The 288358-nt window shown below is 41.1% G+C and overlaps 3 protein-coding genes across 4 annotated transcripts in view; 2 read left to right on the top strand and 1 right to left on the bottom strand.

The window, feature by feature from the left end:
• aqr (aquarius intron-binding spliceosomal factor) overlaps positions 1 to 99925 on the bottom strand; it is a 113695-nt gene extending 13770 nt beyond the window's left edge. The window contains exons 1-31 of one of the 2 annotated variants that reach the window (XM_079833216.1): positions 99581 to 99925; positions 99440 to 99496; positions 99205 to 99245; positions 98135 to 98170; positions 97941 to 98061; positions 93934 to 94074; positions 92087 to 92155; positions 87842 to 87942; positions 87687 to 87763; positions 83933 to 83997; positions 81849 to 81965; positions 81635 to 81748; positions 78801 to 78904; positions 74382 to 74484; positions 71089 to 71209; positions 68234 to 68375; positions 65929 to 66107; positions 62381 to 62548; positions 60059 to 60228; positions 56145 to 56386; positions 54947 to 55090; positions 54718 to 54787; positions 41821 to 41931; positions 41571 to 41680; positions 37641 to 37776; positions 29761 to 29970; positions 11991 to 12128; positions 9866 to 9937; positions 7569 to 7756; positions 6336 to 6507; positions 1205 to 1375 (exon numbers count right to left, since the gene is read on the bottom strand). In XM_079833216.1, coding sequence (XP_079689342.1) covers positions 1205 to 1375; positions 6336 to 6507; positions 7569 to 7756; positions 9866 to 9937; positions 11991 to 12128; positions 29761 to 29970; positions 37641 to 37776; positions 41571 to 41680; positions 41821 to 41931; positions 54718 to 54787; positions 54947 to 55090; positions 56145 to 56386; positions 60059 to 60228; positions 62381 to 62548; positions 65929 to 66107; positions 68234 to 68375; positions 71089 to 71209; positions 74382 to 74484; positions 78801 to 78904; positions 81635 to 81748; positions 81849 to 81965; positions 83933 to 83997; positions 87687 to 87763; positions 87842 to 87942; positions 92087 to 92155; positions 93934 to 94074; positions 97941 to 98061; positions 98135 to 98170; positions 99205 to 99245; positions 99440 to 99496; positions 99581 to 99655 — 3765 coding nt within the window. In that variant the 5' untranslated portion in view covers positions 99656 to 99925. The remainder of the gene's footprint in view (positions 1 to 1204; positions 1376 to 6335; positions 6508 to 7568; positions 7757 to 9865; positions 9938 to 11990; positions 12129 to 29760; positions 29971 to 37640; positions 37777 to 41570; positions 41681 to 41820; positions 41932 to 54717; positions 54788 to 54946; positions 55091 to 56144; positions 56387 to 60058; positions 60229 to 62380; positions 62549 to 65928; positions 66108 to 68233; positions 68376 to 71088; positions 71210 to 74381; positions 74485 to 78800; positions 78905 to 81634; positions 81749 to 81848; positions 81966 to 83932; positions 83998 to 87686; positions 87764 to 87841; positions 87943 to 92086; positions 92156 to 93933; positions 94075 to 97940; positions 98062 to 98134; positions 98171 to 99204; positions 99246 to 99439; positions 99497 to 99580) is intronic. The other variant, XM_079833217.1, reaches the window with a different exon arrangement.
• A 6341-nt stretch (positions 99926 to 106266) lies between these two features.
• On the top strand, positions 106267 to 111596 carry LOC307136040 (zona pellucida sperm-binding protein 4-like; the record flags this gene model as incomplete). The annotated part of the gene is made up of 8 exons (XM_079832786.1): positions 106267 to 106273; positions 110151 to 110255; positions 110332 to 110519; positions 110591 to 110688; positions 110773 to 110930; positions 111017 to 111209; positions 111279 to 111426; positions 111507 to 111596. The coding sequence occupies 8 exons, from the start codon at positions 106267 to 106269 to the stop codon at positions 111594 to 111596; spliced, it is 987 nt and encodes a 328-aa protein (XP_079688912.1).
• Positions 111597 to 119652: 8056 nt separating this feature from the next.
• Positions 119653 to 261404, top strand: LOC307136039 (uncharacterized protein; the record flags this gene model as incomplete). Its single annotated transcript, XM_079832785.1, has 99 exons — positions 119653 to 119673; positions 123971 to 124061; positions 124138 to 124325; positions 124397 to 124494; positions 124578 to 124735; positions 124822 to 125014; positions 125084 to 125231; positions 125312 to 125384; positions 134378 to 134482; positions 134559 to 134746; positions 134818 to 134915; positions 134996 to 135153; positions 135240 to 135432; positions 135502 to 135649; positions 135730 to 135802; positions 144792 to 144896; positions 144973 to 145160; positions 145232 to 145329; positions 145413 to 145570; positions 145657 to 145849; positions 145919 to 146066; positions 146147 to 146219; positions 155100 to 155204; positions 155281 to 155468; positions 155540 to 155637; positions 155718 to 155875; positions 155962 to 156154; positions 156224 to 156371; positions 156452 to 156524; positions 165512 to 165616; positions 165693 to 165880; positions 165952 to 166049; positions 166133 to 166290; positions 166377 to 166569; positions 166639 to 166786; positions 166867 to 166939; positions 175930 to 176034; positions 176111 to 176298; positions 176370 to 176467; positions 176551 to 176708; positions 176795 to 176987; positions 177057 to 177204; positions 177285 to 177357; positions 186312 to 186416; positions 186493 to 186680; positions 186752 to 186849; positions 186933 to 187090; positions 187177 to 187369; positions 187439 to 187586; positions 187667 to 187739; positions 196730 to 196834; positions 196911 to 197098; positions 197170 to 197267; positions 197351 to 197508; positions 197595 to 197787; positions 197857 to 198004; positions 198085 to 198157; positions 207110 to 207214; positions 207291 to 207478; positions 207550 to 207647; positions 207731 to 207888; positions 207975 to 208167; positions 208237 to 208384; positions 208465 to 208537; positions 217634 to 217738; positions 217815 to 218002; positions 218074 to 218171; positions 218255 to 218412; positions 218499 to 218691; positions 218761 to 218908; positions 218989 to 219061; positions 228018 to 228122; positions 228199 to 228386; positions 228458 to 228555; positions 228639 to 228796; positions 228883 to 229075; positions 229145 to 229292; positions 229373 to 229445; positions 238436 to 238540; positions 238617 to 238804; positions 238876 to 238973; positions 239057 to 239214; positions 239301 to 239493; positions 239563 to 239710; positions 239791 to 239863; positions 248854 to 248958; positions 249035 to 249222; positions 249294 to 249391; positions 249475 to 249632; positions 249719 to 249911; positions 249981 to 250128; positions 250209 to 250281; positions 259960 to 260064; positions 260141 to 260328; positions 260400 to 260497; positions 260581 to 260738; positions 260825 to 261017; positions 261087 to 261234; positions 261315 to 261404. The coding sequence occupies 99 exons, from the start codon at positions 119653 to 119655 to the stop codon at positions 261402 to 261404; spliced, it is 13506 nt and encodes a 4501-aa protein (XP_079688911.1).
• Positions 261405 to 288358: the final 26954 nt, after the last annotated feature.

The following is a 288358-nucleotide window of genomic DNA, read 5'->3' as shown; positions in this document are numbered from 1 at the left end:
GGTGGCTGGTATGAGAGACTTTTTTTATTAGAATATAATTAATAGAAGCTAGATGACTTGCTAAATGGCATGCAGCTAATTGTAATATACACTGCCCGGCCAAATAAAGTCACTGTTTGGACTTAAATCGTCATGGGAATACATCGAAAGTCTTTGGGATCTGCTGGAGGAGACTTTACAGTGCTGGACTCTTGCATTGTCAATAAAAGATCTTGACCAAAAATGTATGCACATGCAAAAAACTGTCAATGAATTTAAGTGATCAAACTCAGAGGTGAAAATTATTCCCTTCCAACCATTCTCTCACAATCGGAGCCTGATTAATCTTGACATAGTCACCCTGGAATATGGCCATGATGTCTTCCCACATGGTTGTTTAAGAAATGAAAAGCTTTAGACTCCATCAATGAGGGTTAGAAGAACTGTTGCCAAACACATAACATGCTAGAAACATAATAATCACTACAATAATGATCGAACATGGTACTAGCGGCAAATCAAGCGATTCAAACAATAAGACTAACTGCATTTTGGATAGCTTTTGGATATTTGAATGCAAAAATCTTACATATTGTGCCTTTAAATTTCTCCCTTTGTGCTCCGCATAAAGTCATACGAGTGAGTAAATGATGGCTTTCCTCTAAATTGAGTTTTCCAGTGAACCATGGAGATCTATTTTTATGACGCCTCCCAAAAGGCAATGAGATTCTTGTTTTGCAGTCTTGAGAGCTCATGAACTAAATGTCTGTGCAAACTGCGGTCGTCTATTTATTTGGTTTGTACTCACTCGTGTCTTTAATGAAATGGCTGAGAAGCCACCGCGGGATCAATTTGCACTGTTGTACATTTCTGACAGACTGTTAGCAACACTTCGACCAAACACCAGCCAGCAGGACACGCTTTACACGCTTTACTGAGTCTGTCTGCCAATCACGCTGAAGAACAAGCTAAAGCAAACCTGTCCACTACTGCAAAAGAGGGAAAATAGTGAATACAGGGCAGAAAAAAGTCATTTAGAGCACAGGACAGCTTGATACAGGACAAGCTGTTCACACACATTAATCAAATGCAGCAATTCCCACTGCAGTTCACTCGGCCAAACAGAAGCCTCTAACAGCATGATGGTCTGGAGGGTTAAACACACACTTCTGAAGGTAAAAACATGAATGTCATGTCAAGAAATCATCATATCAGTTGCTCTTACTTTATTGGGCTGTCCGAAGAATGAGTTGTTGGCACATCTCTGGTTGATGACGTCTCGTATCAGATGTTTCTGGCCGTTGTAGGTGGTCAGTATACTGATGCGTTCAGCAGGATATCCCAGCAAACGCATGTACATGAACATCGCCACTGAGTACTCGGCCTCTGCCAGATTCTGCAAACACACACATACACACACACACAGGTTACATGGATTCAACATCTCTCAACTACTCAGTTAATAATGTCCCTCCTGACCATCTCAACCCTGTAAAGCCTACTGGATCATCTTTGAAAATTGCCAACATGATCGAAAACTTTGCAGAAAACCTGGCACACACAATCTACTACAGTCTCTCTGTCGTCTGATTGATAGTTTAGACTTTTTTATCAAATCAAAGGTCTTTTAGTATAATTGTACAAACTTCCCCCTTCAGCAGAAAGATTTTTATCAAGTAAACATAAGATTAACTTCGATATTGTCATTAATATTTCAAGACGAACACTTGCTGGAATGAAGCAGCTTCGGTTTACTTGATTATCCAGACCACATTATATAGAAAAATCGAGTCTCAAATATGATTTTGAGGTATTAGTGTATTAGTTCACCTCTCAATCATCATTGTATTGCATTGCATTGCATGTTTGAAAACTACAGATCTTTGATCATAAAACGAAATTACAACATCTTACTAAGAATATTATTGACAGATATATGGCCCTATCATACACCTGGTGCCATGCGACTCAAGGCACGACGTGTTTTTTGCTAGTTTCACCCCAAAGCAGTTATCATTTTCATGTCCAGCTCCACGTTGTTTAAATATCAAATGCACTGGCGCATCTGTTCACCCCTGGGCGTCTGGTCTGAAAACCAGGTGTGTTCAGGCGCATTGTTGGAGCACTGCTATTTTGAGGAACTGAAAACAACTGTGCCATTGACCAATAAAAACCTATAGTGCAGTATTTGTGTGCTTTTTAAAGGGAGTGTTAGAAATATGAGCCTATAGGCGGGTGTACAACACATGTACACTCCGATTATTACACACACAGGGACGCACAGCAGCACACAAACATTTTGAAATATAAAAAATAAAAGGATTCCTCCATGTGAATAGTGAACCAGCCATGGTGCGAGCACAACTGGCTTTTAAAGGTAATGGGAGATGAGCCTCTGATTGGTTTATTGCACGTTGTGCCCAAAACACACCCATGACTCATTAAGAGACTAGGTACAACCCTTTTGGACCATGCGCCTAACGTTTTTGCGCGTCGTTAAACTAGCAAAAGTGGATTTGGACAGGCCCTAAATACACCTGCGCCATGTGCTTAAATCATTAAAATAGGGCCCATAGAGTGTGCATTTTATTTATATGCATTATGTAATAATGCTATACTGTTATAAAGATCTCATTGATTTACATCTAAATTTTTGGCCATATTAATATCAGCATCTGCACCAAATTGCATATTTTTGCTCAGATTGGGCCTCTGAATAAAATGTAGGTGCTTTTTCCCCCTCGAGTTTGAGCTCTGTATTCTCACTACAGACTACATTCACCGGCCACTTTATTAGGTACACAAGTTCAACTGCTCATTAACGCAAATATCTAATCAGCCGATCACATGGCAGCAACTAATGCATTTAGACAAGTTGACATGGTCAAGACGATCTGCTGAAGCTCAAACTGAGCATCAGAATGAGGAAGAAACGTGATTTTAGTGAAACGTGACATGGTTGTTGGTGCAGGACAGTATTCCAGAAACTGCTGATCTACTGGCATTTTCACACACAACCATCTCTGGGGTTTACAGAGAATGGAGAGAGAACATTAAAATATCCGGTGAGCGACAGTTCTGTGAGAGAAAATGCCTGGTTGATGCCAGAGGTCAGAGGAGAATGACCAGACTGGTTCAGCTGATAGAAAGGCAACAGTAACTCAAATAATCAGGCCTGTGGAAGAGCATCTCTGAACGTACAACACGTCCAACCTTGAAGAAGCAGAAGACACACCGGATGAGAACAGCAAACAGACGCTAAAATTCACACCGGCTCACAAACTAGAAGATTGGAAAAAAGATTGAAGAAGATTGCCTTGTCTGATGAGTTGATTTCTGCTGCGACATTCAGATGGGAGGGTCAGAATTTGGTGTAAACAACATGAAAGCATGGATCCATCATTGTATCAATGGCTCAGACTGGTGTGGCGGATGTTTTTGTGGCACACTTTGGATGTGCAACCGACAAATCTAGAGCTCCTGCGTGATTCTATCATGATGTCAATATGGAAAAAAATCTCTGAGGAATGTTTCCTGCGTCTTGTTGAATCTGTCACGAAGAATTAAGGCAGTTCTGAAGGCAAAAGGGGCATAGCAAAGTGAGCCTAATAAAGTGTATACAAGCCATAAAAGCCTGATGTATCAAATATGACTCTCAACAAAAAACATACGCAAACTAAGATTGTCTGAAGGTTCAATAAACTTTCAGTAAAATTTCAGGCTTTACAGGGTTTTAACATTTACAGTATTTTCAATATATTTTTGATTTGATTCGTTTATGTTGACATGAAGGTGAGAGTAAATAATGACAGAATAGGTTTAGAGTCTATCTGAGCATTATTCCACATACACACACAAAAAGAGAAATCAAAACAGAAAGCAAGCGCATTAAACACTAGACTGACTGAACATGGTTAACATTATTGATTATCGTGTGAGCTGCTTCAGGAATCCCATGCTCTTTTACAGGACAGCGGGTCAATGGTGCACCATAAACCAATTAAAGATGCCTGGAGCACGAGGAAACTGCAGTATAAAGACATATAATAAACCACAAGTGATCCGATTGTATTCAAAGCTGCTGATATGGACCTCTGGTTGGCAAACACAGCTGTATTTGAATTAACACCTGATGTTCAGCATGTGCGCTCTTACTATGGCTCTAATAAATGTCTAGATACAAAGTCTGTGTTTACAATCTTATATGCGATAACATCCTTTTTGTTTGAAAAGATTTAAATGACTAAACACAACCCTCTACAATGCGAGTAAATCACTCGCATATGTGGCTAAATGTCTATCATTAGCCATTGGCTAATCAATTCTTAGATTTTACTTGTGGTTGTGTGTTAGAGGCTAAGTGTAAGTTTAGCATTGATATACATTTTCACTCGGTGAACACTTGAGTTTCGCTCTGTCATGCGATCGGATTCTGTACCATTTCAATTTGGCTCAATGGATGCACAGCGTACCTGTATTTGATGTACCGTAAACTCTAGTGTGAAGGCGCAAGCTCGCCGTCGCTTTGCTGAGAGTGGTGTGTTTCTCACACACAAGCAAACAGAGAGAGAGAGAGTCTTACATACCAATCAGAATCAACATGCTACATATTTTTGCTCATTCGAGCGCAATAATCCGTGAAAGAGAACTGAATTCACGGCCGCATGCATGCTGTCTGAAAGGAGGCTTTCTGCACGCACGCTTCAGGTCTGACTAAAGCCCGACAGCGAAAAGTAGCGCTTTTGAGCTAGCCTGGATGCCAGCCGAACTTAGCCCTGCGCACAACATTTGAGGTCGGGCAGTTCGGTCTGGTTATCCGGAAAAAATGACATTTGGGGGGTAAAATATGTGTTTTTTTGGCAGGATTGCCTGCTAAAATTTGCATTCCTGCGTCTAAATATCACATAATTGGGGTCGCTTCAACTCGCGGACATGTAAAAACAGCCCGCGGGAAAACCGCGGACTTGGCAACACAGTGCAGTTGAGTTCTGTTGACATTTGACAACTAGTTATGCGTGGCTCCGTTGCTCTGATTGGTTGTAGGTCTATCCAATTGAGGTCTTTCCTGGTTCGGTTGAAACACGCCCCATAATCACAGCCCAACGGAGCAGAATCAGACTCATATTCTGAAAATTATCTTTCACTTGCCCCTTCAAAAAATCCCCTTGTCCCGGACAAGCGTGAATGTCGAGCCCTGGGTTACATTCAAAAGCGCACAGTATTGATCCGCGAATCGTCAGGAGATCATGACGATGTATCGCTGTATCGATATTCTGAGCACAGCCCTAATATAGATTACAGCATTATTTTTAAGAAACTTTTCGTTATAATTGAGTTCATTTAAGGACAGACAGTTTTTTCAGTAAACCACTGTTTAATAAAAATAAATAAAAAGCAATTGGTAAGGATGACATAAAAACTTGGTAAGGATGACCTTTGCAAGGAATTGCCCTAATTTGACTATCAAAAAAAGTTAGATCAAACAGTACGGTTCAAATTTGTCCTGAATGCTATAATTAAAATCATGAGTACGTGCACATCAGACAGTCTAAAGACAAACGAGTGTCTAGTAGGTGGAACAGCTCTGAAATTGAACTTAACCAGGCCACTGCTGAGATGGCAACAGCTCCGGTTGGACACTAATAAGGGAACAAACTTACTAATAAGAGATGCTTCTTCAGCGGCTGCAAGCACTGACTGCGCAAACAATGTCTTTCCTATTGCTCTGTGAGAGGCTAATTCATACGGCCCATTAGAGCCGTGTGTGTGTGTGTGTGCGGCTGGTGTGTGTGTTGGCATGGATACCGTAATGAGGACGATTCCCTCCAGGATCCTAGTAAACAGTAGCAGGGGCACATAGCCGGACTCATGTGACTCACACACCGCATGCCGTACGCTCGTCACTTAGGAACAATGAGTTTTAACGCAAATCTGCCAGGATTCGCTAAAAAATCCATGTCGTGCCAAGTCCTTTTTTCATCTTGCACATTAACATAAGTGGGTGTTTCTTTAACTACATGCACTTTTATGTCCCAGGGGTTGATTTTTGGTACATGATGGTCATATTGAAACTTTACTTCATGCCTTAATCTATATATTTAGTTATTTCTTATTGTTACAAACTCAATCTGTCAATTGTAAATTTAGAAAATCTACCACAAAAATGTTACACTATTAAATAATCTAATAATCTTAACATAGAGTGAAAACAAGTCACTTCACTATTTATGGTATGAATATCAATTTTATGTTTTACTTTTTAAAATTTGTTTGATGATGGTGGTGGAACAGGGACGAAAGAAAGACACTTTGGATCCACATGTATGTCGTTTAACTGAGCACACGTTCACGCTCACCTGATAAAAGTATGGGTTGGGTTCTGATTCACCCACGCCGTTGAAGTCCTCCACGTTCACGAGCTGGAAGTCGTAGGTGAATCCGGGGTTCGGCCCCTGGAACTCTGGCTGGAGCTGAACGTGAGGGAGGTTCCCCAGCTGCTTATAGCGCCAGTTATACAGGTTACACAGACTGCAGGATAGAGAGAGAGAGAGAGAGAGAGAGAGAGAGAGAGAGAGAGAGAGAGAGAGAGAGAGAGAGAGAGAGAGAGAGAGAGAGAGAGAGAGAGAGAGAGAGAGAGAGAGAGAGAGAGAGAGAGAGAGAGAGAGAGAGAGATTGAGATTGAGATTGAGATTGAGATTGAGATTGAGATTGAGATTGAGATTGAGATTGAGATTGAGAGAGTCAGAGAGTCAATCTAGGACACATCAGATGCAAAAGTGTATCTGAGGACACAGTAGCCCTGCTCTGAAACTCATTGAGCGTCTAACTAAACGGCATGTTAGGGCATCGTAGTGGCACACCAGAAGGATAGACAGCATCATGTTGTCTTCTAAGATAATGTGCTTTGGATTCCAAGATAAAATGGGCAACAAAAAAAAAAAAAATCACATTTATAGTTGTCGCAGTGCATTCTGGGATCACCTGCAGTGTAAAAACAAAACAAATCAAGATGGCGGACGTGTTGAGAGAAATTAATGTAAACAGAATATTTTATCAAAATCCTACTAGTAACAATAAGAAATAGTTTCATATAATAAAATACTTTTTCCCCCCCACAATTGCCAAATATGTGTATTTTCTGTGTTTCTTCTTATTAGAATGTGGTCTACAAGAACAAACATGATTATTATTTAGTATTATTTATATATTTTATGTATATACTATTATATTTATTTTTATTTAATAGTATTTATCATTATTTTGAATGAGCTTTTATTTTTATATTTTCAGTTTTTTTTTCAGTTTTTTTAGTTTTAAGTAAGTGTTTTTTATATTTAGCTGTAATTTAATTTAATTTTAGTTTTAATTTTGTAGCAAACAAAATAAGCTGATGTTTTTCATTTAATGTTAATATTTTATTTCAGCTTTATTTCAATAAGCGACAAGGGTTTTTAACACTTTTAGTAAACAATAACAACACAGCAAGCGATTATGTGTGATTCTTTGGGGGCGAGTTTAAGCCTTCACGCTAAAAAAACCCCAACTGGTACATAATAAAAGCACTTTTCTAGTCTGATTAGCGGACTGACCTGGCCCGTGCTCTGCCCTGGGCATCCAGGTCTACGGTCGGGACACCCAGACGCACAAAGCGGGTGAACAGCGACTGCTCCATGTTGGAATATTTCTGAAAGGCCATGTTCTTGATGACAGGAGGCAACTGATGATGATCACCAATCATAATCCAGCGCTTGAGTCGACTGTAGCCGTCTTCCGGGTTCTGTAACACAAAGACAGAACATTTGTGAAAATTACTGTGGAAAACATCTCGATTATTTTTAACTAGATTTTCCCTATATTTTATTTTTGCATTAAAGTGCCCCTTTCATGCAGTGTGAAATACAGCCGTTTGTGAATGTAAAAGGTAACAATGTAACAGATTTGCATAATGCCAGCCTATTGTCTTCATTGGCTGCCGGTGAACAACGTCTCCTTTGCCCCGCCCTCAAACACTATAGATGTAACTGAGACTGGAAGAGTTTGGTTCATGTTGTTCATGTCGATTAAACGGAGCAAAACCACATGGCTGAACTTCAAAAGGACGAGGACTGCAGTGGAAAAACCATCACCATTGTTACTGTTCATATCACCAGTGTTGGGGAGTAGTTAACTACAAGTAGCTAAGCTACTAACTTAACTACATTTTTCAGTAGCTTGTCAGTAGCTCAGTTGCTTTTAAAACAATGTAGCTTTTCCCGTAGCTAACTACTTTTTCCCGCAAGTAGCTGTGTAGCGCGACCAAAAGCTACATTCTGTTTTGTGTTTTGACGAGCCTGCAATGTTTTCTTCTTATTTGATCACATACCAAAATCGCACGTTACCGCCATCTATTATATCGTGCGGCTTTACGTTTCGCAGAGAAGAGATCGTCTGATGATTATGTAAAGGACGTACAGGAGTGGGTTGATAACTTCACACGAATCGACTAGAAAAGGCTACACTTGATTTATCCAAACAAAAGATTAAAACGCTGTCTGCGTCGAAGACTTCAAGCATATACAGGTTAATAATAGCCTTATATATATGTATATATATATGGCCATGAATTTTTGTCTACTCCTGTGTATCAAAGTTGCTTATATTTTGTTCTTGCATTGATGGGACATGACATTTGTAGCGATTTTGCACTTTGACAGTCAGTTTGAGATATAGACTAAATTTGAGTATTGTATATTTGGATAGTTTACAAAATAAAACTTTACTCTTATCATAATTGTGTTGCTTTAAACCCCAAACATTTAACTTAAAACATTCTTCATTAACGATTATTCAGTTATTTGTAAATATGCAATTTAAAAAAAAAAATCCAAGTAGTTTCGATGTAACTAGCTACATTTTGGTAGTAACTTGTAGTGTATCTAACAACTTTTTCAGAAGGGTAGGTTGTCTGTAGTTTAACTACTTTCATGTATAAGTAGCTTGTAGCTTGTCAAACTACTGTTTCAGAGTAGCTTCCCCAACACTGCATATCGCTATGTATCAAGTTCTGAGGAAGATCCAGAGCTGAAATTCAGATACGATAATTGGCGTTTCATTTACGACACAACAACAGACTGGGCCATCTGACCAATCAGAGCAGAGAAGACCAATCACAACAGACTGAGCCGTCTGACCAATCAGAGCAGAGTAGACCAATCACAACAGACTGAGCCGTCTGACCAATCAGAGCTGAGTAGACCAATCACAACAGACTGAGCCATCTGACCAATCAGAGCAGAGTAGACCAATCACAACAGACTGAGCCATCTGACCAATCAGAGCAGAGTAGACCAATCACAACAGACTGAGCCATCTGACCAATCAGAGGAGAGTAGACCAATCACAACAGACTGAGCCATCTGACCAATCAGAGCAGAGAAGACCAATCACAACAGACTGAGCCGTCTGACCAATCAGAGCAGAGTAGACCAATCACAACAGACTGAGCCATCTGACCAATCAGAGCAGAGTAGACCAATCACAACAGACTGAGCCATCTGACCAATCAGAGCAGAGTAGGCCAATCACAACAGACTGAGCCATCTGACCAATCAGAGCAGAGTAGACCAATCACAACAGACTGAGCCATCTGACCAATCAGAGCAGAGTAGACCAATCACAACAGACTGAGCCGTCTGACCAATCAGAGCAGACTCTCAGAAAGGCGGGGTTTAGAGACACAAAATCTTCAAACAAACCGTTTTCAGTGGCATAAATTTTGCATTAGACATTTAGAAATTAATTTGCTACGATGGCTGTTTGGTTGAAATAAAGGTTCCTCTAATCTCACCATTATATAACAATAATAATCATCAACAAAAACAATATTTTAAGCGAGAGAAGGTTGTACCTGCAGCAGTAGAGGGATGAAGGTCTCAATCTCCAGGATTTGAGCCGCCTCCTCCATCAGGATATTATCATACTAGAGAAAGATCAAGTCAGTCAGTATGAAGGCAGCAGACATTAATGCAAATTCACTTTAGTAAATCAGTTTATTCAGATCATAGAGAACCGGTTCAAAACACTAGTTTTTAGTGACGTGTATGTATGTATGTATGTGTCAAATGTTTGAACACATTTTTTCCAACATATTTTAGAATAATAGTGATTCAAAAACTAGAGATAAATTGGAATTTCAAATCCAAACTCCTGGTGTACATTTGTGGTGGTTTGCTGATGTTTACAGTAGGGATGCACCGGTTGACCGGCCAAAAACCGGAACCAACCGGTTTCTTTGTATTTTTCTGCCGATTTATCCGGAAGTGCGCCCGCGTGCACATACGCCAATATTGCAATCATTCGCGAACATGTCACTTGTGTGTTACAAACGGAACCTGGATAACTGAGGGAAGAGACGAGATCCGCTGAAGGGAATGAAGAGCCGCTTTCCTGCTCGAGCTTAAGTTGCGCGAGCTCAGCACAAGTGCAGATAGTGAGCGTTTGTTCAGCTCAGCTTCTCACATGTTGGATCGGATGAGAAAACGAAACAGACTAACTTGTGAAAAAGCCGAAATGCTTCTTTTTTTAGCCTAAAGAAGAACATGCATGCACTTTAGAAATGAAATACTATCAGTTCTGTAGCCTATAGGATGATCATTTATTTTTGGTAACACTTATAATGGTCATTAGTTAACATTAGTTAACTACATTAGTTAACATTAACTAATAATGAACTGCACTTATAAAGTGTTTATTAATCTTTGTTAATGTTAATTTCAACATTTACTAATGTGAGAACTCCATTATTAAAATCTTGTTAACATTAGTTAATGCACTGTGAACTAACATGAACAAACCATGAACAGCTGTATTTATATTAACTAACGTTAACAAAGATGAACAAATACAGTAACAAATGTACTGCTCATAGTTAGTTCATGTTAGTTAATACATTAACTAAATGACCATTATTCTAAAGTGTTACCTTTTATTTTACCTTAAAATTACATTGACTTAATTTGATTTAAAAAGCACCTGCTGTAGCATCTTAGTTTTTTCCGTTGCACTAAACATTATTTGATTTAACATTTTGGAACAATTATATACTTTGGTTTTATTGAATTTCACTGGTAAAGACTTTTTTTCTTTACACTGAATTTAAAAACAAATGCTGATTTAAGTAACATCTTTGTTTGGATTGCAGAATATGCAGTTGTTGCCTTTAATTTCACCTTTCAGCCTTTTCATTTCCAATTCAATGTCCTGTTAATTTCAGATTGCGGACTTGTTTTCATTAGCCAAAAGCCAATTTAGCCTGTTAAATACCAAATAAACATCTTGTTCATGTATACTTTCATTACTTTATTGTGTAAAAAAAAAAATCGGAAATCGGTATCGGAATCGGCCAGTTTTCTTGAAAAAAATCGGTATCGGAATCGGCCATGTAAAATCATGATCGGTGCATCACTAGATTACAGTTCATGCTTATCTTTGTCAAATGCAGCATTGTTCATGATTCCAACATGTCACCCAATCTTTGAAACTTTTTAAAACGGGTTTAACCAGTGGCGTAGGCAGAATTGTATTTTTGGTCGGGCCTGGGCAAAAGTGGGCACTTTCACACTTGTTACTGTCATCATAAAGCAAAACTGTAGCTACTACCTGTCCACATACAAAACATGAGCAGCGGTAAAAATAAACGTTCCACTTTTCAAATATTTTCTTCATTTTTACTTGAAAATAAACGCCTTTCCGATCTGATATGTGATGGGAAAAGGAAGTACAGCGAGTTCGGCAAAACGACATTCGAATTGCATCAAAACTTTGTGCCACGCACATTTCCCCTACACTATCACGACTGACAGAGACTGATTCAAACAACTGTTATTTAATAAATATTATTATATTTGTATAATAAACTGGGGGGGCCTAGTCATCATAGTGAGCGAGTCTGTGCTACGCCCCTGGGTTTAACTCAACTTTAAAAGCAATGGTTGAAAAGGACGATGTGTTTGTGAATCACATGACACTGATACCTTGAAGCCCAGCTCCACCAGGTCGTGGCGTTTGAGGGCGGCGTGTGTGCAGGTCATGGCGATGATCTTGGCCTCTTTCACCAGGAGGTATTTGGATCGGTCCAGCCCGCTGCGCAACAGCTCAAACGCCCTGAACTCCTGCAGGAGAGAAGATGCCTTTATGAACCGCTCTGTGCTAAACACACACACACACACGGTTATAACCAGTCACTTATTTCACCCAAATCACAAAAAAATCCCTATATATATACTCTAGAGTAAAAACAGCAGGCAATGACTGAAAGGTGATCATATGAAGGTCATACTTGGAGGAAAATGCATCAATTTTATTTAGCGGTTCAAATAAGCAAAAATATGCAATTCGGTGCAGATGCTGATATTGATATGGACAAAACGTAAGATGAATGTAAATCAATGAGATCTTTATAACAGTATAGCAGATACTTGCAGAAAATGCATATAAATATCAGTCTTTAGCCCTATTCGGACGGGATTAGTTTAATATGGGGAGGTGGGGGTAAAGTAATTTTACCTCAGGACGTCTTTAATGTTAATGGCCAATTCGCACGGGATAAGACATCTCAGTAAAACTAGCAGAAGTGGGAGGGGTAACTCGCTTTATGCACCACAGTAACCTCCTTGTCGTATGACGTTGCTTCCTGTTATCACGCGAGCAAACGCGCCAACAAGAAAAACGCGAAACTGGAGCAGGGAGGAAACGCTGTGTTTAATCTCGGAATATTAAAAAAATCTTAAATAATATTTTTTATATTATATGAATATTAAAAAATATTCTAATGTAATGCGTAAAGAAGTGTTGTGCCTCTAATAAGTGCTTTCAATCTTCTTTTTGGTTTAAATTAGGGATGCACAGAATATTCGGCCACCGAAAATTTTCGGCAGAAAATGGCCCAAAAGGGCATTTTCGGTTTTCGGAAGCGGCATGTCTGTGGTGTGGACGTATTTCAGTATATCTGAGAAACACCCACGTCTGCTCCATGCACAAGCACTGACAGCCAGAGCTCATGTTCTCAATGAGAAGAGGACCAGACTTCACTGTGAAACCCAACGGTTTCCCAATGCAATCTTTAACAGTGGGCATGTTTTAAGCGCGGAACACACTTCAATCCGAGTCCCCACACCAACATCGATCAACATGTATCACGAATTGACGCTTTTAATGTGGCATCAGTGATCACATCACAGTTCAAGCAGCGGCGGGCGTGAACGCAATCATCTGTGAGCGCGATCGATCATCTCTTCCTTAAGAATAAACATGAATGAACATTGAGGACACAACTTACGGTCACGTATCATTTGTGGTGTAAACGCTCAATCAGTGTTTCAACGGCGAAAAGACTTCAAAATAACTGCTGTAAATTAACTTAAGCATCACATTTACCTCAGGCAGTCATTCAGTGTCCACAGAATTGTATTCACTAGAGTAAATCAACTCTTTCACTAAATAAATGACCTATATTAGCCGTTATATTCATTATATTCTACTTAACCTGTTACTGATGTCTTGATTATTTCATGTAGGCCTATGTTTAAATAAACCAGTCATGAATAATTGTGGGATAATTATGTTTTATGGGACAATTATGTGTTATCTAAAAAGGTTAACTATGTTTGGTATATTACAATATGTTTGGAATCTTTTAATATGCTTGTGTAACCACTTACAGCAGAGGCCTATGGTGACTAAAGCCAGTCACCATATGAATTAACTAGAGGCACGCTCTGATAGCGAAAGTATTTGAAACCTTGAACTGGCAGTGGGGGAGCGGCTATGCTTGGGATGTTTTTGTGTGCAGATGCCAAATAGGAGAGGTTGAGAGGAGCAAAGGTCATTGGAAGGTGTCCATCAAACCAGGAGAAAGGCGTCACCAACACAAGAATAAAAACTGCATACTTAGCCTTGTGAGACATTACGGATGGCCCGTATGTCATTATTGATATTGCTGTTCTGTAATCCTGAGTTCAGAAGCTGATCTGATTTTGCTTTATTCAACTTTCAAGTTACTTTTATACTTTTACTGAATCTCTTGCGTCTACTTATTGACAAACCAAAGAACTGGGGAGGAAACGGCGATTTCCAACAATTTGGAGGGGGCACCCGGATTTGTCACGACGCTGAAGTCATCATTGGGGGGCGATCCGCTTTCAACCTCTCTGCAGAGCATCTAAAATAAGGTAAGCAGACACCTTTTTCATAAACGATCTGCATGATTGGATATACCAAATTATCAGGTTGAGAGGGGATTGTGTACCAATGTTTATGGTCCTACAAAATCAGATCAGTTGTTAAGGTTAAATAACAAAATAGGTCGTAAAAACCTGGCAAGGTTGGGAAAGAGTTGACCAGGCTTGGTTAAAGTATTATAAAAACTCTGTTTATCCTGTAAAACCCGGCGTGGTGAAAGATAAAAGTTAAATAACAAAATAGGTCATAAAAAAAAACCTGGCAAGGTTGGGAAAGAGTTGACCAGGCTTGGTTGCATTATTATAAAACCTCAGTTTATCCTGTAAAACCCGGCGTGGTGAAAGATAAAAGTTAAATAACAAAATAGGTCATAAAAAAAAAAAAACCTGGCAAGGTTGGGAAAGAGTTGACCAGGCTTGGTTACATTATTATAAAAACTCTGTTTATCCTGTAAAACCCGGCGTGGTAAAAGATAAAAGTGTTTGGAGTCCAAGATCTCAGTGTGTGTCAAAGTGTGTGTATAATTCCGCATTTGAGAGGTTTGAGTTCTGCGCACCTTCTCTGGACTGTCACTTAAGTGTGACCTGGTAGGAACGGACGCAGTATTCGGACAGCTCAGAGAGGAAGAGAGATTGATGAGCCCTCTTGAAATGAGAGGGACAGAGTGAATGTAATAAAACCGAGTGATTGAGTGTGTGTGAAGAGATCATAAATAAATGGTATTAGAAGCATTGCTACCAAGACAGAAAACGTGTATCAAGAATGTACCAAAGTGTTGGGTGTGTAGATTGTTAGGACATAGACCGGACTGTGAAAAGTGTGATCCGTTAAAGGAGACACGACCATTACTAACGACATGACGACATACAAGGCGACATGGGAAGCCATATGCAGCCAGATGCTGTATCAAGCTGAGCCAAAAGACAGGAAGAGGACTAAAAGGGAGTTAGAGGAAGTATGGACACACCTAGCTAATCACAATGGGTGGGATGATAGGACCAAAAATGAAGGGAAGTTGCTGCAGACCATTCTAACCGAGGAGAAAAGGGCGCAGGCAGAGTTAAAAGCCCTCATTAAGGAAAAAGAAACAGCTTGTGTATGGAGGAAGACGAAACTAGGGAAAGAACAAGCCAAAGCTGAAAAGAGCTTACGAAAATGGAGTAGAGTAGCAGCTGCTATGGTCTCCAAAGTGAAATGTACTGTATGGGCAGAGCAGAAAGATGGGAACCTTAAAAAAGAAATACCACCCCCCTATGCTGAGGCCAAAGCCACTGCCCCTCCAATGCAAATGCCAATGTTTAGTGTTAAAGGAGGGGAGATGGAATTAGAAGAGAGCGAGGACGGTAAGGAAGAGAGAATACGAGGACAGGACAAACTAAAAGAAGAAATAATGGAGATGGTTAAAGAACACTTTCAGAAACAGGCAGGAGATAGACTAGACCCCAACATGACAACAATAGAAAGCACAAAGGAAAGTACAGAATGGAATGAGATTGACCTGAGAGAAACTTTAGGAGCAGGGGGGGGGGGGGGGGGGGGGGGGTTGGGGGTGTCAATTGGGAGCCCTACTGGTAGCCAGTATGGAGACGATAGAGATCAAGTTACGGTAAGAGGGTATGAACTAGACGTAGAATACGGAAACAAAAAGAATAAAAATGAGGAGGAAGAAGATAAACAGGAAAACAGTGGCCCCAGATACAACACCAGGTCTAAAACAGATAGAAAGAACGGGAATATCTTACAGACATTCAGAGGGGGTGAAGGTCAAAAATGTCAAATGATGTGCCCTTTAATTCAAGCTAGGGACGGGGCAGGGAAGGAGTACAAACCATGGGGACATTCAGACATGAATGCAGTTTTGAGTAAACTCCCTGATATAACAAAGGGAGGAAAAATGTGGTTGGCAAAAGTCATAACATTAACCTATGGAACAACCTTGGCATTAGGAGATGTTAGGGCATTGTGGGGAAACCTAATGACCCTGACTCAGGTAGAGCAAATCGAAAAACAAGCCGATACAGTCAATGAGTCCAACCATACACCCCTACAGCAGCACATTACTGACATAGGGAAGGCGTTGGATACATTATATCGAATGCCCAGATGGACTTATCAAAGCATTAAGTTCAAGCTGCAAAACGGAGAGTCAGCCTCAGCATACCTACATAGGTGTGAGGCGGAGTAGGAGGGAAGAACAGGGGAAACTCCGGATGCTAAAGAAATATGCCAGGAGTTTTTTAGACAGGCAGTAATGAAGGGGGTTCCAGATGTTGCAGTCGCGGCAATGGAAAACAGTCCCGATATGGTAGGAGGGGATAATGCTACCTGGACGAGACATTTTGTGTACCATGTAGATAGAGCCATAGATAAACGAGGAAAGGAGGACACTGAGTTAGAGAAGCTTAAAACTCAGCTGTTAAAAATGCAGATAGAGGTGGAAAAAGACAAAAATAAGAAAAAACCGAAAGAGAATTCCCAGTTGCCAGTTTTTCCAGTGGCAGGGGTCCAGGAGAAGGCTCGATCACCTGCACACAATGTGCATCCTGTTACTGGGCCATACAGCCCACAAGGGTTCCCTGGGTATCCTGTCCCTGACCCAACTCCAGACTGGCCACCACCATATCAAAATTTGAGGAGGGAATTGCCCTCTAGTGAGCAGGGGTGTTTCACATGTGGAGCTTTGGATCATTTGAATGCCCACAAAATGCCAGAAGGCCAAGGGGACCACCCCTTGCACAGGGACGGGCTCCTGTTAGAGGGGGACCTCAGAGGGGAAGAGGTAGGGGTACCTCAATGGAAAGAGGTTCATGGTATGACAACCAACAGGTGCCCAGACAAAGCCCAGTCTGGGGCCCGTCAGACCATGCGACCTATTGACGAGACCCACAGAGAACCAGTGAGGTGGCGTTGGCTGAGCCCCTCCTAACAATACTGGTAGATGACCAGCCAGTTGAGGCCCTAGTGGACACTGGGGCCACCTTCTCCACTATACAGCTACAAAGGGTGGAGAAGGGCTCACGGTCCTCACAAAGTGAGGAAGTGAGGGGGTTCTCTGGGGAAACTGAAAAATGGCCACTGACCAAACCACTACGAGTGAAGGTGGCAGGACAGAAGTTACTCCATTCATTCTTATGCTCGGCTAACACGCCCTCTGCATTACTGGGGAGGGATCTTTTGATTAAATTAGGGGCTAAAATTCTCTGCAGTCCAAAGGGGATTACACTGATATTTCCAAATGGACTGACCACAAATTGTTCCTACGAAGCTCAGGACAGTCTGGGGAGGGGTCAGTACGTGATACAGGTCGAAAAAAAGGTTGTTGACAAAGTTTATTGGATGAGGTTAACTGAGTGTTCCAAATTGACAAAACTAATTTCTGAATGGGACGAATGGATAAAGTCTGTGCACAATTTTGAAGTCCCTCCAGACCCCTGGCACTGTACCTTGTATTATGACACCGCAGACGATGAGCATTATGACAGAGAGTACAACAATGAACTGAAAGGTAGACTGACACAAGTCAATTGTACAACTTTATTCATAGGAGAAGAAGGAGTAGCCGTAGCAGTTCAGTTAACAGAAGAACAGCAGGGGTGTTTTGAAGAGACATCCTCCCCACACGTGTCCCTGCTGCTCAATCCAACCCACGAGGCGCGAGCATTAGGCCCCATGGTAAAACGACTACAACAAACCACTGATTGGGAACCAATAGGAGACGGTTGGGAGATGTCTAGAGCCGCGGATAGTTATAAATTCCAGTTTCAGGAACACGTCGAAGCAGTATACCAAACGGAAATAGTAACTCGAACTGTTATCATAACTCAACCAGACGGTGAAGGGACTGAGCGAATGTTAAGAGACCTACCAAACACACTATGGTCTTCAGGATCTGGAGATGTAGGGAACTGGAACATAGCACCTGTATCATTTGAGATAGAAAAAGGAAGAGTAGTAAATGTTAGGCAATATCCAATCAGCAGGGAAGGCTCAGGGGGCATTAGAGAAACAATACGAGAGCTAGAAAATGCAGGAGTTCTATGTCGTACAGTTTCTGATTGGAACACCCCCATACTGCCTGTACTAAAAAAAGTCGACAGGGAAGTACCGGATGGTACATGATTTGAGATGCATTAATGAGATTGTGACCACCCCCACTCTACCCACCCCGAACCCATACACCATTCTGGCTAAGTTGACACCTGAGCACACCCATTTAACCTGTATAGATCTGGCGAATGCATTTTTCTGTGTTCCTTTGGCAGACCACTGTAAGAACCTGTTTGCTTTCCGCCATGAAGGTTGTCAATATACCTACAACCGCCTCCCTCAAGGGTTTATCCTGAGTCCTGGGATATTTAATCAAGAGCTAAGGGTGCTGTAAGAAACATGTGAATTGTGTGAGGGATCCATACTGGTGCAGTATGTAGACGATCTGCTAATAGCTTCAGAATCAAACGAGCGGTGTCTACTTGATACCGAAAAAGTGCTTCAGGTATTGTCAACAGCAGGCCTAAAAGTCAGCAAGGACAAATTACAGGTCAGTAGGCCTGAGGTAATGTTCCTGGGAAAAGTGATAGGAAGAGCTGGGACTGGTATGTCAAATGAAACAAAACAAGCCATTCTGTCTTATCAAAAACCAACTAAAGTCAAGGACATGTTGTCATTCTTAGGTTTGGTTGGATACAGTAGACAATATGTCCCAGATTACTCAGAACGGACAGGGATTTTGAGAGCATTAGCAAAAGAGGTGGGGCTAAAAAACAGCAAAGGGAAGTTGAAATGGACAGAAGAAGCAGAAAACGTGTTCATCTCATTAAAAACAGATTTGGCAGAGGCAGCAACGCTGCAGACCCCAAACCATCAACTACCATTCTACCTAGATGTGAGCACAACCGGTTCCACAGTTAGTGGGGTACTGTATCAAAAACAACACCAACAGAGAAGAGTGTTAAGCTATGTCAGTGCACAACTGGACAAAATAGAACAAAAACAACCTACGTGCGCCAGATATGCAGCTGGGCTGTCTAAGATGATAGAAAAAACGGAACACATAGTCATGAAACACCCATTGCACATCCTCTCTACACATTCTGTAGTGTCGTTCATTCAGTCATCTGCATTCACTTTTTCAGCACAAAGACAGAGTAAGTTGATAAAAACACTCACCGCCCCACACATAGTACACAGCCACCAAGGAGTCAACATGGCCGATTTGGTGGGGGAGGGAGAACCACACGAATGTGCACCAAGATCCCTGAAGGACGAGCAACTCAGGGAGGGGTTGAGTTCAGTACCACTGACAGATCCAGACATAATCCTCTACTGTGATGGTTGCTGCTTTAGGACAGATTTGGGAACTCTGTCAGCCAGCTACGCTATAGTCCAGCAAATAGGGTCAGACTATCAAACCATAGAAGCATGCTCCCTTAAAGACCGCCCTTCTGCTCAGCGAGCTGAATTATTAGCACTAATCAGCGCCTTGCACTTGGGCAAAAACAAGAGAGTAAACATATACTCAGATTCGGCATATGCAGTAGGAGCAGCTACCATAGAATTGCCCGGATGGGCGAGGGTGGGATTTGTCTCCTCCACAGGAAAACCTATCAAACATGCCACAGAAGCAGCTGCCTTGCTTGAAGCCATCATGCAACCTCAAGAGGTGGCTATCATTAAGTGCACTGCACACACGAAAGGAACAGATGACGTATCTAGGGGCAATGATGCAGCAGATCAGGCAGCCAAGCAACAGGCGGGGTACAAACCATTACAGATGATAGTCACAGCAACAAGTGAGCTATTATGTATAGGGAAACATTTGTCTAAAGACTACATTGTTAGTGAACAGAAAAAGGCTGCACCAGAAGAACGAACGGTGTGGGTTGAAAAGGGTGCTATTTTTAGGGAAGATACAGGCTTATGGGAAGGCCCAGATGGTAGGCCAGTGTTACCTGCAGGGATAGCCAGCACGGTAGTACAAGAGGCTCATTCATTGGCACATAGCAGTGAGAAAGACATGACCAGACGACTCAAACATTGGTGGCATCCGTTTTTGCCCCATATGATTAGTGATGTCATTGCATCATGTCAGGTCTGCACAGCGTTTAATGTCAGACCTGCGTCCAAACCAGGACCAGGCCACTTTCCGACTGACAAAGGCCCAGGACATACAGTAGTTATCGATTTCACTGACATGATTACCCCAATACACAAAAAACGATACCTCCTGGTCATGGTAGATCAGTACAGTGGCTGGCCTGAAGCCTACCCCTGTGCCAAAGAAGATGCTATGTCCGTAATAAAATGTTTAGTGAACCAATATGTTCCACGACATGGCTTTCCCCGAACAATTCGGTCCGACAATGGCACCCATTTTAAGAACGAACATTTGGAGCAGGTGGAAAAGGCCCTAGGCCTTAAACACAAATATGGAGCAGTTTACCATCCAGAAAGTCAGGGAAAGGTTGAACGATTGAATCTGACGTTAAAAAACAAACTCGGGAAAATTTGTTCCACCACAAACCTCAACTGGGTTGATGCACTTCCACTCGCGCTCATGTCAGTCAGATGTTCCATAAACAGAACCACTGGGTTCACCCCCTTCGAAATAATGTCAGGGAGACAATTTCCAGGCCCATGGGCAAAGTTTGATACTACGTGGGCCCTGGATACTCCTGCTCGATATTATGACAAAGTAAGTGCAGTGGTTAACATGTTTTGTCCACAGAAAAGTTGGCCACAGGACAATACCCCGGAGATTGAACCTACTACAACCGAACTGTGGGTGAGGCTGAAACAAATTAAGAGAAAATGGTCGACTCCACGATGGAGTGATCCAATGAGAGTCACTGCTAGAACCTCACACTGTGTCCAACTGGCAGGTAAAGGAAAAACATGGTATCATTTGTCTGCTTGTATGTTCTGTTCCCCTCCTGGCAGGTCGCTCGCTGCAACCAGAATTGACCTTGTGGAAGGTCAAAGAGAGGGAGAGGAGGTGACGGAGGAAATCCAGGAGGAACAGAGAGACACACAGGACAGCCAAGCAGACACCCGAACAGAAACTGAAACATCGCACACTCAGCTCTACCAGAAAACGCTTGGAGGACACTTTGCCCTCCTATTTAGGAAAGGTGATCTGTTGAATACACCAGCAGATGTACCCATAGCTCATTGCATCAGCGCTGATTACGCCTTAGGAGCAGGAGTTGCAAAACAGATTCGTGAAAAATTTGGTACTGAAGAATTAGACACGACCATAAGCCAGCCAGGACAGTGTGTCAGAACTCAACACGGTACTAAAGTAATATATCATCTAGGAACCAAGAGGTGGTGCAGGGACCTGCCCACTTACCAAGACTTAGAGAACAGCCTAGAACAACTAAAACACCAATGCACGAAGAATAACGAAAGAGTGATTGCAATTCCAAAAATTGGGTGTGGGCTGGACAAACTACAGTTTGAAAAGGTAGCAGAAATACTAGAGAGGGTGTTTCATGATAAAGAAGTACAGGTGGTGGTAATCTCAAAATGAGGAAAATACATGGGGTGGTGACATGTTGGACGGTGGGTGTGTTGATCTGTGTAGGAGTAATACTGTGGGGAATAGGGGAACAGCAAAATAGACATAAGAGAGGTAACAGTCTGGTAAAACAAGGAGGAAAAAATGGAGCAAAACTAACTCTAGAGAGGGTGAAGGGAAAGGACGGACTGTGGGAGTTTGACCTCTGCCAAGTGATAGATTGTGGCAAAGATCCGATGAGATGGAGGGGTTATGACATATACGGATGTTTATGGCCATCCACCTCTGCCACACCAGTACCATGGTGCCACACATGGCATGATGTAAATTGGATGACAAAACCAGGGTATACCAAGACAGTTCTCACTAACAGCCCTTTGACCAAACCAGATCACATACATCATAGGCTGAAATTATTTCGATGGTACCAGCGTAGTTGGGGAAATTGGAAAAACACGTTAAGGATCTCATTGAAACATGGAAATGATCAAAAAGAAACATACATAACTCTAGGTGTAGATGTCTCGGGAAGAGATCCCTTGGGAATGATAATGATAGAACTCCAGGAACCAGAACCCACCTCAGAACCAACAAGTAAAAACCTAACCAAAGGCCCTAGCAAAACAATTAAAAGCATTGATTATAGCAGATTAACACCATTAGATGTGCTGACCATGGAAACAGGATATTATGACAGCAATTTGTGGTTAGAATGGGTAAGTGAGGCAGCCAGAGCACCAGGATTCGAAGGATGTGTAGCGTGTGCAGCAGGAAGGCCTCAGTTGAACACTGAACCAGCCCCCTTGCATGCAACTGACTCGTGGGGGTATAATTGTATCTTAAATATGACAAAACAACGTTATCCCCCTAATTGTACTATCTTAAGCAATTTGTACCCCGCTGCTGATAACAGAATATCACTGGGGGTATCCCTAATAAGAAGAGAGGGAAATTACACTTGTTTTAATTTTTCCTCAACCACAAAGTCAAAAACATATGTAGGATCGTTTGAGACAAAGTGGTGCGAACAAATAGTTCAAAATGGACACTCAAAGATAGGGACCTGGGCTAGGGAGGGATTGTACTACGCATGTGGAGAAAAAATTGTGCTGACTAGGATTGACAAAACCATGGAAGGTCTGTGTGCTATGGTAAGGGTGTCCGCACCTTTGATAATGATAGGGAATAGACCCATTGAAAATAGTTTTGATCTGACCAAAGATAGCCCCACATACATAGACGCGATAGGAGTTCCCAGGGGAGTACCAAATGAATATAAACTCGCAGATCAGATAAAGGCAGGTTTAGAAAACATCCCCATAGTGTCCAGCATCTTCCCCGTCACCCCCAACAAAAATGTTGACAGAATTAACTACATTCACTATAATGTGCAGAAACTAACCAACTTAACTCGTGATGCAGTCGAAGGGCTCAAAGAACAACTGGCTGCTACTTCACTGATGGCAATCCAGAACAGGTTGGCCCTGGACATGTTGCTCACCGAGAAGGGGGGTGTGTGTTCAATGTTTAGAGATACATGTTGTACAATTATCCCAAACAACACTGCACCTGATGGATCTGTGTCTAGGGCATTGGAGGGGTTAAGGGAGCTCTCTGAAGAAATGAAGGCAAGCTCAGGGACAGATAGTGCGATGACCAAATGGATGGAGGACATGTTTGGGACCTGGAAAGGTGTGATAATATCCATCTTTACGTCACTAGGTATTTTCCTGGGGATATTAGTTACCTGTGGATGTTGCTGTATACCATGCATGAGAAGTCTGGTCAATCGGCTGATAGTGACCGCCATAGAGAAAAAGGGAGCCCCACCTCCATACCAAATGCCCCTGCTAGCAGCTAGGGAGGATGAGGACGAAGATATACCAGAGATGTTAGATATGGAGTGATCTCGTTGAGATCAAGAGAGGGAATTGTGGGATAATTATGTTTTATGGGACAATTATGTGTTATCTAAAAAGGTGAACTATGTTTGGTATATTACAATATGTTTGGAATCTTTTAATATGCTTGTGTAACCACTTACAGCAGAGGCCTATGGTGACTAAAGCCAGTCACCATATGAATTAACTAGAGGCACGCTCTGATAGCGAAAGTATTTGAAACCTTGAACTGGCAGTGGGGGAGCGGCTATGCTTGGTATGATTTTGTGTGCAGATGCCAAATAGGAGAGGTTGAGAGGAGCAAAGGCCATTGGAAGGTGTCCATCGAACCAGGAGAAAGCGTCACCAACACAAGAATAAAAACTGCATACTTAGCCTTGTGAGACATTACGGATGGCCCGTATGTCATTATTGATATTGCTGTTCTGTAATCCTGAGCTCAGAAGCTGATCTGATTTTGCTTTATTAAACTTTCAAGTTACTTTTATACTTTTACTGAATCTCTTGCGTCTACTTATTGACAAACCAAAGAACTGGGGAGGAAACGGCGATTTCCAACAATTATACACAGAGTAGACACTGTGTATAAATGATTCTATTTCAATAACGAATTGGATTAAAAAAAACTATTTTATAATCAGATTTAGAAGTTATTGCAAAAACTGCCTTATGTGAAGTTTACATGTTTGCGTACTGTGTTATTTGAGTGTTGATTATTAGACCTAAAATTTATTAGACCTTTAATGTGAAAACCTTTCTGTAGGCCTGTACATTATTATTTAATGTACAAATGAGTGGGGTCAAGTTAAACATTTTAGTTTGAATTTTATTTTATACTGTGCATTGTTGCAATGTGCTAAATAAATATTGGCATAATTTGTAATTGATTTATTCTTTGAAACTTTAATATTAATTTATGCAATTGCAATGTCTTGATTTTTGTAAAGTTAGTACACAGTCATAGCCATAAATGCAATGATACTAATAATTGGCATAATTTCTTTCGGTGTTTCGGTTTTCGGCCTTGGTTTCCTCTTTTTCGGTTTTGGCCAAGAATTTTAATTTCAGTGCATCCCTAGTTTAAATGGTATGCGGAAAATACTGGAGGTTTGCCATAGAGTTGTCCCACCACCTACAACGCAACCGAGTGCTGTTTGAAGCGGCTCCATGCTTGCAAAACGCGCCAAAAACTACTTCTAAACAGTAAATGACGGAATTTTACCGTACATTTTTACAGCGGGTCTATTCGGACGGGATTAGTATTACCCAAGGTCATTTTTCCGGACCTTTTTACAGAAGGTAAAAGTCTCCGTAATCTTTACTGACATTGTCCGTAATGATTACCGAGATGGCACATTCGGACAGGACTAAAATCACAGAGAACCTCTGGTAATAATTACTTTACCCCCACCTCCCCATGTTAAACTAATCCCGTCCAAATAGGGCTTTAGTAAGATTATATTTAAATGCTTAGTTTTATGATCAAAGCTCTAGTTAATGATGATTGAGAGATGAACTAATAACCCTTCCTCAAAGCCTAATGATCATATTTGATTCTCGTGATTTTTCTATATAACGATGTCTGGATAATCAAGTACAAGTTGCTTGTACAATCTTGAGTGTTATTCATACATCGTACATTCATAATCCCACAGCAGGCTTTATCAGGTTCAAATGTAAGAGTCACCACCACAATATTTTAACTGACTGAATTTCACAAGGTGAGGTTGGCGTTTGAACATCCAGCAGGGGAGATTGTGTTTCTTCCTACTTCCTGTCATTTGTTAGAAACAGCATCTTTGGTTTCGTCTCACCGTGGGCGGCACACTCCGATATTGCGTATCCGTTTCTGTTCAATAGTGTCTCAGATCTGTACAGTGAAGAGAGGACAACACAGCTGGATATTTTCAGGATGGTGTCCATTGGGAAATGAATATTTGATGCGCTTCTGCATTAATATTAAACCCATCAAAGCATTCAATATTGATGAGGGCATTTTTTTAACCCTGAGCCTTCATCGGTGACGGTTGAGGGACAGTGATGCCCAGACGGACTCAAACACACACATGCATTGCAGCATTGTGGCTATGATGACGCACAACTTTATTACAGCAACGCGTCTTTGTTGTCAGCAGATGAACACAAAGGATGAAAGGAAGAGAAATCAACATCAAAGAAGGGGCATCCCAGAATAATGGGCCTTAAAGGAGGAGAGGGAGATAATTATTGATGGATTTATCTTCATGGATGAACAAACCTCGAGCTTACACCACACTCTGTTCACAGACATGGGCAAACTATGTATTTAAAGACGGCCTATTCTGCTTTTTTCCTCATGTTCATCTTTCTTTAGTGTGTGATGTTGCTGTTTGAGTCCCTCCGGCGGGAGTTCCTCGCTATATCAGTGTCAGTGTTTCTGAACTCCTGAAACGCCTCCAGTGTAGTCTTGAGTTTTCTTCTGGGAACCAACTCGTCAGAATATTCCTCATTTCAATAATCCATACGCAGAATAAAGGGGCGAAGCCTGGTTGATGTGTTGAAACCAAGCGGCAACCTCCCGCGGTCTCTCTTAAATCCAACACGGAAGTGACTTAAACTGCAATTCATCGACTGGCCACTTGAGACAGGCTCAACATTTTCCAAGTTAAAATGTCCAACTTTATAGCAGAAAAAATATATATTTACAGCCTGGTACAAAAAGTGGTTTTGGTCTATATGGCTAATTTTGCCCTTCATGACGACTGTGAGGGGGTTGAATTTTTTTATAACTCATTCGTTTACATTATATAAAGCCTTAAAGTTCTGCATAATTAAGGGCGTGGCCCCTTTGAGTGACAGGTGGATTGCCGCTATGGTTGAGCTAGGTGGGCGTGGTTTCAGCAACCTGACATCTCAGCTCCACCCACGTCCCGCCTAGGGTTGGGTATCGCTTGGGGTTTTTTCGATACCGGTGCCAAACCGATATAAAAAAAAAAAAAGAGCCATAAAAAGAGTGGATAACATTAAAGAATGGCTCTTTATAGATTTTTTTTTATTATTTAAATATAACCATTTATTTAAAGATTAAAGTACAAAACACAATTTACTTAACAAATTCACAGTAAAACCTAAGCCACCTCACCCAACTACAACAGGCCTAATTTAACACTAAATTACAGTAATAACAGCAGAGTCTGTATTCTTGGTCTGCTATAAACCAGCTTCATTTTTGAAACATGACCATATTCTCTGGCTAAATATTTTAGAATGCATCGCCTTATTGTTTCCATGGCGACGCGGCATGCTTCTCACGTGACACAGCATCCCAAATAGCGCTGTATGACAGCTCGGCTGTATCGGGTTTATTTCGTGTTTTATTTTTTATTCAAAATATTCACAAACGTGTTAACCATATCATGAACTATCTGATATTCTGATTGACATGGGCGGCGCCATGTGAGTTTGCGCCTCACAGAATCGGATCTGTCGGATTTACATCACGTAACTTATCCACGAAATACATGAAAGTAAGTGAGCGCTGAACTGGGAGAAGAATAGAGTAAACTATATAGTTACTATATAATGTGTATCAGATGTGAATAAAACACGTAGTCAAATTATAACTGTCTGAAAGGAGTGTTATTGCCGCTTCCATAGACATCAGTGTGTTTTTTTGCTAGTACTTATGAGCATTTAAATGTCTGAAAGCTACAATAAACATGATGTGGTTGAAAACACTGAATAGTTGTGATATGTGGCGAGCGATGAGCGCGTCTGTCTCTGGCTCCCAAAGCGCAAAAGCACGTTTGAACTTAAGTGGCACTGAAATGAGGCACCGAAATCTGCGTTCCGCCTCTTTGCCAAAAAAACACTACATCCATATTTTTTTACAGTCTATGGTTGAAACTCATGGTTATAGTAAGGGGCGGGACTACATTAAATATGATTTATTTATTAAATGATTTATACCACACTTTTTTCAAACTGATCTGCCAGAATCACCTGCAAAATGGATCAGACTTAATGCAGGCAGTCAAAATTATGACTGTGTTCATACAAGACACATTCTTGCATTCATAAGATGCAGGATGGTGTAACTGTCTTTAAAATATATGTATTATAATTCATATTGTTAATCAATATTTATTATGATTTTTTTTTAATCAAATTTTTTTCATAATTAAATCGCACCTAACATTAAAGTGAATACATTTTCATATTGTTATACTTTCACATTGAGTTTCTCCAAAATAATGTATACAAAATATATATAAAACAACAAAGGCTTAATATTTTAGATATTTGTTTAATGTCATCTTTTTACTAAGCACTATGAATGAAGACCAGCATCACAGATACCAGTAAAGTCTATATTATATGGATTTTTCTCCTCAATTTTAGCCATTAATTATAACCATTCAACATTACAGTATAATTAGACCAGTTTCATTAAAAAAATTGGCAAAATGAATCAAAAGCTATCTTTTTTTTTTAAAATTTCATTATAAATTTTGGTGGCGCTGTTCTAAAACTATTTGAGTACATTCACAGTCCTGACGGCACATTCCGAGTTTCGTAATGATACGGTACTGCGTTCATAAAATACAGCAATTTATGACAAAATTCAAAATGGCCGACTCCCGGAATGGCCAATATGGGTATCATTTGAACGAGTGTGCTCCGCTACACCAAAAGAGACCAATTTTATAATTTTCCACACCGTTCCGAAGGTTTTAAGTGAAAAATATATAATTTCATATCGTTTTATGATCGAATTGAATCGTGAGGCAAGTGATTATTCATACATCTATGTACAGTGTAGGATAAAAAGCTAAAAAGTAGGGCTGGGTAAAAAATATAGATTTCTCAATTTTAACCGATTCTCACTTTTACACAACAATATTGATTCTTAAATCCCAAGAATCGATTAGTCTATTATTATTTTTTTTTTACGAAATTCAAAAACATAAATACCGTTTTGGCGTTGAGGCATGAGATCGCTCTGGCTCAGCTCAGCTCAAGAGAACCAGCAGCGCGGAGCAAACATGAACGGATCTTCTCTTCCGCCTTAATACCAGTAACAGCGCGAAATAAACACGAATGAGCTTCTGAAAGTGTGTTAAAAGATACAGGACAACTTACTGAAATCCGTATCATGTCACAGAATCGCTCAATCAGTGTTTCAACCGCAGAAAGACGTCAGTAAAACGGCTTACAAGTAAACAATGTCACATAACGTCACATTTACCTCAGAAAAACCATATCCAGTGTCCATAAACTCGTTAGTCAGATAGAAAAATTAACTCTAAAGAGGAGCATTTTGCTAATTATATGCACCATTACATAGGATATTCATTGTCAATGTTCTTCAATATTTAATAAATCCGGCAAGTTTTTATGACAGCCACCCTTTAAATGTTTTTAGGGCTGTCAAAAGATTAATCGCGATTTATTGCATCCAAAATAAAAGTTTGTGTTTACTAATATATGTGTGTGTACTCTGTTAATTATTATTTATAATTATAATTACACACACAAGCATGTATATATTTAAGATAAAAATTTTATTTTTATATATAAAACATTTATATTTATATATATTATAGATTATATAAATGTATATACAGTATATACATGCAAATATTTCTTAAATATATACATGAATGTGTGTGTATTTATATATAAATAATAATTAACAGAGTACACACACATATATTAGTAAACACAAACTTTTATTTTGGATGCGATTAATCTTTTGACAGCCCTAGTTTATATTTAAAAAAAACTAATTGGAGTAGAATTATGATTATGTAATTGTAAAGTTAATAGTATAACTTATATATAATTATTATATATAAAAAAAACATAATTTAGTGTCATTTAAGTGTTTGTATCAGATCCGTCAATTTTTACCTTCAATATTAGTAGGCTAATGTAGTATCAACTGACTCCCATAGTTTACAACATATTTCAGAAATGAGTTTTCTTTGAGAAATTTTTCCATGTATTATATACCTGATACATATCCAAAATAATCAATATTGAATTGAATCGAAAGCTTGTGAATCGAAATCGAATCGAATTGTGAAATTTGTGTCAATACCCAGCCCTCCTAAAAAGCATCTAAACACAATTAATAATATAATGTTAGCTCTATTGCAGCCCTACCTCTAGCTGGGTGAAGATCTTGCGGATGTGGCGGTAGCAGCCCTCAGCGATGTCCATGTCCTCCTGGTAGGACTGGCCTTTGAACACCGGCTGAGGAGCATTGGAGAAGTACTTATGGAAGGGGAAGTGCGACGCCACGTCCTCCACCTGCACCTCTCGGCTGGGCTTTGGCTTCACTTTACTCATGTACTCCTCCCAACGAGACATTATCTACGACAAGAGATACAGACAGACAGACAGATAAGATCAGCGCCTGAGGATTTCATGGGCAGAACTCATTAACAGCGCATCAATGGACAAACAGCCTTGTCGCAATCCACACTTAATTAGTGCAACACGTGTAATCTCTGTGATCTGAGCTAATGGCCCGTACGGATCCCCCGAGGTGCTGATATGAATCTACCAACCACAGCGGGATGGGTCGAACCACAGAGAGCGATAAGACAAACACAAATGAAAGCAGGCCTGTGAGAAACCGCTGCATGTGTGCCAGTGCTACCCATCCGCAACAATATTCGAAGGCCTGCTAGCCCTAGTTTTGCTTTCAAAACTTAAGGATAAGTTTAGAGAGCTTGACATAACTAGAACAATGTAAATGTTTATTCATGTTAAAAAAGATTTGATTAAATTTACATGAATTTCCAAGGTCTAGAAATAACTCTTACGTCAGGGGTCTACAACACGTCGCTCGCGAGCTACCAATAGCCCGTGGCCTGATTGGAGGTAGACGCACTTTTCATCCAATCAGAGTGAGCTAATATAGACAGCTGTCCCACCTCTCCAACACAAGTTTGACATATCGGCCGTGAGGTTATAATTTTTCATGCATATGTAATTACAATACAGAAAAAACAGAACAGAAACAGCAAAACAACCAAAAATATGGAAAAAAAAAACAGGACATCAAGGTTTCAACCAAGCGAGATTAAGCTAACTTTGCTTAATCTCGCTTGGTTGAAACCTTGATGTCCTGTTTTTTTTTTCCATATTCTCTCATTATAGGAATAATAGGTTATTTTGGTTATAAATAGGTTTATTTTGTCACTTATTGAGCAGTAGGCTAGCTCATCTCTGTGCCATAACTCTGTCTGACACACCCACCGCTAGCCTAGCTTAGCACAAAGACTGGAGGTTAATGGCTCCAGCTAGCCTACTGCTCAATAAGTGACAAAATAAACCTATTTATAACCAAAATAACCTATTATTCCTATAATGAGAGAATATGGAAAAAAAAACAGGACATCAAGGTTTCAACCAAGCGAGATTAAGCAAAGTTAGCAGGAGTTTTATAGAGACACAGCATTTGGGTTTGTTCCGTGTGAAAACATGGCGGAAGGCAGATTGCTGATAGAAATTGGTGAATTCATTATTTGAATGCATCTCTAAGGACGAACCCTTCGATGGCATCTGCTTTTCATCTTCCGTCTGTGTAACGCCTTATAAAGTAACGTTTATAAGCGTGTTTACAGAGACTGCTCTATGTTTGCTGTTCCATAAGCGCCACCTACTGACAGAGAGTGGATTTATAATTTAATTCAGCCTGTCTGCCTTTTTTGTTTAGACCAGTTTGGAAATCAGGCCGGAATGTAAATGTAAGGTGGAAAATAATCAAAGATATTTGAAATAGAACAAAATCATCTGCTTTCCTGTTAGCAGCCATCGTCGTGATCAAGATATTGAAATTGACTCAACCCCCTCCCCCTTAACGCCATCGGAAGGGCCAGTTGGAGTTAGAAGAACAAAAGAATGGCTGGATGGCAAAAAGGTTTTTACACCTTTGATTCAATGGGGGAAGTTTTGTCTAATTGGTTACTTTCAAACATCTTACGGTTTGGTCTGATTGGTCAGTTTTGAAAGAGTCATTTTTGAGTTTGGTGACATCAGGGAAGAGGATAAAAGAGGATTTCAACTGTAGCTCGCTCTCTTTTGGATGCTCTGGCTTTCTCTAGAGAGAGCTGCTCTTTAGCTCTCTCTCTCTCTCTTTCTCTCCCTCTATCTCACAGGTAACATTCTAGGCAGAGACCTACCGAGTATAATTAAGGGTTTATGTTAACATCTATTTGAAACTATTTTAAGTGTAACCATAATTAGAATTTGTGTTTCCTTTTAAAAGAGATTTCTGTCTATTATGTAATTGACATTTTACATTTACTTGATTGTTAATAAATTGTTAAATTTTTGATCCTTTCTGAATTAATCTGTAATTATTAACTATCTCCAATGTGGAACGGTATAATTGCAACAAAGGGTTAAAACGGAACGATTAAATGTATGATTAACTATCAAATATAAATGATCAAACAACCAGTTGGCATTCTCTTCTAAATGCGACAATTATGATAAATGGAGTCAGATAAAGAATATTATAATCAAATCCATTCTTCCAGCTGAAACACTGAACGCGTGCGGCCTTCACCACGTTTCGCTACCGATCCTTGGAGCGAATTCATGCGGCCTCACATAAATGTTGACTTTAAAACACGGATGGAGAATGAACTTCGGACAATAAGGTAGCTTTGTTTATGGAGCCGATAAAATGACATTAGTTTGATGATTTTATCAAACTTTTTTTGGTCAAAACTTTATTTAACTCTTGTAGTACATGTTAGTTGATAACATGTTATGTAGTAAGACACAAAAACATAATGTTTAATGTTATTATTTTAATGTTTATGCAAACAAAAAGAGCATAATGCTGCTAATTATATTTGTTGGTTTTCAACATAAAACTTTTTTAACATTTCCAGCAAATTTTAATGTTACGGTGATAACGTGATCATTTTGGTCACTATAATCGTGAAATAAAATTCTCATACTGTTTTATCTCTAGTTATGATGCACTATAAAATCAACTATAGTAATGCGTTTTTACAGTATAATATACAAAGTACTATTTTCCATGAAGAACTGTATTCTCTGATTCTGTTATTTTCTGTGACATTAAAGAGTGACGCATATAGGCCTACAAAAACTCTTTTAGATGTAAAACAGTTTGGATAGTTGTTAATATGAGAATTAAGATACATTATTTAAGAGATTTAAGTGTTGTATACAGTCAAATTTAAGACTTTTCAAGACCATTATGAATTATATTTAAAGGAACACGCAGACTTTTTGGGACTTTAGCTTATTCACCGTATCCCCCAGAGTTAGATAAGTCCATACATACCATTCTCATCTCTGTGCCATAACTCTGTCTGACACACCCACCGCTAGCCTAGCTTAGCACAAAGACTGGAGGTTAATGGCTCCAGCTAGCCTACTGCTCAATAAGTGACAAAATAAACCTATTTATAACCAAAATAACCTATTATTCCTATAATGAGAGAATAGTTCCTAGCCATATCGGTCTAGAAAATCACAACTTTTCATTTTCCATCGGTCTTAGTACACGATGTAACTATACACATCACAACATGTAAATAGGAAAATGTTGGCATTATTTTGTCACTTATTGAGCAGTAGGCTAGCTGGAGCTGTTTACCTCCAGTCTTTGTGCTAAGCTAGGCTAGCGATTGGTGCGTCAGACAGAGTTATGGCACGGAGATGAGAATGGTATCTATGAACTTATCTAACTCTGGGGGATACGGTGAATAAGCTAAAGTCCCAAAAAGTTGTCGTGTCCTTTAAGACCTATATCACGCAATAAATAAAAGGAAATGCGGAATGTACTACAACGTCCTGTTGTTGTAGTCCTGTTCAATTTCAGCCTCCGGATCATATTCTGGATCATATACGTGTGGTTGAATCTTATTGATAGCCATGGTTTAATTAGGATAACGTTTTCTTTTCCACGTTTAAGGATGTCACAGCTTTCAGACGCTCGAGGCTCTTTAGCTCCGCCCACACGACACGCCTCCAGCCATTCTGTTTATTTCGGAAAGACTTGGTACAGCGTATCTTTCTTTTATAAATATAATAAAACTAAAGACTTTTCTGAGATATGAAGGATGCAATACTACTCTATAGGTACTCAAGATTTACATGAGATTGACAGAAACTGAGTGTTTTACCCCCCCTTTAAGACCCTGCGGGAACCCTGTGTATAACATGAGTAGCTCTCTGCCACTTTCATTTTTAAAAAGTAGCTCTCAAAAGGGTGTGTTCACACTTTGGTTCATTTGGTTGGACAAAAAAAAAAAAAAAAAAATCCTGGTCAACTTAGCGTTCACATTGGCATTTTAACACCGAACATTAAGCTACCTAACCTAAAGGCATAGGGATACGTTCACAACCTGATAAGTCGTCTTTTATAATGTATATTTCGCGCCATGCCTAGCCTTGGTTCATCTTGTTTGGTACGCACCAAGGGATGGCTGCGTTCACACTTATTCAAATGATAGAGCAATCGCACCAGGGTTCGTTTTAATCCATCCGAACATGCCAAGTGTGAACACACCCTTAGGCTACGACATACATCCAGGTTCTACAAGACTCTGGGAATCCTGGTTCTTCAATGAAAACAGTTGCTGAATAATCTATTAAATCTCATCTTATCTATCTTATCCACCTTTTTCCTAAAAAACCTACTGCGTTTTACATAATGGGAGGCACTTCCGATTTGGTGAAGTTCAGACAAAAACAAATCATTTCAAATCTTAAGGTTGTGCTACCAATAATCCTCACCTGTCAGTTTGACTGAATGAGTTGTATCATGTTCCTCATGTCCGTAACATGTCCACCATGTTCTATTTTCAGGCATCAGAAGAATAACGTAAAGGCTTGGTATTTTAATGTGACGTGTTTCAACAGGAATATCTATGGCAAGATCTCTTTCAGTTACTGCCCTTTTCTTGTGTTCTGCCGTTAACAGTATGAAAAAGGACAACATGTACTGTGCATTTGTGGTCTGCTCTCCCGATTTAATTTACAATATATCCCATTAATAATTCACTGGAATGCACCAAGAATCTCTTGTTTTTCTCCACAGATCCTCACGTTTTCACACAGATGCTTTACAATGAAATTAGCTGCATTTACTGGAATGCTAGAAAGCGCTTTGAAATATTATCATTCAATGCTAAAGGTAATGATTTTTTTTTTTGAGTAAGTTCACTTTAAAATAAAAAAATTAGCCCATGATTTACTCACCCTCAAGCCATCCTTGGTGTATATGACTTTCTTCTTTCTGGTGAACACAATCAGAGTTATATTAATAAATATCCTGATGTTTCCGAGCTTTATAATGGCAGTGATGGGGTTCATTGAGCTTGAAGCTCAAAAAAAGCACATTCGATTCGCTTCAGAAGGCCTTTATTAACCCCCTGAGCGTTGTGGAGGACATTTATGAGGGATGGATGTGCTTTTTTGCGCTTCAAACTCAATGGACCCCATCACTGCCATTATAAAGCTTGGAAGACCCAGTATATTTATTAATATAACCGTGATTGTGTTCATCAGAAAGAGGAAAGTCATATACACCTAGGATGGCTTGAGGGTGCGTAAATCATGGGCTAATAACTTAGGACACTAAAGAGCCCTTTCTACTGACTCAGGGTCCATGATCAGCTGTGTGAACATGCCATAGTTCTGCTGCGGGAGGCATGAGGACTGCAGGTGTGAACAGAGCAATAAACTGCAATGTCCGTAAGGTAAGACACCTAAAGCAAGGAACACCAAAACGACGCCAACCATCTAGTAGTGACAAAAGCAGAGTTGGCTCACACCGGCGGCGTCTGGGTCCAAAGTTGCCCTGACACACCCAGCAGACGCGCGGCATCGGACGGCCAAGTAGCACGTCCGTTCTGCACCTGCGTAAGAGGAAATAGCTTTTCGCACCAACTGGTGGCAGTTTTCGTTATTTAAAGCGGAAAAACCGGAAGAGCTACCCTGTACACCCTATATGAACAAAGCACCTCAATCTCGCTCACCACAGACGCTCACTTCTGTGTTTTTTTCTCGTGCACTGGTTCGCTAGCAGAACAGCCAATCAGAACGATCAGATGGCCCGACTGACCGACAAGCGCCGACGCCGATTCAACATGTCGAATCGGCTGAAAAATAGCTGAAAAATAGTTTTCTTTGTCAGTAGACCGTGTACTTTGATGTGCAAGTTAAAAGCTGCACGCTGACTGGCTGTTGTCGCGTTTATTTCTGCTGTATGATTGGGTGTTAGAGTAATCCATATCGAGCAGGGCCTTTTCTAGCCATTTTGACTCCCTAGGCGAAATCCTTGGTGCCCCCAGTCAAATTTTAAAAAGCAACATTGGTATTACTGGTATTAATTAATAAATACATACATACCAAACTATATTTGTATATATTTGTTAATAAGGATTACAATTAATAGCAGTAATACCATTGTGAAGCCAGATGCCTGTATAGCCCATAGGCCTAATATATATATATATATATATATATATATATATATATATATATATATATATATATATATATATATATATATATATATATATATATATATATATATATATATATATATATATATATATATATATATATATATATATATATATATATATATATATATATATATATATATATATATATATATATATATATATATATATATATATATATGCAATCCCTAGTTGCTAAGAAATTCTCAGACATAACTACATAATTATTACATTTCACATCAAGAAAAAATACTGATTCAGTGGAGTTTTTGTTACTCATTGACGCTTAACTTCCCCTTTAAATAACGTGACTTGCATTTAGCACTATTAGAACTAAATGAATCGATTCAGCATACAACACCATCCGTAAAGAGGCGTTAAATTCAACAAAGTTATTTAATAAAGGATGTATTAATGTTGTGAATTAGCACATTTTATTATACCATTTTTAAATGTGCCGTTTAAGTTTTTTATGGGATAATTACAAAACACACTGATTCTTTTAACAATGCAGTGGCGCAAAAAACTTTTGGAGGTGCAAGAGTAGAAAGCTTCATGAAATGCTGAAGCGAGTGTGTAGTTATATTTTGCCTCTAACATACACACCGAGCAATGCGATCTGCCCACTTCACAGCGTGATTTCTCGACTGCCACAAATACTGCCCTCACCAAACACAGATGTGTGCACTTTTAACTGTAACTGTTTTTATAATTGCCCTTTGTTTTGAATTTAGCTTTATTGTATGGTTTAAAAAGTCTTACCTTGCCAAAGCATTGACCGAGCTCTTTGATCTAATGGTGTTGTTGAGCGCTCCAAACGCAAACGGTATATGCAAACTTTTTGACAGTACTCTGATCCAATGGCATATAGGAATCGTCAGATTGACAGTTCTCTGATCCAATAGTGCGGGAGAACTAGTGGAGGCGGCAATTACACCCTTCACACACACAAATTTTGTGCCAGATATGCACTCATTGGATGTCAAAGATGTCAATTGTTCTAGGCTGGACATCACTTTTGACCACTACTGTATATATCAGCCGCCCTGCTCTCTAAGATAGCACCATCAGATAACAAAAAAAAAATCACTTTCAGTCGACCACTTACCTGACATCAGCTTATAGTAATGCTTGATTTCTCTGATTTTAAATGATTTTAAGTATTGAGAGTTGAGCTGATATTTTGCCTGTTCCTCTCTATCAAGATCCCAATTCAAATCTCTCATTTCATTCATCTTGGATTTATATGATTTATTTGCTTTTTTCACTTCCTGTTTGCCACCATTTCATGTAAGGTTGCTTTTTATTTACTTGCAGGGAGCAAATAATGTGGTAACAGTGTTAACGTTGAAATGTAGAATTAAAATAAATGAAGAATTAAAATGACCTCTCTTATACAAAAGACGAATGAAATTATGCTTGCACAATTAACACTACTACTATTACTTTCAATGCTCCGCTAGTTTTAAGTTAGTTAAGTCCAAAGGAAGCAGATCATGTTGGGAGGGGAGTGATGGGTACCTGGTAGAGGTAGAAGTGTCCAGCGGTCTCACATGTGTAGGAAACGTCACCGGGCACATCTAGACTCTCCTGCAGACGCGCCACCTCTCGCAGGAGCTCGAGACGTCGGGACAGCACATAGTTCACTCTTCCATACCTGACACACAGAGGAGAGGGCCGTTAATACTCCAGACAACTGCATCATGCGGTCCAGAACAGGGCTTGACGCTTACTTTTTCCCCAATTAATTCGTTGAAAAATGTAGGCGTGCCAAAAAACTTTAAGGGCACATGTATCAAATAATGTTTTTTCTTAAACAAAAGGATTTAAGGAGACATTTGAAAGCCAAAATATTTATTGGAATGCAAAAAGTACACTAGGTTTTTAAATAATTTAGCTTCAAAACGTAATCCGAAATCACCCCTTAAAGGGATAGTTCACCCAAAAACGAAAATGTGATGTTTTTCTGCTTACCCCTAAAGCATCCAAGATGCAGGTGTCTTCGTTTCTTCAGTAGAACACAAATGAAGATTTTTAACTCCAACCGTTGCGGTGTGTCACTCATATAATGCTTGTCAATGGGGTCTAATTCTATTAGAGTAAAAAAAAACATGGACAGACAACTTCAAATTAAACCCAGAGGCTCGTGACGACACATTGATGTCTCAAGACACGAAACGATTGGTTTCTGAGAGAAACCCAACGGTTTTTATGCAAATATATCACCTCATTTCAGACGAATGCTCCAGCTCTCCAGACTGCCTTCACTTCCTGTGTTTGAGGTCAAAATTCCAGCCGGGTCATAGATATATATACATAGATTCCTCATTCGAGCGATCCACGCCATGATCCACGCAGGCACTAATGAGGAATCTACGTATATATATCTATGACCCGGCCGCTATTTTGACCTCACACACGGGAAGTGATGGCAGTCTGGAGAGCTGGAGCGTTCGTCTGATATGAGGTGATATATTTGCAGAAATACGTTGGGTTTCTCTCAGAAACCAATCGTTTCGTGTCTTAAGACATCAATGTGTCGTCACGAGCCTCTGGGTTTAATTTGAAGTTGTCTGTCCATGTTTTTTTTTACTCTAATAGAATTAGACCCCATTGACAAGCATTATATGAGTGACACACAGCAACGGTTGGAGTTAAAAATCTTCATTTGTGTTCTACTGAAGAACTACGCCTACATCTTGGATGCCTTAGGGGTAAGCAGAAAAACATAACATTTTCGTTTTTGGGTGAACTATCCCTTTAAAGCCTCGTTCACTATTCCCTACGTTAGTCCACATGTATAGTTCACTTGAAAGAGTGAATGAAAACAAGTGTGTGAAGTCGGACAGCAGTTGTGTGTACATCGGTTGTACACTCGTTATTGCTGTGCAATGTGGGATTGAATGAGTGCACTCAATAACGTCCACTATGGTTTCAGACACCACTACAAATGGCTGCCCCCTCAAATAATGCCCTATTTGAATGTATATGGGGCGATTTCTGATTCAGACAATTATGTAAGTTAATAAACTGACAATTCAAGAAGACTGGGCAAAAAAGTAACTGCTTTATTCTTTCGGTGTTAAACTGACGTGTCATTTGTTCAGAGACTGTAATGCTCTTAAATGTTTCTCCCTCGTTTTGGCAGTTTGTTGTTATATAGGGTTAGATTTTTTAAATGCTTAAGGTGCCCTCAATAAAGGTTTTTTTCTCTCAGTGGTCATATTTTAATATTCATGTGTCTGTAATGAGTGCGTTTTATTGGTTGTTGTCTCCCCACAGCATCATTTTGTGGGGCTTTGTAAACCTGTATTAACTCAAGTGTGAAATTTTTCTACAATATTCACTCGTCATGACAGTAAAACAGGGCATTCTAGTCAATCTCCTGCAGTATTTCCTCTCTCAATCAGTAGAAAATGTGGTTAACACCCGGTCATGCATAGGGGAAAATACTGTCATATACCGCGAAACCGGTATAGTTTAGAAAAATACTGTGATATACATTTTTGGTCATACCACCCAGCATTAATTGTACAATTTAAGACATTTAGGATTTATGCCATTAAATTCCGGTTAAAATTAATGCAGTGTAAGGTGGAAACAAGCACAAGCAAACATTACCACTAGAAAGCAGCACCTCGACTACCTCCTTCGGTTGAACGGCTCACGTTAGGTTTCCTCTTGTTTTGATATCTCATGTTAGTGTTTTTGACTGCTTCACTGGAGATGTTCATTCGTGAATCCGACTACAGGACTCTGTGTTTGTTGTTGAGTACAATAGTTTTAAAGGCATGATCGTGATGTGCTGAGGCAGGGCTCCAGACTAACGCCCGTTTCACACATACTCCGTTTGCAGTGCGTTTTTTTTTTCCGTACCCATGTTAACGGATTACATCTTTCACACGGCACTGTAAAGGTCCGGTCCTGTTCTTCGTGATCCCATTTTTCAAACTTTAGTTAGTGTGTAATGTTGCTGTTAGAGCATAAATAATACCTGTAAAATTATAAAGCTCAAAGTTCAATGGCAAGCGAGATATTTTATTTAACAGAAGTTCCCTTTCAAAGCCTACAGCGAACGGCCGGTTTGTACTTCATCCCTGTACTTCCTGCTTTAATGACGTCAGTAGAGCAGTTTGTTGACTAACCTCCGCCCACAAGAATACGCAAAAATGGGGGCGTGGTCTTGTTAATCTCCCACGTGGAGAAGAGGAAGTGTTGCGTTTGTAGAGTGTGTTTGTCGCCATGTGGTCGAGACGCTGTTATTTTCATCCCGGGTCTGATTCCGGCTCAAATTGATACGGTAATATAGACATATTTACAATAACATTGAGCACATGCATCTCCCCATTATGGTAAGAGGCGTGACCTTTCCGGGAAACGTGCGCTAAGCTGCAGTCGAATCACAACACGGGAACCGCTGGCACAATCAGAACTCGTTACGTATTTCTGAAGGAGGGACTTCATAGAACAGGGAAATCTTTCAAGCCGTTTTGAGGACAGTGAAAACAGCGGTATACACATAAGTAAATTGTGTGAAAATGACTGTTTTTTTACACGCGAAACATGAACACGTTATATTGCAAACTGTAAACACAATCAAAGCTTAAAAAAAAACTGGAAAAACGGGACCTTTAAAAGGAGCTTGCGGGCTGCCGGTTCCTCGCGTGTAGATCTGTTATTCTCTCGCTGGAGTGATTTACTGCGCGAGCAAGCATCAGTTGTGCGCTCGGTTATTAATGGCATTATAATGGCGGCATACTCAGAGCTGATAAACAGTCTGACGAGCAGTGCCATTCAGTTACACTTTCGTTTCGTTTGCCGATTAATGTTTCTCATGTGTAACAGAAATGGCAGCTCTTATCAGTTAGGTGGTGGAGGCACCAGTGCGACCTCTAACAACATTTAGTCGCACCAGCAGGAAAAAAGGTCACAAAATAAGACCAAATTTTGGTCACAGTCTGGAGCCCTGTGAGGTGGATGTAGTGACACTGATGTGACTTATGTACCAGCATTTTACTTTTTTTTCTCATTCTGCAAAGCTTATTAACCAAGCTAACAGGTTCACCAAAGAATGCTGAAAATGAACTTCAGCCACAGTTTCTAACATCGGGATTCTTCAGTATCTTCAAAACAAATTTTTCATACACTTTTTTGCTTTTATCGATCGTCGTTTTGCTGTTTAGGAATAATTATCCTGCTTTATTCCTCAGACACTAGCAGGTCATAGGTCAAATGCGAGTGTTATTTGATGTCAATAGAGGATTTTTGCTATTAAAAGCTCTTTTAGGATTGGAAAGGACCTTTTGACTTCTGAAGGAAAGAACATGTTTCCATAGTATATGGTTCAAAACATCAGGGAAAACTGATTCCTTGTGATAAGTCTACAGTACATCAGAAGTGATTTGGCCAACACAACTGTTAAGTGTGTGTGTGAGTGTGTAAGATCTGCACCTGCTGAAATCCTTCTCAGTCTCTAGCTCTTCTTCTCCATGGCCCATACGCAGAAGGTGACGTTCATCGATGTCTAACGCCATAATTTTCTCAAACAGCTGGTTCAGAGCCTGAACAAGACAAACACACACACATATCCACAAAATAAATACATAATGCAATACTCAATTATATATTTTTCAGTAATATGTAACTACAATAGATGTTGAGAGTTAGGGAAACTCCCTCATTAACGGTGTTGGTCATGCACCTGATTGGAGTGTGTGACGATAAGCGTTCTCTGCTCGGGGAAGTTGTGGTACAGGTTGGAGATGATCTGAACAGCCACGTCTGTTTTTCCTGTGCCGGGAGGACCAACAACCTACAGCCAAGGGAAAGAACATTTAGATGATTTGATAAAAGATTCGAAAAGTAGAATTAGATTGAAAGCCCTACATTTACATAATCACACAGGAAGAGATTCTAAAGCAGCTGACAGATATATGAGTAACCGCAGTAAGAGACTGATATCTTTCTGGGAGGATAACACTGTACATATACAGTTTTATGCAAAGATTTGGGCACCCCTGATAATTATCATAATTTCAGATTATACTCTGCTGGGCTTTCGAAGCCACAACATCATTTGGATATAATTTATACCTTATGAAAACGGTAACACTTGAGTTCTGAAATAACGTTTACTGAATCAACAGAAACAATACAATTTGAGTCATAACAAAAACAGACAGGTGCAAAAATGTGGGCACCCCAATGGAATCATCATATTAATATTTAGTATAGCCTCCTTTTGCTGAAATAACAGCCTGTAGTCGCTTCTTATAGCCACTGATAAGTCCCTGAATTCTGGTTGCTGGGGTTTGGACCATTCTTCCTTGCAAAATATCTCCAGTTCAGTCAGGTTTGATGGTTTCCGAGTGTGGACGGCCCGCTTCAAATCATTCCATAGATTTTCGATGATATTCAAGTCTGGGGACTGGGATGGTCATTCTAGAACATTGTATCTGTGCAATGCTTTGGATCATTGTCCTGAAACAACCAACCCCGGCGTAACTTCAACCTCTTGACTGATTCTTGAACATTGTTCTTAAAGGAGCACTTCAGCGCTGGGAAGATGAATGTGTATTTAAACTGGGTCATTTATGTAGTAGAAATGTGAAATTATTTTAGAATTTGGTGTCTTCTAGACTGAGAAAAGACAGAAAATGTATTTTTGTCTCATGTGGATGAAAGACAACAACTCCCAGAATGCACTTGCTTCGCTGCCCTACGAGGCCTCTCCCAAGCCACACCTACCGGTTACATCTCTTGCCCACTGCGGCTCCACCCCACCGTCGTTTTGATTTTCATTGTAATAAAATAATTTCATTCAGTTAGAGAGCAGACACTACAATTAAAAAGTGAAAAACGTGTCTTTTCAATAAAGTGTGAGTGAGCCAAAGAAAGTCACGTCACAGATTCAGCAGGAGTCAGATTTCATTCCTCACGAGAGAATATCTGAGCTGAGGTAAGCGCGGCATCATTCTCAGTGCGTGTCCAGTCTGGCTCGTTTTCTGATCACATATGGAAGCTAAACTTTTATAGGAATTCATTGAAAAGTTGAAACACTCACTTTTCTCTGCACCGCTCCCGAGCGGTAGTGGCCGTGCGCATTTACATTCTGTGAGTGAGATCCCTCCCCGGTGGGCGGGTTGAAAACATGCAGAACTAGCTTTTTCTACTGGCTGTAGTCTTTAGGCTCTGGCCCAAAAAAAATCTGTCGTTGACGCAAAATGACGATATGTGCGTCATCTGAGGATTTTTTCCAGAAATAAAATGCATAATTCTCTCGTCTCAGGGGGACATGAGGGGGGAAGGTACGATAGTTCGAATATACTACCGGGTTTCTACTGATACAAAGCCTAATGCTAAATAACTGAAGTGACCCTTTAAAAGGTTAGTTCACCCAAAAATGAAAATTCTGTCATTAATGACTTACCCTCATGTCGTTCGACACCCGTCAGACCTCCGTTCATCTTCGGAACACAAATGAAGATATTTTAGTGTAAATCTGATGGCTCTGAAAGGCCTCCATTGGCACAATGCACGGTTCACTCTCAAGACCCTTAAAAGACACTAAAGACGTCGTTACAAAGTCCATCTCACTACAATGGTTCTAAAATAACTTTATGAAGCGACGAGAATAGTTTTTGTGCGCAAAAAAACCCTAAATAACGACTTATATAGTGATGACGATTTCAAAACACGGCCTCATGAAGCTTCGAAGCGTTATGAATCAGTGAGTCGATTCAGCGGTTTGAATCACCAAATTTCAGCAGTTTGACACGCGATCCGAATCATGAATCGACTCACTGATTCATAACGCTTCGAAGCTTCATGAGGCCGTGTTTTGAAATCGTCATCACTATATAAGTCGTTATTTAGGGGTTTTTTGCGCACAAAAACTATTCTCGTCAATCCATAAAGTTATTGTAGAACCACTGTAGTGAGATGGACTTTGTAACGACGTCTTTAGTGCCTTTTAAGGGTCTTGAGAGTGAACCGTGCCATTGTGCCAATGGAGGCCTTTCAGAGCCATCAGATTTACACTAAAATATCTTCATTTGTGTCTGAAGATGAACGGAGGTCTGACGGGTGTCGAACGACATGAGGGTGAGTAATTAATGACAGAATTTTCATTTTTGGGTGAACTAACCCTTTAAGAATCTGCTAGTACTGTATGGAATCCATGCAACCCTCAACTCTGACAAGGTTTCCAGTACCTGTGCATGCCACACAGCCCCATAGCATGATGGACCCACCACCAAATTTTACAGTAGGGAGCAGATTCTTCTCCTGGAACGAGGTGTTCTTTTTCCGCAATACAAAGCGCTTCTGGTTGTGACCAAATAGCTCTCTTATGCCGAGTTCAGACTGCACGAGTTTCAAACTGGTCGGATCACTGCTCTTTTCACACTGCTGACTATCTGAGGTAGCATTCAGTTGCTGCTGTGTTCACACTGACCGATGAATCGGTGACAGGTTTCACACTGCATGACTTCACAAGAGGAAGAATCATTATTATATAGGAATTATTATAAAAAAATGATAAAACTGCAGAAAGTTTGCGATCCTTATTGCCTATGCGTTGATTTGAAGCGAAAAGGAGGAAAATAAAGATTATGGCGGAGGAAATGGTTGGGGAGACACAGGGAGTAATGATTGTGTTCTGCCAAGAGAGCTGGAGGTAAATAAATCGTTTTGCACCGTGCTGCTGTTGCTGCGGCTGGTCAAGCAAATGTTGGTGCTTTGTTTCTGTTTGATGTACAGTGGCAAGAAAAAGTATGTGAACCCCTTGCAGAATCTGTGAAAATGTGAATAATTTTAACTAAATAAATGAGATCATACAAAATGCATGTTATTTGTTATTTAGTACTGTCCTGATTAAGATATTTTAATTTTTTTTTTACATATAGTCCACAAGACAAAAAAAAACTGAATTTATTCAAATAACCCGTTCAAAAGTTTATGGACCATTGATTCTCAGTGCTGTGTGTCGTTCCCTGGATGATCCACGGCTGTGTGTGTGTGTGTGTGAGTGGGTGTTGTTCCCTGATGATCCACGGCTGTGTGTGTGTGTGTGTGTGTGTGTGTGTGTGTCGTTCCCTGATGATCCACGGCTGTGTGTGTGAGTATGTGAGTGAGTGTTGTTCCATGATGATCCACGGCTGTGTGTGTGTGTGTGTGTGTGTGTGTCGTTCCCTGATGATCCACGGCTGTGTGTGTGAGTATGTGAGTGAGTGTTGTTCCATGATGATCCACGGCTGTGTGTGTGTGTCGTTCCCTGATGATCCACGGCTGTGTGTGTGAGTATGTGAGTGAGTGTTGTTCCATGATGATCCACGGCTGTGTGTGTGTGTGTGTCGTTCCCTGATGATCCACGGCTGTGTGTGTGAGTATGTGAGTGGGTGTTGTTCCATGATGATCCACGGCTGTGTGTGTGTGTGTGTGTGTGTGTGTGTCGTTCCCTGATGATCCACGGCTGTGTGTGTGAGTATGTGAGTGGGTGTTGTTCCCTGTTGATCCACGGCTGTGTGTGTGTGTCGTTCCCTGGATGATCCACGGCTGTGTGTGTGAGTATGTGAGTGGGTGTTGTTCCCTGATGATCCACGGCTGTGTGTGTGTGTGTGTGTGTGTCGTTCCCTGATGATCCACGGCTGTGTGTGTGTGTGTGTGTGTGTGTGTGTGTGTGTGTGTGTGTCGTTCCCTGATGATCCACGGCTGTGTGTGTGAGTATGTGAGTGGGTGTTGTTCCCTGATGATCCACGGCTGTGTGTGTGTGTGTGTGTGTGTGTGTGTTGTTCCCTGATGATCCACGGATGTGTGTGTGAGTATGTGAGTGGGTGTTGTTCCATGATGATCCACGGCTGTGTGTGTGTGTGTGTGTGTGTGTGTGTGTGTGTGTGTGTGTGTGTGTGTGTGTTGTTCCCTGATGATCCACGGCTGTGTGTGTGTGTGTGTGTGTGTGTGTGTGTGTGTGTGTGTGTGTGTGTGTGTGTGTGTGTGTGTGTGTGTGTGTGTCGTTCCCTGATGATCCACGGCTGTGTGTGTGTGTGTGTGTGTGTAGTTCCCTGATCAGAGGTGGACAAAGTACACAACTCCATTACTTGAGTAAAAGTAAAATTACTACTGGTCAAATATTACTCCGTTACAAGTGAAAGTTCTAAAAACAGATTTTTACTCAAGTAAAAGTACAGAAGTATTTGTTTTTAAAAGTACTTAAGAATCAAAAGTAAATTTCATTTTTTATGTCAATGAATTATTTTATTATTGTTGCATTGTTGTATAAATGCACATTATGCCACCATGGTGGTTTAAGCCAGTCAGTGATGCTCCATCCGACATGCTAGCATACGACTACCTTAAACTCATTTCAATACTTGTATAAAAGTTACACATTTCTTTACAAAGCTGTTGTCACTTAAAGGCCAAATGCATGAACCCTATACTCTAATACACATCCGATATTCTCCCAACTGTTTACTCTTCTCTTTCTCCCAGACGTTTACATTTTTGAATATTTTATGAAACATGCATCAAGTGTAATCTTTAATCTTTTCAGAAAACTGGAACATACTTTCTAAGTATGGCCATGGGTGCAACACAGTGTACAGAAACGTCTTCTTCCATTTTGCTATAAACTGATCAATGTTCAACAAAAGTTGGGAAACTTCACATGACCCTACAAGAGTGATTACTGACAGGCTGTCTGCAAAAAAAAAAAAAACTTTTAAAAGAAGAACAAAAAATCCTCCACTGACTTTCAAAGCTGCTACAGAAACGACTTTCGACTTTGAGGACCTTGACAGAAATGTAGTGGAGTAAAAAGTACGATATTTGTCTTTCAAATGTAGGGAAGTTAAAGTCAAAGTTTCTCGAAAAAATAATACTCAAGTAAAGTACAGATACAAGTAAAGTGTACTTAAGTACAGTACTCAAGTAAATGTACTTAGTTACTGTCCACCTCTGACCCTGATGACCCACGGCTGTGTGTGTGTTTTGTGATGGTTGTTCATGAGTCTCTTGTTTGTCCCGAGCAGTTAAACTGCTCAATGTTCTTCAGAAAAATCCTCCAGGTTCTGCACATTCTTCAGTTTTCCAGCATCTTTTGCATATTTGAACCCTCTCCAGCAGGGACTGTGTGATTCTGAGATCCATCTTTTCACACTGAGGACAATTGACCTATCGGTAAGCCCCTCCCCTCAAACGCAGATGAGCCAATAGCAGTTGAGTATCAGTTGCGCTGGGACCAGAACTCTGACATCTTTAGGTCTCAGCGCCATAGAGAAACATTGGAAAATCCGAAGCTCTCATCGGTTTGATGGTGTTTATGCAACAAAAATGGTAAAATGTCTTGCCTGAGGTACTGTAACACTGATTCTGGGGATCCTGAGAGGATTTTCTGTTCGTCAAACTCTCGTTAAGTTATGATTAAAGTCCCTAACATACAAACCGAAATAACTAACTGTTCTCACGTCATGTAACACTGTAGGTCAAAAACACATTTCAGTGCCTCTCCATATTAAACTGGTTATATGTAAATTAATTTAATTTTAGATATGTTTAAGGTCTACATTATCTGTCCTACTAAGGAGGACTCATATTTTGATGGGTATTATAGTCTCCGGGTAACGAAAGGAAGAGCTCGCACGCAGTTTATCAGAGTTGTTTTGCAGATACAAAGTTCACCAGTTATTAACTGCACCCCCGAAAAGTCATAAGCTCTGTGTGTATGTTTGTTTACTGTGAGTTGTATGAGTGTTTCTGTGTAATTTGCTGTGTATGTTAATGGCAATGCAACGGACAGAGAGAGAGAGAGCGAGCTTGGGAATGAGACGTTAATGCACACTTTTTTGGAGTGAAAAAGGACATCATAAACTTGATAAACCATTAGTAAATTTTGGCCATCATTCGGACTGGGTATACGTTACATTCTGTGTCCAAAAACATCTTGGGATAAGGTTTTCACACTGACAGCTGTCATTGTAAGATATAGCAACTCCGTTTGTTTGTCCGAGTTAGCAACAGTAACTATGGAGGGTGGGGCTTACCGATAGGTCAATTGAGGGACTCAAACACAACTACTAAAAAAGGTTGAAACATTCACTGATGCTCCAGAAGGAAACACGATGCCTTAAGAGCCGGGGGGTGAAAACTTATTGAATTTGAAGATCAAGGTAAATTGTACTTAATTTGTCTTCTGGGAAACATGCAAGTATCTTCTGTTGCTTCTGAAGGGCAGTACTAAATGAAGAAAAAAAAAGATATTTAAACAAAATAAGAAACATTTTGACATCATCCTGGTCAAAAGTTTTAACCCCGGCTCTTAATGCGTCGTGTTTCCTTCTGGAGCATCAGTGAATGTTTCAACCTTTTTTAATAGTTGTGTTTGAGTCCCTCAATTGTCCTCAGTGTGAAAAGATGGATCTCAGAATCACACAGTCCCTGCTGGAGAGGGTTCAAATATGCAAAAGATGCTGGAAAACTGAAGAATGTGCAGAACCTGGAGGATTTTTCTGAAGAACATTGAGCAGTTTAACTTGTCAAGACAAACAAGAGACTCATGCACAACCATCACAAAACACACACACAGCCGTGGATCATCAGGGAAGACACACACACACACACACACACACACACACACGGATCATCAGGGAACGGCACACAGCACTGAGAATCAATTGTCCATAAACTGTTGAACGGGGTGGACTATATGTGAAACATTTTTATGTAAAATATCTTATTCAAGACAGCACGAAATAAAAAAATAACATGCATTTTGTATGATCTCTTTTATTTAGTTAAAATTATTCACATTTTCAGATTCTGCAAGCGGTTCACATACTTTTTCCTTGCCACTGTAAATGTAAATATATTTATGAAAATTTTGATATTCTGGTCTATAACTCCTCCCCGAACCTCCCGCTGCCCTGTATCTTGCTCTCTCATTGGCTGTGGGTAAGTCAGGACAAATTTCAAACAGCAGGAGTTTGAATCACCGACAGGTCCAGATAATTAGCATGCCAAATATCTCACGGGCATCAACGATAGGGCTGAAACGATTCATCGAGTTACTCGATTAACTTGATTACAAAAATTCCTCGAGGCAAAAATTCTGCCTCAAAGCCTCGTTAAATTCCTATGACGCGCACTATACGCGCAGGGATCTGATTCACACGGACCGCTGTTCAGTGTTCAGGAAGCACACCATAGCGCGTGATACATTTTGAATTTAGTTTAGATTCTAGATGCCCAGAATCACTATAGTAACTGCATGTTTTACACAGTTTATGTAAGTTGATTACCGTTCTTATAGCTGCCACACACATACACACACACACACGGCGCGCGCAAGCCCCGAAGCCAGATCGCTTTCACTTTCGTCCTCATAAAGTTTGTCAAGTAAATGCTTTTAAAGCCTTGCCAGATTGAACATTGAAGCGATTGTGCACTATTCGAAAACAACAATACGGAAAACTTCTCCGTTCAGTGCTCAGCTTTTTTCTGTGACACAGAGCCGAGTCGTGTCGCGTCTTTGACAACGAGCGCGCGCCCTGAAGGCAGAGCTCTTTTCGCGTGAAGATCGCGCGCGGAGAGCAGCGCAGAAACGCAGTGTCAACGTCGTCCTGTGACTAATGTAAAGTCACTAAAGTAGCTTAGAAACTCAACTCAACCGTTACAGGCATACATTTGAATACCTTTGAAGTAATTACAAACCACAGCTTCATAATGAATAGAGACGATATGAGTAATTCACACACACACTCACTCATTAAAGCATCCAAATAAATGTAATGTAGGTCAACTGTGTTAATGTATCTGTATGATGTACAACAAACATAAATCTGCCCCATAGACAATAACTGCTGAAAGTGAACCGTTTCCTTCAAGTATTTTAAAATCACAAAGAAATGCACTTTTTGCATTTGTTGGAAAAATTCCAACTTTAATAGTAGAAAATCAGTAACACACACACACACACATGCACCCTCCTCTCTCTCGCGCCAGTCAGACCAATCGTGGCAATGCATCACATATGCTTAAACTTTTATGTAGCCACGCAACAATAATTTCAGCATTCACTGTATACACCGGGACGTGATGTTGTGACGCGATTTTTCGAACGGATGCTTCACCTAAAATGCACCGCAATGCAAGTGATGCAAGCCAAATGCAGCGTTCTATTGAAAATTAATGTATGTATGCAGTACCAAATTGCAATGAAGCCACACACACACACACACACACACACACACACACACACACACACACACACACACACACACACACACACACACACACACACACACACACACACACACACACACACACACACACACACACACACACACACACACACACACACACACACACACACACACACACACACACACACACACACACACACGTTGCTAGGTTACCATAGCAAATAGGCTCACCCCAGAAATGATATATTATTTGTTAGTAGCCTAATGGTACATGCTGCAGGTGTAGAAATCTACATAAAAGATATTTACTTTGATGTCAGGGCTAGATTACAGCATGAAACCTGTTGTGCATATTAATACATTAAATTGCTTTTCCTCTCTTCGTTGTGCATTATTTGTTTTGGTTGTTTAAAAACACCTTTTTATCCGATCAATCGATTAATCGATCGATTAAGTGCTAGATTCATCGATTACAAAAAGAATCGATAGCTGCAGCCCAAGTCAACGATTCTCTCTGATCGCGTCTTTGATAATTCATACTGCGTGATTGTCACTCACGTGCACGAGCACCGATTTAGCTGATTTCGGGCATTTGTTGGCGGTTTCGCAAAACCTGTCGGCAAATCAAAATCGGTTAGTTTCATCTGTCCACAGCACATTATTCCAAAATGATTCTGGCTTGTCCAGATGAGCCTTTGCATACCTCAAACGACTCAGAAAAGGCTTTCTCCGCATCACCCTTCCATTGAGCTGATCCTTGTGCAAAGTACGCTGGACCGTGGAGCGATGTACAATGACACCATCTGCAGCCAGATGTTCTTGGTAGAGCCCTGCATTTCTGCCCGAGCCCGACGGGCCCCGACTTTTTTACGGCCGGGCTTCAGGCCAATTTTCCCATCATACCTCAAACGCGGGCCGGGCTTCGGGCCTTTTTAGGCTTCTCCTTCATTTTATATTTTAGACATTCAATAATTAAAAGAAACAATGAGATGTGCTGCGCTGGTGGAAACAACATGAGACCATGATATCGCGAGTCCGCAACTGTCAAGACCGCCTCACAGTGTTTAGTAACTGTGTTTAGTTAACATTTTTTAAATGAGTAAAGCAAGCCAACACGCAAACTGCCACAAGTGAAACTGAAAATAAGCTAAGTCTGAGATGCTCAAAAACACAACCATCTTCATTAAAACTAATGAGACTAAAGGCTCTTACCAGTGTTTAGGTCGCTCGTTCTCATAATGCGGTCTTTGATGTTGAAATGAGCTGATGAATAAAATGCTCATATCGGTTGCTTTCGTTGACATGAACTCCGTTAAACGGGAATTGAAGATCTGATTCAGATTAATTTCGCGGAGAGGTAGGTAAGACAACCAGCATGTTTAAAAAAAAAATGTATTAGCCTATTATTTGTTTAGATTGTGTAGCCCGTTTCGTTTGCGCGCGCCGTTGCGATCTGCCTGCCTCATCTTGTCAAAAATGCCTTTTTACTGTGATGGTGGTGATAGTAGTATTTAGTAGTATTTAAACGAAACGTTTTATATGGATTTTATAAGCAAGACAAGTCAAGTGTTGATTTGAGAGGCTAAAGCGTTTGCCGCTGGCCGCTTGGTCATCACTTTAAATAACGAAACCTTTAATTTAACAAGCAACAAAATGCTTCAAACATTTGTCTAAATAAACTTGATAAAGAAACAAAACGAAATATAACTACTTTGACATTAAAAACAAAACGGAACTATTTTAATGACTGCAACTAATGTGTAATAGGGAGGATAAAAAAAAACACAGGCTCCAGTCGGATTCGTGCTGATAATTTTGATGAGCTGTCAGACACGGGCCGGGCTAGGGCCTCAGCGTCTCGGGCCAGGGCCGGGCTAGGGCCTCAGCGTCTCGGGCCAGGGCCGGGCTAGGGCCTCAGCGTCTCGGGCCAGGGCCGGGCTAGGGCCTCAGCGTCTCGGGCCAGGGCCGGGCTAGGGCCTCAGCGTCTCGGGCCAGGGCCGGGCTAGGGCCTCAGCGTCTCGGGCCAGGGCCGGGCTAGGGCCTCAGCGTCTCGGGCCAGGACCGGGCTACGGCTTCAGCGTCTCGGGCCAGGGCCGAGCTAGGGCCTCAGCGTCTCGGGCCAGGGCCGGGCTAGGGCCTCAGCGTCTCGGGCCAGGGCCGAGCTAGGGCCTCAGCGTCTCGGGCCAGGGCCGAGCTAGGGCCTCAGCGTCTCGGGCCAGGGCCGGGCTAGGGCCTCAGCGTCTCGGGCCAGGGCCGGGCTAGGGCCTCAGCGTCTCGGGCCAGGGCCGGGCTAGGGCCTCAGCGTCTCGGGCCAGGGCCGGGCTAGGGCCTCAGCGTCTCGGGCCAGGGCCGGGCTAGGGCCTCAGCGTCTCGGGCCAGGGCCGGGCTAGGGCCTCAGCGTCTCGGGCCAGGGCCGGGCTAGGGCCTCAGCGTCTCGGGCCAGGGCCGGGCTAGGGCCTCAGCGTCTCGGGCCAGGACCGGGCTACGGCCTCAGCGTCTCGGGCCAGGGCCGGGCTAGGGCCTCAGCATCTCGGGCCAGGACCGGGCTAGGGCCTCAGCGTCTCGGGCCAGGGCCGGGCTAGGGCCTCAGCGTCTCGGGCCAGGACCGGGCTAGGGCCTCAGCGTCTCGGGCCAGGACCGGGCTACGGCCTCAGCGTCTCGGGCCAGGACCGGGCTAGGGCCTCAGCATCTCGGGCCAGGGCCGGGCTAGGGCCTAGTTTTGAGGCCCGTGCAGGGCTCTAGTTCTTGGAGCTGGTCTGTGACCAGTCTAACCATTCTTCGCCTTCGCCTCTCAGATATCTTTCTTGGCCTACCACATCTTTCCTTCACAAGGACTGTTCCTGTGGCCCTCCCTTTCTAACTATATTTCTGACTGTGGAGACAGAGACCTTAAACCTTTGTGATAACTTTTTGTATCCTTCACCTAATTCATATTAATGAATGATCCTAGTATTAAGTCATTAGGAAGTTCTTTTGAGGTTCCATGTTGCTACTTTCCAGTAGAGAATCAAAGAGGAAGCACAATTAGTTATCCTTTTTCATGATTGGTTGCACCTGTGTTTTCTGTCTAATGTTCATTGAGCCAATAACATCAGTTTTGTGGTGCAATCAATCAGCATTAAAGGGTAACTAAACCCTAAACCAACTTTTTTTAGTTAATGATCTGTAATACTGGGGCTTTATTAATGCTGTTCATTGATTCGAGTAAATGTTTTGACATTTGAGTATAAAGTGTTATAATTCTATAAAATATGGTGTAAAACCGCCAAAGTGCTGCCCTCTTAAGGTTGAACGGTGGCTACTGCAGTTGATTTTCCTATTGGACGTTGTGGTACATCGTGACGTAGGATGGTACCTCCAACGGCTCACTATCCGCGCCCCTAGCACGAGCTCACCACGCCCTCAGAAATGTTTCCGCCAATCACACGATGAGAACGGCTTCACTCCAGTATGAACTGTCATATTAATAATGCAGTTGTCAGTACACGTCAGGCTTTTCTTGCGATATTATTGCCGCCCGTCATGTGTACAGATAATTTTCATACATGAGACGCGCTTTCAAACCCTGACACGCAAGTGGTTGCCACGAACGCAGATACCGGTAGATTAGGTCAGTTCTCTTGCGCGGCTGCTTCGCTAGCATCGTCTGCATCGGGAGTTAACGCAGTTTGAGCAGCGGCTCGCATTGATAAGGCTCTGACCCTGTGTCTACAGATAGTTCACCCTCCTTCACTTCAGGTGAAGGTAGGAGAAATTACCGCTCTGTTGCAAAGCTGGCGTCACTCCAGTCACTCTACATCTCTGCGACTCGCGAGTCAGACAGCTGTCAATCAATCCGTCCCTGCGGGTCTCAGGTGCACGCCCTCCGCTCAGCCCCGCCCTCGGTTCGTCCCCTCTGTCTCCGCTGGGCTCTGCCCACTTTTCCAGCATTTTTTGAATATTGCCAGTGGGTGGAGTTAAGCTCTGAGCAGGGGTTTAGTTACCCTTTAAGTGACTATCGGTATTCAAATCACCACAATTGAAAGGGTGGCCAAACTTTTGCACCGCCTTTTTTTCACATTTGATTTTATTTCATTCAACTCAATACTGCTACATGTCAAAACGTCGCTTCATCAAGCTTTCTCTAGGAACTGAATGGCACATCACAACTATCTTTTCTTAAAAAGATTGAGCAAATGATCATGCAACCTCAGAGAGGTGCCCAAACTTGTGCATAAAACTCTATATATTAAAAATGGCAGTTTTGAAAACGGTATTGAATATCGATATTTTTCAAGGTATCGCATCAAAGTTAGAAATTCCAGTATCGTGATAACAAAAATTGTGATTATTGCAAACTTTTGACCGGTAGTGTAATTCATAAGGAATATGAATAAAAAGTGTAGTAAGTGATTTCTTACCATAGTAAGGCCTGGCTGCATCCCTGCACGAATGGCTTCAATCTGCGTTGGAGTAAACTGGATGGTGTTTCTGCCAAAATGGACAAAAAGGTCAATCTTTCCATAACAGGCATTATGTTTATACAGACATACACTCTGACTCAAAGCAGTTATTACACTGTTCAGATGTTGAAGAAAGAGCGGGAGAGATTCGGTCATGATAAAGTGTCTGAGCATGACCTCCACGTACCGCTTGGGCTGGTTGTAGGGATACGGCCCCCTGTTGGGAATCACATGAGGCTCCACCACCAGCGTCTGATCTTCCTCATCCCGTGTCTCTTCCTCTTTTGCCTTACGCTTCTTCCCCTTCACATTCTGCACAGGGAATCGAATTCTGGTAGAGAGGAGTCACAATTTCAGTAAACCTTTCACACACTATTGTCCACATACACTATCGTTGAAAAGTAATATAGTGAAATATCATTACAATTTAAATCAGCTGTTTTCTATGTGAATGTACTTTAAAATGTAATTTATTCCTCTGATCAAAGCTGAATTTTCAGCATCATTACTCCAGTCTTCAGTGTCAGAACCATTTATGGTTATTTACATTTATGTTAAAGGGTTAGGTTCACCCAAAAATGAAAATTAGCCCATAATTTACTCACCCTCAAGTCATCCTACGTGTATATGACATTCTTTCAGACGAATACAATCAGAGTCATATTAAAAATGTCCTGGCTAATCCAAGCTTTATAATGGCAGTGACTTGATTTTTTCAGTGACTTCGTTTTTGAAGTCCATAAAAGTGCATCTATCCATCATATAACTGCTCCACACGGCTCCGCAGGGTTAATAAAGAAGTGGCCTCACTTCTTTCACCGCAAGTCGACTTGCATACCGCTGAACATCAGAAGTAAGTTATTTTAGTCTATAAAGTTTTAAATATGTATATTTTTCTTACACAAACACATCGCTTCAGAAAGCCTTTATTAACCCCAGGAGCCATGCGGAGCAGTTATATGATGGATAGATGAACTTTTATGGACTTCAAAAATGACAACCATTCACTGCCATTATAAAGCTTGGAAGAGCCAGGACATGTTTAATATATGAAGACCTATAGTCACTTAATAGGATGACTTGAGAGTAAATCATGGGCTAATTTCCATTTTTGGGTGAACTAACCCTTTAATATTTTTGTGGAAACTGACATTTTTTTCTGGATCCTTTGATGAATAGAAAGAACAGCATTTATTTGAAATAGAAATCTTTTGAAACATAAATTACTTTTATTCAGCAAGGATGCATTAAAGTGACAGTAAAGTAATCTCAATAATCTTAGGCAACTTTTAAAGTTAAAGTTTGCAGTCACTATGAAAAATACATTAAATCGCTAAAGTTTGAGCAAAGTGCACAGTGTTTATCCGATAATGCCAATTTCTGACCTAAAAGGCGGGACCTGCCGAGCAGGATCTTCCTCCATCACCTTCACCGTGTGATTGGGGAAACAGGACTTCAGGTGCTCGATGGACAGGAAGGTGTCGTTGAAGTCCAGAGAGGAAATCTGATTAGGCATCTTTGAGTAATGGGCACTACCAGGGTCTCCATAACCCAGAATGATGTCGTGAAGCCAGTCGGGAACCACACACTCTGTGTTCATGAGGTTACGAATGGTCTCGAGCACAGCCTGCAAGCAAAATAGGAAAATAGTCAAAAATTTCAAAAAATTAGTTTAAGTTTCAGTCAATTTAGTAGTTAAAGGGATAGTGAATATTCTGTCATTATTCACTCACTACTTTCGTTCGTCTTCTGAACACAAATGAAGATATTTTTTAAATGGAATCTGAGAGATTTAATTCAGGATTCTATTTAAACACTGATTAGCGTCAAACTAAGTTTAGTGAAATTAAATTTGATCACAGAAGCTTAAGCATGCTTGCTTGACACGTTAGAACCAATGAGCTTCATTCTCAAGTGTCATGTGGCACATTGAACTTGAGTTTTGTGAGTTTTGTGTTCTCTCGCATCAAGCCAAGTATGATTGAGCTTATGTTTATGTTCACAGTATAATGTTTATATGCAAACATTAAATCTGTTCATCATGTTAAGAGCTCATGTCTCTTCAGAAGACTTGGATTAAACCGCTTTATTCATATGGTGGTGTTTTGAGCAGCAAATCATCATATTAGAAGGATTTCTGAAGGATCATGTGACACTGAAGACTGGAGTAATGATCATGATAATGCGATGACTGTGTGTGCGCCTTGTCCTTTTTGGGACATGTTTATACTCGACGCACTCGCCGTTGTGCTATTCTTTGAAACGACAGAGGGCGACTCTGAATAATTGTTCTATAAACCATCAGGAAACAGCAGCGAGAAGAACATGCGTGACAATGTTTACTTTAGTAAACCACACTACGAAAAGCATTAAAGGGTTAGTTCACCCAAAAATGAAAATTCTGTCATTAATTACTCACCCTCATGTTGTTCGAGACCCGTAAGACCTCCGTTCATTTTCGGAACACAAATGAAGATATTTTAGTGTAAAGCTGATGGCTGAGAAAGGCTTCAGATAGGCCTCCATTGGCATTCAGTACATTTACACTCCCAAGACCCATAAAAGGCACTTAAAATGTCGTTACACAGTCCATCTCACCACAGTGACTCTACAATAATCTTACGATGCGACGACAATAGTTTTTGTGCGCAAAAAAAATCAAAATAACACCTTTTTCCAACTTGTTACTGCCTGCCGTGTGTGTCTCCACGACGCATGCGTGAGAATATGACGCAGATCCGGCGTTCGGACACATGACCCAGAAGCAATTTGTTTACAATCAGAGGAAGACGCGCGTATCTAAGCTGTTGAATTCTACATTGATCGTGGTTTAGGTCTCGGCGTAGTTCTCAAAATGGGGCTAAAGTGTGCATTTCATGGATTCCCGAACACCGGCGCTACGTCATATTCTCGTGCATGCGTCGTGGAGGCACACGCGGAAGGCAATAACAAGCTGGATAAAGGTGTTATTTTGATTTTTTTTTGCGCACAAAAACTATTGTCGTTGCATCGTAAGATTATTGTAGAGTCACTGTGGTGAGATGGACTTTGTAACAACATTTTAAGTGCCTTTTATCGGTCTTGGGAGTATAAGTGTACTGAATGCCAATGGAGGCCTATCTGAAGCCTTTCTCAGCCATCAGCTTTCAACAAAAATATCTTCATTTGTGTCTGAAGATGAACGGAGGTCTTACGGGTCTCGAACGACATGAGGGTAAGTAATTAATGACAGAATTTTCATTTTTGGGTGAACTAACCCTTTAAACAAGGCTTCAGATGGCACTGATGCCCCGGGAATACAGAGATAACGCCTCGCTAGAGTGGCCAGCCTCAAGAAGCGCCTTTCATTTGCTTTCCACCAGTCAGGAGCTTTTACTACTGCTGTATTTTAATACCACGTAGCAAACTTTTTAAGTAACTTCGTCGCCCTTTCTGTTGAAATGGTATTCCATTGCTTAATTTTGCGAAATATGTCTATGTAGACACGTGTGGTTACCAAGGTTATAATCGTTAACGAAAACGAACGAAAAAACGAAAACTAGGTGGGAAAAAACATTGTCGTTAACTGAAATAAAAATAAAAACGAGGCATTACAAAAAAACGATAACTAACCAAAACCGTAATGTGTGTTTGGCAAAACTAACTAAAATAAATAGATTAAATGTCCTTAGTTTTCGTCTGTCAACGTCTTTCATAGAGCAAATAACGTTCAGCTGCATTTCCTTTCCCTGCGTCTCTCACTCACTAGTCTCTCTCACATACACGTGCACGCATTTTTAATTCTGAATATAATTTTGTCAGTGTGTTAATGTCGACCCGAGAAGCGATTGCTACTTTAGAAAGTTAACTAGTCGCAAGCTTGAGGTAAAATGCACTTGGGTTGTCGATGTCAAAACACTATATAAGCTGTGATTCAAATATGAAATAATGTTATGTCATTTGTTTCCTCTTACACTGAATGTTTGCTGCTTCAGTCCAGATGAGTGTGTGTGTGTGTGTGTGTGTGTGTGTGTGTGTGTGTGTGTGTGTGTGTGTGTGTGTGTGTGTGTGTGTGTGTGTGTGTGTGTGTGTGTGTGTGTGTGTGTGTGTGTGTGTGTGTGTGTGTGTGTGTGTGTGTGTGTGTGTGTGTGTGTGTCAGATGAGTAGGCTATTGTATAGGGTACATTTAGTATAGGGTGTGAAAAGTGTACAGCTGTGGTATTTGTATAGGTTTAGCACAATTTAGGTTTAGTTATATATTTGTATTTTAGCTCAAAAATGGGTTGAATACATGCGGTTCATGTATGTCTTCTTTAGTCTGTTGGCTCTTTAGGTTTTTTACTGGCACACATCACTTACACATTTTGCACTGCGGAGTCTTGAGACTGTTTACATATTTTAGTGAGTTAACAAATACAACATACAAACATAACAAAAAATAAAGAATAAAAACCTTTTAAACCGTTTAACTTAAATTCTTTCTTTCGGTTAACGGTTAAACTGTAAATATGAGCATCGCTAATATGAATCTTCATCAACGTTTTGAAGCATCATCGTTTTGGGTGAATAGACTTTCAATGGACAGTCAGAAATCAGATTTCATGTAAAATATCTTCATTGTGTTTCAAAAGATGAACGAAAGTCTTACAGGTTTGGAAAAATTATTATAGAAACATTGCTTTGGCAACTAACTAAACCAAAAAAATATTAAAAATACATTTTTGTTACATAAAATAACAAAATAAAATAAATGAACACTAAAGATTATTTTATTTAACTTATTTTACTTAAATTAACAAAAAATTTTTTAATATTTTTTATTTAATTAGTTGCCAAAGCAATATTTCTAATTTTAGTATAATTTTACCGTTCCAAACCCAAAATCATTTTAGTTAAACGGTTCCTTCAGCGATTAGCACTAAGCTTTGTATCAGTAGAAACCTGGTGGTATATTTGAATGATCGTGCTGTTCTCTAACTGAAATAAATTATTTTATTGCTATAAAAATCAAAACGACGGTGGGGCGGGTGGCAAGTGATGTAACCGGTAGGCGTGGCTTGGGAGCGGCCTCGTAGGGCAGCGACGCAAGTGCATTCTGGGAGTTGTTGTCTTTCATCCACATGAGACAAAAATACATTTTCTGTCTTTTCTCAGTCTAGAAGACACAAACTTAAAAAATAATTTCACATTTCTACTACATAAATGACCCAGTTTAAATACACATTCATCTTCCCAGCGCTGAAGTGCTCCTTTTATGATCTGGTCAACAGTCTGGTTGTGTGAGACTAGTGGCAGGAATATATCGGAGGAATCGTCTCACCTTGAAGTTGTTCTCTTTGGGTTTGCGTCTCATGATAATATTGAAGGACTCATAGGGGTCTTCTGCTCCGTTCTGGATGCTGTTGGTCATGTCCTGTTGGTACTGGTTTGGGTCGAGCCATACCCGGAACGTCCTGGTGTCACCTCTTAATTTGGGCTTCGGATCAGGACCTTAGTGCAAGCAGCAGAGCACAATGATTCAATCGATTACATCTTTGTAAATAAAAACATACGGACTGAAAGTCAAGTGAACAGCACATTCAATCTTGTAACAGCCTTTTATTAATTTTTTTGTTTTTTAACAGTAATCTGTTTGAATATAAAACCATAAATCAGAGTCACAAGGTAAATCGAATGTCGCTTTTGATAAAAGCCTCTGCTAAATGAACAAATGTAATTGTAACGAAGGAAATAAATATTCAGTCCCTCCAGAAAAACGTGATTATGCGATCGCATGATTTAATGCATAATCAGCCAAAATCCGCATATTTATGCGAGGGCCGCATTTTTTCAAATACACCGCACTTTCATTGCGTAAATTGCCTATTGCCGGGTGCAAAATATGCGGGGCAACAATCACTAAAAAAAGCTGTGTTTTTCTGGAAGGACTGAATATTCAGGGCAAGGCACTAATCCGTCTAAATTGGGGTTCATTTGTCAAGTAAATGGACACTGAAATCACTGGAACAGAAATGACCAGTGATTCTAGACCACATTCCCAAGGTCCAGCAATGAGGACAGCCTGGGGTCAATGTGAGAGAGAGATTCGGGCCAGTTGATGGATTTATCACTCGCCTTATCAGGTCAGAGCGGTGTTCATGGGCCGTGGGGATCCAACACTCTCCTACAATGTCTTGAAAGAATATCATCCACACATCCCTCTTCTAGGCATATTAACAGTGTATTACAGTTAATAAAATATTGCATAGTACCATTCTAATTTTGGGGTCAGATTATTTTTGCTTTTATTCAGCAAGGATACTTTAAAGGGGTCATGAGAAATCAAATTTGCCTTGATGGTTTGACATAAGAAGTCTCCATTAAAACATCCTGCAAGTTTTAGAGCTTAAAATGTCCTCTTCATCATTATAAAAAAGAATTTATTTAATCAACATCCAAAACAGCTCGTTTTGATTTTGCATGACGTACGATGTCACACGGGCAAAAACATTTGCATATGCCTGCCTCCAGAGCAAGATATGAATGAGTAGTTATCCCTTAACGGCTGCCATTTGCTTACACTGGATGTCAACGTTGCGTCAACAGCAAATAGAAGCCATTATAATGACCGACGATGTCTACATTGTATACAGATGTGCGTTCAGTCCTGACAACAGGACAAATGGAAGCGAACGTGTCCAGTTTAAACAGCTGGTTTACATCTCTGTAGAGACATCGGAAGGATCCCAGTGTCGGAAAGTGGATGGTTTATTTCAATTATTTCAATACTGGATGGAATTGGTAGTCTGACGTCGTCATACTAAAGTCAGAATATGAGTCTGATTCTGCTCCGTTGGGCTGTGATTATGTAGTGTGTTTCAACCGAACCAGGAAAGACCTCAATTGGATAGACCTACAACCAATCAGAGCAACGGAGCGACGCATAACGTTAGTTGTCAAATGTCAACAGAACTCAACTGCACTGTGTTGCCATGTCTGCGGGTTGAAGCGACCCCAATTATGTGATATACAGACCCAGGAATGCGAATTTTAGCTGCCAGCCCTGCAAAATAACACATATTTTACCCCCCAAATGCCTTTTTTTCCCCCGGAGAACCCCCGGAAAGCTATTGGGCTTGTTTTTGACTAGTTTTCGAGTAACGTTATTATTAATTGGGCGGTTTTAGTTGTAAAAACTTGGCAACCCTGTACCTGCACGCACGCTGGAATAAGTAGTAAGAATTTAAGGATACACGGAGTACTTACCAACACGATCATCATTTCTGAGAGAAATAGTAAAGGTGAATGCACATACGAACAAGTTCTCCGTTTAGGATTAGAACAAAATTCAACCCAAGCGCCTTTGATGACGTAGATGATTACGTTACTGTTGATCATCTGTCCATCATCATCTAAAGCCCGCCCTGACAATTTCATTGGTCCGAACAGTTTCTGTTCGGGCATAATTACTTCTCTACTAATCAAGTCCAGACCGAACTGCCCGAGTAAAAATGTTGTGGGCAGGGCGAAGTTCGGCTGGCACCCAGGCTATGGCATTGGAGGATTACAGCCAATTATAATTCAAGCATTTTATTCAAAATCCAAGCACTTTTCAAAGGTTTCCAGCACCCGTACGAACCCTGTTATGGTTCAGTGATCTTACCTTCCTCAATGACGCGGCCCTTATCATCCAGCATGCCCTGCACCTCACAGCCTCTCACATACACCAGACCAGCCTGATCCACAAACGGCTGCCGGCGGTCAAAGCGGGTGCCGTACGGCAGGTTGGGTCGCACCGTGATCAGAAAGCAAACGTCGTGTTTCCGCAGCCCTGGAAGAACAAACCATGATGTGAAGAATGAAGTGAGCATAATGATTTTAACGTGCTGGAGAAATGGTTTGTGTAAGTGTTTTTTTTTATATGTTTAAATAGATTTTCTTTTCTGTTGTCCTTTCATTTATACCATGGTCGGTCTGAATACTCGATTCTGATTGAATTTGATTCAATAAAACCGTTTAATGCACAGGTAGTTCCAAGTCGGTTGAATAACCGTATATCAATGCGGAGATCACGCTGTGCACACACACACACAAACATTCAGGAGCACAGAAACGTATCAACGCTGCCCCATGAAAAAATAGCTTCACTACTGGATCACTACATTATATTTCTCAGCAACGATGGGGTTACATCGCTATGTTAAGCAATAAACGCACATCTTCATTGTAAGACGCTGAACAGACGCAGGTACAAATCTCTCTCACTCATCAATAATTCATTCATTCAGATAAATGTAATCTTACGCACTACTTTATCTCTACTTTATACTTATCTGTCTGATTCAAAGCAGGCAGAATGCTCGATCTAACTGATGAAAAAAAATTCACTTTTACCCGGTAAAATATTGCGCTGCAAACATCAATAACAGCTTTAAGTTGTCAGTGCTGGCAAACTTCCCGACAAGAAGCATATAAATGAATAAGCTTTATATTGTATATAATTTAAGTATTTAGTAATTTTGGTCATTTGCTTTTGTCATTTTTATTACTTTTTTTAAAGGTATATAGTTGTTTACTAAGTATTTAGTCTTATTTTTTTAGTTTTGTTTTAGTACCTCAATTTAAACTAAATGAAAATGAGAAATGTTGATACGTTTTATTTCAGTTAGTGTTTATTTATAACAAAACAAAAATATATAAAATTTTATTAGGGGTGTAACGGTACACGTATTCGTACTGAACCGTTTCGGTACAGGGCTTTCGGTTCGATGCACACGTGTTACGAACGGTTTCCGAATGCAATCTTTAACAGTTAACAGTCGACTTGTTTTAAGCGCGGAACACACTTCAGTCCGAGTTCCCACACAAACAAGTATTCAGTCCATTTTATCACGAAATTCAAACGATAAATGCGGTTTTGACACTCTTTCATGATCACTGTATAGGCGCGTCAGTTCAAGCGGCCGTGCAATCGATCTCCTCTTCCGAAAGAATAAACATGAATGAACATCTGAAGGTATGTTGAGGATACATTACTAGAGAATGTATCCTCAATGACACTAGAGAAATCAACTCTTTCACTAAATATATGCACTATTTATATTCATTATATTCTACTGAACCTGTTAGTGATGTCTGGATTATTAATGTGTGTTTAAATAAACCTGTCATGAAAGCCACTGTGTATAAATGATTATATTTCAACAACGAATTGGAGAAAAAAATATTTTATAATTAGATTTAGAAGTTAATGCAAAAACTGCCTTATGTGAAGTTTACATGTTGCCATACAATGTGTTATTTGAGTGTTGATTATTATACCTAAAAATAAATAGCAACTGAATTTAGGCGAATAGATTGGGCTCTGTTGTTAACCTTTAATATTAATGTGCCAGTAAGGGCTCCCTATATAGTTTACAGCATTATCTTCAATACACTTTTAGTTATAATTTAGTTCATTTAAGGTCAGACATTTTTTTTCAGTAAACCACTGTTTAATAAAAATAAATAAAAAGAAATTTTGTAAAACTGCTGTACCGAACCGTGACTTCAAAAACGAGGTACGTTCCGAACCGTCAGTTTTGTGTACCGTTACACCCCTTATATATATATATATATTTTAGGGCTGTCACCGTTAACATGTGTGATCAATTTAAATTCCTTAACAAGTTAAAATAATTTAACGCAATTAACGCAAATAAATTACAGAAGTAGTGAAGCTGCATCATTAACGTAATGTTCGTCACACAGTTAGAGGATGTTAGAAGCCGGGAGTTAGGATGCAGGAGAAAAAAGTTTTACCAATAACAAATCTAGTAATTTTCATCATCAAAGTTCAGCAGCAAGACATTGGTAAATTAAATATAAAAAGGTAGATCATGCATAAAAATAGTTGTTTTAATTAACATTTAATTATTGGAGGTTTGCATAGTACTCTGATTTTGCTGATTTTGGTATCACAGCTCGACTCGTCTAAATGAAAGCAATCTCGTTGTTGTTGCTCTGTATACACACACACACACACACACACACTATACACTTTGAATTCTGAAACGTTTTTTCTGTAATGTTTTTTTCATGGGTGCTTAGGTGTGTGTATTAGGCATGTGCCGGTATCAAATTTTCATGTTGCGATTAATTGCTGAAGCTTTTATCACGGTATACGGTATTATCACGATATTGAAATAAGTTGCAAAAAAAGTGTTGTCATACTATAACAGGTTAAATCACTTTCTTATAACAAAAGAACCAAACATTTAAATACAATAAAGCAATACACAAAAATGTATAAAGTAAACAAATATTTAAAACAGATTAAAGTGCAAAAGAACAATAGGTATGCTGAAATGTACATTTAACTAAGATTAATTGATTCTTTAGAAGTATTTTTCATTGTCAGTTTGTTAATGAAGGAACTAATGTTAAATACTGGAGCCTTGTAAAGTGTGTGATTGAACAACAGTCAGAACATATTCAAGGGCATGTAATTTAGTCCAGATTAAAATATAAAATGCAAGTTTGAAAATGAATAGCCTTAAGTCTTTAAGTATTATGTATTAGGTTATGTGATTACTGGGGAAACGGCTGCATTTCTGCTGTTGCGTCAGCGCCCTCTGCTGTCGAAGAATGAATGTGCACTTCAGCGTGTCTCCTCATTCCGCCATGTGCTCGGCTCATGCACGGTCTATTTACATCAGTGCGTTCCTCTTTGACGTGTTTTTCATTTTAAACGGTTGATGGGTAAAGTATTCTTAAAATTAATTCGAAAAATCTGAATAATTCGTAATAAATAATTATTCACGGTATTTTGAAGTGCCCACGATAACAATATTGTGCATGTTCATTATTGCGGTATATTGTATTACCGTTTACCGGCACATGTCTAGTGTGTATACATTTATTATATAATATAATTATATGGACTCTATATTTGGTTATTTGGTGTCCTTTTGGAGTCTCCAATGATCCTTGCAGAATATACAGTTTTCTGATTGTTTACTTTGCTGGATATAGCAAATATGACAAAATGAATGCGTTTAATGAGATAAATGGCGTATGCTTAATTTTACGACAAGTGTGCGATTAATCACGATTAAAAAATGTATCGATTGACAGCCCTAATATATATATATATATCAGGTATTGGGCATTGCAAGGAGTTGGTTTTTAAATGTGTTACTAGTGTTTGCAGAGACAGAAAGAGCCGTTTACCTTCCCATTCGTTTTTGATGTGATCTCTGATGTTGAGGTTAAGGGTGACGTCAGCCCGGACACGGGCAGGCCAGTTCTCTCCGATGTTTGGCTTGGCCACCTCCACAATAGAAAAAGACAGTATGGTCTGTGCCATTCTAGCCCATCCTCCAAACACCACTCCTCCATATTCCGACTGCCTGCGTAACACAAACACACAATATCACATGTTCACGCTGTTCTTTTACACGCAATAAAGTCGAAGCTGACTAGTGGTTGTCAAGCTCCAAAAATGAGTCTTCTGAAGTGAGAAAATGTAGGTTATTCAGTGAAAATCTCTGCAGTAGCTCTCAGCAAACCTGGCATGACACCACATTTAAATAAATTCATGAGCTTCAAGATTTGCAGCGATGAAGATTTTTATCAGTGAATAACTTCTTGTCAAAGCGATCATACAGCTTCAGAAGACTTGCAGCAGAAACGGCACACAAATCATCTGGACTTCTTTTATGGTGCTTTTTATCATTCTGGAGTTTGACAGTGATGGTCATTTCATCTGCCTTTGTGTTCCACAGCAGATCATGCAGGTTTGGAGCGACATGAACGTGAGTAAATGAAGACTTAACTTTGGGTGAAAATAACTTTCAGGACTTTCAACGTTCATTCTCCAATGGACTGAACTCTAAATGATAAAGACACTGGCTCTTAAAGTGAAACATCGGTCAGTAACAGATCTGAATGATTCACTAAAGCCCTATTCGGACGGTAATAGTTTCTCGTGGGACCGGTCATAAGGTATTTTCATCATTAACAGAGGCTAGTCAGTGATTTCATTGCTGTCCGAATCCAGAATGTCAGTGTTTTTCTCCCACCACCTGCTTAAAATCCCAGGCCAAATTACCGAATTAAGGTCGTGTGGTGATTTAAATTCCATCTGAATCCACATCTCTGAGTTTTCAAGAATATATCACTTCAAAATTCACTGTTTATATCCTTTTTGACCCCTGCAGAGCACCGTACGATTGCGCTTCGCTGTAATTTGGATGCATTTTAAAGATCTAGACTTTTATTACTGAAATGCTGGCAAGAATAATATATTTCATCACTGCTCAAAAAAATACAAATAAAAGCACGTAATGGGTTGTTATTATGGCAGCGATTCTATATGTTAAAATAACCACAGCATTATGATCAGTGATAAATAAGAGGCTGGATTCACTTATTCCCGCTCATTTCCATGTGGAATAAAATGACATTCTTATTTTGAGATAAAATACAAGACCATTTGAACTATAAATGTGCCTCATCTTCCCATTTTTAAACCGATTTCAATAATTAAATAATAATTAGGATATTATTTTCATATTATTAAATTAAATATGCATTTATTCTCATTATACCAAGCATATGACATTTTATTTACAGCAGAAAATCATGTTATTGATCATGTGAGCAGGTTCCCAAGTGTGTAGGATCACAAAACTCGCTCCTCCACCGTGTGAATAAATCACCATCCGGATGCACATTTATTTTTACGGACTTCCATGTGAGAAAGAATTACCGTCCGAATACGGCTTAAGGGCCCATGAACAAGTTCAAGCCTGAATCTTTTTGAGTGACTCCTTTAAAAAAAGCTCATAAGAGTCGTTTATTCACGAATCAGAGATTACGACAGCACGGCTGCATGAAGGGAAACTTGCTACCATCTTAGTATTCTCTTCTAGTATTCATCTTTTGCATATTTGAACCCTCTTCAGCCGTGACTGTGTGATTCTGAGATCCATCTTTTCACACTGAGGACAATTGAGGGACCCAAACACAACTACTAAAAAAAAGGTTGAAACATTCACTGATGCTCTAGAAGGAAACGCGATGCCTTAAGAGCCGGGGGTGAAAACTTGTAGAATTTGAAGATCAAGGTAAATTGTACTTAATCTGTCTTCTGGGAAACATGCAAGTATCTTCTGTTACTTCTGAAGGGCAGTAAAAAATGAAAAAAAAAAAAAAAAAAAAAAAAGATATTTAAACAAAATAAGAAACATTTGGACCTTCATCCTGCTCAAAAGTTTTCACCCCCGGCTCTTAATGCATTGTGTTTCCTTCTGGAGCATCAGTGAATGTTTCCACCTTTACCTTTAGTAGTTGTGTTTGAGTCCCTCAAGTGTCCTCAGTGTGAAAAGATGGATCTAAAAAATAACACAAAACGCCTCCAAAAGAATAAATCACCCTTTCATGAAGCCCTGAAGCAAAATCATGGGACAGTGCCTTCAGCAGTCAGCGTTCACTTTTTATTAAAATGATAAAATGTTTCACAATGAGAACAAACCATGGCTTCATCCGTGACACAACGTCCTCGATATCCTGCCGGATTTCATAGGTGGACTCCAGTCGGAAGAGGTTGAAGTTTCTCAAAAGGTAGTCATGCAGGGTCAGAAACTGCAGGTTCAGCTTCGGTAGAGCCAAACAACCTTCAGATTCACAAACAACAAAAAGAGTTCGATGTTTGACTGATTTTTTTACACTTAAAGCTTAAATTGCACACATGTTGTTCACACATTGCTCATATAACATAGCCATATTTATTCTGCTCTTATAAGGTAACTGCTAATAACACTACACTTTATATTACTCTAAACCACCTTCTGTAAACCAACTGTATTCTACTGTCATATACTTTATTTATATATATAACATTGCACTTTTCTGCTTTTTTTTGCACTTCTGGTTAGACACAAACTGCATTTCGTGGTCTCTGTACTTGTAATCTGCACAATGACAATAAAGTTGAATCTAATCTTAAAAAAACAGTCATGAACCAAAATTAATTTAGCACAAAATTTTAAGTTTTCATTTTACCGAAAATGCAAATACAAATGATGTAATAATCAATACAAATTAATTTAATAAATCAATACTCAAAAACAAATGATATATAAATATTTTGCATATAAAATTTTTATTTCAACTTTTTAATTATATAATTATGTTTCTACTCCAATTCTTTGTTGAAATCTAAACATTTAAACAGTTAGTGAATGATTTCGGCACTCCAAAATGGTTTCCAACCAAAAAATGTTTTTGGACCAAAATTTTCAGTTGCATCACTATTAAAGGGATAGTTCACCCAAAAACGAAAATGTGATGTTTTTCTGCTTACCCCCAGGGCATCCAAGATGTAGGTGTCTTTGTTTCTTCAGTAGAACCGAGCAGTATTTATGCAGTATTTATGCTATTATTTCACCTCATATCAGAAGAATGTCATCAGCTCTCCAGACTGCCATAATTTCCTGCGAATAAGGTCAAAATACCGCCGTGATCATAGGAATATATATGTAGATTCCTCATTCGACCGATCTGGGCAGGCACTAATGAGGCATCTATGTATATATCTATGACCGCGCCGGTATTTTGACCTTATTTGCAGGAAGTTATGGCGGTTATTATGACATTCGTCTGATAATAGGTGAAATAATAGCATAAATACTGCTCGGTTTCTCGCAGAAACCGATGGTTTCGTGTCTTAAGACATCAATGTGTCGCCACGAGCCTCAGGGTTTAATTTGATGTTGTCTGTGCATGTTTTTTTTTTACTCTAATAGAATTAGACCCCATTCACATGCATTATACGACTGACAGATGGCAACGGTTGGAGATAAAAATCTTCATTTGTGTTCTACTGAAGAAACAAGGACACCTACATCTTGGATGCCCTGGGGGTGAGCAGATAAACATCAAATGTTCGTTTTTGGGTGAACTATCCCTTTAAAGGATTAGTTCACCTAAAAATGGAAATTTCTTCATAATTTACTCACCCCAATGTCATCCAAGATGTCCATGTCTTTCTTTATTGTGCTCGTCTTGTGCCGTTCTGCAACGAGCCAGGAATTACGTAACGTACGTTGAAAAGGTCACACCGAACGTGGGCGGAAGTACCTTCCCATTGTTTACAAAGTGAACGTTCGAAGACTAATACAAACGCTTTTTGAACAAAACCGGTAAAAAAAAAGATAAATTAAATACTAAATATGTCATTCAACATACAATACAATTTGAACGATACTCCTTCTCCACACTTTTAAACAATGGGGCGGTACTTCCGGCCATGTTTGGCGTGACCTTTTCATCTTACGCTAAGTAATGCCTGGCTCGTTGCAGACCAGCACAAGATGATCAATTGTGGTTAAAAAATATATACATTTGAATTTTTTTTAGAAAATGGCCGATCGTTTGGCTAGATAAGACCCTATTCCTCAGCTGGGATCGCGCAGTACCATTTGAAGCACTTCTAAACCCTTTGAAACTGCATTGATGTGGACGGTCAACATTTTGGTTGCAATTGAAGTTCATTGTGAGGAGAAAAATCCTAAAATGCTTTCCTCAAAAAACTTCATTTCTTTTCCACCGAAGAAAGAAAGACATGGACATCTTGGATGGCATTGGGGTGAGAAAATTATCAGGAAATTTTCTATTTTCAGGTGAACTAATCCTTTAAAAAGTTAATAGCTTAGAATCAAAGATCACTACAGGAAAAGTTACAATTCTGTCATTATGTCCTCGTCACTCAAACACAGAAAAAGGGGATTTTTGAAGAATCGTCACGCAGCTTTTTATAATTTGCACAAAATTAGGCACCAATGGAGTTTGGAGTTAATGACGCCATACTTGGTACACATTCAAATGAGGTTTCAGAGCTTTGGTGGAGGGGAAGATTATCGGTGAATTATGAATTATATGTGAATGTTACTCCCATACACAAAAAAGATTATTTACAGTCATATGGATGCCTGTTATTTTTACTTATCTTTTGTGTTTGAAATAAATGGTAACTATAACTGTATGGAAAGCTGATCAATCTCTAAAATGTCTCTTTTTGTGTTTCGTTAAATAAATAAAGTGATTCGTTTGTTGAACTATTCCTTTAATTCCGTTAGCATCTCGCTCAAAAATGACTAAAGAGTTTCGATATTTTTCCTATTTAAAGCTTGACTCTTCTGTAGTTACATCGTGGGGACTATTTTCAGTCAAGTTTTAAATAGGAAAAAATTTCGAGCGATTTTTGAGCGAGACGCTAACGGTCTAATCAGATAGAAAAATTAAGATTTTTTAAAAAAAATGAGCCTATTTTCAAAAAAAGTGGAGTGTTCGTTTAAAGCATAGGTATATGGCATAATTAGTGCCCACCTTCTCCTGAATAGTACTCTGTGGGAACGATGTTCTCATCCCAGATGATCTTCTCGGTGGGGTACAGAGGCATCTGGTTGAGCTGTTCTATCTGGGAGATTCGTCTCTCGTGGTGGGACACCTGAACAGAAGGGAGAAAGGTTTCATGAGGCTTGTTTCCTCTTGGCCAGCTCCTCCAGGAACCGCCAAATCATCTGGACAAATCACGCTGTGCTATTACGGTTTACCCTTCAAACACAGCAGATGGCCAAATGTAGGCTATACATACATCACAGAGCAAGGGGGCCAATCACATCCCACGAACATTATAAGAGCCATAACAGCACCATCAAAACAAGCTGCAAATGTAAGCATGCTTTCCAGCACACAATCTTACAAATCAAAATGCTGTTCTTGTGTGTTTGTGTCATTTATCGCAAATTGTGCAGTGCAAATCCCACAGTCTCAAAGACTTTCTCAAAAGAAACCGTTATACGCACTACACTTTTAAAAGTCTAACTTTTCCTGTACTTCCTGATTACTATAAATCCATTCCATTATGTTCAAAATTCAAATGAGCAAACGCTGCGAGACAACTCTGCTGAGAAAACATTAAACAATTTCAATGAGAAAATGAGTCTGCCGGCTCACATGGGACCCCGCTTTGAGAAAATCAAATGAATTAATCAGGAGTGTTCGGGCAGCTTATCCTGTTCACGCTTAATTAAGTGTTTTATCTGGTTTGTGACCTGCTCTGACTCTATTGTTGGCCGCAGCACATGCATTTAACCAGATTTCAGCTGCTCAAGGAAATGCTGAACACTCAGATGACCGGCCTGACACAGACTCCATCAACGCAGCGACAGCATTAAAGAGGAAACGCTCCAGTTCTTGATGAGATTTGGAGCGAGTAATTAAAACATGCCAAAGCAGGACCACCAATGGGTCTGAAACATCTTAAACATATCCAATAGAGGTAAAAAAAAAAAAATACACTATAAGAATGAAAATCAAAGCTGTCAAACACTCATGCCGTGTCTGCCACATCTAGTTGGATGCTTGAACATTTTGAATCCATTGGACGCGTGTATAAATTGAGCGTTTGAAGCGAAATAGATGCGTGTTCAAGGCGCTCCAGGAGAAATATGTCATAAAACACCACTCTGCCTCTTTTCATTTTCATTAAAAAAATATATTAAACATTAATAGCCACACAAATGTGGTCCAGGCAACTCTCTCTGCATGTATATTTAAATATCCTAAAAAATAAAGTTATGAAACTTCTTTGTCTTTCAAAACGATTTGAAAGACAACAAATTACAGATTCATGACACCAAAGATCGGCCGTTAGATCTACACAAGACAAATTATATCTCATGTTTAACCACTACAGAGACATCAGAGCCAGCGGCAGACGGCAGAAGGACTGGCGAGGAAAGGCTGCTCTCGCCGGGGTTAATGAGCACTGAGCGCCCGGTGATCGCCTGGATCTCACAATTCCAAAAACGCTTTTAATAGGCGCTCTCTTTATAAATAAACCACAGATTTGAGCTTTAAACAACTACATTCTCACCTGAAAAAGTCTTAAAACTACATTTTGTGACACAATGGTAGTATTTTTAAATTATGCAGGGTTTCTCATCACGTCACTTCACCATGTGATCGCAGCGAGCAGGCTCCTGATTGGTTAACGCGGCGCGAATTGACACCAAAGTTAAAATGTTTAAACTTGGGCGTCAGACGTGAATTCTCTTCAAACGCATGAATGCACAAAAAGCACCACTCGCGCATGACGCTAAATTTGCGTAAAATTCGCTACGCGTGAATGAGGCATAATCGCGTCCATCCTGCCGCGCGAAATGCGTCTATCGCGCCGCAGGACCTCCAGACACGTGTCAACGCGTCTTTACATTGACTTAAAGGGATAGTTCACCCAAAAACGAAAATTTGATGTTTTTCTGCTTACCCCTAAGGCATCCAAGATGTAGGTGTAATATATTCACAAATATTCCCCCATTGTATTACTATACAATATATTCAACATTATATATAGTAGTTTAATGTAGTCATGACATAGTAATTTAATATAGGTCACTGAAACTCCGTAAATTTTAATTTTTTCTCATGCAGTCCTCATTTAAGAATAAACCATATAAAATGATTTGAATAATCATACTACTTAAACTAAATGTGATCTGGTGATTTAAATGATGTTTGCGTTTTCACTTTAAGGATTGTGTGTGCGCTTCAGATGATCAATGCAATCCATCACAGTTCTAATCGCAAGAAAGCGGTTCAAAATGACCATTCCCAAACTGTAAATGTTTAGCTCAGGGGTGTCCAATCCTGCTCCTTGATGGCCACTGTCCTGCAGAGTTCAGCTCCAACCCCAAATAAACACACTTGTACCAGCTAATCAAGGTCTTATTAGGGATACTAGAAACTTCTAGGCAGGTGTGTTGAAGCAAGTTGGAGCTAAACTCTGCAGGACAATGGCCCTCCAGGACCGAGTTTGGACACCTCTGGTTTAGCTCATCCAAAAATTGTAATTCTGCATTTACTCACGCTCATGTTGTTCCCGCACCTCACGTCACAATTGAATGTCCATGTTTATTAGTCTCGTCGTTGTAAATCTGTTGATCATGTAAAGCAATCGTGTCTCTTAAGAAGACTTGATTATTTTTTACCATGTCAACAGATATGATTTTTTGGGGCCACATCGCCCAGCCCTATTAAGTGTCCTGATATGCATAGTGTTATGCAGAAAGGCATATTAAAATGTTCACTGTATAATGAATAATTTTTGTGATTATTTAGTACCCTGTTAAAACAATACATAATTACCATAAAAATGTAACAAAAATATAATAAAGGCAACATCTATAGTGTTATTTTTTAATCTGAAAAAAGGTTAACAGTGATCGGAGAGCTTACAAATCAGTGAAGCATTGGAATTGGGATCGGTATCGAGCATCCCTATCAAACGATAGGTGCCACAATAGGTGCCCTTTAAACCCCAAAAACCCAGAACGAAACAGTTTAAAGCCAAATGAAACAGCACTGACATTCTCAATCAAATACAACAAAACATTTGTATTTTTATATGTTATACCTGTATGTTTATGTTCTATTAGATGGACCTATTTTTTATGACTGAACGAAACCGCAACATTTGCTATCTACATTTCTCCCAATTTTCCACTGAGCAATGCATTCTGGTGCTGCCTTAGAAACTGGCCAAAATGGAGTACATGGCAGAATAATTGAAACACTGTGTGAAACAGTATCTCTGTCATGTTTTAAGATGTGCCTACCAGCAGTTCCAGAAGGAATTCTTTCTCGTAGGACGTTTCTTCTCCATCAGGAAGCTCCGGCAGGAGGCACAGGTATGCCGACACCCGGTGGAGGGTATTGGGACTACAGGCAGAGAGATGAAGAGGGAAGAGTCACAAATCAACACAAGCGGACAGTACCGTTCCAGAAACAAGCTAAAGAAGATTCATTCGCACATTAAAAATATTCTACACTACTTGTACAGAAGTTTTTAGCATTGTAAATCAATGATTGGCAAACGCAACCAATTCACAATTTAAAAGTCATTTGCAAAACCAAAGCGTTTGAGTTGACAGGATTTTTAAATCTATAAAATGAGCAAATTGTCACACTCCATTTGCACACCCGATTATATAAGATATCATGACATCATCCATCCGCCACTAATGTCATTATAATGTTCTCAGAAGCCTGTTTTATAAAATATTTGGACAGATGCAAATAAGAAAAGAGGGATGAAACTGGGTATTCAGAGAACATACAGGACATATTAACTCTTTCCCTGCCACTGACGAGTATTTCCAGCTTTCCGTGTGTTCACTGTTAAGTGGTAGGTGGCGCTGTTACTCATCTTCTGGAAAAGTACAGCATCTTTTTGCGGTGTGAGTGCTTACACTTTCGAGCGGTTCAGAAATTATACATTTATAATATAATACATCTAGAAATAGAAATTATAAAAGCCATATTTTGGTGAATTTGTTCACCTGTTGTTTCTAAGATGGAAAGTTGAGGGGGAAATAAATAAATCTCACTCCATTTGTGATATGTTTTTGCGTTTACACTGATTGTAAGAACGGTTATGGCATTACAGCAAGCGATCACTTCTACATTCACTACTATAGCTTTTTTTTGTCCTTAAATCCCACAATGCTTTGCATTGCTGACGTCACATTCCCATTCTCTATAGAAGCATTGCTGGCACACATGCAAGCTAACGAGATCATAAAACGTTCAACAGCTTATAAATCAAAACTGCCTCATGTCACTGAATGAGATGTGGAGCTCTAGGGCTGAAGCTTTGGGGTGTTGATGGACTCGCTCTGTGTTTGATCATCGCTCTGAATCTGACCCGGACAAAGTCTTTGACAAAAAGGTGATTTTCTCAGCCTTTTGTACAAAATGGTGCATTTTTATGAAACTTTCCCACATTCAAGTGTTGAGATGGACTAAAATGAACTCCCAAAACGTACTGCCAGATTCTGGAAGATGAATTCTTCAAACAGTGGTACTAGAGGATGTGGTGCTGGTCCTTCAAGAGTCACTCTCAACCTATCTGTCCATAAAGCCTATAAAAAAACCTTCTTCATGTATTTTACAACACTTCAGCTTGTGATTCTTATCTAGTGGGGGTCATTTTTTAGGATTCTTTACCTAACTGAAGTCTCTGAGATCCTGACACCTTGCACTTCTGGAGACTCCAGGTAGGTTGCAGCTCTGGAAAATGGTGGCGCTGGAGACTAAAGGGTTCCTGATGGTTTCACCCTTAATTCTTCACCTTAATTCTTAATTCTTTTGCAGTTAACAGGTGTCATTTCTTCACCACATGTTTTTGTCTGACCCTGCTGACCCAACGAGCATTTCACTGTCCAATGGTCATGCCTTAACTGCAATGTCTAGTATTGCATTAGTATTGCATCCTTCTCATGGGCATTTAATACTTTTTGACTTTTCAGTCTGAGTTAAATCTCTTTTTTGGCTAAATTTATCTGTAAAAGAAAACATGCCTAATAATTCTGCACACCTGAATATAAGGTGTTTTTCATTTCCAGCCTTCATGAACAATTATATATCACTTATACATTATTAAATACTAAATCAATAGTAGTTATTAGGATTACTGTGGTTTGGAATTGGTCAAATGTGCCTGGAAAAAAAATATGATCAAAAAATCAACGTGCCTAATAATTCTGCACTCCCTTGTACATTCAAATATTCATAAAACAAAATATTCTGGGGGCCAAAATAAAGATGTGGTGGTGAACGAGTTAAAAATGGCAGGAATCAGAGAGTCTCTAGCAGAACATTATGTTCTCTTTTTTGTGGACTTTTGCTTTTGCCCTTTAGAAATGTAGTTTTCTGCCCAGTTCTTTTCCTGTTTCCAGTGCCATGTTGTAGTCAGTTTGTAGTTTTTCTGTTAATCAGCCCGTCATTGTTCCCAGGTGTTTCTTGTTTCCTTGTTCCCTCAGTGTATTTATACCCCTGTGTTTCCCTCGAGTGGATGTTACGCGTGGTTTGTTGTCAGGTCTGTTTAGCCTGCCTTCCCTGTGCCTGGAGTTGTGTTATATTTGTTAAAAAAAAGTATTTTGATTGAATAGAGTGTGTCTCTCTTGTACCAGGTAACATTTAGTGTACATTTGTTTTGTTTATCATTTTTAATTTAGTGATTTTCAAACCTTCCACTTTAAAACTAAGCAATCTGTTGTTTTTTTGGTTTAGAATGTAATGTTTATTTGTCAGTGCTTTTTGCACATAAATGTCGGCTACAGCACAGTGGAAATGCACGATCCTGGATGAATTGAGAATGACAATTTTGTTTCAAATGATTCTCCCGTGATTCTGAATAAACATGTCATTTACTAGCGGTTCTGACAAATTATTAATTGCTGCAGTCTATTTAAAAAATGTAATCTATTTTGAATGAATGATTCAATGACTCACTCATAAAGAGTTTGCTTGTTTCATTACTGGATGAATCAGTGTTTTTGAATGAATCTTTTGAATGAATGATTCAATGACTCACTCATAAAGAGTTTGCTTGTTTCATTACTGGATGAATAAGTGTTTTTGAATGAATCTCTTAAATGAATGATTCAATGACTCACTCATAAAGACTTCCCTTGTTTCATTACTGGATGAATCAGTGTTTTTGAATGAATCTCTTAAATGAATGATTCAATGACTCACTCATAAACACTTCCCTTGTTTCATTACTGGATGAATCAGTGTTTTTGAATGAATCTCTTAAATTAATGATTCAATGACTCACTCATAAACACTTCCCTTGTTTCATTACTGGATGAATCAGTGTTTTTGAATGAATCTCTTAAATGAATGATTCAATGACTCACTCATAAACACTTCCCTTGTTTCATTACTGGATGAATCAGTGTTTTTGAATGAATCTCTTAAATTAATGATTCAATGACTCACTCATAAACACTTCCCTTGTTTCATTACTGGATGAATCAGTGTTTTTGAATGAATCTCTTAAATGAATGATTCAATGACTCACTCATAAACACTTCCCTTGTTTCATTACTGGATGAATCAGTGTTTTTGAATGAATCTCTTAAATGAATGATTCAATGACTCACTCATAAACACTTCCCTTGTTTCATTACTGGATGAATCAGTGTTTTTGAATGAATCTCTTAAATGAATGATTCAATGACTCACTCGTGATGTGTTTGCTTGTTTCATTACTGGATGAATCAGCATTTTTGAACTAATCTCTTGAATGAATGATTCAATGACTCACTCGTAAAGAGTTTGCTTGTTTCATTACTGGATGAATCAGTGTTTTTGAACTAATCTCTTGAATGAATGACTGAATCTGTAAATTAAGATATGGGAAAATAAATAAGAGATTCCATGTCCAGGAGAATAAAATGGAGTAAGCCTCTTGTTAAATTCGTGGAAAATCAGGTGACCAGATCGCAAAACACAAAGCTTAAATTTGGCTCACCTCACAAAGCCTACCTCTCTCGTTCAGCATGAATCCATGCGTTTCCAGTGCTGTGATGTAACATTTAATTGAGAATCTATTATTTATTTTGCAAATAAAGCTTTGTGCTTCAATCGTGTCATAATATTCACGTAAAAAAACAGTAATCACATAAAAAAATGTGTTTAGGCCGACCACTGTCTGTGATATTCAGCCACTCTCTCTGAATCAGAGACAGCGCTAACGCAGATCTGAATCTTCACTGTGATCGCACTTGTTAATTTTAGAAGACAGAATCTAATCACTATCATTTAGGAATAATATCATGTGTGTATGAATCAAGATCACGATCTTACAGATACATTCACTACAGATATTTATTTTATTGTTTCGAGGACAAGATATGTAATATATATTTTGTAAATAATGGACCAAAATCTATTTCATAATATCCAATTTATTCTATATTACATATTAATCAAATAATGTTTTAATTGACATTGTTTTTTAATAATTATGTTTTTATTTAAATCAAAGAAATCATCTACAAATACAGCTCTAAAACTCCCGTACATTTCCCTGTTTTCCATGATGACAGGAGCCCTGTGTGCAGTTAAGAGTCTTTACCATCGAGCTCTGCCGAAAGACATTAATGTAATGGGCCGTATCTCACTCTCTCTATAAAGATGTCATCACATTTAACAGCTCAGTCAATGTCTCCCCTCGTGTCTCTTACCTGAGATGGCCGAAGTGTCTGGTGAGGGACTCTCGTGTGTCCACGGCGGCCACATTAGAGAGGGCAAAGTCATTGAGCTCAGGGAAATGAGCAAACGCTGCTCTCTGAAAAACAAACACATCCGTCACAGACCTTCAGGTTTCAGAAATTCAAAGCATCTGATAGATTTCACCATAACCACACAATGAATCATCAAGCTCCACATGAGAATCAGAGTCTCTGGTGACGACCATCACAGCTGATACAGGAACCATTTTAACTGCATTTTTAACCTTCATCACTGAGAGTGAGTGCTGCCGCTAACAGCAGACCGGTGGACTTGGATCAGCTATTCATGGGTTTTAGATTTTTTTTTAAAAAACAAAGGAAAGGAGTATCCTAAAATACTAAATTTTTTAGAGGTCAAATTCAATGTGAAGCGTACACAACTACCAGCACATCCGGGAACTTAATTGTCAATTTTGTCGCCGCCCCTTTTTAGACTAGACTAAATAGCAGCACAAAACAACGCCCGTACACAGCTGGCAGGCGTGAATAACTTAAGAAATCACTAAGATTAAACATGCCAAGTACTTATATGTCCAGCCTGCCTGCCGTAGTGTGAGAGATACATCCACACACTTAAAAAAACATATCCCTTCATTCTCCCGAAGATATACCGTTTCCTGTCTGATCACTGATCTCAAAGCCAGCGTAGAACTTTAACATGTCCAGCAGCTTCACACAACAACAGAACAATCATTACAATAATTGATTAATAATAATAATAATAATTAAATCTGTGATCTTTACGGACAGCTGCTCCCCGGTTCAGAGCGCATGTGATTCGCGGATTAGTCTAAACATCATAGCGTGAAATTTTATCATTTGCATGTGTGTTTAAGTTGAGTCAGGCATCAAGCGCAAGAGGACTCACAAGCTGTTTTCTGTGCGCACAAACGTAATGTAAAAGAACACGTGATCATCAGACCAGGCCACCTTCTTCCATTGCTCCGTGGTCCAGCTCTGATGCTCACGTGCCACTGTTGGTGCTTTGGGCGGGGGTCAGGGGTCAGCATGGGCACTGGTCAGCGGCTGTGCCGCCCCATACACAACAAACTGAGATGCTCTGTGTATTCTGACACCTTTCTATCAGTTTGATCGGACCACACGGGGCCAGCCTTCACTCCCCACGTGCATCAATGAGCCTCGGCCGCCCATGACCCTGTGGCCGGTTCAACACTGTTCCTTCATGACCCTGTGGCCGGTTCTCCACTGGTCCTCCATGACCCTGTGGCCGGTTCTCCACTGGTCCTCCATGACCCTGTGGCCGGTTCTCCACTGGTCCTCCATGACCCTGTGGCCGGTTCTCCACTGGTCCTCCATGACCCTGTGGCCGGTTCTCCACTGGTCCTCCATGACCCTGTGGCCGGTTCTCCACTGGTCCTCCATGACCCTGTGGCCGGTTCTCCACTGGTCCTCCATGACCCTGTGGCCGGTTCAACACTGTTCCTTCATGACCCTGTGGCCGGTTCTCCACTGGTCCTCCATGACCCTGTGGCCGGTTCTCCACTGTTCCTTCATGACCCTGTGGCCGGTTCTCCACTGTTCCTTCATGACCCTGTGGCCGGTTCTCCACTGGTCCTTCATGACCCTGTGGCCGGTTCTCCACTGTTCCTTCATGACCCTGTGGCCGGTTCTCCACTGGTCCTTCATGACCCTGTGGCCGGTTCTCCACTGTTCCTTCATGACCCTGTGGTCGGTTCTCCACTGGTCCTTCATGACCCTGTGGCCGGTTCTCCACTGTTCCTTCATGACCCTGTGGTCGGTTCTCCACTGGTCCTCCATGACCCTGTGGCCGGTTCTCCACTGGTCCTCCATGACCCTGTGGCCGGTTCTCCACTGGTCCTTCATGACCCTGTGGCCGGTTCTCCACTGGTCCTTCATGACCCTGTGGCCGGTTCTCCACTGGTCCTCCATGACCCTGTGGCCGGTTCTCCACTGGTCCTCCATGACCCTGTGGCCGGTTCTCCACTGGTCCTTCATGACCCTGTGGCCGGTTCTCCACTGGTCCTCCATGACCCTGTGGCCGGTTCTCCACTGGTCCTCCATGACCCTGTGGCCGGTTCTCCACTGTTCCTCCATGACCCTGTGGCCGGTTCTCCACTGGTCCTTCATGACCCTGTGGCCGGTTCTCCACTGGTCCTCCATGACCCTGTGGCCGGTTCTCCACTGGTCCTCCATGACCCTGTGGCCGGTTCTCCACTGTTCCTCCATGACCCTGTGGCCGGTTCTCCACTGGTCCTTCATGACCCTGTGGCCGGTTCTCCACTGGTCCTCCATGACCCTGTGGCCGGTTCTCCACTGGTCCTTCCTTGGAGCACTTTTGATAGAGACTGACCACTGCAGACCGGGAACACCCCACAAGAGCTGCAGTTTTGGAGATGCTCTGACCCAGTCGTCTAGCCGTCACAATCTGGCCCTTGTCAAACTCACTCAAATCCTTACGCTTGCCCATTTTTCCTGCTTCTAACACATCAACTTTGAGGACAAAATGTTCACTTGCTGCCTAATATATCCCACCCACTAACAGGTGCCGTGATGAAGAGATAATAAGTGTCATTCACTTCACCGGTCATAAAGTTATGCCTGATTGGTGTATATAGCACAAAAACAAAATATCGCAATTTACGTTTTTTTCCAATATCGTGCAGCCCTAGTGCAAGTGCAACTTTACCTCATTGCAAAATGAAGTGAAGCATTGGGAAACACTCAATAAGACACTAATTCTACACAGCATTTCCTACACAGGGCACAGCAGAGACAAACCGATGAGGTGTGTGTGGAGAGGTTACCTGTAGAGAGGTGATTCTGTCGTAGTGCAGTGTGGTCATCTCCTTCTGTGTGAGGGCGTTTCCTGTCTGATCACTGATCTCAAAGCCAGCGTAGAACTTCAACATATCCAGCAGCTTCACACAACAACAGAACAATCATTACAATAATTCATAATAATAATAATTAAAGCTGCAACAACTGATCAAATACTCAGAGAAAGTCTCAGTGCTGTACCTGGCAGAAGAGGTGACCCTCTTTCTCCCTGTCCGTGAGGTGAGACAGCTGGCAGTTGACCACCAGATGAGCGTCATCCAGCACAGTGTTGAACCAGCGCCGGGTCGGCAGGAGAGCCTGGCACAGATGGGCAAGGTGAAAACACCACACATCTAAAGTCACATTACAGTCCTGACGCAGCGGAAGAGGTGGCAGATCTTTACTCTCCTATTGTGACGTACATCTGAGTGTTAAGGTTTATTGAAAAAGACAGAGCGTGGCTTGGTTCTATACATCAGTTGTTGATTGGATGTTGAGATGGGGGCGTGGCCCTCAACAGGGAAAGCGGCTGAATGTGAGCGTGCAGGGGCGGCGTTTAACTGAACTGAGATGCCAGAAGGAAGTCTTTCACTTTCACTGATAGTCCGGTTAGGATATTTTCAACATTACAACATCTAATCTGTACAGGCATCATTACGATTATCTCCATCATCCATCCATCCATCCATCTCTCTACCTATCCATATATCCATCCATCCATCACTCCATTTACCCATCCATTTTTGTATCTCTCTCTCGCTCTCTCTCGATCTATCCATCTTTGTATCCATCCATCTATCTATCTATCATCTATCTATCCATCTGGCAGTATCCATCCATCAATCTATCTACCCATCCATCTCTCTGTATCTCTCCATGTATCCATCTATCCAGCTCTCAATCCATCTTTCCATCTTTCTCTCTCTCTATCCATCTAACATCTAGTTAACATCCATCCATCGTTGTATCCATATCTCTCTCTCTCCCATCTAACCATATATCCATCCATCCATCTCTATATCTCTCCATCCATCTAACAATTCATCCACCTTTGTATCTCTCTCTATATAACCATCTATCCATCTCTCCATGTATCCATCTCTCAAACCATCACTACATGTCTCTCAATCCATCTAACATCCATCCATCCATCTTTGTATCCATCCATCCATCCATCCTCTCTCTCTCCCCATCTAACATCTATCTAACCATCTTTCCATCCATCCATCCATCCATCTCTGTATCTCTTCATTCTCCATTCTCCCTCTCCATATATCCAACCATGTATCTATCTCTCAATCCATCACTACATGTCTCTCTATCCATCTAACATCCATCCATCCATCTATCTATCTTTGTATCTCTCTCTCTCCATCTAACCATCCATCCATCTAACCATCCATATCTAACCATCCATCTCTGTATCTATCCATCCATCTCTGTATCTATCCTTCCATATCTATCTATCCATCCATCTCTGTATCTATCCTTCCATATCTATCTATCCATCCATCTCTGTATCTATCCTTCAATATCTATCCATCCATCTCTGTATCTATCCATCCATATCTGTATCTATCCATCCATCTCTGTATCTATCCTTTCATATCGATCCATCCATCTCTGTATCTATCCTTCCATATCTATCCATCCATCTCTGTATCTATCCTTCCATATCTATCTATCCATATCTGTATCTATCCATCCATATCTATCCATCCATCTCTGTATCTATCCTTCCATATATATCTATCCATATCTGTATCCATCCATATCTGTATCTATCCATCCATATCTGTATCTATCCATCCATCTCTGTATCTATCCTTCCATATATATCTATCCATATCTGTATCCATCCATATCTGTATCTATCCATCCATATCTGTATCTATCCATCCATCTCTGTATCTATCCATCCATCTCTGTATCTATCCATCCATCTCTGTATCTATCCATCCATATCTGTATCTATCCATCCATCTCTGTATCTATCCATCCATCTCTGTATCTATCCATCCATCTCTGTATCTACCCATCCATATCTAGTTATCCATCTATCCATCCATCTTTCAAATGTTGTCGTTCACTTTTTGCTAAAAAAAAACTAAACATTCTTACAATTTTCTTTTTATAATATAAAAAAAATGAAAGGTATGCACAAATAAATAACATGCATTTAGAAAATGTATGAATAGTACATTTTTATTTCATGCTGACTTTAAAAAATGATAACTTGAGAAACAGAAATAAGCAGCAGAGCAAATGCTGGTATGAAAGCTTACCTCCAGGTCAATCATGAACTCAATGAATCTCTCACAGTAGTGAACCTTCTCCATGGAGACCGAGCCTAGAGCAACAAGAGCCATAAAACACACATTACACCACTGACACACAGACAGGCAGAGAGTGACAGTGTTACGCCCGTCTCATAAACAGGACGCGCTGTGACCCCACCATCTCCAGGCCGAACAGGTGGATGATGGGAGGAGGCACGTCGGCCTGCGTTAGCAGAGCAGCGAGAGGCGTCCGCGGGCGAGCATCAGCTGCTCTGAAGCTGGGTCACGTCACAGGATGGTGAAAACACTGAGAGATACTCAAAGCAGAAATAAAGGCACAGCCTGAAGCGGCCACAGGAACACTGAGGCCTTATGGCAGGGCTCTACGCTTGAGTTTCTTTTTAGGAGCACAGTCAAAAATTTAGGAGCGCCTTCTTATCAATGACGGAAATTAACCTTCCCATTATGAGGCGATATTTGACTCTTTAGAATGACTTGCCAGGCATTTTAACCTTTGTAAGGGTTTTTGTTTAGGCATTTCTTCTAACCTTATTTATAGGGCTGGGTATCGATTCAGATGTTCCGATCCGATTCTCGATTCAATGAATATAGATTTCATTCAAATAGCCTATTATATTTATAAAAAAGAACTGTGAACATGAGTTTACAAGTGGGTAATTAAAAAGAAATTAAGAGTCACAAACCTGTATATTAAACTCTTTATTTTAGGTACACTTGTGTACATTAAAACAGAACCCATCTCTATATTTCAAATGCATACAGTTATGTTAAATACAATACAATTTTGTTTTTATGGATATTTTGATACACTTATTCTAAAACATAAAAAGGATATTGGATGATTTTCAGCAATTTTCAGTAAAGGACAAGCATTTCTTGTGATTTAGTCGACCATCATTCAGACTCTGTCCGTTTTTATGGAGGCTTTTTCCTCCAGGGGCGTCTGAGCTTTGATTCGTGCCCCGATTATATTTCGTCACTATCTCTGTTATTTGCGTGCCTTCCTTAGATGCGATTGCCATTCCATTTTATCTTATCGACAAGCATATATGCGATACCGGGCAGGATCGACTGGAAACCTCCGGGAAAAAAATAAATCGATTCTTGGCCTTTTGAATCGACCACATTTAAAAAAACGATTAACAGAAAAATCTATTTATTTTTTTTTGCCCAGCCCTACTTAAATGTATATTGGAGACACAATGAGGAAGAATAAGTTGGCAATCAAATTAAACAAAATTCATCTTTGAGGTCCTTTCACACTGGACGCGATTTTGACGCGTGAATAATTTACGCAATGGTTTTATTTTTGGATCAGCTGTTTGTGTAATGAGTGCTTCCACACCGAACGCGAATGTGCTGCAGCGAAAAAACGACGTTTATTTTTTCCGCTTCGATGTTGATATTTATTTTTTTTAACTCTTGCAGTGACAGAAAAGGCTACAACCAATCACATACAAGGAAACAAAGGTTCCAGTTGATGTCAATAGCCCGTCAATCAACATTAACCTTTGACAGGTTTCGCATTTCTCATGAGATTACAGGTGTACAGATGCAGCTGTGTTTGCCCACTGTAGGCTACAGACAAAGATAACATAACCTTTTGAGTTAAAATCAAGCAGCAACCTCCTCCAGTTTTTCCTGAAGCCAATATGAAAGTGACTTAAACTGCAGTTCATGGACTGGCCACTAGAGGCAGACTCCAGAAGGAGCAGAAATTCATTGAGCTCATGTTAAAATGCCCAACTTTACAGCAGAAGAACACATGTTTACAGTCTGGGACAAACTGTGCTTTTGGTCTATACGGCTAATGTTGCCCTTCATGACGACTGTGAGGGGGGTGAATTATTTTATAACTCATTCATTTACATTATATAAAGCCTTAAAGTTCTGTATAATTAAGGGCGTGGCCACTTTGAGTGACAGGTGGATAGCCATTTATCTGCTGTCTGTTAGTCATCGTGTCACCTCAGCTCCGCCCACGTCCCGCCTCTTTGCCCATCTTCTGTTATCTGGGAGTGACGCGCGATGATGCACTGCCAAGATGGCGACGGCCTACTTTACGCTTCAAAACTGCTCTTCAGAATCCTATGGGTGACGTCACGGACACTACATCCATAATTTTTTACAGTCTATGGTTAAAACGTGTTTATTTTTTTCTAAACCTAGGTGGGGTTCTACTGCCATATCCATATACTGTCTCTTGAGGAGCTCCTCAAATTGTCCCACGGACATTCAATAGTAAGTGCGGAACCGGCCATGATAAAGTTTTAGCTCCTGTACAAGATCAGCATACCTTCAGACTCTTTGTTCTTTATGACTGGGTGCACCCAAAATCTTCTTTTCTATCTTTTAAAGGGGTCATAGAATGGTACATGCACTTTTACAAGTTGATTATACGGAAATGTGTGTTGGCAGTGCCTGTACACAACCATCCTATAATGATAAAAATACATCCAGTGTTTTTTTTTAATATCCTTATATATTTTCCCGTCTCAAATCGAGCCGTCTGATCGTGTGACGTTACACGGTGTAAGCCCCCCCTACGATTGTTGATTGACAGCAGCGTTTCAACACAGACCCGCCCTGAGCGAGCGGTCATCAGTCCGCCATTGTTGATACTCTGGAGCAGAATGGCGTCTAAGCGATTGTGGTGTTGTGTTTTATTTACCTTTATATTAATCTTTGCAAATCGCTTGCACGCTTCACGATGAATGAGGCTAAAGTTTACAGGGTAAGTTACATTACGGCATGCTTTCTGTGTATGACGTTCTCAATATAATTCATAATCCCACGTTTATAATGAACAACGCGTTATGTTTGTTATTACAAACTGTGTACTCGGGTGATAAAGTTAACGTGGTAACACTACACTAAGCTTACTTTTGTACATGGTTTATAACGGTGTCTGTTACTGATTAAGAAGTAATGTAAAAAAAAAAATCTTATAACATAACATCAATCTGTCAATGAACTAACACATCAGTAAACACATAGCAACTACGCTACTCTGCCAGTACAAAGATAGATCAAAGTGACATGACGTTAACCAACCATTCAGAAACGTCCTGTTCGAACTTCGATGGGTTCGTCATCTGTTCCTGGTCCGACTCCGGTTCAAAATGATAAGGTTGCTTAGATGTGTCCTCAGAGACTCCCGTTGCCATTATTTCTCGAAAATATACCCTCAAATGTTGTCAAGGCAACACTCCACGTGTGTTGTGGTGTTGTGTCGGGTCGAACCGAACGCCCCACAGAGCAGAGGGGGCGGGGTGAGCAAAGCTCATTATCATTTAAAGTCACATACACTGAAATGACTTGCTGAAAACTGAGTTGGTTTTGACCAGGTAAAATGAGTGTTTTCTTACAATACTAATGAGAATTTTTAATTAAAGTATATTACAAACTTTTCATTTAGACACTAAAGAATCATATTAACTTGTACAAAAATGTAATTCTATGACCCCTTTAAAGAAAATGAAAAGCTTGTCTTCACTGGATGAGGAAGTGTCCGTGTTTTCTCAGCTGTCGCCGTGACTGTTTTGGAATGTTGGAGCTCGGAAACGTCGCAAATTTGTGTCGCGGCTGATGTGAATTGTTTTTATTTATTTATCAAATAAACGCACAAGAAACTTCTTCAACATTTTAAAACTCTTACCGACCCCAAACCAAACCCAGCATGAGTGTACATTAGTGCAGGTATAAAGGTGTTCAACGGCGGTCTGAAGAAGAGCTTTACCTGACACAGGGATGGACATGAGAACCAGCAGGAACTTCTTGATGAGAGCGTGGAGGAAGGTGCGCTCCGTCTTCGCTCTGTGAAAGCACAGTTGATGAGACACACAGGACATTGTTTTGATGGGTAAGGGTTTATGGGGTGTGAGGGGGTCTTACTGCTCCATATCCTGAGACTCCATCTTCTCATAGTTCTTCTTAATGAGGTTCCAGAATTTCTGCAGTTTTGGGACCTTCTTCAACTCCTGCTGCAGTCTCGTCTAAACAGTTACAAAACCTGGAGTCAGTTTCCAACATCTAAAATAGTCAAAACAGACTAGAGTCTCATCAATGCATGGAAGTGTATGTGATTATTATATACAGATTATTATTCATTAGAAATTTTTAAAAAATCCACATTTTCTAAAAGTATGGGAGCACTACCGAGTTCACATTGATGAAACAGAATCTGGAATATCAGATTATGATTGTGATTATTACAGATTTTTTTTTAAATTAATATTACTACAACTATTCATATTAATACAACTGTTAATACCAATATGCATGTGTATCCATCCATCCATAAATCCATCCATCCAAATATCTACCTATTCATCAATCTATCCATCTAAATATTCATCCATCCATCCAACCATCTATCTATCCAACCATCTATCCATCCATCTATCCATCCATCCATCCATCCATCCATCCATCCATCTATCCAACCATCTATCCATCCATCTATCCATCCATCCATCCATCCATCCATCCATCCATCTATCTATCCATCCATCCATCCATCCATCCATCCATCCATCCATCCATCCATCCATCTATCCAACCATCTATCCATCCATCTATCCATCCATCTATCCATCCATCTATCCATCCATCCATCCATCTATCCAACCATCTATCCATCCATCCATCTATCCATCTATCCATCCATCTATCCATCCATCCATCTATCCATCTATCCATCCATCTATCCATCCATCCATCCAACCATCTATCCATCCATCTATCCATCCATCCATCCATCCATCCATCCATCCATCCATCCATCCATCCATCTATCCAACCATCTATCCATCCATCTATCCATCCATCTATCCATCCATCTATCCATCCATCTATCCAACCATCTATCCATCCATCCATCCATCCATCCATCCATCCATCCATCCATCCATCCATCCAACCATCTATCCATCCATCTATCTATCCATCCATCCATCTATCTATCCAACCATCTATCCATCCATCTATCCATCCATCTATCCATCCATCCATCTATCCATCTATCCAACCATCTATCCATCCATCTATCCAACCATCCATCCATCCATCTATCCATCCATCTATCCAACCATCTATCCAACCATCTATCCAACCATCTATCCATCTATCTATCTATCTATCTATCTATCTATCTATCTATCTATCTATCTATCTATCTATCTATCTATCTATCCATCCATCCATCTATCTATCTATCCAACCATCTATCCATCCATCTATCCATCTATCCAACCATCTATCCATCCATCTATCTATCCAACCATCTATCCAACCATCTATCCATCCATCTATCCATCCATCTATCCATCCATCTATCCAACCATCTATCCATCCATCTATCCAACCATCCATCCATCCATCTATCCAACCATCCATCCATCCATCCATCCATCCATCCATCCATCCATCCATCCATCCATCTATCTATCTATCTATCTATCTATCTATCCATCCATCCATCCATCCATCCATCCATCCATCTATCCATCTATCCATCCATCCATCAATTCATCTATCCAACATCCATCTATCCAACATCCATCTATCCAACATCCATCTATCCAACATCCATCTATCCATCCATCCATCCATCTATCCATCCATCTATCCATCCAACCATCTATCCATCCAACCATCTATCCATCCATCCATCCATCCATTAGGGGTGTAAAGCCAGCAATACGATATTTTCCAATACCTCAAAAAGTTCTGCGATAAGATTACGATACAATCTCAATTCATATTTCGATATCATGTGCCTATTTTACACAACAAAATATATAACAAACATTTATTTCAAAACTTCACATTCTGCACCCTGATTGGGCATCCCCAAATAACTCCACACAGTAATCTAATGACATGAAAAAGTATTTAGGCTTCTGTGCTAACTTTCCCGACTAACTTTTTTCACTAGGAGCACAGTGGCCCCCAACTGAAAATTTTAGGGGCACAAGCAGAAAATTTAGGGGCGCACACCGTAAATCAACATGCTAACCAAATCTACTAATTTCCACTGTATTACTAATAGGGATCGGTATTGTTAAGGTTTTATCGGTATTACTACTCTTACCGATACTGCTTATCGATCCGGTACATTAACGGTATTATTATCGGTTCTTTTTATTATACTGTATATTTTTTAATGAAAAAAAATAAAAACAAAATTAAGAACATAATCAACATGGCTTTATAATCTGAAAAGTAAAATATCTATAGCAAAAGAAACTGCAATGTTTGAACAAAAATATAAAACATCTATTTGTAAATGGACCAGGTGCAGGCATTCAGAAGGTCTGCTAACATCAATATTACTTAGAAAGAACAAAAATACAAAGAAATATAATAAAGTAATGAAATGTAAATTAACACTGCATAGTTTTCACAGTATAAATAGATAGATTAATGCTTATAAAAGCTAAAGTTATTAATTCAAGAGATGTGAATATTTGCCTTTTGTTCGATTCGAATCAATGGCTCAATCGTCTGCAGGTTTATTAGAAGCTGCCCCTTTAAGACCGAATGCAGAACTAATAATATCATATTCTCCTATTTCTCCAAACTATTTATGCCCATTTAAGATATAAACTGTTAAAGTAACTACTCTCCAACCTGGTCATTTTGACACAGGCTATTTATTGTTTATTTATTGATGTTTTTGATGTTTATTACCTGATATGGCCTACTAACTAAATACAGTCTCAATACAGGCGATACGTCCGTGATAATTAATGCGATATGGCTCAGCTTGTCAGAGAACTACTGCTCTGTGTAGTAAATGCTGCTCCATATGAAAGCAGGTGACGCCGATCAAGGAACCGGCTTTACTGACGAGATGTGCTTAACAAAGTCATGCGATATATCGCCCAGCCCTACCATGCATTCATAACATTGGAATCCGAATGAAGCTCATGTGGTATGTTTAGAAATTTGATGTGGTTTAGCTCTCTCTGTAGGCCTATGTCATGTTAATGGCACGAGTCGGTGGGCGGGGCTACAGAATCAAGCGTTGTTCTTCTTCTGTTGAGGTTGTGCTTCACCACACTCAGACGTCAAAGCCTGGCACATTCTGAGATCGAGCGTTTCCTGGGCCTGGTGTCAATAAAAGCTTTTCTTTGGATGTTTTCAGCTCTGAAACTTACAGGATATTCTTATATTACCATGATCTTTTATATATCAAAGGCTCAAGTGAAAGTTGATTTCTCAATTCATCACCCCTTTAATATTTTTACATTGTGCAAAAGTATTATAATATGAAAGGCTCCAATGCAGAGCGACACAAAGCGCTTATGCGCATCCCGTGTGCAGAATGATATGCCTGAAGCAACACAGAGTCACATCACTCCTTTGCACGAGTTTATTGAGCATTCTCCGATTCATAGTATTCGATTCTCCTTAAATGCAAAACCATAGACCATAGAAAAGAAGACTGAATTGAGTGGCCTATTTGTGCTCCGTTTGAGATGAGTGCTCGCTGCTTTATGCAAGGCTTTAAACATGAGCAAATTATACACTTTCGTGAAGATTCAGGGCTGGCCTGAGCGTCTTTCACAAGCTCTGAAAGGTCATTTAAACGAGAAGGCATGCGTATTGATTTTTAACGCTTGGCATCGATGCATCGATCTAATGTCTAAAGATATGATGCATCGATCTATAACGATGTATGGTTACAACCCTACTATCTATCCATCCATCTATTCATTAAAAAAAATATATTTTAATCCTTTTACGTTCTCTCTAGTATCTAATTTGCGGGCATCAGGGAGCCGCTATCAATATGTGGTGAATTGAAAAGATTTTGAATGCTAGCTTTTCACTTTCCAATTTGCAATCATGTGTGCTGTGTGTATAGGGAGCAGCGCACATTTTACAAAATAAGATATTTGTCAATGCTGCTCTGGATCTGTTGCGCAACTAATCCCCCAGTCAGTCATCTCTCCTTGCCATTATCTTCATGTGATCAGTGAAATCTGATGTACTGTAAGTAAGTCCCTTTAGGGACTCCGCAGAATGCGTTATTAATTTTCCGTGCCTTTCCAAATTTGGATTTAAGCTTCGGGCACATCTCTAGGAGAGACCATATGGAACACGAAATGTGTGTGATGCAGTAATACTCACCGGCAACAGACACATCCACATTGGCAGAGAGACCAGTTTCTGCACCTGCTCACGGATCAAGTCCACTTCCTGCAGTGAAGAACATGCCACAAATAAACAGTCAATGATCTTCTGAGAGTTCTGCTTTACTAGCCAAACGTCATATCACATCAGCTAAAATCCAACCACACATGTCTTGAAGACATGTTTTTTTCAGGACTGAAGCTCTGATTATACAGTTAAAAAAACTTGTCACTTACTTCACACATCTCATTTAACAAAGAAAAACCAAGACTGAAAATCGAGTGTGTGAAACTTTTACCTTAGGTGCAATTTTCTGCACTGACACCTCTCATAGCATCTGTACTTCATCACAAACATTACAGATGTGCATTTAATCAGGGACTTTACAGGCTCATGATGAACATTTCTATTGTTACCCAAACCTAGTCTTCATCCACGGCACACGCGTAAGCAAACATGATTAGCATACGAACACTAGACAATGAAATCACATCAACAATGCTAATGGGCCATCTGATGGGACGGGAGACACCGTGCCTTAAATTAGCAGCAAAGCCAAAAATAGATGAAAACAGCCTTGAACTGAAGCTGCCGTTATACATGTGAACCCCCGAGCTGCTGTTTTCTCTGAGTTTAGAGTGCGGTTAAAAACCCTATAGCAAAGTGGGTTTGAAAAAGCAACAGTGCCACCAAGTGATGAGATCGTAGAATACTTTTAAAATGGTGGTCAAAATCAGCAAATGCACATTTATGAGTCATTGTTAATTTTGACAGCAAATTTTGATTTAGTTTTAGTCATAGTCTTTTGACTAAAATGCCATTTAGTTTTAGTCATATTTTAGTCACCTGAATTGTTTTTAGTTTTAGTCTAGTTGTTTTAGTCGACTAAATATTATAAGATTTTAGTCAACTAAATCTACTGTAGATTTAGTCTCCTAAAATCTAATGAGTTTAGTTAAATTGTAATAATTTAAGCATTTAAGCGCCATTTAATTATGACATCATTTTGTTTTTGACATTAAAAATACACGAAAGATAGCTCAATTCACTTTTCTTTTTTTTCTTTTTTTACATCTATATAGTTTTTATATCTTTGTATTTCTTTTAGTTAGTAGGCCATATCATGTAAAGCTAAAGCTTCAAATAAGTTATTTATTTATTTATTTTTAATTTCAGTTAACATTTATTTAATTTCAAGTAATGATTTTTTATAATTGTTTTAGTTAACTATTATAACCCTGATACTTTATTGAATATGTGTCAAATACTGGTCTTTCCTCCTGACTATGAATTAAATGGGAATTAAATGAAATACAGTTTATTGTGTAACCAAATACGAATATATAATGCGTTACTTTTAAATTAAAAAACAAGCTCGAAATACACCGGGATCTTATTTTTAAATGTCTGCTGCACCTCTGTTGCAGGAGCTCATTCAAGTGTAGGAGTTAAAATAGGCATTGTTACAACCGTCTAAAACATATTACTATATAATCATCATTGCCTGGCATAAATGTGTGTTATTCATTGATTGTGAACTGCTCTGGAGCGCTGGATTGGGGATGCGTGAGTGCGCCTGTAGAACGTGCAACAGCGTTCAAATCAAATGTGCGCATCTGTTACACAGGACATCATTTCTGACTGGATCTCTTCCCTAATCGACCCTCCCTAACATTTTCGTCTCGTTTTTATTTGTTGACGAAAATGACAGCAAGTTTTCGTCATAGTTTTTGTCATCCAACACTAGTTTTTATTTAGTTATCGTCTCGTTTTCGTCAGTGAAAAAAGGTCGTTGACGAAAATTATGACGAAAATTATTCGTCAACGAAATTAACACTGCTCACCAGACTGTTGAAGCAGTGATCGAGGAAGAGCAGAAGCACCGTCTGTTCCTTCAGCGACAGGCCGAGCTGCTCGCCCGACAGACACGACTCCATCACACACCTGAAGAAGTGAGGGAAGTGTGTGGGCGCTTTCTTGAAAACCTGACGAGAGAGAAACATCATGTCTAATGAAACAGGCCTGTAAAAAAAATTATTGAAATATATGGTTGTGGTTGCCAGAACTCCGCAATAAAAAATACAGTAGGAGCATTTTACAAAAAATAGTCATATTTTATTAAGAGAAACCATTTTAATATACCATATTACTAAAAATCTGTTTTTCCCTTTATAATACAAACACCTTAAAAACACAGGTGGTAGAACACTTGATGAATGAAAAGTGACCAGCTGGATATAAACTAATGTAAACAGATGGCAACAATCGTGACATTAAGCATTTGGGTCGTTTGTGTGTGTGTGTGTGTGTGTGTGTGTGTGTGTGTGTGTGTGTGTGTGTGTGTGTGTGTGTGTGTGTGTGTGTGTGTGTGTGTGTGTGTGTCACATTGTTTTAACCACTTGAGGTTCATAAATTCAATACAGCTGTGCTGTTTGGAAACATCAGAAGTTGAAGCTTTATTTGTCGTTACAAATAAATACCTAGGGTTGTGTTTGTTTTCTTCTAGGAGAGTCAAGAATTAAGAGGATCTAGCAGTGTTTGGGGGCTGTCTGTATGCAGTAATGCTATCTTTCCACCAAATGCAAAAAAACTCTAAAAATAGTTTTGTTTTCTATGCCAGGGTGTTGCAATGCAGTTGCTAAGGTATTCTCAGTGGTTTTTAGCACTTTGTTATATGGTTGCTAAGCTATTGTTGGAGGTTGCTAGGGTGTTGTGACTGGTTTGCGGGTGTTGTGACTGGTTTGCAGGTGTTTTCTTCCTGTCTGGTGTAAAATAGTCGTGCACCCTCTTCTGGTCTTTGACTCAGGTTCCTCCTTCATTTTTCATCTCCTTTCTGCTGTAAGCATCTCAGCTTAGACCTCATACTGCTCTTCTCCACTAATGCAGCATCTAGTCATCATATTATTACTTTATAAGAGTATGAAAGCACGTACGGTAGTGCAGGGCTTGGCGCTTACTTTTTTTCCCAAGGAGCACCTGTGTTGCCAAATTGAAAAATTTAGGGGCGCATTTTGAAACTTTAGGGGCTATTAAAACTATTAATAAAACTATTTCTGCTTTTATATATATAAAACACACTGTGACAGATTTTGCCACACTAGTGTTATTTTAGTATCACTGAGATACTATAGTTTTTGTTTTCTGAGATACATTTTTCATGTTCAGTTTGCTTTCATTTTAATTTTAGTTAAGTTTTTTTTAGTTGTTGTTATTTTTAAAAATGTCTAACTAGAACAAAATGAGAAAAGTTTTTTATATTTTATATAAAAAATGATATTACACAGCGTTTTTAAAATTGTGAATGTAATACTGTAATAATTTATTCTGAATAATTTATGATGGTGTTTATAATGATGTCTACAATGTTTTACTACTTTTAGATTATCATTGTTGTGTGATATTTTTTTTTTATGTGGACCCCAGGAAGACTAGCTCGTGTCACTTGGTGACAGCTAATGGGGATCCTTTTAACAATAGACAATATTACGCAGCGCCTGAAAATAGTCCCCAGCGCTCTCTGTGCAGGCAGGTTGTCACATTGGTTATGTTGACGGAAGTTAGCCTATTTTCAGGCGCTGCGTAACATCACTTTTGAGCGAGATGCTAACGGTATAATCAGATTCAATGATCTATGCCAGGGGTGTCCAAAGTCCGGCGTGCTGGCCAAATGCTACCTGGGGATGAATTTCAAAAGGCCCACAGCTTGTCTATTAAAATATATTATATGTGGCCCGCTGCGCATAATTTACAAATCGTGCAGTTTCACAATGTCAACACAAGGCGGCAGTACTAGATTTCAGGCCGGGGAAACAGAGGCAAAAGCGGAACGAAACAGCGCTACTTGTGCACAGCGCCACTCGCGAGCTCTGACTCAGAACAAATGTGTTTACTTGCGGAGTGTCTTGATCACGTGACCACCAAACAGCCCGTGAGAAGTGTTCGAGTTCGGCGTAGAGGTCTCCAGTATGAGCTGCAAATCTCTCAGTGATTTAATTTAGTTTAAAGCCAGTTAAACAGCGCTGACTTAACAACAACACTAACGTGCAAATCAGGAGAAACACTGAGCCGATCCAGTTAAAATACTTTTCAAGCAACAATTCACCAACATTCATCATGGGTTTACTGTGGTAGCACTACCTGTAACCGTGGTATTATGTCAGAAATTTAGGTTAATATCTAATTTTTTTTTTTTTTTTTAAATATGTAGACCTGTATTAAACGAGTAATAAAGGCCAAATTACAGACTATTTTTGTCATAAACTTGCAGTTTTGTGCACTTGTATTTATATGTTTAAAGACTAAATACCATAAAGCCATTCTAGATATAGATATACTTTATTTTATAATTTTTACCATGCAGTGAGGTGCCATGTGTGCACTGCAAAAAATGCTCTTATTTAGTATTTTTGTCTTGTTTCTAGTCTAAATATCTGATAATTCTTAAATCAAGATGCTTTTACTAAAGTTAAAGGGCTACTTCAGTTAGTTAGCATTAAGCTTTGTATCAGTAGAAACCCCATTTTGGCTAGAGACTACAGCCAGTAGAGGGAGCTGTTCTGCATGTTTTCAACCCGCCCACAGGGGAGGGATCTCACTCACAGAATGTAAATGTGCTCGGTTTGGCCTCGGGCATTCATAACGGAGCGGTGCAGAGCAAAGTGAGTGTTTCAACTTTTCAGTGAATTCCTATGAAAGTTTAGCTTCCACTTGCATGATATGATAAAGCGCCAGACTGGACACGCGACGAGAATGACAGTCGTGCTTACCTCAGCTCTGGTCAGATCTTCTCTCTTGATTAATTAAATCTGACTCCTGCTGCGTTTGTCCTGTGACTTTCGTTCGGCTCACTCACGTTATTGAAAATACACGTTCAGTTTTTAAATGTAGTGTCTGCTCTCTAACTGAACGAAATTATTTTATTATCATGAATATCAAAACGACGTTGGCGGCGGTGTCATGGTGGGCAAGTGATAACCAGTAGCCGTGGCTTGGGAGCGGCCTCGTAGGGCAGCGATGTAAGTGCATTCTGGGAGTTGTTGTCTTTCATCCACATGAGACAAAAATACATTTTCTGTCTTTTCTCAGTCTATAAGGCACCAAATTCTAAAATAATTTCACATTTCTACTACATAAATTACCCAGTTTAAATATACATTCATCTTCCTAGCGCTGAAGTGCTCCTTTAAATGACAATGTATGAAATATTTTTCTTGTTTTCTGGAAAATAAGTTAAAAGTTTTTGCTTAAAACAACCTAAATTATCTGCCAACGGGGAAAGAAAAATAATATTTTTATGTTTGCATTCTTGTGTTTTGTTTCTGTCCCAACAGATTACTTTTCTTACCCCATTGGCAGATCATTTAGCTTGCTTTAAGCAAAAACTCAATTCATTTTGAGTGTAGTATTACATTTACATCTATCTCAAATTACTTTACTGTCAGCGCATACTTTTACCAAATCTGTCATGTTTCCAAGAAACCAAACATGTTTTATCATCGAATCTGGCCCCCTTTAAAAAAAGTTTGGACACCCCTGATCTATGCTAAAAGTGCTACCGCCAGACCCAGAGATCGGCTGAATGGATTCGAAAACGGTCAAACTCAACTGTTTAACTCAAGGGGAGATGGAAAATGAGCCTATTTTCAAAAATAGTGGTATGTTCCTTTAAACCTACCATACCCCCAAACCTGTCCTAATTGTACCTGTATCCACTTCAATAGAAGCACAAGCGTTTAGCCATACATCAACGCAATAAGTACATTGTGCCAAACATTTTCTTATATATACGGTTGCAAGAAAAAGCATGCGGAATCACAAGCAATCTCTCATTCATCAACATTTCGATACAAACCTCCCAGGCAGGAACGTTTTCCCGAAACTTCTCGTTGACGATGCAGCAGATGGACATCAGGAAGCTGTTGGTGGAGACTTCCGGTGTGTAGTTCAGCCACAGGTAGCTCTCCAGGTACTGACTGCAGGACACACACACTCACTTCACACAACTGTATGACACACACAACACTTACAGCAACAACAAACACCAACCTGAACTCCAGCAGCATAATCTTTCTGATGGCAAATCTGAGAAGAGTACACACCAAAGTCAATATACAGCAAAGTGCTCAATCATTGGCTTTAATATAGAGCAGAATAACTGAATACATGGACGTTTGGTTCAGCAGTGTATGTGTGCTTCTGTTTGCAATTCATTTATTTGTTCTTATTTATTTTATTTTTTATGTAAATGTATTTCGACGATTCAAATAAAGCCTCTGTGTGTAAGCTATTACAACACATTTACCCAAATTATCCAAAACATTATGCGATAATGAATTATCTGTATGGCGGTATAGAAGGCGGTTTTCAATGTGGTATCGAATATTGATATTTTTCAAGGCATCATATAACTTTATTTTAATAAATGGTCAAAACAATAAATCTTGCATAAAACAATGAAGAATAATATATTGATATTTAACATTATTTTAATATATTTTCTGTCCAAATTTGGTGTTCCTTTAAATAATAGTGTGGTTATTTTAATGTTATTGGCTTGTATTTTTAAAATTAAGATTCAATAAAATTATAGAATTTAATTAAAAAGTCTAATACTCATACAATTATTTAAAAGAAATTAAAAAAATGGACTGCTAAATGATTAATTGCAATTAATCGTATTCAAAATAAAAGTGTGTTTACATTATATGTGTGTGCATACTGTGTATAATGATGATGTAAATACACACATTAATACATTTTAATGAATTCAATAAAATCAGTATATAATCTGATTATATTACATAAAACTAAATGAACATTAAAATATACATCATAATTATACACAGTATATAATATGATTATATTACATAAAACTAAATGAACATTAATATTTTGATATTTAAAATTATCTTAATATATTTTCTGTACAATGTTGGTGTTAATTTAAATAAAAGTGTGGTTATTTTATTGGCTTGAAAACATGAAAAAGTCATTTTACTTATCTAGTAAAAGCATCTTGATTTAAGAATTGTTAGATATTTGGACTGGAAAAGAGAAAGATACTAAGTAAGAAAAGCATTTTTTGCGGTTCAAGAACTGCACATGAATCTTCTTACTTTGATTTAAGAATCTCATTCTGATAAATGTCCTCAATGACCTGAAAACAGAAAATATTCATAAGCCACATCCTCTTTAGAGCCAGACTTTAGATATAAGATGATCATTTACTGACAAAAAAAAACACAATTCTGGCCATTGACAACAGTACTGAAGCACCATATCCTGAGGATGTTTATATATTCAGTGAAATCTGAAGCTAAAGGAGGATTAAAGCTCAGTTTGTCCTCTTACCTGAGAATCAAATGGTAGTTTATTCTTGACATGAGGCGCCCAGTATTTGTTTGAAAGCTTGAGATAACAAGAACACAACTGTTAGTAGATGAACACAAATAAACTGAGTGTGTTTGACTTCATAAAGTGATCCTAACTCACCTGAGTGACATATTCCGCGTTAATCTGAGCCACCGACGGCGCGGAGGTCTTGATCAGTCTCGCGTCCTTCTGCATTTCGATCACTGATCAATAATAATAATGATAATCAATATCCAGTCATGTGTCAAACTACTGTATAACGACTGGAAAGCTCATTCACTTCTTTCAGCGCTCGCTGCTGAAAACCCAACAGATCAAATATACGCTGGAATGTGAACTTAATCAACACTGACTATCAACGGAAACTTTGTTTATAGCAGAGACGTCATGAATACGTTACTAGCTTTAGCTGCATGCTAACATGTGAAAGTATGAAAGTCGCGGCTAATGACAACTTCCGCTTTTGGAGTTTCCTTCCAAAATAAAAGCCTTTAGACCAGCGGTTCAAAGCTTTTCTTTTCCTTTTTTGTTGTATTTAACAAATAAGTAAAACAATCAGTGTCAATATAGGCTTATTAAAATAAGCTACTAAAACAATTAAAATAATTAAATTTCAGGCTGGTGTGCCGTCTGAACTTGTTTGTTTTAATATTCATAATATTCAACACTGAACAAGTGTGTTTTAATATATAATATTCATTATAAATTTACTATAATATTATACTTGCATTATTCATACTATTTATTATATACTTACTATAATATTATACTTGCATTATTCATACTATTCAACACTGAACTATTGTCTTAATATATCATGTGTATTATATATTTACTATAATATTATACTTGCATTATTCATACTATTCATTTTATATTTACTATAATATTATACTTGCATTATTCATACTATTTAACACTGAACACGTGTCTTAATATATAATATTTATTATATATTTACTATAACATTATACTTGCATTATTCATACTATTTAACACTGAACACGTGTCTTAATATATAATATTTATTATATATTTACTATAATATTATACTTGCATTATTCATACTATTTAACACTGAACAAGTGTCTTAATATATAATATGTATTATATATTTACTATAATATTATACTTGCATTATTCATACTATTTAACACTGAACAAGTGTCTTAATATATCATAATGTATTATATATTTACTATAATATTATACTTGCATTATTCATACTATTCAACACTAAACAATTGTCTTAATATATAATATTCATTATATATTTACTGTAATATTATACTATGTTATCTTTATTGTAAAATTGTAAATTAAGCACTTCATTGAGTAACTGTGTATGTTCAGGACCATCAGCCAAGTTTGTGGTCTCTCTGATTTACACTTTTAAGGCAGAAAAATTATAATTGGGGAAACATTACTGTACATTTGGAACACAAATAAAAATGGTAAAGTGCAAGTTAAAGACGATTTTTGATCCAACAAATGGTTTTAATTCTTGTCCAAATGTTTCTTATTTTGTAGTATTTTTTATTTATTTTTTTCTCTCATTTAGTACTGCCCTTCAGAAGCAACAGAAGATACTTACATGTTTCCCGGAAGACAAATTAAGTATAATTTACCTTGATCGTTAAATTCAAAAAGTTTTCTTTTTGAAGGCTCTTAAAGCATTGTGTTTCCTGCTGGATCAGTGAATGTTTCAACCTTTTTTAAGAGTTGTGTTTGTCCTCACAATTCACAATTGTCCTCAGTGTGAAAAGATGGATCTCAGAATCACACAGTCACTCCCGGAAAGGGTTCAAATATGCAAAAGATGCTGGAAAACTGAAGAATGTGCAGGAGCAGGAGGATTTTTATGAAGAACATTGGGCAGTTTAACTGCTCAGGATAAATGGACTCATGAACAAAACACACACACACTGCAGTGGATCATCCAGGGAACGACACACAGTATTAAGAATCAAGAATATATGTAAACTTTTGAACGGGGCCATTTTAATAAATTCAGCAATTTTTTTGTCTTGTGGACTATATGTATATTTTTATGTAAAATAACTTATTAAAGGTCCTGTTCTTCGTGATCCCATTTTTCAAACTTTAGTTAGTGTGTAATGTTGCTGTTAGAGCATAAATAATACCTGTAAAATTATAAAGCTCAAAGTTCAATGCCAAGCGAGATATTTTATTTAACAGAAGTTCCCTTTCAAAGCCTACAGCGAACCTTCCCGGGCAACGTGAGCTAAGCTGCTGTCGAATCACAACACGGGAACCGCTGGCACAATCAGAACTCGTTACGTATTTCTGAAGGAGGGACTTCATAGAACGAGAAAATTCTCAGGCCGTTTTGAGGACAGTGAAAACAGCGGCATACAGATCAGTAAATTGTGTGAAAAATACTGTGTTTTTTTACACATGAAACATAAACACATGTTATATTGCACACTGTAAACACAATCAAAGCTTCAAAAAACACGAAAAACGGGACCTTTAAGGACAGCACTAAATAAAAAATAACATGCATTTTGCATGATATCTCTTTTTTTATTATTATTATTCACATTTTCTGCAAGGGGTGTGTAAACTTTTGAGCACAACTGTATATAGCATGCAGTATTCAGAGAAGCGTTCTATTCCTCATGGATGGTTTCTCATTTGCTAGTCTCAGCCTTTAGACGTCTGCCGTCAGTCTGAAGGTCTGGCTATGTGAGACTACTCATTTGCTTGCTCCTCCGTTGTCCAGCCCGTTCTCTAAATGCACTGTGAGGAGGAACAAGAAAACACAACAGGATCCTGTGCAGAAGATTGTAGCGAATTAGCTCAGAGGGGAAATATTAATAATTATTCATAACTCATTATGATTATTCATAATGATTAATTATAAATATTTGAATCAGTTAAATAGATTAACTTGATGTAGCTATTACAATTACAATCAATCAATCAATCAATCAATCAATCAATCAATCAATCAATCAGTTCATCCGGTGAACATTCAGTATTGATTATTAATTAATTCTAAGAAAAGGGTATTTTTCATGGCCACAGAAAAATAATTCTCCCTTTGTATTTACATAAGAGCATAACAAGATTTATCATTTAAGGGAAAATTTGTTTGCAGGCAGGGAGTCAGGAACAAACATAGCCTATATTGTGCACAAACTTTATGAACTGAAACGCAGACAAGACTAAAACTAACATAAAACATACATACACAATACATACATGGCAAGAGGTAAAGTTAAAGTTGTTAGAAGAACCGGTTAAGTAAAGATGGATGAAGTTATGCAAAGAGTCAACCTGGGAGAACCACCCTTGAGAAGCTCCTTTGTCTGAGCAAAGGAGTTTACAGTTTTACTAACTACACAGCGACTTATAATTCTTAGTACATTTCTTGCATTTGCCTGGGAAGGCATCCAGATATATGGCCGCAGGAGAAAGTCTTGATGGATCCGTCCGATGGTTTTGCAGTTGCGATCATTTCCGTCAGAGAAGAGAAGAGAAGAGAAGAGAAGAGAAGAGAAGAGAAGAGAAGAGAAGAGAAGAGAAGAGAAGAGAAGAGAAGAGAAGAGGGCTTGCATCTGTGCATCTCCCTCTTAAAGAGTAACTTCAGTGATTTAGCATTAAGCTTTGTTTTTAAACTGGGTCATTTATGCAGTAGAAATATGAATTATTTTTGAATTTGGTGCCTTCTAGACTGAGAAAAGACAGAAAATGTATTTTTGTCTCATGTGGATGAAAGACAACAACTCCCAGAATGCACTTGCTTCGCTGTCCTGCGAGGCCACTCCGTACACCGTAGTTTTGATCTTCATAGTAATACAATCATTTCGTTCAGTTAGAGAATAAACATTACAATTAAAAACTGAACGTGTCTTTTCAATAAAGTGTGAGTGAGCCGAACGAAAGTCACGTCACAGACGCAGCCGTGTCAGATTTCATTCCTCATGCAGAGCTGAGCAGAGCTGAGGTAACGTTAAGCGCCAGTCTGGCACGTTTTCAGATCGCATATGGAAGCTTAACTATCACAAGAATTAATTGAAAAGTTGAAACACTCACTTTACTCTGCACCGCGCTCCGTTATTATGCTTATCCGTGCGGCCGTCTGTGTCTTACATTCTGTGTGTGAGATCTCTCCTCTATGGGCGGGTTGATAACATGCGGAACAGCGCCATCTAGTGGCTGTAGTCTTTGCCTCTGGCCAAAAAATCCTCAGATGACGCAAAATGACGATATTTGCATCATCGGAGGAATTTTTCCAGAAATAAAATGCATAATTCTCTCGTCTCACGGGGATATGAGGGGGGAAAGTACCATCATTTGAATATACTACCGGGTTTCTACTGATACAAAGCCTAATGCTTAATCACTGAAGTGACCCTTTAAGAGTCTCAGAGAAATCCCAACCACGATAGTTCAGTTGCCCAATGGGATTGTTGGGATTTCCCAGCAGAAAATTCCTCTGTGGGGGATTTATGGCTCTTTGTTTCAAGTAAGTTTCAATGGGCCTGTGCCCATATATACTCCAATTAATGCAACAAACACACACTGCTTCCTACGAGGGAGTAACATACATGAAAGTGTAAGTCGTGAAACGAGCATTCATTTGATAGGAGACAAGACATATATGACATTACATGAACTATTAAGTTGCTCATAAGACATGCATAGATGAAATAGCATACAAGGGCCACATTTTTTGGGCCGTAAAACGTCTTATCAGTTGGTTTCCAGGGTAACTGAGGATCTTTCTCTGTTGTGTTGGGGGAGGGTCTGTTACTAAGCACAACGCATTTAAAACATATTTGTTAAATGTAAAAGCCGATTATGTGTCTGATTTCGCCTCAGTCGCTACATAATTCCCCCCTTTCGATAGTTGTTGCCCCTCCTATGGACAACAGTGAGCAATATCGAAGGTGCAGAAAGATCAGGAACACACCCCAGCAGAGGTGGACTCTGGTTGTTTGTGTCCCCTGGAGTGAAGATAAGATAAGGCAGACAGATAAGGCAGACAGTAGCCAAGTTCAGGTCTCTGAGCTTGTGGATCAGGTGCCCTGGCTGTGTGTCACCTATCATCCTGAAGTCTGTTTGTGTGGGGCAGGTGTCTGCCTACGATTTCAGGAAATGGTTAGGGGTCTGTGTGGCCTGAAGAGGGTTTTTAGACCAACCTAGTGCTGGTGGTTGTTAGCTTCTCTATCACGAGAAGTCTGAAGGACTCTTGTGGCGGTGCTGATGTGAGCTCGTCTGAGCTGTGTGGGGCAAGGAGTTGGAAGCTTGTCCTTTGCAGTACTCCTCTGGTGAGTCCTGTTCAGGGGCTATTTTGCTGGCGTCAGCAGCTCATGTAATGCTGCGTTCACACCAAACGCGAATAGAGCGTCTGGCGCGAGTGATTTCAATGTTAAGTCAATGGAAAGGCGCGTTGACGCGCGTCTGGAGGTTCAGCGGCGCGGAAGGCGCGTTTCGCGCGAAGGACACGAATACGCCTCATTCGCACGTCCAGTTCGCGCGAATGACGCGAATTGAGCTTCTTGCACGATACGCGCGTTACACGCGAATGGTGCTTTTGTGCATTCACGCATTTGAAGCGAATTCGCGTCTGACGCCCGAGTTGAAAAATTTGAACTTTGGCGTCAATTCGCGCCGCGTTAACCAATCAGGAGCCTGCTCGCTGCGGTCACGTGGTAAAGTGACGTGATGAGAAACCCTGCATAATTTAAAAATACAACTTTTGTGTCACAAAATGTAGTTTTAAGACTTTTTCAGGTGATAATGTAGTTGTTTAAAGCTCAAATCTGTGGTTTATTTATAAAGAGAGCGCCTATTTTAAAAAAATAATCTTGTGTTTTTGGATTTGTGAGATCCAGGCGATCACCGGGCGCTCAGCGCTCATTAACCCCGGCGAGAGCAGCCTTTCCTCGGCCAGTCCTTCTGCCGTTTGCCGCTGGCTCTGATGTCCTGTAGTGGTGCATCTTGTGTAGATCTAACGGCCAATCTTTGCTCTCATGAATCTATAATTTGTTGTCTGCCAAATCATTTTGACTGAGGGCAAAGAGAAGTTTTATAACTTTATATTTTAAGGATATTTAAATATACATGTAGTGAAGATAATGTAGGAGTTGCCTGGACCACATTTGTGTGGCTATTAATGCTTAATATATATGTTTAATGAAAATGAAAAGAGGCAGAGTGGTGTTTTATGACGTATTTCTCCTGGAGTGCCTTGAACGCGCGTCAATTTCGCTTCAAACGCTCGATTTCTACGCGCGTCCAAAATGTTCGCGTGTGAAACTAGACGCAGTCGATTTTGACGCTCAATTCGCGTTTGGTGTGAACGCAGCATAACTCTGAGATAGTCATGTCCAGCTGTCCTTGTGTAGCCTCCGGCGGAGGATGTTGTTGTTTGATGTCCTGTGGTGTGCGCAGGTTGAGGGTGCAGTCTTCCATGGCTTCACCCAGTGGCTTGTCTGGTGCTTGCTCTGTCCAGCTGCTCTCATGGTTCAACAGCTGTCTGAGCCATTTCAAGTCTTTGTTTCTGGTTTGAGCCTCAGTCTCTAGCTGGTCGGTGAGGCTTTGAGCATGTGTCTGCTCCTTGCTGGTCTCTGTGATCTGCTGTGTGAGGTTGTTTTTACCTTCTGTTTCAGATCCATGAGGTGGAAGCTAAGGAGGTGATACCCTTGATCACCTGTCTCGCTGAAACTCTGGCTCGGATCATGTATTGTTAGTCCTCTTCTCTCATTGTCCAGTTGCATTGGCTCTGGTGCTGTAGGCTTTCCGCAACCCTGGGTGGAACCATTTTCCTCGCAATGTCAAGTCAGTCCTTTAGGTCTCCCGTTTGGGAGGATGGGCTGAGTATCTAAAACATTTTGGCACACTGGTTGTTGAGAATAGGGTGAGGGACCAATTAGTGCTAGGCGGTATGACCAAACATTTATATCACTTTATTTTTCAAAATTATATCGGTTTCACGGTATATGACGGGGTTTTTTTCCCCCTATGCATGACCGGGTGTTAACCCCATTTTCTACTAATTGAGAGAGGAAATACTGCAGTAGATTGACTAGAATGCCCTATTTTACTGTCATGATGAGTAAATATTGTAGAAAAATTCCACACTTAGAATTAATAGGCCTAAAGGTTTACAAAGCCCCACAAAATTATTCTGTGCAGAGACAACAACCAATAAAACACAAAACTGCAACACACTCATTACAGAGACACATGCATATTATGATACCATGGAGATAGATAATTTTTAAAGATTGAGGGCACCTTAAGCATTTTAAAAATCTCACCCTATATAACAACAAACTGACAAAATGACGGAGAAACGCGGAGGAACATTTAAAAGGTCTAAAGAAATGTTCAATACATTTAAGAGCACTACAGTCTCTGAACATAGACACACGTCAGTTTAACACAGAAAGAATAAAGCAGTTACATTTTTGCCCATTCTTCAAATATTACCCATCGTGTCATTGCGGTCGTGATCACACGTACAGTTCAGTGTCCATTGCATAACGTTACATTTCATTTGAAAAAGACGTGATGAAATATGTGCGCATATACACGCTGCCGGTTCATGTTTAGAGCACTAGAGTATATGAAATATGTCCATAAAAAACGCGCCCATTCAATCTCATTCAAACGAGTGTACAGCCGATGTACACACAACGGCTGTCCGAAATCACTCACTCGTTTTCATCCACTTCTGCGTTCCAAACGTTGGTTAAGCGTCACATACCGGTATTGCGGTATCATCAAAATTCTTATCATAACAAAAATAAATACCGGTATTCGGTATGAACCGGTATAGGGGAGAGCGGGGCACAACCTAGTCTCAGTTTGTGTAAATTCACTTGGGGTTCAGAGTATTTATTTTTTCTCACATTAAATCCCCACGTCTAGTACAATTATGTGGTTTTGTTTCATTAATACTGTGTATACTTTTTTTCTTGATTTACCCCGAAAGAATGGAAGTGAAATGTGACAACATGCCCCATGGGTGGGGCACATTGTAACATGACCAAATGACAGCTTAGATGTTACCTGATTTAATAACAAAAAATTCAAGACAAACTAAAATATTTTGTCAATAAAATACAATTATTAACTTTTTAATTTTTAATCATTAAAAATATCTAGATTTTTGAAACACATGGCTAAATACAGCCAAACATCATAGTTAAAAACATAATGATAATGAATAATTTCTGAGCATTGACTGTCATTATTTTTACTTTTCTCATGGTTTCTCAAAAGAATTCATAAAAGTATAGAATATAATAGCGTAGTTCTAATAGGGGCTCATTGTAATGCAGTGTTACAACGCACCCCACCTGCGCAACTGGGATTTAAACCGTGGCTCATGTCTTCTGCTGTTAGATCAACATTAAAGAACAATCTCAACTGTTAAATAACAGATATAAGATTCAAATAATATCAGATTTGTCTTGTTTTAAATCACCACAAAAAACAGTAAGAAATTTACTTTTTGCTATGGTTAAATAAATGTTCAGTAATATCTTCCAAAGATTATTTAATTTTACCTTTAAATAATATATTTTTTCTCTAAATAATGTTGATATGGCAACTAGTAAATACACCAAGTTTCTAAGTTTCGTCATCCTGGCATGTGTGGAAAGTGTTAAACCATGTGTGTTACAACTAAAGCCTAGTTCAGACTGCACGATTTTCAAACTCGTCGGATCACAGTTCTTTTCACACTGCATGACTATCTGGGCCAGCATTCAGTCACTGCTGTGTTCACACTGCACGATGGATCGGCGACAGAGGGTTTCACACTGCATGACTGTACAAAAGGAAAAATCGCCGACAGCTCTGTCCCGTCCGCGAACTACGTTTCACAAGCAAACATACGCAAGAAGTGAGAAGGAAACAACGCGAGATCACACGTGCGTCAGACCGGAGTTCTTGCGCCAGACTGGAATTGTTATTAAAAATATAGACTGCAGTTCAGAAACTTGCTATCCAAATTGTCTGTGCGCTGATTTGCAGCAAAAAGGAGAAAAAGAAAAAAGATTATGGTGGAGGAAATGGTTGGGGAGACACAGGGAGCAAGGATTGTGTTCTGCAAAGAGAGTTTGAGGTAAATAAATAATTTTGCAGTGTGCTGCTGCTGCGGCTGGTCAAGCAAATGTTTGTGCTTTGTTTCTGCTTGATATAACTGTAAATATATATATATATATATATATATATATATATATATATATATATATATATATATATATATATTAAAAATACGGATATTCTGGTCTATAACTCCTCCCCGAACCTCCCGCTGCCCTGTATCTTGCTCTCTCATTGGCTGTCGGTCATCGCAGATGTATTTTTCAGTCAGAACTCATTTCACACAGCAGGAGTTTGAATCGCCGACAGGTCCAGATATTTAGCATGCCAAATATCTCGCGAGCGTCGGCGACTCATCGGCGATTCTCTCTGATCGCGTCTTTGATCATTCACACTGCGTGATTGTCACTCGCGTGCACAAGCACCGATTTGCCTATGATTTCAGCCATTTGTCTGCGATTTCCCAAAACCTGTCGGCGAGTCAAAATCGGGGCTAAAATCGGGCAGTGTGAACTTGGCATAACCCCGCGTTAGTTTGTGCCCCGCACTCCCCTACATCACATGCGTATGATTTTGATGAGAATTTTCTGGTAGCATAAACTCCCATTTGGGCAAGTCTGGAGAATCATGACTCTTAATGAAGAGGGAGGGATCATTGTTAATTAGCCAAAATCTGTAGAATACAAAAAGACCAAAGGGCATCATCTCAACAGTGTGACTAGTTGTTGAACAATGGCAGGAAGCTGGTGTGCTGTTCAATCTCTGGCACTTTGTGTGTGGTTTTGTACTTTTTGTCATGCTGTTCCACAGTGGAGTAATCTGCCCCAGAATCCTCTGATGTTAAAGCAAATTGACCAGCGGGTTCAACAACAAGCTAGTCAACAGTTTCCTCAGAAGGTTCAACAGCTAGCAAGTCAACAGTTTCCTCAGAAGGTTCAACAACAAGCTAGTCAACAGTTTCCTCAGAAGGTTCAACAACAAGCTAGTCAACAGTTTCCTCAGAAGGTTCAACAGCTAGCTAGTCAACAGTTTCCTCAGAAGGTTCAACAACAAGCTAGTCAAAAGTTTCCTCAGAAGGTTCAACAGCTAGCTAGTCAACAGTTTCCTCAGCAGGTTCAACAGCTAGCTAGTCAACAGTTTCCTCAGCAGGTTCAACAACAAGCTAGTCAACAGTTTCCTCAGCAGGTTCAACAACAAGCTAGTCATCAGTTTCCTCAGCAGGTTCAACAACAAGCTAGTCAACAGTTTCCTCAGCAGGTTCAACAACAAGCTAGTCAACAGTTTCCTCAGCAGGTTCAACAACAAGCTAGTCAACAGTTTCCTCAGCAGGTTCAACAACAAGCTAGTCAACAGTTTCCTCAGCAGGTTCAACAACAAGCTAGTCAACAGTTTCCCCAGCAGTTTCAACAACAAGCTAGTCAACAGTTTCCTCAGCAGGTTCAACAACAAGCTAGTCAACAGTTTCCTCAGCAGGTTCAACAACAAGCTAGTCAACAGTTTCCTCAGCAGGTTCAACAACAAGCTAGTCAAAAGTTTCCTCAGCAGGTTCAGTCTAAGCAGCCAGTGGCGCAGGCAGAGCCCCTTGACAAATGTGCTGTAGCTGATTATGAGCAGATCCAATGTGGCCCACCTGGTATCAGTGGTGCTGAGTGTGACGCTATCAACTGCTGCTTTAATGGACAGCAGTGTTTCTATGGGAAGGCAGGTAAGAGTGAGTCAATGTTAAGGTTTTCATGTTAAACCACTCCTCAGTAATAACCTGCTCTTGTACCTTGTTCCAGTGACTGTCCAGTGTATAAGAGATGGTCAGTTTGTGGTAGTGGTGGCAAGAGATGTTACACTACCTCGCTTGAGCCTGGATTCAGTCCGTCTCCTGGGTGGAAACGACCCACCTTGCAGTCCTGTGGGATCCACACCTTCCTTTGCTATATACCAGTTCCCTGTCACTGCATGTGGCACAAGCATGATGGTGAGTAGCTGCTTGTGGTTCTGTTCTGCATGGCTTAGAATGGCCTGGATGCCAACAGTTATTATTTGCAGGAGGACGGTGGATATGTGGTGTATGAGAACCGAATGACCTCCTCGTATGAAGTGGGTGTCGGACCACTTGGTTCCATCACAAGGGACAGCCATTTTGAGTAGGTTTTTTGTTGTTGTTTTTTTTTAATTAGAAAAAATATGAATCCTTGACAAAGGCTACAAGCTCACTATTTGTTGTCTAGGCTTCTCTTCCAGTGTAGGTACTCTGCTACTTCTGTGGAAGCTCTGGTTGTGGAGGTCAACACTGTTCCTGCACCTCCACCAGTAGCGGCTTCTGGACCCCTCAGGGTGGAGCTTAGACTGGCAAATGGTCAATGTGTCACCAAAGGCTGTGCAGAAGGTAAGCGTCTGTCCAAGTATGCACAAGTATTTTCTAAAAATCCAGATTGCAGCAGTTTCTGGTTAAACGCTGGTTTTCTTCCTCAGGGGATGAGGCATACACGTCCTACTACGGTGATGCTGATTATCCCGTCACAAAAGTCCTGCGGGAGCCTGTGTATGTTGAGGTGCGCATTTTGGAGAGGACCGACCCCAACATTGTCCTAATGCTTGGACATTGCTGGGCGACATCAACCCCCAGTCCACTCAGTCTACCCCAGTGGGACCTTCTGGTCGATGGGTGAGTAAGGCCAGTCTTTATCCATCTAGTGTGCTGTAAGGCACTTCTGACTGCCTCTTTACCTTTCAGATGCCCTTACCAGGATGACCGTTACCTGACCTCATTGGTTCCGGTGGCTGGATCTTCTGGTCTTCAGTTCCCAACCCACTACAAGCGCTTTGTTGTGAAGATGTTCACATTTGTGGATCCAGCATCACTGGCTCCTCTACAGGAAACCGTATGCTCTGCAGCCTTACCTGAATCCTTAATATTAGGTGTTTTTCTTTCTGTGGCTTATCCCTTTCCCCCCTCTGTTAGATCTTCATCCACTGTAGTACAGCAGTGTGCCATCCCTCTTCTGGCTCCTGTGAGCAAAGCTGCACTAGGAAAAGTGAGTGCTTGTTGTAAACTGACTTCAGGAACCATGAGAATTTGGTTTTTAAATGCCTCACGATTCTACCATTTTCTTTTCCAGGAAGAGATGCTAACGTCAAGACCATCTCTAGTGGGCAAACTGTGGTGTCTAGTGGAGAAGTTACCCTGGTCATGTGACTTTAGTAGTTTTAATAAACTTCTTAACTCCACTGTCTCTTTGGTATTGATTTTTCATGACTGTTCTCAGTTTGATTTATTGGGCTACACTACTAAACAGGAGTTCCCTTTTTTGCTTCAAGGTTATGCTTGTCTTGAACTAAACAAGCCAAGTTTCTGCCCAAACCTGACCTATTTGCCAAGTTGCTGTTTTGCTCTCTAACTTGTGGCTTTATGGCTGGACTAACATAACTGCTTGTATTGCTATTCAAGCATGCCAAGTCCCTCTGTTTTTTGGTAATGCTATTTGAAAGCCCCTGAAGTCGTGCAAGTACAGCATTGCATCTGCAACGAAATCAGTATCAACCTGCATTGTCTTATTTATTTTTTTTAAATCCCAAATTGTGACCAGCCTTTTTTCTTTAGGCTAGCCCCAATGTTTATTGAAAAGTAGACTGGTGCTTTAATAAAAGCTGGTTTAGTCCCTTAACTGGTGTGTCACACCGGAGTTGCTGTCTGCGGGCCTGTTTACACCTGGTACTAAAGCGTTTATCAGTCCAATCACAAGTGGACTATGCTAAATACAGGTGTAAATGGGTTCTAAAATGTTTTAAACTTGTCCTGTTTTTTTTTTGTGTTGCTTTTAACCTTACTCATGAAAGGGGTCTATAAACCGTCTCCAGAGTGTGACATTAACTGGTCTAAACCATGTCGCTTCTGTAGATTTGGGCAATAAGCTACTTTGTTTAACTGTCTGTGCTTGTTGCACCATTAAAAACAGAATGTGGAAGGCAATCCATGGCATCAAGGAAATGCATCCCATTTTAATTATATTTAACTGGTTTGAAGAGCTAACTGTTGGTGAATTAGGTTTGTGAAATAAACATTTCAAAATGGGGTCTACTATTATATTTGTCCATTTTTAGTGCCCCATCCTTAAGTCTTAGTCCTGTTAACTCTTCTTGCTCTTTGTATCACACATTTTTCCTAGAGACATTTTGGTGGAAAATTTGAGAAAACGTAGGTCTGTGGCCAGTTGCATAAACTGCTGATGTTAAAGAATAAGAAGCTGAGGGCAAGTGGACAAAAATGAATGACTGCTTCAATTAACTTTTTCATGCCCTTCCCTCCCTATCTTCCCTCTGTGTCGTTGATTTTGTACCAGGAGATTTTTTGTAGGTATTGGGCTGTTACATGTGTGTACCGAATTTCATACCTGTATGTGAAACGTAGTGGGAGGGGCACTTTGTTGAAATGTTGTAGGTGGCGCTATCGAGCCATTTTGCCATGCCTAATTCTGAAACTCATATGTAGATGTCTTCAGGCTAGGACTCTTATCAAACATCTGAAGTTTGGGGCAGATCGGACATTGTATAGCTGTGTCCCAATTCGGGGGCTGCATCCTTCAAAGGCCGCATTTGAAGGCCGATTGCGTCACTGCAGCGCGACGAAGGCTGTCCCAATTCGAAGAGGCCTTCAAATGCAGCCTGCCGTTCGTGTTGCCAAGTCCGCGTCTTTTCAGCCGAATTAGGCTACTTTTAAGTTGTTTCCGCGGGTGAAAAATTATTTCCGCGGGTTTGTTTCTACCCCATAAGTAAGATTTCGCCGCTCCAACACCCCCAAACGTACAACTCCAGTGGAGAATTTGGCCGCTCGATGGAGAAAATCGCATTGGCAGTTTTGGACTACTTTTGTTGCAGAGACTTGGCAACCCTACCCACCGTCCTTCTCCCCGGCCGCGAAGGATAGAACCAACCAGAACAAGTGGATCCTTCGCAGTGTATTCCTCTGCCCATCCCGCGGCCGAGGAATACACTTATAAATGTAAGTATTGTGTTTTTTCATTTACTCAAATAACCAATGAAACGTTTTAAAAGCCGGTGGTCTTTATTTCTGTGTTACCACTGCACGGCTTTATTCGTTACGTGATCTGATGTAATATTTCGTTTTGTTTTATGGATGAAGTTTTATGGATGACAGCTTTATTAAAATGAGGGCAGCAAATGAGTATTTATTTACCGGGCCGAAAAACTCGGCCAGTGTGGATTGGAATACGACCCATTTGTAGTATTTCCATAGGTTCTTGTGTAGGTAGGCTATAGGGAGGCTTTATCCTATACAAACCCCACAAAAAAAAAGAATATAGTATCTATAAATATGATTTCTGGAGTATTTTGTATGTTTGTAGGCTACTGATGCATCATATTTTTTTAATTTTCTTAAGATTGCACCCCTGCCTTGCAGGTTAAAAAAAAAATTACAACTTAAAAACAAACAAACAAAGTATGCAAGTTAACAGACACATCTTTACTGAAATGTATTGTGCTGTTGTGTTTGTTATTGAGTGACATGTTTATTTCCTCTGCCTTAGTATTGAAAGTGTCCTGGGACAGGTGAGGAATTGGGAAACTTGGCCATGGTTTGTCTTCATGAATGAGGTGTTGGGACAACCCCACTGTCCTCATTGCCTCCATCCCTGAGGACACACCAGGGCCAAGTTCAGCAGAGGATGACCAAGATGAGGAGCAACTCCACCAAGAGGAAACGACACCGAGAGGATGAGCTGATGGAGAGACTGAGAGGATGAGCTGATGGAGAGACTGAGAGGATGAGCTGATGGAGAGACTGAGAGGATGAGCTGATGGAGAGACTGAGAGGATGAGCTGATGGAGAGACCGAGAGGATGAGCTGATGGAGAGACTGAGAGGATGAGCTGATGGAGAGACTGAGAGGATGAGCTGATGGAGATACTGAGAGGATGAGCTGATGGAGAGACTGAGAGGATGAGCTGATGGAGATACTGAGAGGATGAGCTGATGGAGAGACTGAGAGGATGAGCTGATGGAGAGACCGAGAGGATGAGCTGATGGAGATACCGAGAGGATGAGCTGATGGAGAGACCGAGAGGATGAGCTGATGGAGAGACTGAGAGGATGAGCTGATGGAGAGACTGAGAGGATGAGCTGATGGAAAGACTGAGAGGATGAGCTGATGGAGAGACTGAGAGGATGAGCTGATGGAGAGACTGAGAGGATGAGCTGATGGAGATACTGAGAGGATGAGCTGATGGAGATACTGAGAGGATGAGCTGATGGAGAGACTGAGAGGATGAGCTGATGGAGAGACTGAGAGGATGAGCTGATGGAGATACTGAGAGGATGAGCTGATGGAGATACTGAGAGGATGAGCTGATGGAGATACTGAGAGGATGAGCTGATGGAGAGACTGAGAGGATGAGCTGATGGAGAGACTGAGAGGATGAGCTGATGGAGAGACTGAGGGAGGACATGAAGAGACAGACAGAGGAGAGCAGGGAGAGACTGAGAGGATGAGCTGATGGAGATACCGAGAGGATGAGCTGATGGAGAGACTGAGGGAGGACATGAAGAGACAGACAGAGGAGAGCAGGGAGAGAATGGACTGATTGTTTTCTCTTCTTGAGAGATTGTTGAGAACTAAAATTTTGGTTTTGTAAATTAAAATGTGTAAATTAAATATTATCGTTCTACATATTATTTTTGTAATGCAAGTTATAATTTGTAAATGAAATAAATAATTCTGTACATTTATGTCAATTCATTTGTAAATGAAACAATAAATTGTTCTATACATTTTTATTTACAGTACTTTTTACAACTATTTACATAAGTTACGTTTAAGATTAGAAAAACAAAATACATTTTTAAATTAACAGTACATAAAACAGATGGAATAAAATGTTTTTATGTAGTCTTTTATTGAGCTGGGCTGGGAGACCCTGGTGAAGCCTCTGTCAGCGGGACATCATCTGGGATCAGTGCATTTTCCACTGTCTGCCAACAGGTTTGCAGTGCTGACTTATTCGACGGCTGCCATGTAGCTAATATGTTTTCAGAAAGAGGGAAGACTAAATTAAATTACCTCACATCCTCAAATCAAACCATAAAATATTTTAACATGCATAACTGTTCTATGAGCTGAACTCTGACTGCAGGACAGCGGTCCTCCAAGACCAACGGTGCCTATCCCTCATCTAGAAGACATATTTATTTAAGACAGTGTATTTTATTTTTACATTCTTTTTTAAACGATAACTAATAACGAAATCTAATAATCATGTGTAAAAAGTCAGTTTTTCATAAAACCACAATATTTGCCTCTGAGATGAAGTTGAATAAAAATCTGAGGTACTTCACAATTATACTCAAATACAGAGTAAATGCATTTCGTTACATTATTAGTAATATTTAGCAACTGTTGACAGCTGCTGTTGAAGAGAACTGAAATTAACATTTATAATGGACTTTAAAGTTAAATTCAACTGCCTAAAAACAAAACCACTAAATATGTAGTAAACTATATAAAATCGTATGTTGGTAACATATTTAGTCAACATTTTATTTTTATCAGTAGATACATTAGATTACTGGAGTAAATTGAAACACAATACTAGCATTTAAAAGTGTAATCTGGCAATTTCTCTTCAAAAATGTGACGTCGCGGCGCGCAATGAATTCTGGGGTAGGCAAGGCTGCGAAGCATCCATCCAACTATCCTTCATTTCATGGGAAAAGAAGGACGCATTTGCAGGCCGTATTTTGAAGGATCCTTCGAAGGACCTACGAATTGGGACAGCCTTCGTCGCGCCGCGGTGACGCAATCCGCTATACCTTCCACTGTAAACGAGTCTCGGTGCGTCCTTTGGAGGCCGCGTCGGCCGCGCACTTCAAAGGACACGGCCTTCAAAGGATGCAGCCCTTGAATTGGGACACAGCTTGTATGCCTGACTTACAACAGCTTCCTGTGTCATGGCGAAACATCAGACTTTGTCAGGCCTTTGTCACAATTTAACATCACCAAGGCCTGATATGATGACCAAATATGATGATGTTATAGTTAAATCTCAATGAGGAGTTAATCACAATGTAAAACAAGGCATTTCCTGTTGCCCGCAGGTGGCGCTATGACTGTAACTGAATATTGGCATGTAGATGTCTTCAGGTCAGGACTCTTATCAAACATGTGAAGTTTGGGGCAGATCGGAAATTGTATGCCCGAGTTACAACAACTTCCTGTTTTATTGCGAACCATCGAACTTTGTGAGGCCGCCACTGACACGACCGTCAGGGAAAACTCAAGATCTTCGCAATTTAACATCACCAAGGCCTTTAGATTAGACTGTGCAAATATGATGTTGATCTGATTAAATCTCTAGGAGAATCCCTGCAGAGAATCCAGTAGATGGCGATGACACTTGGCAAAGAAACACTACGTGCCTATAGACTAAAGACGCAATATGCATGCGCATGATGTCACAGTTTTCACAAATTCATGTTTTTGTAGTTTACATGGAGACAATAATGGTATCATTTTCAAAAACTTGAACTTTGAAACCCTGTTTTTAAAAGTTTGCATTTTTAAGGGCCACAAAGCACTGTTGTTGTGTAAATGAACACAATGCATTTAAAGTTTTATTTGAAAATGGTGTCATGTAAATGTCCCCCTCAATTTGTCAGATAAGAGAGACATACAAATTGTGCAGAGCTGTGGGTCCCAGAGATGCATATAAACTCTACAGGTCCAGAGGAGAATCAAAGGCAATCAATTAAACTAAAAGGGGATGAGCCACCTTCATTCAAAGCTGTACAAAATGGCTAGGCCAAGCACTGGTGTGTGTTGTGGCATTTGTGTCAAAGTTTGCTAGGATGGGGCTTCTGAAAGGTGTGTTAGTGGTGGTTGTGATTGTTGTGTTTGATCTGCCTGATGCATGGGGAAGTTTGATGCACAGTCAAAGTCCAAGAAGCATGGGGCCAAAATCAGATCCAGATTTCAGAAGTCCTGCCTTTTCTGCTCCAGAACTCTGGAATCCTTTGCAAGTGGCTTCTCCATTTCAGAGTCCTTTGGGTCCTGCCTCCCGAGGCCTTGCACAGGAGCCTTTTGGCCTTCAGGAGAAGCAGCTGTTGCAGGGTCCAGTGAAGCCTTTGGATTGGAGGTATCCCGTCGTTCCCGAGGTGCAGAGCGAGTTGGCGGTGGACTTCCAGTTGAGGCAACCCGTGACTCCCAGCAGCGTAGCGGTTCAATGCGGAGAGAACCGGGTTCTTGTAGAAGTCCAGCAGGACTTGTTTAGCAATGGTCAGTTGATCCAGCCAACTGGTCTGTCTCTAGGTGGATGTTCTGTTGTTGGTCAGGACTCTGAGTCTAGGGTGCTCATCTTTGAGTATGAATTACAGGACTGCAACAGTGTGCAGATGGTAAGAACTCCTAAATCTTAATTGGTTGTTTGTTCAAATTGAGGATATCCAAAGTCCTCCTCAAGGACCGTCCGTTCACACTGCTGTTGTATTTGCATTGCCAGGGCAGCTGGCATAACATTTCTTAAGGCCCGTTCATACCAATGCATGTTTTAAGCTCTGCAGTTGTTTTCTCCTGCTTTAAGTGTTTGTCCACCGTATTGCACAATGCACTTTCTCTCATTCATAATAATGATTACACCTTGATGAGGAACTGATGTTTTAACTACAATCTCTTACAGATGAATGAGGATGAGCTTGTCTACACCTTCTCTCTTACCTACACCCCTGAGGCTCTTGCAGGTACTCCGATTACCCGGGCCGATGGTGCAATTGTTGGCGTTCAATGCCACTATCAAAGGTAAGTGACCTCTGTGACTTTCACTGCTTGTGCAACTGGGAGACCATTTAATGGGTACTTTCATGAACCACAGGCTACACAATGTAAGCAGTGATGCCTTGAGGCCAACATGGGTCCCTTATGCCTCAACCAAGGTTGGTGAAGAAGTCTTGATGTTCTCCCTGAAGCTCATGCTGGGTAAGTGCACTTTCTTTGGACCTTCGACCTTGCAAATGTGGCTCTTCCTAGGGTGTTCCTTCTCTTTTGTAGACGATTGGTCCTACCAGAGGCCTTCATACTCCTATTTCCTGGGTGGTGTTATTAACATCGAGGCATCTGTGAAGCAGTACAATCATGTGCCTCTGCGTGTGTTTGTGGACAGCTGTGTGGCCACTCAAGTGCCTGACGTGAACTCCCTTCCGAGATATTCCTTCATTGAGAATCATGGGTAAGGTCATGGCTCTTGATGTTATAGGACTGTTTTGTTTGCTCTTTTTAAACATTCATGAGTTGCTCTTTGTGGTGACTTTGTCGTCAGGTGCTTTGTGGATGCCAAGGCTACAGCTTCCAGCTCCCGCTTCATGCCTCGGTCCCAGGTTGACAAGATCCAGTTCCAGCTGGAGGCATTCATGTTCCAGGAGAGCACCAGTCCATCTGTATGTACCACAAGAGTTAATTTGACTTCTCTTCCCATCTGCTTTGGTTTTCTGACTTGTCTGTCATCCCTTGTAGATCTACATAACATGTGTTCTGAAGGCAACTATTGCTTCTGCACCCAGTGACGCTCAGCGCAAATCCTGTTCCTTTGCCAATGGGTACGTTGCACTTATTATTATATTATTATTATTTAATTTCTTTGCTCATGTTGAAAGTGCTTTGTCTTGTTGCAGGTGGTTTGCTGCTGATGGAAATGACCAAGTTTGTGGTTGCTGTGACTCAACATGTGGTCCTGATGGTGGAATTGCTGCTTCTCCTTATGGAGGTCGGTAGCTCTTGCTTTAAGCTTGCTTTTGATGTTTTAAGTGCTCCTAACTTTGCTCTTTCTTCTCTCTAGGTGTACAGTGGGAAGGCAAGGCAACACTTGGTCCTGTAATTGTTCAAGGGCAAAAGAAAGTTTCTCAATAAAACTGACATCAATCCTTGCTTGTATCTGACTTTTCACTTTGCTTCATGTCTGGTTTAACTGCTTTTGACCTGGAAAGAGTGCCTTATTCTGCAAATGTGGTGGAACTGACTGTACCTTTGCAAGTCCCAATTAGTCTGAAACCCTATGGCTGCATGCTATGTGACTTGCAGAGGTACAGAAGTTGTTATTTTTCTCCGTATGGAATTTAAACTTCTCAAGGTTAGTGTGGGGAGCGGTGCACAACCTGACGCGGGGCTAGTTGTAACAGTTTAACTTTCCACACATGCCGGGATGATGAAACCTAATGTATTTACTAGTTGCCATATCAACATTATTTAGTGAAACTGCACCAATTAATAATTATTTGGACGCGCTCACTGAACATTTAACAAAACGTTTATTGAAAATAAGACCAATCTGTTTAACAGTTGAGAGTTCTAATGCTGCTCTAACCAGCAGAAGATACTAGACGGGTTTAAATCCCAGTTGCACAGGTGGGGCATGTTGTAACCGTTACAATGTGCCCCTATTAGAACTATTCTATTGAGGAAAGAATAACAGTCAATGTTCAGAAGTTATGGTTTTTAACTTCTGTATAACTGTTTGTCAGTATAGTTTTAATGATTAAATGGCATTATTTTATTTGAAAGTTAATTTGTATTTTGACTTAGTTTGTCTTGTTTTTATTGTATCTGAACCTCAAGCTGTCATGTTAATGTGCCCCACCTATGGGGCAGGCTGTCATATTTCACTTTCTTTTGGGGTAAATCGAAAGCATACACCGGATTAATGATTAGCAATCAAGGTTTACTGAGTTTTACACGATTCTTTTGTAGTGTGTTTTTTTTTTTTGGTGAAGTTTATTAAAATAAATATGGTCACCTGTGTAGCTACATTCTTCTACTTCTCTCACTGCGGTTTCCTGATGGTTTCTAGAACAATTACTCCGAGTCGCCCTCTGTCGTTTCACAGAATAGTACAACGGCGAGTGCGTCAAGTATAAACGCCTCGTCCGTTTGGGGATTGACAAAGTGTGTGTTGGTTGAAAACCTTTGCTAGGGGAAAGAATTGTGTTTTGGTAGTTTTAGTGCATTTTGAATGTGAAATTATCTGCTGCGCCGAGCTGAAAGTTTGTTAGGAGAACTGTGTGAAGAGTTTTGAAAAAGTGTCCTAAGTATTGAGAAATGGGTCCTAGCAATTGTATATTAAAAAACCCCCACTGTAAATGGCAAGAGGCATCCTGCACAGGCAAAACAACCAATTAATATTATTCAACATATCCTAGCTTTTTACCGAAAATATTCAGATGTAACCCCCTTTGTAATAATTAACATTTTCATAAGTAACTGTAATTTAATTACACATTTTTTTCTCAGTAACTGATTACAGTTACATTTATTTTGTAATTAAAGTATATATGAGTAGATTCGTCCCCTCTGTCATAATCAAGGAGTCGAGGGTCTGTCCACATAAACCTCTCTTGTCCACTTGTGGAACACTTCAAACTGGCGACAGGGATTGCCCCAAGGGGAAGTGCTTAGGGAGGTTTGTGAGTGTGTTGCTAAATTTGGAACTACAGACTATTACTATTTCTGCCATATAAAGATATTGTAAAAGTAGTAATGCTAGTTAATATTTCTGCATGTCTACAAGCAAAGCGGAATGCACCAAACATCTACCCAAAGTACTTTGGGCAAGCTCCAGTAGCAAACCTGAGCATGAACCTTTTTATTTGTCTTCAATATGACAAATCTGACTAATTGGATTAAATATAGGGGAGAGCAGGGCACAACCTAACGCTTTTTGACTGTCTCAGTTTGTGTAAATTCACTTGGGGTTCAGAGTATTTATTTTTTCTCACATTAATTCCCCACATGTCTAGTACAATTATGTGGTTTTGTTTCATTAATACTGTGTATACTTTTTTTCTTGATTTACCCCGAAAGAATGGAAGTGAAATGTGACAACATGCCCCATGGGTGGGGCACATTGTAACATGACCAAATGACAGCTTAAAATGTTACCTGATATAATAACAAAAAATACAAGACAAACTAAAATATTTTGTCAATAAAATACAATTATTAACTTTTTAATTTGTAATGATTAAAATTATACAGATTTTTGGCTACATACAGCTAAACAGCATAGTTAAAAACATAATGATAATGAATAATTTCTGATCATTGACTCTGTCATTATTCACCCTTTTCTCAAAAGAATTCATAAAAGTATAGAATATAATAGCGTAGTTCTAATAGGGGCTCATTGTAATGCAGTGTTACAACGCACCCCACCTGCGCAACTGGGATTTAAACCGTGGCTCATGTCTTCTGCTGTTAGATCAACATTAAAGAACAATCTCAACTGTTAAATAACAGATATAAGATTCAAATAATATCAGATATGTCTTGTTTTAAATAAACACAAAAAACAGAGATGAAAAATAAACTTAAGTAAGAAATTTACTTTTTGCCATGGTTAAATAAATGTTCAGTAATATCTTCCAAAGATTATTTAATTTTGCCGCTATTTTTTCTCTAAATAATGTTGATATGGCAACTAGTAAATACACTAAGTTTCTAAGTTTCGTCATCCTGGCATGTGTGGAAAGTGTTAAACCATGTGTGTTACAACTAAAGCCTAGTTCAGACTGCACGATTTTCAAACTCGTCGGATCACAAGTTCTTTTCACACTGCATGACTACCTGGGCCAGCATTCAGTCACTGCTGTGTTCACACTGCACGATGGATCGGCGACAGAGGGTTTCACACTGCATGACTGTACAAAAGGAAAAATCGCCGACAGCTCTGTCCCGTCCGCGAACTACGTTTCACAAGCAAACATACGCAAGAAGTGAGAAGGAAACAACGCGAGATCACACGTGCGTCAGACCGGAGTTCTTGCGCCAGACTGGAATTGTTATTAAAAATATAGACTGCAGTTCAGAAACTTGCTATCCAAATTGTCTGTGCGCTGATTTGCAGCAAAAAGGAGAAAAAGAAAAAAGATTATGGTGGAGGAAATGGTTGGGGAGCAAGGATTGTGTTCTGCAAAGAGAGTTTGAGGTAAATAAATAATTTTGCAGTGTGCTGCTGCTGCGGCTGGTCAAGCAAATGTTTGTGCTTTGTTTCTGCTTGATATAACTGTAAATATATATATATATATATATATTAAAAATACGGATATTCTGGTCTATAACTCCTCCCCGAACCTCCCGCTGCCCTGTATCTTGCTCTCTCATTGGCTGTCGGTCATCGCAGATGTATTTTTCAGTCAGAACTCATTTCACACAGCAGGAGTTTGAATCGCCGACAGGTCCAGATATTTAGCATGCCAAATATCTCGCGAGCGTCGGCGACTCATCGGCGATTCTCTCTGATCGCGTCTTTGATCATTCACACTGCGTGATTGTCACTCGCGTGCACAAGCACCGATTTGCCTATGATTTCAGCAATTTGTCTGCGATTTCCCAAAACCTGTCGGCGAGTCAAAATCGGGGCTAAAATCGGGCAGTGTGAACTTGGCATAACCCCGCGTTAGTTTGTGCCCCGCACTCCCCTACATCACATGCGTATGATTTTGATGAGAATTTTCTGGTAGCATAAACTCCCATTTGGGCAAGTCTGGAGAATCATGACTCTTAATGAAGAGGGAGGGATCATTGTTAATTAGCCAAAATCTGTAGAATACAAAAAGACCAAAGGGCATCATCTCAACAGTGTGACTAGTTGTTGAACAATGGCAGGAAGCTGGTGTGCTGTTCAATCTCTGGCACTTTGTGTGTGGTTTTGTACTTTTTGTCATGCTGTTCCACAGTGGAGTAATCTGCCCCAGAATCCTCTGATGTTAAAGCAAATTGACCAGCGGGTTCAACAACAAGCTAGTCAACAGTTTCCTCAGAAGGTTCAACAGCTAGCTAGTCAACAGTTTCCTCAGAAGGTTCAACAACAAGCTAGTCAACAGTTTCCTCAGAAGGTTCAACAGCTAGCTAGTCAACAGTTTCCTCAGAAGGTTCAACAACAAGCTAGTCAAAAGTTTCCTCAGAAGGTTCAACAGCTACCTAGTCAACAGTTTCCTCAGAAGGTTCAACAACAAGCTAGTCAACAGTTTCCTCAGAAGGTTCAACAACAAGCTAGTCAACAGTTTCCTCAGAAGGTTCAACAACAAGCTAGTCATCAGTTTCCTCAGCAGGTTCAACAACAAGCTAGTCATCAGTTTCCTCAGCAGGTTCAACAACAAGCTAGTCAACAGTTTCCTCAGCAGGTTCAACAACAAGCTAGTCAACAGTTTCCCCAGCAGTTTCAACAACAAGCTAGTCAACAGTTTCCTCAGCAGGTTCAACAACAAGCTAGTCAACAGTTTCCTCAGCAGGTTCAACAACAAGCTAGTCAACAGTTTCCTCAGCAGGTTCAACAACAAGCTAGTCAAAAGTTTCCTCAGCAGGTTCAGTCTAAGCAGCCAGTGGCGCAGGCAGAGCCCCTTGACAAATGTGCTGTAGCTGATTATGAGCAGATCCAATGTGGCCCACCTGGTATCAGTGGTGCTGAGTGTGACGCTATCAACTGCTGCTTTAATGGACAGCAGTGTTTCTATGGGAAGGCAGGTAAGAGTGAGTCAATGTTAAGGTTTTCATGTTAAACCACTCCTCAGTAATAACCTGCTCTTGTACCTTGTTCCAGTGACTGTCCAGTGTATAAGAGATGGTCAGTTTGTGGTAGTGGTGGCAAGAGATGTTACACTACCTCGCTTGAGCCTGGATTCAGTCCGTCTCCTGGGTGGAAACGACCCACCTTGCAGTCCTGTGGGATCCACACCTTCCTTTGCTATATACCAGTTCCCTGTCACTGCATGTGGCACAAGCATGATGGTGAGTAGCTGCTTGTGGTTCTGTTCTGCATGGCTTAGAATGGCCTGGATGCCAACAGTTATTATTTGCAGGAGGACGGTGGATATGTGGTGTATGAGAACCGAATGACCTCCTCGTATGAAGTGGGTGTCGGACCACTTGGTTCCATCACAAGGGACAGCCATTTTGAGTAGGTTTTTTGTTGTTGTTTTTTTTAATTAGAAAAAATATGAATCCTTGACAAAGGCTACAAGCTCACTATTTGTTGTCTAGGCTCCTCTTCCAGTGTAGGTACTCTGCTACTTCTGTGGAAGCTCTGGTTGTGGAGGTCAACACTGTTCCTGCACCTCCACCAGTAGCGGCTTCTGGACCCCTCAGGGTGGAGCTTAGACTGGCAAATGGTCAATGTGTCACCAAAGGCTGTGCAGAAGGTAAGTGTCTGTCCAAGTATGCACAAGTATTTTCTAAAAATCCAGATTGCAGCAGTTTCTGGTTAAACGCTGGTTTTCTTCCTCAGGGGATGAGGCATACACGTCCTACTACGGTGATGCTGATTATCCCGTCACAAAAGTCCTGCGGGAGCCTGTGTATGTTGAGGTGCGCATTTTGGAGAGGACCGACCCCAACATTGTCCTAATGCTTGGACATTGCTGGGCGACATCAACCCCCAGTCCACTCAGTCTACCCCAGTGGGACCTTCTGGTCGATGGGTGAGTAAGGCCAGTCTTTATCCATCTAGTGTGCTGTAAGGCACTTCTGACTGCCTCTTTACCTTTCAGATGCCCTTACCAGGATGACCGTTACCTGACCTCATTGGTTCCGGTGGCTGGATCTTCTGGTCTTCAGTTCCCAACCCACTACAAGCGCTTTGTTGTGAAGATGTTCACATTTGTGGATCCAGCATCACTGGCTCCTCTACAGGAAACCGTATGCTCTGCAGCCTTACCTGAATCCTTAATATTAGGTGTTTTTCTTTCTGTGGCTTATCCCTTTCCCCCCTCTGTTAGATCTTCATCCACTGTAGTACAGCAGTGTGCCATCCCTCTTCTGGCTCCTGTGAGCAAAGCTGCACTAGGAAAAGTGAGTGCTTGTTGTAAACTGACTTCAGGAACCATGAGAATTTGGTTTTTAAATGCCTCACCATTCTACCATTTTCTTTTCCAGGAAGAGATGCTAACGTCAAGACCATCTCTAGTGGGCAAACTGTGGTGTCTAGTGGAGAAGTTACCCTGGTCATGTGACTTTAGTAGTTTTAATAAACTTCTTAACTCCACTGTCTCTTTGGTATTGATTTTTCATGACTGTTCTCAGTTTGATTTATTGGGCTACACTACTAAACAGGAGTTCCCTTTTTTGCTTCAAGGTTATGCTTGTCTTGAACTAAACAAGCCAAGTTTCTGCCCAAACCTGACCTATTTGCCAAGTTGCTGTTTTGCTCTCTAACTTGTGGCTTTATGGCTGGACTAACATAACTGCTTGTATTGCTATTCAAGCATGCCAAGTCCCTCTGTTTTTTGGTAATGCTATTTGAAAGCCCCTGAAGTCGTGCAAGTACAGCATTGCATCTGCAACGAAATCAGTATCAACCTGCATTGTCTTATTTATTTTTTTTAAATCCCAAATTGTGACCAGCCTTTTTTCTTTAGGCTAGCCCCAATGTTTATTGAAAAGTAGACTGGTGCTTTAATAAAAGCTGGTTTAGTCCCTTAACTGGTGTGTCACACCGGAGTTGCTGTCTGCGGGCCTGTTTACACCTGGTACTAAAGCGTTTATCAGTCCAATCACAAGTGGACTATGCTAAATACAGGTGTAAATGGGTTCTAAAATGTTTTAAACTTGTCCTGTTTTTTTTGTGTTGCTTTTAACCTTACTCATGAAAGGGGTCTATAAACCGTCTCCAGAGTGTGACGTTAACTGGTCTAAACCATGTCGCTTCTGTAGATTTGGGCAATAAGCTACTTTGTTTAACTGTCTGTGCTTGTTGCACCATTAAAAACAGAATGTGGAAGGCAATCCATGGCATCAAGGAAATGCATCCCATTTTAATTCTATTTAACTGGTTTGAAGAGCTAACTGTTGGTGAATTAGGTTTGTGAAATAAACATTTCAAAATGGGGTCTACTATTATATTTGTCCATTTTTAGTGCCCCATCCTTAAGTCTTCGTCCTGTTAACTCTTCTTGCTCTTTGTATCACACATTTTTCCTAGAGACATTTTGGTGGAAAATTTGAGAAAACGTAGGTCTGTGGCCAGTTGCATAAACTGCTGATGTTAAAGAATAAGAAGCTGAGGGCAAGTGGACAAAAATGAATGACTGTTTCAATTAACTTTTTCATGCCCTTCCCTCCCTATCTTCCCTCTGTGTCGTTGATTTTGTACCAGGAGATTTTTTGTAGGTATTGGGCTGTTACATGTGTGTACCGAATTTCATACCTGTATGTGAAACGTAGTGGGAGGGGCACTTTGTTGAAATGTTGTAGGTGGCGCTATCGAGCCATTTTGCCATGCCTAATTCTGAAACTCATATGTAGATGTCTTCAGGCTAGGACTCTTATCAAACATCTGAAGTTTGGGGCAGATCGGACATTGTATGCCTGACTTACAACAGCTTCCTGTGTCATGGCGAAACATCAGACTTTGTCAGGCCTTTGTCACAATTTAACATCACCAAGGCCTGATATGATGACCAAATATGATGATGTTATAGTTAAATCTCAATGAGGAGTTAATCACAATGTAAAACAAGGCATTTCCTGTTGCCCGCAGGTGGCGCTATGACTGTAACTGAATATTGGCATGTAGATGTCTTCAGGTCAGGACTCTTATCAAACATGTGAAGTTTGGGGCAGATCGGAAATTGTATGCCCGAGTTACAACAACTTCCTGTTTTATTGCGAACCATCGAACTTTGTGAGGCCGCCACTGACACGACCGTCAGGGAAAACTCAAGATCTTCGCAATTTAACATCACCAAGGCCTTTAGATTAGACTGTGCAAATATGATGTTGATCTGATTAAATCTCTAGGAGAATCCCTGCAGAGAATCCAGTAGATGGCGATGACACTTGGCAAAGAAACACTACGTGCCTATAGACTAAAGACGCAATATGCATGCGCATGATGTCACAGTTTTCACAAATTCATGTTTTTGTAGTTTACATGGAGACAATAATGGTATCATTTTCAAAAACTTGAACTTTGAAACCCTGTTTTTAAAAGTTTGCATTTTTAAGGGCCACAAAGCACTGTTGTTGTGTAAATGAACACAATGCATTTAAAGTTTTATTTGAAAATGGTGTCATGTAAATGTCCCCCTCAATTTGTCAGATAAGAGAGACATACAAATTGTGCAGAGCTGTGGGTCCCAGAGATGCATATAAACTCTACAGGTCCAGAGGAGAATCAAAGGCAATCAATTAAACTAAAAGGGGATGAGCCACCTTCATTCAAAGCTGTACAAAATGGCTAGGCCAAGCACTGGTGTGTGTTGTGGCATTTGTGTCAAAGTTTGCTAGGATGGGGCTTCTGAAAGGTGTGTTAGTGGTGGTTGTGATTGTTGTGTTTGATCTGCCTGATGCATGGGGAAGTTTGATGCACAGTCAAAGTCCAAGAAGCATGGGGCCAAAATCAGATCCAGATTTCAGAAGTCCTGCCTTTTCTGCTCCAGAACTCTGGAATCCTTTGCAAGTGGCTTCTCCATTTCAGAGTCCTTTGGGTCCTGCCTCCCGAGGCCTTGCACAGGAGCCTTTTGGCCTTCAGGAGAAGCAGCTGTTGCAGGGTCCAGTGAAGCCTTTGGATTGGAGGTATCCCGTCGTTCCCGAGGTGCAGAGCGAGTTGGCGGTGGACTTCCAGTTGAGGCAACCCGTGACTCCCAGCAGCGTAGCGGTTCAATGCGGAGAGAACCGGGTTCTTGTAGAAGTCCAGCAGGACTTGTTTAGCAATGGTCAGTTGATCCAGCCAACTGGTCTGTCTCTAGGTGGATGTTCTGTTGTTGGTCAGGACTCTGAGTCTAGGGTGCTCATCTTTGAGTATGAATTACAGGACTGCAACAGTGTGCAGATGGTAAGAACTCCTAAATCTTAATTGGTTGTTTGTTCAAATTGAGGATATCCAAAGTCCTCCTCAAGGACCGTCCGTTCACACTGCTGTTGTATTTGCATTGCCAGGGCAGCTGGCATAACATTTCTTAAGGCCCGTTCATACCAATGCATGTTTTAAGCTCTGCAGTTGTTTTCTCCTGCTTTAAGTGTTTGTCCACCGTATTGCACAATGCACTTTCTCTCATTCATAATAATGATTACACCTTGATGAGGAACTGATGTTTTAACTACAATCTCTTACAGATGAATGAGGATGAGCTTGTCTACACCTTCTCTCTTACCTACACCCCTGAGGCTCTTGCAGGTACTCCGATTACCCGGGCCGATGGTGCAATTGTTGGCGTTCAATGCCACTATCAAAGGTAAGTGACCTCTGTGACTTTCACTGCTTGTGCAACTGGGAGACCATTTAATGGGTACTTTCATGAACCACAGGCTACACAATGTAAGCAGTGATGCCTTGAGGCCAACATGGGTCCCTTATGCCTCAACCAAGGTTGGTGAAGAAGTCTTGATGTTCTCCCTGAAGCTCATGCTGGGTAAGTGCACTTTCTTTGGACCTTCGACCTTGCAAATGTGGCTCTTCCTAGGGTGTTCCTTCTCTTTTGTAGACGATTGGTCCTACCAGAGGCCTTCATACTCCTATTTCCTGGGTGGTGTTATTAACATCGAGGCATCTGTGAAGCAGTACAATCATGTGCCTCTGCGTGTGTTTGTGGACAGCTGTGTGGCCACTCAAGTGCCTGACGTGAACTCCCTTCCGAGATATTCCTTCATTGAGAATCATGGGTAAGGTCATGGCTCTTGATGTTATAGGACTGTTTTGTTTGCTCTTTTTAAACATTCATGAGTTGCTCTTTGTGGTGACTTTGTCGTCAGGTGCTTTGTGGATGCCAAGGCTACAGCTTCCAGCTCCCGCTTCATGCCTCGGTCCCAGGTTGACAAGATCCAGTTCCAGCTGGAGGCATTCATGTTCCAGGAGAGCACCAGTCCATCTGTATGTACCACAAGAGTTAATTTGACTTCTCTTCCCATCTGCTTTGGTTTTCTGACTTGTCTGTCATCCCTTGTAGATCTACATAACATGTGTTCTGAAGGCAACTATTGCTTCTGCACCCAGTGACGCTCAGCGCAAATCCTGTTCCTTTGCCAATGGGTACGTTGCACTTATTATTATATTATTATTATTTAATTTCTTTGCTCATGTTGAAAGTGCTTTGTCTTGTTGCAGGTGGTTTGCTGCTGATGGAAATGACCAAGTTTGTGGTTGCTGTGACTCAACATGTGGTCCTGATGGTGGAATTGCTGCTTCTCCTTATGGAGGTCGGTAGCTCTTGCTTTAAGCTTGCTTTTGATGTTTTAAGTGCTCCTAACTTTGCTCTTTCTTCTCTCTAGGTGTACAGTGGGAAGGCAAGGCAACACTTGGTCCTGTAATTGTTCAAGGGCAAAAGAAAGTTTCTCAATAAAACTGACATCAATCCTTGCTTGTATCTGACTTTTCACTTTGCTTCATGTCTGGTTTAACTGCTTTTGACCTGGAAAGAGTGCCTTATTCTGCAAATGTGGTGGAACTGACTGTACCTTTGCAAGTCCCAATTAGTCTGAAACCCTATGGCTGCATGCTATGTGACTTGCAGAGGTACAGAAGTTGTTATTTTTCTCCGTATGGAATTTAAACTTCTCAAGGTTAGTGTGGGGAGCGGTGCACAACCTGACGCGGGGCTAGTTGTAACAGTTTAACTTTCCACACATGCCGGGATGATGAAACCTAATGTATTTACTAGTTGCCATATCAACATTATTTAGTGAAACTGCACCAATTAATAATTATTTGGACGCGCTCACTGAACATTTAACAAAACGTTTATTGAAAATAAGACCAATCTGTTTAACAGTTGAGAGTTCTAATGCTGCTCTAACCAGCAGAAGATACTAGACGGGTTTAAATCCCAGTTGCACAGGTGGGGCATGTTGTAACCGTTACAATGTGCCCCTATTAGAACTATTCTATTGAGGAAAGAATAACAGTCAATGTTCAGAAGTTATGGTTTTTAACTTCTGTATAACTGTTTGTCAGTATAGTTTTAATGATTAAATGGCATTATTTTATTTGAAAGTTAATTTGTATTTTGACTTAGTTTGTCTTGTTTTTATTGTATCTGAACCTCAAGCTGTCATGTTAATGTGCCCCACCTATGGGGCAGGCTGTCATATTTCACTTTCTTTTGGGGTAAATCGAAAGCATACACCGGATTAATGATTAGCAATCAAGGTTTACTGAGTTTTACACGATTCTTTTGTAGTGTGTTTTTTTTTTTTGGTGAAGTTTATTAAAATAAATATGGTCACCTGTGTAGCTACATTCTTCTACTTCTCTCACTGCGGTTTCCTGATGGTTTCTAGAACAATTACTCCGAGTCGCCCTCTGTCGTTTCACAGAATAGTACAACGGCGAGTGCGTCAAGTATAAACGCCTCGTCCGTTTGGGGATTGACAAAGTGTGTGTTGGTTGAAAACCTTTGCTAGGGGAAAGAATTGTGTTTTGGTAGTTTTAGTGCATTTTGAATGTGAAATTATCTGCTGCGCCGAGCTGAAAGTTTGTTAGGAGAACTGTGTGAAGAGTTTTGAAAAAGTGTCCTAAGTATTGAGAAATGGGTCCTAGCAATTGTATATTAAAAAACCCCCACTGTAAATGGCAAGAGGCATCCTGCACAGGCAAAACAACCAATTAATATTATTCAACATATCCTAGCTTTTTACCGAAAATATTCAGATGTAACCCCCTTTGTAATAATTAACATTTTCATAAGTAACTGTAATTTAATTACACATTTTTTTCTCAGTAACTGATTACAGTTACATTTATTTTGTAATTAAAGTATATATGAGTAGATTCGTCCCCTCTGTCATAATCAAGGAGTCGAGGGTCTGTCCACATAAACCTCTCTTGTCCACTTGTGGAACACTTCAAACTGGCGACAGGGATTGCCCCAAGGGGAAGTGCTTAGGGAGGTTTGTGAGTGTGTTGCTAAATTTGGAACTACAGACTATTACTATTTCTGCCATATAAAGATATTGTAAAAGTAGTAATGCTAGTTAATATTTCTGCATGTCTACAAGCAAAGCGGAATGCACCAAACATCTACCCAAAGTACTTTGGGCAAGCTCCAGTAGCAAACCTGAGCATGAACCTTTTTATTTGTCTTCAATATGACAAATCTGACTAATTGGATTAAATATAGGGGAGAGCAGGGCACAACCTAACGCTTTTTGACTGTCTCAGTTTGTGTAAATTCACTTGGGGTTCAGAGTATTTATTTTTTCTCACATTAATTCCCCACATGTCTAGTACAATTATGTGGTTTTGTTTCATTAATACTGTGTATACTTTTTTTCTTGATTTACCCCGAAAGAATGGAAGTGAAATGTGACAACATGCCCCATGGGTGGGGCACATTGTAACATGACCAAATGACAGCTTAAAATGTTACCTGATATAATAACAAAAAATACAAGACAAACTAAAATATTTTGTCAATAAAATACAATTATTAACTTTTTAATTTGTAATGATTAAAATTATACAGATTTTTGGCTACATACAGCTAAACAGCATAGTTAAAAACATAATGATAATGAATAATTTCTGATCATTGACTCTGTCATTATTCACCCTTTTCTCAAAAGAATTCATAAAAGTATAGAATATAATAGCGTAGTTCTAATAGGGGCTCATTGTAATGCAGTGTTACAATGCACCCCACCTGCGCAACTGGGATTTAAACCGTGGCTCATGTCTTCTGCTGTTAGATCAACATTAAAGAACAATCTCAACTGTTAAATAACAGATATAAGATTCAAATAATATCAGATTTGTCTTGTTTTAAATAAACACAAAAAACAGAGATGAAAAATAAACTTAAGTAAGAAATTTACTTTTTGCCATGGTTAAATAAATGTTCAGTAATATCTTCCAAAGATTATTTAATTTTGCCGCTATTTTTTCTCTAAATAATGTTGATATGGCAACTAGTAAATACACTAAGTTTCTAAGTTTCGTCATCCTGGCATGTGTGGAAAGTGTTAAACCATGTGTGTTACAACTAAAGCCTAGTTCAGACTGCACGATTTTCAAACTCGTCGGATCACAAGTTCTTTTCACACTGCATGACTACCTGGGCCAGCATTCAGTCACTGCTGTGTTCACACTGCACGATGGATCGGCGACAGAGGGTTTCACACTGCATGACTGTACAAAAGGAAAAATCGCCGACAGCTCTGTCCCGTCCGCGAACTACGTTTCATAAGCAAACATACGCAAGAAGTGAGAAGGAAACAACGCGAGATCACACGTGCGTCAGACCGGAGTTCTTGCGCCAGACTGGAATTGTTATTAAAAATATAGACTGCAGTTCAGAAACTTGCTATCCAAATTGTCTGTGCGCTGATTTGCAGCAAAAAGGAGAAAAAGAAAAAAGATTATGGTGGAGGAAATGGTTGGGGAGCAAGGATTGTGTTCTGCAAAGAGAGTTTGAGGTAAATAAATAATTTTGCAGTGTGCTGCTGCTGCGGCTGGTCAAGCAAATGTTTGTGCTTTGTTTCTGCTTGATATAACTGTAAATATATATATATATATATATATATATTAAAAATACGGATATTCTGGTCTATAACTCCTCCCCGAACCTCCCGCTGCCCTGTATCTTGCTCTCTCATTGGCTGTCGGTCATCGCAGATGTATTTTTCAGTCAGAACTCATTTCACACAGCAGGAGTTTGAATCGCCGACAGGTCCAGATATTTAGCATGCCAAATATCTCGCGAGCGTCGGCGACTCATCGGCGATTCTCTCTGATCGCGTCTTTGATCATTCACACTGCGTGATTGTCACTCGCGTGCACAAGCACCGATTTGCCTATGATTTCAGCCATTTGTCTGCGATTTCCCAAAACCTGTCGGCGAGTCAAAATCGGGGCTAAAATCGGGCAGTGTGAACTTGGCATAACCCCGCGTTAGTTTGTGCCCCGCACTCCCCTACATCACATGCGTATGATTTTGATGAGAATTTTCTGGTAGCATAAACTCCCATTTGGGCAAGTCTGGAGAATCATGACTCTTAATGAAGAGGGAGGGATCATTGTTAATTAGCCAAATCTGTAGAATACAAAAAGACCAAAGGGCATCATCTCAACAGTGTGACTAGTTGTTGAACAATGGCAGGAAGCTGGTGTGCTGTTCAATCTCTGGCACTTTGTGTGTGGTTTTGTACTTTTTGTCATGCTGTTCCACAGTGGAGTAATCTGCCCCAGAATCCTCTGATGTTAAAGCAAATTGACCAGCGGGTTCAACAACAAGCTAGTCAACAGTTTCCTCAGAAGGTTCAACAGCTAGCTAGTCAACAGTTTCCTCAGAAGGTTCAACAACAAGCTAGTCAACAGTTTCCTCAGAAGGTTCAACAGCTAGCTAGTCAACAGTTTCCTCAGAAGGTTCAACAACAAGCTAGTCAAAAGTTTCCTCAGAAGGTTCAACAGCTACCTAGTCAACAGTTTCCTCAGAAGGTTCAACAACAAGCTAGTCAACAGTTTCCTCAGAAGGTTCAACAACAAGCTAGTCAACAGTTTCCTCAGAAGGTTCAACAACAAGCTAGTCATCAGTTTCCTCAGCAGGTTCAACAACAAGCTAGTCATCAGTTTCCTCAGCAGGTTCAACAACAAGCTAGTCAACAGTTTCCTCAGCAGTTTCAACAACAAGCTAGTCAACAGTTTCCCCAGCAGTTTCAACAACAAGCTAGTCAACAGTTTCCTCAGCAGGTTCAACAACAAGCTAGTCAACAGTTTCCTCAGCAGGTTCAACAACAAGCTAGTCAACAGTTTCCTCAGCAGGTTCAACAACAAGCTAGTCAAAAGTTTCCTCAGCAGGTTCAGTCTAAGCAGCCAGTGGCGCAGGCAGAGCCCCTTGACAAATGTGCTGTAGCTGATTATGAGCAGATCCAATGTGGCCCACCTGGTATCAGTGGTGCTGAGTGTGACGCTATCAACTGCTGCTTTAATGGACAGCAGTGTTTCTATGGGAAGGCAGGTAAGAGTGAGTCAATGTTAAGGTTTTCATGTTAAACCACTCCTCAGTAATAACCTGCTCTTGTACCTTGTTCCAGTGACTGTCCAGTGTATAAGAGATGGTCAGTTTGTGGTAGTGGTGGCAAGAGATGTTACACTACCTCGCTTGAGCCTGGATTCAGTCCGTCTCCTGGGTGGAAACGACCCACCTTGCAGTCCTGTGGGATCCACACCTTCCTTTGCTATATACCAGTTCCCTGTCACTGCATGTGGCACAAGCATGATGGTGAGTAGCTGCTTGTGGTTCTGTTCTGCATGGCTTAGAATGGCCTGGATGCCAACAGTTATTATTTGCAGGAGGACGGTGGATATGTGGTGTATGAGAACCGAATGACCTCCTCGTATGAAGTGGGTGTCGGACCACTTGGTTCCATCACAAGGGACAGCCATTTTGAGTAGGTTTTTTGTTGTTTTTTTTAATTAGAAAAAATATGAATCCTTGACAAAGGCTACAAGCTCACTATTTGTTGTCTAGGCTCCTCTTCCAGTGTAGGTACTCTGCTACTTCTGTGGAAGCTCTGGTTGTGGAGGTCAACACTGTTCCTGCACCTCCACCAGTAGCGGCTTCTGGACCCCTCAGGGTGGAGCTTAGACTGGCAAATGGTCAATGTGTCACCAAAGGCTGTGCAGAAGGTAAGTGTCTGTCCAAGTATGCACAAGTATTTTCTAAAAATCCAGATTGCAGCAGTTTCTGGTTAAACGCTGGTTTTCTTCCTCAGGGGATGAGGCATACACGTCCTACTACGGTGATGCTGATTATCCCGTCACAAAAGTCCTGCGGGAGCCTGTGTATGTTGAGGTGCGCATTTTGGAGAGGACCGACCCCAACATTGTCCTAATGCTTGGACATTGCTGGGCGACATCAACCCCCAGTCCACTCAGTCTACCCCAGTGGGACCTTCTGGTCGATGGGTGAGTAAGGCCAGTCTTTATCCATCTAGTGTGCTGTAAGGCACTTCTGACTGCCTCTTTACCTTTCAGATGCCCTTACCAGGATGACCGTTACCTGACCTCATTGGTTCCGGTGGCTGGATCTTCTGGTCTTCAGTTCCCAACCCACTACAAGCGCTTTGTTGTGAAGATGTTCACATTTGTGGATCCAGCATCACTGGCTCCTCTACAGGAAACCGTATGCTCTGCAGCCTTACCTGAATCCTTAATATTAGGTGTTTTTCTTTCTGTGGCTTATCCCTTTCCCCCCTCTGTTAGATCTTCATCCACTGTAGTACAGCAGTGTGCCATCCCTCTTCTGGCTCCTGTGAGCAAAGCTGCACTAGGAAAAGTGAGTGCTTGTTGTAAACTGACTTCAGGAACCATGAGAATTTGGTTTTTAAATGCCTCACCATTCTACCATTTTCTTTTCCAGGAAGAGATGCTAACGTCAAGACCATCTCTAGTGGGCAAACTGTGGTGTCTAGTGGAGAAGTTACCCTGGTCATGTGACTTTAGTAGTTTTAATAAACTTCTTAACTCCACTGTCTCTTTGGTATTGATTTTTCATGACTGTTCTCAGTTTGATTTATTGGGCTACACTACTAAACAGGAGTTCCCTTTTTTGCTTCAAGGTTATGCTTGTCTTGAACTAAACAAGCCAAGTTTCTGCCCAAACCTGACCTATTTGCCAAGTTGCTGTTTTGCTCTCTAACTTGTGGCTTTATGGCTGGACTAACATAACTGCTTGTATTGCTATTCAAGCATGCCAAGTCCCTCTGTTTTTTGGTAATGCTATTTGAAAGCCCCTGAAGTCGTGCAAGTACAGCATTGCATCTGCAACGAAATCAGTATCAACCTGCATTGTCTTATTTATTTTTTTTAAATCCCAAATTGTGACCAGCCTTTTTTCTTTAGGCTAGCCCCAATGTTTATTGAAAAGTAGACTGGTGCTTTAATAAAAGCTGGTTTAGTCCCTTAACTGGTGTGTCACACCGGAGTTGCTGTCTGCGGGCCTGTTTACACCTGGTACTAAAGCGTTTATCAGTCCAATCACAAGTGGACTATGCTAAATACAGGTGTAAATGGGTTCTAAAATGTTTTAAACTTGTCCTGTTTTTTTTTGTGTTGCTTTTAACCTTACTCATGAAAGGGGTCTATAAACCGTCTCCAGAGTGTGACGTTAACTGGTCTAAACCATGTCGCTTCTGTAGATTTGGGCAATAAGCTACTTTGTTTAACTGTCTGTGCTTGTTGCACCATTAAAAACAGAATGTGGAAGGCAATCCATGGCATCAAGGAAATGCATCCCATTTTAATTCTATTTAACTGGTTTGAAGAGCTAACTGTTGGTGAATTAGGTTTGTGAAATAAACATTTCAAAATGGGGTCTACTATTATATTTGTCCATTTTTAGTGCCCCATCCTTAAGTCTTCGTCCTGTTAACTCTTCTTGCTCTTTGTATCACACATTTTTCCTAGAGACATTTTGGTGGAAAATTTGAGAAAACGTAGGTCTGTGGCCAGTTGCATAAACTGCTGATGTTAAAGAATAAGAAGCTGAGGGCAAGTGGACAAAAATGAATGACTGTTTCAATTAACTTTTTCATGCCCTTCCCTCCCTATCTTCCCTCTGTGTCGTTGATTTTGTACCAGGAGATTTTTTGTAGGTATTGGGCTGTTACATGTGTGTACCGAATTTCATACCTGTATGTGAAACGTAGTGGGAGGGGCACTTTGTTGAAATGTTGTAGGTGGCGCTATCGAGCCATTTTGCCATGCCTAATTCTGAAACTCATATGTAGATGTCTTCAGGCTAGGACTCTTATCAAACATCTGAAGTTTGGGGCAGATCGGACATTGTATGCCTGACTTACAACAGCTTCCTGTGTCATGGCGAAACATCAGACTTTGTCAGGCCTTTGTCACAATTTAACATCACCAAGGCCTGATATGATGACCAAATATGATGATGTTATAGTTAAATCTCAATGAGGAGTTAATCACAATGTAAAACAAGGCATTTCCTGTTGCCCGCAGGTGGCGCTATGACTGTAACTGAATATTGGCATGTAGATGTCTTCAGGTCAGGACTCTTATCAAACATGTGAAGTTTGGGGCAGATCGGAAATTGTATGCCCGAGTTACAACAACTTCCTGTTTTATTGCGAACCATCGAACTTTGTGAGGCCGCCACTGACACGACCGTCAGGGAAAACTCAAGATCTTCGCAATTTAACATCACCAAGGCCTTTAGATTAGACTGTGCAAATATGATGTTGATCTGATTAAATCTCTAGGAGAATCCCTGCAGAGAATCCAGTAGATGGCGATGACACTTGGCAAAGAAACACTACGTGCCTATAGACTAAAGACGCAATATGCATGCGCATGATGTCACAGTTTTCACAAATTCATGTTTTTGTAGTTTACATGGAGACAATAATGGTATCATTTTCAAAAACTTGAACTTTGAAACCCTGTTTTTAAAAGTTTGCATTTTTAAGGGCCACAAAGCACTGTTGTTGTGTAAATGAACACAATGCATTTAAAGTTTTATTTGAAAATGGTGTCATGTAAATGTCCCCCTCAATTTGTCAGATAAGAGAGACATACAAATTGTGCAGAGCTGTGGGTCCCAGAGATGCATATAAACTCTACAGGTCCAGAGGAGAATCAAAGGCAATCAATTAAACTAAAAGGGGATGAGCCACCTTCATTCAAAGCTGTACAAAATGGCTAGGCCAAGCACTGGTGTGTGTTGTGGCATTTGTGTCAAAGTTTGCTAGGATGGGGCTTCTGAAAGGTGTGTTAGTGGTGGTTGTGATTGTTGTGTTTGATCTGCCTGATGCATGGGGAAGTTTGATGCACAGTCAAAGTCCAAGAAGCATGGGGCCAAAATCAGATCCAGATTTCAGAAGTCCTGCCTTTTCTGCTCCAGAACTCTGGAATCCTTTGCAAGTGGCTTCTCCATTTCAGAGTCCTTTGGGTCCTGCCTCCCGAGGCCTTGCACAGGAGCCTTTTGGCCTTCAGGAGAAGCAGCTGTTGCAGGGTCCAGTGAAGCCTTTGGATTGGAGGTATCCCGTCGTTCCCGAGGTGCAGAGCGAGTTGGCGGTGGACTTCCAGTTGAGGCAACCCGTGACTCCCAGCAGCGTAGCGGTTCAATGCGGAGAGAACCGGGTTCTTGTAGAAGTCCAGCAGGACTTGTTTAGCAATGGTCAGTTGATCCAGCCAACTGGTCTGTCTCTAGGTGGATGTTCTGTTGTTGGTCAGGACTCTGAGTCTAGGGTGCTCATCTTTGAGTATGAATTACAGGACTGCAACAGTGTGCAGATGGTAAGAACTCCTAAATCTTAATTGGTTGTTTGTTCAAATTGAGGATATCCAAAGTCCTCCTCAAGGACCGTCCGTTCACACTGCTGTTGTATTTGCATTGCCAGGGCAGCTGGCATAACATTTCTTAAGGCCCGTTCATACCAATGCATGTTTTAAGCTCTGCAGTTGTTTTCTCCTGCTTTAAGTGTTTGTCCACCGTATTGCACAATGCACTTTCTCTCATTCATAATAATGATTACACCTTGATGAGGAACTGATGTTTTAACTACAATCTCTTACAGATGAATGAGGATGAGCTTGTCTACACCTTCTCTCTTACCTACACCCCTGAGGCTCTTGCAGGTACTCCGATTACCCGGGCCGATGGTGCAATTGTTGGCGTTCAATGCCACTATCAAAGGTAAGTGACCTCTGTGACTTTCACTGCTTGTGCAACTGGGAGACCATTTAATGGGTACTTTCATGAACCACAGGCTACACAATGTAAGCAGTGATGCCTTGAGGCCAACATGGGTCCCTTATGCCTCAACCAAGGTTGGTGAAGAAGTCTTGATGTTCTCCCTGAAGCTCATGCTGGGTAAGTGCACTTTCTTTGGACCTTCGACCTTGCAAATGTGGCTCTTCCTAGGGTGTTCCTTCTCTTTTGTAGACGATTGGTCCTACCAGAGGCCTTCATACTCCTATTTCCTGGGTGGTGTTATTAACATCGAGGCATCTGTGAAGCAGTACAATCATGTGCCTCTGCGTGTGTTTGTGGACAGCTGTGTGGCCACTCAAGTGCCTGACGTGAACTCCCTTCCGAGATATTCCTTCATTGAGAATCATGGGTAAGGTCATGGCTCTTGATGTTATAGGACTGTTTTGTTTGCTCTTTTTAAACATTCATGAGTTGCTCTTTGTGGTGACTTTGTCGTCAGGTGCTTTGTGGATGCCAAGGCTACAGCTTCCAGCTCCCGCTTCATGCCTCGGTCCCAGGTTGACAAGATCCAGTTCCAGCTGGAGGCATTCATGTTCCAGGAGAGCACCAGTCCATCTGTATGTACCACAAGAGTTAATTTGACTTCTCTTCCCATCTGCTTTGGTTTTCTGACTTGTCTGTCATCCCTTGTAGATCTACATAACATGTGTTCTGAAGGCAACTATTGCTTCTGCACCCAGTGACGCTCAGCGCAAATCCTGTTCCTTTGCCAATGGGTACGTTGCACTTATTATTATATTATTATTATTTAATTTCTTTGCTCATGTTGAAAGTGCTTTGTCTTGTTGCAGGTGGTTTGCTGCTGATGGAAATGACCAAGTTTGTGGTTGCTGTGACTCAACATGTGGTCCTGATGGTGGAATTGCTGCTTCTCCTTATGGAGGTCGGTAGCTCTTGCTTTAAGCTTGCTTTTGATGTTTTAAGTGCTCCTAACTTTGCTCTTTCTTCTCTCTAGGTGTACAGTGGGAAGGCAAGGCAACACTTGGTCCTGTAATTGTTCAAGGGCAAAAGAAAGTTTCTCAATAAAACTGACATCAATCCTTGCTTGTATCTGACTTTTCACTTTGCTTCATGTCTGGTTTAACTGCTTTTGACCTGGAAAGAGTGCCTTATTCTGCAAATGTGGTGGAACTGACTGTACCTTTGCAAGTCCCAATTAGTCTGAAACCCTATGGCTGCATGCTATGTGACTTGCAGAGGTACAGAAGTTGTTATTTTTCTCCGTATGGAATTTAAACTTCTCAAGGTTAGTGTGGGGAGCGGTGCACAACCTGACGCGGGGCTAGTTGTAACAGTTTAACTTTCCACACATGCCGGGATGATGAAACCTAATGTATTTACTAGTTGCCATATCAACATTATTTAGTGAAACTGCACCAATTAATAATTATTTGGACGCGCTCACTGAACATTTAACAAAACGTTTATTGAAAATAAGACCAATCTGTTTAACAGTTGAGAGTTCTAATGCTGCTCTAACCAGCAGAAGATACTAGACGGGTTTAAATCCCAGTTGCACAGGTGGGGCATGTTGTAACCGTTACAATGTGCCCCTATTAGAACTATTCTATTGAGGAAAGAATAACAGTCAATGTTCAGAAGTTATGGTTTTTAACTTCTGTATAACTGTTTGTCAGTATAGTTTTAATGATTAAATGGCATTATTTTATTTGAAAGTTAATTTGTATTTTGACTTAGTTTGTCTTGTTTTTATTGTATCTGAACCTCAAGCTGTCATGTTAATGTGCCCCACCTATGGGGCAGGCTGTCATATTTCACTTTCTTTTGGGGTAAATCGAAAGCATACACCGGATTAATGATTAGCAATCAAGGTTTACTGAGTTTTACACGATTCTTTTGTAGTGTGTTTTTTTTTTTTGGTGAAGTTTATTAAAATAAATATGGTCACCTGTGTAGCTACATTCTTCTACTTCTCTCACTGCGGTTTCCTGATGGTTTCTAGAACAATTACTCCGAGTCGCCCTCTGTCGTTTCACAGAATAGTACAACGGCGAGTGCGTCAAGTATAAACGCCTCGTCCGTTTGGGGATTGACAAAGTGTGTGTTGGTTGAAAACCTTTGCTAGGGGAAAGAATTGTGTTTTGGTAGTTTTAGTGCATTTTGAATGTGAAATTATCTGCTGCGCCGAGCTGAAAGTTTGTTAGGAGAACTGTGTGAAGAGTTTTGAAAAAGTGTCCTAAGTATTGAGAAATGGGTCCTAGCAATTGTATATTAAAAAACCCCCACTGTAAATGGCAAGAGGCATCCTGCACAGGCAAAACAACCAATTAATATTATTCAACATATCCTAGCTTTTTACCGAAAATATTCAGATGTAACCCCCTTTGTAATAATTAACATTTTCATAAGTAACTGTAATTTAATTACACATTTTTTTCTCAGTAACTGATTACAGTTACATTTATTTTGTAATTAAAGTATATATGAGTAGATTCGTCCCCTCTGTCATAATCAAGGAGTCGAGGGTCTGTCCACATAAACCTCTCTTGTCCACTTGTGGAACACTTCAAACTGGCGACAGGGATTGCCCCAAGGGGAAGTGCTTAGGGAGGTTTGTGAGTGTGTTGCTAAATTTGGAACTACAGACTATTACTATTTCTGCCATATAAAGATATTGTAAAAGTAGTAATGCTAGTTAATATTTCTGCATGTCTACAAGCAAAGCGGAATGCACCAAACATCTACCCAAAGTACTTTGGGCAAGCTCCAGTAGCAAACCTGAGCATGAACCTTTTTATTTGTCTTCAATATGACAAATCTGACTAATTGGATTAAATATAGGGGAGAGCAGGGCACAACCTAACGCTTTTTGACTGTCTCAGTTTGTGTAAATTCACTTGGGGTTCAGAGTATTTATTTTTTCTCACATTAATTCCCCACATGTCTAGTACAATTATGTGGTTTTGTTTCATTAATACTGTGTATACTTTTTTTCTTGATTTACCCCGAAAGAATGGAAGTGAAATGTGACAACATGCCCCATGGGTGGGGCACATTGTAACATGACCAAATGACAGCTTAAAATGTTACCTGATATAATAACAAAAAATACAAGACAAACTAAAATATTTTGTCAATAAGATACAATTATTAACTTTTTAATTTGTAATGATTAAAATTATACAGATTTTTGGCTACATACAGCTAAACAGCATAGTTAAAAACATAATGATAATGAATAATTTCTGATCATTGACTCTGTCATTATTCACCCTTTTCTCAAAAGAATTCATAAAAGTATAGAATATAATAGCGTAGTTCTAATAGGGGCTCATTGTAATGCAGTGTTACAACGCACCCCACCTGCGCAACTGGGATTTAAACCGTGGCTCATGTCTTCTGCTGTTAGATCAACATTAAAGAACAATCTCAACTGTTAAATAACAGATATAAGATTCAAATAATATCAGATTTGTCTTGTTTTAAATAAACACAAAAAACAGAGATGAAAAATAAACTTAAGTAAGAAATTTACTTTTTGCCATGGTTAAATAAATGTTCAGTAATATCTTCCAAAGATTATTTAATTTTGCCGCTATTTTTTCTCTAAATAATGTTGATATGGCAACTAGTAAATACACTAAGTTTCTAAGTTTCGTCATCCTGGCATGTGTGGAAAGTGTTAAACCATGTGTGTTACAACTAAAGCCTAGTTCAGACTGCACGATTTTCAAACTCGTCGGATCACAAGTTCTTTTCACACTGCATGACTACCTGGGCCAGCATTCAGTCACTGCTGTGTTCACACTGCACGATGGATCGGCGACAGAGGGTTTCACACTGCATGACTGTACAAAAGGAAAAATCGCCGACAGCTCTGTCCCGTCCGCGAACTACGTTTCACAAGCAAACATACGCAAGAAGTGAGAAGGAAACAACGCGAGATCACACGTGCGTCAGACCGGAGTTCTTGCGCCAGACTGGAATTGTTATTAAAAATATAGACTGCAGTTCAGAAACTTGCTATCCAAATTGTCTGTGCGCTGATTTGCAGCAAAAAGGAGAAAAAGAAAAAAGATTATGGTGGAGGAAATGGTTGGGGAGCAAGGATTGTGTTCTGCAAAGAGAGTTTGAGGTAAATAAATAATTTTGCAGTGTGCTGCTGCTGCGGCTGGTCAAGCAAATGTTTGTGCTTTGTTTCTGCTTGATATAACTGTAAATATATATATATATATATATTAAAAATACGGATATTCTGGTCTATAACTCCTCCCCGAACCTCCCGCTGCCCTGTATCTTGCTCTCTCATTGGCTGTCGGTCATCGCAGATGTATTTTTCAGTCAGAACTCATTTCACACAGCAGGAGTTTGAATCGCCGACAGGTCCAGATATTTAGCATGCCAAATATCTCGCGAGCGTCGGCGACTCATCGGCGATTCTCTCTGATCGCGTCTTTGATCATTCACACTGCGTGATTGTCACTCGCGTGCACAAGCACCGATTTGCCTATGATTTCAGCCATTTGTCTGCGATTTCCCAAAACCTGTCGGCGAGTCAAAATCGGGGCTAAAATCGGGCAGTGTGAACTTGGCATAACCCCGCGTTAGTTTGTGCCCCGCACTCCCCTACATCACATGCGTATGATTTTGATGAGAATTTTCTGGTAGCATAAACTCCCATTTGGGCAAGTCTGGAGAATCATGACTCTTAATGAAGAGGGAGGGATCATTGTTAATTAGCCAAAATCTGTAGAATACAAAAAGACCAAAGGGCATCATCTCAACAGTGTGACTAGTTGTTGAACAATGGCAGGAAGCTGGTGTGCTGTTCAATCTCTGGCACTTTGTGTGTGGTTTTGTACTTTTTGTCATGCTGTTCCACAGTGGAGTAATCTGCCCCAGAATCCTCTGATGTTAAAGCAAATTGACCAGTGGGTTCAACAACAAGCTAGTCAACAGTTTCCTCAGAAGGTTCAACAGCTAGCTAGTCAACAGTTTCCTCAGAAGGTTCAACAACAAGCTAGTCAACAGTTTCCTCAGAAGGTTCAACAGCTAGCTAGTCAACAGTTTCCTCAGAAGGTTCAACAACAAGCTAGTCAAAAGTTTCCTCAGAAGGTTCAACAGCTACCTAGTCAACAGTTTCCTCAGAAGGTTCAACAACAAGCTAGTCAACAGTTTCCTCAGAAGGTTCAACAACAAGCTAGTCAACAGTTTCCTCAGAAGGTTCAACAACAAGCTAGTCATCAGTTTCCTCAGCAGGTTCAACAACAAGCTAGTCATCAGTTTCCTCAGCAGGTTCAACAACAAGCTAGTCAACAGTTTCCTCAGCAGGTTCAACAACAAGCTAGTCAACAGTTTCCCCAGCAGTTTCAACAACAAGCTAGTCAACAGTTTCCTCAGCAGGTTCAACAACAAGCTAGTCAACAGTTTCCTCAGCAGGTTCAACAACAAGCTAGTCAACAGTTTCCTCAGCAGGTTCAACAACAAGCTAGTCAAAAGTTTCCTCAGCAGGTTCAGTCTAAGCAGCCAGTGGCGCAGGCAGAGCCCCTTGACAAATGTGCTGTAGCTGATTATGAGCAGATCCAATGTGGCCCACCTGGTATCAGTGGTGCTGAGTGTGACGCTATCAACTGCTGCTTTAATGGACAGCAGTGTTTCTATGGGAAGGCAGGTAAGAGTGAGTCAATGTTAAGGTTTTCATGTTAAACCACTCCTCAGTAATAACCTGCTCTTGTACCTTGTTCCAGTGACTGTCCAGTGTATAAGAGATGGTCAGTTTGTGGTAGTGGTGGCAAGAGATGTTACACTACCTCGCTTGAGCCTGGATTCAGTCCGTCTCCTGGGTGGAAACGACCCACCTTGCAGTCCTGTGGGATCCACACCTTCCTTTGCTATATACCAGTTCCCTGTCACTGCATGTGGCACAAGCATGATGGTGAGTAGCTGCTTGTGGTTCTGTTCTGCATGGCTTAGAATGGCCTGGATGCCAACAGTTATTATTTGCAGGAGGACGGTGGATATGTGGTGTATGAGAACCGAATGACCTCCTCGTATGAAGTGGGTGTCGGACCACTTGGTTCCATCACAAGGGACAGCCATTTTGAGTAGGTTTTTTGTTGTTGTTTTTTTTAATTAGAAAAAATATGAATCCTTGACAAAGGCTACAAGCTCACTATTTGTTGTCTAGGCTCCTCTTCCAGTGTAGGTACTCTGCTACTTCTGTGGAAGCTCTGGTTGTGGAGGTCAACACTGTTCCTGCACCTCCACCAGTAGCGGCTTCTGGACCCCTCAGGGTGGAGCTTAGACTGGCAAATGGTCAATGTGTCACCAAAGGCTGTGCAGAAGGTAAGTGTCTGTCCAAGTATGCACAAGTATTTTCTAAAAATCCAGATTGCAGCAGTTTCTGGTTAAACGCTGGTTTTCTTCCTCAGGGGATGAGGCATACACGTCCTACTACGGTGATGCTGATTATCCCGTCACAAAAGTCCTGCGGGAGCCTGTGTATGTTGAGGTGCGCATTTTGGAGAGGACCGACCCCAACATTGTCCTAATGCTTGGACATTGCTGGGCGACATCAACCCCCAGTCCACTCAGTCTACCCCAGTGGGACCTTCTGGTCGATGGGTGAGTAAGGCCAGTCTTTATCCATCTAGTGTGCTGTAAGGCACTTCTGACTGCCTCTTTACCTTTCAGATGCCCTTACCAGGATGACCGTTACCTGACCTCATTGGTTCCGGTGGCTGGATCTTCTGGTCTTCAGTTCCCAACCCACTACAAGCGCTTTGTTGTGAAGATGTTCACATTTGTGGATCCAGCATCACTGGCTCCTCTACAGGAAACCGTATGCTCTGCAGCCTTACCTGAATCCTTAATATTAGGTGTTTTTCTTTCTGTGGCTTATCCCTTTCCCCCCTCTGTTAGATCTTCATCCACTGTAGTACAGCAGTGTGCCATCCCTCTTCTGGCTCCTGTGAGCAAAGCTGCACTAGGAAAAGTGAGTGCTTGTTGTAAACTGACTTCAGGAACCATGAGAATTTGGTTTTTAAATGCCTCACCATTCTACCATTTTCTTTTCCAGGAAGAGATGCTAACGTCAAGACCATCTCTAGTGGGCAAACTGTGGTGTCTAGTGGAGAAGTTACCCTGGTCATGTGACTTTAGTAGTTTTAATAAACTTCTTAACTCCACTGTCTCTTTGGTATTGATTTTTCATGACTGTTCTCAGTTTGATTTATTGGGCTACACTACTAAACAGGAGTTCCCTTTTTTGCTTCAAGGTTATGCTTGTCTTGAACTAAACAAGCCAAGTTTCTGCCCAAACCTGACCTATTTGCCAAGTTGCTGTTTTGCTCTCTAACTTGTGGCTTTATGGCTGGACTAACATAACTGCTTGTATTGCTATTCAAGCATGCCAAGTCCCTCTGTTTTTTGGTAATGCTATTTGAAAGCCCCTGAAGTCGTGCAAGTACAGCATTGCATCTGCAACGAAATCAGTATCAACCTGCATTGTCTTATTTATTTTTTTTAAATCCCAAATTGTGACCAGCCTTTTTTCTTTAGGCTAGCCCCAATGTTTATTGAAAAGTAGACTGGTGCTTTAATAAAAGCTGGTTTAGTCCCTTAACTGGTGTGTCACACCGGAGTTGCTGTCTGCGGGCCTGTTTACACCTGGTACTAAAGCGTTTATCAGTCCAATCACAAGTGGACTATGCTAAATACAGGTGTAAATGGGTTCTAAAATGTTTTAAACTTGTCCTGTTTTTTTTGTGTTGCTTTTAACCTTACTCATGAAAGGGGTCTATAAACCGTCTCCAGAGTGTGACGTTAACTGGTCTAAACCATGTCGCTTCTGTAGATTTGGGCAATAAGCTACTTTGTTTAACTGTCTGTGCTTGTTGCACCATTAAAAACAGAATGTGGAAGGCAATCCATGGCATCAAGGAAATGCATCCCATTTTAATTCTATTTAACTGGTTTGAAGAGCTAACTGTTGGTGAATTAGGTTTGTGAAATAAACATTTCAAAATGGGGTCTACTATTATATTTGTCCATTTTTAGTGCCCCATCCTTAAGTCTTCGTCCTGTTAACTCTTCTTGCTCTTTGTATCACACATTTTTCCTAGAGACATTTTGGTGGAAAATTTGAGAAAACGTAGGTCTGTGGCCAGTTGCATAAACTGCTGATGTTAAAGAATAAGAAGCTGAGGGCAAGTGGACAAAAATGAATGACTGTTTCAATTAACTTTTTCATGCCCTTCCCTCCCTATCTTCCCTCTGTGTCGTTGATTTTGTACCAGGAGATTTTTTGTAGGTATTGGGCTGTTACATGTGTGTACCGAATTTCATACCTGTATGTGAAACGTAGTGGGAGGGGCACTTTGTTGAAATGTTGTAGGTGGCGCTATCGAGCCATTTTGCCATGCCTAATTCTGAAACTCATATGTAGATGTCTTCAGGCTAGGACTCTTATCAAACATCTGAAGTTTGGGGCAGATCGGACATTGTATGCCTGACTTACAACAGCTTCCTGTGTCATGGCGAAACATCAGACTTTGTCAGGCCTTTGTCACAATTTAACATCACCAAGGCCTGATATGATGACCAAATATGATGATGTTATAGTTAAATCTCAATGAGGAGTTAATCACAATGTAAAACAAGGCATTTCCTGTTGCCCGCAGGTGGCGCTATGACTGTAACTGAATATTGGCATGTAGATGTCTTCAGGTCAGGACTCTTATCAAACATGTGAAGTTTGGGGCAGATCGGAAATTGTATGCCCGAGTTACAACAACTTCCTGTTTTATTGCGAACCATCGAACTTTGTGAGGCCGCCACTGACACGACCGTCAGGGAAAACTCAAGATCTTCGCAATTTAACATCACCAAGGCCTTTAGATTAGACTGTGCAAATATGATGTTGATCTGATTAAATCTCTAGGAGAATCCCTGCAGAGAATCCAGTAGATGGCGATGACACTTGGCAAAGAAACACTACGTGCCTATAGACTAAAGACGCAATATGCATGCGCATGATGTCACAGTTTTCACAAATTCATGTTTTTGTAGTTTACATGGAGACAATAATGGTATCATTTTCAAAAACTTGAACTTTGAAACCCTGTTTTTAAAAGTTTGCATTTTTAAGGGCCACAAAGCACTGTTGTTGTGTAAATGAACACAATGCATTTAAAGTTTTATTTGAAAATGGTGTCATGTAAATGTCCCCCTCAATTTGTCAGATAAGAGAGACATACAAATTGTGCAGAGCTGTGGGTCCCAGAGATGCATATAAACTCTACAGGTCCAGAGGAGAATCAAAGGCAATCAATTAAACTAAAAGGGGATGAGCCACCTTCATTCAAAGCTGTACAAAATGGCTAGGCCAAGCACTGGTGTGTGTTGTGGCATTTGTGTCAAAGTTTGCTAGGATGGGGCTTCTGAAAGGTGTGTTAGTGGTGGTTGTGATTGTTGTGTTTGATCTGCCTGATGCATGGGGAAGTTTGATGCACAGTCAAAGTCCAAGAAGCATGGGGCCAAAATCAGATCCAGATTTCAGAAGTCCTGCCTTTTCTGCTCCAGAACTCTGGAATCCTTTGCAAGTGGCTTCTCCATTTCAGAGTCCTTTGGGTCCTGCCTCCCGAGGCCTTGCACAGGAGCCTTTTGGCCTTCAGGAGAAGCAGCTGTTGCAGGGTCCAGTGAAGCCTTTGGATTGGAGGTATCCCGTCGTTCCCGAGGTGCAGAGCGAGTTGGCGGTGGACTTCCAGTTGAGGCAACCCGTGACTCCCAGCAGCGTAGCGGTTCAATGCGGAGAGAACCGGGTTCTTGTAGAAGTCCAGCAGGACTTGTTTAGCAATGGTCAGTTGATCCAGCCAACTGGTCTGTCTCTAGGTGGATGTTCTGTTGTTGGTCAGGACTCTGAGTCTAGGGTGCTCATCTTTGAGTATGAATTACAGGACTGCAACAGTGTGCAGATGGTAAGAACTCCTAAATCTTAATTGGTTGTTTGTTCAAATTGAGGATATCCAAAGTCCTCCTCAAGGACCGTCCGTTCACACTGCTGTTGTATTTGCATTGCCAGGGCAGCTGGCATAACATTTCTTAAGGCCCGTTCATACCAATGCATGTTTTAAGCTCTGCAGTTGTTTTCTCCTGCTTTAAGTGTTTGTCCACCGTATTGCACAATGCACTTTCTCTCATTCATAATAATGATTACACCTTGATGAGGAACTGATGTTTTAACTACAATCTCTTACAGATGAATGAGGATGAGCTTGTCTACACCTTCTCTCTTACCTACACCCCTGAGGCTCTTGCAGGTACTCCGATTACCCGGGCCGATGGTGCAATTGTTGGCGTTCAATGCCACTATCAAAGGTAAGTGACCTCTGTGACTTTCACTGCTTGTGCAACTGGGAGACCATTTAATGGGTACTTTCATGAACCACAGGCTACACAATGTAAGCAGTGATGCCTTGAGGCCAACATGGGTCCCTTATGCCTCAACCAAGGTTGGTGAAGAAGTCTTGATGTTCTCCCTGAAGCTCATGCTGGGTAAGTGCACTTTCTTTGGACCTTCGACCTTGCAAATGTGGCTCTTCCTAGGGTGTTCCTTCTCTTTTGTAGACGATTGGTCCTACCAGAGGCCTTCATACTCCTATTTCCTGGGTGGTGTTATTAACATCGAGGCATCTGTGAAGCAGTACAATCATGTGCCTCTGCGTGTGTTTGTGGACAGCTGTGTGGCCACTCAAGTGCCTGACGTGAACTCCCTTCCGAGATATTCCTTCATTGAGAATCATGGGTAAGGTCATGGCTCTTGATGTTATAGGACTGTTTTGTTTGCTCTTTTTAAACATTCATGAGTTGCTCTTTGTGGTGACTTTGTCGTCAGGTGCTCTGTGGATGCCAAGGCTACAGCTTCCAGCTCCCGCTTCATGCCTCGGTCCCAGGTTGACAAGATCCAGTTCCAGCTGGAGGCATTCATGTTCCAGGAGAGCACCAGTCCATCTGTATGTACCACAAGAGTTAATTTGACTTCTCTTCCCATCTGCTTTGGTTTTCTGACTTGTCTGTCATCCCTTGTAGATCTACATAACATGTGTTCTGAAGGCAACTATTGCTTCTGCACCCAGTGACGCTCAGCGCAAATCCTGTTCCTTTGCCAATGGGTACGTTGCACTTATTATTATATTATTATTATTTAATTTCTTTGCTCATGTTGAAAGTGCTTTGTCTTGTTGCAGGTGGTTTGCTGCTGATGGAAATGACCAAGTTTGTGGTTGCTGTGACTCAACATGTGGTCCTGATGGTGGAATTGCTGCTTCTCCTTATGGAGGTCGGTAGCTCTTGCTTTAAGCTTGCTTTTGATGTTTTAAGTGCTCCTAACTTTGCTCTTTCTTCTCTCTAGGTGTACAGTGGGAAGGCAAGGCAACACTTGGTCCTGTAATTGTTCAAGGGCAAAAGAAAGTTTCTCAATAAAACTGACATCAATCCTTGCTTGTATCTGACTTTTCACTTTGCTTCATGTCTGGTTTAACTGCTTTTGACCTGGAAAGAGTGCCTTATTCTGCAAATGTGGTGGAACTGACTGTACCTTTGCAAGTCCCAATTAGTCTGAAACCCTATGGCTGCATGCTATGTGACTTGCAGAGGTACAGAAGTTGTTATTTTTCTCCGTATGGAATTTAAACTTCTCAAGGTTAGTGTGGGGAGCGGTGCACAACCTGACGCGGGGCTAGTTGTAACAGTTTAACTTTCCACACATGCCGGGATGATGAAACCTAATGTATTTACTAGTTGCCATATCAACATTATTTAGTGAAACTGCACCAATTAATAATTATTTGGACGCGCTCACTGAACATTTAACAAAACGTTTATTGAAAATAAGACCAATCTGTTTAACAGTTGAGAGTTCTAATGCTGCTCTAACCAGCAGAAGATACTAGACGGGTTTAAATCCCAGTTGCACAGGTGGGGCATGTTGTAACCGTTACAATGTGCCCCTATTAGAACTATTCTATTGAGGAAAGAATAACAGTCAATGTTCAGAAGTTATGGTTTTTAACTTCTGTATAACTGTTTGTCAGTATAGTTTTAATGATTAAATGGCATTATTTTATTTGAAAGTTAATTTGTATTTTGACTTAGTTTGTCTTGTTTTTATTGTATCTGAACCTCAAGCTGTCATGTTAATGTGCCCCACCTATGGGGCAGGCTGTCATATTTCACTTTCTTTTGGGGTAAATCGAAAGCATACACCGGATTAATGATTAGCAATCAAGGTTTACTGAGTTTTACACGATTCTTTTGTAGTGTGTTTTTTTTTTTTGGTGAAGTTTATTAAAATAAATATGGTCACCTGTGTAGCTACATTCTTCTACTTCTCTCACTGCGGTTTCCTGATGGTTTCTAGAACAATTACTCCGAGTCGCCCTCTGTCGTTTCACAGAATAGTACAACGGCGAGTGCGTCAAGTATAAACGCCTCGTCCGTTTGGGGATTGACAAAGTGTGTGTTGGTTGAAAACCTTTGCTAGGGGAAAGAATTGTGTTTTGGTAGTTTTAGTGCATTTTGAATGTGAAATTATCTGCTGCGCCGAGCTGAAAGTTTGTTAGGAGAACTGTGTGAAGAGTTTTGAAAAAGTGTCCTAAGTATTGAGAAATGGGTCCTAGCAATTGTATATTAAAAAACCCCCACTGTAAATGGCAAGAGGCATCCTGCACAGGCAAAACAACCAATTAATATTATTCAACATATCCTAGCTTTTTACCGAAAATATTCAGATGTAACCCCCTTTGTAATAATTAACATTTTCATAAGTAACTGTAATTTAATTACACATTTTTTTCTCAGTAACTGATTACAGTTACATTTATTTTGTAATTAAAGTATATATGAGTAGATTCGTCCCCTCTGTCATAATCAAGGAGTCGAGGGTCTGTCCACATAAACCTCTCTTGTCCACTTGTGGAACACTTCAAACTGGCGACAGGGATTGCCCCAAGGGGAAGTGCTTAGGGAGGTTTGTGAGTGTGTTGCTAAATTTGGAACTACAGACTATTACTATTTCTGCCATATAAAGATATTGTAAAAGTAGTAATGCTAGTTAATATTTCTGCATGTCTACAAGCAAAGCGGAATGCACCAAACATCTACCCAAAGTACTTTGGGCAAGCTCCAGTAGCAAACCTGAGCATGAACCTTTTTATTTGTCTTCAATATGACAAATCTGACTAATTGGATTAAATATAGGGGAGAGCAGGGCACAACCTAACGCTTTTTGACTGTCTCAGTTTGTGTAAATTCACTTGGGGTTCAGAGTATTTATTTTTTCTCACATTAATTCCCCACATGTCTAGTACAATTATGTGGTTTTGTTTCATTAATACTGTGTATACTTTTTTTCTTGATTTACCCCGAAAGAATGGAAGTGAAATGTGACAACATGCCCCATGGGTGGGGCACATTGTAACATGACCAAATGACAGCTTAAAATGTTACCTGATATAATAACAAAAAATACAAGACAAACTAAAATATTTTGTCAATAAAATACAATTATTAACTTTTTAATTTGTAATGATTAAAATTATACAGATTTTTGGCTACATACAGCTAAACAGCATAGTTAAAAACATAATGATAATGAATAATTTCTGATCATTGACTCTGTCATTATTCACCCTTTTCTCAAAAGAATTCATAAAAGTATAGAATATAATAGCGTAGTTCTAATAGGGGCTCATTGTAATGCAGTGTTACAACGCACCCCACCTGCGCAACTGGGATTTAAACCGTGGCTCATGTCTTCTGCTGTTAGATCAACATTAAAGAACAATCTCAACTGTTAAATAACAGATATAAGATTCAAATAATATCAGATTTGTCTTGTTTTAAATAAACACAAAAAACAGAGATGAAAAATAAACTTAAGTAAGAAATTTACTTTTTGCCATGGTTAAATAAATGTTCAGTAATATCTTCCAAAGATTATTTAATTTTGCCGCTATTTTTTCTCTAAATAATGTTGATATGGCAACTAGTAAATACACTAAGTTTCTAAGTTTCGTCATCCTGGCATGTGTGGAAAGTGTTAAACCATGTGTGTTACAACTAAAGCCTAGTTCAGACTGCACGATTTTCAAACTCGTCGGATCACAAGTTCTTTTCACACTGCATGACTACCTGGGCCAGCATTCAGTCACTGCTGTGTTCACACTGCACGATGGATCGGCGACAGAGGGTTTCACACTGCATGACTGTACAAAAGGAAAAATCGCCGACAGCTCTGTCCCGTCCGCGAACTACGTTTCACAAGCAAACATACGCAAGAAGTGAGAAGGAAACAACGCGAGATCACACGTGCGTCAGACCGGAGTTCTTGCGCCAGACTGGAATTGTTATTAAAAATATAGACTGCAGTTCAGAAACTTGCTATCCAAATTGTCTGTGCGCTGATTTGCAGCAAAAAGGAGAAAAAGAAAAAAGATTATGGTGGAGGAAATGGTTGGGGAGCAAGGATTGTGTTCTGCAAAGAGAGTTTGAGGTAAATAAATAATTTTGCAGTGTGCTGCTGCTGCGGCTGGTCAAGCAAATGTTTGTGCTTTGTTTCTGCTTGATATAACTGTAAATATATATATATATATATATTAAAAATACGGATATTCTGGTCTATAACTCCTCCCCGAACCTCCCGCTGCCCTGTATCTTGCTCTCTCATTGGCTGTCGGTCATCGCAGATGTATTTTTCAGTCAGAACTCATTTCACACAGCAGGAGTTTGAATCGCCGACAGGTCCAGATATTTAGCATGCCAAATATCTCGCGAGCGTCGGCGACTCATCGGCGATTCTCTCTGATCGCGTCTTTGATCATTCACACTGCGTGATTGTCACTCGCGTGCACAAGCACCGATTTGCCTATGATTTCAGCCATTTGTCTGCGATTTCCCAAAACCTGTCGGCGAGTCAAAATCGGGGCTAAAATCGGGCAGTGTGAACTTGGCATAACCCCGCGTTAGTTTGTGCCCCGCACTCCCCTACATCACATGCGTATGATTTTGATGAGAATTTTCTGGTAGCATAAACTCCCATTTGGGCAAGTCTGGAGAATCATGACTCTTAATGAAGAGGGAGGGATCATTGTTAATTAGCCAAAATCTGTAGAATACAAAAAGACCAAAGGGCATCATCTCAACAGTGTGACTAGTTGTTGAACAATGGCAGGAAGCTGGTGTGCTGTTCAATCTCTGGCACTTTGTGTGTGGTTTTGTACTTTTTGTCATGCTGTTCCACAGTGGAGTAATCTGCCACAGAATCCTCTGATGTTAAAGCAAATTGACCAGCGGGTTCAACAACAAGCTAGTCAACAGTTTCCTCAGAAGGTTCAACAGCTAGCTAGTCAACAGTTTCCTCAGAAGGTTCAACAACAAGCTAGTCAACAGTTTCCTCAGAAGGTTCAACAGCTAGCTAGTCAACAGTTTCCTCAGAAGGTTCAACAACAAGCTAGTCAAAAGTTTCCTCAGAAGGTTCAACAGCTACCTAGTCAACAGTTTCCTCAGAAGGTTCAACAACAAGCTAGTCAACAGTTTCCTCAGAAGGTTCAACAACAAGCTAGTCATCAGTTTCCTCAGCAGGTTCAACAACAAGCTAGTCATCAGTTTCCTCAGCAGGTTCAACAACAAGCTAGTCAACAGTTTCCTCAGCAGGTTCAACAACAAGCTAGTCAACAGTTTCCCCAGCAGTTTCAACAACAAGCTAGTCAACAGTTTCCTCAGCAGGTTCAACAACAAGCTAGTCAAAAGTTTCCTCAGCAGGTTCAGTCTAAGCAGCCAGTGGCGCAGGCAGAGCCCCTTGACAAATGTGCTGTAGCTGATTATGAGCAGATCCAATGTGGCCCACCTGGTATCAGTGGTGCTGAGTGTGACGCTATCAACTGCTGCTTTAATGGACAGCAGTGTTTCTATGGGAAGGCAGGTAAGAGTGAGTCAATGTTAAGGTTTTCATGTTAAACCACTCCTCAGTAATAACCTGCTCTTGTACCTTGTTCCAGTGACTGTCCAGTGTATAAGAGATGGTCAGTTTGTGGTAGTGGTGGCAAGAGATGTTACACTACCTCGCTTGAGCCTGGATTCAGTCCGTCTCCTGGGTGGAAACGACCCACCTTGCAGTCCTGTGGGATCCACACCTTCCTTTGCTATATACCAGTTCCCTGTCACTGCATGTGGCACAAGCATGATGGTGAGTAGCTGCTTGTGGTTCTGTTCTGCATGGCTTAGAATGGCCTGGATGCCAACAGTTATTATTTGCAGGAGGACGGTGGATATGTGGTGTATGAGAACCGAATGACCTCCTCGTATGAAGTGGGTGTCGGACCACTTGGTTCCATCACAAGGGACAGCCATTTTGAGTAGGTTTTTTGTTGTTTTTTTTAATTAGAAAAAATATGAATCCTTGACAAAGGCTACAAGCTCACTATTTGTTGTCTAGGCTCCTCTTCCAGTGTAGGTACTCTGCTACTTCTGTGGAAGCTCTGGTTGTGGAGGTCAACACTGTTCCTGCACCTCCACCAGTAGCGGCTTCTGGACCCCTCAGGGTGGAGCTTAGACTGGCAAATGGTCAATGTGTCACCAAAGGCTGTGCAGAAGGTAAGTGTCTGTCCAAGTATGCACAAGTATTTTCTAAAAATCCAGATTGCAGCAGTTTCTGGTTAAACGCTGGTTTTCTTCCTCAGGGGATGAGGCATACACGTCCTACTACGGTGATGCTGATTATCCCGTCACAAAAGTCCTGCGGGAGCCTGTGTATGTTGAGGTGCGCATTTTGGAGAGGACCGACCCCAACATTGTCCTAATGCTTGGACATTGCTGGGCGACATCAACCCCCAGTCCACTCAGTCTACCCCAGTGGGACCTTCTGGTCGATGGGTGAGTAAGGCCAGTCTTTATCCATCTAGTGTGCTGTAAGGCACTTCTGACTGCCTCTTTACCTTTCAGATGCCCTTACCAGGATGACCGTTACCTGACCTCATTGGTTCCGGTGGCTGGATCTTCTGGTCTTCAGTTCCCAACCCACTACAAGCGCTTTGTTGTGAAGATGTTCACATTTGTGGATCCAGCATCACTGGCTCCTCTACAGGAAACCGTATGCTCTGCAGCCTTACCTGAATCCTTAATATTAGGTGTTTTTCTTTCTGTGGCTTATCCCTTTCCCCCCTCTGTTAGATCTTCATCCACTGTAGTACAGCAGTGTGCCATCCCTCTTCTGGCTCCTGTGAGCAAAGCTGCACTAGGAAAAGTGAGTGCTTGTTGTAAACTGACTTCAGGAACCATGAGAATTTGGTTTTTAAATGCCTCACCATTCTACCATTTTCTTTTCCAGGAAGAGATGCTAACGTCAAGACCATCTCTAGTGGGCAAACTGTGGTGTCTAGTGGAGAAGTTACCCTGGTCATGTGACTTTAGTAGTTTTAATAAACTTCTTAACTCCACTGTCTCTTTGGTATTGATTTTTCATGACTGTTCTCAGTTTGATTTATTGGGCTACACTACTAAACAGGAGTTCCCTTTTTTGCTTCAAGGTTATGCTTGTCTTGAACTAAACAAGCCAAGTTTCTGCCCAAACCTGACCTATTTGCCAAGTTGCTGTTTTGCTCTCTAACTTGTGGCTTTATGGCTGGACTAACATAACTGCTTGTATTGCTATTCAAGCATGCCAAGTCCCTCTGTTTTTTGGTAATGCTATTTGAAAGCCCCTGAAGTCGTGCAAGTACAGCATTGCATCTGCAACGAAATCAGTATCAACCTGCATTGTCTTATTTATTTTTTTTAAATCCCAAATTGTGACCAGCCTTTTTTCTTTAGGCTAGCCCCAATGTTTATTGAAAAGTAGACTGGTGCTTTAATAAAAGCTGGTTTAGTCCCTTAACTGGTGTGTCACACCGGAGTTGCTGTCTGCGGGCCTGTTTACACCTGGTACTAAAGCGTTTATCAGTCCAATCACAAGTGGACTATGCTAAATACAGGTGTAAATGGGTTCTAAAATGTTTTAAACTTGTCCTGTTTTTTTTGTGTTGCTTTTAACCTTACTCATGAAAGGGGTCTATAAACCGTCTCCAGAGTGTGACGTTAACTGGTCTAAACCATGTCGCTTCTGTAGATTTGGGCAATAAGCTACTTTGTTTAACTGTCTGTGCTTGTTGCACCATTAAAAACAGAATGTGGAAGGCAATCCATGGCATCAAGGAAATGCATCCCATTTTAATTCTATTTAACTGGTTTGAAGAGCTAACTGTTGGTGAATTAGGTTTGTGAAATAAACATTTCAAAATGGGGTCTACTATTATATTTGTCCATTTTTAGTGCCCCATCCTTAAGTCTTCGTCCTGTTAACTCTTCTTGCTCTTTGTATCACACATTTTTCCTAGAGACATTTTGGTGGAAAATTTGAGAAAACGTAGGTCTGTGGCCAGTTGCATAAACTGCTGATGTTAAAGAATAAGAAGCTGAGGGCAAGTGGACAAAAATGAATGACTGTTTCAATTAACTTTTTCATGCCCTTCCCTCCCTATCTTCCCTCTGTGTCGTTGATTTTGTACCAGGAGATTTTTTGTAGGTATTGGGCTGTTACATGTGTGTACCGAATTTCATACCTGTATGTGAAACGTAGTGGGAGGGGCACTTTGTTGAAATGTTGTAGGTGGCGCTATCGAGCCATTTTGCCATGCCTAATTCTGAAACTCATATGTAGATGTCTTCAGGCTAGGACTCTTATCAAACATCTGAAGTTTGGGGCAGATCGGACATTGTATGCCTGACTTACAACAGCTTCCTGTGTCATGGCGAAACATCAGACTTTGTCAGGCCTTTGTCACAATTTAACATCACCAAGGCCTGATATGATGACCAAATATGATGATGTTATAGTTAAATCTCAATGAGGAGTTAATCACAATGTAAAACAAGGCATTTCCTGTTGCCCGCAGGTGGCGCTATGACTGTAACTGAATATTGGCATGTAGATGTCTTCAGGTCAGGACTCTTATCAAACATGTGAAGTTTGGGGCAGATCGGAAATTGTATGCCCGAGTTACAACAACTTCCTGTTTTATTGCGAACCATCGAACTTTGTGAGGCCGCCACTGACACGACCGTCAGGGAAAACTCAAGATCTTCGCAATTTAACATCACCAAGGCCTTTAGATTAGACTGTGCAAATATGATGTTGATCTGATTAAATCTCTAGGAGAATCCCTGCAGAGAATCCAGTAGATGGCGATGACACTTGGCAAAGAAACACTACGTGCCTATAGACTAAAGACGCAATATGCATGCGCATGATGTCACAGTTTTCACAAATTCATGTTTTTGTAGTTTACATGGAGACAATAATGGTATCATTTTCAAAAACTTGAACTTTGAAACCCTGTTTTTAAAAGTTTGCATTTTTAAGGGCCACAAAGCACTGTTGTTGTGTAAATGAACACAATGCATTTAAAGTTTTATTTGAAAATGGTGTCATGTAAATGTCCCCCTCAATTTGTCAGATAAGAGAGACATACAAATTGTGCAGAGCTGTGGGTCCCAGAGATGCATATAAACTCTACAGGTCCAGAGGAGAATCAAAGGCAATCAATTAAACTAAAAGGGGATGAGCCACCTTCATTCAAAGCTGTACAAAATGGCTAGGCCAAGCACTGGTGTGTGTTGTGGCATTTGTGTCAAAGTTTGCTAGGATGGGGCTTCTGAAAGGTGTGTTAGTGGTGGTTGTGATTGTTGTGTTTGATCTGCCTGATGCATGGGGAAGTTTGATGCACAGTCAAAGTCCAAGAAGCATGGGGCCAAAATCAGATCCAGATTTCAGAAGTCCTGCCTTTTCTGCTCCAGAACTCTGGAATCCTTTGCAAGTGGCTTCTCCATTTCAGAGTCCTTTGGGTCCTGCCTCCCGAGGCCTTGCACAGGAGCCTTTTGGCCTTCAGGAGAAGCAGCTGTTGCAGGGTCCAGTGAAGCCTTTGGATTGGAGGTATCCCGTTGTTCCCGAGGTGCAGAGCGAGTTGGCGGTGGACTTCCAGTTGAGGCAACCCGTGACTCCCAGCAGCGTAGCGGTTCAATGCGGAGAGAACCGGGTTCTTGTAGAAGTCCAGCAGGACTTGTTTAGCAATGGTCAGTTGATCCAGCCAACTGGTCTGTCTCTAGGTGGATGTTCTGTTGTTGGTCAGGACTCTGAGTCTAGGGTGCTCATCTTTGAGTATGAATTACAGGACTGCAACAGTGTGCAGATGGTAAGAACTCCTAAATCTTAATTGGTTGTTTGTTCAAATTGAGGATATCCAAAGTCCTCCTCAAGGACCGTCCGTTCACACTGCTGTTGTATTTGCATTGCCAGGGCAGCTGGCATAACATTTCTTAAGGCCCGTTCATACCAATGCATGTTTTAAGCTCTGCAGTTGTTTTCTCCTGCTTTAAGTGTTTGTCCACCGTATTGCACAATGCACTTTCTCTCATTCATAATAATGATTACACCTTGATGAGGAACTGATGTTTTAACTACAATCTCTTACAGATGAATGAGGATGAGCTTGTCTACACCTTCTCTCTTACCTACACCCCTGAGGCTCTTGCAGGTACTCCGATTACCCGGGCCGATGGTGCAATTGTTGGCGTTCAATGCCACTATCAAAGGTAAGTGACCTCTGTGACTTTCACTGCTTGTGCAACTGGGAGACCATTTAATGGGTACTTTCATGAACCACAGGCTACACAATGTAAGCAGTGATGCCTTGAGGCCAACATGGGTCCCTTATGCCTCAACCAAGGTTGGTGAAGAAGTCTTGATGTTCTCCCTGAAGCTCATGCTGGGTAAGTGCACTTTCTTTGGACCTTCGACCTTGCAAATGTGGCTCTTCCTAGGGTGTTCCTTCTCTTTTGTAGACGATTGGTCCTACCAGAGGCCTTCATACTCCTATTTCCTGGGTGGTGTTATTAACATCGAGGCATCTGTGAAGCAGTACAATCATGTGCCTCTGCGTGTGTTTGTGGACAGCTGTGTGGCCACTCAAGTGCCTGACGTGAACTCCCTTCCGAGATATTCCTTCATTGAGAATCATGGGTAAGGTCATGGCTCTTGATGTTATAGGACTGTTTTGTTTGCTCTTTTTAAACATTCATGAGTTGCTCTTTGTGGTGACTTTGTCGTCAGGTGCTTTGTGGATGCCAAGGCTACAGCTTCCAGCTCCCGCTTCATGCCTCGGTCCCAGGTTGACAAGATCCAGTTCCAGCTGGAGGCATTCATGTTCCAGGAGAGCACCAGTCCATCTGTATGTACCACAAGAGTTAATTTGACTTCTCTTCCCATCTGCTTTGGTTTTCTGACTTGTCTGTCATCCCTTGTAGATCTACATAACATGTGTTCTGAAGGCAACTATTGCTTCTGCACCCAGTGACGCTCAGCGCAAATCCTGTTCCTTTGCCAATGGGTACGTTGCACTTATTATATTATTATTATTTAATTTCTTTGCTCATGTTGAAAGTGCTTTGTCTTGTTGCAGGTGGTTTGCTGCTGATGGAAATGACCAAGTTTGTGGTTGCTGTGACTCAACATGTGGTCCTGATGGTGGAATTGCTGCTTCTCCTTATGGAGGTCGGTAGCTCTTGCTTTAAGCTTGCTTTTGATGTTTTAAGTGCTCCTAACTTTGCTCTTTCTTCTCTCTAGGTGTACAGTGGGAAGGCAAGGCAACACTTGGTCCTGTAATTGTTCAAGGGCAAAAGAAAGTTTCTCAATAAAACTGACATCAATCCTTGCTTGTATCTGACTTTTCACTTTGCTTCATGTCTGGTTTAACTGCTTTTGACCTGGAAAGAGTGCCTTATTCTGCAAATGTGGTGGAACTGACTGTACCTTTGCAAGTCCCAATTAGTCTGAAACCCTATGGCTGCATGCTATGTGACTTGCAGAGGTACAGAAGTTGTTATTTTTCTCCGTATGGAATTTAAACTTCTCAAGGTTAGTGTGGGGAGCGGTGCACAACCTGACGCGGGGCTAGTTGTAACAGTTTAACTTTCCACACATGCCGGGATGATGAAACCTAATGTATTTACTAGTTGCCATATCAACATTATTTAGTGAAACTGCACCAATTAATAATTATTTGGACGCGCTCACTGAACATTTAACAAAACGTTTATTGAAAATAAGACCAATCTGTTTAACAGTTGAGAGTTCTAATGCTGCTCTAACCAGCAGAAGATACTAGACGGGTTTAAATCCCAGTTGCACAGGTGGGGCATGTTGTAACCGTTACAATGTGCCCCTATTAGAACTATTCTATTGAGGAAAGAATAACAGTCAATGTTCAGAAGTTATGGTTTTTAACTTCTGTATAACTGTTTGTCAGTATAGTTTTAATGATTAAATGGCATTATTTTATTTGAAAGTTAATTTGTATTTTGACTTAGTTTGTCTTGTTTTTATTGTATCTGAACCTCAAGCTGTCATGTTAATGTGCCCCACCTATGGGGCAGGCTGTCATATTTCACTTTCTTTTGGGGTAAATCGAAAGCATACACCGGATTAATGATTAGCAATCAAGGTTTACTGAGTTTTACACGATTCTTTTGTAGTGTGTTTTTTTTTTTTGGTGAAGTTTATTAAAATAAATATGGTCACCTGTGTAGCTACATTCTTCTACTTCTCTCACTGCGGTTTCCTGATGGTTTCTAGAACAATTACTCCGAGTCGCCCTCTGTCGTTTCACAGAATAGTACAACGGCGAGTGCGTCAAGTATAAACGCCTCGTCCGTTTGGGGATTGACAAAGTGTGTGTTGGTTGAAAACCTTTGCTAGGGGAAAGAATTGTGTTTTGGTAGTTTTAGTGCATTTTGAATGTGAAATTATCTGCTGCGCCGAGCTGAAAGTTTGTTAGGAGAACTGTGTGAAGAGTTTTGAAAAAGTGTCCTAAGTATTGAGAAATGGGTCCTAGCAATTGTATATTAAAAAACCCCCACTGTAAATGGCAAGAGGCATCCTGCACAGGCAAAACAACCAATTAATATTATTCAACATATCCTAGCTTTTTACCGAAAATATTCAGATGTAACCCCCTTTGTAATAATTAACATTTTCATAAGTAACTGTAATTTAATTACACATTTTTTTCTCAGTAACTGATTACAGTTACATTTATTTTGTAATTAAAGTATATATGAGTAGATTCGTCCCCTCTGTCATAATCAAGGAGTCGAGGGTCTGTCCACATAAACCTCTCTTGTCCACTTGTGGAACACTTCAAACTGGCGACAGGGATTGCCCCAAGGGGAAGTGCTTAGGGAGGTTTGTGAGTGTGTTGCTAAATTTGGAACTACAGACTATTACTATTTCTGCCATATAAAGATATTGTAAAAGTAGTAATGCTAGTTAATATTTCTGCATGTCTACAAGCAAAGCGGAATGCACCAAACATCTACCCAAAGTACTTTGGGCAAGCTCCAGTAGCAAACCTGAGCATGAACCTTTTTATTTGTCTTCAATATGACAAATCTGACTAATTGGATTAAATATAGGGGAGAGCAGGGCACAACCTAACGCTTTTTGACTGTCTCAGTTTGTGTAAATTCACTTGGGGTTCAGAGTATTTATTTTTTCTCACATTAATTCCCCACATGTCTAGTACAATTATGTGGTTTTGTTTCATTAATACTGTGTATACTTTTTTTCTTGATTTACCCCGAAAGAATGGAAGTGAAATGTGACAACATGCCCCATGGGTGGGGCACATTGTAACATGACCAAATGACAGCTTAAAATGTTACCTGATATAATAACAAAAAATACAAGACAAACTAAAATATTTTGTCAATAAAATACAATTATTAACTTTTTAATTTGTAATGATTAAAATTATACAGATTTTTGGCTACATACAGCTAAACAGCATAGTTAAAAACATAATGATAATGAATAATTTCTGATCATTGACTCTGTCATTATTCACCCTTTTCTCAAAAGAATTCATAAAAGTATAGAATATAATAGCGTAGTTCTAATAGGGGCTCATTGTAATGCAGTGTTACAACGCACCCCACCTGCGCAACTGGGATTTAAACCGTGGCTCATGTCTTCTGCTGTTAGATCAACATTAAAGAACAATCTCAACTGTTAAATAACAGATATAAGATTCAAATAATATCAGATTTGTCTTGTTTTAAATAAACACAAAAAACAGAGATGAAAAATAAACTTAAGTAAGAAATTTACTTTTTGCCATGGTTAAATAAATGTTCAGTAATATCTTCCAAAGATTATTTAATTTTGCCGCTATTTTTTCTCTAAATAATGTTGATATGGCAACTAGTAAATACACTAAGTTTCTAAGTTTCGTCATCCTGGCATGTGTGGAAAGTGTTAAACCATGTGTGTTACAACTAAAGCCTAGTTCAGACTGCACGATTTTCAAACTCGTCGGATCACAAGTTCTTTTCACACTGCATGACTACCTGGGCCAGCATTCAGTCACTGCTGTGTTCACACTGCACGATGGATCGGCGACAGAGGGTTTCACACTGCATGACTGTACAAAAGGAAAAATCGCCGACAGCTCTGTCCCGTCCGCGAACTACGTTTCACAAGCAAACATACGCAAGAAGTGAGAAGGAAACAACGCGAGATCACACGTGCGTCAGACCGGAGTTCTTGCGCCAGACTGGAATTGTTATTAAAAATATAGACTGCAGTTCAGAAACTTGCTATCCAAATTGTCTGTGCGCTGATTTGCAGCAAAAAGGAGAAAAAGAAAAAAGATTATGGTGGAGGAAATGGTTGGGGAGCAAGGATTGTGTTCTGCAAAGAGAGTTTGAGGTAAATAAATAATTTTGCAGTGTGCTGCTGCTGCGGCTGGTCAAGCAAATGTTTGTGCTTTGTTTCTGCTTGATATAACTGTAAATATATATATATATATATATATTAAAAATACGGATATTCTGGTCTATAACTCCTCCCCGAACCTCCCGCTGCCCTGTATCTTGCTCTCTCATTGGCTGTCGGTCATCGCAGATGTATTTTTCAGTCAGAACTCATTTCACACAGCAGGAGTTTGAATCGCCGACAGGTCCAGATATTTAGCATGCCAAATATCTCGCGAGCGTCGGCGACTCATCGGCGATTCTCTCTGATCGCGTCTTTGATCATTCACACTGCGTGATTGTCACTCGCGTGCACAAGCACCGATTTGCCTATGATTTCAGCCATTTGTCTGCGATTTCCCAAAACCTGTCGGCGAGTCAAAATCGGGGCTAAAATCGGGCAGTGTGAACTTGGCATAACCCCGCGTTAGTTTGTGCCCCGCACTCCCCTACATCACATGCGTATGATTTTGATGAGAATTTTCTGGTAGCATAAACTCCCATTTGGGCAAGTCTGGAGAATCATGACTCTTAATGAAGAGGGAGGGATCATTGTTAATTAGCCAAAATCTGTAGAATACAAAAAGACCAAAGGGCATCATCTCAACAGTGTGACTAGTTGTTGAACAATGGCAGGAAGCTGGTGTGCTGTTCAATCTCTGGCACTTTGTGTGTGGTTTTGTACTTTTTGTCATGCTGTTCCACAGTGGAGTAATCTGCCCCAGAATCCTCTGATGTTAAAGCAAATTGACCAGCGGGTTCAACAACAAGCTAGTCAACAGTTTCCTCAGAAGGTTCAACAGCTAGCTAGTCAACAGTTTCCTCAGAAGGTTCAACAACAAGCTAGTCAACAGTTTCCTCAGAAGGTTCAACAGCTAGCTAGTCAACAGTTTCCTCAGAAGGTTCAACAACAAGCTAGTCAAAAGTTTCCTCAGAAGGTTCAACAGCTACCTAGTCAACAGTTTCCTCAGAAGGTTCAACAACAAGCTAGTCAACAGTTTCCTCAGAAGGTTCAACAACAAGCTAGTCAACAGTTTCCTCAGAAGGTTCAACAACAAGCTAGTCATCAGTTTCCTCAGCAGGTTCAACAACAAGCTAGTCATCAGTTTCCTCAGCAGGTTCAACAACAAGCTAGTCAACAGTTTCCTCAGCAGGTTCAACAACAAGCTAGTCAACAGTTTCCCCAGCAGTTTCAACAACAAGCTAGTCAACAGTTTCCTCAGCAGGTTCAACAACAAGCTAGTCAACAGTTTCCTCAGCAGGTTCAACAACAAGCTAGTCAACAGTTTCCTCAGCAGGTTCAACAACAAGCTAGTCAAAAGTTTCCTCAGCAGGTTCAGTCTAAGCAGCCAGTGGCGCAGGCAGAGCCCCTTGACAAATGTGCTGTAGCTGATTATGAGCAGATCCAATGTGGCCCACCTGGTATCAGTGGTGCTGAGTGTGACGCTATCAACTGCTGCTTTAATGGACAGCAGTGTTTCTATGGGAAGGCAGGTAAGAGTGAGTCAATGTTAAGGTTTTCATGTTAAACCACTCCTCAGTAATAACCTGCTCTTGTACCTTGTTCCAGTGACTGTCCAGTGTATAAGAGATGGTCAGTTTGTGGTAGTGGTGGCAAGAGATGTTACACTACCTCGCTTGAGCCTGGATTCAGTCCGTCTCCTGGGTGGAAACGACCCACCTTGCAGTCCTGTGGGATCCACACCTTCCTTTGCTATATACCAGTTCCCTGTCACTGCATGTGGCACAAGCATGATGGTGAGTAGCTGCTTGTGGTTCTGTTCTGCATGGCTTAGAATGGCCTGGATGCCAACAGTTATTATTTGCAGGAGGACGGTGGATATGTGGTGTATGAGAACCGAATGACCTCCTCGTATGAAGTGGGTGTCGGACCACTTGGTTCCATCACAAGGGACAGCCATTTTGAGTAGGTTTTTTGTTGTTGTTTTTTTTAATTAGAAAAAATATGAATCCTTGACAAAGGCTACAAGCTCACTATTTGTTGTCTAGGCTCCTCTTCCAGTGTAGGTACTCTGCTACTTCTGTGGAAGCTCTGGTTGTGGAGGTCAACACTGTTCCTGCACCTCCACCAGTAGCGGCTTCTGGACCCCTCAGGGTGGAGCTTAGACTGGCAAATGGTCAATGTGTCACCAAAGGCTGTGCAGAAGGTAAGTGTCTGTCCAAGTATGCACAAGTATTTTCTAAAAATCCAGATTGCAGCAGTTTCTGGTTAAACGCTGGTTTTCTTCCTCAGGGGATGAGGCATACACGTCCTACTACGGTGATGCTGATTATCCCGTCACAAAAGTCCTGCGGGAGCCTGTGTATGTTGAGGTGCGCATTTTGGAGAGGACCGACCCCAACATTGTCCTAATGCTTGGACATTGCTGGGCGACATCAACCCCCAGTCCACTCAGTCTACCCCAGTGGGACCTTCTGGTCGATGGGTGAGTAAGGCCAGTCTTTATCCATCTAGTGTGCTGTAAGGCACTTCTGACTGCCTCTTTACCTTTCAGATGCCCTTACCAGGATGACCGTTACCTGACCTCATTGGTTCCGGTGGCTGGATCTTCTGGTCTTCAGTTCCCAACCCACTACAAGCGCTTTGTTGTGAAGATGTTCACATTTGTGGATCCAGCATCACTGGCTCCTCTACAGGAAACCGTATGCTCTGCAGCCTTACCTGAATCCTTAATATTAGGTGTTTTTCTTTCTGTGGCTTATCCCTTTCCCCCCTCTGTTAGATCTTCATCCACTGTAGTACAGCAGTGTGCCATCCCTCTTCTGGCTCCTGTGAGCAAAGCTGCACTAGGAAAAGTGAGTGCTTGTTGTAAACTGACTTCAGGAACCATGAGAATTTGGTTTTTAAATGCCTCACCATTCTACCATTTTCTTTTCCAGGAAGAGATGCTAACGTCAAGACCATCTCTAGTGGGCAAACTGTGGTGTCTAGTGGAGAAGTTACCCTGGTCATGTGACTTTAGTAGTTTTAATAAACTTCTTAACTCCACTGTCTCTTTGGTATTGATTTTTCATGACTGTTCTCAGTTTGATTTATTGGGCTACACTACTAAACAGGAGTTCCCTTTTTTGCTTCAAGGTTATGCTTGTCTTGAACTAAACAAGCCAAGTTTCTGCCCAAACCTGACCTATTTGCCAAGTTGCTGTTTTGCTCTCTAACTTGTGGCTTTATGGCTGGACTAACATAACTGCTTGTATTGCTATTCAAGCATGCCAAGTCCCTCTGTTTTTTGGTAATGCTATTTGAAAGCCCCTGAAGTCGTGCAAGTACAGCATTGCATCTGCAACGAAATCAGTATCAACCTGCATTGTCTTATTTATTTTTTTTAAATCCCAAATTGTGACCAGCCTTTTTTCTTTAGGCTAGCCCCAATGTTTATTGAAAAGTAGACTGGTGCTTTAATAAAAGCTGGTTTAGTCCCTTAACTGGTGTGTCACACCGGAGTTGCTGTCTGCGGGCCTGTTTACACCTGGTACTAAAGCGTTTATCAGTCCAATCACAAGTGGACTATGCTAAATACAGGTGTAAATGGGTTCTAAAATGTTTTAAACTTGTCCTGTTTTTTTTGTGTTGCTTTTAACCTTACTCATGAAAGGGGTCTATAAACCGTCTCCAGAGTGTGACGTTAACTGGTCTAAACCATGTCGCTTCTGTAGATTTGGGCAATAAGCTACTTTGTTTAACTGTCTGTGCTTGTTGCACCATTAAAAACAGAATGTGGAAGGCAATCCATGGCATCAAGGAAATGCATCCCATTTTAATTCTATTTAACTGGTTTGAAGAGCTAACTGTTGGTGAATTAGGTTTGTGAAATAAACATTTCAAAATGGGGTCTACTATTATATTTGTCCATTTTTAGTGCCCCATCCTTAAGTCTTCGTCCTGTTAACTCTTCTTGCTCTTTGTATCACACATTTTTCCTAGAGACATTTTGGTGGAAAATTTGAGAAAACGTAGGTCTGTGGCCAGTTGCATAAACTGCTGATGTTAAAGAATAAGAAGCTGAGGGCAAGTGGACAAAAATGAATGACTGTTTCAATTAACTTTTTCATGCCCTTCCCTCCCTATCTTCCCTCTGTGTCGTTGATTTTGTACCAGGAGATTTTTTGTAGGTATTGGGCTGTTACATGTGTGTACCGAATTTCATACCTGTATGTGAAACGTAGTGGGAGGGGCACTTTGTTGAAATGTTGTAGGTGGCGCTATCGAGCCATTTTGCCATGCCTAATTCTGAAACTCATATGTAGATGTCTTCAGGCTAGGACTCTTATCAAACATCTGAAGTTTGGGGCAGATCGGACATTGTATGCCTGACTTACAACAGCTTCCTGTGTCATGGCGAAACATCAGACTTTGTCAGGCCTTTGTCACAATTTAACATCACCAAGGCCTGATATGATGACCAAATATGATGATGTTATAGTTAAATCTCAATGAGGAGTTAATCACAATGTAAAACAAGGCATTTCCTGTTGCCCGCAGGTGGCGCTATGACTGTAACTGAATATTGGCATGTAGATGTCTTCAGGTCAGGACTCTTATCAAACATGTGAAGTTTGGGGCAGATCGGAAATTGTATGCCCGAGTTACAACAACTTCCTGTTTTATTGCGAACCATCGAACTTTGTGAGGCCGCCACTGACACGACCGTCAGGGAAAACTCAAGATCTTCGCAATTTAACATCACCAAGGCCTTTAGATTAGACTGTGCAAATATGATGTTGATCTGATTAAATCTCTAGGAGAATCCCTGCAGAGAATCCAGTAGATGGCGATGACACTTGGCAAAGAAACACTACGTGCCTATAGACTAAAGACGCAATATGCATGCGCATGATGTCACAGTTTTCACAAATTCATGTTTTTGTAGTTTACATGGAGACAATAATGGTATCATTTTCAAAAACTTGAACTTTGAAACCCTGTTTTTAAAAGTTTGCATTTTTAAGGGCCACAAAGCACTGTTGTTGTGTAAATGAACACAATGCATTTAAAGTTTTATTTGAAAATGGTGTCATGTAAATGTCCCCCTCAATTTGTCAGATAAGAGAGACATACAAATTGTGCAGAGCTGTGGGTCCCAGAGATGCATATAAACTCTACAGGTCCAGAGGAGAATCAAAGGCAATCAATTAAACTAAAAGGGGATGAGCCACCTTCATTCAAAGCTGTACAAAATGGCTAGGCCAAGCACTGGTGTGTGTTGTGGCATTTGTGTCAAAGTTTGCTAGGATGGGGCTTCTGAAAGGTGTGTTAGTGGTGGTTGTGATTGTTGTGTTTGATCTGCCTGATGCATGGGGAAGTTTGATGCACAGTCAAAGTCCAAGAAGCATGGGGCCAAAATCAGATCCAGATTTCAGAAGTCCTGCCTTTTCTGCTCCAGAACTCTGGAATCCTTTGCAAGTGGCTTCTCCATTTCAGAGTCCTTTGGGTCCTGCCTCCCGAGGCCTTGCACAGGAGCCTTTTGGCCTTCAGGAGAAGCAGCTGTTGCAGGGTCCAGTGAAGCCTTTGGATTGGAGGTATCCCGTCGTTCCCGAGGTGCAGAGCGAGTTGGCGGTGGACTTCCAGTTGAGGCAACCCGTGACTCCCAGCAGCGTAGCGGTTCAATGCGGAGAGAACCGGGTTCTTGTAGAAGTCCAGCAGGACTTGTTTAGCAATGGTCAGTTGATCCAGCCAACTGGTCTGTCTCTAGGTGGATGTTCTGTTGTTGGTCAGGACTCTGAGTCTAGGGTGCTCATCTTTGAGTATGAATTACAGGACTGCAACAGTGTGCAGATGGTAAGAACTCCTAAATCTTAATTGGTTGTTTGTTCAAATTGAGGATATCCAAAGTCCTCCTCAAGGACCGTCCGTTCACACTGCTGTTGTATTTGCATTGCCAGGGCAGCTGGCATAACATTTCTTAAGGCCCGTTCATACCAATGCATGTTTTAAGCTCTGCAGTTGTTTTCTCCTGCTTTAAGTGTTTGTCCACCGTATTGCACAATGCACTTTCTCTCATTCATAATAATGATTACACCTTGATGAGGAACTGATGTTTTAACTACAATCTCTTACAGATGAATGAGGATGAGCTTGTCTACACCTTCTCTCTTACCTACACCCCTGAGGCTCTTGCAGGTACTCCGATTACCCGGGCCGATGGTGCAATTGTTGGCGTTCAATGCCACTATCAAAGGTAAGTGACCTCTGTGACTTTCACTGCTTGTGCAACTGGGAGACCATTTAATGGGTACTTTCATGAACCACAGGCTACACAATGTAAGCAGTGATGCCTTGAGGCCAACATGGGTCCCTTATGCCTCAACCAAGGTTGGTGAAGAAGTCTTGATGTTCTCCCTGAAGCTCATGCTGGGTAAGTGCACTTTCTTTGGACCTTCGACCTTGCAAATGTGGCTCTTCCTAGGGTGTTCCTTCTCTTTTGTAGACGATTGGTCCTACCAGAGGCCTTCATACTCCTATTTCCTGGGTGGTGTTATTAACATCGAGGCATCTGTGAAGCAGTACAATCATGTGCCTCTGCGTGTGTTTGTGGACAGCTGTGTGGCCACTCAAGTGCCTGACGTGAACTCCCTTCCGAGATATTCCTTCATTGAGAATCATGGGTAAGGTCATGGCTCTTGATGTTATAGGACTGTTTTGTTTGCTCTTTTTAAACATTCATGAGTTGCTCTTTGTGGTGACTTTGTCGTCAGGTGCTTTGTGGATGCCAAGGCTACAGCTTCCAGCTCCCGCTTCATGCCTCGGTCCCAGGTTGACAAGATCCAGTTCCAGCTGGAGGCATTCATGTTCCAGGAGAGCACCAGTCCATCTGTATGTACCACAAGAGTTAATTTGACTTCTCTTCCCATCTGCTTTGGTTTTCTGACTTGTCTGTCATCCCTTGTAGATCTACATAACATGTGTTCTGAAGGCAACTATTGCTTCTGCACCCAGTGACGCTCAGCGCAAATCCTGTTCCTTTGCCAATGGGTACGTTGCACTTATTATTATATTATTATTATTTAATTTCTTTGCTCATGTTGAAAGTGCTTTGTCTTGTTGCAGGTGGTTTGCTGCTGATGGAAATGACCAAGTTTGTGGTTGCTGTGACTCAACATGTGGTCCTGATGGTGGAATTGCTGCTTCTCCTTATGGAGGTCGGTAGCTCTTGCTTTAAGCTTGCTTTTGATGTTTTAAGTGCTCCTAACTTTGCTCTTTCTTCTCTCTAGGTGTACAGTGGGAAGGCAAGGCAACACTTGGTCCTGTAATTGTTCAAGGGCAAAAGAAAGTTTCTCAATAAAACTGACATCAATCCTTGCTTGTATCTGACTTTTCACTTTGCTTCATGTCTGGTTTAACTGCTTTTGACCTGGAAAGAGTGCCTTATTCTGCAAATGTGGTGGAACTGACTGTACCTTTGCAAGTCCCAATTAGTCTGAAACCCTATGGCTGCATGCTATGTGACTTGCAGAGGTACAGAAGTTGTTATTTTTCTCCGTATGGAATTTAAACTTCTCAAGGTTAGTGTGGGGAGCGGTGCACAACCTGACGCGGGGCTAGTTGTAACAGTTTAACTTTCCACACATGCCGGGATGATGAAACCTAATGTATTTACTAGTTGCCATATCAACATTATTTAGTGAAACTGCACCAATTAATAATTATTTGGACGCGCTCACTGAACATTTAACAAAACGTTTATTGAAAATAAGACCAATCTGTTTAACAGTTGAGAGTTCTAATGCTGCTCTAACCAGCAGAAGATACTAGACGGGTTTAAATCCCAGTTGCACAGGTGGGGCATGTTGTAACCGTTACAATGTGCCCCTATTAGAACTATTCTATTGAGGAAAGAATAACAGTCAATGTTCAGAAGTTATGGTTTTTAACTTCTGTATAACTGTTTGTCAGTATAGTTTTAATGATTAAATGGCATTATTTTATTTGAAAGTTAATTTGTATTTTGACTTAGTTTGTCTTGTTTTTATTGTATCTGAACCTCAAGCTGTCATGTTAATGTGCCCCACCTATGGGGCAGGCTGTCATATTTCACTTTCTTTTGGGGTAAATCGAAAGCATACACCGGATTAATGATTAGCAATCAAGGTTTACTGAGTTTTACACGATTCTTTTGTAGTGTGTTTTTTTTTTTTGGTGAAGTTTATTAAAATAAATATGGTCACCTGTGTAGCTACATTCTTCTACTTCTCTCACTGCGGTTTCCTGATGGTTTCTAGAACAATTACTCCGAGTCGCCCTCTGTCGTTTCACAGAATAGTACAACGGCGAGTGCGTCAAGTATAAACGCCTCGTCCGTTTGGGGATTGACAAAGTGTGTGTTGGTTGAAAACCTTTGCTAGGGGAAAGAATTGTGTTTTGGTAGTTTTAGTGCATTTTGAATGTGAAATTATCTGCTGCGCCGAGCTGAAAGTTTGTTAGGAGAACTGTGTGAAGAGTTTTGAAAAAGTGTCCTAAGTATTGAGAAATGGGTCCTAGCAATTGTATATTAAAAAACCCCCACTGTAAATGGCAAGAGGCATCCTGCACAGGCAAAACAACCAATTAATATTATTCAACATATCCTAGCTTTTTACCGAAAATATTCAGATGTAACCCCCTTTGTAATAATTAACATTTTCATAAGTAACTGTAATTTAATTACACATTTTTTTCTCAGTAACTGATTACAGTTACATTTATTTTGTAATTAAAGTATATATGAGTAGATTCGTCCCCTCTGTCATAATCAAGGAGTCGAGGGTCTGTCCACATAAACCTCTCTTGTCCACTTGTGGAACACTTCAAACTGGCGACAGGGATTGCCCCAAGGGGAAGTGCTTAGGGAGGTTTGTGAGTGTGTTGCTAAATTTGGAACTACAGACTATTACTATTTCTGCCATATAAAGATATTGTAAAAGTAGTAATGCTAGTTAATATTTCTGCATGTCTACAAGCAAAGCGGAATGCACCAAACATCTACCCAAAGTACTTTGGGCAAGCTCCAGTAGCAAACCTGAGCATGAACCTTTTTATTTGTCTTCAATATGACAAATCTGACTAATTGGATTAAATATAGGGGAGAGCAGGGCACAACCTAACGCTTTTTGACTGTCTCAGTTTGTGTAAATTCACTTGGGGTTCAGAGTATTTATTTTTTCTCACATTAATTCCCCACATGTCTAGTACAATTATGTGGTTTTGTTTCATTAATACTGTGTATACTTTTTTTCTTGATTTACCCCGAAAGAATGGAAGTGAAATGTGACAACATGCCCCATGGGTGGGGCACATTGTAACATGACCAAATGACAGCTTAAAATGTTACCTGATATAATAACAAAAAATACAAGACAAACTAAAATATTTTGTCAATAAAATACAATTATTAACTTTTTAATTTGTAATGATTAAAATTATACAGATTTTTGGCTACATACAGCTAAACAGCATAGTTAAAAACATAATGATAATGAATAATTTCTGATCATTGACTCTGTCATTATTCACCCTTTTCTCAAAAGAATTCATAAAAGTATAGAATATAATAGCGTAGTTCTAATAGGGGCTCATTGTAATGCAGTGTTACAACGCACCCCACCTGCGCAACTGGGATTTAAACCGTGGCTCATGTCTTCTGCTGTTAGATCAACATTAAAGAACAATCTCAACTGTTAAATAACAGATATAAGATTCAAATAATATCAGATTTGTCTTGTTTTAAATAAACACAAAAAACAGAGATGAAAAATAAACTTAAGTAAGAAATTTACTTTTTGCCATGGTTAAATAAATGTTCAGTAATATCTTCCAAAGATTATTTAATTTTGCCGCTATTTTTTCTCTAAATAATGTTGATATGGCAACTAGTAAATACACTAAGTTTCTAAGTTTCGTCATCCTGGCATGTGTGGAAAGTGTTAAACCATGTGTGTTACAACTAAAGCCTAGTTCAGACTGCACGATTTTCAAACTCGTCGGATCACAAGTTCTTTTCACACTGCATGACTACCTGGGCCAGCATTCAGTCACTGCTGTGTTCACACTGCACGATGGATCGGCGACAGAGGGTTTCACACTGCATGACTGTACAAAAGGAAAAATCGCCGACAGCTCTGTCCCGTCCGCGAACTACGTTTCACAAGCAAACATACGCAAGAAGTGAGAAGGAAACAACGCGAGATCACACGTGCGTCAGACCGGAGTTCTTGCGCCAGACTGGAATTGTTATTAAAAATATAGACTGCAGTTCAGAAACTTGCTATCCAAATTGTCTGTGCGCTGATTTGCAGCAAAAAGGAGAAAAAGAAAAAAGATTATGGTGGAGGAAATGGTTGGGGAGCAAGGATTGTGTTCTGCAAAGAGAGTTTGAGGTAAATAAATAATTTTGCAGTGTGCTGCTGCTGCGGCTGGTCAAGCAAATGTTTGTGCTTTGTTTCTGCTTGATATAACTGTAAATATATATATATATATATATATTAAAAATACGGATATTCTGGTCTATAACTCCTCCCCGAACCTCCCGCTGCCCTGTATCTTGCTCTCTCATTGGCTGTCGGTCATCGCAGATGTATTTTTCAGTCAGAACTCATTTCACACAGCAGGAGTTTGAATCGCCGACAGGTCCAGATATTTAGCATGCCAAATATCTCGCGAGCGTCGGCGACTCATCGGCGATTCTCTCTGATCGCGTCTTTGATCATTCACACTGCGTGATTGTCACTCGCGTGCACAAGCACCGATTTGCCTATGATTTCAGCCATTTGTCTGCGATTTCCCAAAACCTGTCGGCGAGTCAAAATCGGGGCTAAAATCGGGCAGTGTGAACTTGGCATAACCCCGCGTTAGTTTGTGCCCCGCACTCCCCTACATCACATGCGTATGATTTTGATGAGAATTTTCTGGTAGCATAAACTCCCATTTGGGCAAGTCTGGAGAATCATGACTCTTAATGAAGAGGGAGGGATCATTGTTAATTAGCCAAAATCTGTAGAATACAAAAAGACCAAAGGGCATCATCTCAACAGTGTGACTAGTTGTTGAACAATGGCAGGAAGCTGGTGTGCTGTTCAATCTCTGGCACTTTGTGTGTGGTTTTGTACTTTTTGTCATGCTGTTCCACAGTGGAGTAATCTGCCCCAGAATCCTCTGATGTTAAAGCAAATTGACCAGCGGGTTCAACAACAAGCTAGTCAACAGTTTCCTCAGAAGGTTCAACAGCTAGCTAGTCAACAGTTTCCTCAGAAGGTTCAACAACAAGCTAGTCAACAGTTTCCTCAGAAGGTTCAACAGCTAGCTAGTCAACAGTTTCCTCAGAAGGTTCAACAACAAGCTAGTCAAAAGTTTCCTCAGAAGGTTCAACAGCTACCTAGTCAACAGTTTCCTCAGAAGGTTCAACAACAAGCTAGTCAACAGTTTCCTCAGAAGGTTCAACAACAAGCTAGTCAACAGTTTCCTCAGAAGGTTCAACAACAAGCTAGTCATCAGTTTCCTCAGCAGGTTCAACAACAAGCTAGTCATCAGTTTCCTCAGCAGGTTCAACAACAAGCTAGTCAACAGTTTCCTCAGCAGGTTCAACAACAAGCTAGTCAACAGTTTCCCCAGCAGTTTCAACAACAAGCTAGTCAACAGTTTCCTCAGCAGGTTCAACAACAAGCTAGTCAACAGTTTCCTCAGCAGGTTCAACAACAAGCTAGTCAACAGTTTCCTCAGCAGGTTCAACAACAAGCTAGTCAAAAGTTTCCTCAGCAGGTTCAGTCTAAGCAGCCAGTGGCGCAGGCAGAGCCCCTTGACAAATGTGCTGTAGCTGATTATGAGCAGATCCAATGTGGCCCACCTGGTATCAGTGGTGCTGAGTGTGACGCTATCAACTGCTGCTTTAATGGACAGCAGTGTTTCTATGGGAAGGCAGGTAAGAGTGAGTCAATGTTAAGGTTTTCATGTTAAACCACTCCTCAGTAATAACCTGCTCTTGTACCTTGTTCCAGTGACTGTCCAGTGTATAAGAGATGGTCAGTTTGTGGTAGTGGTGGCAAGAGATGTTACACTACCTCGCTTGAGCCTGGATTCAGTCCGTCTCCTGGGTGGAAACGACCCACCTTGCAGTCCTGTGGGATCCACACCTTCCTTTGCTATATACCAGTTCCCTGTCACTGCATGTGGCACAAGCATGATGGTGAGTAGCTGCTTGTGGTTCTGTTCTGCATGGCTTAGAATGGCCTGGATGCCAACAGTTATTATTTGCAGGAGGACGGTGGATATGTGGTGTATGAGAACCGAATGACCTCCTCGTATGAAGTGGGTGTCGGACCACTTGGTTCCATCACAAGGGACAGCCATTTTGAGTAGGTTTTTTGTTGTTGTTTTTTTTAATTAGAAAAAATATGAATCCTTGACAAAGGCTACAAGCTCACTATTTGTTGTCTAGGCTCCTCTTCCAGTGTAGGTACTCTGCTACTTCTGTGGAAGCTCTGGTTGTGGAGGTCAACACTGTTCCTGCACCTCCACCAGTAGCGGCTTCTGGACCCCTCAGGGTGGAGCTTAGACTGGCAAATGGTCAATGTGTCACCAAAGGCTGTGCAGAAGGTAAGTGTCTGTCCAAGTATGCACAAGTATTTTCTAAAAATCCAGATTGCAGCAGTTTCTGGTTAAACGCTGGTTTTCTTCCTCAGGGGATGAGGCATACACGTCCTACTACGGTGATGCTGATTATCCCGTCACAAAAGTCCTGCGGGAGCCTGTGTATGTTGAGGTGCGCATTTTGGAGAGGACCGACCCCAACATTGTCCTAATGCTTGGACATTGCTGGGCGACATCAACCCCCAGTCCACTCAGTCTACCCCAGTGGGACCTTCTGGTCGATGGGTGAGTAAGGCCAGTCTTTATCCATCTAGTGTGCTGTAAGGCACTTCTGACTGCCTCTTTACCTTTCAGATGCCCTTACCAGGATGACCGTTACCTGACCTCATTGGTTCCGGTGGCTGGATCTTCTGGTCTTCAGTTCCCAACCCACTACAAGCGCTTTGTTGTGAAGATGTTCACATTTGTGGATCCAGCATCACTGGCTCCTCTACAGGAAACCGTATGCTCTGCAGCCTTACCTGAATCCTTAATATTAGGTGTTTTTCTTTCTGTGGCTTATCCCTTTCCCCCCTCTGTTAGATCTTCATCCACTGTAGTACAGCAGTGTGCCATCCCTCTTCTGGCTCCTGTGAGCAAAGCTGCACTAGGAAAAGTGAGTGCTTGTTGTAAACTGACTTCAGGAACCATGAGAATTTGGTTTTTAAATGCCTCACCATTCTACCATTTTCTTTTCCAGGAAGAGATGCTAACGTCAAGACCATCTCTAGTGGGCAAACTGTGGTGTCTAGTGGAGAAGTTACCCTGGTCATGTGACTTTAGTAGTTTTAATAAACTTCTTAACTCCACTGTCTCTTTGGTATTGATTTTTCATGACTGTTCTCAGTTTGATTTATTGGGCTACACTACTAAACAGGAGTTCCCTTTTTTGCTTCAAGGTTATGCTTGTCTTGAACTAAACAAGCCAAGTTTCTGCCCAAACCTGACCTATTTGCCAAGTTGCTGTTTTGCTCTCTAACTTGTGGCTTTATGGCTGGACTAACATAACTGCTTGTATTGCTATTCAAGCATGCCAAGTCCCTCTGTTTTTTGGTAATGCTATTTGAAAGCCCCTGAAGTCGTGCAAGTACAGCATTGCATCTGCAACGAAATCAGTATCAACCTGCATTGTCTTATTTATTTTTTTTAAATCCCAAATTGTGACCAGCCTTTTTTCTTTAGGCTAGCCCCAATGTTTATTGAAAAGTAGACTGGTGCTTTAATAAAAGCTGGTTTAGTCCCTTAACTGGTGTGTCACACCGGAGTTGCTGTCTGCGGGCCTGTTTACACCTGGTACTAAAGCGTTTATCAGTCCAATCACAAGTGGACTATGCTAAATACAGGTGTAAATGGGTTCTAAAATGTTTTAAACTTGTCCTGTTTTTTTTGTGTTGCTTTTAACCTTACTCATGAAAGGGGTCTATAAACCGTCTCCAGAGTGTGACGTTAACTGGTCTAAACCATGTCGCTTCTGTAGATTTGGGCAATAAGCTACTTTGTTTAACTGTCTGTGCTTGTTGCACCATTAAAAACAGAATGTGGAAGGCAATCCATGGCATCAAGGAAATGCATCCCATTTTAATTCTATTTAACTGGTTTGAAGAGCTAACTGTTGGTGAATTAGGTTTGTGAAATAAACATTTCAAAATGGGGTCTACTATTATATTTGTCCATTTTTAGTGCCCCATCCTTAAGTCTTCGTCCTGTTAACTCTTCTTGCTCTTTGTATCACACATTTTTCCTAGAGACATTTTGGTGGAAAATTTGAGAAAACGTAGGTCTGTGGCCAGTTGCATAAACTGCTGATGTTAAAGAATAAGAAGCTGAGGGCAAGTGGACAAAAATGAATGACTGTTTCAATTAACTTTTTCATGCCCTTCCCTCCCTATCTTCCCTCTGTGTCGTTGATTTTGTACCAGGAGATTTTTTGTAGGTATTGGGCTGTTACATGTGTGTACCGAATTTCATACCTGTATGTGAAACGTAGTGGGAGGGGCACTTTGTTGAAATGTTGTAGGTGGCGCTATCGAGCCATTTTGCCATGCCTAATTCTGAAACTCATATGTAGATGTCTTCAGGCTAGGACTCTTATCAAACATCTGAAGTTTGGGGCAGATCGGACATTGTATGCCTGACTTACAACAGCTTCCTGTGTCATGGCGAAACATCAGACTTTGTCAGGCCTTTGTCACAATTTAACATCACCAAGGCCTGATATGATGACCAAATATGATGATGTTATAGTTAAATCTCAATGAGGAGTTAATCACAATGTAAAACAAGGCATTTCCTGTTGCCCGCAGGTGGCGCTATGACTGTAACTGAATATTGGCATGTAGATGTCTTCAGGTCAGGACTCTTATCAAACATGTGAAGTTTGGGGCAGATCGGAAATTGTATGCCCGAGTTACAACAACTTCCTGTTTTATTGCGAACCATCGAACTTTGTGAGGCCGCCACTGACACGACCGTCAGGGAAAACTCAAGATCTTCGCAATTTAACATCACCAAGGCCTTTAGATTAGACTGTGCAAATATGATGTTGATCTGATTAAATCTCTAGGAGAATCCCTGCAGAGAATCCAGTAGATGGCGATGACACTTGGCAAAGAAACACTACGTGCCTATAGACTAAAGACGCAATATGCATGCGCATGATGTCACAGTTTTCACAAATTCATGTTTTTGTAGTTTACATGGAGACAATAATGGTATCATTTTCAAAAACTTGAACTTTGAAACCCTGTTTTTAAAAGTTTGCATTTTTAAGGGCCACAAAGCACTGTTGTTGTGTAAATGAACACAATGCATTTAAAGTTTTATTTGAAAATGGTGTCATGTAAATGTCCCCCTCAATTTGTCAGATAAGAGAGACATACAAATTGTGCAGAGCTGTGGGTCCCAGAGATGCATATAAACTCTACAGGTCCAGAGGAGAATCAAAGGCAATCAATTAAACTAAAAGGGGATGAGCCACCTTCATTCAAAGCTGTACAAAATGGCTAGGCCAAGCACTGGTGTGTGTTGTGGCATTTGTGTCAAAGTTTGCTAGGATGGGGCTTCTGAAAGGTGTGTTAGTGGTGGTTGTGATTGTTGTGTTTGATCTGCCTGATGCATGGGGAAGTTTGATGCACAGTCAAAGTCCAAGAAGCATGGGGCCAAAATCAGATCCAGATTTCAGAAGTCCTGCCTTTTCTGCTCCAGAACTCTGGAATCCTTTGCAAGTGGCTTCTCCATTTCAGAGTCCTTTGGGTCCTGCCTCCCGAGGCCTTGCACAGGAGCCTTTTGGCCTTCAGGAGAAGCAGCTGTTGCAGGGTCCAGTGAAGCCTTTGGATTGGAGGTATCCCGTCGTTCCCGAGGTGCAGAGCGAGTTGGCGGTGGACTTCCAGTTGAGGCAACCCGTGACTCCCAGCAGCGTAGCGGTTCAATGCGGAGAGAACCGGGTTCTTGTAGAAGTCCAGCAGGACTTGTTTAGCAATGGTCAGTTGATCCAGCCAACTGGTCTGTCTCTAGGTGGATGTTCTGTTGTTGGTCAGGACTCTGAGTCTAGGGTGCTCATCTTTGAGTATGAATTACAGGACTGCAACAGTGTGCAGATGGTAAGAACTCCTAAATCTTAATTGGTTGTTTGTTCAAATTGAGGATATCCAAAGTCCTCCTCAAGGACCGTCCGTTCACACTGCTGTTGTATTTGCATTGCCAGGGCAGCTGGCATAACATTTCTTAAGGCCCGTTCATACCAATGCATGTTTTAAGCTCTGCAGTTGTTTTCTCCTGCTTTAAGTGTTTGTCCACCGTATTGCACAATGCACTTTCTCTCATTCATAATAATGATTACACCTTGATGAGGAACTGATGTTTTAACTACAATCTCTTACAGATGAATGAGGATGAGCTTGTCTACACCTTCTCTCTTACCTACACCCCTGAGGCTCTTGCAGGTACTCCGATTACCCGGGCCGATGGTGCAATTGTTGGCGTTCAATGCCACTATCAAAGGTAAGTGACCTCTGTGACTTTCACTGCTTGTGCAACTGGGAGACCATTTAATGGGTACTTTCATGAACCACAGGCTACACAATGTAAGCAGTGATGCCTTGAGGCCAACATGGGTCCCTTATGCCTCAACCAAGGTTGGTGAAGAAGTCTTGATGTTCTCCCTGAAGCTCATGCTGGGTAAGTGCACTTTCTTTGGACCTTCGACCTTGCAAATGTGGCTCTTCCTAGGGTGTTCCTTCTCTTTTGTAGACGATTGGTCCTACCAGAGGCCTTCATACTCCTATTTCCTGGGTGGTGTTATTAACATCGAGGCATCTGTGAAGCAGTACAATCATGTGCCTCTGCGTGTGTTTGTGGACAGCTGTGTGGCCACTCAAGTGCCTGACGTGAACTCCCTTCCGAGATATTCCTTCATTGAGAATCATGGGTAAGGTCATGGCTCTTGATGTTATAGGACTGTTTTGTTTGCTCTTTTTAAACATTCATGAGTTGCTCTTTGTGGTGACTTTGTCGTCAGGTGCTTTGTGGATGCCAAGGCTACAGCTTCCAGCTCCCGCTTCATGCCTCGGTCCCAGGTTGACAAGATCCAGTTCCAGCTGGAGGCATTCATGTTCCAGGAGAGCACCAGTCCATCTGTATGTACCACAAGAGTTAATTTGACTTCTCTTCCCATCTGCTTTGGTTTTCTGACTTGTCTGTCATCCCTTGTAGATCTACATAACATGTGTTCTGAAGGCAACTATTGCTTCTGCACCCAGTGACGCTCAGCGCAAATCCTGTTCCTTTGCCAATGGGTACGTTGCACTTATTATTATATTATTATTATTTAATTTCTTTGCTCATGTTGAAAGTGCTTTGTCTTGTTGCAGGTGGTTTGCTGCTGATGGAAATGACCAAGTTTGTGGTTGCTGTGACTCAACATGTGGTCCTGATGGTGGAATTGCTGCTTCTCCTTATGGAGGTCGGTAGCTCTTGCTTTAAGCTTGCTTTTGATGTTTTAAGTGCTCCTAACTTTGCTCTTTCTTCTCTCTAGGTGTACAGTGGGAAGGCAAGGCAACACTTGGTCCTGTAATTGTTCAAGGGCAAAAGAAAGTTTCTCAATAAAACTGACATCAATCCTTGCTTGTATCTGACTTTTCACTTTGCTTCATGTCTGGTTTAACTGCTTTTGACCTGGAAAGAGTGCCTTATTCTGCAAATGTGGTGGAACTGACTGTACCTTTGCAAGTCCCAATTAGTCTGAAACCCTATGGCTGCATGCTATGTGACTTGCAGAGGTACAGAAGTTGTTATTTTTCTCCGTATGGAATTTAAACTTCTCAAGGTTAGTGTGGGGAGCGGTGCACAACCTGACGCGGGGCTAGTTGTAACAGTTTAACTTTCCACACATGCCGGGATGATGAAACCTAATGTATTTACTAGTTGCCATATCAACATTATTTAGTGAAACTGCACCAATTAATAATTATTTGGACGCGCTCACTGAACATTTAACAAAACGTTTATTGAAAATAAGACCAATCTGTTTAACAGTTGAGAGTTCTAATGCTGCTCTAACCAGCAGAAGATACTAGACGGGTTTAAATCCCAGTTGCACAGGTGGGGCATGTTGTAACCGTTACAATGTGCCCCTATTAGAACTATTCTATTGAGGAAAGAATAACAGTCAATGTTCAGAAGTTATGGTTTTTAACTTCTGTATAACTGTTTGTCAGTATAGTTTTAATGATTAAATGGCATTATTTTATTTGAAAGTTAATTTGTATTTTGACTTAGTTTGTCTTGTTTTTATTGTATCTGAACCTCAAGCTGTCATGTTAATGTGCCCCACCTATGGGGCAGGCTGTCATATTTCACTTTCTTTTGGGGTAAATCGAAAGCATACACCGGATTAATGATTAGCAATCAAGGTTTACTGAGTTTTACACGATTCTTTTGTAGTGTGTTTTTTTTTTTTGGTGAAGTTTATTAAAATAAATATGGTCACCTGTGTAGCTACATTCTTCTACTTCTCTCACTGCGGTTTCCTGATGGTTTCTAGAACAATTACTCCGAGTCGCCCTCTGTCGTTTCACAGAATAGTACAACGGCGAGTGCGTCAAGTATAAACGCCTCGTCCGTTTGGGGATTGACAAAGTGTGTGTTGGTTGAAAACCTTTGCTAGGGGAAAGAATTGTGTTTTGGTAGTTTTAGTGCATTTTGAATGTGAAATTATCTGCTGCGCCGAGCTGAAAGTTTGTTAGGAGAACTGTGTGAAGAGTTTTGAAAAAGTGTCCTAAGTATTGAGAAATGGGTCCTAGCAATTGTATATTAAAAAACCCCCACTGTAAATGGCAAGAGGCATCCTGCACAGGCAAAACAACCAATTAATATTATTCAACATATCCTAGCTTTTTACCGAAAATATTCAGATGTAACCCCCTTTGTAATAATTAACATTTTCATAAGTAACTGTAATTTAATTACACATTTTTTTCTCAGTAACTGATTACAGTTACATTTATTTTGTAATTAAAGTATATATGAGTAGATTCGTCCCCTCTGTCATAATCAAGGAGTCGAGGGTCTGTCCACATAAACCTCTCTTGTCCACTTGTGGAACACTTCAAACTGGCGACAGGGATTGCCCCAAGGGGAAGTGCTTAGGGAGGTTTGTGAGTGTGTTGCTAAATTTGGAACTACAGACTATTACTATTTCTGCCATATAAAGATATTGTAAAAGTAGTAATGCTAGTTAATATTTCTGCATGTCTACAAGCAAAGCGGAATGCACCAAACATCTACCCAAAGTACTTTGGGCAAGCTCCAGTAGCAAACCTGAGCATGAACCTTTTTATTTGTCTTCAATATGACAAATCTGACTAATTGGATTAAATATAGGGGAGAGCAGGGCACAACCTAACGCTTTTTGACTGTCTCAGTTTGTGTAAATTCACTTGGGGTTCAGAGTATTTATTTTTTCTCACATTAATTCCCCACATGTCTAGTACAATTATGTGGTTTTGTTTCATTAATACTGTGTATACTTTTTTTCTTGATTTACCCCGAAAGAATGGAAGTGAAATGTGACAACATGCCCCATGGGTGGGGCACATTGTAACATGACCAAATGACAGCTTAAAATGTTACCTGATATAATAACAAAAAATACAAGACAAACTAAAATATTTTGTCAATAAAATACAATTATTAACTTTTTAATTTGTAATGATTAAAATTATACAGATTTTTGGCTACATACAGCTAAACAGCATAGTTAAAAACATAATGATAATGAATAATTTCTGATCATTGACTCTGTCATTATTCACCCTTTTCTCAAAAGAATTCATAAAAGTATAGAATATAATAGCGTAGTTCTAATAGGGGCTCATTGTAATGCAGTGTTACAACGCACCCCACCTGCGCAACTGGGATTTAAACCGTGGCTCATGTCTTCTGCTGTTAGATCAACATTAAAGAACAATCTCAACTGTTAAATAACAGATATAAGATTCAAATAATATCAGATTTGTCTTGTTTTAAATAAACACAAAAAACAGAGATGAAAAATAAACTTAAGTAAGAAATTTACTTTTTGCCATGGTTAAATAAATGTTCAGTAATATCTTCCAAAGATTATTTAATTTTGCCGCTATTTTTTCTCTAAATAATGTTGATATGGCAACTAGTAAATACACTAAGTTTCTAAGTTTCGTCATCCTGGCATGTGTGGAAAGTGTTAAACCATGTGTGTTACAACTAAAGCCTAGTTCAGACTGCACGATTTTCAAACTCGTCGGATCACAAGTTCTTTTCACACTGCATGACTACCTGGGCCAGCATTCAGTCACTGCTGTGTTCACACTGCACGATGGATCGGCGACAGAGGGTTTCACACTGCATGACTGTACAAAAGGAAAAATCGCCGACAGCTCTGTCCCGTCCGCGAACTACGTTTCACAAGCAAACATACGCAAGAAGTGAGAAGGAAACAACGCGAGATCACACGTGCGTCAGACCGGAGTTCTTGCGCCAGACTGGAATTGTTATTAAAAATATAGACTGCAGTTCAGAAACTTGCTATCCAAATTGTCTGTGCGCTGATTTGCAGCAAAAAGGAGAAAAAGAAAAAAGATTATGGTGGAGGAAATGGTTGGGGAGCAAGGATTGTGTTCTGCAAAGAGAGTTTGAGGTAAATAAATAATTTTGCAGTGTGCTGCTGCTGCGGCTGGTCAAGCAAATGTTTGTGCTTTGTTTCTGCTTGATATAACTGTAAATATATATATATATATATATATTAAAAATACGGATATTCTGGTCTATAACTCCTCCCCGAACCTCCCGCTGCCCTGTATCTTGCTCTCTCATTGGCTGTCGGTCATCGCAGATGTATTTTTCAGTCAGAACTCATTTCACACAGCAGGAGTTTGAATCGCCGACAGGTCCAGATATTTAGCATGCCAAATATCTCGCGAGCGTCGGCGACTCATCGGCGATTCTCTCTGATCGCGTCTTTGATCATTCACACTGCGTGATTGTCACTCGCGTGCACAAGCACCGATTTGCCTATGATTTCAGCCATTTGTCTGCGATTTCCCAAAACCTGTCGGCGAGTCAAAATCGGGGCTAAAATCGGGCAGTGTGAACTTGGCATAACCCCGCGTTAGTTTGTGCCCCGCACTCCCCTACATCACATGCGTATGATTTTGATGAGAATTTTCTGGTAGCATAAACTCCCATTTGGGCAAGTCTGGAGAATCATGACTCTTAATGAAGAGGGAGGGATCATTGTTAATTAGCCAAAATCTGTAGAATACAAAAAGACCAAAGGGCATCATCTCAACAGTGTGACTAGTTGTTGAACAATGGCAGGAAGCTGGTGTGCTGTTCAATCTCTGGCACTTTGTGTGTGGTTTTGTACTTTTTGTCATGCTGTTCCACAGTGGAGTAATCTGCCACAGAATCCTCTGATGTTAAAGCAAATTGACCAGCGGGTTCAACAACAAGCTAGTCAACAGTTTCCTCAGAAGGTTCAACAGCTAGCTAGTCAACAGTTTCCTCAGAAGGTTCAACAACAAGCTAGTCAACAGTTTCCTCAGAAGGTTCAACAGCTAGCTAGTCAACAGTTTCCTCAGAAGGTTCAACAACAAGCTAGTCAAAAGTTTCCTCAGAAGGTTCAACAGCTACCTAGTCAACAGTTTCCTCAGAAGGTTCAACAACAAGCTAGTCAACAGTTTCCTCAGAAGGTTCAACAACAAGCTAGTCATCAGTTTCCTCAGCAGGTTCAACAACAAGCTAGTCATCAGTTTCCTCAGCAGGTTCAACAACAAGCTAGTCAACAGTTTCCTCAGCAGGTTCAACAACAAGCTAGTCAACAGTTTCCCCAGCAGTTTCAACAACAAGCTAGTCAACAGTTTCCTCAGCAGGTTCAACAACAAGCTAGTCAACAGTTTCCTCAGCAGGTTCAACAACAAGCTAGTCAACAGTTTCCTCAGCAGGTTCAACAACAAGCTAGTCAAAAGTTTCCTCAGCAGGTTCAGTCTAAGCAGCCAGTGGCGCAGGCAGAGCCCCTTGACAAATGTGCTGTAGCTGATTATGAGCAGATCCAATGTGGCCCACCTGGTATCAGTGGTGCTGAGTGTGACGCTATCAACTGCTGCTTTAATGGACAGCAGTGTTTCTATGGGAAGGCAGGTAAGAGTGAGTCAATGTTAAGGTTTTCATGTTAAACCACTCCTCAGTAATAACCTGCTCTTGTACCTTGTTCCAGTGACTGTCCAGTGTATAAGAGATGGTCAGTTTGTGGTAGTGGTGGCAAGAGATGTTACACTACCTCGCTTGAGCCTGGATTCAGTCCGTCTCCTGGGTGGAAACGACCCACCTTGCAGTCCTGTGGGATCCACACCTTCCTTTGCTATATACCAGTTCCCTGTCACTGCATGTGGCACAAGCATGATGGTGAGTAGCTGCTTGTGGTTCTGTTCTGCATGGCTTAGAATGGCCTGGATGCCAACAGTTATTATTTGCAGGAGGACGGTGGATATGTGGTGTATGAGAACCGAATGACCTCCTCGTATGAAGTGGGTGTCGGACCACTTGGTTCCATCACAAGGGACAGCCATTTTGAGTAGGTTTTTTGTTGTTGTTTTTTTTAATTAGAAAAAATATGAATCCTTGACAAAGGCTACAAGCTCACTATTTGTTGTCTAGGCTCCTCTTCCAGTGTAGGTACTCTGCTACTTCTGTGGAAGCTCTGGTTGTGGAGGTCAACACTGTTCCTGCACCTCCACCAGTAGCGGCTTCTGGACCCCTCAGGGTGGAGCTTAGACTGGCAAATGGTCAATGTGTCACCAAAGGCTGTGCAGAAGGTAAGTGTCTGTCCAAGTATGCACAAGTATTTTCTAAAAATCCAGATTGCAGCAGTTTCTGGTTAAACGCTGGTTTTCTTCCTCAGGGGATGAGGCATACACGTCCTACTACGGTGATGCTGATTATCCCGTCACAAAAGTCCTGCGGGAGCCTGTGTATGTTGAGGTGCGCATTTTGGAGAGGACCGACCCCAACATTGTCCTAATGCTTGGACATTGCTGGGCGACATCAACCCCCAGTCCACTCAGTCTACCCCAGTGGGACCTTCTGGTCGATGGGTGAGTAAGGCCAGTCTTTATCCATCTAGTGTGCTGTAAGGCACTTCTGACTGCCTCTTTACCTTTCAGATGCCCTTACCAGGATGACCGTTACCTGACCTCATTGGTTCCGGTGGCTGGATCTTCTGGTCTTCAGTTCCCAACCCACTACAAGCGCTTTGTTGTGAAGATGTTCACATTTGTGGATCCAGCATCACTGGCTCCTCTACAGGAAACCGTATGCTCTGCAGCCTTACCTGAATCCTTAATATTAGGTGTTTTTCTTTCTGTGGCTTATCCCTTTCCCCCCTCTGTTAGATCTTCATCCACTGTAGTACAGCAGTGTGCCATCCCTCTTCTGGCTCCTGTGAGCAAAGCTGCACTAGGAAAAGTGAGTGCTTGTTGTAAACTGACTTCAGGAACCATGAGAATTTGGTTTTTAAATGCCTCACCATTCTACCATTTTCTTTTCCAGGAAGAGATGCTAACGTCAAGACCATCTCTAGTGGGCAAACTGTGGTGTCTAGTGGAGAAGTTACCCTGGTCATGTGACTTTAGTAGTTTTAATAAACTTCTTAACTCCACTGTCTCTTTGGTATTGATTTTTCATGACTGTTCTCAGTTTGATTTATTGGGCTACACTACTAAACAGGAGTTCCCTTTTTTGCTTCAAGGTTATGCTTGTCTTGAACTAAACAAGCCAAGTTTCTGCCCAAACCTGACCTATTTGCCAAGTTGCTGTTTTGCTCTCTAACTTGTGGCTTTATGGCTGGACTAACATAACTGCTTGTATTGCTATTCAAGCATGCCAAGTCCCTCTGTTTTTTGGTAATGCTATTTGAAAGCCCCTGAAGTCGTGCAAGTACAGCATTGCATCTGCAACGAAATCAGTATCAACCTGCATTGTCTTATTTATTTTTTTTAAATCCCAAATTGTGACCAGCCTTTTTTCTTTAGGCTAGCCCCAATGTTTATTGAAAAGTAGACTGGTGCTTTAATAAAAGCTGGTTTAGTCCCTTAACTGGTGTGTCACACCGGAGTTGCTGTCTGCGGGCCTGTTTACACCTGGTACTAAAGCGTTTATCAGTCCAATCACAAGTGGACTATGCTAAATACAGGTGTAAATGGGTTCTAAAATGTTTTAAACTTGTCCTGTTTTTTTTGTGTTGCTTTTAACCTTACTCATGAAAGGGGTCTATAAACCGTCTCCAGAGTGTGACGTTAACTGGTCTAAACCATGTCGCTTCTGTAGATTTGGGCAATAAGCTACTTTGTTTAACTGTCTGTGCTTGTTGCACCATTAAAAACAGAATGTGGAAGGCAATCCATGGCATCAAGGAAATGCATCCCATTTTAATTCTATTTAACTGGTTTGAAGAGCTAACTGTTGGTGAATTAGGTTTGTGAAATAAACATTTCAAAATGGGGTCTACTATTATATTTGTCCATTTTTAGTGCCCCATCCTTAAGTCTTCGTCCTGTTAACTCTTCTTGCTCTTTGTATCACACATTTTTCCTAGAGACATTTTGGTGGAAAATTTGAGAAAACGTAGGTCTGTGGCCAGTTGCATAAACTGCTGATGTTAAAGAATAAGAAGCTGAGGGCAAGTGGACAAAAATGAATGACTGTTTCAATTAACTTTTTCATGCCCTTCCCTCCCTATCTTCCCTCTGTGTCGTTGATTTTGTACCAGGAGATTTTTTGTAGGTATTGGGCTGTTACATGTGTGTACCGAATTTCATACCTGTATGTGAAACGTAGTGGGAGGGGCACTTTGTTGAAATGTTGTAGGTGGCGCTATCGAGCCATTTTGCCATGCCTAATTCTGAAACTCATATGTAGATGTCTTCAGGCTAGGACTCTTATCAAACATCTGAAGTTTGGGGCAGATCGGACATTGTATGCCTGACTTACAACAGCTTCCTGTGTCATGGCGAAACATCAGACTTTGTCAGGCCTTTGTCACAATTTAACATCACCAAGGCCTGATATGATGACCAAATATGATGATGTTATAGTTAAATCTCAATGAGGAGTTAATCACAATGTAAAACAAGGCATTTCCTGTTGCCCGCAGGTGGCGCTATGACTGTAACTGAATATTGGCATGTAGATGTCTTCAGGTCAGGACTCTTATCAAACATGTGAAGTTTGGGGCAGATCGGAAATTGTATGCCCGAGTTACAACAACTTCCTGTTTTATTGCGAACCATCGAACTTTGTGAGGCCGCCACTGACACGACCGTCAGGGAAAACTCAAGATCTTCGCAATTTAACATCACCAAGGCCTTTAGATTAGACTGTGCAAATATGATGTTGATCTGATTAAATCTCTAGGAGAATCCCTGCAGAGAATCCAGTAGATGGCGATGACACTTGGCAAAGAAACACTACGTGCCTATAGACTAAAGACGCAATATGCATGCGCATGATGTCACAGTTTTCACAAATTCATGTTTTTGTAGTTTACATGGAGACAATAATGGTATCATTTTCAAAAACTTGAACTTTGAAACCCTGTTTTTAAAAGTTTGCATTTTTAAGGGCCACAAAGCACTGTTGTTGTGTAAATGAACACAATGCATTTAAAGTTTTATTTGAAAATGGTGTCATGTAAATGTCCCCCTCAATTTGTCAGATAAGAGAGACATACAAATTGTGCAGAGCTGTGGGTCCCAGAGATGCATATAAACTCTACAGGTCCAGAGGAGAATCAAAGGCAATCAATTAAACTAAAAGGGGATGAGCCACCTTCATTCAAAGCTGTACAAAATGGCTAGGCCAAGCACTGGTGTGTGTTGTGGCATTTGTGTCAAAGTTTGCTAGGATGGGGCTTCTGAAAGGTGTGTTAGTGGTGGTTGTGATTGTTGTGTTTGATCTGCCTGATGCATGGGGAAGTTTGATGCACAGTCAAAGTCCAAGAAGCATGGGGCCAAAATCAGATCCAGATTTCAGAAGTCCTGCCTTTTCTGCTCCAGAACTCTGGAATCCTTTGCAAGTGGCTTCTCCATTTCAGAGTCCTTTGGGTCCTGCCTCCCGAGGCCTTGCACAGGAGCCTTTTGGCCTTCAGGAGAAGCAGCTGTTGCAGGGTCCAGTGAAGCCTTTGGATTGGAGGTATCCCGTCGTTCCCGAGGTGCAGAGCGAGTTGGCGGTGGACTTCCAGTTGAGGCAACCCGTGACTCCCAGCAGCGTAGCGGTTCAATGCGGAGAGAACCGGGTTCTTGTAGAAGTCCAGCAGGACTTGTTTAGCAATGGTCAGTTGATCCAGCCAACTGGTCTGTCTCTAGGTGGATGTTCTGTTGTTGGTCAGGACTCTGAGTCTAGGGTGCTCATCTTTGAGTATGAATTACAGGACTGCAACAGTGTGCAGATGGTAAGAACTCCTAAATCTTAATTGGTTGTTTGTTCAAATTGAGGATATCCAAAGTCCTCCTCAAGGACCGTCCGTTCACACTGCTGTTGTATTTGCATTGCCAGGGCAGCTGGCATAACATTTCTTAAGGCCCGTTCATACCAATGCATGTTTTAAGCTCTGCAGTTGTTTTCTCCTGCTTTAAGTGTTTGTCCACCGTATTGCACAATGCACTTTCTCTCATTCATAATAATGATTACACCTTGATGAGGAACTGATGTTTTAACTACAATCTCTTACAGATGAATGAGGATGAGCTTGTCTACACCTTCTCTCTTACCTACACCCCTGAGGCTCTTGCAGGTACTCCGATTACCCGGGCCGATGGTGCAATTGTTGGCGTTCAATGCCACTATCAAAGGTAAGTGACCTCTGTGACTTTCACTGCTTGTGCAACTGGGAGACCATTTAATGGGTACTTTCATGAACCACAGGCTACACAATGTAAGCAGTGATGCCTTGAGGCCAACATGGGTCCCTTATGCCTCAACCAAGGTTGGTGAAGAAGTCTTGATGTTCTCCCTGAAGCTCATGCTGGGTAAGTGCACTTTCTTTGGACCTTCGACCTTGCAAATGTGGCTCTTCCTAGGGTGTTCCTTCTCTTTTGTAGACGATTGGTCCTACCAGAGGCCTTCATACTCCTATTTCCTGGGTGGTGTTATTAACATCGAGGCATCTGTGAAGCAGTACAATCATGTGCCTCTGCGTGTGTTTGTGGACAGCTGTGTGGCCACTCAAGTGCCTGACGTGAACTCCCTTCCGAGATATTCCTTCATTGAGAATCATGGGTAAGGTCATGGCTCTTGATGTTATAGGACTGTTTTGTTTGCTCTTTTTAAACATTCATGAGTTGCTCTTTGTGGTGACTTTGTCGTCAGGTGCTTTGTGGATGCCAAGGCTACAGCTTCCAGCTCCCGCTTCATGCCTCGGTCCCAGGTTGACAAGATCCAGTTCCAGCTGGAGGCATTCATGTTCCAGGAGAGCACCAGTCCATCTGTATGTACCACAAGAGTTAATTTGACTTCTCTTCCCATCTGCTTTGGTTTTCTGACTTGTCTGTCATCCCTTGTAGATCTACATAACATGTGTTCTGAAGGCAACTATTGCTTCTGCACCCAGTGACGCTCAGCGCAAATCCTGTTCCTTTGCCAATGGGTACGTTGCACTTATTATTATATTATTATTATTTAATTTCTTTGCTCATGTTGAAAGTGCTTTGTCTTGTTGCAGGTGGTTTGCTGCTGATGGAAATGACCAAGTTTGTGGTTGCTGTGACTCAACATGTGGTCCTGATGGTGGAATTGCTGCTTCTCCTTATGGAGGTCGGTAGCTCTTGCTTTAAGCTTGCTTTTGATGTTTTAAGTGCTCCTAACTTTGCTCTTTCTTCTCTCTAGGTGTACAGTGGGAAGGCAAGGCAACACTTGGTCCTGTAATTGTTCAAGGGCAAAAGAAAGTTTCTCAATAAAACTGACATCAATCCTTGCTTGTATCTGACTTTTCACTTTGCTTCATGTCTGGTTTAACTGCTTTTGACCTGGAAAGAGTGCCTTATTCTGCAAATGTGGTGGAACTGACTGTACCTTTGCAAGTCCCAATTAGTCTGAAACCCTATGGCTGCATGCTATGTGACTTGCAGAGGTACAGAAGTTGTTATTTTTCTCCGTATGGAATTTAAACTTCTCAAGGTTAGTGTGGGGAGCGGTGCACAACCTGACGCGGGGCTAGTTGTAACAGTTTAACTTTCCACACATGCCGGGATGATGAAACCTAATGTATTTACTAGTTGCCATATCAACATTATTTAGTGAAACTGCACCAATTAATAATTATTTGGACGCGCTCACTGAACATTTAACAAAACGTTTATTGAAAATAAGACCAATCTGTTTAACAGTTGAGAGTTCTAATGCTGCTCTAACCAGCAGAAGATACTAGACGGGTTTAAATCCCAGTTGCACAGGTGGGGCATGTTGTAACCGTTACAATGTGCCCCTATTAGAACTATTCTATTGAGGAAAGAATAACAGTCAATGTTCAGAAGTTATGGTTTTTAACTTCTGTATAACTGTTTGTCAGTATAGTTTTAATGATTAAATGGCATTATTTTATTTGAAAGTTAATTTGTATTTTGACTTAGTTTGTCTTGTTTTTATTGTATCTGAACCTCAAGCTGTCATGTTAATGTGCCCCACCTATGGGGCAGGCTGTCATATTTCACTTTCTTTTGGGGTAAATCGAAAGCATACACCGGATTAATGATTAGCAATCAAGGTTTACTGAGTTTTACACGATTCTTTTGTAGTGTGTTTTTTTTTTTTGGTGAAGTTTATTAAAATAAATATGGTCACCTGTGTAGCTACATTCTTCTACTTCTCTCACTGCGGTTTCCTGATGGTTTCTAGAACAATTACTCCGAGTCGCCCTCTGTCGTTTCACAGAATAGTACAACGGCGAGTGCGTCAAGTATAAACGCCTCGTCCGTTTGGGGATTGACAAAGTGTGTGTTGGTTGAAAACCTTTGCTAGGGGAAAGAATTGTGTTTTGGTAGTTTTAGTGCATTTTGAATGTGAAATTATCTGCTGCGCCGAGCTGAAAGTTTGTTAGGAGAACTGTGTGAAGAGTTTTGAAAAAGTGTCCTAAGTATTGAGAAATGGGTCCTAGCAATTGTATATTAAAAAACCCCCACTGTAAATGGCAAGAGGCATCCTGCACAGGCAAAACAACCAATTAATATTATTCAACATATCCTAGCTTTTTACCGAAAATATTCAGATGTAACCCCCTTTGTAATAATTAACATTTTCATAAGTAACTGTAATTTAATTACACATTTTTTTCTCAGTAACTGATTACAGTTACATTTATTTTGTAATTAAAGTATATATGAGTAGATTCGTCCCCTCTGTCATAATCAAGGAGTCGAGGGTCTGTCCACATAAACCTCTCTTGTCCACTTGTGGAACACTTCAAACTGGCGACAGGGATTGCCCCAAGGGGAAGTGCTTAGGGAGGTTTGTGAGTGTGTTGCTAAATTTGGAACTACAGACTATTACTATTTCTGCCATATAAAGATATTGTAAAAGTAGTAATGCTAGTTAATATTTCTGCATGTCTACAAGCAAAGCGGAATGCACCAAACATCTACCCAAAGTACTTTGGGCAAGCTCCAGTAGCAAACCTGAGCATGAACCTTTTTATTTGTCTTCAATATGACAAATCTGACTAATTGGATTAAATATAGGGGAGAGCAGGGCACAACCTAACGCTTTTTGACTGTCTCAGTTTGTGTAAATTCACTTGGGGTTCAGAGTATTTATTTTTTCTCACATTAATTCCCCACATGTCTAGTACAATTATGTGGTTTTGTTTCATTAATACTGTGTATACTTTTTTTCTTGATTTACCCCGAAAGAATGGAAGTGAAATGTGACAACATGCCCCATGGGTGGGGCACATTGTAACATGACCAAATGACAGCTTAAAATGTTACCTGATATAATAACAAAAAATACAAGACAAACTAAAATATTTTGTCAATAAAATACAATTATTAACTTTTTAATTTGTAATGATTAAAATTATACAGATTTTTGGCTACATACAGCTAAACAGCATAGTTAAAAACATAATGATAATGAATAATTTCTGATCATTGACTCTGTCATTATTCACCCTTTTCTCAAAAGAATTCATAAAAGTATAGAATATAATAGCGTAGTTCTAATAGGGGCTCATTGTAATGCAGTGTTACAACGCACCCCACCTGCGCAACTGGGATTTAAACCGTGGCTCATGTCTTCTGCTGTTAGATCAACATTAAAGAACAATCTCAACTGTTAAATAACAGATATAAGATTCAAATAATATCAGATTTGTCTTGTTTTAAATAAACACAAAAAACAGAGATGAAAAATAAACTTAAGTAAGAAATTTACTTTTTGCCATGGTTAAATAAATGTTCAGTAATATCTTCCAAAGATTATTTAATTTTGCCGCTATTTTTTCTCTAAATAATGTTGATATGGCAACTAGTAAATACACTAAGTTTCTAAGTTTCGTCATCCTGGCATGTGTGGAAAGTGTTAAACCATGTGTGTTACAACTAAAGCCTAGTTCAGACTGCACGATTTTCAAACTCGTCGGATCACAAGTTCTTTTCACACTGCATGACTACCTGGGCCAGCATTCAGTCACTGCTGTGTTCACACTGCACGATGGATCGGCGACAGAGGGTTTCACACTGCATGACTGTACAAAAGGAAAAATCGCCGACAGCTCTGTCCCGTCCGCGAACTACGTTTCACAAGCAAACATACGCAAGAAGTGAGAAGGAAACAACGCGAGATCACACGTGCGTCAGACCGGAGTTCTTGCGCCAGACTGGAATTGTTATTAAAAATATAGACTGCAGTTCAGAAACTTGCTATCCAAATTGTCTGTGCGCTGATTTGCAGCAAAAAGGAGAAAAAGAAAAAAGATTATGGTGGAGGAAATGGTTGGGGAGCAAGGATTGTGTTCTGCAAAGAGAGTTTGAGGTAAATAAATAATTTTGCAGTGTGCTGCTGCTGCGGCTGGTCAAGCAAATGTTTGTGCTTTGTTTCTGCTTGATATAACTGTAAATATATATATATATATATATATTAAAAATACGGATATTCTGGTCTATAACTCCTCCCCGAACCTCCCGCTGCCCTGTATCTTGCTCTCTCATTGGCTGTCGGTCATCGCAGATGTATTTTTCAGTCAGAACTCATTTCACACAGCAGGAGTTTGAATCGCCGACAGGTCCAGATATTTAGCATGCCAAATATCTCGCGAGCGTCGGCGACTCATCGGCGATTCTCTCTGATCGCGTCTTTGATCATTCACACTGCGTGATTGTCACTCGCGTGCACAAGCACCGATTTGCCTATGATTTCAGCCATTTGTCTGCGATTTCCCAAAACCTGTCGGCGAGTCAAAATCGGGGCTAAAATCGGGCAGTGTGAACTTGGCATAACCCCGCGTTAGTTTGTGCCCCGCACTCCCCTACATCACATGCGTATGATTTTGATGAGAATTTTCTGGTAGCATAAACTCCCATTTGGGCAAGTCTGGAGAATCATGACTCTTAATGAAGAGGGAGGGATCATTGTTAATTAGCCAAAATCTGTAGAATACAAAAAGACCAAAGGGCATCATCTCAACAGTGTGACTAGTTGTTGAACAATGGCAGGAAGCTGGTGTGCTGTTCAATCTCTGGCACTTTGTGTGTGGTTTTGTACTTTTTGTCATGCTGTTCCACAGTGGAGTAATCTGCCCCAGAATCCTCTGATGTTAAAGCAAATTGACCAGCGGGTTCAACAACAAGCTAGTCAACAGTTTCCTCAGAAGGTTCAACAGCTAGCTAGTCAACAGTTTCCTCAGAAGGTTCAACAACAAGCTAGTCAACAGTTTCCTCAGAAGGTTCAACAGCTAGCTAGTCAACAGTTTCCTCAGAAGGTTCAACAACAAGCTAGTCAAAAGTTTCCTCAGAAGGTTCAACAGCTACCTAGTCAACAGTTTCCTCAGAAGGTTCAACAACAAGCTAGTCAACAGTTTCCTCAGAAGGTTCAACAACAAGCTAGTCAACAGTTTCCTCAGAAGGTTCAACAACAAGCTAGTCATCAGTTTCCTCAGCAGGTTCAACAACAAGCTAGTCATCAGTTTCCTCAGCAGGTTCAACAACAAGCTAGTCAACAGTTTCCTCAGCAGGTTCAACAACAAGCTAGTCAACAGTTTCCCCAGCAGTTTCAACAACAAGCTAGTCAACAGTTTCCTCAGCAGGTTCAACAACAAGCTAGTCAACAGTTTCCTCAGCAGGTTCAACAACAAGCTAGTCAACAGTTTCCTCAGCAGGTTCAACAACAAGCTAGTCAAAAGTTTCCTCAGCAGGTTCAGTCTAAGCAGCCAGTGGCGCAGGCAGAGCCCCTTGACAAATGTGCTGTAGCTGATTATGAGCAGATCCAATGTGGCCCACCTGGTATCAGTGGTGCTGAGTGTGACGCTATCAACTGCTGCTTTAATGGACAGCAGTGTTTCTATGGGAAGGCAGGTAAGAGTGAGTCAATGTTAAGGTTTTCATGTTAAACCACTCCTCAGTAATAACCTGCTCTTGTACCTTGTTCCAGTGACTGTCCAGTGTATAAGAGATGGTCAGTTTGTGGTAGTGGTGGCAAGAGATGTTACACTACCTCGCTTGAGCCTGGATTCAGTCCGTCTCCTGGGTGGAAACGACCCACCTTGCAGTCCTGTGGGATCCACACCTTCCTTTGCTATATACCAGTTCCCTGTCACTGCATGTGGCACAAGCATGATGGTGAGTAGCTGCTTGTGGTTCTGTTCTGCATGGCTTAGAATGGCCTGGATGCCAACAGTTATTATTTGCAGGAGGACGGTGGATATGTGGTGTATGAGAACCGAATGACCTCCTCGTATGAAGTGGGTGTCGGACCACTTGGTTCCATCACAAGGGACAGCCATTTTGAGTAGGTTTTTTGTTGTTGTTTTTTTTAATTAGAAAAAATATGAATCCTTGACAAAGGCTACAAGCTCACTATTTGTTGTCTAGGCTCCTCTTCCAGTGTAGGTACTCTGCTACTTCTGTGGAAGCTCTGGTTGTGGAGGTCAACACTGTTCCTGCACCTCCACCAGTAGCGGCTTCTGGACCCCTCAGGGTGGAGCTTAGACTGGCAAATGGTCAATGTGTCACCAAAGGCTGTGCAGAAGGTAAGTGTCTGTCCAAGTATGCACAAGTATTTTCTAAAAATCCAGATTGCAGCAGTTTCTGGTTAAACGCTGGTTTTCTTCCTCAGGGGATGAGGCATACACGTCCTACTACGGTGATGCTGATTATCCCGTCACAAAAGTCCTGCGGGAGCCTGTGTATGTTGAGGTGCGCATTTTGGAGAGGACCGACCCCAACATTGTCCTAATGCTTGGACATTGCTGGGCGACATCAACCCCCAGTCCACTCAGTCTACCCCAGTGGGACCTTCTGGTCGATGGGTGAGTAAGGCCAGTCTTTATCCATCTAGTGTGCTGTAAGGCACTTCTGACTGCCTCTTTACCTTTCAGATGCCCTTACCAGGATGACCGTTACCTGACCTCATTGGTTCCGGTGGCTGGATCTTCTGGTCTTCAGTTCCCAACCCACTACAAGCGCTTTGTTGTGAAGATGTTCACATTTGTGGATCCAGCATCACTGGCTCCTCTACAGGAAACCGTATGCTCTGCAGCCTTACCTGAATCCTTAATATTAGGTGTTTTTCTTTCTGTGGCTTATCCCTTTCCCCCCTCTGTTAGATCTTCATCCACTGTAGTACAGCAGTGTGCCATCCCTCTTCTGGCTCCTGTGAGCAAAGCTGCACTAGGAAAAGTGAGTGCTTGTTGTAAACTGACTTCAGGAACCATGAGAATTTGGTTTTTAAATGCCTCACCATTCTACCATTTTCTTTTCCAGGAAGAGATGCTAACGTCAAGACCATCTCTAGTGGGCAAACTGTGGTGTCTAGTGGAGAAGTTACCCTGGTCATGTGACTTTAGTAGTTTTAATAAACTTCTTAACTCCACTGTCTCTTTGGTATTGATTTTTCATGACTGTTCTCAGTTTGATTTATTGGGCTACACTACTAAACAGGAGTTCCCTTTTTTGCTTCAAGGTTATGCTTGTCTTGAACTAAACAAGCCAAGTTTCTGCCCAAACCTGACCTATTTGCCAAGTTGCTGTTTTGCTCTCTAACTTGTGGCTTTATGGCTGGACTAACATAACTGCTTGTATTGCTATTCAAGCATGCCAAGTCCCTCTGTTTTTTGGTAATGCTATTTGAAAGCCCCTGAAGTCGTGCAAGTACAGCATTGCATCTGCAACGAAATCAGTATCAACCTGCATTGTCTTATTTATTTTTTTTAAATCCCAAATTGTGACCAGCCTTTTTTCTTTAGGCTAGCCCCAATGTTTATTGAAAAGTAGACTGGTGCTTTAATAAAAGCTGGTTTAGTCCCTTAACTGGTGTCACACCGGAGTTGCTGTCTGCGGGCCTGTTTACACCTGGTACTAAAGCGTTTATCAGTCCAATCACAAGTGGACTATGCTAAATACAGGTGTAAATGGGTTCTAAAATGTTTTAAACTTGTCCTGTTTTTTTTGTGTTGCTTTTAACCTTACTCATGAAAGGGGTCTATAAACCGTCTCCAGAGTGTGACGTTAACTGGTCTAAACCATGTCGCTTCTGTAGATTTGGGCAATAAGCTACTTTGTTTAACTGTCTGTGCTTGTTGCACCATTAAAAACAGAATGTGGAAGGCAATCCATGGCATCAAGGAAATGCATCCCATTTTAATTCTATTTAACTGGTTTGAAGAGCTAACTGTTGGTGAATTAGGTTTGTGAAATAAACATTTCAAAATGGGGTCTACTATTATATTTGTCCATTTTTAGTGCCCCATCCTTAAGTCTTCGTCCTGTTAACTCTTCTTGCTCTTTGTATCACACATTTTTCCTAGAGACATTTTGGTGGAAAATTTGAGAAAACGTAGGTCTGTGGCCAGTTGCATAAACTGCTGATGTTAAAGAATAAGAAGCTGAGGGCAAGTGGACAAAAATGAATGACTGTTTCAATTAACTTTTTCATGCCCTTCCCTCCCTATCTTCCCTCTGTGTCGTTGATTTTGTACCAGGAGATTTTTTGTAGGTATTGGGCTGTTACATGTGTGTACCGAATTTCATACCTGTATGTGAAACGTAGTGGGAGGGGCACTTTGTTGAAATGTTGTAGGTGGCGCTATCGAGCCATTTTGCCATGCCTAATTCTGAAACTCATATGTAGATGTCTTCAGGCTAGGACTCTTATCAAACATCTGAAGTTTGGGGCAGATCGGACATTGTATGCCTGACTTACAACAGCTTCCTGTGTCATGGCGAAACATCAGACTTTGTCAGGCCTTTGTCACAATTTAACATCACCAAGGCCTGATATGATGACCAAATATGATGATGTTATAGTTAAATCTCAATGAGGAGTTAATCACAATGTAAAACAAGGCATTTCCTGTTGCCCGCAGGTGGCGCTATGACTGTAACTGAATATTGGCATGTAGATGTCTTCAGGTCAGGACTCTTATCAAACATGTGAAGTTTGGGGCAGATCGGACATTGTATGCCTGACTTACAACAACTTCCTGTTTTATTGCGAACCATCGAACTTTGTGAGGCCGCCACTGACACGACCGTCAGGGAAAACTCAAGATCTTCGCAATTTAACATCACCAAGGCCTTTAGATTAGACTGTGCAAATATGATGTTGATCTGATTAAATCTCTAGGAGAATCCCTGCAGAGAATCCAGTAGATGGCGATGACACTTGGCAAAGAAACACTACGTGCCTATAGACTAAAGACGCAATATGCATGCGCATGATGTCACAGTTTTCACAAATTCATGTTTTTGTAGTTTACATGGAGACAATAATGGTATCATTTTCAAAAACTTGAACTTTGAAACCCTGTTTTTAAAAGTTTGCATTTTTAAGGGCCACAAAGCACTGTTGTTGTGTAAATGAACACAATGCATTTAAAGTTTTATTTGAAAATGGTGTCATGTAAATGTCCCCCTCAATTTGTCAGATAAGAGAGACATACAAATTGTGCAGAGCTGTGGGTCCCAGAGATGCATATAAACTCTACAGGTCCAGAGGAGAATCAAAGGCAATCAATTAAACTAAAAGGGGATGAGCCACCTTCATTCAAAGCTGTACAAAATGGCTAGGCCAAGCACTGGTGTGTGTTGTGGCATTTGTGTCAAAGTTTGCTAGGATGGGGCTTCTGAAAGGTGTGTTAGTGGTGGTTGTGATTGTTGTGTTTGATCTGCCTGATGCATGGGGAAGTTTGATGCACAGTCAAAGTCCAAGAAGCATGGGGCCAAAATCAGATCCAGATTTCAGAAGTCCTGCCTTTTCTGCTCCAGAACTCTGGAATCCTTTGCAAGTGGCTTCTCCATTTCAGAGTCCTTTGGGTCCTGCCTCCCGAGGCCTTGCACAGGAGCCTTTTGGCCTTCAGGAGAAGCAGCTGTTGCAGGGTCCAGTGAAGCCTTTGGATTGGAGGTATCCCGTCGTTCCCGAGGTGCAGAGCGAGTTGGCGGTGGACTTCCAGTTGAGGCAACCCGTGACTCCCAGCAGCGTAGCGGTTCAATGCGGAGAGAACCGGGTTCTTGTAGAAGTCCAGCAGGACTTGTTTAGCAATGGTCAGTTGATCCAGCCAACTGGTCTGTCTCTAGGTGGATGTTCTGTTGTTGGTCAGGACTCTGAGTCTAGGGTGCTCATCTTTGAGTATGAATTACAGGACTGCAACAGTGTGCAGATGGTAAGAACTCCTAAATCTTAATTGGTTGTTTGTTCAAATTGAGGATATCCAAAGTCCTCCTCAAGGACCGTCCGTTCACACTGCTGTTGTATTTGCATTGCCAGGGCAGCTGGCATAACATTTCTTAAGGCCCGTTCATACCAATGCATGTTTTAAGCTCTGCAGTTGTTTTCTCCTGCTTTAAGTGTTTGTCCACCGTATTGCACAATGCACTTTCTCTCATTCATAATAATGATTACACCTTGATGAGGAACTGATGTTTTAACTACAATCTCTTACAGATGAATGAGGATGAGCTTGTCTACACCTTCTCTCTTACCTACACCCCTGAGGCTCTTGCAGGTACTCCGATTACCCGGGCCGATGGTGCAATTGTTGGCGTTCAATGCCACTATCAAAGGTAAGTGACCTCTGTGACTTTCACTGCTTGTGCAACTGGGAGACCATTTAATGGGTACTTTCATGAACCACAGGCTACACAATGTAAGCAGTGATGCCTTGAGGCCAACATGGGTCCCTTATGCCTCAACCAAGGTTGGTGAAGAAGTCTTGATGTTCTCCCTGAAGCTCATGCTGGGTAAGTGCACTTTCTTTGGACCTTCGACCTTGCAAATGTGGCTCTTCCTAGGGTGTTCCTTCTCTTTTGTAGACGATTGGTCCTACCAGAGGCCTTCATACTCCTATTTCCTGGGTGGTGTTATTAACATCGAGGCATCTGTGAAGCAGTACAATCATGTGCCTCTGCGTGTGTTTGTGGACAGCTGTGTGGCCACTCAAGTGCCTGACGTGAACTCCCTTCCGAGATATTCCTTCATTGAGAATCATGGGTAAGGTCATGGCTCTTGATGTTATAGGACTGTTTTGTTTGCTCTTTTTAAACATTCATGAGTTGCTCTTTGTGGTGACTTTGTCGTCAGGTGCTTTGTGGATGCCAAGGCTACAGCTTCCAGCTCCCGCTTCATGCCTCGGTCCCAGGTTGACAAGATCCAGTTCCAGCTGGAGGCATTCATGTTCCAGGAGAGCACCAGTCCATCTGTATGTACCACAAGAGTTAATTTGACTTCTCTTCCCATCTGCTTTGGTTTTCTGACTTGTCTGTCATCCCTTGTAGATCTACATAACATGTGTTCTGAAGGCAACTATTGCTTCTGCACCCAGTGACGCTCAGCGCAAATCCTGTTCCTTTGCCAATGGGTACGTTGCACTTATTATTATATTATTATTATTTAATTTCTTTGCTCATGTTGAAAGTGCTTTGTCTTGTTGCAGGTGGTTTGCTGCTGATGGAAATGACCAAGTTTGTGGTTGCTGTGACTCAACATGTGGTCCTGATGGTGGAATTGCTGCTTCTCCTTATGGAGGTCGGTAGCTCTTGCTTTAAGCTTGCTTTTGATGTTTTAAGTGCTCCTAACTTTGCTCTTTCTTCTCTCTAGGTGTACAGTGGGAAGGCAAGGCAACACTTGGTCCTGTAATTGTTCAAGGGCAAAAGAAAGTTTCTCAATAAAACTGACATCAATCCTTGCTTGTATCTGACTTTTCACTTTGCTTCATGTCTGGTTTAACTGCTTTTGACCTGGAAAGAGTGCCTTATTCTGCAAATGTGGTGGAACTGGCTGTACCTTTGCAAGTCCCAATTAGTCTGAAACCCTATGGCTGCATGCTATGTGACTTGCAGAGGTACAGAAGTTGTTATTTTTCTCCGTATGGAATTTAAACTTCTCAAGGTTAGTGTGGGGAGCGGTGCACAACCTGACGCGGGGCTAGTTGTAACAGTTTAACTTTCCACACATGCCGGGATGATGAAACCTAATGTATTTACTAGTTGCCATATCAACATTATTTAGTGAAACTGCACCAATTAATAATTATTTGGACGCGCTCACTGAACATTTAACAAAACGTTTATTGAAAATAAGACCAATCTGTTTAACAGTTGAGAGTTCTAATGCTGCTCTAACCAGCAGAAGATACTAGACGGGTTTAAATCCCAGTTGCACAGGTGGGGCATGTTGTAACCGTTACAATGTGCCCCTATTAGAACTATTCTATTGAGGAAAGAATAACAGTCAATGTTCAGAAGTTATGGTTTTTAACTTCTGTATAACTGTTTGTCAGTATAGTTTTAATGATTAAATGGCATTATTTTATTTGAAAGTTAATTTGTATTTTGACTTAGTTTGTCTTGTTTTTATTGTATCTGAACCTCAAGCTGTCATGTTAATGTGCCCCACCTATGGGGCAGGCTGTCATATTTCACTTTCTTTTGGGGTAAATCGAAAGCATACACCGGATTAATGATTAGCAATCAAGGTTTACTGAGTTTTACACGATTCTTTTGTAGTGTGTTTTTTTTTTTTGGTGAAGTTTATTAAAATAAATATGGTCACCTGTGTAGCTACATTCTTCTACTTCTCTCACTGCGGTTTCCTGATGGTTTCTAGAACAATTACTCCGAGTCGCCCTCTGTCGTTTCACAGAATAGTACAACGGCGAGTGCGTCAAGTATAAACGCCTCGTCCGTTTGGGGATTGACAAAGTGTGTGTTGGTTGAAAACCTTTGCTAGGGGAAAGAATTGTGTTTTGGTAGTTTTAGTGCATTTTGAATGTGAAATTATCTGCTGCGCCGAGCTGAAAGTTTGTTAGGAGAACTGTGTGAAGAGTTTTGAAAAAGTGTCCTAAGTATTGAGAAATGGGTCCTAGCAATTGTATATTAAAAAACCCCCACTGTAAATGGCAAGAGGCATCCTGCACAGGCAAAACAACCAATTAATATTATTCAACATATCCTAGCTTTTTACCGAAAATATTCAGATGTAACCCCCTTTGTAATAATTAACATTTTCATAAGTAACTGTAATTTAATTACACATTTTTTTCTCAGTAACTGATTACAGTTACATTTATTTTGTAATTAAAGTATATATGAGTAGATTCGTCCCCTCTGTCATAATCAAGGAGTCGAGGGTCTGTCCACATAAACCTCTCTTGTCCACTTGTGGAACACTTCAAACTGGCGACAGGGATTGCCCCAAGGGGAAGTGCTTAGGGAGGTTTGTGAGTGTGTTGCTAAATTTGGAACTACAGACTATTACTATTTCTGCCATATAAAGATATTGTAAAAGTAGTAATGCTAGTTAATATTTCTGCATGTCTACAAGCAAAGCGGAATGCACCAAACATCTACCCAAAGTACTTTGGGCAAGCTCCAGTAGCAAACCTGAGCATGAACCTTTTTATTTGTCTTCAATATGACAAATCTGACTAATTGGATTAAATATAGGGGAGAGCAGGGCACAACCTAACGCTTTTTGACTGTCTCAGTTTGTGTAAATTCACTTGGGGTTCAGAGTATTTATTTTTTCTCACATTAATTCCCCACATGTCTAGTACAATTATGTGGTTTTGTTTCATTAATACTGTGTATACTTTTTTTCTTGATTTACCCCGAAAGAATGGAAGTGAAATGTGACAACATGCCCCATGGGTGGGGCACATTGTAACATGACCAAATGACAGCTTAAAATGTTACCTGATATAATAACAAAAAATACAAGACAAACTAAAATATTTTGTCAATAAAATACAATTATTAACTTTTTAATTTGTAATGATTAAAATTATACAGATTTTTGGCTACATACAGCTAAACAGCATAGTTAAAAACATAATGATAATGAATAATTTCTGATCATTGACTCTGTCATTATTCACCCTTTTCTCAAAAGAATTCATAAAAGTATAGAATATAATAGCGTAGTTCTAATAGGGGCTCATTGTAATGCAGTGTTACAACGCACCCCACCTGCGCAACTGGGATTTAAACCGTGGCTCATGTCTTCTGCTGTTAGATCAACATTAAAGAACAATCTCAACTGTTAAATAACAGATATAAGATTCAAATAATATCAGATTTGTCTTGTTTTAAATAAACACAAAAAACAGAGATGAAAAATAAACTTAAGTAAGAAATTTACTTTTTGCCATGGTTAAATAAATGTTCAGTAATATCTTCCAAAGATTATTTAATTTTGCCGCTATTTTTTCTCTAAATAATGTTGATATGGCAACTAGTAAATACACTAAGTTTCTAAGTTTCGTCATCCTGGCATGTGTGGAAAGTGTTAAACCATGTGTGTTACAACTAAAGCCTAGTTCAGACTGCACGATTTTCAAACTCGTCGGATCACAAGTTCTTTTCACACTGCATGACTACCTGGGCCAGCATTCAGTCACTGCTGTGTTCACACTGCACGATGGATCGGCGACAGAGGGTTTCACACTGCATGACTGTACAAAAGGAAAAATCGCCGACAGCTCTGTCCCGTCCGCGAACTACGTTTCACAAGCAAACATACGCAAGAAGTGAGAAGGAAACAACGCGAGATCACACGTGCGTCAGACCGGAGTTCTTGCGCCAGACTGGAATTGTTATTAAAAATATAGACTGCAGTTCAGAAACTTGCTATCCAAATTGTCTGTGCGCTGATTTGCAGCAAAAAGGAGAAAAAGAAAAAAGATTATGGTGGAGGAAATGGTTGGGGAGCAAGGATTGTGTTCTGCAAAGAGAGTTTGAGGTAAATAAATAATTTTGCAGTGTGCTGCTGCTGCGGCTGGTCAAGCAAATGTTTGTGCTTTGTTTCTGCTTGATATAACTGTAAATATATATATATATATATATATTAAAAATACGGATATTCTGGTCTATAACTCCTCCCCGAACCTCCCGCTGCCCTGTATCTTGCTCTCTCATTGGCTGTCGGTCATCGCAGATGTATTTTTCAGTCAGAACTCATTTCACACAGCAGGAGTTTGAATCGCCGACAGGTCCAGATATTTAGCATGCCAAATATCTCGCGAGCGTCGGCGACTCATCGGCGATTCTCTCTGATCGCGTCTTTGATCATTCACACTGCGTGATTGTCACTCGCGTGCACAAGCACCGATTTGCCTATGATTTCAGCCATTTGTCTGCGATTTCCCAAAACCTGTCGGCGAGTCAAAATCGGGGCTAAAATCGGGCAGTGTGAACTTGGCATAACCCCGCGTTAGTTTGTGCCCCGCACTCCCCTACATCACATGCGTATGATTTTGATGAGAATTTTCTGGTAGCATAAACTCCCATTTGGGCAAGTCTGGAGAATCATGACTCTTAATGAAGAGGGAGGGATCATTGTTAATTAGCCAAAATCTGTAGAATACAAAAAGACCAAAGGGCATCATCTCAACAGTGTGACTAGTTGTTGAACAATGGCAGGAAGCTGGTGTGCTGTTCAATCTCTGGCACTTTGTGTGTGGTTTTGTACTTTTTGTCATGCTGTTCCACAGTGGAGTAATCTGCCCCAGAATCCTCTGATGTTAAAGCAAATTGACCAGCGGGTTCAACAACAAGCTAGTCAACAGTTTCCTCAGAAGGTTCAACAACAAGCTAGTCAACAGTTTCCTCAGAAGGTTCAACAGCTAGCTAGTCAACAGTTTCCTCAGAAGGTTCAACAACAAGCTAGTCAAAAGTTTCCTCAGAAGGTTCAACAGCTACCTAGTCAACAGTTTCCTCAGAAGGTTCAACAACAAGCTAGTCAACAGTTTCCTCAGAAGGTTCAACAACAAGCTAGTCAACAGTTTCCTCAGAAGGTTCAACAACAAGCTAGTCATCAGTTTCCTCAGCAGGTTCAACAACAAGCTAGTCATCAGTTTCCTCAGCAGGTTCAACAACAAGCTAGTCAACAGTTTCCTCAGCAGGTTCAACAACAAGCTAGTCAACAGTTTCCCCAGCAGTTTCAACAACAAGCTAGTCAACAGTTTCCTCAGCAGGTTCAACAACAAGCTAGTCAACAGTTTCCTCAGCAGGTTCAACAACAAGCTAGTCAACAGTTTCCTCAGCAGGTTCAACAACAAGCTAGTCAAAAGTTTCCTCAGCAGGTTCAGTCTAAGCAGCCAGTGGCGCAGGCAGAGCCCCTTGACAAATGTGCTGTAGCTGATTATGAGCAGATCCAATGTGGCCCACCTGGTATCAGTGGTGCTGAGTGTGACGCTATCAACTGCTGCTTTAATGGACAGCAGTGTTTCTATGGGAAGGCAGGTAAGAGTGAGTCAATGTTAAGGTTTTCATGTTAAACCACTCCTCAGTAATAACCTGCTCTTGTACCTTGTTCCAGTGACTGTCCAGTGTATAAGAGATGGTCAGTTTGTGGTAGTGGTGGCAAGAGATGTTACACTACCTCGCTTGAGCCTGGATTCAGTCCGTCTCCTGGGTGGAAACGACCCACCTTGCAGTCCTGTGGGATCCACACCTTCCTTTGCTATATACCAGTTCCCTGTCACTGCATGTGGCACAAGCATGATGGTGAGTAGCTGCTTGTGGTTCTGTTCTGCATGGCTTAGAATGGCCTGGATGCCAACAGTTATTATTTGCAGGAGGACGGTGGATATGTGGTGTATGAGAACCGAATGACCTCCTCGTATGAAGTGGGTGTCGGACCACTTGGTTCCATCACAAGGGACAGCCATTTTGAGTAGGTTTTTTGTTGTTGTTTTTTTTAATTAGAAAAAATATGAATCCTTGACAAAGGCTACAAGCTCACTATTTGTTGTCTAGGCTCCTCTTCCAGTGTAGGTACTCTGCTACTTCTGTGGAAGCTCTGGTTGTGGAGGTCAACACTGTTCCTGCACCTCCACCAGTAGCGGCTTCTGGACCCCTCAGGGTGGAGCTTAGACTGGCAAATGGTCAATGTGTCACCAAAGGCTGTGCAGAAGGTAAGTGTCTGTCCAAGTATGCACAAGTATTTTCTAAAAATCCAGATTGCAGCAGTTTCTGGTTAAACGCTGGTTTTCTTCCTCAGGGGATGAGGCATACACGTCCTACTACGGTGATGCTGATTATCCCGTCACAAAAGTCCTGCGGGAGCCTGTGTATGTTGAGGTGCGCATTTTGGAGAGGACCGACCCCAACATTGTCCTAATGCTTGGACATTGCTGGGCGACATCAACCCCCAGTCCACTCAGTCTACCCCAGTGGGACCTTCTGGTCGATGGGTGAGTAAGGCCAGTCTTTATCCATCTAGTGTGCTGTAAGGCACTTCTGACTGCCTCTTTACCTTTCAGATGCCCTTACCAGGATGACCGTTACCTGACCTCATTGGTTCCGGTGGCTGGATCTTCTGGTCTTCAGTTCCCAACCCACTACAAGCGCTTTGTTGTGAAGATGTTCACATTTGTGGATCCAGCATCACTGGCTCCTCTACAGGAAACCGTATGCTCTGCAGCCTTACCTGAATCCTTAATATTAGGTGTTTTTCTTTCTGTGGCTTATCCCTTTCCCCCCTCTGTTAGATCTTCATCCACTGTAGTACAGCAGTGTGCCATCCCTCTTCTGGCTCCTGTGAGCAAAGCTGCACTAGGAAAAGTGAGTGCTTGTTGTAAACTGACTTCAGGAACCATGAGAATTTGGTTTTTAAATGCCTCACCATTCTACCATTTTCTTTTCCAGGAAGAGATGCTAACGTCAAGACCATCTCTAGTGGGCAAACTGTGGTGTCTAGTGGAGAAGTTACCCTGGTCATGTGACTTTAGTAGTTTTAATAAACTTCTTAACTCCACTGTCTCTTTGGTATTGATTTTTCATGACTGTTCTCAGTTTGATTTATTGGGCTACACTACTAAACAGGAGTTCCCTTTTTTGCTTCAAGGTTATGCTTGTCTTGAACTAAACAAGCCAAGTTTCTGCCCAAACCTGACCTATTTGCCAAGTTGCTGTTTTGCTCTCTAACTTGTGGCTTTATGGCTGGACTAACATAACTGCTTGTATTGCTATTCAAGCATGCCAAGTCCCTCTGTTTTTTGGTAATGCTATTTGAAAGCCCCTGAAGTCGTGCAAGTACAGCATTGCATCTGCAACGAAATCAGTATCAACCTGCATTGTCTTATTTATTTTTTTTAAATCCCAAATTGTGACCAGCCTTTTTTCTTTAGGCTAGCCCCAATGTTTATTGAAAAGTAGACTGGTGCTTTAATAAAAGCTGGTTTAGTCCCTTAACTGGTGTGTCACACCGGAGTTGCTGTCTGCGGGCCTGTTTACACCTGGTACTAAAGCGTTTATCAGTCCAATCACAAGTGGACTATGCTAAATACAGGTGTAAATGGGTTCTAAAATGTTTTAAACTTGTCCTGTTTTTTTTGTGTTGCTTTTAACCTTACTCATGAAAGGGGTCTATAAACCGTCTCCAGAGTGTGACGTTAACTGGTCTAAACCATGTCGCTTCTGTAGATTTGGGCAATAAGCTACTTTGTTTAACTGTCTGTGCTTGTTGCACCATTAAAAACAGAATGTGGAAGGCAATCCATGGCATCAAGGAAATGCATCCCATTTTAATTCTATTTAACTGGTTTGAAGAGCTAACTGTTGGTGAATTAGGTTTGTGAAATAAACATTTCAAAATGGGGTCTACTATTATATTTGTCCATTTTTAGTGCCCCATCCTTAAGTCTTCGTCCTGTTAACTCTTCTTGCTCTTTGTATCACACATTTTTCCTAGAGACATTTTGGTGGAAAATTTGAGAAAACGTAGGTCTGTGGCCAGTTGCATAAACTGCTGATGTTAAAGAATAAGAAGCTGAGGGCAAGTGGACAAAAATGAATGACTGTTTCAATTAACTTTTTCATGCCCTTCCCTCCCTATCTTCCCTCTGTGTCGTTGATTTTGTACCAGGAGATTTTTTGTAGGTATTGGGCTGTTACATGTGTGTACCGAATTTCATACCTGTATGTGAAACGTAGTGGGAGGGGCACTTTGTTGAAATGTTGTAGGTGGCGCTATCGAGCCATTTTGCCATGCCTAATTCTGAAACTCATATGTAGATGTCTTCAGGCTAGGACTCTTATCAAACATCTGAAGTTTGGGGCAGATCGGACATTGTATGCCTGACTTACAACAGCTTCCTGTGTCATGGCGAAACATCAGACTTTGTCAGGCCTTTGTCACAATTTAACATCACCAAGGCCTGATATGATGACCAAATATGATGATGTTATAGTTAAATCTCAATGAGGAGTTAATCACAATGTAAAACAAGGCATTTCCTGTTGCCCGCAGGTGGCGCTATGACTGTAACTGAATATTGGCATGTAGATGTCTTCAGGTCAGGACTCTTATCAAACATGTGAAGTTTGGGGCAGATCGGAAATTGTATGCCCGAGTTACAACAACTTCCTGTTTTATTGCGAACCATCGAACTTTGTGAGGCCGCCACTGACACGACCGTCAGGGAAAACTCAAGATCTTCGCAATTTAACATCACCAAGGCCTTTAGATTAGACTGTGCAAATATGATGTTGATCTGATTAAATCTCTAGGAGAATCCCTGCAGAGAATCCAGTAGATGGCGATGACACTTGGCAAAGAAACACTACGTGCCTATAGACTAAAGACGCAATATGCATGCGCATGATGTCACAGTTTTCACAAATTCATGTTTTTGTAGTTTACATGGAGACAATAATGGTATCATTTTCAAAAACTTGAACTTTGAAACCCTGTTTTTAAAAGTTTGCATTTTTAAGGGCCACAAAGCACTGTTGTTGTGTAAATGAACACAATGCATTTAAAGTTTTATTTGAAAATGGTGTCATGTAAATGTCCCCCTCAATTTGTCAGATAAGAGAGACATACAAATTGTGCAGAGCTGTGGGTCCCAGAGATGCATATAAACTCTACAGGTCCAGAGGAGAATCAAAGGCAATCAATTAAACTAAAAGGGGATGAGCCACCTTCATTCAAAGCTGTACAAAATGGCTAGGCCAAGCACTGGTGTGTGTTGTGGCATTTGTGTCAAAGTTTGCTAGGATGGGGCTTCTGAAAGGTGTGTTAGTGGTGGTTGTGATTGTTGTGTTTGATCTGCCTGATGCATGGGGAAGTTTGATGCACAGTCAAAGTCCAAGAAGCATGGGGCCAAAATCAGATCCAGATTTCAGAAGTCCTGCCTTTTCTGCTCCAGAACTCTGGAATCCTTTGCAAGTGGCTTCTCCATTTCAGAGTCCTTTGGGTCCTGCCTCCCGAGGCCTTGCACAGGAGCCTTTTGGCCTTCAGGAGAAGCAGCTGTTGCAGGGTCCAGTGAAGCCTTTGGATTGGAGGTATCCCGTCGTTCCCGAGGTGCAGAGCGAGTTGGCGGTGGACTTCCAGTTGAGGCAACCCGTGACTCCCAGCAGCGTAGCGGTTCAATGCGGAGAGAACCGGGTTCTTGTAGAAGTCCAGCAGGACTTGTTTAGCAATGGTCAGTTGATCCAGCCAACTGGTCTGTCTCTAGGTGGATGTTCTGTTGTTGGTCAGGACTCTGAGTCTAGGGTGCTCATCTTTGAGTATGAATTACAGGACTGCAACAGTGTGCAGATGGTAAGAACTCCTAAATCTTAATTGGTTGTTTGTTCAAATTGAGGATATCCAAAGTCCTCCTCAAGGACCGTCCGTTCACACTGCTGTTGTATTTGCATTGCCAGGGCAGCTGGCATAACATTTCTTAAGGCCCGTTCATACCAATGCATGTTTTAAGCTCTGCAGTTGTTTTCTCCTGCTTTAAGTGTTTGTCCACCGTATTGCACAATGCACTTTCTCTCATTCATAATAATGATTACACCTTGATGAGGAACTGATGTTTTAACTACAATCTCTTACAGATGAATGAGGATGAGCTTGTCTACACCTTCTCTCTTACCTACACCCCTGAGGCTCTTGCAGGTACTCCGATTACCCGGGCCGATGGTGCAATTGTTGGCGTTCAATGCCACTATCAAAGGTAAGTGACCTCTGTGACTTTCACTGCTTGTGCAACTGGGAGACCATTTAATGGGTACTTTCATGAACCACAGGCTACACAATGTAAGCAGTGATGCCTTGAGGCCAACATGGGTCCCTTATGCCTCAACCAAGGTTGGTGAAGAAGTCTTGATGTTCTCCCTGAAGCTCATGCTGGGTAAGTGCACTTTCTTTGGACCTTCGACCTTGCAAATGTGGCTCTTCCTAGGGTGTTCCTTCTCTTTTGTAGACGATTGGTCCTACCAGAGGCCTTCATACTCCTATTTCCTGGGTGGTGTTATTAACATCGAGGCATCTGTGAAGCAGTACAATCATGTGCCTCTGCGTGTGTTTGTGGACAGCTGTGTGGCCACTCAAGTGCCTGACGTGAACTCCCTTCCGAGATATTCCTTCATTGAGAATCATGGGTAAGGTCATGGCTCTTGATGTTATAGGACTGTTTTGTTTGCTCTTTTTAAACATTCATGAGTTGCTCTTTGTGGTGACTTTGTCGTCAGGTGCTTTGTGGATGCCAAGGCTACAGCTTCCAGCTCCCGCTTCATGCCTCGGTCCCAGGTTGACAAGATCCAGTTCCAGCTGGAGGCATTCATGTTCCAGGAGAGCACCAGTCCATCTGTATGTACCACAAGAGTTAATTTGACTTCTCTTCCCATCTGCTTTGGTTTTCTGACTTGTCTGTCATCCCTTGTAGATCTACATAACATGTGTTCTGAAGGCAACTATTGCTTCTGCACCCAGTGACGCTCAGCGCAAATCCTGTTCCTTTGCCAATGGGTACGTTGCACTTATTATTATATTATTATTATTTAATTTCTTTGCTCATGTTGAAAGTGCTTTGTCTTGTTGCAGGTGGTTTGCTGCTGATGGAAATGACCAAGTTTGTGGTTGCTGTGACTCAACATGTGGTCCTGATGGTGGAATTGCTGCTTCTCCTTATGGAGGTCGGTAGCTCTTGCTTTAAGCTTGCTTTTGATGTTTTAAGTGCTCCTAACTTTGCTCTTTCTTCTCTCTAGGTGTACAGTGGGAAGGCAAGGCAACACTTGGTCCTGTAATTGTTCAAGGGCAAAAGAAAGTTTCTCAATAAAACTGACATCAATCCTTGCTTGTATCTGACTTTTCACTTTGCTTCATGTCTGGTTTAACTGCTTTTGACCTGGAAAGAGTGCCTTATTCTGCAAATGTGGTGGAACTGACTGTACCTTTGCAAGTCCCAATTAGTCTGAAACCCTATGGCTGCATGCTATGTGACTTGCAGAGGTACAGAAGTTGTTATTTTTCTCCGTATGGAATTTAAACTTCTCAAGGTTAGTGTGGGGAGCGGTGCACAACCTGACGCGGGGCTAGTTGTAACAGTTTAACTTTCCACACATGCCGGGATGATGAAACCTAATGTATTTACTAGTTGCCATATCAACATTATTTAGTGAAACTGCACCAATTAATAATTATTTGGACGCGCTCACTGAACATTTAACAAAACGTTTATTGAAAATAAGACCAATCTGTTTAACAGTTGAGAGTTCTAATGCTGCTCTAACCAGCAGAAGATACTAGACGGGTTTAAATCCCAGTTGCACAGGTGGGGCATGTTGTAACCGTTACAATGTGCCCCTATTAGAACTATTCTATTGAGGAAAGAATAACAGTCAATGTTCAGAAGTTATGGTTTTTAACTTCTGTATAACTGTTTGTCAGTATAGTTTTAATGATTAAATGGCATTATTTTATTTGAAAGTTAATTTGTATTTTGACTTAGTTTGTCTTGTTTTTATTGTATCTGAACCTCAAGCTGTCATGTTAATGTGCCCCACCTATGGGGCAGGCTGTCATATTTCACTTTCTTTTGGGGTAAATCGAAAGCATACACCGGATTAATGATTAGCAATCAAGGTTTACTGAGTTTTACACGATTCTTTTGTAGTGTTTTTTTTTTTTGGTGAAGTTTATTAAAATAAATATGGTCACCTGTGTAGCTACATTCTTCTACTTCTCTCACTGCGGTTTCCTGATGGTTTCTAGAACAATTACTCCGAGTCGCCCTCTGTCGTTTCACAGAATAGTACAACGGCGAGTGCGTCAAGTATAAACGCCTCGTCCGTTTGGGGATTGACAAAGTGTGTGTTGGTTGAAAACCTTTGCTAGGGGAAAGAATTGTGTTTTGGTAGTTTTAGTGCATTTTGAATGTGAAATTATCTGCTGCGCCGAGCTGAAAGTTTGTTAGGAGAACTGTGTGAAGAGTTTTGAAAAAGTGTCCTAAGTATTGAGAAATGGGTCCTAGCAATTGTATATTAAAAAACCCCCACTGTAAATGGCAAGAGGCATCCTGCACAGGCAAAACAACCAATTAATATTATTCAACATATCCTAGCTTTTTACCGAAAATATTCAGATGTAACCCCCTTTGTAATAATTAACATTTTCATAAGTAACTGTAATTTAATTACACATTTTTTTCTCAGTAACTGATTACAGTTACATTTATTTTGTAATTAAAGTATATATGAGTAGATTCGTCCCCTCTGTCATAATCAAGGAGTCGAGGGTCTGTCCACATAAACCTCTCTTGTCCACTTGTGGAACACTTCAAACTGGCGACAGGGATTGCCCCAAGGGGAAGTGCTTAGGGAGGTTTGTGAGTGTGTTGCTAAATTTGGAACTACAGACTATTACTATTTCTGCCATATAAAGATATTGTAAAAGTAGTAATGCTAGTTAATATTTCTGCATGTCTACAAGCAAAGCGGAATGCACCAAACATCTACCCAAAGTACTTTGGGCAAGCTCCAGTAGCAAACCTGAGCATGAACCTTTTTATTTGTCTTCAATATGACAAATCTGACTAATTGGATTAAATATAGGGGAGAGCAGGGCACAACCTAACGCTTTTTGACTGTCTCAGTTTGTGTAAATTCACTTGGGGTTCAGAGTATTTATTTTTTCTCACATTAATTCCCCACATGTCTAGTACAATTATGTGGTTTTGTTTCATTAATACTGTGTATACTTTTTTTCTTGATTTACCCCGAAAGGATGGAAGTGAAATGTGACAACATGCCCCATGGGTGGGGCACATTGTAACATGACCAAATGACAGCTTAAAATGTTACCTGATATAATAACAAAAAATACAAGACAAACTAAAATATTTTGTCAATAAAATACAATTATTAACTTTTTAATTTGTAATGATTAAAATTATACAGATTTTTGGCTACATACAGCTAAACAGCATAGTTAAAAACATAATGATAATGAATAATTTCTGATCATTGACTCTGTCATTATTCACCCTTTTCTCAAAAGAATTCATAAAAGTATAGAATATAATAGCGTAGTTCTAATAGGGGCTCATTGTAATGCAGTGTTACAACGCACCCCACCTGCGCAACTGGGATTTAAACCGTGGCTCATGTCTTCTGCTGTTAGATCAACATTAAAGAACAATCTCAACTGTTAAATAACAGATATAAGATTCAAATAATATCAGATTTGTCTTGTTTTAAATAAACACAAAAAACAGAGATGAAAAATAAACTTAAGTAAGAAATTTACTTTTTGCCATGGTTAAATAAATGTTCAGTAATATCTTCCAAAGATTATTTAATTTTGCCGCTATTTTTTCTCTAAATAATGTTGATATGGCAACTAGTAAATACACTAAGTTTCTAAGTTTCGTCATCCTGGCATGTGTGGAAAGTGTTAAACCATGTGTGTTACAACTAAAGCCTAGTTCAGACTGCACGATTTTCAAACTCGTCGGATCACAAGTTCTTTTCACACTGCATGACTACCTGGGCCAGCATTCAGTCACTGCTGTGTTCACACTGCACGATGGATCGGCGACAGAGGGTTTCACACTGCATGACTGTACAAAAGGAAAAATCGCCGACAGCTCTGTCCCGTCCGCGAACTACGTTTCACAAGCAAACATACGCAAGAAGTGAGAAGGAAACAACGCGAGATCACACGTGCGTCAGACCGGAGTTCTTGCGCCAGACTGGAATTGTTATTAAAAATATAGACTGCAGTTCAGAAACTTGCTATCCAAATTGTCTGTGCGCTGATTTGCAGCAAAAAGGAGAAAAAGAAAAAAGATTATGGTGGAGGAAATGGTTGGGGAGCAAGGATTGTGTTCTGCAAAGAGAGTTTGAGGTAAATAAATAATTTTGCAGTGTGCTGCTGCTGCGGCTGGTCAAGCAAATGTTTGTGCTTTGTTTCTGCTTGATATAACTGTAAATATATATATATATATATATATTAAAAATACGGATATTCTGGTCTATAACTCCTCCCCGAACCTCCCGCTGCCCTGTATCTTGCTCTCTCATTGGCTGTCGGTCATCGCAGATGTATTTTTCAGTCAGAACTCATTTCACACAGCAGGAGTTTGAATCGCCGACAGGTCCAGATATTTAGCATGCCAAATATCTCGCGAGCGTCGGCGACTCATCGGCGATTCTCTCTGATCGCGTCTTTGATCATTCACACTGCGTGATTGTCACTCGCGTGCACAAGCACCGATTTGCCTATGATTTCAGCCATTTGTCTGCGATTTCCCAAAACCTGTCGGCGAGTCAAAATCGGGGCTAAAATCGGGCAGTGTGAACTTGGCATAACCCCGCGTTAGTTTGTGCCCCGCACTCCCCTACATCACATGCGTATGATTTTGATGAGAATTTTCTGGTAGCATAAACTCCCATTTGGGCAAGTCTGGAGAATCATGACTCTTAATGAAGAGGGAGGGATCATTGTTAATTAGCCAAAATCTGTAGAATACAAAAAGACCAAAGGGCATCATCTCAACAGTGTGACTAGTTGTTGAACAATGGCAGGAAGCTGGTGTGCTGTTCAATCTCTGGCACTTTGTGTGTGGTTTTGTACTTTTTGTCATGCTGTTCCACAGTGGAGTAATCTGCCCCAGAATCCTCTGATGTTAAAGCAAATTGACCAGCGGGTTCAACAACAAGCTAGTCAACAGTTTCCTCAGAAGGTTCAACAGCTAGCTAGTCAACAGTTTCCTCAGAAGGTTCAACAACAAGCTAGTCAACAGTTTCCTCAGAAGGTTCAACAGCTAGCTAGTCAACAGTTTCCTCAGAAGGTTCAACAACAAGCTAGTCAAAAGTTTCCTCAGAAGGTTCAACAGCTAGCTAGTCAACAGTTTCCTCAGAAGGTTCAACAACAAGCTAGTCAACAGTTTCCTCAGAAGGTTCAACAGCTAGCTAGTCAACAGTTTCCTCAGAAGGTTCAACAACAAGCTAGTCAACAGTTTCCTCAGAAGGTTCAACAACAAGCTAGTCAACAGTTTCCTCAGAAGGTTCAACAACAAGCTAGTCATCAGTTTCCTCAGCAGGTTCAACAACAAGCTAGTCATCAGTTTCCTCAGCAGGTTCAACAACAAGCTAGTCAACAGTTTCCTCAGCAGGTTCAACAACAAGCTAGTCAACAGTTTCCTCAGCAGGTTCAACAACAAGCTAGTCAACAGTTTCCCCAGCAGTTTCAACAACAAGCTAGTCAACAGTTTCCTCAGCAGGTTCAACAACAAGCTAGTCAACAGTTTCCTCAGCAGGTTCAACAACAAGCTAGTCAACAGTTTCCTCAGCAGGTTCAACAACAAGCTAGTCAAAAGTTTCCTCAGCAGGTTCAGTCTAAGCAGCCAGTGGCGCAGGCAGAGCCCCTTGACAAATGTGCTGTAGCTGATTATGAGCAGATCCAATGTGGCCCACCTGGTATCAGTGGTGCTGAGTGTGACGCTATCAACTGCTGCTTTAATGGACAGCAGTGTTTCTATGGGAAGGCAGGTAAGAGTGAGTCAATGTTAAGGTTTTCATGTTAAACCACTCCTCAGTAATAACCTGCTCTTGTACCTTGTTCCAGTGACTGTCCAGTGTATAAGAGATGGTCAGTTTGTGGTAGTGGTGGCAAGAGATGTTACACTACCTCGCTTGAGCCTGGATTCAGTCCGTCTCCTGGGTGGAAACGACCCACCTTGCAGTCCTGTGGGATCCACACCTTCCTTTGCTATATACCAGTTCCCTGTCACTGCATGTGGCACAAGCATGATGGTGAGTAGCTGCTTGTGGTTCTGTTCTGCATGGCTTAGAATGGCCTGGATGCCAACAGTTATTATTTGCAGGAGGACGGTGGATATGTGGTGTATGAGAACCGAATGACCTCCTCGTATGAAGTGGGTGTCGGACCACTTGGTTCCATCACAAGGGACAGCCATTTTGAGTAGGTTTTTTGTTGTTGTTTTTTTTAATTAGAAAAAATATGAATCCTTGACAAAGGCTACAAGCTCACTATTTGTTGTCTAGGCTCCTCTTCCAGTGTAGGTACTCTGCTACTTCTGTGGAAGCTCTGGTTGTGGAGGTCAACACTGTTCCTGCACCTCCACCAGTAGCGGCTTCTGGACCCCTCAGGGTGGAGCTTAGACTGGCAAATGGTCAATGTGTCACCAAAGGCTGTGCAGAAGGTAAGTGTCTGTCCAAGTATGCACAAGTATTTTCTAAAAATCCAGATTGCAGCAGTTTCTGGTTAAACGCTGGTTTTCTTCCTCAGGGGATGAGGCATACACGTCCTACTACGGTGATGCTGATTATCCCGTCACAAAAGTCCTGCGGGAGCCTGTGTATGTTGAGGTGCGCATTTTGGAGAGGACCGACCCCAACATTGTCCTAATGCTTGGACATTGCTGGGCGACATCAACCCCCAGTCCACTCAGTCTACCCCAGTGGGACCTTCTGGTCGATGGGTGAGTAAGGCCAGTCTTTATCCATCTAGTGTGCTGTAAGGCACTTCTGACTGCCTCTTTACCTTTCAGATGCCCTTACCAGGATGACCGTTACCTGACCTCATTGGTTCCGGTGGCTGGATCTTCTGGTCTTCAGTTCCCAACCCACTACAAGCGCTTTGTTGTGAAGATGTTCACATTTGTGGATCCAGCATCACTGGCTCCTCTACAGGAAACCGTATGCTCTGCAGCCTTACCTGAATCCTTAATATTAGGTGTTTTTCTTTCTGTGGCTTATCCCTTTCCCCCCTCTGTTAGATCTTCATCCACTGTAGTACAGCAGTGTGCCATCCCTCTTCTGGCTCCTGTGAGCAAAGCTGCACTAGGAAAAGTGAGTGCTTGTTGTAAACTGACTTCAGGAACCATGAGAATTTGGTTTTTAAATGCCTCACCATTCTACCATTTTCTTTTCCAGGAAGAGATGCTAACGTCAAGACCATCTCTAGTGGGCAAACTGTGGTGTCTAGTGGAGAAGTTACCCTGGTCATGTGACTTTAGTAGTTTTAATAAACTTCTTAACTCCACTGTCTCTTTGGTATTGATTTTTCATGACTGTTCTCAGTTTGATTTATTGGGCTACACTACTAAACAGGAGTTCCCTTTTTTGCTTCAAGGTTATGCTTGTCTTGAACTAAACAAGCCAAGTTTCTGCCCAAACCTGACCTATTTGCCAAGTTGCTGTTTTGCTCTCTAACTTGTGGCTTTATGGCTGGACTAACATAACTGCTTGTATTGCTATTCAAGCATGCCAAGTCCCTCTGTTTTTTGGTAATGCTATTTGAAAGCCCCTGAAGTCGTGCAAGTACAGCATTGCATCTGCAACGAAATCAGTATCAACCTGCATTGTCTTATTTATTTTTTTTAAATCCCAAATTGTGACCAGCCTTTTTTCTTTAGGCTAGCCCCAATGTTTATTGAAAAGTAGACTGGTGCTTTAATAAAAGCTGGTTTAGTCCCTTAACTGGTGTCACACCGGAGTTGCTGTCTGCGGGCCTGTTTACACCTGGTACTAAAGCGTTTATCAGTCCAATCACAAGTGGACTATGCTAAATACAGGTGTAAATGGGTTCTAAAATGTTTTAAACTTGTCCTGTTTTTTTTGTGTTGCTTTTAACCTTACTCATGAAAGGGGTCTATAAACCGTCTCCAGAGTGTGACGTTAACTGGTCTAAACCATGTCGCTTCTGTAGATTTGGGCAATAAGCTACTTTGTTTAACTGTCTGTGCTTGTTGCACCATTAAAAACAGAATGTGGAAGGCAATCCATGGCATCAAGGAAATGCATCCCATTTTAATTCTATTTAACTGGTTTGAAGAGCTAACTGTTGGTGAATTAGGTTTGTGAAATAAACATTTCAAAATGGGGTCTACTATTATATTTGTCCATTTTTAGTGCCCCATCCTTAAGTCTTCGTCCTGTTAACTCTTCTTGCTCTTTGTATCACACATTTTTCCTAGAGACATTTTGGTGGAAAATTTGAGAAAACGTAGGTCTGTGGCCAGTTGCATAAACTGCTGATGTTAAAGAATAAGAAGCTGAGGGCAAGTGGACAAAAATGAATGACTGTTTCAATTAACTTTTTCATGCCCTTCCCTCCCTATCTTCCCTCTGTGTCGTTGATTTTGTACCAGGAGATTTTTTGTAGGTATTGGGCTGTTACATGTGTGTACCGAATTTCATACCTGTATGTGAAACGTAGTGGGAGGGGCACTTTGTTGAAATGTTGTAGGTGGCGCTATCGAGCCATTTTGCCATGCCTAATTCTGAAACTCATATGTAGATGTCTTCAGGCTAGGACTCTTATCAAACATCTGAAGTTTGGGGCAGATCGGACATTGTATGCCTGACTTACAACAGCTTCCTGTGTCATGGCGAAACATCAGACTTTGTCAGGCCTTTGTCACAATTTAACATCACCAAGGCCTGATATGATGACCAAATATGATGATGTTATAGTTAAATCTCAATGAGGAGTTAATCACAATGTAAAACAAGGCATTTCCTGTTGCCCGCAGGTGGCGCTATGACTGTAACTGAATATTGGCATGTAGATGTCTTCAGGTCAGGACTCTTATCAAACATGTGAAGTTTGGGGCAGATCGGAAATTGTATGCCCGAGTTACAACAACTTCCTGTTTTATTGCGAACCATCGAACTTTGTGAGGCCGCCACTGACACGACCGTCAGGGAAAACTCAAGATCTTCGCAATTTAACATCACCAAGGCCTTTAGATTAGACTGTGCAAATATGATGTTGATCTGATTAAATCTCTAGGAGAATCCCTGCAGAGAATCCAGTAGATGGCGATGACACTTGGCAAAGAAACACTACGTGCCTATAGACTAAAGACGCAATATGCATGCGCATGATGTCACAGTTTTCACAAATTCATGTTTTTGTAGTTTACATGGAGACAATAATGGTATCATTTTCAAAAACTTGAACTTTGAAACCCTGTTTTTAAAAGTTTGCATTTTTAAGGGCCACAAAGCACTGTTGTTGTGTAAATGAACACAATGCATTTAAAGTTTTATTTGAAAATGGTGTCATGTAAATGTCCCCCTCAATTTGTCAGATAAGAGAGACATACAAATTGTGCAGAGCTGTGGGTCCCAGAGATGCATATAAACTCTACAGGTCCAGAGGAGAATCAAAGGCAATCAATTAAACTAAAAGGGGATGAGCCACCTTCATTCAAAGCTGTACAAAATGGCTAGGCCAAGCACTGGTGTGTGTTGTGGCATTTGTGTCAAAGTTTGCTAGGATGGGGCTTCTGAAAGGTGTGTTAGTGGTGGTTGTGATTGTTGTGTTTGATCTGCCTGATGCATGGGGAAGTTTGATGCACAGTCAAAGTCCAAGAAGCATGGGGCCAAAATCAGATCCAGATTTCAGAAGTCCTGCCTTTTCTGCTCCAGAACTCTGGAATCCTTTGCAAGTGGCTTCTCCATTTCAGAGTCCTTTGGGTCCTGCCTCCCGAGGCCTTGCACAGGAGCCTTTTGGCCTTCAGGAGAAGCAGCTGTTGCAGGGTCCAGTGAAGCCTTTGGATTGGAGGTATCCCGTCGTTCCCGAGGTGCAGAGCGAGTTGGCGGTGGACTTCCAGTTGAGGCAACCCGTGACTCCCAGCAGCGTAGCGGTTCAATGCGGAGAGAACCGGGTTCTTGTAGAAGTCCAGCAGGACTTGTTTAGCAATGGTCAGTTGATCCAGCCAACTGGTCTGTCTCTAGGTGGATGTTCTGTTGTTGGTCAGGACTCTGAGTCTAGGGTGCTCATCTTTGAGTATGAATTACAGGACTGCAACAGTGTGCAGATGGTAAGAACTCCTAAATCTTAATTGGTTGTTTGTTCAAATTGAGGATATCCAAAGTCCTCCTCAAGGACCGTCCGTTCACACTGCTGTTGTATTTGCATTGCCAGGGCAGCTGGCATAACATTTCTTAAGGCCCGTTCATACCAATGCATGTTTTAAGCTCTGCAGTTGTTTTCTCCTGCTTTAAGTGTTTGTCCACCGTATTGCACAATGCACTTTCTCTCATTCATAATAATGATTACACCTTGATGAGGAACTGATGTTTTAACTACAATCTCTTACAGATGAATGAGGATGAGCTTGTCTACACCTTCTCTCTTACCTACACCCCTGAGGCTCTTGCAGGTACTCCGATTACCCGGGCCGATGGTGCAATTGTTGGCGTTCAATGCCACTATCAAAGGTAAGTGACCTCTGTGACTTTCACTGCTTGTGCAACTGGGAGACCATTTAATGGGTACTTTCATGAACCACAGGCTACACAATGTAAGCAGTGATGCCTTGAGGCCAACATGGGTCCCTTATGCCTCAACCAAGGTTGGTGAAGAAGTCTTGATGTTCTCCCTGAAGCTCATGCTGGGTAAGTGCACTTTCTTTGGACCTTCGACCTTGCAAATGTGGCTCTTCCTAGGGTGTTCCTTCTCTTTTGTAGACGATTGGTCCTACCAGAGGCCTTCATACTCCTATTTCCTGGGTGGTGTTATTAACATCGAGGCATCTGTGAAGCAGTACAATCATGTGCCTCTGCGTGTGTTTGTGGACAGCTGTGTGGCCACTCAAGTGCCTGACGTGAACTCCCTTCCGAGATATTCCTTCATTGAGAATCATGGGTAAGGTCATGGCTCTTGATGTTATAGGACTGTTTTGTTTGCTCTTTTTAAACATTCATGAGTTGCTCTTTGTGGTGACTTTGTCGTCAGGTGCTTTGTGGATGCCAAGGCTACAGCTTCCAGCTCCCGCTTCATGCCTCGGTCCCAGGTTGACAAGATCCAGTTCCAGCTGGAGGCATTCATGTTCCAGGAGAGCACCAGTCCATCTGTATGTACCACAAGAGTTAATTTGACTTCTCTTCCCATCTGCTTTGGTTTTCTGACTTGTCTGTCATCCCTTGTAGATCTACATAACATGTGTTCTGAAGGCAACTATTGCTTCTGCACCCAGTGACGCTCAGCGCAAATCCTGTTCCTTTGCCAATGGGTACGTTGCACTTATTATTATATTATTATTATTTAATTTCTTTGCTCATGTTGAAAGTGCTTTGTCTTGTTGCAGGTGGTTTGCTGCTGATGGAAATGACCAAGTTTGTGGTTGCTGTGACTCAACATGTGGTCCTGATGGTGGAATTGCTGCTTCTCCTTATGGAGGTCGGTAGCTCTTGCTTTAAGCTTGCTTTTGATGTTTTAAGTGCTCCTAACTTTGCTCTTTCTTCTCTCTAGGTGTACAGTGGGAAGGCAAGGCAACACTTGGTCCTGTAATTGTTCAAGGGCAAAAGAAAGTTTCTCAATAAAACTGACATCAATCCTTGCTTGTATCTGACTTTTCACTTTGCTTCATGTCTGGTTTAACTGCTTTTGACCTGGAAAGAGTGCCTTATTCTGCAAATGTGGTGGAACTGACTGTACCTTTGCAAGTCCCAATTAGTCTGAAACCCTATGGCTGCATGCTATGTGACTTGCAGAGGTACAGAAGTTGTTATTTTTCTCCGTATGGAATTTAAACTTCTCAAGGTTAGTGTGGGGAGCGGTGCACAACCTGACGCGGGGCTAGTTGTAACAGTTTAACTTTCCACACATGCCGGGATGATGAAACCTAATGTATTTACTAGTTGCCATATCAACATTATTTAGTGAAACTGCACCAATTAATAATTATTTGGACGCGCTCACTGAACATTTAACAAAACGTTTATTGAAAATAAGACCAATCTGTTTAACAGTTGAGAGTTCTAATGCTGCTCTAACCAGCAGAAGATACTAGACGGGTTTAAATCCCAGTTGCACAGGTGGGGCATGTTGTAACCGTTACAATGTGCCCCTATTAGAACTATTCTATTGAGGAAAGAATAACAGTCAATGTTCAGAAGTTATGGTTTTTAACTTCTGTATAACTGTTTGTCAGTATAGTTTTAATGATTAAATGGCATTATTTTATTTGAAAGTTAATTTGTATTTTGACTTAGTTTGTCTTGTTTTTATTGTATCTGAACCTCAAGCTGTCATGTTAATGTGCCCCACCTATGGGGCAGGCTGTCATATTTCACTTTCTTTTGGGGTAAATCGAAAGCATACACCGGATTAATGATTAGCAATCAAGGTTTACTGAGTTTTACACGATTCTTTTGTAGTGTGTTTTTTTTTTTTGGTGAAGTTTATTAAAATAAATATGGTCACCTGTGTAGCTACATTCTTCTACTTCTCTCACTGCGGTTTCCTGATGGTTTCTAGAACAATTACTCCGAGTCGCCCTCTGTCGTTTCACAGAATAGTACAACGGCGAGTGCGTCAAGTATAAACGCCTCGTCCGTTTGGGGATTGACAAAGTGTGTGTTGGTTGAAAACCTTTGCTAGGGGAAAGAATTGTGTTTTGGTAGTTTTAGTGCATTTTGAATGTGAAATTATCTGCTGCGCCGAGCTGAAAGTTTGTTAGGAGAACTGTGTGAAGAGTTTTGAAAAAGTGTCCTAAGTATTGAGAAATGGGTCCTAGCAATTGTATATTAAAAAACCCCCACTGTAAATGGCAAGAGGCATCCTGCACAGGCAAAACAACCAATTAATATTATTCAACATATCCTAGCTTTTTACCGAAAATATTCAGATGTAACCCCCTTTGTAATAATTAACATTTTCATAAGTAACTGTAATTTAATTACACATTTTTTTCTCAGTAACTGATTACAGTTACATTTATTTTGTAATTAAAGTATATATGAGTAGATTCGTCCCCTCTGTCATAATCAAGGAGTCGAGGGTCTGTCCACATAAACCTCTCTTGTCCACTTGTGGAACACTTCAAACTGGCGACAGGGATTGCCCCAAGGGGAAGTGCTTAGGGAGGTTTGTGAGTGTGTTGCTAAATTTGGAACTACAGACTATTACTATTTCTGCCATATAAAGATATTGTAAAAGTAGTAATGCTAGTTAATATTTCTGCATGTCTACAAGCAAAGCGGAATGCACCAAACATCTACCCAAAGTACTTTGGGCAAGCTCCAGTAGCAAACCTGAGCATGAACCTTTTTATTTGTCTTCAATATGACAAATCTGACTAATTGGATTAAATATAGGGGAGAGCAGGGCACAACCTAACGCTTTTTGACTGTCTCAGTTTGTGTAAATTCACTTGGGGTTCAGAGTATTTATTTTTTCTCACATTAATTCCCCACATGTCTAGTACAATTATGTGGTTTTGTTTCATTAATACTGTGTATACTTTTTTTCTTGATTTACCCCGAAAGGATGGAAGTGAAATGTGACAACATGCCCCATGGGTGGGGCACATTGTAACATGACCAAATGACAGCTTAAAATGTTACCTGATATAATAACAAAAAATACAAGACAAACTAAAATATTTTGTCAATGAAATACAATTATTAACTTTTTAATTTGTAATGATTCAAATTATACAGATTTTTGGCTACATACAGCTAAACAGCATAGTTAAAAACATAATGATAATGAATAATTTCTGATCATTGACTCTGTCATTATTCACCCTTTTCTCATGGTTTCTCAAAAGAATTCATAAAAGTATAGAATATAATAGCGTAGTTCTAATAGGGGCTCATTGTAATGCAGTGTTACAACGCACCCCACCTGCGCAACTGGGATTTAAACCGTGGCTCATGTCTTCTGCTGTTAGATCAACATTAAAGAACAATCTCAACTGTTAAATAACAGATATAAGATTCAAATAATATCAGATTTGTCTTGTTTTAAATAAACACAAAAAACAGAGATGAAAAATAAACTTAAGTAAGAAATTTACTTTTTGCTATGGTTAAATAAATGTTCAGTAATATCTTCCAAAGATTATTTAATTTAAATACACTAAGTTTCTAAGTTTCGTCATCCTGGCATGTGTGGAAAGTGTTAAACCATGTGTGTTACAACTAAAGCCTAGTTCAGACTGCACGATTTTCAAACTCGTCGGATCACAGTTCTTTTCACACTGCATGACTATCTGGGCCAGCATTCAGTCACTGCTGTGTTCACACTGCACGATGGATCGGCGACAGAGGGTTTCACACTGCATGACTGTACAAAAGGAAAAATCGCTGACAGCTCTGTCCCGTCCGCGAACTACGTTTCACAAGCAAACATACGCAAGAAGTGAGAAGGAAACAACGCGAGATCACACGTGCGTCAGACCGGAGTTCTTGCGCCAGACTGGAATTGTTATTAAAAATATAGACTGCAGTTCAGAAACTTGCTATCCAAATTGTCTGTGCGCTGATTTGCAGCAAAAAGGAGAAAAAGAAAAAAGATTATGGTGGAGGAAATGGTTGGGGAGACACAGGGAGCAAGGATTGTGTTCTGCAAAGAGAGTTTGAGGTAAATAAATAATTTTGCAGTGTGCTGCTGCTGCGGCTGGTCAAGCAAATGTTTGTGCTTTGTTTCTGCTTGATATAACTGTAAATATATATATATATTAAAAATACGGATATTCTGGTCTATAACTCCTCCCCGAACCTCCCGCTGCCCTGTATCTTGCTCTCTCATTGGCTGTCGGTCATCGCAGATGTATTTTTCAGTCAGAACTCATTTCACACAGCAGGAGTTTGAATCGCCGACAGGTCCAGATATTTAGCATGCCAAATATCTCGCGAGCGTCGGCGACTCATCGGCGATTCTCTCTGATCGCGTCTTTGATCATTCACACTGCGTGATTGTCACTCGCGTGCACAAGCACCGATTTGCCTATGATTTCAGCCATTTGTCTGCGATTTCCCAAAACCTGTCGGCGAGTCAAAATCGGGGCTAAAATCGGGCAGTGTGAACTTGGCATAACCCCGCGTTAGTTTGTGCCCCGCACTCCCCTACATCACATGCGTATGATTTTGATGAGAATTTTCTGGTAGCATAAACTCCCATTTGGGCAAGTCTGGAGAATCATGACTCTTAATGAAGAGGGAGGGATCATTGTTAATTAGCCAAAATCTGTAGAATACAAAAAGACCAAAGGGCATCATCTCAACAGTGTGACTAGTTGTTGAACAATGGCAGGAAGCTGGTGTGCTGTTCAATCTCTGGCACTTTGTGTGTGGTTTTGTACTTTTTGTCATGCTGTTCCACAGTGGAGTAATCTGCCCCAGAATCCTCTGATGTTAAAGCAAATTGACCAGCGGGTTCAACAACAAGCTAGTCAACAGTTTCCTCAGAAGGTTCAACAGCTAGCTAGTCAACAGTTTCCTCAGAAGGTTCAACAACAAGCTAGTCAACAGTTTCCTCAGAAGGTTCAACAGCTAGCTAGTCAACAGTTTCCTCAGAAGGTTCAACAACAAGCTAGTCAAAAGTTTCCTCAGAAGGTTCAACAGCTACCTAGTCAACAGTTTCCTCAGAAGGTTCAACAACAAGCTAGTCAACAGTTTCCTCAGAAGGTTCAACAACAAGCTAGTCAACAGTTTCCTCAGAAGGTTCAACAACAAGCTAGTCATCAGTTTCCTCAGCAGGTTCAACAACAAGCTAGTCATCAGTTTCCTCAGCAGGTTCAACAACAAGCTAGTCAACAGTTTCCTCAGCAGGTTCAACAACAAGCTAGTCAACAGTTTCCCCAGCAGTTTCAACAACAAGCTAGTCAACAGTTTCCTCAGCAGGTTCAACAACAAGCTAGTCAACAGTTTCCTCAGCAGGTTCAACAACAAGCTAGTCAACAGTTTCCTCAGCAGGTTCAACAACAAGCTAGTCAAAAGTTTCCTCAGCAGGTTCAGTCTAAGCAGCCAGTGGCGCAGGCAGAGCCCCTTGACAAATGTGCTGTAGCTGATTATGAGCAGATCCAATGTGGCCCACCTGGTATCAGTGGTGCTGAGTGTGACGCTATCAACTGCTGCTTTAATGGACAGCAGTGTTTCTATGGGAAGGCAGGTAAGAGTGAGTCAATGTTAAGGTTTTCATGTTAAACCACTCCTCAGTAATAACCTGCTCTTGTACCTTGTTCCAGTGACTGTCCAGTGTATAAGAGATGGTCAGTTTGTGGTAGTGGTGGCAAGAGATGTTACACTACCTCGCTTGAGCCTGGATTCAGTCCGTCTCCTGGGTGGAAACGACCCACCTTGCAGTCCTGTGGGATCCACACCTTCCTTTGCTATATACCAGTTCCCTGTCACTGCATGTGGCACAAGCATGATGGTGAGTAGCTGCTTGTGGTTCTGTTCTGCATGGCTTAGAATGGCCTGGATGCCAACAGTTATTATTTGCAGGAGGACGGTGGATATGTGGTGTATGAGAACCGAATGACCTCCTCGTATGAAGTGGGTGTCGGACCACTTGGTTCCATCACAAGGGACAGCCATTTTGAGTAGGTTTTTTGTTGTTGTTTTTTTTAATTAGAAAAAATATGAATCCTTGACAAAGGCTACAAGCTCACTATTTGTTGTCTAGGCTCCTCTTCCAGTGTAGGTACTCTGCTACTTCTGTGGAAGCTCTGGTTGTGGAGGTCAACACTGTTCCTGCACCTCCACCAGTAGCGGCTTCTGGACCCCTCAGGGTGGAGCTTAGACTGGCAAATGGTCAATGTGTCACCAAAGGCTGTGCAGAAGGTAAGTGTCTGTCCAAGTATGCACAAGTATTTTCTAAAAATCCAGATTGCAGCAGTTTCTGGTTAAACGCTGGTTTTCTTCCTCAGGGGATGAGGCATACACGTCCTACTACGGTGATGCTGATTATCCCGTCACAAAAGTCCTGCGGGAGCCTGTGTATGTTGAGGTGCGCATTTTGGAGAGGACCGACCCCAACATTGTCCTAATGCTTGGACATTGCTGGGCGACATCAACCCCCAGTCCACTCAGTCTACCCCAGTGGGACCTTCTGGTCGATGGGTGAGTAAGGCCAGTCTTTATCCATCTAGTGTGCTGTAAGGCACTTCTGACTGCCTCTTTACCTTTCAGATGCCCTTACCAGGATGACCGTTACCTGACCTCATTGGTTCCGGTGGCTGGATCTTCTGGTCTTCAGTTCCCAACCCACTACAAGCGCTTTGTTGTGAAGATGTTCACATTTGTGGATCCAGCATCACTGGCTCCTCTACAGGAAACCGTATGCTCTGCAGCCTTACCTGAATCCTTAATATTAGGTGTTTTTCTTTCTGTGGCTTATCCCTTTCCCCCCTCTGTTAGATCTTCATCCACTGTAGTACAGCAGTGTGCCATCCCTCTTCTGGCTCCTGTGAGCAAAGCTGCACTAGGAAAAGTGAGTGCTTGTTGTAAACTGACTTCAGGAACCATGAGAATTTGGTTTTTAAATGCCTCACCATTCTACCATTTTCTTTTCCAGGAAGAGATGCTAACGTCAAGACCATCTCTAGTGGGCAAACTGTGGTGTCTAGTGGAGAAGTTACCCTGGTCATGTGACTTTAGTAGTTTTAATAAACTTCTTAACTCCACTGTCTCTTTGGTATTGATTTTTCATGACTGTTCTCAGTTTGATTTATTGGGCTACACTACTAAACAGGAGTTCCCTTTTTTGCTTCAAGGTTATGCTTGTCTTGAACTAAACAAGCCAAGTTTCTGCCCAAACCTGACCTATTTGCCAAGTTGCTGTTTTGCTCTCTAACTTGTGGCTTTATGGCTGGACTAACATAACTGCTTGTATTGCTATTCAAGCATGCCAAGTCCCTCTGTTTTTTGGTAATGCTATTTGAAAGCCCCTGAAGTCGTGCAAGTACAGCATTGCATCTGCAACGAAATCAGTATCAACCTGCATTGTCTTATTTATTTTTTTTAAATCCCAAATTGTGACCAGCCTTTTTTCTTTAGGCTAGCCCCAATGTTTATTGAAAAGTAGACTGGTGCTTTAATAAAAGCTGGTTTAGTCCCTTAACTGGTGTGTCACACCGGAGTTGCTGTCTGCGGGCCTGTTTACACCTGGTACTAAAGCGTTTATCAGTCCAATCACAAGTGGACTATGCTAAATACAGGTGTAAATGGGTTCTAAAATGTTTTAAACTTGTCCTGTTTTTTTTGTGTTGCTTTTAACCTTACTCATGAAAGGGGTCTATAAACCGTCTCCAGAGTGTGACGTTAACTGGTCTAAACCATGTCGCTTCTGTAGATTTGGGCAATAAGCTACTTTGTTTAACTGTCTGTGCTTGTTGCACCATTAAAAACAGAATGTGGAAGGCAATCCATGGCATCAAGGAAATGCATCCCATTTTAATTCTATTTAACTGGTTTGAAGAGCTAACTGTTGGTGAATTAGGTTTGTGAAATAAACATTTCAAAATGGGGTCTACTATTATATTTGTCCATTTTTAGTGCCCCATCCTTAAGTCTTCGTCCTGTTAACTCTTCTTGCTCTTTGTATCACACATTTTTCCTAGAGACATTTTGGTGGAAAATTTGAGAAAACGTAGGTCTGTGGCCAGTTGCATAAACTGCTGATGTTAAAGAATAAGAAGCTGAGGGCAAGTGGACAAAAATGAATGACTGTTTCAATTAACTTTTTCATGCCCTTCCCTCCCTATCTTCCCTCTGTGTCGTTGATTTTGTACCAGGAGATTTTTTGTAGGTATTGGGCTGTTACATGTGTGTACCGAATTTCATACCTGTATGTGAAACGTAGTGGGAGGGGCACTTTGTTGAAATGTTGTAGGTGGCGCTATCGAGCCATTTTGCCATGCCTAATTCTGAAACTCATATGTAGATGTCTTCAGGCTAGGACTCTTATCAAACATCTGAAGTTTGGGGCAGATCGGACATTGTATGCCTGACTTACAACAGCTTCCTGTGTCATGGCGAAACATCAGACTTTGTCAGGCCTTTGTCACAATTTAACATCACCAAGGCCTGATATGATGACCAAATATGATGATGTTATAGTTAAATCTCAATGAGGAGTTAATCACAATGTAAAACAAGGCATTTCCTGTTGCCCGCAGGTGGCGCTATGACTGTAACTGAATATTGGCATGTAGATGTCTTCAGGTCAGGACTCTTATCAAACATGTGAAGTTTGGGGCAGATCGGAAATTGTATGCCCGAGTTACAACAACTTCCTGTTTTATTGCGAACCATCGAACTTTGTGAGGCCGCCACTGACACGACCGTCAGGGAAAACTCAAGATCTTCGCAATTTAACATCACCAAGGCCTTTAGATTAGACTGTGCAAATATGATGTTGATCTGATTAAATCTCTAGGAGAATCCCTGCAGAGAATCCAGTAGATGGCGATGACACTTGGCAAAGAAACACTACGTGCCTATAGACTAAAGACGCAATATGCATGCGCATGATGTCACAGTTTTCACAAATTCATGTTTTTGTAGTTTACATGGAGACAATAATGGTATCATTTTCAAAAACTTGAACTTTGAAACCCTGTTTTTAAAAGTTTGCATTTTTAAGGGCCACAAAGCACTGTTGTTGTGTAAATGAACACAATGCATTTAAAGTTTTATTTGAAAATGGTGTCATGTAAATGTCCCCCTCAATTTGTCAGATAAGAGAGACATACAAATTGTGCAGAGCTGTGGGTCCCAGAGATGCATATAAACTCTACAGGTCCAGAGGAGAATCAAAGGCAATCAATTAAACTAAAAGGGGATGAGCCACCTTCATTCAAAGCTGTACAAAATGGCTAGGCCAAGCACTGGTGTGTGTTGTGGCATTTGTGTCAAAGTTTGCTAGGATGGGGCTTCTGAAAGGTGTGTTAGTGGTGGTTGTGATTGTTGTGTTTGATCTGCCTGATGCATGGGGAAGTTTGATGCACAGTCAAAGTCCAAGAAGCATGGGGCCAAAATCAGATCCAGATTTCAGAAGTCCTGCCTTTTCTGCTCCAGAACTCTGGAATCCTTTGCAAGTGGCTTCTCCATTTCAGAGTCCTTTGGGTCCTGCCTCCCGAGGCCTTGCACAGGAGCCTTTTGGCCTTCAGGAGAAGCAGCTGTTGCAGGGTCCAGTGAAGCCTTTGGATTGGAGGTATCCCGTCGTTCCCGAGGTGCAGAGCGAGTTGGCGGTGGACTTCCAGTTGAGGCAACCCGTGACTCCCAGCAGCGTAGCGGTTCAATGCGGAGAGAACCGGGTTCTTGTAGAAGTCCAGCAGGACTTGTTTAGCAATGGTCAGTTGATCCAGCCAACTGGTCTGTCTCTAGGTGGATGTTCTGTTGTTGGTCAGGACTCTGAGTCTAGGGTGCTCATCTTTGAGTATGAATTACAGGACTGCAACAGTGTGCAGATGGTAAGAACTCCTAAATCTTAATTGGTTGTTTGTTCAAATTGAGGATATCCAAAGTCCTCCTCAAGGACCGTCCGTTCACACTGCTGTTGTATTTGCATTGCCAGGGCAGCTGGCATAACATTTCTTAAGGCCCGTTCATACCAATGCATGTTTTAAGCTCTGCAGTTGTTTTCTCCTGCTTTAAGTGTTTGTCCACCGTATTGCACAATGCACTTTCTCTCATTCATAATAATGATTACACCTTGATGAGGAACTGATGTTTTAACTACAATCTCTTACAGATGAATGAGGATGAGCTTGTCTACACCTTCTCTCTTACCTACACCCCTGAGGCTCTTGCAGGTACTCCGATTACCCGGGCCGATGGTGCAATTGTTGGCGTTCAATGCCACTATCAAAGGTAAGTGACCTCTGTGACTTTCACTGCTTGTGCAACTGGGAGACCATTTAATGGGTACTTTCATGAACCACAGGCTACACAATGTAAGCAGTGATGCCTTGAGGCCAACATGGGTCCCTTATGCCTCAACCAAGGTTGGTGAAGAAGTCTTGATGTTCTCCCTGAAGCTCATGCTGGGTAAGTGCACTTTCTTTGGACCTTCGACCTTGCAAATGTGGCTCTTCCTAGGGTGTTCCTTCTCTTTTGTAGACGATTGGTCCTACCAGAGGCCTTCATACTCCTATTTCCTGGGTGGTGTTATTAACATCGAGGCATCTGTGAAGCAGTACAATCATGTGCCTCTGCGTGTGTTTGTGGACAGCTGTGTGGCCACTCAAGTGCCTGACGTGAACTCCCTTCCGAGATATTCCTTCATTGAGAATCATGGGTAAGGTCATGGCTCTTGATGTTATAGGACTGTTTTGTTTGCTCTTTTTAAACATTCATGAGTTGCTCTTTGTGGTGACTTTGTCGTCAGGTGCTTTGTGGATGCCAAGGCTACAGCTTCCAGCTCCCGCTTCATGCCTCGGTCCCAGGTTGACAAGATCCAGTTCCAGCTGGAGGCATTCATGTTCCAGGAGAGCACCAGTCCATCTGTATGTACCACAAGAGTTAATTTGACTTCTCTTCCCATCTGCTTTGGTTTTCTGACTTGTCTGTCATCCCTTGTAGATCTACATAACATGTGTTCTGAAGGCAACTATTGCTTCTGCACCCAGTGACGCTCAGCGCAAATCCTGTTCCTTTGCCAATGGGTACGTTGCACTTATTATTATATTATTATTATTTAATTTCTTTGCTCATGTTGAAAGTGCTTTGTCTTGTTGCAGGTGGTTTGCTGCTGATGGAAATGACCAAGTTTGTGGTTGCTGTGACTCAACATGTGGTCCTGATGGTGGAATTGCTGCTTCTCCTTATGGAGGTCGGTAGCTCTTGCTTTAAGCTTGCTTTTGATGTTTTAAGTGCTCCTAACTTTGCTCTTTCTTCTCTCTAGGTGTACAGTGGGAAGGCAAGGCAACACTTGGTCCTGTAATTGTTCAAGGGCAAAAGAAAGTTTCTCAATAAAACTGACATCAATCCTTGCTTGTATCTGACTTTTCACTTTGCTTCATGTCTGGTTTAACTGCTTTTGACCTGGAAAGAGTGCCTTATTCTGCAAATGTGGTGGAACTGACTGTACCTTTGCAAGTCCCAATTAGTCTGAAACCCTATGGCTGCATGCTATGTGACTTGCAGAGGTACAGAAGTTGTTATTTTTCTCCGTATGGAATTTAAACTTCTCAAGGTTAGTGTGGGGAGCGGTGCACAACCTGACGCGGGGCTAGTTGTAACAGTTTAACTTTCCACACATGCCGGGATGATGAAACCTAATGTATTTACTAGTTGCCATATCAACATTATTTAGTGAAACTGCACCAATTAATAATTATTTGGACGCGCTCACTGAACATTTAACAAAACGTTTATTGAAAATAAGACCAATCTGTTTAACAGTTGAGAGTTCTAATGCTGCTCTAACCAGCAGAAGATACTAGACGGGTTTAAATCCCAGTTGCACAGGTGGGGCATGTTGTAACCGTTACAATGTGCCCCTATTAGAACTATTCTATTGAGGAAAGAATAACAGTCAATGTTCAGAAGTTATGGTTTTTAACTTCTGTATAACTGTTTGTCAGTATAGTTTTAATGATTAAATGGCATTATTTTATTTGAAAGTTAATTTGTATTTTGACTTAGTTTGTCTTGTTTTTATTGTATCTGAACCTCAAGCTGTCATGTTAATGTGCCCCACCTATGGGGCAGGCTGTCATATTTCACTTTCTTTTGGGGTAAATCGAAAGCATACACCGGATTAATGATTAGCAATCAAGGTTTACTGAGTTTTACACGATTCTTTTGTAGTGTGTTTTTTTTTTTTGGTGAAGTTTATTAAAATAAATATGGTCACCTGTGTAGCTACATTCTTCTACTTCTCTCACTGCGGTTTCCTGATGGTTTCTAGAACAATTACTCCGAGTCGCCCTCTGTCGTTTCACAGAATAGTACAATGGCGAGTGCGTCAAGTATAAACGCCTCGTCCGTTTGGGGATTGACAAAGTGTGTGTTGGTTGAAAACCTTTGCTAGGGGAAAGAATTGTGTTTTGGTAGTTTTAGTGCATTTTGAATGTGAAATTATCTGCTGCGCCGAGCTGAAAGTTTGTTAGGAGAACTGTGTGAAGAGTTTTGAAAAAGTGTCCTAAGTATTGAGAAATGGGTCCTAGCAATTGTATATTAAAAAACCCCCACTGTAAATGGCAAGAGGCATCCTGCACAGGCAAAACAACCAATTAATATTATTCAACATATCCTAGCTTTTTACCGAAAATATTCAGATGTAACCCCCTTTGTAATAATTAACATTTTCATAAGTAACTGTAATTTAATTACACATTTTTTTCTCAGTAACTGATTACAGTTACATTTATTTTGTAATTAAAGTATATATGAGTAGATTCGTCCCCTCTGTCATAATCAAGGAGTCGAGGGTCTGTCCACATAAACCTCTCTTGTCCACTTGTGGAACACTTCAAACTGGCGACAGGGATTGCCCCAAGGGGAAGTGCTTAGGGAGGTTTGTGAGTGTGTTGCTAAATTTGGAACTACAGACTATTACTATTTCTGCCATATAAAGATATTGTAAAAGTAGTAATGCTAGTTAATATTTCTGCATGTCTACAAGCAAAGCGGAATGCACCAAACATCTACCCAAAGTACTTTGGGCAAGCTCCAGTAGCAAACCTGAGCATGAACCTTTTTATTTGTCTTCAATATGACAAATCTGACTAATTGGATTAAATATAGGGGAGAGCAGGGCACAACCTAACGCTTTTTGACTGTCTCAGTTTGTGTAAATTCACTTGGGGTTCAGAGTATTTATTTTTTCTCACATTAATTCCCCACATGTCTAGTACAATTATGTGGTTTTGTTTCATTAATACTGTGTATACTTTTTTTCTTGATTTACCCCGAAAGAATGGAAGTGAAATGTGACAACATGCCCCATGGGTGGGGCACATTGTAACATGACCAAATGACAGCTTAAAATGTTACCTGATATAATAACAAAAAATACAAGACAAACTAAAATATTTTGTCAATAAAATACAATTATTAACTTTTTAATTTGTAATGATTAAAATTATACAGATTTTTGGCTACATACAGCTAAACAGCATAGTTAAAAACATAATGATAATGAATAATTTCTGATCATTGACTCTGTCATTATTCACCCTTTTCTCAAAAGAATTCATAAAAGTATAGAATATAATAGCGTAGTTCTAATAGGGGCTCATTGTAATGCAGTGTTACAACGCACCCCACCTGCGCAACTGGGATTTAAACCGTGGCTCATGTCTTCTGCTGTTAGATCAACATTAAAGAACAATCTCAACTGTTAAATAACAGATATAAGATTCAAATAATATCAGATTTGTCTTGTTTTAAATAAACACAAAAAACAGAGATGAAAAATAAACTTAAGTAAGAAATTTACTTTTTGCCATGGTTAAATAAATGTTCAGTAATATCTTCCAAAGATTATTTAATTTTGCCGCTATTTTTTCTCTAAATAATGTTGATATGGCAACTAGTAAATACACTAAGTTTCTAAGTTTCGTCATCCTGGCATGTGTGGAAAGTGTTAAACCATGTGTGTTACAACTAAAGCCTAGTTCAGACTGCACGATTTTCAAACTCGTCGGATCACAAGTTCTTTTCACACTGCATGACTACCTGGGCCAGCATTCAGTCACTGCTGTGTTCACACTGCACGATGGATCGGCGACAGAGGGTTTCACACTGCATGACTGTACAAAAGGAAAAATCGCCGACAGCTCTGTCCCGTCCGCGAACTACGTTTCACAAGCAAACATACGCAAGAAGTGAGAAGGAAACAACGCGAGATCACACGTGCGTCAGACCGGAGTTCTTGCGCCAGACTGGAATTGTTATTAAAAATATAGACTGCAGTTCAGAAACTTGCTATCCAAATTGTCTGTGCGCTGATTTGCAGCAAAAAGGAGAAAAAGAAAAAAGATTATGGTGGAGGAAATGGTTGGGGAGCAAGGATTGTGTTCTGCAAAGAGAGTTTGAGGTAAATAAATAATTTTGCAGTGTGCTGCTGCTGCGGCTGGTCAAGCAAATGTTTGTGCTTTGTTTCTGCTTGATATAACTGTAAATATATATATATATATATATATTAAAAATACGGATATTCTGGTCTATAACTCCTCCCCGAACCTCCCGCTGCCCTGTATCTTGCTCTCTCATTGGCTGTCGGTCATCGCAGATGTATTTTTCAGTCAGAACTCATTTCACACAGCAGGAGTTTGAATCGCCGACAGGTCCAGATATTTAGCATGCCAAATATCTCGCGAGCGTCGGCGACTCATCGGCGATTCTCTCTGATCGCGTCTTTGATCATTCACACTGCGTGATTGTCACTCGCGTGCACAAGCACCGATTTGCCTATGATTTCAGCCATTTGTCTGCGATTTCCCAAAACCTGTCGGCGAGTCAAAATCGGGGCTAAAATCGGGCAGTGTGAACTTGGCATAACCCCGCGTTAGTTTGTGCCCCGCACTCCCCTACATCACATGCGTATGATTTTGATGAGAATTTTCTGGTAGCATAAACTCCCATTTGGGCAAGTCTGGAGAATCATGACTCTTAATGAAGAGGGAGGGATCATTGTTAATTAGCCAAAATCTGTAGAATACAAAAAGACCAAAGGGCATCATCTCAACAGTGTGACTAGTTGTTGAACAATGGCAGGAAGCTGGTGTGCTGTTCAATCTCTGGCACTTTGTGTGTGGTTTTGTACTTTTTGTCATGCTGTTCCACAGTGGAGTAATCTGCCCCAGAATCCTCTGATGTTAAAGCAAATTGACCAGCGGGTTCAACAACAAGCTAGTCAACAGTTTCCTCAGAAGGTTCAACAGCTAGCTAGTCAACAGTTTCCTCAGAAGGTTCAACAACAAGCTAGTCAACAGTTTCCTCAGAAGGTTCAACAGCTAGCTAGTCAACAGTTTCCTCAGAAGGTTCAACAACAAGCTAGTCAAAAGTTTCCTCAGAAGGTTCAACAGCTACCTAGTCAACAGTTTCCTCAGAAGGTTCAACAACAAGCTAGTCAACAGTTTCCTCAGAAGGTTCAACAACAAGCTAGTCAACAGTTTCCTCAGAAGGTTCAACAACAAGCTAGTCATCAGTTTCCTCAGCAGGTTCAACAACAAGCTAGTCATCAGTTTCCTCAGCAGGTTCAACAACAAGCTAGTCAACAGTTTCCTCAGCAGGTTCAACAACAAGCTAGTCAACAGTTTCCCCAGCAGTTTCAACAACAAGCTAGTCAACAGTTTCCTCAGCAGGTTCAACAACAAGCTAGTCAACAGTTTCCTCAGCAGGTTCAACAACAAGCTAGTCAACAGTTTCCTCAGCAGGTTCAACAACAAGCTAGTCAAAAGTTTCCTCAGCAGGTTCAGTCTAAGCAGCCAGTGGCGCAGGCAGAGCCCCTTGACAAATGTGCTGTAGCTGATTATGAGCAGATCCAATGTGGCCCACCTGGTATCAGTGGTGCTGAGTGTGACGCTATCAACTGCTGCTTTAATGGACAGCAGTGTTTCTATGGGAAGGCAGGTAAGAGTGAGTCAATGTTAAGGTTTTCATGTTAAACCACTCCTCAGTAATAACCTGCTCTTGTACCTTGTTCCAGTGACTGTCCAGTGTATAAGAGATGGTCAGTTTGTGGTAGTGGTGGCAAGAGATGTTACACTACCTCGCTTGAGCCTGGATTCAGTCCGTCTCCTGGGTGGAAACGACCCACCTTGCAGTCCTGTGGGATCCACACCTTCCTTTGCTATATACCAGTTCCCTGTCACTGCATGTGGCACAAGCATGATGGTGAGTAGCTGCTTGTGGTTCTGTTCTGCATGGCTTAGAATGGCCTGGATGCCAACAGTTATTATTTGCAGGAGGACGGTGGATATGTGGTGTATGAGAACCGAATGACCTCCTCGTATGAAGTGGGTGTCGGACCACTTGGTTCCATCACAAGGGACAGCCATTTTGAGTAGGTTTTTTGTTGTTGTTTTTTTTAATTAGAAAAAATATGAATCCTTGACAAAGGCTACAAGCTCACTATTTGTTGTCTAGGCTCCTCTTCCAGTGTAGGTACTCTGCTACTTCTGTGGAAGCTCTGGTTGTGGAGGTCAACACTGTTCCTGCACCTCCACCAGTAGCGGCTTCTGGACCCCTCAGGGTGGAGCTTAGACTGGCAAATGGTCAATGTGTCACCAAAGGCTGTGCAGAAGGTAAGCGTCTGTCCAAGTATGCACAAGTATTTTCTAAAAATCCAGATTGCAGCAGTTTCTGGTTAAACGCTGGTTTTCTTCCTCAGGGGATGAGGCATACACGTCCTACTACGGTGATGCTGATTATCCCGTCACAAAAGTCCTGCGGGAGCCTGTGTATGTTGAGGTGCGCATTTTGGAGAGGACCGACCCCAACATTGTCCTAATGCTTGGACATTGCTGGGCGACATCAACCCCCAGTCCACTCAGTCTACCCCAGTGGGACCTTCTGGTCGATGGGTGAGTAAGGCCAGTCTTTATCCATCTAGTGTGCTGTAAGGCACTTCTGACTGCCTCTTTACCTTTCAGATGCCCTTACCAGGATGACCGTTACCTGACCTCATTGGTTCCGGTGGCTGGATCTTCTGGTCTTCAGTTCCCAACCCACTACAAGCGCTTTGTTGTGAAGATGTTCACATTTGTGGATCCAGCATCACTGGCTCCTCTACAGGAAACCGTATGCTCTGCAGCCTTACCTGAATCCTTAATATTAGGTGTTTTTCTTTCTGTGGCTTATCCCTTTCCCCCCTCTGTTAGATCTTCATCCACTGTAGTACAGCAGTGTGCCATCCCTCTTCTGGCTCCTGTGAGCAAAGCTGCACTAGGAAAAGTGAGTGCTTGTTGTAAACTGACTTCAGGAACCATGAGAATTTGGTTTTTAAATGCCTCACCATTCTACCATTTTCTTTTCCAGGAAGAGATGCTAACGTCAAGACCATCTCTAGTGGGCAAACTGTGGTGTCTAGTGGAGAAGTTACCCTGGTCATGTGACTTTAGTAGTTTTAATAAACTTCTTAACTCCACTGTCTCTTTGGTATTGATTTTTCATGACTGTTCTCAGTTTGATTTATTGGGCTACACTACTAAACAGGAGTTCCCTTTTTTGCTTCAAGGTTATGCTTGTCTTGAACTAAACAAGCCAAGTTTCTGCCCAAACCTGACCTATTTGCCAAGTTGCTGTTTTGCTCTCTAACTTGTGGCTTTATGGCTGGACTAACATAACTGCTTGTATTGCTATTCAAGCATGCCAAGTCCCTCTGTTTTTTGGTAATGCTATTTGAAAGCCCCTGAAGTCGTGCAAGTACAGCATTGCATCTGCAACGAAATCAGTATCAACCTGCATTGTCTTATTTATTTTTTTTAAATCCCAAATTGTGACCAGCCTTTTTTCTTTAGGCTAGCCCCAATGTTTATTGAAAAGTAGACTGGTGCTTTAATAAAAGCTGGTTTAGTCCCTTAACTGGTGTGTCACACCGGAGTTGCTGTCTGCGGGCCTGTTTACACCTGGTACTAAAGCGTTTATCAGTCCAATCACAAGTGGACTATGCTAAATACAGGTGTAAATGGGTTCTAAAATGTTTTAAACTTGTCCTGTTTTTTTTGTGTTGCTTTTAACCTTACTCATGAAAGGGGTCTATAAACCGTCTCCAGAGTGTGACGTTAACTGGTCTAAACCATGTCGCTTCTGTAGATTTGGGCAATAAGCTACTTTGTTTAACTGTCTGTGCTTGTTGCACCATTAAAAACAGAATGTGGAAGGCAATCCATGGCATCAAGGAAATGCATCCCATTTTAATTCTATTTAACTGGTTTGAAGAGCTAACTGTTGGTGAATTAGGTTTGTGAAATAAACATTTCAAAATGGGGTCTACTATTATATTTGTCCATTTTTAGTGCCCCATCCTTAAGTCTTCGTCCTGTTAACTCTTCTTGCTCTTTGTATCACACATTTTTCCTAGAGACATTTTGGTGGAAAATTTGAGAAAACGTAGGTCTGTGGCCAGTTGCATAAACTGCTGATGTTAAAGAATAAGAAGCTGAGGGCAAGTGGACAAAAATGAATGACTGTTTCAATTAACTTTTTCATGCCCTTCCCTCCCTATCTTCCCTCTGTGTCGTTGATTTTGTACCAGGAGATTTTTTGTAGGTATTGGGCTGTTACATGTGTGTACCGAATTTCATACCTGTATGTGAAACGTAGTGGGAGGGGCACTTTGTTGAAATGTTGTAGGTGGCGCTATCGAGCCATTTTGCCATGCCTAATTCTGAAACTCATATGTAGATGTCTTCAGGCTAGGACTCTTATCAAACATCTGAAGTTTGGGGCAGATCGGACATTGTATGCCTGACTTACAACAGCTTCCTGTGTCATGGCGAAACATCAGACTTTGTCAGGCCTTTGTCACAATTTAACATCACCAAGGCCTGATATGATGACCAAATATGATGATGTTATAGTTAAATCTCAATGAGGAGTTAATCACAATGTAAAACAAGGCATTTCCTGTTGCCCGCAGGTGGCGCTATGACTGTAACTGAATATTGGCATGTAGATGTCTTCAGGTCAGGACTCTTATCAAACATGTGAAGTTTGGGGCAGATCGGAAATTGTATGCCCGAGTTACAACAACTTCCTGTTTTATTGCGAACCATCGAACTTTGTGAGGCCGCCACTGACACGACCGTCAGGGAAAACTCAAGATCTTCGCAATTTAACATCACCAAGGCCTTTAGATTAGACTGTGCAAATATGATGTTGATCTGATTAAATCTCTAGGAGAATCCCTGCAGAGAATCCAGTAGATGGCGATGACACTTGGCAAAGAAACACTACGTGCCTATAGACTAAAGACGCAATATGCATGCGCATGATGTCACAGTTTTCACAAATTCATGTTTTTGTAGTTTACATGGAGACAATAATGGTATCATTTTCAAAAACTTGAACTTTGAAACCCTGTTTTTAAAAGTTTGCATTTTTAAGGGCCACAAAGCACTGTTGTTGTGTAAATGAACACAATGCATTTAAAGTTTTATTTGAAAATGGTGTCATGTAAATGTCCCCCTCAATTTGTCAGATAAGAGAGACATACAAATTGTGCAGAGCTGTGGGTCCCAGAGATGCATATAAACTCTACAGGTCCAGAGGAGAATCAAAGGCAATCAATTAAACTAAAAGGGGATGAGCCACCTTCATTCAAAGCTGTACAAAATGGCTAGGCCAAGCACTGGTGTGTGTTGTGGCATTTGTGTCAAAGTTTGCTAGGATGGGGCTTCTGAAAGGTGTGTTAGTGGTGGTTGTGATTGTTGTGTTTGATCTGCCTGATGCATGGGGAAGTTTGATGCACAGTCAAAGTCCAAGAAGCATGGGGCCAAAATCAGATCCAGATTTCAGAAGTCCTGCCTTTTCTGCTCCAGAACTCTGGAATCCTTTGCAAGTGGCTTCTCCATTTCAGAGTCCTTTGGGTCCTGCCTCCCGAGGCCTTGCACAGGAGCCTTTTGGCCTTCAGGAGAAGCAGCTGTTGCAGGGTCCAGTGAAGCCTTTGGATTGGAGGTATCCCGTCGTTCCCGAGGTGCAGAGCGAGTTGGCGGTGGACTTCCAGTTGAGGCAACCCGTGACTCCCAGCAGCGTAGCGGTTCAATGCGGAGAGAACCGGGTTCTTGTAGAAGTCCAGCAGGACTTGTTTAGCAATGGTCAGTTGATCCAGCCAACTGGTCTGTCTCTAGGTGGATGTTCTGTTGTTGGTCAGGACTCTGAGTCTAGGGTGCTCATCTTTGAGTATGAATTACAGGACTGCAACAGTGTGCAGATGGTAAGAACTCCTAAATCTTAATTGGTTGTTTGTTCAAATTGAGGATATCCAAAGTCCTCCTCAAGGACCGTCCGTTCACACTGCTGTTGTATTTGCATTGCCAGGGCAGCTGGCATAACATTTCTTAAGGCCCGTTCATACCAATGCATGTTTTAAGCTCTGCAGTTGTTTTCTCCTGCTTTAAGTGTTTGTCCACCGTATTGCACAATGCACTTTCTCTCATTCATAATAATGATTACACCTTGATGAGGAACTGATGTTTTAACTACAATCTCTTACAGATGAATGAGGATGAGCTTGTCTACACCTTCTCTCTTACCTACACCCCTGAGGCTCTTGCAGGTACTCCGATTACCCGGGCCGATGGTGCAATTGTTGGCGTTCAATGCCACTATCAAAGGTAAGTGACCTCTGTGACTTTCACTGCTTGTGCAACTGGGAGACCATTTAATGGGTACTTTCATGAACCACAGGCTACACAATGTAAGCAGTGATGCCTTGAGGCCAACATGGGTCCCTTATGCCTCAACCAAGGTTGGTGAAGAAGTCTTGATGTTCTCCCTGAAGCTCATGCTGGGTAAGTGCACTTTCTTTGGACCTTCGACCTTGCAAATGTGGCTCTTCCTAGGGTGTTCCTTCTCTTTTGTAGACGATTGGTCCTACCAGAGGCCTTCATACTCCTATTTCCTGGGTGGTGTTATTAACATCGAGGCATCTGTGAAGCAGTACAATCATGTGCCTCTGCGTGTGTTTGTGGACAGCTGTGTGGCCACTCAAGTGCCTGACGTGAACTCCCTTCCGAGATATTCCTTCATTGAGAATCATGGGTAAGGTCATGGCTCTTGATGTTATAGGACTGTTTTGTTTGCTCTTTTTAAACATTCATGAGTTGCTCTTTGTGGTGACTTTGTCGTCAGGTGCTTTGTGGATGCCAAGGCTACAGCTTCCAGCTCCCGCTTCATGCCTCGGTCCCAGGTTGACAAGATCCAGTTCCAGCTGGAGGCATTCATGTTCCAGGAGAGCACCAGTCCATCTGTATGTACCACAAGAGTTAATTTGACTTCTCTTCCCATCTGCTTTGGTTTTCTGACTTGTCTGTCATCCCTTGTAGATCTACATAACATGTGTTCTGAAGGCAACTATTGCTTCTGCACCCAGTGACGCTCAGCGCAAATCCTGTTCCTTTGCCAATGGGTACGTTGCACTTATTATTATATTATTATTATTTAATTTCTTTGCTCATGTTGAAAGTGCTTTGTCTTGTTGCAGGTGGTTTGCTGCTGATGGAAATGACCAAGTTTGTGGTTGCTGTGACTCAACATGTGGTCCTGATGGTGGAATTGCTGCTTCTCCTTATGGAGGTCGGTAGCTCTTGCTTTAAGCTTGCTTTTGATGTTTTAAGTGCTCCTAACTTTGCTCTTTCTTCTCTCTAGGTGTACAGTGGGAAGGCAAGGCAACACTTGGTCCTGTAATTGTTCAAGGGCAAAAGAAAGTTTCTCAATAAAACTGACATCAATCCTTGCTTGTATCTGACTTTTCACTTTGCTTCATGTCTGGTTTAACTGCTTTTGACCTGGAAAGAGTGCCTTATTCTGCAAATGTGGTGGAACTGACTGTACCTTTGCAAGTCCCAATTAGTCTGAAACCCTATGGCTGCATGCTATGTGACTTGCAGAGGTACAGAAGTTGTTATTTTTCTCCGTATGGAATTTAAACTTCTCAAGGTTAGTGTGGGGAGCGGTGCACAACCTGACGCGGGGCTAGTTGTAACAGTTTAACTTTCCACACATGCCGGGATGATGAAACCTAATGTATTTACTAGTTGCCATATCAACATTATTTAGTGAAACTGCACCAATTAATAATTATTTGGACGCGCTCACTGAACATTTAACAAAACGTTTATTGAAAATAAGACCAATCTGTTTAACAGTTGAGAGTTCTAATGCTGCTCTAACCAGCAGAAGATACTAGACGGGTTTAAATCCCAGTTGCACAGGTGGGGCATGTTGTAACCGTTACAATGTGCCCCTATTAGAACTATTCTATTGAGGAAAGAATAACAGTCAATGTTCAGAAGTTATGGTTTTTAACTTCTGTATAACTGTTTGTCAGTATAGTTTTAATGATTAAATGGCATTATTTTATTTGAAAGTTAATTTGTATTTTGACTTAGTTTGTCTTGTTTTTATTGTATCTGAACCTCAAGCTGTCATGTTAATGTGCCCCACCTATGGGGCAGGCTGTCATATTTCACTTTCTTTTGGGGTAAATCGAAAGCATACACCGGATTAATGATTAGCAATCAAGGTTTACTGAGTTTTACACGATTCTTTTGTAGTGTGTTTTTTTTTTTTGGTGAAGTTTATTAAAATAAATATGGTCACCTGTGTAGCTACATTCTTCTACTTCTCTCACTGCGGTTTCCTGATGGTTTCTAGAACAATTACTCCGAGTCGCCCTCTGTCGTTTCACAGAATAGTACAACGGCGAGTGCGTCAAGTATAAACGCCTCGTCCGTTTGGGGATTGACAAAGTGTGTGTTGGTTGAAAACCTTTGCTAGGGGAAAGAATTGTGTTTTGGTAGTTTTAGTGCATTTTGAATGTGAAATTATCTGCTGCGCCGAGCTGAAAGTTTGTTAGGAGAACTGTGTGAAGAGTTTTGAAAAAGTGTCCTAAGTATTGAGAAATGGGTCCTAGCAATTGTATATTAAAAAACCCCCACTGTAAATGGCAAGAGGCATCCTGCACAGGCAAAACAACCAATTAATATTATTCAACATATCCTAGCTTTTTACCGAAAATATTCAGATGTAACCCCCTTTGTAATAATTAACATTTTCATAAGTAACTGTAATTTAATTACACATTTTTTTCTCAGTAACTGATTACAGTTACATTTATTTTGTAATTAAAGTATATATGAGTAGATTCGTCCCCTCTGTCATAATCAAGGAGTCGAGGGTCTGTCCACATAAACCTCTCTTGTCCACTTGTGGAACACTTCAAACTGGCGACAGGGATTGCCCCAAGGGGAAGTGCTTAGGGAGGTTTGTGAGTGTGTTGCTAAATTTGGAACTACAGACTATTACTATTTCTGCCATATAAAGATATTGTAAAAGTAGTAATGCTAGTTAATATTTCTGCATGTCTACAAGCAAAGCGGAATGCACCAAACATCTACCCAAAGTACTTTGGGCAAGCTCCAGTAGCAAACCTGAGCATGAACCTTTTTATTTGTCTTCAATATGACAAATCTGACTAATTGGATTAAATATAGGGGAGAGCAGGGCACAACCTAACGCTTTTTGACTGTCTCAGTTTGTGTAAATTCACTTGGGGTTCAGAGTATTTATTTTTTCTCACATTAATTCCCCACATGTCTAGTACAATTATGTGGTTTTGTTTCATTAATACTGTGTATACTTTTTTTCTTGATTTACCCCGAAAGAATGGAAGTGAAATGTGACAACATGCCCCATGGGTGGGGCACATTGTAACATGACCAAATGACAGCTTAAAATGTTACCTGATATAATAACAAAAAATACAAGACAAACTAAAATATTTTGTCAATAAAATACAATTATTAACTTTTTAATTTGTAATGATTAAAATTATACAGATTTTTGGCTACATACAGCTAAACAGCATAGTTAAAAACATAATGATAATGAATAATTTCTGATCATTGACTCTGTCATTATTCACCCTTTTCTCAAAAGAATTCATAAAAGTATAGAATATAATAGCGTAGTTCTAATAGGGGCTCATTGTAATGCAGTGTTACAACGCACCCCACCTGCGCAACTGGGATTTAAACCGTGGCTCATGTCTTCTGCTGTTAGATCAACATTAAAGAACAATCTCAACTGTTAAATAACAGATATAAGATTCAAATAATATCAGATTTGTCTTGTTTTAAATAAACACAAAAAACAGAGATGAAAAATAAACTTAAGTAAGAAATTTACTTTTTGCCATGGTTAAATAAATGTTCAGTAATATCTTCCAAAGATTATTTAATTTTGCCGCTATTTTTTCTCTAAATAATGTTGATATGGCAACTAGTAAATACACTAAGTTTCTAAGTTTCGTCATCCTGGCATGTGTGGAAAGTGTTAAACCATGTGTGTTACAACTAAAGCCTAGTTCAGACTGCACGATTTTCAAACTCGTCGGATCACAAGTTCTTTTCACACTGCATGACTACCTGGGCCAGCATTCAGTCACTGCTGTGTTCACACTGCACGATGGATCGGCGACAGAGGGTTTCACACTGCATGACTGTACAAAAGGAAAAATCGCCGACAGCTCTGTCCCGTCCGCGAACTACGTTTCACAAGCAAACATACGCAAGAAGTGAGAAGGAAACAACGCGAGATCACACGTGCGTCAGACCGGAGTTCTTGCGCCAGACTGGAATTGTTATTAAAAATATAGACTGCAGTTCAGAAACTTGCTATCCAAATTGTCTGTGCGCTGATTTGCAGCAAAAAGGAGAAAAAGAAAAAAGATTATGGTGGAGGAAATGGTTGGGGAGCAAGGATTGTGTTCTGCAAAGAGAGTTTGAGGTAAATAAATAATTTTGCAGTGTGCTGCTGCTGCGGCTGGTCAAGCAAATGTTTGTGCTTTGTTTCTGCTTGATATAACTGTAAATATATATATATATATATATATTAAAAATACGGATATTCTGGTCTATAACTCCTCCCCGAACCTCCCGCTGCCCTGTATCTTGCTCTCTCATTGGCTGTCGGTCATCGCAGATGTATTTTTCAGTCAGAACTCATTTCACACAGCAGGAGTTTGAATCGCCGACAGGTCCAGATATTTAGCATGCCAAATATCTCGCGAGCGTCGGCGACTCATCGGCGATTCTCTCTGATCGCGTCTTTGATCATTCACACTGCGTGATTGTCACTCGCGTGCACAAGCACCGATTTGCCTATGATTTCAGCCATTTGTCTGCGATTTCCCAAAACCTGTCGGCGAGTCAAAATCGGGGCTAAAATCGGGCAGTGTGAACTTGGCATAACCCCGCGTTAGTTTGTGCCCCGCACTCCCCTACATCACATGCGTATGATTTTGATGAGAATTTTCTGGTAGCATAAACTCCCATTTGGGCAAGTCTGGAGAATCATGACTCTTAATGAAGAGGGAGGGATCATTGTTAATTAGCCAAAATCTGTAGAATACAAAAAGACCAAAGGGCATCATCTCAACAGTGTGACTAGTTGTTGAACAATGGCAGGAAGCTGGTGTGCTGTTCAATCTCTGGCACTTTGTGTGTGGTTTTGTACTTTTTGTCATGCTGTTCCACAGTGGAGTAATCTGCCCCAGAATCCTCTGATGTTAAAGCAAATTGACCAGCGGGTTCAACAACAAGCTAGTCAACAGTTTCCTCAGAAGGTTCAACAGCTAGCTAGTCAACAGTTTCCTCAGAAGGTTCAACAACAAGCTAGTCAACAGTTTCCTCAGAAGGTTCAACAGCTAGCTAGTCAACAGTTTCCTCAGAAGGTTCAACAACAAGCTAGTCAAAAGTTTCCTCAGAAGGTTCAACAGCTACCTAGTCAACAGTTTCCTCAGAAGGTTCAACAACAAGCTAGTCAACAGTTTCCTCAGAAGGTTCAACAACAAGCTAGTCAACAGTTTCCTCAGAAGGTTCAACAACAAGCTAGTCATCAGTTTCCTCAGCAGGTTCAACAACAAGCTAGTCATCAGTTTCCTCAGCAGGTTCAACAACAAGCTAGTCAACAGTTTCCTCAGCAGGTTCAACAACAAGCTAGTCAACAGTTTCCCCAGCAGTTTCAACAACAAGCTAGTCAACAGTTTCCTCAGCAGGTTCAACAACAAGCTAGTCAACAGTTTCCTCAGCAGGTTCAACAACAAGCTAGTCAACAGTTTCCTCAGCAGGTTCAACAACAAGCTAGTCAAAAGTTTCCTCAGCAGGTTCAGTCTAAGCAGCCAGTGGCGCAGGCAGAGCCCCTTGACAAATGTGCTGTAGCTGATTATGAGCAGATCCAATGTGGCCCACCTGGTATCAGTGGTGCTGAGTGTGACGCTATCAACTGCTGCTTTAATGGACAGCAGTGTTTCTATGGGAAGGCAGGTAAGAGTGAGTCAATGTTAAGGTTTTCATGTTAAACCACTCCTCAGTAATAACCTGCTCTTGTACCTTGTTCCAGTGACTGTCCAGTGTATAAGAGATGGTCAGTTTGTGGTAGTGGTGGCAAGAGATGTTACACTACCTCGCTTGAGCCTGGATTCAGTCCGTCTCCTGGGTGGAAACGACCCACCTTGCAGTCCTGTGGGATCCACACCTTCCTTTGCTATATACCAGTTCCCTGTCACTGCATGTGGCACAAGCATGATGGTGAGTAGCTGCTTGTGGTTCTGTTCTGCATGGCTTAGAATGGCCTGGATGCCAACAGTTATTATTTGCAGGAGGACGGTGGATATGTGGTGTATGAGAACCGAATGACCTCCTCGTATGAAGTGGGTGTCGGACCACTTGGTTCCATCACAAGGGACAGCCATTTTGAGTAGGTTTTTTGTTGTTGTTTTTTTTAATTAGAAAAAATATGAATCCTTGACAAAGGCTACAAGCTCACTATTTGTTGTCTAGGCTCCTCTTCCAGTGTAGGTACTCTGCTACTTCTGTGGAAGCTCTGGTTGTGGAGGTCAACACTGTTCCTGCACCTCCACCAGTAGCGGCTTCTGGACCCCTCAGGGTGGAGCTTAGACTGGCAAATGGTCAATGTGTCACCAAAGGCTGTGCAGAAGGTAAGTGTCTGTCCAAGTATGCACAAGTATTTTCTAAAAATCCAGATTGCAGCAGTTTCTGGTTAAACGCTGGTTTTCTTCCTCAGGGGATGAGGCATACACGTCCTACTACGGTGATGCTGATTATCCCGTCACAAAAGTCCTGCGGGAGCCTGTGTATGTTGAGGTGCGCATTTTGGAGAGGACCGACCCCAACATTGTCCTAATGCTTGGACATTGCTGGGCGACATCAACCCCCAGTCCACTCAGTCTACCCCAGTGGGACCTTCTGGTCGATGGGTGAGTAAGGCCAGTCTTTATCCATCTAGTGTGCTGTAAGGCACTTCTGACTGCCTCTTTACCTTTCAGATGCCCTTACCAGGATGACCGTTACCTGACCTCATTGGTTCCGGTGGCTGGATCTTCTGGTCTTCAGTTCCCAACCCACTACAAGCGCTTTGTTGTGAAGATGTTCACATTTGTGGATCCAGCATCACTGGCTCCTCTACAGGAAACCGTATGCTCTGCAGCCTTACCTGAATCCTTAATATTAGGTGTTTTTCTTTCTGTGGCTTATCCCTTTCCCCCCTCTGTTAGATCTTCATCCACTGTAGTACAGCAGTGTGCCATCCCTCTTCTGGCTCCTGTGAGCAAAGCTGCACTAGGAAAAGTGAGTGCTTGTTGTAAACTGACTTCAGGAACCATGAGAATTTGGTTTTTAAATGCCTCACCATTCTACCATTTTCTTTTCCAGGAAGAGATGCTAACGTCAAGACCATCTCTAGTGGGCAAACTGTGGTGTCTAGTGGAGAAGTTACCCTGGTCATGTGACTTTAGTAGTTTTAATAAACTTCTTAACTCCACTGTCTCTTTGGTATTGATTTTTCATGACTGTTCTCAGTTTGATTTATTGGGCTACACTACTAAACAGGAGTTCCCTTTTTTGCTTCAAGGTTATGCTTGTCTTGAACTAAACAAGCCAAGTTTCTGCCCAAACCTGACCTATTTGCCAAGTTGCTGTTTTGCTCTCTAACTTGTGGCTTTATGGCTGGACTAACATAACTGCTTGTATTGCTATTCAAGCATGCCAAGTCCCTCTGTTTTTTGGTAATGCTATTTGAAAGCCCCTGAAGTCGTGCAAGTACAGCATTGCATCTGCAACGAAATCAGTATCAACCTGCATTGTCTTATTTATTTTTTTTAAATCCCAAATTGTGACCAGCCTTTTTTCTTTAGGCTAGCCCCAATGTTTATTGAAAAGTAGACTGGTGCTTTAATAAAAGCTGGTTTAGTCCCTTAACTGGTGTGTCACACCGGAGTTGCTGTCTGCGGGCCTGTTTACACCTGGTACTAAAGCGTTTATCAGTCCAATCACAAGTGGACTATGCTAAATACAGGTGTAAATGGGTTCTAAAATGTTTTAAACTTGTCCTGTTTTTTTTGTGTTGCTTTTAACCTTACTCATGAAAGGGGTCTATAAACCGTCTCCAGAGTGTGACGTTAACTGGTCTAAACCATGTCGCTTCTGTAGATTTGGGCAATAAGCTACTTTGTTTAACTGTCTGTGCTTGTTGCACCATTAAAAACAGAATGTGGAAGGCAATCCATGGCATCAAGGAAATGCATCCCATTTTAATTCTATTTAACTGGTTTGAAGAGCTAACTGTTGGTGAATTAGGTTTGTGAAATAAACATTTCAAAATGGGGTCTACTATTATATTTGTCCATTTTTAGTGCCCCATCCTTAAGTCTTCGTCCTGTTAACTCTTCTTGCTCTTTGTATCACACATTTTTCCTAGAGACATTTTGGTGGAAAATTTGAGAAAACGTAGGTCTGTGGCCAGTTGCATAAACTGCTGATGTTAAAGAATAAGAAGCTGAGGGCAAGTGGACAAAAATGAATGACTGTTTCAATTAACTTTTTCATGCCCTTCCCTCCCTATCTTCCCTCTGTGTCGTTGATTTTGTACCAGGAGATTTTTTGTAGGTATTGGGCTGTTACATGTGTGTACCGAATTTCATACCTGTATGTGAAACGTAGTGGGAGGGGCACTTTGTTGAAATGTTGTAGGTGGCGCTATCGAGCCATTTTGCCATGCCTAATTCTGAAACTCATATGTAGATGTCTTCAGGCTAGGACTCTTATCAAACATCTGAAGTTTGGGGCAGATCGGACATTGTATGCCTGACTTACAACAGCTTCCTGTGTCATGGCGAAACATCAGACTTTGTCAGGCCTTTGTCACAATTTAACATCACCAAGGCCTGATATGATGACCAAATATGATGATGTTATAGTTAAATCTCAATGAGGAGTTAATCACAATGTAAAACAAGGCATTTCCTGTTGCCCGCAGGTGGCGCTATGACTGTAACTGAATATTGGCATGTAGATGTCTTCAGGTCAGGACTCTTATCAAACATGTGAAGTTTGGGGCAGATCGGAAATTGTATGCCCGAGTTACAACAACTTCCTGTTTTATTGCGAACCATCGAACTTTGTGAGGCCGCCACTGACACGACCGTCAGGGAAAACTCAAGATCTTCGCAATTTAACATCACCAAGGCCTTTAGATTAGACTGTGCAAATATGATGTTGATCTGATTAAATCTCTAGGAGAATCCCTGCAGAGAATCCAGTAGATGGCGATGACACTTGGCAAAGAAACACTACGTGCCTATAGACTAAAGACGCAATATGCATGCGCATGATGTCACAGTTTTCACAAATTCATGTTTTTGTAGTTTACATGGAGACAATAATGGTATCATTTTCAAAAACTTGAACTTTGAAACCCTGTTTTTAAAAGTTTGCATTTTTAAGGGCCACAAAGCACTGTTGTTGTGTAAATGAACACAATGCATTTAAAGTTTTATTTGAAAATGGTGTCATGTAAATGTCCCCCTCAATTTGTCAGATAAGAGAGACATACAAATTGTGCAGAGCTGTGGGTCCCAGAGATGCATATAAACTCTACAGGTCCAGAGGAGAATCAAAGGCAATCAATTAAACTAAAAGGGGATGAGCCACCTTCATTCAAAGCTGTACAAAATGGCTAGGCCAAGCACTGGTGTGTGTTGTGGCATTTGTGTCAAAGTTTGCTAGGATGGGGCTTCTGAAAGGTGTGTTAGTGGTGGTTGTGATTGTTGTGTTTGATCTGCCTGATGCATGGGGAAGTTTGATGCACAGTCAAAGTCCAAGAAGCATGGGGCCAAAATCAGATCCAGATTTCAGAAGTCCTGCCTTTTCTGCTCCAGAACTCTGGAATCCTTTGCAAGTGGCTTCTCCATTTCAGAGTCCTTTGGGTCCTGCCTCCCGAGGCCTTGCACAGGAGCCTTTTGGCCTTCAGGAGAAGCAGCTGTTGCAGGGTCCAGTGAAGCCTTTGGATTGGAGGTATCCCGTCGTTCCCGAGGTGCAGAGCGAGTTGGCGGTGGACTTCCAGTTGAGGCAACCCGTGACTCCCAGCAGCGTAGCGGTTCAATGCGGAGAGAACCGGGTTCTTGTAGAAGTCCAGCAGGACTTGTTTAGCAATGGTCAGTTGATCCAGCCAACTGGTCTGTCTCTAGGTGGATGTTCTGTTGTTGGTCAGGACTCTGAGTCTAGGGTGCTCATCTTTGAGTATGAATTACAGGACTGCAACAGTGTGCAGATGGTAAGAACTCCTAAATCTTAATTGGTTGTTTGTTCAAATTGAGGATATCCAAAGTCCTCCTCAAGGACCGTCCGTTCACACTGCTGTTGTATTTGCATTGCCAGGGCAGCTGGCATAACATTTCTTAAGGCCCGTTCATACCAATGCATGTTTTAAGCTCTGCAGTTGTTTTCTCCTGCTTTAAGTGTTTGTCCACCGTATTGCACAATGCACTTTCTCTCATTCATAATAATGATTACACCTTGATGAGGAACTGATGTTTTAACTACAATCTCTTACAGATGAATGAGGATGAGCTTGTCTACACCTTCTCTCTTACCTACACCCCTGAGGCTCTTGCAGGTACTCCGATTACCCGGGCCGATGGTGCAATTGTTGGCGTTCAATGCCACTATCAAAGGTAAGTGACCTCTGTGACTTTCACTGCTTGTGCAACTGGGAGACCATTTAATGGGTACTTTCATGAACCACAGGCTACACAATGTAAGCAGTGATGCCTTGAGGCCAACATGGGTCCCTTATGCCTCAACCAAGGTTGGTGAAGAAGTCTTGATGTTCTCCCTGAAGCTCATGCTGGGTAAGTGCACTTTCTTTGGACCTTCGACCTTGCAAATGTGGCTCTTCCTAGGGTGTTCCTTCTCTTTTGTAGACGATTGGTCCTACCAGAGGCCTTCATACTCCTATTTCCTGGGTGGTGTTATTAACATCGAGGCATCTGTGAAGCAGTACAATCATGTGCCTCTGCGTGTGTTTGTGGACAGCTGTGTGGCCACTCAAGTGCCTGACGTGAACTCCCTTCCGAGATATTCCTTCATTGAGAATCATGGGTAAGGTCATGGCTCTTGATGTTATAGGACTGTTTTGTTTGCTCTTTTTAAACATTCATGAGTTGCTCTTTGTGGTGACTTTGTCGTCAGGTGCTTTGTGGATGCCAAGGCTACAGCTTCCAGCTCCCGCTTCATGCCTCGGTCCCAGGTTGACAAGATCCAGTTCCAGCTGGAGGCATTCATGTTCCAGGAGAGCACCAGTCCATCTGTATGTACCACAAGAGTTAATTTGACTTCTCTTCCCATCTGCTTTGGTTTTCTGACTTGTCTGTCATCCCTTGTAGATCTACATAACATGTGTTCTGAAGGCAACTATTGCTTCTGCACCCAGTGACGCTCAGCGCAAATCCTGTTCCTTTGCCAATGGGTACGTTGCACTTATTATTATATTATTATTATTTAATTTCTTTGCTCATGTTGAAAGTGCTTTGTCTTGTTGCAGGTGGTTTGCTGCTGATGGAAATGACCAAGTTTGTGGTTGCTGTGACTCAACATGTGGTCCTGATGGTGGAATTGCTGCTTCTCCTTATGGAGGTCGGTAGCTCTTGCTTTAAGCTTGCTTTTGATGTTTTAAGTGCTCCTAACTTTGCTCTTTCTTCTCTCTAGGTGTACAGTGGGAAGGCAAGGCAACACTTGGTCCTGTAATTGTTCAAGGGCAAAAGAAAGTTTCTCAATAAAACTGACATCAATCCTTGCTTGTATCTGACTTTTCACTTTGCTTCATGTCTGGTTTAACTGCTTTTGACCTGGAAAGAGTGCCTTATTCTGCAAATGTGGTGGAACTGACTGTACCTTTGCAAGTCCCAATTAGTCTGAAACCCTATGGCTGCATGCTATGTGACTTGCAGAGGTACAGAAGTTGTTATTTTTCTCCGTATGGAATTTAAACTTCTCAAGGTTAGTGTGGGGAGCGGTGCACAACCTGACGCGGGGCTAGTTGTAACAGTTTAACTTTCCACACATGCCGGGATGATGAAACCTAATGTATTTACTAGTTGCCATATCAACATTATTTAGTGAAACTGCACCAATTAATAATTATTTGGACGCGCTCACTGAACATTTAACAAAACGTTTATTGAAAATAAGACCAATCTGTTTAACAGTTGAGAGTTCTAATGCTGCTCTAACCAGCAGAAGATACTAGACGGGTTTAAATCCCAGTTGCACAGGTGGGGCATGTTGTAACCGTTACAATGTGCCCCTATTAGAACTATTCTATTGAGGAAAGAATAACAGTCAATGTTCAGAAGTTATGGTTTTTAACTTCTGTATAACTGTTTGTCAGTATAGTTTTAATGATTAAATGGCATTATTTTATTTGAAAGTTAATTTGTATTTTGACTTAGTTTGTCTTGTTTTTATTGTATCTGAACCTCAAGCTGTCATGTTAATGTGCCCCACCTATGGGGCAGGCTGTCATATTTCACTTTCTTTTGGGGTAAATCGAAAGCATACACCGGATTAATGATTAGCAATCAAGGTTTACTGAGTTTTACACGATTCTTTTGTAGTGTGTTTTTTTTTTTTGGTGAAGTTTATTAAAATAAATATGGTCACCTGTGTAGCTACATTCTTCTACTTCTCTCACTGCGGTTTCCTGATGGTTTCTAGAACAATTACTCCGAGTCGCCCTCTGTCGTTTCACAGAATAGTACAACGGCGAGTGCGTCAAGTATAAACGCCTCGTCCGTTTGGGGATTGACAAAGTGTGTGTTGGTTGAAAACCTTTGCTAGGGGAAAGAATTGTGTTTTGGTAGTTTTAGTGCATTTTGAATGTGAAATTATCTGCTGCGCCGAGCTGAAAGTTTGTTAGGAGAACTGTGTGAAGAGTTTTGAAAAAGTGTCCTAAGTATTGAGAAATGGGTCCTAGCAATTGTATATTAAAAAACCCCCACTGTAAATGGCAAGAGGCATCCTGCACAGGCAAAACAACCAATTAATATTATTCAACATATCCTAGCTTTTTACCGAAAATATTCAGATGTAACCCCCTTTGTAATAATTAACATTTTCATAAGTAACTGTAATTTAATTACACATTTTTTTCTCAGTAACTGATTACAGTTACATTTATTTTGTAATTAAAGTATATATGAGTAGATTCGTCCCCTCTGTCATAATCAAGGAGTCGAGGGTCTGTCCACATAAACCTCTCTTGTCCACTTGTGGAACACTTCAAACTGGCGACAGGGATTGCCCCAAGGGGAAGTGCTTAGGGAGGTTTGTGAGTGTGTTGCTAAATTTGGAACTACAGACTATTACTATTTCTGCCATATAAAGATATTGTAAAAGTAGTAATGCTAGTTAATATTTCTGCATGTCTACAAGCAAAGCGGAATGCACCAAACATCTACCCAAAGTACTTTGGGCAAGCTCCAGTAGCAAACCTGAGCATGAACCTTTTTATTTGTCTTCAATATGACAAATCTGACTAATTGGATTAAATATAGGGGAGAGCAGGGCACAACCTAACGCTTTTTGACTGTCTCAGTTTGTGTAAATTCACTTGGGGTTCAGAGTATTTATTTTTTCTCACATTAATTCCCCACATGTCTAGTACAATTATGTGGTTTTGTTTCATTAATACTGTGTATACTTTTTTTCTTGATTTACCCCGAAAGAATGGAAGTGAAATGTGACAACATGCCCCATGGGTGGGGCACATTGTAACATGACCAAATGACAGCTTAAAATGTTACCTGATATAATAACAAAAAATACAAGACAAACTAAAATATTTTGTCAATAAAATACAATTATTAACTTTTTAATTTGTAATGATTAAAATTATACAGATTTTTGGCTACATACAGCTAAACAGCATAGTTAAAAACATAATGATAATGAATAATTTCTGATCATTGACTCTGTCATTATTCACCCTTTTCTCAAAAGAATTCATAAAAGTATAGAATATAATAGCGTAGTTCTAATAGGGGCTCATTGTAATGCAGTGTTACAATGCACCCCACCTGCGCAACTGGGATTTAAACCGTGGCTCATGTCTTCTGCTGTTAGATCAACATTAAAGAACAATCTCAACTGTTAAATAACAGATATAAGATTCAAATAATATCAGATTTGTCTTGTTTTAAATAAACACAAAAAACAGAGATGAAAAATAAACTTAAGTAAGAAATTTACTTTTTGCCATGGTTAAATAAATGTTCAGTAATATCTTCCAAAGATTATTTAATTTTGCCGCTATTTTTTCTCTAAATAATGTTGATATGGCAACTAGTAAATACACTAAGTTTCTAAGTTTCGTCATCCTGGCATGTGTGGAAAGTGTTAAACCATGTGTGTTACAACTAAAGCCTAGTTCAGACTGCACGATTTTCAAACTCGTCGGATCACAAGTTCTTTTCACACTGCATGACTACCTGGGCCAGCATTCAGTCACTGCTGTGTTCACACTGCACGATGGATCGGCGACAGAGGGTTTCACACTGCATGACTGTACAAAAGGAAAAATCGCCGACAGCTCTGTCCCGTCCGCGAACTACGTTTCATAAGCAAACATACGCAAGAAGTGAGAAGGAAACAACGCGAGATCACACGTGCGTCAGACCGGAGTTCTTGCGCCAGACTGGAATTGTTATTAAAAATATAGACTGCAGTTCAGAAACTTGCTATCCAAATTGTCTGTGCGCTGATTTGCAGCAAAAAGGAGAAAAAGAAAAAAGATTATGGTGGAGGAAATGGTTGGGGAGCAAGGATTGTGTTCTGCAAAGAGAGTTTGAGGTAAATAAATAATTTTGCAGTGTGCTGCTGCTGCGGCTGGTCAAGCAAATGTTTGTGCTTTGTTTCTGCTTGATATAACTGTAAATATATATATATATATATATATATATTAAAAATACGGATATTCTGGTCTATAACTCCTCCCCGAACCTCCCGCTGCCCTGTATCTTGCTCTCTCATTGGCTGTCGGTCATCGCAGATGTATTTTTCAGTCAGAACTCATTTCACACAGCAGGAGTTTGAATCGCCGACAGGTCCAGATATTTAGCATGCCAAATATCTCGCGAGCGTCGGCGACTCATCGGCGATTCTCTCTGATCGCGTCTTTGATCATTCACACTGCGTGATTGTCACTCGCGTGCACAAGCACCGATTTGCCTATGATTTCAGCCATTTGTCTGCGATTTCCCAAAACCTGTCGGCGAGTCAAAATCGGGGCTAAAATCGGGCAGTGTGAACTTGGCATAACCCCGCGTTAGTTTGTGCCCCGCACTCCCCTACATCACATGCGTATGATTTTGATGAGAATTTTCTGGTAGCATAAACTCCCATTTGGGCAAGTCTGGAGAATCATGACTCTTAATGAAGAGGGAGGGATCATTGTTAATTAGCCAAAATCTGTAGAATACAAAAAGACCAAAGGGCATCATCTCAACAGTGTGACTAGTTGTTGAACAATGGCAGGAAGCTGGTGTGCTGTTCAATCTCTGGCACTTTGTGTGTGGTTTTGTACTTTTTGTCATGCTGTTCCACAGTGGAGTAATCTGCCCCAGAATCCTCTGATGTTAAAGCAAATTGACCAGCGGGTTCAACAACAAGCTAGTCAACAGTTTCCTCAGAAGGTTCAACAGCTAGCTAGTCAACAGTTTCCTCAGAAGGTTCAACAACAAGCTAGTCAACAGTTTCCTCAGAAGGTTCAACAACAAGCTAGTCAACAGTTTCCTCAGAAGGTTCAACAACAAGCTAGTCAACAGTTTCCTCAGAAGGTTCAACAGCTAGCTAGTCAAAAGTTTCCTCAGAAGGTTCAACAACAAGCTAGTCAAAAGTTTCCTCAGAAGGTTCAACAGCTAGCTAGTCAACAGTTTCCTCAGAAGGTTCAACAACAAGCTAGTCAACAGTTTCCTCAGCAGGTTCAACAACAAGCTAGTCATCAGTTTCCTCAGCAGGTTCAACAACAAGCTAGTCATCAGTTTCCTCAGCAGGTTCAACAACAAGCTAGTCAACAGTTTCCTCAGCAGGTTCAACAACAAGCTAGTCAACAGTTTCCTCAGCAGGTTCAACAACAAGCTAGTCAACAGTTTCCTCAGCAGGTTCAACAACAAGCTAGTCAACAGTTTCCTCAGCAGGTTCAACAACAAGCTAGTCAACAGTTTCCTCAGCAGTTTCAACAACAAGCTAGTCAACAGTTTCCTCAGAAGGTTCAACAACAAGCTAGTCAACAGTTTCCTCAGCAGGTTCAACAACAAGCTAGTCAACAGTTTCCTCAGCAGTTTCAACAGCTAGCTAGTCAACAGTTTCCTCAGAAGGTTCAACAACAAGCTAGTCAACAGTTTCCTCAGCAGGTTCAACAACAAGCTAGTCATCAGTTTCCTCAGCAGGTTCAACAACAAGCTAGTCAACAGTTTCCTCAGCAGTTTCAACAACAAGCTAGTCAACAGTTTCCTCAGCAGGTTCAACAACAAGCTAGTCAACAGTTTCCTCAGCAGGTTCAACAACAAGCTAGTCAACAGTTTCCTCAGCAGTTTCAACAGCTAGCTAGTCAACAGTTTCCTCAGAAGGTTCAACAACAAGCTAGTCAACAGTTTCCTCAGCAGGTTCAACAACAAGCTAGTCAACAGTTTCCTCAGCAGGTTCAACAACAAGCTAGTCAACAGTTTCCTCAGCAGGTTCAACAACAAGCTAGTCAACAGTTTCCTCAGCAGGTTCAACAACAAGCTAGTCAACAGTTTCCTCAGCAGGTTCAACAACAAGCTAGTCAACAGTTTCCTCAGCAGGTTCAACAACAAGCTAGTCAAAAGTTTCCTCAGCAGGTTCAACAACAAGCTAGTCAACAGTTTCCTCAGCAGGTTCAGTCTAAGCAGCCAGTGGCGCAGGCAGAGCCCCTTGACAAATGTGCTGTAGCTGATTATGAGCAGATCCAATGTGGCCCACCTGGTATCAGTGGTGCTGAGTGTGACGCTATCAACTGCTGCTTTAATGGACAGCAGTGTTTCTATGGGAAGGCAGGTAAGAGTGAGTCAATGTTAAGGTTTTCATGTTAAACCACTCCTCAGTAATAACCTGCTCTTGTACCTTGTTCCAGTGACTGTCCAGTGTATAAGAGATGGTCAGTTTGTGGTAGTGGTGGCAAGAGATGTTACACTACCTCGCTTGAGCCTGGATTCAGTCCGTCTCCTGGGTGGAAACGACCCACCTTGCAGTCCTGTGGGATCCACACCTTCCTTTGCTATATACCAGTTCCCTGTCACTGCATGTGGCACAAGCATGATGGTGAGTAGCTGCTTGTGGTTCTGTTCTGCATGGCTTAGAATGGCCTGGATGCCAACAGTTATTATTTGCAGGAGGACGGTGGATATGTGGTGTATGAGAACCGAATGACCTCCTCGTATGAAGTGGGTGTCGGACCACTTGGTTCCATCACAAGGGACAGCCATTTTGAGTAGGTTTTTTGTTATTTTTTCTAATTAAAAAAAACAACATGAATCCTTGACAAAGGCTACAAGCTCACTATTTGTTGTCTAGGCTTCTCTTCCAGTGCAGGTACTCTGCTACTTCTGTGGAAGCTCTGGTTGTGGAGGTCAACACTGTTCCTGCACCTCCACCAGTAGTGGCTTCTGGACCCCTCAGGGTGGAGCTTAGACTGGCAAATGGTCAATGTGTCACCAAAGGCTGTGCAGAAGGTAAGCGTCTGTCCAAGTATGCACAAGTATTTTCTAAAAATCCAGATTGCAGCAGTTTCTGGTTAAACGCTGGTTTTCTTCCTCAGGGGATGAGGCATACACGTCCTACTACGGTGATGCTGATTATCCCGTCACAAAAGTCCTGCGGGAGCCTGTGTATGTTGAGGTGCGCATTTTGGAGAGGACCGACCCCAACATTGTCCTAATGCTTAGACATTGCTGGGCGACATCAACCCCCAGTCCACTCAGTCTACCCCAGTGGGACCTTCTGGTCGATGGGTGAGTAAGGCCAGTCTTTATCCATCTAGTGTGCTGTAAGGCACTTCTGACTGCCTCTTTACCTTTCAGATGCCCTTACCAGGATGACCGTTACCTGACCTCATTGGTTCCGGTGGCTGGATCTTCTGGTCTTCAGTTCCCAACCCACTACAAGCGCTTTGTTGTGAAGATGTTCACATTTGTGGATCCAGCATCACTGGCTCCTCTACAGGAAACCGTATGCTCTGCAGCCTTACCTGAATCCTTAATATTAGGTGTTTTTCTTTCTGTGGCTTATCCCTTTCCCCCCTCTGTTAGATCTTCATCCACTGTAGTACAGCAGTGTGCCATCCCTCTTCTGGCTCCTGTGAGCAAAGCTGCACTAGGAAAAGTGAGTGCTTGTTGTAAACTGACTTCAGGAACCATGAGAATTTGGTTTTTAAATGCCTCACGATTCTACCATTTTCTTTTCCAGGAAGAGATGCTAACGTCAAGACCATCTCTAGTAGGCAAACTGTGGTGTCTAGTGGAGAAGTTACCCTGGTCATGTGACTTTAGTAGTTTTAATAAACTTCTTAACTCCACTGTCTCTTTGGTATTGATTTTTCATGACTGTTCTCAGTTTGATTTATTGGGCTACACTACTAAACAGGAGTTCCCTTTTTTGCTTCAAGGTTATGCTTGTCTTGAACTAAACAAGCCAAGTTTCTGCCCAAACCTGTCCTATTTGCCAAGTTGCTGTTTTGCTCTCTAACTTGTGGCTTTATGGCTGGACTAACATAACTGCTTGTATTGCTATTCAAGCATGCCAAGTCCCTCTGTTTTTTGGTAATTCTATTTGAAAGCCCCTGAAGTCGTGCAAGTACAGCATTGCATCTGCAACGAAATCAGTATCAACCTGCATTGTCTTATTTATTTTTTTTAAATCCCAAATTGTGACCAGCCTTTTTTCTTTAGGCTGGCCCCAATGTTTATTGAAAAGTAGACTGGTGCTTTAATAAAAGCTGGTTTAGTCCCTTAACTGGTGTGTCACACCGGAGTTGCTGTCTGCGGGCCTGTTTACACCTGGTACTAAAGCGTTTATCAGTGGTACCTCCAACGGCTCACTATCCGCGCCCCTGGCACGAGCAAACCACGCCCTCAGAAATATTTCCCCCAATCACATGATGAGAACGGCTTCATTCCAGTATGAACCATCATATTACATGAAGTAGAAACATTATGAATGAAACTGACTTGACACTTGCTTTAACATTGTATTGAAGAAAATACTAAATATATATAAAAATAAATATATTGAAGGTTAAATAATGCAGTTGTCAGTACACGTCAGGCTTTTCCGTCATGTGTACAGATAAGTTTCATACATGAGACGCGGTTTCAAACCCTGACACGCAAGTGGTTGCCGCGGACGCAGATAGATTAGGTCAGTTCTCTTGCGCGGCTGCTTCGCTAGCATCGTCTGCACCGGGAGTTAATGCAGTTTGAGCCAGCGGCTCGCATTGTTAAGGCTCCTGGTCTGTGTCTACAGACAATCCACCCTCCTCCACTTCAGGTGAAGGTAGGAGAAATTACCGCTCTGTTGCAAAGCTGGCGTCACTCCAATCATTCTCCATCTTTGCGACTCGCGATTCTGACAGCTGTCAATCAATCCGCCACTGCGGGTCTCAGGTGCACGCCCTCCGCTCAGCCCCGCCCTCGGTCCATCCCCTCTGTCTCCGCTGGGCTCTGCCCACTTTTCCAGCATTTTTCAAAATTTGCCAGTGGGTGGAGTTAAGCTCTGAGCAGGGGTTTAGTTACCATTTAATATGATTATTTATTATGATTACCATCTTAGCTGTGGGTGCTAGGATGCTAAGATTTACGTGGGTCTGAGGGTGTTTCTGAAAGGTAGTACAAGCCGAGATTTAATAAATGACTTAAGATGGTTCTTATGGTCAAATTATTTCTCAGAATCTTCCTGATGGCTCGCACAGGCTAGGTCTCTTAAGAGGTGGAAAAGGAAGAAGAACAGCTTTCCCATTTAGATGATACTTATTACCGGTGCTGAGAACTATTTATGTTCTAATAGTCTTTGAGATTAGTGCACTCGTTGAGAGTAAACAGAATCACAAATAAAAAATGTCTCTGGTTCCTTTTGGGCTCTATGGGGAGACGAAACCACACTATATAGAGTTAAAAGGTGGTGCCTGTACTTTCAGATATTCAAGAACATGATGTTATATTCAGTCAAATGCATATTGTTTGGCATTTGCGAATTTCTACAAGTGCTTCTCTCTATTTTGGACGATAGGCTTCTTGCACTTGTCTTGAATAAATAAACAGTTTTGCTACAAGTTAAAACTTGTTTAAGCACACCGAATTACATCCGTCTCATGAATGAATACTGATGTTTCTTTCAGCGAATGAAACATAGGATTGATCAACAGGTAGCTATGCTTGTAAATGCAGCTAAGGTTTAGTTCAGGGGTCTCAAACTCAATTTACCTGGGGGCCGCTGGAGGTAGACTCTGGGTCAGGCTGGGCCGCATCAAGTATTCGAAAAAAAAAAGTGTTTCAAGTATTCAAAAAAAAGAGCGCACAACTGATCCAACCTTCTCAATCTTTATTATTAACAGTTCTTCAACATGAACTGTTCCTCTGAATTTGAACTTTCCTTCTGAACATGAACGGTTCTTCAGAACATAGGTTTTTCTTGCCTACTCAATTTTTTTTTTTAAATATAGCCTTTAAAAATTTAATAATTACGTCATAATGAAATAGTCTATTATTTTAAATAAAATTTAAATCATTCATTAATTCAAAGCAAGGCCGTAACCAGGTCAAACAGAACAGTGAACGAAATTTTAGGTCTAATTCTAGTTGGGAAATAATCTTTATGGGACTATTTGCAATCAATATTTGCATTAATTTGCGTTAAATATATTATTAGTCCCGAGATTCTTCGCATGAGTGAATTAATACATAGATCCGCGATTAACATCTGAATTCCCTAGTGGTCTGGTGGTAGAATTTTTGTAAACCGTGTCAAAGGTTCCGGGTTATAATCCGCTCTCATATAGTTTTTTTTTCTTCTTCTTCTTCGTCATTCAAATTAAAGATGTTCATCCATGATTGTATATTAAGAGCATGGACGCGTTTGTGTGCATTCTGGTTTTTGATTTCACGGGAAAGAATCTCGCTTTGCAACAGCATGCGGTATTACAAATGTAAGAAATTTTTTAAAGTACAATATATTTAGCATTTAAGGTAAATATGATGACAGTAGAGCCTCTTGGAGCCCCTGAGTGATTGAATTATCATCCATGCATTTGAATTTGGCACTGTTATACTGATTGGATCAGAACTAGTGATTGGTCATTGCTTTGTCTCCTCCTCTACTGTGTATAATGTCAACATCTTTAAGGACTGCAAATTGGCACATTTTGATCTGTATTGTCTGGAAGATGGTTATTTGCGTATACACAGAGATTACAGAAATGATGTGTTGGTGGTAGCTGAAGTTAGAGAGCCAGGAGATGATAACGGACAATTTAGGTATGCTGCTTATCGTCAATACATCTTTTGGCAGCATGGGTTACTGGGTCAGGGTAACCGTCGTGTTATTCCCAGCTGCTGTATATGGAGAATAAGGGACAAATACCCCGACCCCCAGGGCCAGTACACTGGCTTTGTACCCTCCATTAGATACCACTCTACCGTGAACAGTTTACTTCCAGTTATTTATTGTTGTATATATGGTTTTACAAATTGTTTTTTGATTTGTTTTGTTTTTTAATTTGTGCGTTTGTAAAAGAGCCTTTCTCCTTTTTTCAATAAAAAAAAGTTTATTCAGACTAACAATGCTATGCTTTTTACGATGTAGAGAAACAGTAACGTAAATGGTATAATGATAAAGGTTACACAGTATAAATTAGTGATGTTACTTCTGACACCAACGCTCCGAAGCTTCAAACTCGAACGGTCTTTGCAATGAACCACTGCTTCGGAGCTTGTATCATTACGTCACTAGTCACGTGAAAATTACTTCTGAAGCAAACACACTGGTTTGCTCCTGTAGTGAACCACCTGACTGCTTTGACAGCCCAATCCAGTGTTGACAGGTTTGAAACCTGGCGGCTGAATTTCTTATAAAAGTGAAGCCAAACCATGGCAACACCGTGGGTTGTAGTAGTCTGTGTTTGGATTGGCGTTATTGTTGAGGAGAGTGGATTGAGTTTATTTCAGTGTCACCCTCTGCCAAAATTATTATTATTAATTAGAGAACATATGAACACGTTACATAAAAACATGCATCAAAGACAAAAACTTCAAAAACCCTGAAAAGTACCCTTCAAAAGTACAAAGCTAAACAAGATAAAGCTTTCACACATGATACTGCCCTGCTAAAAACAACTATAGAAACCATTACAGAAATTCTATTGGATTGAATGGTTTTCATGGGAAACTTATTGGTTGTAATGGGAATTATAGTGGTCTCTGTGGGTCTCCACTGATATGTGTTAGGTTCTATTGGTGGGGGCATTCAATCCTAATGGAATATGTCCCGAACACTACAAAAAAAAGAATTCTGTAGTGGTTTAAATGGACACACACACACACACACACACACACACACACACACACACACACACACACACACACACACACACACACACACACACACACACACACACACACACACACACACATCATCCTTAATGTTTTATTATCAAGGTGAACACATGAAATTCATTAGTATCTGTAAAATTCACCTACATAAATGAGTTTCACAGCACTAACACTGCTTCAGCTTTGATCGCTTCGGTAAACACGTTATAAACGGGGCGTTAACATATAAGCCTACTTGCATTTTATGGTTGTCAGCTTTGTTGCATTACATTTACTTCACCAGGAGATGTGCTGCAATTTCTATCTGAATGAAGCTTTGAGTAATGAACCATTTTCGACACAAAGCGTTTCGAAGCATTATTGCTTTCTGATACAATTATGTGGCCATCACTAGTATAAATAGATAACTAGACTCAGCTGCTCTGTACTGTTGAGAATTTTTAGTCTGAAATTGTTGATAAGCAGCTTGTGACACAAAAGGTCAGGGTTGTGAGGCTCTGGAAACTGGGCTTCACGGGTCTTCAGTCTGGAATGCTGATACTGAGGAGAGCAAAATAAAAACACATCCAAGTTTGAAATAAACTAACTTCAGTTATGTCTGACATCTGACTTGGTGTGTGGCATGTAGCCCAAGGTGCAAAAGAAATAGATTGGCATTCAACCTACCAAGACCTCTCCTGACTTGGGTGTGCAGGAGTTCCTCAATGGTTGGTGCTGGCACAGGGGGAAGTGGGCCGTACCTTCTGGGGTCATCAGGTCGTAGTGTCCTCCGTCTGGGCATCCCTTTACCAGCTAATCTCTTTCGAAGGATCATAGCTTGTAGTTCTGGGATGTAGCCATACGTCTTGGACGCCTTCGGAGTGTAAAGCATATACCTGCGAGCATTCTTCTTGTACAGCCTCCTGTACCTGAAATAGAAGCAGAAAGGGGAAGACATTTACAGTCCAAGGGCCATAATTGTTCAAAACAAAATCATGTATAAATAAGCAAGTGACTTACTGTTTGCTTCCATCAGGTTTGCACAACTCCAAATCTACTAGAGGAACTACTTTTTCTCATTCCTGCGTAATAGTCGCGGATCTTCGTGGCTGTACCATGGCTGCAGCGGCGCAGTGATTCGTTGGTATTCTGTGAAACATGGTGGTAGTATACACCTTCGACTTACTATCACAGCCCTTTACAAAACACTGTGGCAGAACGGAAAAATCCGGATGCCACTTCTTTACTTTCACTTTCATTGCACGAACGGTAAAAGGGAGGTGTGCATATCAATTAAGGAGGGAAGTGAATATAAAGGTGGAGCGCACACACCGGAGGGGGAAGAGACGTCACAAGTGAACACAGTTGACTTGTGAGTGGTGGGAGAGAAGTCGAGTCCGGTACCGTGGGGAGTGTGGCTCGTGTTCCTGTCGGCCGGACGTTTCCAGATCTGCTACACGAGCTTGTGAACTGGCGCAAAGTTACCTTCACGTCTAAGCATCGCTAAGCCATCCAAATGGGAACGCTGGTTGTATCCAGGATCATCGTTGAGTCCACTACGGTCCCTAGACACTCTTCAATAGCCCTGTGATCAGCTGCACTTGGGTCAGTGACGAAAATCCTTTCATTTCCCCAAACAATCGAGCACTGACGCGCTCTCTCTCCGACACACCCACACACACCCACACGCACACACATACATACACGCACACATACACAAACATATACAGATTGAGTCTATTGTTGGTTTATTTTTGTTTTTTTGTTGTGGTGATTCTATTACCCTTTCTACGAAACTACTTATTCATTAGTGTTTTTGTTTATGGACAAATTTGGGTTTAAAATGGACATGTGAATACATTGCATGTGAATGAACTGTGACGTCTAAATGCAAACCACTAACCAAGAGAATAAATAGTGGGGTCTGAAATTGTTCATCTGGTCTTTGTTTTGTTTTGTTTGTTCCTTATGAGTTATATATATTTTGTTGTTGATGTTTTTTTTTGTTTATGACTGTATTGTTCATATTTATCAAACTAAGTTTAAAGGGTTTTTCTTATTTGTGGTGGGTGTTTATGTAAACCCATTTGAGTAAAAACTTGGAAAAACAAAAGACTGAATATTTTGAGTTTATTGAATGTAACGGGTGGTTATTTAAAACTATCCTGTGTTTTTTGGTGGCAGGCCTATACCTGCCTGGCGCCCGAACAAGTTTGAGTAAAAAACCAAAAACAATTTATTTGAACACTGAGTTGTGAATTGTTGTTTTGGGGGTCACCACCGTTACAGAGTGGCGCCCGAACAGGGACTTGAACTGTGAAACTTGAACTGTGAAACTTGAATTAAAAATCAAGAATTCTGAATGTGAAACATGAACTATGAACCTTGAACTGAATCATGATTTAAACTTGGTCTGAAAAAAAAAAAAAAAATTGTTTTTTCTTTTAACTACAAATAATACAACACTGAGATTGTGTTTGAACTGAAATACTGCTCTTTGTTGGGATTTATGTCTTTTGATTTCATTGTTTAAAAAAAAAAAAAAAAAAAAAAAAAAAACTGTTTATTGTGATTTGGGATTTTTGTCATTTAATTTTCATTTGTGGGGAAATTGTATATGACACACGTCCCCAAATGCCTGACGTATAGTTTGACTGAACTGTGAGGAGTTATCCTTGTTATATCAAGTTAAATTACTGAAGTTTTTTTTCTCTTTTTGGTGAAACAATTGTGTGAGCAAATTGGCAAGTGTGTAACTTCTGAAGAAATTACATAAGGGTTATTTCAAAAAAGTTGTTGGAACTGTTTATTTAACCTTGTAGTTTATTATTTTGCCCCTTTTGAACATTGTAGTTTGTTATTTTGCCCTGGTTTGTTATTTTGCCCCAGTTTATTTTTCCCCTAAAAAAAGACCCAGTTATCCATTTACTGATTTTTTTTATTTTACACACAGTTCACACTTCCATCAACATGACTTCCACACCTTCCCCATCTCCATCCATTTGTGTGGATATTGATGTCCCTGAAGTGGAAACTCCCATGTGGACAGCAACAGCCCCCATCACCCTTTTCCCTTACACCCCTATTATGCCCCAAACTGACCCCACCGGAACCAGTGTGCGGTTTGCCACTTCCCCCTTGACTGTTAGCACTCCAGTACAAACCCTCACTTGGGAACCTCCCAGCGCAGACCATATGCAGCTTTGCTCATCACCTGAATCTTCTCCACCATCTTCTGTGGGACAACAGGATTTGCAGGATTTGCCTCGTGAACTTCCCACACCTGGCAGAGGGATACAACACCTTACCCAACAGGTAAAAGGAGATTTGGACTTCTTAAAGGGGTCTAGCCAAAAACAGGGGAGTGCAATTATTCAACTTACCCAGGAGGTAAAGGACAAGGCTGCTCAACATACAACAGATCTTTCCAATGTGGTAACTAAGATGGCGGACAACCAGCAACAGTTACTCGAGTGCATCTCTAAAAACAAACAATATGTGGAAAGCGAGATGGATCAGTGGACCAAAGCTACCAAACTTATGATTGCTGATGAACTGACAAATGTAAAGACTGCCCTTGTATCTGAGGTACGTTTCTTGGTTGAACAGCTTCAGGTAGAAATTCAAAAGGATCTGAAAGTCATGCGCAAGAACCTGCAGACTAGTCAAGATGAACTCTACCAAGAACTTCATCAATGTAAAAAGGAAGTGGCAGAGCTTAGCACTAACACTCAAAAATTCCAATCAGACCTGACAAAACAATTTGAAACTGAAAGAAAAGAGATGATGGATCAACCAAAAGAGGTATCCTTATCCACACCAGTTTCCCTTTCCTCACCACCCAGCCCAGAAGTGCACACCACCACATCTTCCATTGCTACGGCAGCAAAAAGTGATCATCTTCGACTAACATTCCCCACATTTGGAAGGCCATCCGATGATGCAGATCCGTTAAGTTATTTAACTAGATGTCAGGATTTTTTGGCATTACACCCTTTGTCGGATGTGGATCTTCTGGCTACTTTTCGCACCGTCTTACACGGGACTGCACGTGACTGGTGGGAAGTTGCTCGCTCTTCCATTTTCTCCTGGACTGAATTCGAAGCAGCTTTCCTCTCCGCCTTCCTGTCAGAGGACTATGAAGATGAGTTGGCAGAGCGAGTCAGGACTAGGACTCAAGGAGAACGAGAACCTATCAGAGATTTTGCCTTCTCCTACCGAGCATTGTGCAAAAGATGGAAGAGCACATTAACAGAATGTGAAATTGTAAAAATGATTTTAAAAAATATCAAACCTCACCTCGCCAGTCAACTCCGCAGTCGTGTGTCTACAGTGGAAGAATTGGTGAAGTTGGGTCATCAATTTGAAAAGGACTTCGAGCAGCAACTCCGGTATGATGGAGGCATACACCCTAAACAACCGTCTATGGCACCACGACCTCCTGTTAATCGCTCTGTGGACAAGTCCCAAGTTCAGTGCTGGCGGTGTAAAGGACACCATTCCCCAGGGAACTGTCCTTATTTTACATCCCTTTCAAGTCAGCCATCCCAGCAGCCTCAACCCTCTCACAACAAACGACCTCCTCAAAATCCAAAACCGGGTGGGTTACCCTCCAACAACACTGTCTCAGCCACAACTGCATCGCCTATCACGTCCAGTCTGAAAACGAACCAGGTTATTGACCACAAACAGGTCACAGTACCCCAACAGCTAGTAGTCCCTATCACCATTGGGCCCTGGAAAGGTAAAGCTATTGTGGACACTGGAGCTAGCTATACTCTTATACATGAGAGTTTATGGAAGGATCTTAACCCTCAAGAGAGTCTCCATCCCTGGACCTTAGGGCCTCTATACCTAGCAAACGGCGAGGCTGAAGTTCCACTTGGGTGGATAAATGTGCAGATTAACCTTCATGACACAAATACTTCTATGCGAGCTGTAGTCCTTACGTCCACATCCCTGACTTATGTAGCAGTGTTGGGATTAGATTTCATTTTCCTGAGTGGCCTCCAACTTAATGTCGCAGATAGGAAGTACTCATTCAAATGTGCTCGGGAGGAGGAATACTACTTCCAACTGGGACAAGCGAGTGTACCTACAAGTAGAGTTCCATGCCAAAGAAAGCCAAGGAAATACAAGGGGTACCAACAGAATCTTTCCTTACTAAGTGCTGTTCCTCCGTCACAACCTCTACGGGCAGCTCGAGATGTAGACACTACCACCACAGAGGATCAAGTTTTAATTGCAAATGCAGTGAGAGAAGCAACTTTACCTCACAATGATGAAGTTCAGCTACGCCACCTGTTGGAGTCCCATCAAACAGTGTGTACCCGCCGACCCGGACGTACGACAGTTCTTCAGCACTGCCTGTACACTCGTCATCCGGTACCCATTAAACAACGGCCCTATCGGCTCACACCTGCCAAGCAAGCCATAGTAAAGGAACAGATGGAAGACATGTTGAAAGCTGGCATCATAGAACCCTCTTATTCAGCATGGGCCTCACCAGTTGTCTTGGTCCCCAAGAAAGACGGAAGTCTCAGGTTCTGTGTTGACTATAGAAAGGTCAATGCCCTCACCGAGAGTGATGCATATCCAATTCCTAATATCACAGAGATCCTGGAGTCGCTTTCTGGTGCAGCCATTTTTTCAACTCTTGACCTTAACAGCGGATATTGGCAGGTACCCATGGAACCTGAGAGCAAGCCGAAGACCGCCTTCATCACATCGGGGGGGCTGTACCATTTCAATGTGATGCCTTTTGGTCTGAAAAATGCCCCAGCAACCTTTCAAAGGCTGATGGAGATAGTCCTAAGAGAATTGCTTGGAACCATATGTTTCGTCTATATTGACGATATCATCGTTTACTCCCCGTCTATGACCCAGCATTTCCTTCACATCCAGACCATCCTCCAACGGTTGCAATCAGCTGGGTTGACATTAAACCTAAAAAAATGCAAGTTTTGTCTTCAGGAGATCAACTTCCTTGGTCACGTAGTGAACAGACAGGGGATTACCGCTGACCCAAGCAAGGTGGAAGCAATCCGCACCTATCCAGTTCCACGTAATCTTAAAGAAGTCCAGCGCTTCCTAGGGTTGGCTGGATGGTACCATCGATTTGTGCCAGAGTTCTCTAGGATTGCTGAGCCTCTCAACACCCTAAAAAAGAAAGGACAATCATTTCAGTGGACATCAAAATGCCAACAAGCTTTTGAGTATCTAAAAGCATGCCTTACCTCACCACCTATCCTTGGACACCCGAATCTCCAACTCCCCTTTACAGTGTACACTGATGCAAGCGACACCGGCTTGGGTGCTGTGTTAACTCAGCGGAAAGAACAAGGTGGTGAGGAAGTGATCGCTTACGCCAGTAGGACTCTAAATAAAGCTGAGACAAACTATGCTACCACCGAAAAGGAATGTCTTGCAGTGGTATGGGCTCTGGATAAATGGCAGCATTACTTAGAACCTCGACTGTTCACAGTAATTACCGACCATTCCTCGTTGCAATGGGTGATGAGTTCCACAAAAACAACCAGTCGACTCATCAGATGGGCTCTTCGGCTACAAAGATATGACTTTGTGATGGAGTACAGGAAAGGGAAGTTGAATGTAGCACCTGATGCTCTTTCACGAATGAACTACCTACCTGGGTGTAGTGTGTACACCAATCAGAAAGAGGAGTCAGAGTTTCCTATCACCCCTGAAAGCATCTGGGAAGAACAACATCAGGATCCTGAAATTGGAAAAATATTTCAGGCATTAGCAAAGAATGAACTCACTGAGAAGGAACAATATGCAGTATTGGAAGACAAATTGTATCACACCACTCACCTGAGCGATGGCCGAGTCCATTACCGTGTTGTCATTCCCAGCAGCCTTGTACCCAACATTCTCCAGTACTACCATTCAAATCCCATGAGTGGACATCTTGGAATTTTCAAGACGTATAAAAGAGTACAAGACGTTGCCTACTGGTCTGGCATGTGGACGGATGTCAAAAAACATGTTAAGAGGTGTGTAAAGTGTCAAACTCTCAAGAGTGATAACAAAAAAATGGCAGGAAAACTTCAACCAATCACTACATCACGACCCAATGAAATGCTGGGAGTAGATATAATGGGCCCACTGCCTAAAAGCACCAAACAACAGGAGTACTTACTCGTCTTTGTTGACTATTTTTCTCGATGGGTCGAGCTATTTCCTATGCGGCAAGCCACTGCTAAGACGATTGCTGAAATCTGGCGAAGAGAAGTGCTGACTCGTTGGGGTGTGCCTGATTACATCTTGTCTGACAGAGGAACCCAATTTGTCTCTGCAGTATTCACGGAATTGTGTGCGAAGTGGAATGTCACACACAAATTAACCACTGCTTACCATCCGCAAACGAATATGACCGAAAGAGTCAACCGTACTCTGAAATGTATGATAGCTTCCTTCATAGAAGAGAATCACAAAGGTTGGGACCTCTACCTTCCCGAGTTTCGTTTTGCACTCAATACTGCAGTTCAGGAAACAATTGGAATGACGCCTGCTGAGCTCCATCTGGGCAGAAAACTTCAGAGTCCGGTGGACAAGTTGTTGCATGGACACCACCTTTCTCCCTCTGGTCCTTCATATGATGTTGTTCATCAGTTGTCCCAGCTACAGAGAAAGGCAGCAGAAAACTGCAAAAGAGCTCAAACGAGACAGTTGAGAAGTTATAACAAAAACAGAAGAGATGTCTCCTTCCAGGAGAAAGATCGCATATGGGTAAGAAACTTCCCTCAATCTAGTTCACAACGTAATTTTAGTGCTAAGCTGGCACCAAAATGGAAGGGACCATATCGGATAATTCAACAGTTGGGGCCTCTCAACTATCAAGTTGCGCTGGAAACCACAGGAGAAGACGTGCGCACGGTGCATGTATGCAATATGAAACCTTGTTTCCCTACTGCAAAAGAAATTGAAGAACGTACTCTGGAGAACCTCCGGGAACTCTTCCATGAGACCTCGGATGAGGATGAAGATTTCCTGGGATTTTAAAATTCTCAACTATGCGTTGTCTTCTCAAGGAGGGGAGAGTGTGGCAGAACGGAAAAATCCGGATGCCACTTCTTTACTTTCACTTTCATTGCACGAACGGTAAAAGGGAGGTGTGCATATCAATTAAGGAGGGAAGTGAATATAAAGGTGGAGCGCACACACCGGAGGGGGAAGAGACGTCACAAGTGAACACAGTTGACTTGTGAGTGGTGGGAGAGAAGTCGAGTCCGGTACCGTGGGGAGTGTGGCTCGTGTTCCTGTCGGCCGGACGTTTCCAGATCTGCTACACGAGCTTGTGAACTGGCGCAAAGTTACCTTCACGTCTAAGCATCGCTAAGCCATCCAAATGGGAACGCTGGTTGTATCCAGGATCATCGTTGAGTCCACTACGGTCCCTAGACACTCTTCAATAGCCCTGTGATCAGCTGCACTTGGGTCAGTGACGAAAATCCTTTCATTTCCCCAAACAATCGAGCACTGACGCGCTCTCTCTCCGACACACCCACACACACCCACACGCACACACATACATACACGCACACATACACAAACATATACAGATTGAGTCTATTGTTGGTTTATTTTTGTTTTTTTGTTGTGGTGATTCTATTACCCTTTCTACGAAACTACTTATTCATTAGTGTTTTTGTTTATGGACAAATTTGGGTTTAAAATGGACATGTGAATACATTGCATGTGAATGAACTGTGACGTCTAAATGCAAACCACTAACCAAGAGAATAAATAGTGGGGTCTGAAATTGTTCATCTGGTCTTTGTTTTGTTTTGTTTGTTCCTTATGAGTTATATATATTTTGTTGTTGATGTTTTTTTTTGTTTATGACTGTATTGTTCATATTTATCAAACTAAGTTTAAAGGGTTTTTCTTATTTGTGGTGGGTGTTTATGTAAACCCATTTGAGTAAAAACTTGGAAAAACAAAAGACTGAATATTTTGAGTTTATTGAATGTAACGGGTGGTTATTTAAAACTATCCTGTGTTTTTTGGTGGCAGGCCTATACCTGCCTGGCGCCCGAACAAGTTTGAGTAAAAAACCAAAAACAATTTATTTGAACACTGAGTTGTGAATTGTTGTTTTGGGGGTCACCACCGTTACAACACAGAACCACACAGGTAAATCCACAACACAATTTGTCGGCTGCAAGCCTGAAACTTTCTCTGCAACTACACAAACTTAGTGCCGTTTACATTGAAAGTTACCTATCTGGGGGCTACTTTAGACGCTGCGTAATCATTGTGCTGCTGCAGCCATAGTACGGCCGAGAAGATCCGCGACTATTACGCAGGAATGAGAAAGTAGTTCCTAACCATAAAGGTGTAGAAAATTGCAACTTTTCATTTTCAGTTGGTCTTAGCACACGATGTAACTGTAGAAGAGTCAAGTTTTAAATAGGAAAAATATTGAAAGTGTCTTTGGTCATTTTTTGAATGAGATGCTAATGGACTGATCAGAATCAATGGTGTATGCTAAGCTATGCTAAAAGTGCTACCGCCAGATACAAAGATCGGCTGAATGGATTCAAAAACGGTAAAACTCAACTATTTAACTCTAGGGGACATGTAAAATGAGCCTATTTTCAAAAAAAAGTGGAGTGTTCCTTTAATTGCTTTGATGTTGTGCCTGTGGAAGCCGTTTATCCCTTCACAGAGGAGCAGCGGACATGCACGGAAGCATATTAAATTATTATTATGATTAGACGACTTTTATTATTAAATTAATATTAGCTAGGCCTACTACAATTCATAAACCCCACAATAAAAACACAAAAACAACTTGTTTAACACAATACTTCTCAATTCAAAAAATAGATTTTTTTTCCCCCCACAATAGGCCACCAGTGAAATATAAAAAAATTAATTTGATTAAGCTTTCGTCATCTCTAATAGAATATGCGCCCGTAATGCAGCGTCCAATAAATGGTTAGTTTTTTTTACTTTCACATTGAATAATTGACTGGCATTTAAGACCCTCACCGGCATAACACTCGCGCAAAGTTTGCACATTGCGATATGATATCCACTGGCCTGCCATCATGGTTTAAGATGCAAACATTTTTCAATATTGACGTGGCATTTTTCTTTATGGTCACGCAAAATGATGGACAGACAATGATTTACATTTCGAGTGCATCATTTCCCGTGACAACAAAATTAAGTAGGCTAAATTATTTAATATATATATATATATATAGCGGTCCCCCTTTTTTTTTTTTAGATGGGACCCTTCAAAATAAAATGAAGGCTAAGCCACTGTTTCACACACGTTAATTCACACACCACTGCCAAAATGCGTCATGCATTGATCAGTCAAAACTGAATAATCGTTGATTCAAACCTCTTTCAGCAGCTGTGGGGGATGAGGTCTACGGTTTAAAACTTGCAGATGTTCTGGTCAGTGTGCACACGATGATGGACAGGAGTCAGTCACTTATTCGTCATTCAATTAAAGCCATTCAACTGTGCTCTCAGAGTTGGTTATGTTTATAAAGAGGTGTAATCCACGCTGGATCACTCTCCCACCCTTCACTCTAATACAGATACAACTTCTTTATGCAGATACAACTGTATATTTATGCCACTTTAGCATTGCGATCACTGCCAGCTGACTCTGCATGTTACTCTCAAACCATTGGTAGGCGAACTCATGAACTCGAACGTGATATCAACACAGTTTTTTATTTATAGAATTTCTCCGCAGCCAAACGCCGCACGCTGGAGATCCGGCACGGTGCCGGAATACTTAAACCCTGTTTATGTTTACGCATTTCATTGAATGAATATCCGAGGATGTATTGTGAAAAATTTGTGAGGATCCAATGGTAACATACCGAATACAAATGCGAGAAACATAGTCCTCATCTTCACTGTCATCTGCTTCAATCTCCTCATCATTACTAACACCTTCAATGTCACCCCAATCAATTCTGGCAAATTTGATAGAAAATTATATTGGTTAATACACAGCATAACATCTTGTTACACAATATACAGTCAAACCCAGTGGAACTTACACACGGTTCATTAGGTAATTTATCTCCTGCTCATTCATGAGCTGGTTTTCAGCATCCTGGATGCTCATGTTCTGTAGACTAAAAGAAAACAATGCAGCGGTCATAATGTACTTTTAAACAATCCATGTCAACATTTCTTGTCATTAGGCATATTAGGAAGCTTGAGAGGCTTTATCTACCTTTCCTCCAGAACCTCAGAGGCATCCATGGTGCGCTCATCATCTTCCAGTCTTTCCTCAATAGGCGGAAGGTCCTCTCTGTAAACGTTGTAGTTATTTTAGACCAAACATGTTTCCAAATATGCAATGTAAATTAAAACAATGTGGTACTGACTACTGACCGATTTGAAAGGGTTTCAGACGATGCACATCCAATACTGGAAAGTGATGGTGCAGTCAGGTGGTGGTGCTTCTTCCAGTCTCTCTTACTGGGGGTTGAGGTGCTGGGGCCATAATAGCTGAAGAGACAAGCGTTTTTGTCATAAGTAGGCTAACAAATAACCAACACATTTGACACAGCGTAATTTGTCCCGCGTTATACAGGGAGTGCAGAATTATTAGGCACGTTGATTTTCTGATCATATTTTTTTTCCAGGCACATTTGACCAATTCCAAACCACAGTAATCCTAATAACTACTATTGATTTAGTATTTAATAATGTATAAGTGATATATAATTGTTCATGAAGGCTGGAAATGAAAATCACCTTATATTCAGGTGTGCAGAATTATTAGGCATGTTTTCTTTTACAGATAAATTGAGCCAAAAAAGAGATTTAACTCAGACTGAAAAGTCAAAAAGTATTAAATGCCCATGAGAAGGATGTAATACTAATGCAATACTAGACATTGCAGTTAAGGCATGACCATTGGACAGTGAAATGCTCGTTGGGTCAGCAGGATCTGACAAAAACAGGTGGTGAAGAAAAGACACCTGTTAACTGCAAAAGAATTAAGAATTAAGGTGAAGAATTAAGGGTGAAACCATCAGGAACCCTTTAGTCTCCAGCGCCACCATTTTCCAGAGCTGAACCTACCTGGAGTCTCCAGAAGTGCAAGGTGTCAGGATCTCAGAGACTTCAGTTAGGTAAAGAATCCTAAAAAATGACCCCCAAGATAAGAATCACAAGCTGAAGTGTTGTAAAATACATGAAGAAGGTTTTTTTTATAGGCTTTATGGACAGATAGGTTGAGAGTGACTCTTGAAGGACCAGCACCACATCCTCTAGTACCACTGTTTGAAGAATTCATCTTCCAGAATCTGGCAGTACGTTTTGGGAGTTCATTTTTAGTCCATCTCTGCAAAACGGACTTCAGGATGGACTAAAATGAACTCCCAAAACGTACTGCCAGATTCTGGAAGATGAATTCTTCAAACAGTGGTACTAGAGGATGTGGTGCTGGTCCTTCAAGAGTCACTCTCAACCTATAAAACCTATAAAGCCTATACAAAAACCTTCTTCATGTATTTTACAACACTTCAGCTTATGATTCTTATTTAGAGGGGGTCATTTTTTAGGATTCTTCACCTAACTGAAGTCTCTGAGATCCTGACACCTTGCACTTCTGGAGACTCCAGGTAGGTTGCAGCTCTGGAAAATGGTGGCGCTGGAGACTAAAGGGTTCCTGATGGTTTCACCCTTAATTCTTCACCTTAATTCTTAATTCTTTTGCAGTTAACAGGTGTCTTTTCTTCACCACCTGTTTTTGTCTGACCCTGCTGACCCAACGAGCATTTCACTGTCCAATGGTCATGCCTTAACTGCAATGTCTAGTATTGCATTAGTATTGCATCCTTCTCATGGGCATTTAATACTTTTTGACTTTTCAGTCTGAGTTAAATCTCTTTTTTGGCTCAATTTATCTGTAAAAGAAAACATGCCTAATAATTCTGCACACCTGAATATAAGGTGTTTTTCATTTCCAGCCTTCATGAACAATTATATATCACTTATACATTATTAAATACTAAATCAATAGTAGTTATTAGGATTACTGTGGTTTGGAATTGGTCAAATGTGCCTGGAAAAAAAATATGATCAGAAAATCAACGTGCCTAATAATTCTGCACTCCCTGTACTAGCTATGTCAGCGTTCAATATCACCAATGGCTATCACAGGGTTGTTTTCAGTCCCATCAGAAAAGATTGAGAGTAACTAAATAACATTAGCAATGGTCATACAGGTCAACTTGTTTTGTTTTGTCCACTACACATTCACCTAAAGCATTATTAGGAACACCTGTTCAATTTCTCATTAATGCAATTATCTAATCAACCAATCACATGGCAGTTGCTTCAATGCATTTAGGGCTGTGGTCCTGGTCAAGACAATCTCCTGAACTCCAAACTGAATGTCAGAATGGGAAAGAAAGGTGATTTAAGAAATTGAGCGTGGCATGGTTGTTGGTGCCAGACGGGCCGGTCTGAGTATTTAACAATCTGCTCAGTTACTGGGATTTTTACGCACAACCATTTCTAGGGTTTACAAAGAATGGTGTGAAAAGGGAAAAACATCCAGTATGCGGCAGTCCTGTGGGCGAAAATGCCTTGTTGATGCTAGAGGTCAGAGGAGAATGGGCCGACTGATTCAAGCTGATAAAAGAGCAACTTTGACTGAAATAACCACTCGTTACAACCGAGGTATGCAGCAAAGCATTTGTGAAGCCACAACACACACAACCTTGAGGCGGCTGGGCTACAACACCAGAAGACCCCACCGGGTACCACTCATCTCCACTACAAATAGGAAAAAGAGGCTACAATTTGCGCAAGCTCACCAAAATTGGACAGTTGAAGACTGGAAAAATGTTGCCTGGTCTGATGAGTCTCGATTTCTGTTGAGACATTCAGATGGTAGAGTCAGAATTTGGCATAAGGCATGATGGATCCATGTTCTCATTCTGTTTGTTACCACTGTGCAGGCTGGTGGTGGTGGTGTAATGGTGTGGGGGATGTTTTCTTGGCACACTTTAGGCCCCTTAGTGCCAATTGGGCATCGTTTAAATGCCACGGCCTACCTGAGCATTGTTTCTGACCATGTCAATCCCTTTATGACCACCATTTACCCATCCTCTGATGGCTACTTCCAGCAGGATAATGCACCATGTCAAAGCTCGAATAATTTCAAATTGGTTTCTTGAACATGACAATGAGTTCACTGGACTAAAATGGCCCCCACAGTCACCAGATCTCAACCCAATAGAGCATCTTTGGGATGTGGTGGAACGGGAGCTTCGTGCCCTGGATGTGCATCCCACAAATCTCCATCAACTGCAAGATGCTATCCTATCAATATGGGCCAACATTTCTAAAGAATGCTTTCAGCACCTTGTTGAATCAATGCCACGTAGAATTAAGGCAGTTCTGAAGGCGAAAGGGGGTCAAACACAGTATGGTGTTCCTAATAATCCTTTAGGAGTGTATATGCGAAGAACGAATGAGGAATAATTTTTACAGAGGAAACGTTATGCTACGGTCTCAAATACGTTTTCACATTGCCATAATAGGCGTGCTAATGTTGTTTTCCTCAGCGTCCCAGCATAATGACAGAGAAACGGGCTCTGATAATGCATTACTAATGTTAGCAATGACGACTCGCCGTTTTTATTTCCCAAACAATTCCTTAACGTTACCATTTCAATTCAATGACCCACCTCCTCCATATGCGCTAACCTAACGTTACTTTGCACGAACATGCATAACTTTGGACATTTCAAATATTCATGACAATCAAACATTTACATTAAATACAAGTTAGCCAAACATAGATCAACCTTACCTGTCCAGGAGAAAATTAGCAACGTTGGCGTCTGTCTTCCAATTCTTCTCCGTTATCAGCCGTCTTCATCTTTTATCTTTTCTCCTATACAAATCCTTGTTTTATTTCGGACACGGTCAAAAAGTTTTTCTGATTCATAACGAGTTGTTTAGGTTTCGTAAAATTAGACGTTTATCCAAAAAGTTTATAGCTGCAGCTGTGGTAACTAGAGCAGAGCTGGCAACCCGAATGCAGAAACACTACTGACTTCATGATTGGTAGATAGATGGAGGGTGGCGCTTCAGGCCAAAACACAACATGTCAACATCAACATCAGTTGAGGGCTGCAACTTCACTTTTAAAATGACAATATCCTGGCCGGACTACTGTTGTCCGTGATATAAGTATTTTAAATTAACATGATTTCTTAATGTCTAGTGACATATCAGGGCCATTTTATGATTAATTGAAATACATTTCTTACATAGTTCCTTTAAAGCGTTCGATCTACGTCAGAGCTTCCACAAATCTTTCTACAGCGTCAATGAGGCGGCCAAAGTGAATTTTGATGCTCTCGCCAGCGGCGGTGTGAACGCTCAGTTAAAGGGGACAGCGTGCACAGCTGCGTCATGCACACATCGGAGTAAATCACAGATGAAATTGATCAAATACCAGGATATTCCTGACCCTCTTACATATGTATTAAAGTCTTGCTGTGACCTAGCCTGACAAGCCAGACCCACATCAAGATGTTGGGTCTGGGAACACACCATTGGCAGGGCTCAATCCGAGGGCCGGGATAAACGGTTGTCTTTCAGATTCCCTCTGCACGCAATAGGGTAGCGCTACAACCAACCAGAGCAGTGAAGGTGGTGAAGCGGAGCTAGTTGACAGATTAAACTTATCCGTAGCCGTATCCGGTCGGCAAAACTCTGAACACATTTTCCTTTCTTAAGAATGACTTAAGAATTGCCGTTCTTTGTTCTTTTCTCAAAGAAAAGCTTAACTCCAAGTCTTTCAGAGTCACGGCCAAAGTCGATTCGAAAGACCACTGTTTGCCAGCTTCTTTGTTTACGAGTAGCACGAGGAACCGCCGCAACTCTACCGTCATTATGTTAAGCCCGTCCACCGACTCTATACACGATGTGATTGGCCTGACCAGAGTTAGGTTTTTCCAGCTCGCAACCCAACAGAGAGTTGCTAGACGCCCTGACTGCAAATTACATTTGCTGCCGCTAGGGTGCGTCTATATTTCTAGGCTAGCTGTGACCTAGGCCTAGGTATATTCCTAAGGTCGAGTCAACCCCATTTTGCCTCCAGCAGGTGGTCTTGGAGACCTTATCCCCTCCTGATTTGGGGACTAGGAGTGATGTATGACCCCTTAGCCGACCGCACAATCCAGTGCCGTAGATCTGACCAACTGTGTGTGTTTTGGTGGTAAGAGCAAAGGAGCTGCCGTCACCAAACAGAGACTGTCTCACTGGGTGATCATGGCTATCTCTGCTGCCTATGAGGACATGGCTTTGCCTCTAGGTGTGTATGCTCATTTTGCCAGAGGAATGGCTTCTCTAGCTCTCTCTTTAAAGCAGCACTAGGTAACTTTTCAAACTTTATAATATATTTTCAAACCTCTTGTGATGATACATCGACTTACAATAGGTTGAATGACACGTCTGCCATAGCCTGACGGGGTCTGTATCGTTTTTAATCGTACTTTTAAACTTCGGGTTTCGGGTAGTAACCCGAGAAAAAAAAAGAACTACAAAATTCGACTGCTTTACGGCATATACGTCACTTCCACCACCACCCCCACTTCCTTAAATTCGGACGTGCGAGCCAAACTGTCATTTGTTTGCCTAATGTTATAGTCATGGCCGAAGCAGCACAGAAAAATAAGAAAGCAAAGGTTTTGTCGGAGGAAAGCAAAAAGAGGAAACGAGAAAGTGATCGGATTTAAGGCAGGACGAGGATCATCATTGGGCCGCAGTTTGCGTGAGCTGAAGGAGGGGGGGCTACATTCTTGCAAGTAAATACATAAGACGTACAAAATCATATTTTAGGATACCTAACATGTCTGTGATATTTGTTTATTTGTCTTGCCTCAAACCATAATGCAAATCGATTTTTTAAATTTGCAGATTCATCTATGGTAGCTTGATATTATAATACTGACGATATATGGTTATTACCCATCACTCAAACATTGAATTGAAGTATCATATAGATTCTGTAAAACGGTAACCAATAGACTAGGCTACTATTATGACGCTGGCTTGTAAACGTGAGCATCGCGATCATTTGGCGTTTGAAAATAATAACACCCATGAAATGATATTCATATGACATGCTGAAACATATGCCACTGTACCTGGGATAAAGACATTTCACACGCGACGCAAGCAGAACACCTGCATGTGAACTCCTGCAGTGTTCAGGGCTATCATAGTTGTCATGTCAACAAATGCACGTGCGATGCATCCACTGATGTAGAATGACAGTTTACGACAGTAGTAGAGGACAATACTGTTTCCAAACTGTAGAGGGACCCCGAGAGCAAAAACTACCTAGTGCTGCTTTAAAGGCTCTACTTTGGAAGATATTTGTGTTGCAGCAGGATGGTCCTCTACAAACACCTTTATCAAGTTCTACAGTCTGGGGATGGCTCCTGGCTCCCAGGTTTTTATCTGCTTGAGCGGCCTCTTTCCTCTGTCTTCCAGCTATCTTCAGGTACGTGAAAGCATTGTGGTATATCGTTTCCATAGCGGCGGTACGCAGCGTTGAGTGAACCTATGAAAGGGAATGTTATGTAACCATGGTTCCCTGAATAAGGGATCCTATGAAAGGCATCACAGACCTTTCAATTCAATTCAAATTTATTTGTATAGCGCTTTTCACAATACACATTGTTTCAAAGCAGCTTCACAGAAAGTGCATTTCATAAATGTACATTGAAAAATGTTAGAAAGAGAATGTTAAAGAAAAATGTTAGGATAAGTTAATCAATCATGTATTATTTTAGGCCATAACAACGCTGGCGTTGAGTCGTCTCTTCACAGGCGTCGAGTCGTCTCATCACAGGTGTCGGGGCATCTGAAGTCTCCATGAGAGGCTGGATACAAACTGGAGTTGACGAACTAGTTACCTCGGGACTAGTGTCCCAAGATAACAACAGAATAGCAGATGGGAAATAATTAGCATAGCTGCTGTTCAGAATATTAATGCTGTTGGTGCTTGTCTGTTTAACTGTAGTATAAAACGTATTTATAATGTGAATGCTTGGCTAAAGAGATGCGTCTTTAATCTAGTTTTAAACTGGGACAGCGAGTCTGAACCTCGAACAATATCAGGAAGGCTATTCCAGAGTTTAGGAGCTAAATGTGAAAATGCCCTCCCTCCTTTAGTGGACTTAGATATCCTAGGAATGACCAGAAGCCTCGAGTTTAGTGATCTTAAAGAGCGCGATGGATTGTAGGGCGATAAAAGATCCGTTAAATACACTGGAGCTAAACCATTTAGGGCCTTATAGGTCAGTAGCAATACTTTGTAATTGATACGGAACTTAATAGGTAACCAGTGTAGAGATGATAAAATTGTTGTTATATGATCATATTTTCTTGACCTAGTAAGAACTCTAGCAGCTGCGTTTTGGACTAACTGTAGTTTGTTTATTGATGATGCAGGACAACCAGCTAATAAAGCATTACAGTAATAGTCTCGAGGTCATGAATGCATGAATAACTTTTCTGCATCAGAAATAGATAGCATGTTACGTAGCTTAGCAATGTTTCTAAGGTGGAAAAATGCCGTTCTTGTAACATGAAATATGATTTTCGAAAGACAAGTTGCGGTCTAATATAACACCCAGGTCTTTTACTGTAGTGGATAAAGCGACAGGACATCCTTCCAAGGTAAAGTTGTATTGTGATAGGTTTTGTGGGCAGTTTTTTGGACCAATAAGTAATACCTCCGTTTTATCTGAATTCAATAGCAGAAAATTACACGTCATCCAGTGTTTAATATCATCAACACACGCTGTCAGTTTAGATAATTTAGCGTTTTCATCTGGTCGTGATGAAATATATAATTGAGTGTCATCAGCATAACAGTGGAAATTAATTCCATGTTTTCTTATAATATTACCAAGTGGCAGCATATATATAGAGAATAGCAGAGGGCCTAGCACGGATCCTTGCGGCACCCCATAGTCTACTGACGTTATCTTTGGTGTTCAGGGACAGGCATTAAACTGGTTTAGATCGTATTTATCAGACCGCTACCATTTTGTCTGTCTAAATGGGGAAAAATCAGTGTCATTTTGAAGTCGATCTAATAGTATTTTATGATCTATAGTATCGAACGCAGCACTAAGATCGAGTAGAACTAGTATTGAGATACAGCCTTGGTCAGAAGCTAGAAGTAAATCATTTGTGATTTTAACGAGCGCAGTTTCTGTGCTGTGATGCGGCCTTGAATCCTGATTGAAATTTTTCATAGATATTTTCTTGCAAGACAGAGCACTATTGAGCGGACACAACTTTTTCTAGTATTTTAGACATGAATGGAAGATTTGAAATTGGTCTGTAATTTGCTAGGTTATTATGATCTAATTGTGGCTTCTTAATGAGAGGTTTTATGACTGCCAACTTGAATATTCTTGGAACATGACCTAAAGATAAAGACGAGTTAATAATATTGAGAAGAGGCTCTTCCACTACAGGTAACAACTCTTTCAGTAGTTTAGTAGGTATTGGATCTAATAAACATGTTGTTGGTTTAGATGCAATGATAAGTTTATTTAGCTCTTCCTATCCTATGGTTGTAAAGCGGTGTAGTAGTTCTTGAGGGGCGATAATTGCGGTTGAATCATAAGACCTCATTAATGATTGAACATTTACAATTTAGTTTCTGATGCTTTCTATTTTCTCAGTGAAGAAATTCATAAAATCATTACTACTAAACTGTAACGGAATATTTTGTTCAGGCGATGCTTGTTTATTTGTTAGTCTAGCCACAGTGTTAAATAAAAACCTTGGATTATTCTGGTTATTTTCTATTAGTTTGCGGAGATGCTCAGCCCTGGCTGCTTTTAGGGCCTTTTTATAACGTGACATACCATCTTTCCATGCGATTCTAAAGACCTCTAAATTAGTTTGTTTCCATTTACGCTCTAAGTTACGAGTTTCTCTCTTGATAACATGTGTAGCACTGTTGTACCATGGTGCTTTAGTTTTCTCTTTAACCTTTTTTAATCTAATTGGAGAAAATGGTGCTCATACTGCTAGTCATTTCCTAGTTCATCTGTTTGTTTGGGTTCACTTAGCAGCTGAGACAGATCAGGTAAGCTATTTGAGAATCTATCTACAGGGAGTGCAGAATTATTAGGCACGTTGATTTTCTGATCATATTTTTTTTCCAGGCACATTTGACCAATTCCAAACCACAGTAATCCTAATAACTACTATTGATTTAGTATTTAATAATGTATAAGTGATATATAATTGTTCATGAAGGCTAGAAATGAAAATCACCTTATATTCAGGTGTGCAGAATTATTAGGCATGTTTTCTTTTACAGATAAATTGAGCCAAAAAAGAGATTTAACTCAGACTGAAAAGTCAAAAAGTATTAAATGCCCATGAGAAGGATGCAATACTAATGCAATACTAGACATTGCAGTTAAGGCGTGACCATTGGACAGTGAAATGCTCGTTGGGTCAGCAGGGTCAGACAAAAACATGTGGCGGAGAAAAGACACGTGTTAACTGCAAAAGAATTAAGGTGAAGAATTAAGGGTGAAACCATCAGGAACCCTTTAGTCTCCAGCGCCACCATTTTCCAGAGCTGCAACCTACCTGGAGTCTCCAGAAGTGCAAGGTGTCAGGATCTCAGAGACTTCAGTTAGGTAAAGAATCCTAAAAAATGACCCCCACTAGATAAGAATCACAAGCTGAAGTGTTGTAAAATACATGAAGAAGGTTTTTTTATAGGCTTTATGGACAGATAGGTTGAGAGTGACTCTTGAAGGACCAGCACCACATCCTCTAGTACCACTGTTTGAAGAATTCATCTTCCAGAATCTGGCAGTACGTTTTGGGAGTTCATTTTAGTCCATCCTGAAGTCCGTTTTGCAGAGATGGACTAAAAATGAACTCCCAAAACGTACTGCCAGATTCTGGCAGATGAATTCTTCAAACAGTGGTACTAGAGGATGTGGTGCTGGTCCTTCAAGAGTCATTCTCAACCTATAAAACCTATAAAGCCTATAAAAAACCTTCTTCATGTATTTTACAACACTTCAGCTTGTGATTCTTATCTAGTGGGGGTCATTTTTTAGGATTCTTTACCTAACTGAAGTCTCTGAGATCCTGACACCTTGCACTTCTGGAGACTCCAGGTAGGTTGCAGCTTTGGAAAATGGTGGCGCTGGAGACTAAAGGGTTCCTGATGGTTTCACCCTTAATTCTTCACCTTAATTCTTTTGCAGTTAACAGGTGTCTTTTCTCCGCCACATGTTTTTGTCTGACCCTGCTGACCCAACGAGCATTTCACTGTCCAATGGTCATGCCTTAACTGCAATGTCTAGTATTGCATTAGTATTGCATCCTTCTCATGGGCATTTAATACTTTTTGACTTTTCAGTCTGAGTTAAATCTCTTTTTTGGCTCAATTTATCTGTAAAAGAAAACATGCCTAATAATTCTGCACACCTGAATATAAGGTGATTTTCATTTCCAGCCTTCATGAACAATTATATATCACTTATACATTATTAAATACTAAATCAATAGTAGTTATTAGGATTACTGTGGTTTGGAATTGGTCAAATGTGCCTGGAAAAAAAATATCAGAAAATCAACGTGCCTAATAATTCTGCACTCCCTGTACAGTGGTTGGAAGGATTGTTCTGCCTGGTCGATAACGTGGCGCAACATGACAGATTTCAGCAGTACGCAGTATCTTTGATAAGTGCTTCCTTCGTACATAGAAATATGATGAACTCGTGCGTAGCACACTGATATGAGCATGTGACGTATTTCTAGGGGCGGTGCCAAGCGCTACTGGCCAATAAAATCACGTGATGGTATAAGGGCTTCAGACATTCGTCACACCGAAGTTGTTCACATTGCGACCCATAGGGAACCATGGTTACATATGTAACAGACGTTTTTAAACACTTGTGTTTGTAGTTCTGAAACGAATACTCCTCCAAAGCACGATGGGTTGTGGGTAGGGTTGGGTACCGAAACCCGGTGCCAATATGGCACCGGTACCTTTATGACCGGTATGTACCAGACCGAATCAGAACGCAGATTTCGGTGCCTCATTTCGGTGCCACTTAAAATCAAACGTGCTTTCGCGCTTTGGCCGGCGCTGAGCCAGAGACAGACACGCTCAGCGCTCGTCACATATCACAACTATTCAGTGTTTTCATCCACATCATGTTTATTTTAGGTTTCAGACATTTACATGTTCATAAGTACTAGCAAAAAATACACAATGATGTCTATGGAAGCGGCAAAAACAATCCTTTCAGACAGTTAAGATAACTTGACTAAGTGTTTTATTCACATCAGATACACATTATATAGTGACTATACAGTTTACTCTATTCTTCTCCCAGTTCAGCACGTCACTTACTTTCATGTATTTCGTGAGATGAAGATACATGTATGTGATGTAAATCCGACAGATCCGATTCTCTGAGGCGCAAACTAACGTGGCGCCGCCCATCGCGCAGTAGATCAACTAACACACATTTACTCACACACATATTTGAAAATCAGAATATCAGATAGTTCATGACATAGTTAGAAAGTTTGTGAATATTTTGATTAAAAAAGAAAAAGCGAAATAAACCCGATACAGCTGAGTGAGCTGTCATACAGCGCTGTTGTAGCAGCTGTGTGTCATGTGAGAAGCATGACGCGTCTCCATGGAAACAATAAGGTGATGCGCT

Source organism: Gobio gobio (assembly GCF_949357685.1).
Source record: "Gobio gobio genome assembly, chromosome: 13".
NCBI classification, from domain to species: domain Eukaryota; kingdom Metazoa; phylum Chordata; class Actinopteri; order Cypriniformes; family Gobionidae; genus Gobio; species Gobio gobio.
The sequence above is the reverse complement of the archived record's forward strand: the minus strand, read 5'-3'. Positions and strand labels throughout refer to the sequence as shown.